The sequence below is a fragment of the Sylvia atricapilla genome, chromosome 2 (genome assembly GCF_009819655.1).
Source record: "Sylvia atricapilla isolate bSylAtr1 chromosome 2, bSylAtr1.pri, whole genome shotgun sequence".
In the NCBI taxonomy this organism is placed as follows: domain Eukaryota; kingdom Metazoa; phylum Chordata; class Aves; order Passeriformes; family Sylviidae; genus Sylvia; species Sylvia atricapilla.
The window spans coordinates 43,943,996-44,232,353 of NC_089141.1; the positions used below are offsets into that span (position 1 = coordinate 43,943,996).

At 37.3% G+C, this 288,358-nt stretch overlaps 2 protein-coding genes across 6 annotated transcripts; one reads left to right on the forward strand and one right to left on the reverse strand.

The window, feature by feature from the left end:
* Positions 1-94,247: 94,247 nt before the first annotated feature.
* On the forward strand, positions 94,248-200,869 carry SGCG (sarcoglycan gamma). 5 transcript variants are annotated; one of them, XM_066313066.1, is made up of 10 exons: positions 94,248-94,440; positions 126,663-126,754; positions 128,530-128,658; positions 148,014-148,211; positions 159,827-159,928; positions 163,464-163,551; positions 173,738-173,857; positions 179,227-179,299; positions 195,773-195,896; positions 197,278-200,869. In XM_066313066.1, exons 4-10 carry the CDS (start codon positions 148,017-148,019, stop codon positions 197,449-197,451), a joined length of 876 nt encoding a protein of 291 aa, XP_066169163.1. In that variant the 5' UTR covers positions 94,248-94,440; positions 126,663-126,754; positions 128,530-128,658; positions 148,014-148,016; the 3' UTR covers positions 197,452-200,869. The 5 variants fall into 5 exon arrangements, with proteins under 5 accessions (XP_066169163.1, XP_066169166.1, XP_066169164.1 ...); XM_066313069.1 differs by having other exon boundaries at positions 148,017-148,211; XM_066313067.1 differs by lacking the exon at positions 128,530-128,658.
* A 2,074-nt stretch (positions 200,870-202,943) lies between these two features.
* SACS (sacsin molecular chaperone) lies at positions 202,944-235,643 on the reverse strand. Its single transcript, XM_066313071.1, has 8 exons — positions 235,496-235,643; positions 232,712-232,799; positions 229,676-229,761; positions 227,194-227,305; positions 225,920-226,066; positions 223,174-224,656; positions 219,931-220,022; positions 202,944-216,082 (listed from the first exon to the last, which is right to left on the reverse strand). The coding sequence occupies exons 4-8, from the start codon at positions 227,207-227,209 to the stop codon at positions 204,522-204,524; spliced, it is 13,299 nt and encodes a 4,432-aa protein (XP_066169168.1). The 5' UTR covers positions 227,210-227,305; positions 229,676-229,761; positions 232,712-232,799; positions 235,496-235,643; the 3' UTR covers positions 202,944-204,521.
* Positions 235,644-288,358: the final 52,715 nt, after the last annotated feature.

Genomic DNA, 288,358 nt, shown 5'->3' on the forward strand with positions numbered 1-288,358 from the left:
ATAGGGCCTGAAAAACCTGTGTCCAAATGTATATGACCTTCAACAGGCTCTGAAAGTAACATCACAGGCCCCTATACAGAGTCTTCAAGCCTCTTTCTGTGGGTCCATAGTGTTTGGGCACTTAATGTCCCCTAAATCCAGTTAGTCTTGCTGGGTCTTGTGGGATATGCTTTGACAGGTGGGAGCAGGAGAGCAGGTTCATCTGGAACTGAAGGTTTCCTCTTGAGTGGATTCTCAAAAGGGGTCTATAGGACACCTTCCAATATATTTGCTGCCCCTGGCAGCCCAAGAGCAGAGTTTGGCCACACTTGGTGACCTCCTTCCCTCTCGTGGTCTCACTTAGGCCCGGTTCTCCCTCAGGTGGGTCGCTTCCATAGGTGCCTGACAAGACAAATACAGTTTGAGGAAGTGGCATTCAGTGCTCTCTTCTCTGTAAGTGCATGATAAGAGTCATCCCACCAGGGAGAACGCCCTCAGCCTTGGTGAGCTGAGTTCTCCTCTATGCCCACAGTGTCATCCACTGCATGTTTTGGAGTCAGAAGGCTCTTCCCCTCATTGGTAGGGAGGTGTCTGTCCACTTCACTCCAGCCCCTGGACCTGGAGCAGGTGTTTGACGGGACGAATCACAGCTAACTCTTGTATAATGTTTCTGGCCTCAGTTGTCCTCCAAGAAATTCCTTCAGGCTCTTGTCCCTGATGCAGAAAGCCCAGTCAGGCTCAACCAGGCCATGCCTAAAACTTTGTAGAGAATTAGACCCCTTCTTAGGTCCTTCTATTGCTATCAGGTTCCTTCAGGCTTCATACAAGCTTCTAACTACATCTTTCTTCTTCCTTGCTTCTCTCTGCTCTCCTTGTAGGGTTCAGAAATATTGATCCGTGTCTCTTTAGACCTCCTTTAGACTTCCCCCATTCCACTAGTCTTTTGCCTGTAAGGAGCTTCAGTTTGAAATAATCCTTTCATAATATTTCCTCATTTTTAATCTGTTCTTTCAATCTTTTTCTTTTTTTACTGGTTCATTTTAAGAAACATTTTGATTCATCATTCTATGCTATGTTCTAGTCTGCTCCTCTGCTCCCAAAATCAAGGACAGACTTTTGCTTCAAGCCATCATCTCTATGAGGAAATCAGAAATAACAATGTCTAGCTTAGAGGAAAGAAATCTCTAACAGATCTGTAAAGGACAAAGCTTTCCATTAGAAACTTTTGCAGTTTTTGTCAATCAGAGCTCTAGAGACTACTGCAGTTATTTCCTCTACCTAGCTGTGTTTCACACTCACTTACAAAAGCATTCTCCATAAATTTGTCCGCGCTCTTTGTGAATCTATTTAAATTTTGGACTGGCCACTATTCTTGGACAACAATCTCTGTAAGTTAGCAATAAGTTCTATGGAAACACTTTTGGTTTTGACCTCATAACACTGCAGTTCACTGAGTTGCTCTGCTGTGATGAATAAACATTACCTTTTCACATTTCCTATAACACAGAAGACTACAGACTTCCAAGTTGCAACAGACTCACTGCTTTCCTACAGGAACCATTCCATAAGTTTTTATTGTACAGTCCAAATCCAACACTTCCTCTCTTATCACTTATGGACCTTAGGATGCATGAAATCTGCTTAAATGTGGCACATATGATGCAAGACCAGAAAGAACCTACCTCCTATGGGGATCAGATATTTCATGAATCTTCACTTGCCCAGAAAGCGTGTCATTCTTCACTCCTTTTTACATTTCAGCAGAGCCTGTCTGCTGTCATTAATTTGGGTTCTATTTTCCCATCTCATTTTTCTCCAGTTAGAGATTTTCTTTAATTTTCTAATTCTCTTGTACATCTTCTGAGTAACACATGCAAGACAAAATTTAAAAAATGTTTTTTCAGGTCAGCGGCTTAGGGAAGGAGTTATACATAAATGGCCTGGCAACTCTGGTAATTATTATGAGACCATCTGCTGGTAAACACATATATAGAACCACCCTAGACAACTGGCCAGTAGTAATGAGACATTGATAATCTTTCCAAGTGGTAGACAGGCTGACACCAAATGGATAACCAAGGGGAGGAGGGAGTGGACCTTTAGCTACTAGTCTAGAGATGTGATTCCTCACCATCTTGTGTTTCATCAGAATAATTTACAATTCAATTACCTGTTGGAAGCTCAGAGTAAAGCTTATTACATATATTGCTGGACTTGACTTTTCCTGGTTAGGATTGCTTTAACCTACAACGATTATCTATGATAACAATAATGCTATTGCCCAGGTCTGAGGGAACTGTTTGGTTTCTTCAGACAAGAGGCCTAGAATTTTAAATTTCCACACAAAGGTTAGTATCATGTTCCAGAAAGCATACAAAGGAGAGCACTTCATAAATCAATACTTACATATGTGACAGAATAAGCTGTGTGACAATTTTTAAAGGTCATCCTTTAGTCTATGAACTCTTCCAAAACAGAAAGCTATTTTTTCAGAAATTAAAACTACAAATACGCTAGTGAAAGAGCAAAATGCTTGAATTTTCGTACCAAATTTCCATTAGCATTCAATGTCCTATAAAAGTGCTTAATGGCCTCTTGAACACTGTACTAATTTGAGTCCATTAGTGTAATAGGCAGGGATTAAAAGCAGAAACAAAGAGATCATTAACCATGAAAGTTAAACACATCTGTTCATACTCCATCATTAAAATGACAAATATTTAATCAAAAAGAAACATAGGTCTTAGTATAGGAAGATGCAGTATAAAAATCGACTCAACATGATGTTCTGCCAAACTTACACATTGCTCTGAGGAGGAATTTTATAGCATCTTCCATCTTAGATGCCAAGCAAAAGTCCTATAGTGGATACCACAAAGGAGCCACAGAGGTCTGCAGTGTTTTGGAAATGAAACCACAAATTCAGAAGAGTGTGTTCAGCCAATGCACCTCTAGCTGTGTTGACAAAGTAAGGAAAAGCTGATGTTTACAGTCCCTGAAGCCACAAGCTGCTTGTGGCATGGATGTGATAAGACATGGATATGCTTGTGATGTGCAGGAGCCTGTTGCACTGATCTAACCTCTGGGATCATCAGCTCCTAAACTGATTCTTTCAGCTTGGGAGAAACAGTCCATCCCAGCCTCTGGGAATCCCCAAAACTTTCACATCTATGAAGCACCAAAAAATACTCTTAATTTTGCTATTCCTTGAGGATGGTGTCGCCCATGCTCATCCTTTCTTGGAACTATATGTAAATGGATGCTGTTGTAGAAAACCATAAATTAAGACTTCTGTAGGAAAATTGAAGGTTTGTGTTTCATCTCAAAACTGCAACCAATGCTACAAAATGGAAAAAATAATACAATGCCTTATCAGGTCATCTCTAAAGCTAGTGTATAGTTCTTTCTTGTTTCAGTGTGTGTCACAACAGCTTCTACTGAAAGTCTGAGCAACATCACAGCATCACTACCCAGAACCAGCTCTTTTTGTTTTAGTTTCTCAGTCACTAGTTAGTCAGTCCTGTGTCTTAACTGCTGCTTCTTCCCTTTAATCTTCTCCCTACAGCTATTTATAAAACCTTTTTAACACTCTTCCTCCCCTCCATCCACAGTTTCTGTTATCAAGCAGGATAAATCACTAGTTAATTAATTACTGATCAACTAATATATAGGCAATTATTCAGTCCTAGAAATTGATATTTCTATTTATTTTCCATGTAAACTTTGCAGCTGAACTCCATTCATCTCCAACACCTTTGTAGCTTAAATGAATTTAATCTTTTATTGTAAATAGCGAAGACCAGCAGGTTGGAAGGGGTGCATTAATTAAGAATAATACATTGTTAAGGCTGTTAAAATTACAGGCTAAGCAAACACTTTTTGAAGTCCTTAACGTAATTTTAATCCATGACCACATGAACAGGACACCAGCCTTGCGACACAGACTGAAGAAAAGTTTCTGAAAATCTGGAACTCTCTCATTTTCATTTCTCTACCTTTACATGCCAGCAATTTTAGGGAACTCTACTACAGAATGAGAGAGTCATACTCATTAAAGTTAGTCTGAACACTAAATTTATTAATTCTAATTTAAATTCTGAAGGACTTTTCCCATTGCATCAAGTGCTTTGCAAGTGTTAAAGATTGCAATAGAATAAAACCTGTTTATTGTACTTAGCTTAAAACAATCACTCCTCAATTCCTAACAGGCGACCAGCTGTATCTTTCAAGCCTAAGTGCATGGAACACAGCTCCTAACACAGCTGAGCAACAAAGATCAAAGCCAGAAATCTTCTGCCATTGTCATCTTGGGTGAAAGTGCTGTCCATAGCATGGGAATCCATCTGTCCACAGTGGATCCTTACTTTTGAAGCGATGCTTCTCTTTTCTTGAAGTAGGTATCTGAATAAATGCCTTTCTGTCTTCACTAAATACATGAGGAGCTCACAAGTCTCTGTCCAAGGTGTGTGAATCTTTTCCTTAGATATCTGAAGCTTCATTTCCAGCTGAGTGGTGACAGTTGCCCTGACCTCGCTTCCTTGGGCAGCATCCCTTTGGAAAGAGGTAGTTGGCTGACATTGGTTTGTCTGTTGATTAAAGACGCTAAGAGAGAGGAACCATTCATATTAAACAGCCTCACCATTCTGTTAGCTGATGGAAGGAGTGATTAGCATTAAAAAATGTTATTGAAGAGGTTGATGTACCTCCATTTTAAAACACATTGTGACTAAGAAATGTGTTAGATAAACAATGGTATTTTCAACATTTACAAAGCTCACAAGGAATAGCAGTCCCTTGTTCACTTCTGTCACCACTCTTCTGGCTATCTCTGGTAACCCTTGCTCCCAGAAAAACTTTCTACATGGAATATCTTGTTTCTGGAAACAAAAAGCATCTGAAATCTTATTAGATTATGTTTACATGAATTTTCCAGTCCAGTAATGCATGTCTAAGTACCTTGGATAATTCAGATAAGTTTCTGTACTAAAATCTAAATTAAAACAAAGCTAAAATTGCTTTAAAGGGTTATCTATCATTAGACAGATATGTAACCAGAGGAAATAATGTAAAAAGCCATAATAAATACAGATATCCACTGTTCTTTTTATTATATTTCTGTTCTTTTTAGCCAGTTAACCCTGGAGTAGTTTGATGTGCAACATCTGTATTATTTTCAATCATCTCTCCTTAAAGAATATCAATAACACAAAAAAGCTAACAGCTGAAAATGCAGAACCCCTTTCAGGAACAGGTTTACGGGTTTATTCTCCCTTCTCTTTAAAATATAAATTTGCCAGGCCATTTCCCAACATTGAGGAAGGTTTGATTTATGATTTTAAAAGACCTGTCCTTTTAGAAACAAAGCTATACACTTATATGGAGGATAGGACCCAACAGGATCTTGTGGTACAATCTCAGTTATCATAAAATCATAGAACCATAGAAAGGGTAAAGTTGGAAAGGACTTTAAATATCAACTATGTTATAAATATTGAAAAATTAATTCATTCTTTTTAGATAGATATCCTGTATAAAAATATATACTGTATCTAATGCCTCCACCTCCTTGAAATAAAAGTGTGGTGCAACTACAAGTCGCTTCCAGGAATAGGAGACCCATTCATCTGCAAAACAAAGAAAGGAGTCCCCACCAGGAGATGGGCCCTCTCTGGAGGTGGGATTGCCAACAACTGGTGATCATCACCTGATTAGAATCTTATCTACATCAAACCAGTGGGCATGTGAATGCCAAATTCCTGTAAATCTAATCAGGAGACCCAGCACTGCCTGGAAAACCATTCACCAGATCACCAGAGGGAAAGAAGAGATATGAATTTGAAACACCAACAGAGTAGACAATGGGATGAGGTAACTTCTGCCTCGAGCAAGAAAAACTGCATAAAACTAGACTATACACAGGCAGAATTTGTAAACCAGGGAGGATACGGCATGCTGTCAAATCTGAAGTTCACCCAACATCAATCCCAGAATCCATGCTATCTGATTAATTTTGGATATTTTCCATAAAATTCTATTTCACAAAAATTTATCAATAAATTAGCATTCTTTTATGAAATCAAACTTGTTATTTATAACAATCTAGATCCACCTCTTTGCCATGGGCAGAGACACCTTCCACTAGACCAGTTGCTCAGACTCCCATGCAACCGGGTCTTGAGCACTTCCAGGGATGGGGCATCCACAGCTTCTCTGGGAATCCTGTCGCAGTGTCTCACCACCCTAAAAATGAAGGATTTCTTCCTAGTAGCTAAACCTGCCTTCCTTCAGTTTAAAGACATTCCTCCTTGTCCTATTAATCCATACCCTTACCAAACCCTTCAGCTCTTTTGTAAGCCCCCTTCAGGTACTGGACATCTGCCCTAAGGTCACCTTGAAGCCTTCTTTGAAGATGGAATAGCTCCAGCTCTCTCAGACTGTCTTCCTAAGAAAGGTGCTCCAGCTCTCTGATCCTCTGGACCCAATCTAACAGGTCCATGTCCTTTCTATGCTGGGGGCCCCAGAACCAAACTCTCTAAATAGCCTCTCCCAAACTCCTCAAATGATATCTTAAAAGTAAGTCCACTGCTGACTAGAGATCTCCAACCACTTCCACCCTGACCATATTTATGACCAGTTACCTTTTTTACACCAGTCCTGCTCTTTAACTTTTGGGGACATTTCTTCTTTTCTACATTTATTTCCCAATGTATTTAAAGACCACATTCCAGTTTGCCATGCTGCTTAATCCATGCTCTTTCTCTCTTCTGGATTCCTAAAGTTCTCTACTTCATGTTTTCGTCACAGTTTGTCTTGTCTGTACTAATTCAAATGTGAATTCAACTTTTGGGAAGGAGCTGAGAATTTACCTAAGAGTCCAGGTGTAGTCTCACCAAGAGTATTGAGTCTTCCACAGATTAACTTTACTCTCCAAATGGTAATTCACAAATAGTAAACATTTTAGTCTTTGGCTTCTTCAGTCACTTCTAAATAAGGACCCAATTATTAATTTTCTTGTTATTAATCCTCAGATACTTGTACATAAAACTACTGCTTCTTGAATCCCTCTATTGGCATTCCTGTAGTCACAGCTGTAGTCTATGCCTTTATTCATTTTTGATATCTCAGTCTTCCTTCTGTGTTGATGATAATCCAATTTAATGCACACACTACCTGGTTTTAAGTCAAGGTCAATAAAAATTTGTCAAAAAGATTAATCCTTGAGAAAGTCCAGAAACAGCTTGCCTTCAGTCTGGAGTCTAGTTTTCTGACACTATCATCTACTGTTTCCCCTTAGTCATGGTGACACATTTGTATTTTTATTAACAGTAGAAGCCTATAGGATATTTTACTATAATCTAGATATTGAAATACAAAAAATATGGAGTTTCCCAGTGTTTCTTCTCAAGAAAAGTGATTGCCTTTTCAAAGAAAGTTTCTTCGTCTGGTCTCATCTATACTTGGTGGGTAGTGTTCTCTTCTAGGGAGCTCAAATCAGGTGGTGTGATTAAGGGGGAAAACATCTCTGAGGGTTTTCAGAAAAACCTGTGCATGTGGGTAGATGATGAAGGGGAAGGGACTTCTGTAGGTGCCTTTCTCACTGAATTCCAGCTGAATGCATTCAGCGTTGGCAGTCTTTATCTGCAGGGTCCATTGAGCACTATCACATCTGAATATTTTTAGAAGTGTTTTCTTTCTTGCTTTAATTGACACAAGGAGACCAAGGTAAGTTATGGAAAATTAAAATTTTAGTGATATGTATGAAGACTTCAGCAATCAAATTGAAACATTGTGGCATCTGTAATAATTCTGCTGCAGAAAAAAACCCCATATTTGGGTTAGAATTTAAGTCCTTTTAGTCATGTTGTTCTTCATCCCTTCTCAGACAGTGATCTGTTACCCAAGCAGACATCCTTCAGAAAACAGTGTTTTCTTTTGCTGTAGAAATGGCATCTTCCCAGACCATTTGTTCCAACTTTGGCCTTCATTTGTCTAATTCAAGGATAGAGAGAGGGTCTCCCTGGAAATCATTATTCTTTATCCATTTATCATCATACAAATACTTTTCAGAATAAAACAAAATGGACAATTTAAATGCAGGCGGCTTAAGTAGGACATTGTGTTTCTCTCCAAATGAGCATTACAATAACATGAGCAATAAAACCATAATTTCTAACTAATTTCTAAATGTCAACTGTCCTTTTGAAAACTAATGAGAAATATAATTTTTCAAGGCCAATTTAGAAAAAATCTGAGGAAAAAATATGTCTCTATGGGCCGTAAGATGTGAATTTTATTAAAATCAATTATTTGAGATACTAAAATACATTAAAATTATTAGGTAGATGGCAAAACACCTGAGTTTTCCTCAGAGTTTTAAATAGATTATTTTGCCTACTTCTGAAACCACTTAAAGGATCCAAACCTCAAAAAACGAGCTTAACCTTTTACAATAATGATTTTAGATATCTTGCTTGCTTACCTTTCAACTTAGTTTTCTGTCTTCCTCCTATCCCTAGATTTCTCCCCAGCACTCCAATACTCAAGAACAGAGGCCTCCATGATTTTGCAATGCCAGCATGGATGAGATAATTCATGGTAATGTCTGCCTGGGGCTGGAATACATTAATGTCACTGGGACTCTTGTAATATAATTTTTCTTAAAATAAGTTAATTCTCTAAAATACTAGCAAATACTGTAAAGTAGGATATGCAAACCTGAATTAGAAGTCAGACATGCTTGGCATGTGAGTTTTGCCCTTTATATAAGTTTAACTATAACCAATTCTTATTATAGTAAGAACATGCAAGTTTTGTTCTAATATATCTCTGCTAAAGTCCTCCAGCTTCTAATGAGTATGCTCAGGTACTTGAAATTCTGTGGTGATAATAGAGAGTGCACCTTTTCCACTCAAGTACCCTTTTCCCTGTGACAAGATGTGAAAAAATCCTCTTGACCTATACAAAGAAAATTGGGCCACTAAATGTTAAATGGAAGTATATTGAAAGTTCATGAGGGAAAAAAGCATTCTTCAGTTGTTAGAAATTACTACTTTGAAATTTCTATGAAGTTTATAATGTATGAGATGGTTAAAAATAAGATAAATGATTGGCATATGCATTTATTACTTTTTCCTATTTCAGCCTTCTCCCTAAGCCCATGCAAATTTAGTATGCCATTGGTTTATTGTACAAGTCATAAAAGAACACAGACATTATGTAAATAGTTTCAGTGGAGAAATGAAGTGGAAAAACTCATTTTGCCGTAAAAAGAATAAGTGGTATTACTTATCATTCCATGGGACTTAAAACTACTGAGCTTTAGAAATGTCTGATAATTTCCCTAGGCTTTCAGGTAAAATAAGGAGCAATGAATTTTTGCCAATCCCTTCCTGGACACAGCATGCCACCCCTAAGGAAGAGAAAGCAGATGGGGAAAGTTAGCTCCAGCTCCTGATACCTGTTACACACATGAAGAAAGAGAAAACAATTCTCTTCAGCAAAACTTCTCTAGGTTTTCACTCCAGACTAATTGGACTGGAGATGAATAGAGATCGATAGGATAGGATAGGACAGAACAGGACAGGACAGAACAGAATAGAATAGACCTACAGCAATAATCCAGTTCAAATGTCTGACCACTCCAGGGCAGAAGAAAAATTAAAGCATGTTGCTAAGTGCATTGTCCAAATGCTTCTTAAACATTGTCAGGGGTGGGGCATCCACCACCTCTTTAGGAAGCCTGTTTCAGTGTTTGACTCCTCCTCTTGGTAAAGAAATGCTTCCTAATGGTCAATCTGATCCTCTCCTGGTGCAGCTTTGAGCTATTCCCACGTATCCTGTCACTGGATACTGGGGAGAAGAGCTCATATCTTTTCTTTCCCTCTGTTCAGAAAGCTGTAATTGAGAACTAAGACCTGATTCCAGTTCTATTTTATGGGTGCTAAATGCTGAATTTTTAAAGAAGTTGTTGTACAAATTTGTAGTGACTTGAAATAAGGTCTCTTTCAATTGAGGAATTTAAGGCCTCTTTTCCTTTTTGCCTTCAGAATGTCAACATTCATAGGAATTACCAATAAACAATGAAGAATTTATGAATATTTAGATTTTTTCAAGGTCTGGTAGAGCACTTGTAACTAGTCTGAAGTGATTTTCATTGACAATATTGGATTTTGGACTGAGTGGAAATACTGGTGGAATTGATTACTGACAGCACAATTATTGAAAAACACAGGTGTGTGAGCAGCTGGTACCACGTGATAGAAGGTTTTATTCCCATCAAAACTACAGGAAAGTTAAAGAAACTTAGCTAGGATGCAAAGCTGGCTTGAGGCAGAGGCACCAGCTCCAGTTACAACATCAGTGCCTCTTGGTCACTTCTGACTTTAGTTCAAAGAGGTTTCTGTCAGCTGGGGATTTCTATTCTGTGAATATGTGACCAATTGTTCCTTTGATAAAAATTTGCTCTGATAACACTGATACTTAATTGGATTTTTATTCAATACTAGAAGGAAAATGTCTATGTAAAAAAATATAATCTGAAAGACATCTTCATACAGAAGGTAGTTCCATCTGTTTTAACAAAATCTAGGATTTGAGTTACCATGATTCAATAATTTAGTCTCTACTAATTTTACTCATTGTACTGGTATTTTCTTAACATTTCTCAATTAGTATTAAAGACACTCAGTAGGAAAATTTATTCCACAAAGGTAAAAAATTTCATACAGCAGAGTGATTATTTTTTTTTATGTTTCCACTTCTAAGGTGCAATTATGTTTCGTATTATTTTCCACGCATAGCTAATTTTAAAACAAGTACTTAAAATTATTCCATAAACCAGTGTTATGATTATATCAATCAAAAAAATCAGACATAAACAAAGCTAAGGAAAACCAGATAGGGTATGGAAGGGGGTATGAGAGGCAAAAAAAGATGGAAGGAAATAAACTTAGAGAATGAGCCATTTTTGCTTATTTATGTTGCAGTGAAGAACTGCTAAGATAATGAAATGACCTGCCTGAAATCACTTTACCTTGAATTATACAAATAAAATCAATTCTTCAATTGAAATCTAAGGAAAATAAAGAATAACACAAGAAAAGTCACCTGGCCTTTCACTGATAACATCCCAAAAAGCACCTAAATTTTCTTTCTTTTCAATATCAGTTCTTTCTCACACAGACATAATTTTTTGTTGTCAAAAGACTGATTTTTTGATGACAGCACGAAGGATCAACATGGCCAGTTGCTGTTAAAAAGAAAAAGTGCCTATTTTTAATTTAAAATCAAAGGAACTTGCAAAGTAGTTAACATATAATAAAATTTAATGTCAGAAAGACCTCTCCACTAACCTTGCAGAGTTTCTTTAATTACACTGAAAATTTTCATATGCTCCATGCAAAGGACAGAGAATTTGGGTATAAGTTCCCCTGACCTATATTTGCGCTTGGTTTTCTTATCAGAAAGGAGTCAAGGAGTGGGACTCATAATAAGGAGCATTTTCAGGATATGAATTACTAAATTATACACAAAAGTTCAGCTTCTAAAAAAAGGATTGAGAATTTTCTGAGATATCCAAGAAATTAGGAAATAATAATAGAAATCATACACCACTTCTAAGATACCCTAGACAATTTAGTCAGGTGGTTGAAAATAGGATTTAGCAACACAAAAAATATGAAGGAAAAGGAACATGTTTGTAATGGTTTCTATTGTCATCTATCACCCAAAAATTCTTTGCCTCTTAGAAGGAATAAAATTAGAGCTGATAAAACACAACATAGCTTGAATCATTATGCATCACAGTCATGGCCTATCAGTAAAACTATGTTCTAGGGATTTTTAAGTCTCCTGGGAGTATTCATGGTGTCAAACCAACAAATCACACTTAGTAATCCAACACTATTTTATACCTGCATAAAAACAATACTTATGCAAATTAGATTTGAATGTGGAGGTTCCAGATTCCCTCATACCACCTTGGCAGTGCAAAAGGGTTTAAAGCTGGTTTAACTATGCTGTACCTCCATGTCAAAACCCCTAAGTAATGCCAGCTCCAGGTGAAATTTCTCCAGTGTGAATGTCAGAATTTTCACTGGGAAGCGGCGCTCTCTGTCCCGTTCCCTGAAGAGTTAAGCATTTCCTCGGAGCAGTAGGAATTGAACACACCCCATGTCTTACAGGATCAGACTTTACCTTGGGTGAATTCTAGAATATTTACATCAATTTTGCAGACAATTCAATAATGCAGGATTCAGTGATGCCCAAAGATAATCAGGTATGTGAAAATTAAAATACTCAAAGCTAACTTCCAATTCCATTCCTTGGGGATGGTGTCTAATATATGTTAAATCCAATCAGTGCCTTTTAACTTTCTTCCCTGTCACAGGGTTTCAGTTTACTAATTATAAATGTTCAGCTGCAATTCCTTTACATCATTTTCTCACAGGGTACAATTCAGCACCCTCTGAGAATCGAAAAAGGTTGCACCACCATTTGTCAAGGTCACAGCAAGAAAGGTTTTTCATTAATTTTAGATTGGCAAAGAATAAGAAATACTGTAATTGCTGCATTTAAACCATTCACTGCACCGACTCTCTTTCTACTTCACAGCCAGCCAATTAGGGACTTTATTTAAAATGTATGAATTGTACAACTGTCATTAAAACTCTGATTCTGAAGAGCTTATTTGCTTTCTTTGATGAAAGTATTGCAGAAATTAAATAATTTTTCAAAACAGTGACCCGATCATTCAACATTTGGTAAATAAAAATGGTTTCCAATAGATTTGACCACAGGTGGAGCCTCCATTAAAATGAGAGCTTTGAAGCTCCATTTCTGCAAGGCTGTGACTGGCTGCCATGCCAACACTGACCATCTGCCTCCTCAGTTTGACCTGGAAAACTCCCCAGAATGTTATACTTCTGTGGAAACAAACAAACAAACCCAAATTAAAAAACAAAACAAAACAACAACAACAACAACAGCAACAACAACAACAACAAAACCCAAAAACCCAAAACCAAGCAACCAAACAAAAAACCACAATCAAATTTTCTTCATTTGTGATAACTGCATCTCCAAGGAACATTTCTGGTTAGTGCAGCAAAACTGTGACTCACTTTCAACCAAGGCAGAGCCAGAGCAGTGAGTAGACCACTGGGCTTTCCCAAAGGAGGTTTCAGCTCTCTCTAGTACCCTGTATGTTTTCTAGAATTAATGTCCTTCTCAAAACAAACAGCTACACTTTATACATTCTATCTTTTTGGACATTTATTGAAAATTAGAAACATTGTTTTAGATGGATTTGTTTAATTTCTTTCCTTTTCGTGAACCTTGTCTCAAAAACTGTTAAGTGTTAGTCTGAGTGGCATGACACTGCATTCTTTAGCATCTTTTTGTGGTTGTTCTTCAGTAAATGCATCTCTTGGGTGGGAGTGCTGCTGTAGACTGTAAGAGTACAAGAAGTTTATCTTCCTGAGGGTTGTGGGACTTAGCACTGGAGACAAAATTTTCTCTCCTGATTTTGCCAAGAAACATTGGTTTTCTCATGTGATAATATGGCAGTCCTCAAGCTTTCCTTAGGATACAAAAAAAAATCATCCATCATTTCATTTCCTCATTGAAAATATTTTTTTATGGCTCTGTTTTCTTTTTGAGAACAAAAAGAAACCACCCTCTTGTCCTACTTGTACTGTTAGCCATGTATTAATCAAACCACATGGACATTTTCTGCTCTCATAACACAGTAAATTTGTTTTTCCTGATTCCCCAAACCAGGTGTGTAAATGAGAAGCTTTCTTGCCATCTCATCTCTCTTCTCTTCTCTGGTCATTAGGACTATAACACGAGATATTCAAAACACAAAAGACAGCATGGGAAAGATCAGCTATTTCTTTCTCCCTCCACCTGTTTCAGATGAATTTTATTTTCCAATGTAAACATATAAAAATACAGATACTCAAAAACCTTGTGTGAACAAAATAAGTTTTTGCAAGTGCATCAATTGACATTATTTTAATTGCAATTCACTATTGTGACTTTTCAGTTACTAGATATAGAACAAGGTTCTATATCTAAAACCATTTCCAGGACAGTATGGCCTTTTTGGATTAGCACCTGATTTTGCACACAAAGGAGCTATGTTAATCAGATTATTGATATTTCCAGGTCCATGTTCATTGGTCCATGTTCATTAGTCTATATCCAAACTCCACACTGAATAGAAGTTCAGATGCAACAGAAGATACCATGGGCTGCATTACCTTTGGTGTCACTTCTCAGGGATTTAAAGTGGATAGTAAGAGGAAAAAGGGACCTGTGCAAGCTTCACATTGGTCCCTGACCAGACTGAGCACATGCAGGGATTGCAGCAGTGTGCTACTACCTCCCTCCAGTCAGCCCCAGCACAGCCGAGACAATCCAATAACAGCCAGCAACAGACTGGCATGAACAGAGGGGAAGTGGTGCCCCAAAAACCTGATAACCTTCTGCCATTAATTGGCTGGCTTGGTAAATGGAGGGAGAGCATGGACATTGTCTATCAGGACTCCAGAGATTACCGAAAACAAATGAGTAAAGACTATGGACTAATGAACACTGCCTATATAAGATACTCATTGAGAGGCTGAATAAAGAGTTTGGTGATTGTGGCACAAAGTTTGGTTGGAGGTCAGTAACTAGCAGTGCATCCCAGGGCTCATTAATGGTCCTGTTTAACATCTTCAGGATGGCAGGATGAGATGACTTTCAAAGGTCCTTTAAAATTTTTACCATTCTGTGAACAGCCTAGGATCCCGGTGGGAGCCAGGATCCAGCAGGAAAGGGAATCCTACTGTGCTTTAAAGGACATGGGACAAAATTACCAATATAGAAATTTAATGTAAGTAAAAACTCTTCATTCACTACTGGATGGTCTGTCAGGAACTGCATTTGCTCCTCAGAAGGCATGATGAAGGAAAATTTAAACTCTCTTAGACTAAAAATCAAAATTCAGAATCATAAAATATAAAAAAAATAAACTATATGCCTGAATTATCTTTTTAATCTCATGGCTTTAGGCTGTGATGGAAGGACATACTCAAGGTTTTGAACATTTGAGCAAACAGGACTGATATAGGAAGTCTTTTTCTGACAAGCTTCATCGCACCTAACAAAATCACCCCTCATTGTCCCCCGTCTGCACTATTATACAATTAAACTGATGATCACTATTATAATTGTCAGATATTGTGAAACAAATGATCCCTAAGTCAGTTAATGGAATGCATGGTGTGAACATTAGGACAATTTTAATAACTTTTGCCTTTCATAGCCTTGCTGACTAAAACTTTGCTAAAAGAAGGTGAAAGTACAGAATAGTTGACCTAGATGCAACCTTGGGGAAGACTGTTGTACTGTCTCCCACCAAGATCCTGACAACCCCGCCAATAAGCAAGCGAAGACTGAATCATAGAGGCAGCAGTACTGAGGAAAGAAGCTGTGATGCCTCCCAGGAGAGAGGCTCTGAGGAGGCAAGAGAAACCAAAAGTGGTCATGGATGGAAAGCTCACACTGCTGTCCTGGGGCAGAGTGGTTTCATGTCTGCAGTTCTGAAGACAACACAAGGGAAAATGAGTGCTTGCACGGAAGAGAGGATATTTTTACCCATTGCCTAAGATTACGACAATTGTGATCTGCTGACCATAGCACTGGCTGCCAGGGGCATCTATTTCTAAGAGCAAAGAAACGTGTCTCAGAGACTATGTTCCTTCTCAGCACAGGAATTCCTATTTTTGATGTCTGCTTTTGACCATGAAATCTCACCCACACTACTCAAATTACAACCCATTTTGAGTAGCTTTTAGAAACAGCACTTGTCCTATTTTGGTTTTCCTAAACATAGTTACTCAGTTGATTAGGCTATTCTTGCAAGACCAGTAGTGGCAAAGTGAAACATACACACAGGCAACTTTTTTTCCAGGATGTGACTGACATCAGCAAAGTCAGGGTCAGATTGAAGGGGATTGCCAATAACATGCTGGGTGCAGTCACTCTGTAGAACATTGTGCAAATTAAACTAGCTAAAATAATTTTTGCCTTTCTCAAACAGGAATCAGCTGGATTTACAAATAGTATTTTAAGCATGAAAAATAAGGTGGAAAAATAGGCCAACCTTAATAGGTGATTTTAAAGACAGAGCAGAGCAGAGTAGAGTAGAGTAGAATAAAATAATTTCACTTGGAAGGGACCTACAGAGATTTTCTAAAACACTTCAAGGCTCACATAAAGTTAAAGCATGTTGCTAAGTGCATTGTCCAAATGCCTTTTAAATATTGACCGTCTTGGAGCATCCACCACCTTTCTAGGACTCTCTCAGCATTTGACCATATTCTCAAAGAACAAGTAAAGAAATACTTCCTAATGTCCAGGTTGTACCTACTCTGGTACAGGTTTAAACCACTCCCACATGTTCTGCCTTGGAGTCCCAGGATAATTGCTCAGCACTCCCTTCTCCATTTCCCCTCTTCAGGAAGCTGAACAACGAGGTCACCCCTCAAGCTCCTTTACTCCAAATAAGACAAGCTTAAAGTCACAGCACATTCCTTCCAGCCAATTCCACCAGCTTTGTTGCCCTTCTCTGGATGCTTTCAAAGGCCTTCTTCAACTGCAGTGCCCAGAAATGCACAGTTTCTTGAGGTGGCACCACACCAACACTGAATACAGTGGAACAATTTCTTTTGCCCAGCTGGTTACGCACTCCAGAATAGGGTTCAAGCTTCCTTCTGACTCACACTGAATCACTCCCCACCAGCATCCCCAGATTCCTCTGTGCAAGGCTGCTCCTCAGCCACTCCTCTTGAAGTATATGCTTGTGCCTGGTGTTACTCTGCCCTCGGAGCAGAATCCAACACTTGGGCTTGTTAAATTTCATTCCAGTAATCATTGCCTAAGGCAGAGCTGTAAATTGCATGGTAATGCTCTGCACCCACAGACAAATGTCATCACCAGCCTTTTTCTCAGGCTCATTTCTCCTTTGGTCCTATGAGCCTTCTTTTGGTACATAGCCTGCTCTCCTAGCTCCTGGGCTGACTGTTCCTATGATTTCAGTGCTTGGCAAGCATGCTTATGTCACTGAGGGTTTCTGCAGGGCTTGCATAAAGAAGATTCTGAAACAGCTTCATATTTTTTGAAGATGACAGATGACCCTTGGTTTTACTTTCAGGCTATAGTTTTTGGGTCTTTTGGTAGATTCACTTAGGCAAAGGTAGCTGATGTGAATTTCCTTGTGCTATTACAATAAGAAAGTTTTTACACTTTTATGTTTCCTTTAACAGAAATGTCTCTCAGGTGACAAAGCTGAACATGCTTTATGTCTAGCAGGGTTCCCTTTCATTTGTTCCCCATTCCCTTACAATTTTTTGTGGGCTGCCCAGCCATCCATGAACAGTGGAAATGTTTCACTCTTGCTTTAAGTCTAGGCAGCTACACTTAATATAAAGATCTGAAAAGCAGTAAAAAATTTAGCAGCTCTGTAAGGAATCAAGACTTAAGCCATTTCTGAGTAATATCATTTTCTTAAGACTCCTGAATGACACAGGTTGCTTCTGTTTTTCAGCTAACAGAGACATTGGGGGTCAATGCTGTGAGCTAAATAATAATGCTCTAGTTGGCCAAAGGTAAAAGAACGTTTTGCACCTGCAAAAGAAATGGGCAGAAAGAAGCAACTGTTTTGCTCTTCGGTCAAATTAAAGTACCCAGTAGAAGCTTTTGGTTTCTACCTTCTACTTCTTAAAAATAAAGTTAACAAAGAGACTAAAATGTGGGATCTCAGTGAGGTATGTTTGTTGTGAATGATGAGTAACCATTTACACTACTTGAGTAAATAGCATAGTTTACATGAGAATCAGGTCTCAGTTATTTCAATACACTCCCAGTAATATATCTTTCAAGTTCAAACAAATTCAGCAAACTGAATAATATTCTGTTCAACTTCTCTGAGAACACATGCACTGCTCCTGCTCGCTATCAAGACCTGAAGGATACAAGTATTTGACTTTAGAGGTTGTTGTTATGAAAAATTGCATAATGAATTTCTGAGTCTTCCAGGTGGAACACCTTATCTCTTCTATTGCTCATTTTAAAGGTTTGCTAAATATGGCAGGTGGCTCTGGGTACAGCCAACAAATTCTTATGCTACCAACAAGTATTAGGGATTATTGCCTTGCAGTACAAAATATGGAAGTTTTCTAACCATCTCTAAAAGGAAGAATTAAGAAATAAAATTAGTCAACAGGGTTCTAGTTTTGAGAGGTGCCTCCATTGACTTACTCTTTGAAATTGGTTACATTTTTTTTAGAATTAACAATATATATTTAAACATTATGTCTTTTACACATTATATATATGCACCAAAAAAAAAAAAAAACTTTAATTTTGCAAGATATATCCACTTCTCATGCTCAATACACCAAAAATATACCTTTCAGTTTGCTTTCATACACTGCTTGTTGCTCAGATAGAAAAGGGAGAGACAACAGCATGGATGACAGTATCCTTGAAATCCATATTCATTACTCTTATCTACAGGTAGGTTATTAGTATCACTACAGATTTTGAAATAACCTATTTTTCCTTATGAACCTATGGCATTTCATCCATTCTACTAGAGCACTGAGATACTCAGCTGAGTATTCTTAAATACTCCTAAGACAGCTTCTTTTACATGATGTTGCAAATTTTTAGGACATGAACATTTGGCTACCACTTCCCCACAGGCTCATTTTGAAAGATTTCTCGTGTGGGAAGCTTAAAAGATGTTTTACGTTTGCTGGGATTCTGTGCAACCTTAAAACCCAAGATTTATAAATGCATGTGATACAGAAAGGTGTTTATGATGTCAACACACTGAAACACTCATAAAAATGCCTTCTGCTTTTATTTTTTCTGTCAGGAAAAAAAAAATGTACTTAAAGTACCTCTTTGCTTTCTTTATAAGGGATTTTTTTTTAAAAAAAAGATTCAAATGCTTCAGTGTGAGCAGGAAGAGCATATACTCCTAAAAATGCGGATCATACTTATATCACTAATGACAGTACCATTTCTTCTAACCTGTATGTAATTTATGATCATTTCTGCTTGTGCCCAGAAGCAATATGCTATTTAAAACGATAGTGTGTGATGCCATGACAACTGGCAGGTGCCTTATAAAGCCTTTCTTTGTTCAAAATGTGTAAGTGAGTTATTATACTTTTAAATAGGAGAAACAGAGCTCTGTTGTATTTTACGCAGTGCACGAGCAACCTGCAAATAAAGTCAAATATTATTTTTATACCTATCTATAGATTTCACAAAGACCAATTGCAACAGCTGCAATGGAAAGTCAAATAAAATACACTGCCCCACATGCTGCTGCATAAATATAACAAGCTCAAATTTTTAGCCAAACTGCTTTCTGCTTTTAGATGTTGCTGACTACAGCAGAATCATGAGTCTGTGTACTGTCCTTTTCTTTTGCTAACAAGTCGAAGAAACTTTCTTTGAAAAGCAAAACAAAACTAACTTCCAGGCACTTTTCTTTCCTTTTCTATTTAGCTAGCTAATTTGTTTTAAACTGTCTCATTTGATAAACAGTGAAAAATCACTTGGTGTCATTACAGATTTGAATGCATATGGTATTTAATTTTCCAGTTAGCAAGAAGAACTCAGAGACTGTCTTGTGTTTGTCTGACTCCTGGGATCACTGGTACAAATTGATGTCCTTGTTGCCTTTACCCTTTCGGGGACACAAAAAACAGTGGTAATATCTTAAATTAGAATCTATTTCAGCTTCTGTTTCCACTCAAACAGCTGAAAATGTAGCCCACATCAAGACTGGATTCTACATATGCAGAAAGCCTAATTTCTATAGATCTCAAAAAGAAGTTGTGATCTTTTGTGACCTGAAGTATCAGATCTGAATATAGCACCATCATACCTGGCTGTAAGAATTTAAAGCTTGATTTAGTGTTCTCTGAAGCCAGTGGAAGACTCTTATTGTCTTTGGCTTACTTTGGATCACACCAGAAGCTCATGGTCTGATTCTGCACTCCACAAAAAGTGAAGCACTCCAGTAGTACCTCTTGCTCCCTGTGAAGGCTGGTCAAGCTTGGAAAGTAAGAAAGAAATGCCAAGTTGCCAGATGATAAAAAAAGGAAAGAAAGAAAAAAAAAAAAAAAAAAAAAAAAAAAAAAAAAAAAAAAAAGGAAACAGCTTCTTTTCTTCTTTTAATCTCTCAGTTTAAATTTTGCACCACAAAAGAAAGTTTATTTTTATCACAAAATGTTGATGCATTTTTACAAAGACTTCACCTGTCTGAATTTGAACAGACACCATGATTTTAAGTGAGCAGTTCAAAAGTTTCACAGCAAAAATCAAAAGGATGGAAGAGCTTGATCTCTTCAGTATATTGATAAGGGCTGTCATAAATGGGAGCAGTTTCTTAGCTCCTGCTTGTGCCTGATAAGGATAGTCTCATCACCTGCTAGCAACAACCTGAGTTTTCATAAGCTATTTTAGAAGTGATTCTGTGTTTGTTCACTGTGTGACTCCACAAGGATGCCACTACCTTTGAAAATACGTGTTAACATTGGGAACATTTCTGTAATTGTGTTTTCAGATCTTTCTATTAGTGTCTTACCTATGTCCTGCTGAGAAGGGTTCAGTCATCTGGTACAAAATAGCTTAAGTCGTTACTGGATACCAGTATCTCTGTGCAGGAAACCACACACAGGTTAATCATGGGCAGAGACCCCTCTGCTTCGAATGAGAAATCTGTAGCAGCTCCTCTAACATGAGTAGAGAAAGCCATCAGGGCTTCAGCTTGTCTATCATGAGACATGCAGGGACGTTTTGCCTCCTTGTTTGCCTCCTAAGGCTCAAGAAGGCTTAGATTTAACTCAGATTGAGATGGGAGGATCTCAGCCTCAGCCCCACTTTGCAAGCACTGTGGTTCTTTCCTTGTTTTTTAGGGAAAAATTGCATGATCCTATTCTAGCTCTGCTTGTTTGCCTTGCCTCACAAATAACTTATCTTCCCGTGGCACCCAAAAACAGTGGCACCCAAACTAGTGGAAGTTTTCTTGTTCCTAATACAATATGCTTCTTACTAGAGCCAAGCAAAAAAAAAAAAAAAAAAAAAAAAAAAAAAAAAAAAAAAGCACCTGAGGCAGCCTGTTAAGGACCTGCACTGATGAAATTGGAGGTTTAACCTTGATTAGACATCAGAGGATCTACGTGATGTGAGCCATTATTAACATTGTCAAGCAATGAAAAGCTTCATTCATAGATCTTGCCTGCTTAGACATCAAAGTCAACCAACCTCAAAAGAAATCTGTGGGGAACCTGGCATCCTTAGTTCTCATATTGATCATATTACTTGTTCTGAAAGTTTCATCCAAGCTCTAGCAGTGCTTGACCTTGCAGAGGGAACATGATGTACAAACAATGCTAAAGCCTGTGCTTGCTTTCTTCTTCTTAAAGTAAACACCAGGTGAATAATTGATATTAAATCATATATTCTGTAAATCATCTTGTTTTCTGCAAATAACATCCTTAAAAAATTACATTGGAGAAAATTATATTAAGTTTTCTAATATAAGTCAAAAAATCATGGATTAATAATTTCTGTGTCTTGCAAAACACTCAGTGTCTGACGTTCATATATCAGAATAAAGCTTTTTAGCTGGGCACAAGGTATACATTTGCTCATTATAGAAAACAAATACAATATGATCATGGATCCAAACAAAATAAATTTTAAAATTCAAATGGATCTTCCAGGTAGTTTCTAGGCAATATATTCCCAAACCTTATCACAGTCTAAAAAAGGAGAGTGCCTGGATGATACCACCTTTCTCCTCAAGGTATACTCTGTCTCAGAAGGTCTCTGTTACAGGAGGATTTTATTCTGTTTGTGAAATTCCTATGGCTATCATTGGGAATTCTTGCAAAGGGGGGCAAGAACAAATCATACAATGAAATTATTCATTGCAGTCCTCTAACTATATCAGACAAATTAAAAATTATATTGTATTTTCATAAAGATTGAGATAGGGTTTTCCATCAACTGTTTTTACGAAGAGGAAGTATGTCCAAAGAACAAGCTCTAGCTGGATGAAGGACAAAAAGCAGTTCAAGGAAATAACATGTGGAATGTGAACTTCTATTTTTTAAAATGCTACCCGAAGCTTTGATCCTAAATGCAAAGCTGAAAAATACTGATAGCATAGGAAAAATAAATAGAAAATATATTAAATATACTTTTTTGCATTCAGAAGTCTTTTATACATGTTAAAATTTATCAAGAGGGAATCTTTACATTGTTTTAAAATACTGAGTTAAATAAATAAATAAATAAATAAATAGATTAATTTATGCGATAGCAATTATTTTCTTTTAAACTAGTCAAAAGAAAGTAAGTAGGGGAAATTATAAAGGAGCCTGTGGATGAGGAGAAATGGTTATGTAAACAAGTAATCCAAGATTTGGGAAGAGACACAGATGGGCCTCCAGCTGGCCAAGGGGATATTCCTTACCATATACAGTCATTCTCAGCATATAAAGTTGGGGGAAGAAGGAGGAAAGGGGGACCTTTGGAATTGTGAATGTTTGTCCCCCCAGGTCACCACTATGCATGGTGGAGCCCTGCTCTCCTGCAGGGCCACAGGAGGGAGTGAATGAATTCCTTGTTTTGCTTTGCTTGTGTCTGTGCCTTTTGTTTTCCCTCTTACACTGTCTTTACCTCAGCCTGTGAGTTCTCTCCCTCTTACCCTTGCTAATCTCCCCCTCCTCCCACCAGGGCAGGACAAGTGAATGCTGTGTGGGCCATAACTGCCAGCTGGGGTTAAACCCCAACACCATTTCGTTCAGGCTCGTCTGGAATGCTTGAAGAAGAGATCGGGACTTGTATGATGAAAGACAAATTAGTCATGGGACTTCATTCTGCAAATGCAAGTAATTTTCTAAAACTTACAAAAGTGGGAAGTGAAGAACCAAGGTTAGCCTTGGCAGCTCCCTCAGGCAGGGTGAAAAGGGCCACTGCAGCTTTCCCCAGCCCCACGGGGCACCCGCACCCACAGGGAACCACTGGAGACCCAGCTCCAGGGGCTGGAACCACAGTAGAGAGTGGTGGGACACCCAACTGCAGAAGGCTTCTCCACCTGAGGAGACAAGACAGCTGCTCCAGCCAGGAGTGTTTTGACCAGCAGATCCATGTTTAGATGCTGGTCAGGCAGTTTAGATGCTGGTCATTACTTTCAGAAGACACTGACCTTTCTCACGCAGAGCACTGGGCAAGTATCTCCTGCTGCAGAACAGGAACAGCATATTGTGCATTTGGCTTTAAGTCACAAAAGATAGAGGTGGAAAATTTATAGAAGCACAGGGCTGGGACCTTATCCATTTGTGCTTTTATGAGGCACCTAACTTGGTATTTACAAGATGGTAATTATATTATTTTAATGTCAATGGCAAATGTTTACAAGAATGTAGCTATTTGATTAAAGTGGGAGATTAAATAACCCGTTTACTGTAACCTAAATGGCTAATTAAATAACAAGAGAATATTCATGGAAATTATGGTTTAACAAATATGTGAGCATTATATATTAATACTTTAAAATACACTATTGATTTTGTACCTCATTAGTTAAACAGTCCCTCTGTTAATATGGTTTAACAAATATGTGAGCATTATATATTAATACTTTAAAGTACACTACTGATGTTGTACCTCATTAGCTGAACCATCCCTCTGTTAATAACAGATTGGAAGTACTTACACTGTTAACAGTCTTGATTCCTAATTTATATTACCTCAGTGCTGGTTTATGTTGCCCTGTTTGCAGATCCCCAGACATTTACTCAAAACCCCAACAAAATATAACATTCAGCTCCCAGCTGTCGAACTTTGTGGAAAAAAAAATGCAAAATCATCTGTTTTATGGGCTTTTGAAGTTACAGTCTGAGATACAAAAGCTCATCTTGAAGTTATCTGAAAAATTCCAATGAGAATAAATATGGAATTCTAGAATCTAATCGAAGTCTAAGAAAAACGCTTATTTGGGATACAGATTTTTCTAAAACAAGTTCCACCTTACTAGTAGAGGTGCTGTAGCTAATGATATTTCTTCATTAAAAATCCTTTAAAAAGACTTTTTTATTATTTGTTTTAAAATATTACTGGAAAGAAAAAGGGGAAACTCCTGATGCTTTTATTTTTACATAGCATTCCTTGGCATGAGCTAGGCAATTACTGCATTTATATAGTCTATATGTCGTGCTTATAGCTTTAGAATAAATGAGAGCCACAGATACGGTATGTCCTTACCTCCCTACATCATCATGCTTTTAAGTAATACTTGAGGTCTCAAACAAAATTTCTTTCTTAATACCTTGACTAATATATCTTAATAAACCTTGAGGATTTTTTGTTAAAGATGTTGTGAAAAGAGAAGGTAGCAGTTGCAAAAGTGAAATATGAGGCATTTAAGTATTTCAATAGCATCTTTTTTCTTTCCCATTAATGATAAGGTGTTTTTATGAGTTACGATCTCCTTTTCTGGCCTGTGAAAGATTTCCAAAATGACGATCCTTGCGCAGATTATTTTCATATTTTCTATTAATTTTGCAGAATATCTTTTTTGGTAGAAGAAGGAAGGCAAAGAAACTTTGCTGGTGGTTTCGTACAAGTCTGCTTGTATGAAGCTTCTCGACCTTCTCTGATTGATGTCTTTTTGAAGAGCTGTGGCACTAAGCCTTTACATCTTCTCATGTCCACCATACTCTTACTCGTGACATTCAGTTTACAATCAGTTACTGATTCAGAGAATCAGTTACTGATAATATAACAATAAGAAGTATTTATATCTAGCGAAGTGTCCAGCCCATGTGCTGAAAATGGTACCATAGTTCTTTTGCTTTAATAAATATTCAGTATTAAAATCCCTAAAGGTGATGTTGAAAACATTTTCACTCTAAGGCATTTTGATCTTGTTTGCATATGAACAAATCCCACCTCTCCAGATCTTTTCAGGTTTAGTAAGTTCTCATACCACCAGGGAAAAATTCACTTCTGACTTCTTTTTCACATTCCCTTCTTTCTTAATTCTACACTGAAGCAGTTCCCTCTTGTCACTTGTGGTCTTAATGTCTTAGTATCAAGATTTCCTTCTGTTTTATCTTGTCTGCCTCAACAGCCAAGCTATTTAGATATTGCTGACATTCCTGCTTATTTCAGTGCTATTAAATTATCAGTTTAGTGTTGCCTACAAGCCAGAGGTTGCCGAACTTTCCACCTGCCACTTATGCTGTGCTTACCGAACACTGTATTTCATACAACATACTGTTGTTACCTCAACGCTAGGTAATAGGCCTGATATTCCTCTTTTATCTCCATTCTTTATGAGAACCAATCATCCAGTTAATTGCAATTTCAGTCTTGTCATGAATTTTCACTCTTCTTTCCCTGGAGGGTGTACCTGTTGTACAGAGACGTGCAAGTTCTGTCCTATCTTCCACCAGAAAAAAAAACCCAAAACAGCAAACCCACAAAAACCCAAACCTGAAAATTTAATGTATTCATAAACAAATATACCCTTTCTGGTGAGTGGTTGAGTTAATGATATAGTAATATTTGCATTGTTAAAATTTTCCCAGTGTCTTAGGTCACAACAATTTACAACATGAGCAAGTCATCAACTCACCCTCGGAAAGTTATGAGAAAAGAGTGGGGCTGATATAGCCTGAGATTTTTCGTACCAATAAACCATGCAATAAACCAGAAATCCTTGGGTGGGGTGGGAGATTCCCACACTAATTTCATGAGCTAATTTTCTTGACAGATGATGGCACCTGACAGATGACACACTTAGCAGAAATCAGAAGAAACTATGGAGTGGCCATGTGTCACCTCCACTTTGCAGAGGCAAGTTTTTTTCTTTATCTACCCTCTCCTATACTTTTGAGTTCATACTTGAGATTTGGCCTTAGTGTCCATGTTTACCCAATGCTATACTAAAAATAAAGCTTAATTGAGATAATTCATTTACTCAGTGCCTGCTCATTTTTCTTGTCTAAGAAATAAACCAACCACTTACCAAGTCCAAGTCTACCCAGCTGCTCAAAATTACTTCTTACCAGAGGCGTACCTTCCCATTAAGTAGTACAGCCATATGTTCAATGAGCATTAGACCTTATTTGCCTGGTCAATTCCAACAGGGTAAGGTCCAGAGGGGTCTGCTGCCCTAGGCAGACCGCCCAGCCCAACTAGTCTGTTGCTGAATGCCCAGTCAACCTTGCCAGCCCATGGAAACTGTACCTGTGCAATTGTGTTGCCCCTGGAAACTGGCTGCTCACTCCCCGACGAGAGTTTTTGCTCCCAGATCAAGTGTAATTTGGCAGCATTTTGAAAGTCTCTGGGTGAAAAAACCTTCTTCTTCTCAGGGCTCATTAACTATTTTGCAAATGGGAAATACAACAAGAAAAGACCAGCAAGAAATCACTGCATAACTTGTTTGTCCCAATAAATGTTTCCAGATAAAATTATATCCTAGCAGATTCTCAAAATGTCAGTGCAGATGCACACCAACACTAATTATATGACAGGCTGTGGAAAGGATTAGTCCTACAAAACATATCATGCTCGGAAACCAAAGAACCACAAAGAACAATAATTTTTATCTAACCACAGAAATTCATGTGGGCTAATGAGCCCTGTATCAAAAAAAACCCCAAAACAATCAACAGTCACAACTGTGAGAATTAACTTTTATGTGAAGTTATAGAGGGCTTTCTGCACAGTCCACAATATTTTTAATTAGTTTTTGTTTTCCTTCTGTTACATAAACTGCTTTCATCATTGTGATGTTACCATTTAAATTATATTTCTTATTCATTTAAAGTACTTTTGGTGCTACAATTGTCAGTAGTTAGTGCTGCTTACCAGACTTCTGTGTCCAACATAATTAGATGATGTTGTCCTACAAATTATTTCTAGATATGTTTCAAGCACTGCAATTATGCTCAGTGCGCTGCATTACAAGGAAAACCATTGTTGCTTACTGTCTAGGGTACTGTCCATGGATAAAATCACCTGCACTGTAGTTGTTTAACTGCAGATTCAAGAAAGTGACTGCAGAATAGTGACTCTTAAGCTTAAACAGAGAACATGATCTTTAAAAAAAATTGCTGTTATTTTTAGCAAGATAAATAATTCAAAGAGATGTGTGGTAACTATCTAACTGATTCGCTATATAACTTGGGCTATTTTCTTCTGTGTGTCTTATTCTCTGTAAATAATCTCTCTTAATCTTTCTTGGGGGCTCCCTCCAGGTACCCCAACATACAACCCCAAACTCATCCTATGTTTGTATCCCATTCAAGTCACATCACTTTTTCTCCATTTATTAAAATGTTGCCCATAAATCAGTCAGTATCTCTGCTCCCATCTCCCCATACATCTCCCAAATTTCTCTGACTATTCTACTAATGTACAGTTACATTTTTATCCCATCTCTCATGCTGGTTGCCATAAATGGACAATAACAAAATTTCAGATACTTCAGATGTCCTCATTTAGTGACAAAGTAGTTGATATCAGCTATTTTAATTCTTTTACTTTCGCTAGGAGGGATCCTCATTTCTGTGTCCAAAAAGTAGCTGTCTGAATTCAAACTAATCATCCTTTATACAGCCAGCCAAAAGAGAGAGGTACTTTCAGGGTAGCCCTTATCTGACCTATTTCAAAGGTCTTTTTAAAGGAAGAAGTGTTCCTTTCCTTAGAACTGTCTATTTCTTACTCAGATAAATCGTACCTTCTGCATCTAATCAAGTTCTTACTGCCACCAGTGACCTTGTTTTTCTAATGCTTCTAACATTTATCTCCAAAGTAACAAGACTAGAAGCCCTGGAACAGGTTGCTCAAATTTGTTCAAAGTAAATCTATGCAAAAGATCTTCAAAACTAGACCTGAGTCTATCAGGTTGAGCTTTCCATCCTGTGAGGTTTTGAAAATTTTATCTCTAACGAAGTAGAACAAAAAGTTGAAATGTTGACATTTTACCTGACTCAACTATATTAAAAGAACAATAAAGCTCAGCTACAAAATAGTAGGTCTTAATATATCTGAAAAATTTTTCTCATTTTCCCTCCACTTAAAAAACTCCTTCAAATCTTCAGAAAATAGCATACAAAATTTGGAAATGTATTGAAATTTTTATTTCAAAAGTTTGAAAGGGCATCTTTCAACCATGTCAGTGTGACATCAGAAGGCTTTGAAGCCCACTCCATTCTCCTACTGAATTTTGCTTTTGACAGATAATTATTTTCTGACTTCAGAGTCTCACCTGAAAATTCCTGATGGATTGCAGGTAAAGCAAATTTTAATTAAAAAAAAAGTCTTAACATAGATCAAGGTAGGTAAGGCCCACGTTTTGTATTAGTCCTAGCATGTCAGTATTTATTTCATACTCATTTTCATTTACTATAGTAAAACTGAGCAACTTAGCTTGGTTAGCAGTTATCACAGATGTTTCCAGATTGAGGTGTTATGAGCTTGGTTCAAAGCCAAAACTGACTTCAAAGGCATGCTGGGGTAAAGCCATCTGTCTTTCTAAGGCCAGCACCTGCTCCAGGCAGCTTTCTAAACTTCACAAGACTGCCTAAATAAACGTGTCCCTCAGAGGCCCCTAATGGCACAGGAACACTGTGCAGGACAAACTCTGCCTTTGTGGTGTCCTAGTGGCCGGATGCCCACAGACATCACACTTGGAAGTGTCATGGTGTGCCTAGGAATAACCTACACTGTAGATAACATGATCTTGTTGCTGTAGTATTCAGCAGTGTTAGGACCTGATATGATTTTATTCTGCACTGTCTAAAAATGAGTTTAGAAATAAAAAAGTAATTACTTTCCATTTAAGTTTGGCGAGAGTTGAATTTTTAATAATTTCAAAGGGACTCACCTGGCCATCTGTATCTTCCTCAGTTTTCAGCCTGGAGAAAAGGCTGGCCCTGAGCTCAGACCCTGCTAAATCTAATTCATACTAGACTACCAAAGACAGAACTGAGGGACTAGTGGGCCAACCTCTTCTGTTATTCAAGAAATTACAGCTCTTAAATTACTAGGGAAAGACTTCACTACCAAAAAATTAGGTCATCTGCTTCCCACCATATCAACTTTTTTTTCACTGCTTTTAAACTCAGTAGTATATCTTCAGCGGTTCAAAAAAAACCCATATGGCAAATTTGGGTAAATGTCTTTGTTCAATTTTTGCTATAACTTTTAATTTTTGAATTAATTTCCTGATCCCATCAACAAAATGCTGGCCTTGAGCTTCTGGAAATGTCTTTCTTGCAGTGCCACTATTTCAAGCTAAAAATTCCTTCCTGAATCAAAGTATCTTTAGGCTGAAGTTTCTCATGTTTTTACTTGGCTCAGATAATGGGTATGGAAATGTTAGACAATTGCATTTGACTGCTTGAAATAGAAAAGTAGAAAGAGAAAATCTCTTTCATGTTTTAAGAACTTTCAGATGCTATACTTATATGTGGATAATTGAAAGCTAGCATCTGCACAAGCACATATACAATTCTCCTTATCTGTGGACTTAATCTTGTTAAATTTGATTACAGTTCTGTATTGAAAGGAAGAATAAAAGCGTAAGTGCCAAAATTCTAAAGGCTTTGGTGTACAATGCAACTGCAGTCTGAAAAATAATATTTGCTTGTTGCATTCAGGTGTTCTGTGTTCTTCATGCTGCAGTAGAAGCAGCTATTGCCTTCTTGTACCAGTATTGTCATTCAAGAGTAAGCAACTCTATCATTCCTACAGTCAGATGATGCTCACCTGAGAGCTCCTTGCTGACATTTAGATCAAGGCAAAGCCATAACTGCAAGGAAAAGCTGGGATCTGCCTGCAGGATGCTCTGTCATGATAAACTGGAGGAGTTCCTCCCACAGCCCAGGGGTTTGGCAGCCCAGCACAGGGCTGAAAGCTGTGGGTGTGCTCAGGGTAATTGCTTTGTGCACCTCAAGCTGCTCCATGTCTTCTGGTCAGGGTCACTACAACGGGGCAGGACAAAGCCTTGTTTTTTCAGTTGCCTGCAGGTTCCACAGATGTTTCTGTATTTCAAAGGGCAGAGAAATGACAGAGGAAATTCACACTCTTTTAAGATAATACGTAACACAGCTGGGATGAATCACACTAAGGAGATATCTCCGGCAAACAGGTCTGAGACAACCAGCTTATATTAAACACTCCGTGTCTAGACAGAGAGAGATAGGCATGATGAATGTCTTGTCACACGTCAAACACTTGAAACCAAAACTGGAGTAAAGCTGTGGAGAGACTTGTAGAAATTTTGATTTAGTGATGGAATGGCAATGCTGCAATAACAGTGTTTGCTCTTCCCAAAACCTTACAGGTTTTGAGTGACTGTCAAACACTACCAGTTTCATACTAACTGTGACTTTGTACATCCTTACAGTTGTTTAAATAGGTCTCCGTGTATTAAAACAGAGAAAAGATAGGTTTAAAAGAACCAGCATGACCTCCAGTATGAGAGTAGAGAAAAAAAAGAGGACAAACTATCCAGCATAACTTGGAGGTACTTTTTCCCTGACACAGGTGACATGATAGGTAGGAAATTTACCTCTTCTAGTGCAAAAGAAATAGTTTACACATCCAGGCATAATGGCTAGAAAGTTATAGCTCATCAATCTTCATCCATTTGGAGTTCTTTTTGAATTTTTTTTCCTCCTATTGAAGAGGCTGCAAAAGAGGCAGGGATTGGAACAAAGTGAGAAATCAGTATTCTAATGTTATGGTGAAGCCATATTCATGTGTACTCCATATGTACGTACACAAAAAAAATCCCCAAACCCTTTGCCAATAAGGGCTATTCATATTAAACATCCAAAGGCTTTCCAGGCTTTTTGGTAAATTGAAAATTAGTATCTCCTCCTTTTCAAGGAATGGCTTCTAACTAGCAATATTAAAAGGAAGAAAACACCGGAAACACTAAAATACCCTTATCTAAGTTGTTTCACCATTTTTTCAGGGATGTAAAAGAGATTTTTCAGTGGACATTTATTGCTTTAGAAAAAAAAAGAAACATTTTTCAAGTGTATATTTTTAAAAGCAATATGTTTAAGAAAAAGATATAATTAGTCCTGTTAATAGGGACATTGGTCAGTTATTAGCAACAATAACTGTATAACAAGTACACTCTAAATTAAAAAGGAAGTCTTATATTAGGTTTTTCTTTGAACTGCTGCAATACCCTGGAAAAAATCATGTCTAGAGAAGGACCTCAGTTGAAAATCACTTTTTTATACAAAGATAGGAAATAAAAATGTATAGATAATGAAGCATTTAGCATTTTTATTTTCATAGTTTGATCAATCAATCCTACTAGAAGAATAAGAATGTTTAATTTATTCACACTATGCATTTAGTACATATTAACTTCTGAATTTGTTAATTCAGAGGTGGTAAAGATCATGCTATTTTAGCTTTCTTGGATCACATTGCAGTGGAAGTGAGATCACATGCTTAAGAAGCTCAATCTTCTCCCAGATTGAGATTCACTTGCAAAAAACTAGAGGACATTGCTTTCAAATAAATCATAAGAAGAAGAGAAAGAAGAGAAGATCTTCTAAAAGATGTCATAAAACAGTCTTTGACAGTCAGCTGATAAACAGAGCTGAAGAAAAGTGAAAACTAGGACAAAAGATAAAATGTGTAAGGGGTTCACAAGAATACTGATGCAAAACAGTATATTGAGAAGTCACTAATACTGGAAGGAAACAGTATATGATGACAGAAACCATTAGAAAACCCCTTAGGCATACAAAACATTTTCTGAAAAAGGAAATTAAATTTGCAAGTTATTGATGTTAAAGCGTAAAACAACTCAGGAGCTATCTCTGATTTTATATACAAAACCAACTGCTAAGGGTTATTTACAATCTCTAACAGAGTATATGATACTTTTGTAACTTTTTATGAAGAAAATTCTATATATCATTCCTCTAAGAAATGAGAAGAAAATTCTAGAAATAGCAAACTTGCTGAAGCAATGTGAATCTTGGATAGGAGTAACACAAAAGAAGCTCTACTGAGTAAGACTAAGTATTCCTCTAGCCCAGTTTCTTGTCCCTGGCAATGACTAATGCTGGATGCCTAGGAAAGAGCAAAAAAGAGGACAAGCCAATACTGATACCTCCTGTATATATTCTTCTCACATCCAAAAATAATGGATTAGAGGTTTCCTGAGCCAAAGGTTTGACATATTTTATTGCTGTTTTTATTTAATAGTCCTGTGTAACTTTTTCTTCTGTGCATTTGTCTCATCCTTTTTCTTTATTTGGTGTAAGCCTCTGCAAGTTGTGTTCTACTCTTGCACCAGAGGAGTTTCACAGTTTACCACTGCTGCATGAACAAACACTTCTCTCTTGCAATAATCACCTTCTGATTTCACTTCATTTTTCTTCAAAAATGCAGCATATATTTTTTTTCTCTGTTTTTTCATCTTTTAGATTCATGATTTGAAAGAACCTAACTGTATTTTTACTTGGCCAAAATTTTTCCAAGGGGTAGAGTCTTTGTCATTGTTGTTCCCTCTGTAGAAGCTTCTCTATAAATTTGATCATCCTTGTTTCCCCCTATGTGCTTTCACTAGCAGTAATTATTAACTTGAGTCAAAGATGTCCTTCCTGCTGCTGAGCAATGGGCTAACCAAGGAAACATCAAGGGAAGATTCAATACAAAGCCTGGCATAACTCCAGAAACCTGTTTGTTTTTCAAGTACATCTTAAGGTATTCTAAGTAAAACTTAGTCCATAAATGGGTTTATAATGGTATTATACTAGCAAAAAACAATTATTATGAGAACCTGCTGTTCTGGACCCCTCAAGCTACCAGGAAAAGCCTGAGACACTACTTGAACAGGTCCCTTAATTAATCTCTCTGTTCAAAGACAAGGGGACATAATTTGAGATGGAGGACTTTAGTATGATCAATCACAGCAAGTATACCAAGTATGCCAAGCTATCTCATCTGGTTCTTCTGTTGTTTGATTGCAAAAGAAAAGGTTCATGTAAACCAATTGGTTAGTCTGGAATTTCTCTAACCCAATTTAAATCATATTTTCAGAATGCAGAAACCATGACTGAATCAAAACCATGAGGACCAGAAAAGATGAGATCACATTGAATGATTATTAGAAACTTGCAGAATGACAGACCAAACAGAAATAATACTTAGCTTAATAAATGAAATAGAAATTTTTAAAAGGAGGGTTTTCTCAAGGACATTTTTTGCATTTTCAGTCTATTCACAATTATGCCAGGTAAAGTAAAAAATGCTATTGGACTGCTTAAAATCAGACTGACACTGACTGAAAAGAGAAGAGGATTTAAATACTATCTGACATGATCAAATCAACCACTTTAAAGCAATAGTGAACTGAAAGTACTTTAATCCATCTCTTAAATTTACAAGCAGAGAAAGGTTATGAAAAACTTGTATTAGGAATTCTATGTTTCAAAAATGCATACTTCAAGTGCATACTTCAAGTGTATCAACATATTATTAGACAAAAATCTTTTAAATCTCAGCAAGAAATAGAGAGAAAAGGTATTATTCCAAGTGGTTTACCTCAAGTTATAATCCCAGTATTTAAAAATGACAGTAGGCCATTGAATAGCATGGGTTTGTGAGCAGTTCCAGGAGGAATATTGGGAGCAAAGCAGTTAATTTTATTATGGTAGAGAGGAGTCATTTTGCTATTGTTAGACATTTTTTGCTATACCCTATCCTTGTCTGAGTTTCTGAGGTCCATCTTAGTAGTCAAATTTCTCTTGGCATGGCCAAAATAGGGAAAAGATAACCATCTTGTTGCCCTTGACTGATGCAGGACACCCAGGCATTCCCCTTCAGTCTCACCCCGAATGATCAGGTATTTTGCAATTAATGTAGCTGTACGTGGTAGAAGTGACCCTGTGTTTGGTCCCAACACATTGTCCTGGGTGACAGAGTCCCAGCAGCATTTGCCAGGGCCATGGGGAAACTCTGGCCTTTCAATTTACATCTGCTTCTTTTCAGTGTGTCACTGTCACCCAGCTTGGGGCCTGGGGTTGGACTGTGCCAAGTCTGTAGCTGGTTGCTCATGGTGGCCTGTCCCACACCAAGGTCATCATTTTCCCCTGCCTGCTTGGCCCTTTAGGAGACTCTTTTGTGTAACACCAAAGCAACTACTTCAGCAGGAAGAGAAACAAGTCATAGAAATAATGCAGGTGGTTCTCAGTTCACTATTTACCTGTTATGGGGCAAAATAACACAGCCTATTCATATAATTGAATCACTGCTGGTTTTGAGGTTGAGGTCAATAATTTGCTGGGGCAGATAAGCACAACATCAATGAAAGGAGATGTACCCATCTGTGTCAGCAATGAATTTTGCTCACAATCTAGAGAGACAAAAGCGGATCCAGCAAATAACTGATAAGAAATGAAGAGAAAAAGCTATCTATTACCAGAATCATCAAGAAATTAGTACAGAGGAGTTACATTATACCGCACCCTCTATTCAGCCTGATCCTTTATTATGCAGAGGTTCTCAATTACTATTCACTTCAATAAGAATCTTGTAGCAATTCACAGCTCACAAAATCTGGATTGTGCTACTGTGACTGGTATGCAAATTGGTAATATGTGAGTCTATTAAATATAAATTAAACTCTAAGGGGTTTAATCTTTGATTTGGACCTACAGTGAGTGGGAGCTCTTATTAACAGAGGTATAATTCTTATCAGATATATACATGTGTGCAAATACCTTTTTTTTTTCTTGCCTTGAGCCAATATAAGAATAAAAAATTATATTAACCATTTCGTTTTCCTAGAAGAGACCTGGAGGAGCACACTTGAAACACAATCTTCCCATCATCAAGTTTCCAAAGTGTTTCAGTAGGACTACGTGCAGGACCATGGGTGGTGCTTGTCCTGTTACAGTGTGGTGCTGCTGTTTCCCACATGCATTGTAAGGTTGTAATGCCCAGCCTTTTCAGTCAACGTTATTGCAACATTTCCAGGCAAGAAGAGAAACTATGAATAATACTTTGAAATTAAGATAGATTTCAGAAAGATTTTTTGGTTCATTTGATTCAGAGCATAAAATGTTCAGAAAAATTAAAGCCTATTGCTCTTGTGAGCTTCAGTGGACCTGACATTTCAAGCTCTGAGATGAACTTTCTTGGCAGTCTTCAGTTTATTGAGCATAATGTGCTTTATGCCCTGGTATAGCCATGTTGGTAGACACCCGAGTGGGCTCATTAGAACAAATTCTGATAGGGTGTAGGTAACATTCTTTCAGATTCCAGTGAGATCAAACAAAGTGTCACAGCTAGTTCAATCCTGATCCAGCTGAATATCTAAGGGTGTTCTTATCCTTAAGGCTGAGGAGCATGGGCATAGATGACATTTTCTGATCATGTGAGGGCCCTGAATTTGGAATTCTCTAGGAAAATCCTGGAGAAGGACTTGTCTCAAGGTCAGACCATCTTTCTATTCCTTCTCAGCCACCTGGTCTACTGATGTAAGTATCAGTGCTGTATTAAGACCACATCACCTAATGAGTCTTTCATATTTAGCTGCAGTCACCTCTAGTTTTACATCTTTCTGCAGCACAAAAACTGTAAACTTTGGCTGTTCACTTATCTTGGTGTAAATGTGGACTTTGTAGCATTATAATTGTGAATATGGAAATAAATACACATATCACCCAGAGCCTTAAACTTTCTAGACCTTCAGCCACTAGCTAGCAAGGCTGATCCTTGGGTTTACAGTGATATTATAGAGTAATACCAGTCTGTTCAACTGAGAAAGAGAAATACTGCAACAGCCATTCCTTTGAGGACTCTTAGCTGTGTTACTAGTTTATAAATATATAAATATATTTTATGAATATATAAATATATTCAGTATTTAATTTCTACTGCATATTGCATCAGAGTTTATACTATAAAGCAAATCTTTGAGGAATGATGTTTATGTTACCTCTGTATCCATATGCACAAGAAGAATAATCTTGACTCAAAATTTCTCCAGTCTTCTGACAGGCAAAAAAGCAGAGTTACAAGCACTACAAGATTATTTACAAGGTAATACCCATTTTTTTTCTGTTGTCTTTTGAAAGTCACCAACAACCAAATGCTCTCCGTTAGTATTGAGGGGAAAATAGCAAGGCCTTAGATCAAGGAAGTAGCAGCAGCAGCATGTGTACTTCTCTCTCTCCTTACTCCCTGTCCTTTGGCTTTTATAGCCAACCTGCCTCAACCACCTCCACTGCCTTTCCAGCTCTGTGGAGATGACTCCAAGCTGGCTCTGCCTACAGCCCCTGGCGTCAGAGCCTAGGGTGGCATTTGAGCTCGTTTTGTACCCAAGCCACCCCACCACATTGACAGCCTCTCACAGTGCCTCCCATCACTGAACACACACAGTGCGCAGAAATGTGGCACTAGAAAAAAATTCACCAAAGCACTCTTTCTATAAAGAAAAAAACATATAGCTACTATCCTGGTAATATGGCTGTGCTGAAATAAGAGATAAAAGGCAAATGCAAGACAAAATCTGTTTAATGTGATGCCCCAAAAATAGCACCTGTGACCTCTGAAGTGGCACAAAAAACCCTAGAGATGTTCTCAGAGACAGGAGTTCTACCCACCTGGGAATGATTTTTCAATATTAAGAAGAGATGGAGACAGAAATCAAGAAAGAAAATACAGAAATATGCAGGGAGACTTTGCTGTAAATCATTTAAAAAGAAAAAAAAAAAAAAGCTTTAAGAATTGGCATAGCTTTATCTCAAGGAAGTGTGGAGGCTGTAAATACATTGACTGGAAAAATACCCTGAATAAATCTACTTTTCCTGCTATTCTGGCTTGCTGAGAGTGACAAATCACTTGATATAACCCTTGTTCGGTTTAATACACCTTGAAGAACCTAATAAAGTCTTTTAAGCAGAGGAGATGCTTTGAAACCTTTTTTTCAATCATAGGGGAGGATGCCCCTATTATACAAAGAGATGAGCTGAACAAGTTTAATTTCCGTTTATGATTAAGGAAAATACATGGATATGTTGCTGCACTGAGAGACTTAAAGTCCACTGTATATCACCATGGCATATTTATGAGTGACACAATGTGATGCTCTCATTCACTCACAAAGAGAATGACATATACAAGCCAACAGCAATACCAAACCTCAGAGGAATACACACTACTTCAGCTTCCAGTTTAGTGAAAATAAATTATCTTAATCTGTAATAAGGGCTGCAAAAATTTAAATAAATGAACAATAAATACATCATAATAGGACTAATTGTTCTTTTTCTCTGCCAATATTCTCAGTTATGATAGAACTTAATGAGGCTTTAAAAATAAAACTATACTTAATACTTAATATCATAAATTTCCTTGAAAAAATCTAAAAAATAAAGAGGAGTAAAGTCCATAGTGAAAACACATGGGCCAGATACCATCTTCTATTCCAGTCCTTTATACAATCCTTTCAGTGTATAAGGCTTGCCACCTGTGGAGGTAAGAGTCCTTGTTCCCACATCATTCACTTAATCTGCTTCATAGGATTTCCTCAAATATCCCTTTCCTTAAACACCTCCACCCCCCGAGCTGTATGTCCCATGCTCTCCCTCTCATGAGAAGCAGCAGAGAATTTAATTCAATGTTTCTTTTCTCCTTAACTCCTGATGAGAACAGGATTGATGACCCAATCAAGATTTTCCCCACTTCCTATCAACAATTCAATAAGTTACACTCTGAATGGGTTCAGCAAAATTCCCATCCTACAGCTCACCCCAGGCAAGGCTGGATTGTCTGGCCTGGTGGGGCTGGCTGATCTGCAGGTGCTGCTGTGCAGCTCTTTAGGGCTCTGTCACCCCTGTGCTCCTGTCCTGGGACAAGCACAGTCCATCCTTTGGGTGCTTACATTGTGAGCTGGTTGCAGCTCACATACCACAATTTAAATTCCCTTGTATAACATAAATCCTCAAAGTGACCGATTTTACAATGGAAATGGCACTTGAAGACATCCTAACAAAATGCTCTATTTTTTGCTGTGATTGCTTTGGAGGGCACCAGTGGATATAGGAAATGGAATGAAATACAACTCTCAAAAAAGCGGTGAACTTCTGAAATCTTTTACTTTCTCTTTGGAAATAAATTTCTGCGGAAAACTTGTCAAGGCCACTGCTTTTTAAAACTCATTTTCCACTTCTGTATCCTTGAAATACTTTAAAAATGTTTACTTGATTAAAAACTGACCACTCAACCTTGTCAAATGCTTTTCCTGCAAGTAAAGACAAAGGAATGCATTGAGCTAGTAAATTATAATAATCCCATAATCCTAAAAGCATGTTTACAAAGTTTTCATATTGCTAATTGCCAAGGGAGTTGGCATTTAATTACTTTCCACAATCTTCACACAATATTTCTCTTTTGTCCTAGCTTTTCAGAATATGCAGTTACTTTTTCTCACAAACTACCTGAAAGACCCTAAATAACAAAAGAATTTTATTTGTCCAGGGTGATGAAAAGTTTTATTTATCTGTCATATCTGAAATTTAAATACAGTTTTAATTTATTTTACTTGTTGAGATTTCATGAGTTTGCTCTTTAATAAATCTTGTTATTTATTTTGTGTTTATTTTGTTTTCTTTCAAATTTATGCAAGATTAATAAATATCTCTCTCAGTATTGGCAGCTTTCCAGATAATTTTATTAATTTTCATTCTTACACTCCATAATAGCAGAAAGTTCACCTTTTCTTTCTTTCCTCCTCTTTGGACCCTTGCCCAAATTCATATTCAAACTGAACTCACATTAAAGTTAAGAAAGAATTGCTGGAATAAGATTTTAAAGATTAGGTCAAGATTCTTCAAGGCATAAATAAGCTGCCTGCACCAACATTGCTTCTCTGTTTACACATTTATTTCAAAATTAATGCTATGAAATATCTTTTCACATAAAATATGAGAAATATGAGAAACTGTTTAAATGGCTGACAGAGAAAATGAAGCCACAACACTACATGAAAACGTGTTAACTGCACCATTTTGGAACATTTTATTCTGAAAAGCTGAAATTTAAAAGTAAGCAAAGTAACTTTGCTGATGAAAAAGATAACATTTTATTTTCCAAAATAATGCTTGTGATAGTTAATGAAAAAGAAAAAAACAAAACACAACGACAACAAAACACAACGACAACAAAAAACAACAACAACAAAACCAAAAAACCCCTCAAAACCACCAAACCATCTTTTAGTGTAGGGTCATACCAAGGAAATAAATCTGCTATAGGAACCAATTCCTCACAATCCTGTGCTCTGTGTAAAGATTTTAATGATTTTACAAAGTGCTCAACAGATCTCAGCAAAACATTTTTTGAAGTACACAACTAATAATTGCATACAATTATACAAAGAGTAACCGAAACTCCTCATGCTACAAACAGTATTTGTTTAATATTTTCAAATAAAAAAAGAAACATAGACACTTTGAAAATCTTAGCTATTTTGTTTTGTATAATGTTTCTAATTTTGAAATGAACCTAAGAAATTCTTTAAAGACAAGAATTTCAGGCTAAAGGATTTTACTTCAACTCCTAACACAAATTTTTTCTTTTTTTTTCTTTTTTGGCCTGTTGACCATATGTTTGTTTCCTTGGAGGAGGTTGTTCTTTTTGATGTTTTTTTATTGTTTGGTTTGGTCACAGACCTGCAGATTCTGTTGTCTGCACAGCTCAACTGGCCAAATGTTCCCTAAATCAGAAGAGAAGCTTCAAGAAAAGCCAGCAGTGCCTTTGATTCAGAATACTTTTGACTTGATCTGTAATGGATAGGGTACATCTTTGATTAAAAACCTTCATGGCAAGAGTTAGTGAGCTTTAATCAGGGAATATACATTATTCTCCTCAGTGAGTCTTCAAAAACTTTAGAAGTTAAATTAAAATGAAATATTAATATTTTTATTCCATAACATAATCCTCAATTAATTTCAATAATCCTTAATGTATTCACGGTTTGGGGGTGAATGTTCACAATTAGCTATTAATCTAATTGTGGGGTGTACATGCATGAAGAGTACACCCAAAAATTTTAATAGCTCTTCTTTAAAGTATTTTTTCCAAATGACACTGGGCAAAATTGGTAATCAAAATAGTATCTTCTTGCTATGATGTCATTCAGAAAAAAAAAATTATACAAGTGCCTCATCACTGAACACTGAAATGAACAATTCTCATACAAATTTGAATTAAAATTCCTTTTAGACTTTAGTAACAACCTTCTTAGCATGTTGAGCTTCAGTTGCCCAGTTCCTCAGCCCCTTGCACTTCCTATCACCTTTACCTTGGAGCAAAGCAGAGTCATTGTGTCCGATGGCAATACCTGTGGCACTGATGTGACTCTTTGTCTCCAGATATCGGGGATGAGGGCCACATTTATGAGCTAATAATTTTTGAGTGAGACATACCATTTTCATAAAGAGGAGGTGAGGGCTTGAGGGCTTCCTCTCCTGTGCATCTCTGCAAGGATGAGATGCTGCTGGGGCAGCCACTGTGTTCACTTCACTGCAAGGATGGAAGAGAGATGAAGCCATCATCTTCCAATATTTCCTTGGAAGTCTGATTTATCGATCTGTAATGATTTTCTGCTTCACAGGAGCACAGAGCTGACAGCAATAACAGCTGTTGTTGTACCAGATCACCAGAGATTTACAGAGTTCCTTATTTCCAAGGAGTATTGCTGCAGTGTGGAGGTCACGGTCCTGACAGAGCCGGTGCACAATGTTATACGACTTTCATTGCTGTAAAACTTCGAATCTAAACAAATAAATGTCTCCAATGCAATGTAGTTCTCTTTTATGTCCTGGGCAAGTCTGCAGTTTCCATGGTTACCAAGAGGCAGCCTAGTAGAGAAACAACCCACTTTTTCTTTCAACAGATTTTTTGGGGACTATCCTTTGGAAAAGTTGTACAGAATAAATCAGTTGTAGGACATAACCACATCTCTTGAATTTTCTGTTTATTTAAAAATGGATGTAAAAATGAATTGCACAATTTAAAACAGACAGGGCAACTTTGATATTCCTCATTCAAAACCAGCATATCTTATAATGTGCATAGTCTTTATTTATATAGTTTAATGTGTTGTTTCTTCCATATTTTTTTTAAAATTACTGTTAGGTATTTAATATTGGTTTAAAATTATTTAAATAAATCAAAACAATATTTTTAGAAATATTCCTGTCCACCAGGATCTATCTTTCTCGGGAAAAATAAAACCATAATTACAAATGCCCTCCACTTCTTTTTTCCTTAGCTTTTATTGCTGGGCAAATGCCATAAGTCATGTAGCATACCTAAGTACTTTGAGTCTCAAGATTGGACTTTGGGCTCACTATCCCGTGTGGATTTAACAATCATGTAGAATCAGAATCTTACTAAAACAATACCAACAATAATGGTAATAATGATGATGCAGGATGTTCATTTTACAAACACCAGGTATTGACATTAAATGTTGGCATCAGAGATTATCAACAGCATTCAAAAATATAATTTCAAAATGGCAAAATTGTTCCACTGCTGCACCCGATCTCTCCTAGATTGTTTGGAAATCTCAAACTGAGTTTCAGTCACTTCCCAACATATATTTCCCTTTTCATATTTATTACTTTTTTTTTTCTCAAATGCCCATTTGAAAAATCCTTCTCCTTCTTTAGAGAGATCAAAGTGCTTCCCAGTGCTCCAAGAGATGTTGAGTGGTTACCAAGAAAGAAAACCTCAGATTCTACCTCAACCCCATCCTAGTTCTTGCAATTCAGAGCAGGAGTAGTGCCCCTTCAGATGAGAGCTGGTCTCACTAGGTTAAGCAGTTTGTACCAAGGCATCCCAGACCTCTGGGCCAGCCAGTTAAATCTCACACAGTCCCTTACACCTTCTTTAACTCTCTCTAGTGGGACACGTGCTGGGCCCTGCCCTCTGCAACACCGTGTGCCACATTCAGCTGTCCTGCGTGGGGAAACTACTACCTCTGTCAGGTGCATGGAACTAGAAAAGAAATTAATATAGTGCAAGATCCCAAAGGTATATTTTCCATGTGCAGCTTTCTGTAGCCCTTAAAATGCCACATGCACAGATTCAGATGGGTTACAGTGACCACATGTGGCTGTACTCTGCTGAGCCATGACCTAACACAGCACTGCAGACCCTGCCTCAATAACCAGCTGGCCAGAAAGAGCAGAGTGAGCATCTTTCAGCAGCTCCTGTTGTAATAATCTCTCCTCAAACTTGTTTCTGGTTTCATTTTAATTTTTAAAATTTATTCATTTAAAGAAAGACTCTAAAATAACAGCAGAATTTCAGGAAGTGCTCTGATGGAGCTGGGCAACATGAGACCATCACCAGCTTCCTGCAGGCTTGACGCAGCTGCACAGTCTTCATCTATTTTCTTGCTGTATCATGTTACAAATTAACATATCATTTGATGCCCTCTATTTCCTCTGCTTTTCATGTTTCTCTCATATTGATTATCACAGACAATTTTCAAGCAGATCTGTTAGCTCACTTTTCTCTAAAAAGAATTCTAAATTTTCATTTACTGAATATATTAATATTCCTGTATTCTCATGTCATTTTTGCTTTCTTCTCTAAAAGTAAGAAAAGCTCTGAGATTGGTATCACCTTCACATTTAATTAATGACATTTCTATTCCCTGAATAAACTTCCCTGGCATGTCTGCAGTTGATGCAAACTGTATTCACTGACAGACATTATCATTAATGTACTAAGTGACTGTATACTATTTTAATAATAGTACTAATAATCATTACACTGTTTGCTGCCTACACAAACACAGGTATACAGAAAAATGTATTCAGTGTTCCTGTTTTTAATACTGCCCAAAATATATCTACTTCTTTGCTTCTGAGAATTTTCAGCTTTGACTGGTTTATCTTCATTATAATTGTCACTTCTAGCTCAACCAAGAACACCTTTACCCAAGTGCTCTGACAGCTACTTTTGAACTGTGAATCCAATTAGGTGGAGAATATGGTTTTAAAGAAATCAAACTACTATTAAGTATTTAGTTGGAAAGATCCTATTGCCACTGTTTACTTCATGGAAGTAAAACATTAATTTTAAAATTATAGTGAACACCTAATAATGCAGTAAAAATAAAACCAAGCAATATGTTCATAGATTTAAATGCCAAAATTTCTATTATCTCATTTTGAGTGCTCAGGTCCGTGAAACTGCTCTGAATCTTTTTCATCCACTTTGAAATACCACCATTCCCTTCTTCCTGCCAGGAAAGCAGCTGAATAAACTGCCAGGTAAACTCTCCAACCAAAGGCTATTTCCAACCTCTCTGGCAACATAACACATACTGCCTCGTATTTTCATCAGGATGTTCGCTTCTTTTACTTTCTTGAGAAAACACAGAATATACACAGCACTGAGATCTGCAGAATATCAATTGCTTTCTGATCACAGAAGAAGGTTACTTGTACTTCCTTTTTTCCTGGAGTTTGTCAATTTTGAAATCAAGACAAATTTCAAAACATAATGAACTACTACTTATTAAAAGGACCCCAAAGGAGTGCCTTTCATTGGTATCCAAGGCACTTCCAAAATTATATAAGGGTTCAGGGGTTTTGTGGCACCTTTTTGGACATGATCCTCACACAACATTTTGAAGTAGAGAACACTTGACTCTACTTGTCTTTGAGTGGGGTCAACAGCAAGGGGCATCCTAGGGACACAGGACCCTCTGGAGAGTGGCTGTGTGCCTGTGGACAGCCTCACCTCCTTCAGTCCTCCCATGAACTTGGAGCTGTCTCAGCTCAGAGCTCCACTAGGGAAATGGTCACAGGGATCCAAGACATCTGCAAGACTTGAAAGTAGTTGCACGTGTCACTTTCCAAGCAGTTAATTTGAGGACATAAATGTTAGAGTTTAGATGTGTTACAACTCCCAGTCTGTGATCCACAGAAGGAAAATGGCACCTCCAAATTATAGAGAACAACACCTATTTTTTCTTCTAACAATTAATATTTAATATTATTGGTGGGAATATAAACAAGGCCAAGCTATGGCCCCTCTGGTATATTAGCTTATAAATTCATTTATGTATAACCTTAGTCTATGTTATGTATATGTACATAGTCTAGTTATGTATAGCCTATAGTCTAAAGATCTGTGTAAAGATTTCAGGATAAAATGTTTCTCTGCTGACAGACGCAGCACTGAAGAGAGACAATTTGAGATCCTTCTTTAAGGAAATGAAACCAACACTTTTGAAGTTAATTGTGCTCATAGCTTTTCATTAACAATTTATTACAATTAAAGAGCCAATAGCACAGAGTCTCTCAAAGATTGCTCAAAATGTTCTGTAAAATCTGAGATGGGACAAACTCCAGCAATTCTACTTGGATTAAATGTCTAGAGCAGTGGGAGCACAATTTCCAAGTATTTTAACTCTGGAGATCTTTGTGAGATTTACCCAATAGGCTCCTGAATTTAAAAAAAAAAAAAATATTCTGCTGATTTTTAGAGGAAACCTGGAGAAAAGAAGTCTAGGGGCAATCTTATCAATGTATACTGATACCTGTTGGGAAGGAATTAAGATAAGGGAGCTGGAATCTGCTCAGTAGTGCCCAGTGCCATCTTCCTCTGTAGAGATGTTCAAAACCCAATTTTGGCACAGTCCTGGGCAACCTAATTTAGCTGATTCTGCTCAAGCAGGTGGGGTTGGACTAGACAATCTCAGGAGGCCCCTTCCAACCTCTACCACTTTGTGATTTTTTTAAAACGAATCTTTGGAATGAGAACTTCTCCTAAGCAATTTCTCCTTATTCTATTCTAAACATTTTGTGGGTTTTGAAGTAAACCCTAAAACCATAAAAGGAAAAGTGTGAGAGATTTAAGTAATTTAGGGAATTTTTTATCAGTTTTTTAAAACTTCATTTCTGGGAGCATATGATAACATCTTTAAAACATTCTGTATTAAAGAGAACATTTTATTAGGCCAATACAAATTTCAATATCTGCATCTGATTATCAAATATATCTTTGCTTTAATGCTTCTTTGATTTATGTCTTTTAATGATGAGTTTGTTTGATCTGCAAGCTCACATTTCATTATAATTAAAATGAAACTACGAATTATAATTTTTAAAAATGATTCCACTGTTTTACAGGAAGATGCAGTCCACAACTCTTTCTCATTTTATGACTAAGAGCTACTTATTCAATGAGATTTTTTTTGCAGATCCTAGTCATTAATGTACAGTGTATTTACCTCTTGTCTGAACTAAGAGGGTTTCATTTTTAAACCTCTAACTCTACAAAAAAAAAGAAAATTTATTTAAACTTAAGCCTTAAAATGTTTGTATAACTGTCCATGTCCCAGTTTTCCTGTTCACTTGTCCAGCTGATGTTGATGGATGTGCTGTCCCAGGTCAGGCTGTTGTTTCTGTTGCAATGATCTCTCTCTGTCTTTTCTACTGACAGTTGTAAAGTGCTTCCATATTATAACTTACTATGCTCCTGATACAATTACTAATGTAACTTTAATGTTCCAAGATTTTGATTTATGGCTCCACATTGCATTATCCTTGCCTCTCCTCATAACTGATATTTTTTGCTCCTAAAATAACAGATGTTCATAAAGAAATCTATTTTTTTATTTGATTGCTTTAGTAAGTATCATTTTTGCCAGCATATTGGATGCTAATAGGATAAGCATATACCAGAACTGGCCTTAGCCTGGATGAAGTGTTATTAATCAGGTCCACATAAAATAACTGTTTTTAAAGACCAGTGATCTGAAGCTGCTTCTAGCCTTGAATCATTCCCTCAAGGCTAGGTTCTTGAATTGTTGCTCCTTGGGGTCATATATTAGTGATGCTGATTTGATCTTTTTTAACTCAGGTCCCAGGTGACATCTATCTGAACAAGAAACTGTTATTTATGGGTTCATGAATACCTTCAAATGACTTTGATCTTTTCCTCTCAGTATTGTTTTCAGAACTTTCGAGATTAGCTTAAAATTAATCTGGTAGCTATAATGTCACAAAAATACAGAGGGACTCAGTTTATCTCTGAAGAGCCATGTTTGGGTGCATTGGCAGATAGCACTTGTTTTGAAGGGCCCTGCCCTGGGGCTGCTCTGTATTCCAAGTGCTGAGAGGATGTGTCTAAATGAAATCAATCTATGACACTTGAACTTCAGTCTTGTGCCCTGTTATGGCAGGAGTATTCTGCAGCGCTCAGATCTCCTTCTGTTTCTCTCTGACTCTGCAGTACATTGCTCATTGCACAGCCTTGCAAAACAGTGAGAGAATTTCATTTATCCACAGGAGGAGCCTGGGCAGCACATCCCACAGTGGAGCAGGCAGGAGGCTGAGTGGCCCAGTAGTGATCACACTTTGCCTGCAAAGAGCACTCTGTCTTCATTAGTACAAAGGCTTTCAAGCGTTTCCAAATGCTTTTGTGATTTGAGATAGAGATATCCTGACACTTGATGATATTTTCCAGATTTGAATGATACTTGCTGATGCCACATTAGAAGAAGATTGGTCAGTGCTACTTTTAATAAATCGGGTAGATCAGTATCTCAGTGTACTCATCTAATGGGAGATGTCCAGAGTTTGTTTAAAGCTGGTTGCTGCTGTGGATAAAAATACACAAATTGCAGTGGATAAAAATAAACCAAGAAGGAAACCCTGCTGGTGAACTGGATACAATTTGTATTAAGTTTTGAACTGATTATTTTCCAAGAATGCCTACAAGCAAACTGGCAGTTTGTTGGCAGTTGATTGATGTATTAATTGATAACAACAGCGTGAATGATAATAGTCCAAGGCAGTTGCAGATTGTATTTTTTTATTATTTGTAAATATTTTGTACATATTCATATTTTGTATTTTTGAAAGAGAAGCAGGTGTAGCAGAAATTCATTGTAGTAAAGAGGAGCTGATCTCTCAACACTGAGTTAACAAGTGCATACAGAAACACACACCCTTCCCCTTCAAATAGGCTTTGTCTGTGATTAGAAGTAAAATTTAGATGCAGTTCTGTGATACTTGCTCCATGCACACACAGAGCCTGAAGTAACTACCTAGGATATGTCCAGGTAGACAGAGACTGAGGTTCAGCTGAACTAAACTCAATTTTCAAGGTAGTGTGAGCACTTGGAGGTAAATGAATTGTGTTGACTTCAAAGGACAGGCACACAGCTAAAGCACTGTGCTGTACTTCGTAACCATGAAGTTTCAAATTGCTTTATCTTTCATTGCACAATTGTATCATTTTTCATTATATTTCTGTGCATTCCATTCGTGAGAATTATTACATTATCAACCAGAGCAGAAAAATGAGACGTAGGACTTACAGTTTCCTGCAAAAGTGCCAGATATAATAGTTTTCTCTTTATCACATTCCCTTTCTTAGGGAGCCTTCCAGCTATTGTCTTTGAACAAACAAAGCTCTGGAAAGGTTTCAGAACCTGCATATGTTTTTTTCAAGGAATTTTTTTCATTTAAACTCTTTCTGAACATCATCTATTGCATATAAGAAAATCACGCTTTCAGATGTTCTTCTGAGCATCCCATTAGGCTTCACCTAATAAGTAGGTACTTGGTAAATGATCTAATTTTCCCCATATTCATAAGGTTACTGGTCCTTTAAGCATGATGCAAAACCTATATCATAGCTCCCCAGTGAAAAAGTAACTTGAAACAGACTTCTTCTTCTCATTGGCCATTTTAATCTGCTTGATTGAGGGGGAAATATTTTTAGGTGATGTTCTCATTGCCAGCTCTCTGCATGAACTTGTTCTTATTTATTAGATGTCATAATGAATAAATTATCTGTACTTCTTTAATAGGATCAGTTTTTCATTTATCTATTTAATGGAAGGAAACAAAGGCTCTAGTAACACAGTAAAACATCCTGTTAGAGATTTAGATACCTGGTTGCAGCAAAGCACACAATGCACTAGGCAGGATTTTTTTTGGATCAGTTAGAATGCAGATAACTAGCAAAATACTCCCAAACAGCGTCTAAAATCCTTGCCCCTCCTATTTTTTGCTTTTCTCTAAGGCATCTGAGTATGTTCTTTGTCCATACAAAGAAGTTCTGAATACAGCAACACATTTGCTATGAGTTGAAAGCACCCCAGACCTTCAGCAGCTGAGGCACTGATGTGAATGACAAGGGGAATGCATGGCTCTGCACACCAGGCGCAAAGATTCCCTGGGAAAGCAGCAATATTGATCTTTCCCTTAATTTTGGATCTAGAGAGATCTCTGCAGTTCCTGTGCTGATAGGCAGCCCAAGAGGGAGAAGATTTTAAAGGAAAAAAAAGGTCCTTTTTTATTTATTTTTTTTCCAGATGATTAGCTAGCTTTAGCTGAATCTGATAAAGCTGCATACATTCACAGCTGTTTATAGGAATAGTTCACTGTGGAGTCTGAAAGATCTCTGAGATGAGGCTGGTCTGAAACTTAAATAGTTTTTCCAGCCTGCATTATCACATTCTTCTAAATTTCAGTTGGTCTGTAGAGGACAATGTCACTTTCCAAGTGTGTCTTGAATTGTGAAAATTGTTCTATGCAGAAGAATTCTCCTTAACAATATGTAAGCAAAGTTCAGGAATGATTTAAAAGAAGTCTTTACATAATAGCTTACATTGAATCATCTATTTCAAAGATGTGGTGTATTTTAATTCACAGCAATTGCTAGAGGTTATTTGGAGTAGCATGAAAATACTTGGTTCTTGTTTTGGAACATGAGAGATGTTACATAAAGTGCTTGTTCTGAGAAAATATTCCTTGGTGAGTTGGGTTTAAAACAAGAACACTGAGAAAAAGAATGCTCAGTATTAGTAAGGAATTGCTTATCAGGCAGATGTTCAGAACCAGTCAGGCACAACCTGTTCCTTTGTGTATGTGAATGCTTTTCATGTGTCTGTTGGGTTTGCATGGCAAGGTTTTGGTACTGGGTGGTTACAGGGGAGGCTTTTGTGAGAAGCTGCCAGAAGCTTCTCCCATATACTACAGAGACAATGCCGGCCAGCTCCAAGACAGAACCATCACAGATGAAGGCCAGAGTCTTCAGTGACAGTGGTAGCACCTCTGGGAATAACAGATTTAAGAAACAGGGGAGAAATAGCAGCAGAAGCTGGACAGAGGAGTGAGAATATGTGAGAGAAACTCCCCTGCAGACATCAAGACCATAAGTAAAAAGGGGCAGCAGGTGCTCCAGGCACTGGAGCAGAGATCCACCTGCAGCTCATGGAGGATCCCATGCTGGAGCAAGTGAATGCCTGAAGAAGCTGTGTCCCCACGGAAAGCCCACAATGGAGCAGGCTCCTGGCAGGACTTGTTAGCTTATGGAAGGACACACACTGGAGCACCCTGTTCCTGAAGAATCCACACAGGAGCAGTTTGTGAAGACCTGCAGTCTGCAGGAAGGACTAAGTGAGAGAAGTTTGTGGAGCTCACAGTCTCCTATGGGAGAGACCTCAGGCTGAAGCAGGGGAGGAGTGTGAGTTCTTCCCAGAGGAGGAAGTAGCAGCAGAGACAACAGTGATGAACAGAGTGCAGCCCCCATTCCCTGCATCCCCATTCCCCCTGCACTACTGCTGAGAGGAGGCAGAGAAGTTGGGAGTGAAGTCAAATCTGTGAAGGTGAGTGATCTCTTCCTGCCCTTATCTCAGCCCATGAGATTTTTCTTTTATTTTCTCTCTCCTGTCCATCTGAGGAGGGCAGTGACAGAGTGGCTTTGGTCAGCACCAGTCATCCAGTCAGGGTGAATCCACCACAGTGTGACTTCACAGTGCAGTGATTTGAATATCAGGCAAACAGATGTTTTATAGCCAGCATTGTGAAAGCTCTTTAACTGAATTTGGGACCCTAACACCCTTTTTTGATAATTTCAGAGATACATGGGTAACTTGCGTATCTGCATTTGAAAGCATTGTTTTTAATTAGTCAGGGAAATGAAAATTAAATCATGTAGCTAAAAGGAATATTAATATTTAAGCCCTTTAAGTGGACACTTTGTTCTGTAGCTGAAAAAAAATTTTAAACAAGGAGAAAACTTTTGTAAACATTTATTTTAATCTAAGTTATTTCATTATTATAAATCATGTTAAATTCTTCTTATTTTTGTGTTCTCCTACTTTTGGCAGATCATTTTATTTTCTCTACATCACCCCTGATTTTGGAACCTTAGGCTGACACCTTCAAAGTATGCTTACCCTGCCACTGAGTGACATAATCAAGCATTCGTAGTTATTTTCTCTTAACATATTTACAGGCTTCATTACCCCTTATTTTTATCCATTTAGTTGATGATTCTTAGCACAAAGACTCAAGTGGCATGAAATATTTCCAGAAATTCAGACTAAAAAGAACAACACCTTAGTTACTCTGGTCTGAATAGCAAAAAGGGTAATTTTCTTCACATATCGACTTCATATGAAGCAAAACAACATACCTGGCCAGCGGGAGATGAGGCATCATTAGGAAATCATTTCCACGACAAGAAGCAAAGATAAAAGAGAGTTGCTCTGCTAAACATTATGATGTACACAGGGCAGCATTAACATTCATCTTCACTAAAGTAGGTCAGGACTAAGAAGAGCACAGAACTATATTTTGAAACCTAAATACCTACTAGTATTTTTAAAGAGTATTTTAGAATGCATCCTAAAAGTGCATTGGGCATGTTCAATTGGCCAGCAAAATAATGTGCCTGAGATCACCACAGAAGAAAACACTATCTAGTAATCTACCTGAAAGTATTGTTTTTGTCTTTGTGTAGTATTCACCTGAAAAATAGAGCCATTAATGTGGAGGTTATTCAATGTTGTTACATTTTTCTTCAGGTTTTGGTAGTTATATGGCCATTTCTAGTAATTTCTAGCAGGTTGAGGCTGCATCTATTAAGTGGGGCTGCTAGTCAGCAAGATGCTGGGCTGCAGTCTCAGGAAAAGCAATGTCTCAATGCGTGACCTTGGCAGGTTACTCAATTGCCACCCACTCAGCATCAATCAGTCTCCCTGGAAAACTGATTGAATGACACTCTCACAGCAAATCACATTTTGTAAGCAGTGAATTTTCATGGATAAAATAATAGTAATTTTAGGAAGTAGAAAAAGATTTAATTTCAATTTTGCTGATAGTCCCTGTGCTTACCATCAGGATTTTATTTTTGTATATATATATAAATACATATAAGGGATGTCTCCTCTAAGAAGACAGGAATGTAGCTCTTAGACCCAGAGTCTGTCTATGCAAGCACCTAATTTTCCACTAAAGGGGTGGATCAGTTGACCAAAAGAGGTACTGCTGAGCCCCCTAATCCCACATAGCCCATGGTTTATGGATATTACCTAGTTAGATATAGTCTGGTCTCCTGGATTGAACATGGTCATGAAACACGCAGCTTGAAGCTGTTCAAAGAGCTGTTTGAAGAGTTTGAAACTTGTTGGTTTTATATGCCTGTGATCATTTGTGATTGCAGTGCATGTGATGTGCCCTGGATGGGAGATTCTCAATGAGTTTCCACTGAAACACATCCAATTCGCACCCCCAGAACTTCTTTGTAAGTTCTGAGATGTGAGAAATGAAGATATTCACAACTTCCCTACAAGCTCACACTGTTGTTCCAACCTGAAGCCTTAATGGAGATGAAGCCACATCATCTGAGTGGTATGAAAGCCAGTGGAAGTATCTGCCTGAGGTTTGGAAGTTACAGAGAGACACTTTATTGGGTTATTACTCAGCGTGCCAATAGTATGCTTTGCATAATTGTAGATCTTAAAAGTGTGAAAAGTGCCATAGTCAAGAAGTATGCTAGCACACTCCCAGTGAGTGAAAGGAAAAAATTAATCTGACCACTGAGAAACATTTCACACACTGAAATATTTTTGCTTACATGCTTTCCATTTTCTTGCATACAGACAGCTACAAAGGAGGAATGCTGGGCTCCATGGGCAGGGAAAGGAGTCTGGTAAGAAAACTTCACATTTAACTCCTACAGCCGTGTTTCTTTCTTGTGATAGCAGACAAGCATATACATGAACCCTACCACCCCTCCTCTGCTCCTCCATCCTTCCTTCCACCACTTCTCAGAAAACACATGAAGAAGCCGAAGACTGACTTTCTGCTGGGACAGATATTGAGGCCTTCAATTACCATGGCTTAAAACATGAGATGATATAAGACTATTCTTTTTGAACTGAGACTGAAAGATTTGTTCAAAGGAATCAATTATTTTCTGCTTTTTAAGATCTATTTTAACAGTTACATTAATGTTTACCACTGTTACGGCTCTCATGTAAGACTGCCAGGACAGTCACTATAACAGACAATGTGTTATAATCTTAATAAAAATAGAGTTGTCAAAGGAAAGGGAGATTGGATTTGAAGCTTCAGGGGCAGTTTTCTTCACGTGTTTACAGAGTAGGACTCACTGCATACCTTATTCCCCCCCCCTCCCAAGTCTACTGTGCTTAAGCAAAATTACATGCATTTGCATTGTAAATTACTATTCAGTGAGGTGAGACTATAACATTTTCCAGTGCTTCATATTAGCTTTTCAGGACAAAATACCAGAAGGAATGAAATACTTATTCCATTGCTGGTTTTCTTTCTTTTCATGGTTATTTCATTTAAAAAAGAAGTGATAGATACATTCTTAAAGAGTAAAAAAATAATTAAAATTAGAAGGGTTTTTTATCCCTAAATTTTTTTGAATTAATAATATGAGAATATTGGAAGATACTTCCATGGTAGTATCCCAGGGTTCCAACACTGGACAATCAAGACAATAACATTTATTTCAATTGTATGTGAGTTTCTAGAATTTTAGATCACAAAATAAAGAAGACAAAATCATACTGGTACCAAACTTCTTGTTCCTGTGCACATATAGGAAAGAGAGGGATGCTACTTGAATTTAATGCTGTTCATGAGGCTACTTGTAGGTATCAGAGTTTAAAATTTTCAACCAGGATAAATCATCAGATCTTACTGATTTCACAGGCATTAGAGATAATCTCAGTTTTGTCACTCTGAGTGTTGAAGTATCACATTCTTTACAGAGCTTTCACTTGCTCTTAAAAATAGAGGTATTATTTACCATTAAGTACTGTTTTGTTGGCAAAAGAAAATCAGTTACCTCTGAGTAGATTTTGTCTTTGATCCTGAAGTTCCTCACTGGACTTGGACCATCTTTCTGTACTGTTAGTAGCCAAATGTGATTCAGTGACTGCATAGTAATACTTTCTCAGGTTTGTTGAGCATCCCAGCTACAAAGCCACTGAGACACAAAACATCAAACCCCACGTGCCCAAGGCAAAGGATCAGGCCACCAGAAATAACTTTGCTATCAAGTTTCCCTGTCAGAGTAAGTTGTGTCATTTGTAACTGCTGAGTTAAGAATTGTGCTTATTTGTGCAGATGACAAGTTACCAAACTTACCCTGTCTGTCAGCTACTGGTGGCTTGGCAGGACTGGGCATTTGAAGGTCAGAGGAGTGACCCAGAGCTGACCTCTCTAATACAGAAGAGACATAGGTCAGTGCTGTATTTTTCTTGCCATTGCCTCTTCCCTGTAAGAGTTACTACAGAGTACTGCACTCAGCATAACACGACAATTAGTTTTAAGAGAAAGTTTTGGGTTTATACTTTGATTATATTCATGCTAATGAGAGTTTTCTTCGTATTAATGTGAGTGAATCAATGAGAGTGGCTATGCAGTGCAGGGCCATAGTGACCTTCTTGACAAAGGAAGTGGGACCTCAAAAGTTGTTCTGGTGCTGCTGGGCATTTGCTGAATACTTGCATGGATCTGGGAATGTGGTCTCCTTACAGTGAAGAGGGTAGATTGTACTAAGAGGATATGGTGTGGTTGCCCTACACCTATGGAACAGCTCCTTGCAGCCCTCTGCCAAAGCCTCATCTATGTGTGGGTCAAATTGAGTAGGACCACAGCCACAGCCTTGACTGACATCTGGGACTTTGGGGGAAGTGAAGAAGAGCATACAGGTGGGAGCCCCACACCTTACCTCTGGGAGCAGGATGAGATTCTTGACTCCAGGCTCGGGGCAGAAGCACAGTGCCTACCTCTCCCACTTGCTGTGAGATGCAAAAGCTCCAAACAACCCTGGTCCAAGCAAAGCCAGGCCCCAGCCTTCAGGTGCAGCTGGAGAAGATGCCTTGAGAAGATTGACCTGGAACAGAAACTAGACAGAGTTAAGAAAAAAAAGTAGGTATTTAAAAGGCCTTAAAGGATACATCTTGGGCAGCACAAGAGCCTGGCCAAGGCTACACCCAAGATAGACCCAAAATGGTCACAAAAGAATGGATGACTGGCCATGAGGTTTCATGCTTTTATAAATTTTGGTGCATTTACATATTTGGGTTAATTGTCCAATGATAGCTTCAGGTTATGAAGTTCCATCCTCCTTGTTCTCTCCCCTCAGCCCTTCATTGTTTATGAGTTTTTGGCTCTGAGACTTGAAACAGCTGTCCTTGGTCTCAAGATGGGAAAGGATTTGTTTTGTCCTACCTACTCTGTGAAGAGAGCTGATTAACACTTAATATGAGGCTCAGAGCTACACATCTAGGCAGCACAGAATCTGAAAAACATGAAAGCTAAAACTTAAGGTGTCAGAGGCAGAAGGACATCAGAGACAGATAAGGGACTGGTTGTGTCAGGCTCTCTCAGCCATGCACAGAGCATGCCAGTGCCACCACAGAGTGCGATGCAGACCTCTCAGGGGAGGGTCTGTTAAAAGGAATCAGAGTTGTTGTGGCACAAGCACTACAGGAGAGACAAAGCAGAGACACCCATTGTACTTTGGTTATATTCAAGCCAATGAGATCTTTCCTTATCTTAATCTGAGTAAGTGAATCAGTGAGAGTGGCTGTGCAATGCAGGACATGGGCATGTATCCTAAGCAGGCTGTTACCTTCACCAAGCAGACTGAAGGTGTCAGGAGTGAAGACATACAGAGAACACGTCCAATGGCTTGTGAATGACAGGACATCTCCCAAAGGCAGCACAGGGCAGTTTTCCCATATGCCATATTCACATAATGTCAAAAAAAATCCCAGAACTGCACATGAAACTTATAGCTCTTCTCATGCATAAATTATTAGTTTTTAATAAAATAACCATTTCAGTCCTGAGCTTGAGTCCCAGACAAGATGTAAGTTGTTGAACAAATGTCTTCTCTTCTGCGTCCCTCTTATTCTACACAAATGGATGTAGGATCAGTAACCCACAATGTAGAGATTTGTTCCTGCCATAAAGGTGATACTTTAGCATCTCCTGCATGTGTGTTGGTGTTGGTAGAACAGTCGTCTGTGCTCAATATATGCAGAGACAGCAAGTCTTCCCTTTATGTATAGTCTTGGTAGTTAATCACTTTGCCTTTCTATAACCTTGAGAGTATTCAGATTCTCACTTTCTAATTTCTATACGGTTATTGCATTTTACGGAAAGTCTATTTAGTGTTTATCCAGCTGTCAGAACCATCAAGGTACATATACTCTGAGAGAAATACCGAGAAAATTCTTCTTAAAAAGCATTTTAAATATTCAGCTTACTGCCACTGTTTATATGGGAAACAGAAGTAAAAAATATTACCAATATTAAAAGAGACAGGATATTTGCAGCTGGTTCCCCAGGAATAATGCAGAATGTAGAATCATGAAGCAGTATCTCATTTTACAAGATGCCTCAAACTAGTTTGATGGAATAGTCTTATAATTGCTAGTGCAAACTCCCAAAAGATTTAGTAGACAGCTTTGATATTTTCATTTCTTGATCCTAAAATATGGTAATTTCTACTGATCTGTAATAAAAAAATAATGCATTTTAGATATACCAGCAAGTGAAAAGGTTACAAACTGATACGTTGTAATTTTTGCATTAACACAAAACAAAAGTGTGAAATAGTAAATAAGGAACATGTGCAGTGAACTCATACTGATTGTAAGTACATATGGAAAGCTGCTTCTGGAAAATTGACATTTTTACACTTGAAAATGCAGAAGGTGTAAATTAATAGTTCTTTATTGTATACAAAATGAGCCAACTACAAAAGATTTGTATTACGTGACTGACACTTTTTATACCCTTGAAAAGAATTTCAAAAATATCTAAATCACTTACATGAAGTCACTGGTAATTAACCTTCATCATTTCTTGCATGCTTTTGAAAATACTTAAGGATTCAGGCTAGAATTTTTATGAGCTTAGAACTCATTCCTGGAGCTAGATTTTCTGAAGAGGTTAGCAATCAGCTCCCCTGAAATGCTAGAATAAACAACCATATATCAAGAGTTCAAGAGGACAGCAAGTCAAGCTCTGCTAGATCTTTCAAAGGTTATTTGAAACAGTGGCAAATATTTCTCAAACATATTAATTAAAATAAAGCAAGCAAAAAGAAATTTGTTGAGAAGGTCAAGATTAAAGATAATCTTGAAAGGTCCTCAAAACTAAATGAACACTTGCTTCACTTGTCAATACAGTTAATGATGTTGAATTTGGGGGCAAAGAAGGACTCTAATGGAATGGAAATTATCTCAACTTAAGTGGAAACAAAACTCCAAGATACTATTGAATTTTGACCAAAGCTTTGTTAGAGCTGCTATATCAGCTTGCAGATTCTGCAGTCAGGTTTTTTTAACATTGTATTGCTCACCTTGTTTAACAATTGTTTACTGTGTTTAAAAAAGAGGAAAAACCAGAACCTTAATATTTTCCTCTGATTTGTTTTCTTGCACTTGAAAAACACTAACTTTTTTGCCTTTTCTGCAGATCTTAACTTTGTTATAGATAATCATTCTGAGGAAGGTGGTACAGATGGCATGGTCACATGGGGAGCAACTGCTCTTCAGATCCCTCTGAAATAAACATCTCCCACGCTAATTACCAAAATTAGAAGTACTGATAGTGTTAACCATGTAGCCCAGTGTTTCATATCTATTGTCTGGAGAGTGATGTCCCGAATGTCTGGAGGGTAGTAAAGGTACTGCCCATACTTAAGAGGACAGACATGTGACCTGGGTAACTGCAGGATAAACGGAGGATATTAAGCAGGCAGGTTAAGTAAAGGTGGCAGTAGGTAGCTGTTGAAAGTCAGTACACAAACAGAATGCAGAGATTTCTGTGGATTAGCTCTCAGCCTTATCATTTTTGTTCCGGTGAATCAAACTGGATTCAACAAGACCAAGTGTCAGGTCCTACACTTTGGCCACAACAACCCCATGCAGCACTACAGGCTGGGGGCAGTGGCTGGAAAGTGACCCAGCAGAAAAGGACCTAGGGATGCAACAGCAGCTCAACATGACCCACAATGTGCCCAGGTGGCCAAGAAGGCCAATGGCATCCTGGCCTGGATCAGCAATAATGTGGCCAGCAGCACTACAGAAGTGGTTCTTCCCTTGTTCTCAGCACTGCTGAGGCCACACTTGAAGCGCCTTGTTCAGTTCCAGGCCCCTCAAAGTAGGAAGGACATTGAGGGGCTGGAGCAGATCTAGAGAAGAGAAATGAAGTCTGGAGCACAAGCCTGATGAGGAGGGGATGAGAGAACTTCTCCAAATTGTTTATCCTGGAGAAAAGGAGGCGCAGTGGGAGACCTCAGTGCCCTCTCCAGCTGCCCAAAAGGAGGGGGTAGGCAGGTGGGGGTCAGCCTCTACTGACAGGTAACAACTGAGAGGACACAGTTTCATGCTGCACCTTGGAGGAGGTTTAAGTTGGACATCAGGAAGAATTTCTTCACAAAAAGGGTAATTTAGGCATTGCAATGGATTGCCCAAGGAGGTGGTAGAGTCACCATCCCTGGAGGTATTTAAGGAAAGACTGGCTGTGGCACTCAGTGCCATGGGCTGGTTGGCATGGCAGTGTTCAGACACAGGTTGGGCTCAATGACCTCAGAGGTCTTTTCCCACCTAAATGATGCTGTGATGCTGTGATAAGGATGACAGGGAATGAGCCAAGTGCCATGTACACAGATCTGCATTCATCATCTTTAGCTCAGGTGCCTCACTTCAGTTACTTAGGCAGTCTGTTGCCCAGAGGCCAATAAGAGGAGACAGAAAGAGGTATGTTCAGAGAGCAGTTCTGTTCTGAACCATTGCTGGAACCACTTGCATATGTTGATAGACTACACAAGGAGCATACTGCCCTAAGAAAACTCTTTGAAGAGAGGTAAGAGAACTTATGCTGCAAGTTAAAAGGCAAAGAATTAAAATGATCATGAAGGGAGGTGACAGTAGTTCTTTTTTGTGAAACAAGAAAATACAACACTAGGAAGCATTAGCTGTACAAATAGTGAAGCATCATTTCTGTTGTAGAGAGTGATCATGAGACTTCATCTTTAACATGACACAAAACTTGCCACCAACGCTCAAGAAGAGTGCCTTTGACTCAAAAAAGGAAAAAAATAGCATCGTTCAGAGCATGACAGGCTTTGCTTGCTTGCTTGCTTTGAAAAAATACAGGCTAATAAAATATATGGCTGCTAATAAATACGTGTTGGGTTAAATGCTAAGAGGAAATACAACGGTTTATGCTAAAGAATAATGCTTGAACAAGAATAACTGGGGATAATAAACTGAACACAAGTGTCTTTTAACTCTGACCATACTGAAATAAACCTACCCACTGACCTGTCTAGAACAACTTTCCAGAAAGGGTAACATGAACAAAATATTTTTTCATGTTTAGAATTGAATTAAAGAACTTTATGAAGGGAATTTGTGTATCCTGTTTGCCTGCAAGGGCAGAGAACTGTCTACAATGACTAAGGGGATCATACCTTTGGTGCTAAGCTCTTCTGAATGTCAGTGAATATGGGAATGAGGGTTGCTGGTTGCTGAAATATCTAGAAAATCCATTCCAGCTGAGTTGCTGAACTGATCTTAAAAAGCAGCCTGCAATTTTAAAATGAAAGCCTGCATGTACTTTGATACTGAACTAAGATCAGACAAAAATGACAGTAAAAAGCATAAAAAACTTCTGTGTATGAAGTTCAGGATTTCTGTCTGGATTTGCCATTCTAAGGATTGCCTCTCATTCAGACTTGGGAACAGAAACAGTTTATCATGCCACTGCTGTAATGTCACAATCAGATGGCTAGTCTGTGATCTTCTTTTGCAGAAGTGCATATCAGGAGAAAACTTCAGATTCTTAGGTCTCTGGGAAATTAATCATATAATCCAGGGATAACAAAAAATCTCCATCATTATGGGCAGCCCCTCTTTGCTTCCCATTCCTATTGTCCCCCCAAAAATCCTTGTGTTCTTCATGGCATAAGGCTACTATGTGAAGAAATTAGATTAATTTGAATTATTAGATAATAAAATATTTTCCATGTTCAGAATCAAAACTGGTGTTGTAGTCTCTCTCTGATGGTATTTTTTGGCTTTGCATTTTTTTACACGAAAGCCAGGACAGTGTTAGGAAGATGGGAGTTAGGGGAGTTGGAAAGATGGGAATACATCTTGGAGAATAAGTCTGTGCTAGAAGTATATGAGAGATGCACTCAAAATATCTAGGATACATAAAAACCCAGGAAAAACTAGAAATCTACAGGAGACATGTCTTCATTAAAGACATGAATTATAATGTTAATCACACAGAAACCTGCATGCTTTAATCCTCTTTATAATGTTCTGCCCTTTAGACTATAAACCCTTCAGGGCAGGACTTTGTCTTTCTAGTACTGTAGTCAGATTTTTTTCAATCAGAGCAACTGAATGTGTACAAAATGGGGGAAAATAGTAGGAAACTTCATACTTGCCAAATAAATAGCAGAGTCAACAGTTCTTTTATTATGACTTCATGATGTATGAGATCTCTCAATACTATTAAGGGATACACACTAATAACTTGTTTCTTCTAACATAACATTGTGTACTATGAGTTTCACAACAAATTTTATTCCAGCATTGATTTCATCTAGTAACCAGATAGCATCAGACAATGGAGAGCCTTTTTTGCGTGAGTGTGCAATTAAAAAAGAGTAAAGAGAATATTCTCCTGAGGTTTATTTGAAATAAAAGAAAATAAGTATCTGTAATTTGTAAATTTGATAACTTTATAGCTTAAGTTTTGGCATTGAAGACTGTATCTCTATTATATGGCTATTTCATATTAGCAGTCAAAACAAAAGTTCCTGTATTTATTTGGCCTTCTGAGAAAACTTTGTGCTCTGCATGTTGATGTTTTTCTCTATGAAATCCTGCCTAGGTCTGGTAGCTGAAGTGCTAAGCTAATCTCCCTTTTTCTGCAGAGATAATAACACGCTAATAGAAACTCCTGACAAGTGACTTGTATTATTTAGCAATTAGCAACTGCCACTGTAATAGAATTGAAACATCAGCAAGGACAAAATGTGAAAAACAGTGCTTTTTTTCTCCCTGGAACCATTGTTCTGTTGGAGTGTTGTCCTCCTGTGAAGTAAAACCTTTGCAGGGTTGATTTAATGAAGACATTTTGAAAAACACAAATGCATTATCTTTCCTCATCAGTAGCTTCACATAGTCCTGGAACATGACTGAATTTCTCCAAATTCTGTGTAGTTAAAGAAATACAGCAAAGACTATAAATATAACTTTGTGGCATGGAAAGTAGTATTTAGTTGCAAAATGTCTTTGTTTTGCTCAGCAGGAAAATTCAGCAGCTTTCTCCCCTTTGCAGGCATTTTATTTAAATTAACCAGTTCAAATGAAAGGAGGCACAAGCACAGCACGAGAACACAATCCAAATAATTCATTTCCCTCACAAGTTCATCTCATTTCCCAGAGCACTTTGTGCTGAAAGACACATGACACACCAGCAGAGACTTGACAGGAAGAACAGAGACATCATGGAGAAAGCTTCTACTTCAGCCAGTCACACCCAGAGGAGAAGCTGCTGCCTCCCAGGAGTTTAGTGCCGCTTTGGGACTGGGTGTGGAGCACCAGATGCAACTGGCACACAGCTGCACCACTGCACCAGGGTGCACTAAGCCCAGCAGGAATACTAGGTCAGCTCAACATAATGTGATAAAAGTCTTTCATCTCTTCTTTTTAAATTGTCCATTTAAATACATATGCTTTTTCTCAAAAAACAATACAGACTTTGGTCTCTATTGCTTATGTCAGCAGAACAAATGGGATCTTTCTCCCTATGTCTACTTGAATAATGACAGTTCAGTTCAACACCTCCCTTCAAAAAGATTTAGCCTTCTGATCAAGAAGAGAAAAAATCCTGTTAAACTCTCAAAGCACTTTTATCCTGATCCATCTGATTTACACATGTTTTTCAAACTCTGCCACTGTTTATGTATCTTAGATCTGACTTTAAATATTTCATAGCAAAGGCAGATTAGGCTATTGCTGATCAATGTGTTTTAAACTGGCTGCAGACTTTTGCAAACCAAACATCTTGCTTTCTCCTACTTGGAAGGAGCTCCATGTATAAAGACACAAAATCACCTCCTTGTCCTCCAACAAATCCTCCCTTTAGAGCAATGTTTACACATTGAAAGTGCCAGACATGAGTTAGACTGCAAATGCACTTTTACCCCAGCTAAGATCCATGATGAAGCAAAAGAGCCTCATTGTTTCTGTACTATCCTTTTAATTGCACTCATCTACTGCCTTTCCTTCTATTCTTATAGAAATCTGGGGGTGGATAACAGATTATTTTTTAAATTTGTGTTTGTGAGGGACCTAATATATGGAAGTATTTGCTTATGGGTACAGATACTGAGTGGTATAGAAATGAAAGTAATTTATGGGATTAAAAAGAACACTTGATATCAAACAATTTTTTATCATTAATAAACAATTTCTATCTGTAAATTCCAGTTTCACAAGCTAAAAAGGGAGTTCTACTGTGAGGAAGGTAGATCCTCTGTTCTCTCACTATATAATTTAAAAGTATTATCTTCAGAGGCACAGGTTTTCTGATGCTTTCTGCACTGCCCTGGTTGGGATAAAGCACAGAGGTAATTGCTAAAATGAAGCAGGGCTTCAGTCAGTCTCTTGAAGAATGGAGTTCATATATATATATAGACATATATAAATAACCCCAAGAAGAGGCATTCTATCAGTTTCACTAACAGCAGTTGGAAAAAGCCTCTCCAAATAAAGCTTGTAAAAAGGAAAGATGGTGACAAGACCTATGTGCACTGAGACATCACTGCTGCTTATGGGAGTACTTATAAAGAAAACTTCCAAACAAAAGGACACCAGGGAAAGCAAATTAAGACTCTTCAACTTTTCTTATCCAAGCAGGGACATTATAAAAGGAACCCCTGTGTTCTAGATTATGAGACACTGTTTTAGTTACCATTTAGTGCTGCCAGAGTAATGACAAAATGGAGATAAATGATGTGATATAAATTGACATGATATTAAAAAAGTGGATTACAACTAGGCCAAATAATATAGAACTAAAGAGATCTTAAAACAATTGAATGCAATCGTTTTTGAACATATAAAAGAGAAACAAATTTAACAAGTTTATTATGTTGGCTCTTTCATTTTAAAAACAGTAAAAATGTTGCAATAATTATAACACATTTTGCTGTCACTCCCTAATAATTTTAATATCAGTAATTGTTCCCAGTGATTGAAACTGTATGATGGTAAGGACACTAAAAATTTTATTTAATAAGATATAAAAAGATAATTGGAAAGGCATCAGGAAAGGAAAATACGCTATGTACAATGGTATATTTGGAATTTAAATTGCTCAGAATAAGCTATGTCATAGACTACTCACTCATAAATAGAAAATATATTTGCTGAGAAGTACGAAGCTTCTCCTGGCTTGTGGATAACCACGGGGGAAATCTCAATGTTTTCTTGAAATATTATGTATCTATATGATTTTTACATTAGAAAACCATCAAATTTACAGTGGAGCTGTATCTAGAGGATTTGTAGAAGTGACCAAGAAGGAGACAAAACTGTATTGCACATAGAAGTTCTTGGAGAAAAAGGTAGAGAATCTGTTAATAAGAAAATTCCTCATCTATCCCCATGAACATAGATAATTTTGATGACTAAGTTGTTTGAGTTAATTCCCATATAACAACTATAGAAAGGGGAGGATTTTGAGGCACTGGACTGTCACAGCAATAGCTACCAACTCAGAAAGTCTCAGATGCTCAAGTTTGTGGTGAGCAGACTGGAATTTAATATATGTGGGACAGAATGAGTGACATTCACACTGCCCAACTTTAAATCACTAAAACCTACACACTTATTTCTGAACTACTTGCTTTCAGATTATTTAAAGTCATGAGGAAGAACTAAAGGCATTTAAATCACTCCAGATCAGCCAGGTCCATGTTTCTTCTTTGACAGTGAAGAAGGACCTCTGTGGCCAGCTCAGCTAGAGACATCTGCATTTTATCACAAGAATCTGTCCTGCTCCGTGTCACTTTTACTTTGTTTTAAATCCATTTAAAACTCTGAGTCACATCTAAAAGTTCAAGTGATGTCCTTTGGCAAGTAAACTTTTTTCGGTTTTGAGGATTCAGCGTAAGGTTCCATGGTTCCTGGTAGGAAACCCATGCAGATGCTGATGTTAAGATTGATACGTCTGCAACCAAGAAGATGAGACCAAAATTTCTGTCAGGTCAGATGGATTTCTGGATTTCTGTACCAACTGACAGGGGTCCACACAAGGGCTAGAAAGGATCTGGAGAAGGCAACTTCCCATTAGGACAAAATCTCTGTTCATCTATGCAGTAGGGAAAGATGGCACAGATATCTCCTGGTGTATGAACTTCCTTACTAGCAAAATTTCTGCCTTCCTCCTAGATCTGCAGTGAGTAGAGCAGACCTCCTGGGATGAATTAGCAGCTTAGCTGCTGGTACAGTGATTGCAAAACTTTCAAGCAGAGATGTGAAAACAATCACCAAACTGTGACATGAAGTCAGAATTCCTTAGGACTCTGAGGCTATCCCCCATGCAATGAGGTTAAAACCAGCCATTTGTCTCTATATCTCATTTTAACATTCCATTATTGTATTTGCTTTTTTATTGTATACATTAGTGTCTTATGAGTATCATGACACATTGTTATCTTTTGAAAAATTGTTTATAGATTTCAGTTGCTTTTTTTTATTTTTTGGACAGAAATACTGAAGCAGCGCAAGACACTTAACAGTCCCAGTGAAATAAAGGAGTTGATTTGTCACTGATCCAGTTTCCAGGAGCAGGCAGCAGCCTGCTCACAGCTCTTGAGCAACTAAACTAATCATCAAAGCAAATGAATGCAGAGATAACTCCACAGACCTATACTGTCCATGAAAACTTAATAACATGAAAAAAAAAAAAAAACAAACCACAAAGAAGCATCCTTTAGAAAAAGCATCTTGTTTAGCAAATAGACCACAATACATCAAACTATCCTCTGCCACAGAGGAAACAGCAAGCTGGCAGAGTTCCTCTGCTCCTGACTGTAATGTAAGCTGCCATTCACAGCTGCAGAGGCATTTTCACAAAATAGATGGGGAAATTAACATATTGCCTAGGACTACTCCCGTTTAACACCTCACTATCTTATTTCTCTACTATAAATAAAGGATGGCAAACACACATTGCAGCAGGTTATCATGTGAACACACTCTCATTTGTTAATACAATTTTTAAACTGTAGAAAGATCCTAATTATCTGTTTCAAATTCCAGTCAGTGTCACAGGAAGAACAGAGTCACAGGGCAGAGGACTCTGACACTCAGGTCACTTTCCTCCACTCAAGAAAATTTACACTGGCACAGATTCTTCATCTCAGTAAGCCCAGAAAGAAATCAAGCAGTACAGAAGCAGCATGGAAAAAATCTCCCCTTGTAGAGGAAGAAATAATGCTGAGTTTCCTTGATATTTTCTTATTCTTTTCCACATCAATGTGACAACATTATTTAGCAGTGATGAGCAATCCATGTTGAATATAATCAGTCCAACTTTCCCAGGAGGTTCTTCTTTCTTGGTCAAGTTCTCTTTACTTATCTTTTTAGCCCTTCTTTACTTATCTTTGACAATTGCATTGATACTTTTTCTTTCATTTTCCATTAAAAAAAGAAATCTGCTTCACTTTTGGATCCCATTGTGAGAATACAGAAGATGTGAGACACTTTGTGACACGGTAATAAAATAAGATGTTGTTCATTCACTTCAACATCAGAGTCTTTGAAAATAGCAATCATGTCAAAGCAGTGTAGTGTGGAATTATAATTGGGAACAATTGGTAACAATTCCAAGCCTTCTTTCTTCTTCTAGAGGAAGGAGATTTATATAGAGGCATTGATACCTTAAAATAGTTCATTATAAGAAATTTCATTCATAGAAGAATGACTGTGACAATAAGATAGATAAAGTATCTATTTTTTGCCATTAAAACATATTCAATTTTTTTTACTTTATTTCTGATACCTGTTAAGATTTCTTTACTTGCCAATTTGTCTACTTGTAATGCAAAATAATTTTCAGGTTTTCCTAATCTCTATGTGAAAGAAGGGGTTTTATGATTGAGGTTTTGTGGTGTTGCTGTTGCCAGTTAAACTACCTGATAAACTAATTTAGAGACCCATCCTGCAATTAATAATGTGTGAACAGACTGATGCATCCTTACAGAGCTCCACAGATGCCTGCAGGACTTCTTGATGCTTTATCATTCTGCAGCATGCTGTTAGATCAAGACCTTGAAAGGTTAATATGGAGCCCAACCCATGTTACTTTGGTAATGTGGACTACTTAAAAATCTGTTGAAAATCTGAAAAATGCTGAGTTTGAGTCAGTTGCTGTATTTAATTGTCATTTGGAAGGGATAGCATATCAGTTTTGATTTCTTGAGGTTTTTGGTTTTATGTTTGGAGTGGTTGTTGTTCTGGTTAGTTTTTGGTTTTTTACTTTGAATATCAGAAGGAAAAAAAAAGGCATGATATGAATAGCACCTTGAATATCAAAAAGACTCAACTAGGAATATAGAATGTTAACGATTATATATTCACAGAAATCTTCCAAGAATGGAAAAGCTGCTACCAGAGCATTATAGTATTGCAAGAAGTAAGGCTAACAGATCCTTGAAGGTTACCAAAATTCCCTGCATTTTGAAGTGGTAGAAAAAGCTACAATGTATGAAAAAAGGAACAGATTTTGTTGTTTTACTGAAGTTATTAATCATTACTGCATTTGAAATCAGCAGCAAACTATTTTTTTGCTAGCAAAATCAATGTATCTTTGATTTGTGTCTATGCTACAGATCTGGAAACTTTCTTAATTCTTGTAAAGATCTGTTAAAATTTTTGGTTTTCTTCCATTTAATTAAGGCAGTAAGTTTGGACTCATGTCTAACAAAAGTTAGAACAGAAGATGACAGCTTTTCTTTAGCAAAGGAAGAAAATTTAAAATCTATGATGAAAGAAATGTGAAGAAAAGGGACATGAGGATAGCACTTCCTATTTGTATAGAAAATCTTTTATAATTAATTAGTCCTATTTTGTTTACAAATATTTGATATTTCCAGCAGTATTTTCCTTGTCCAACTGGCATTCTTCTCTTTACTATTGAGCAACCCACCAGCTCTTTAAGAAAAACACTTTCTCACTTCACGAAACTGTCATCTGCTAACTGTAAATATAAATTCACATTATATGTAGCTACGATATTACGAGCTGGCAATATTCTCTGGAGACTGTTTACCCATATCTTGAACTTTATAACACATTTCCAATATCTATAATCCTACAGAGAGTAGAAATTACCTGAAGTGGAGAAAAAAATATTGTTTTGACTTGCTTTGGGTTTTGTTCATCACACATGAACAAAGCCTCAGATACTGACCTCAGACTTTTTTCCTATGTTATCAAACCTGAAGATAATTAACAAGTCTGAAAAAGTCTTTTCAGGGGTGGTTCTTTGTTACTTCAGTTTTGGAGATCAAGGCTGGTGATCTCTCTGGAACGGATCTGTTTCTAGTGAGAAGTTAGCAGTTTGAAGCAGGACTTGAGGTACAGCTTCAGAACTTCATGATGTGGGTTGCCCAGTCAGATTAGTGGAAAAAATCTCATTTGCCATTGGAATCTGTGTGGGAAAACCCAAACTTTATTTAAAACTATTCAGAATTGCATACTATCTGCATAAATCAGACAATTTAAAATATTTTGAATTCTCTATAAGTTTGGGGTTTTTTTTTTTTTGTTTTGCTTTGTTTTTACTATTTATACATCTCTTAATAATATGTAAGTTGCTCTGCTTTCAGTATGTGGTATTATCAATATCAAAATGTTTCATCTGAATGGCAAGCTTAGCCACAGTGCTTTGATTTGCAATTGTACTGAATTAACATTATTTTCAAAACTGGCTCTATGGATGTCAGTTCTGACTCAGGTTATTTCATATGACATCAAGGAATTTAAGTCACAACTTCCTGCAAAAAGAATTTTCACTTTCTCCTTGAGAACAAGGACATGCAGTGTTTGATTTCTCCTGTCTTAATTTAGACTCTATTTCTTAAGAAGTAGCAAAAACTATTAATTCTTCTAACCCCTATGTAAACAGCATGACTCGAGTGTAATTTCAGCTCAAGAAAAGCAGGGTGAAAAAGAGGTGACAGGCCAGGTTCAGGGAAATGTGCTCTTCTCTTGTATTTGTATTCTACTGCTCCATTAGCAGACAACAATACCACATCTCTTTGTGTGGACTTGAGAGAGTACAGCTGGCATCGAGAAATGCTGTACTTCTACCAGCAAACAGGGCAGGAGATAAGTATAGGAGAGGAAACACATTTCATCTGCAGAAGCAGAGCCAGAGACCCTTGGGAGAGGCTAAGTGGAACATTATTTTAATTGTGAGGGATTCAAATAATTTCATATAATTTTCTCATGCTAAACCTGCAGTTTCTGCTCTGTTCTATTCTGAGCAAGATTCCTGGGTTTGCTCTTGGTCAATAGGAAGATACAGGCAGTACAAGGGCCAATCCTTATATTCTAGCTACGACAGCTGCCTGAAATATGTGAATGGGATTCCCACTGCAGCCTTTCTACTCTACAGAAAGAGTTAGGACAACAATTTCAGTATAGACTTGAAGGGTTAAAGAATTGGTCTCAGAACTCTCTGCTCTTAAGCATAGCTACATCTCGGAACATAACTCTCCAGCTATGATTAATATAAACCTCAGATGAAATGATAAAGAGTCAGTAAAAACTGCAGTGAGAATAATTTAGCTATTTGAAAGCTTTGAAACAGTTTCACTTCATCTTTGAAGTCTAAGGAAGCAAGACTCTGTGAAGTCCTACTTTTTAATTTAATTTCCCTTTTGTTCAATGAGTCATCTTTTCATAAGTCTTTACCATCATTCTATGGCAAAAATAATGTATCAGACATCAACGTATGAGGTCAAAGATGAGCTTTCATGACATTTGAAATTTGAATGCAGTCCTTTATAATTACAGTTTCCATTTGGATTAGCAGTTTATTATATAATGCTTCATATTTCAGAAAAATATACTTGCTAATTATTTAATTTATTATATTTAGTCACAGCATATTTCAGAGAACTTTTAGCAAATTTTTCAAGCACATTTATAACTTTCAAGTTTAAATCCCACAGAACATTAATAGCTCTAATGCTACTAAATTAGAGATACTTAGTTTGAATTCCTCATGTTTATTGCAATAGAAATTGAAAAATCCAACTGGTTTTAGGTTTAGGAATCTGACCACAGACTCATTCATGTGTAGGGTTTTTGGTAATTGATCATTGTGTAAGATATCCTATCTAAATGCGAAGGCCTTTTCTGTCAAAGGCCTGCTAAGACATATGCATCATATTTAAAAACTCAAATTAGGATTGCTTTGGTAAAAGTATGACTTTCACCCAGAAATATTTTAACATTTATTACTTAGGATTTAGAATTAATGCAAGCAGCACAAAAATGCAGTAGGTCTAATCAAAAAGGAAAAAAATCTCAATTATAATCTATTATTTCTCTACAGTCTACATGTACATTAGGTGGTCTACAGATATACAGCATAAAAGCAAAAGGCCAGTTCTGTCAAAAATGTGTTGGTGATTCGATAAATCAGACCACAACTTGGAATAAAAGCAACTTCACTGGGATTACATTGGAGGTAGCTTTGTTTTGGTTGAGCCTCTAGTTAGCTAAACCAAAAATTAACACTAAAGTTTCAAAATAAACTCCTCTAAGTAAGTTTTCGAAGTAGACCTGTCAAGGACCACTGTCTGGAAAAAGAGTGGACAGGTCTCAGTTCAGTGGGTCTCTCCTACCTCCCAACTCAGCGATGTGCTGACAATGACTCTTCCAGTTTCTTCAGCGAGGCTGTCAGAGGCCCTGCTGGCAACACAGTCTCCAGTAAAAAACTAGTTTTTTATAATGATACTGTGAAATACTACTCCTTTGCTGCTTGAGACTACAGCTCGGGCACTCAAGCCACCTTTTCTGACATGCTCAGAGGAAAATCCACAATTTTTACAACTCAGTTACACAATAATATCACAATTACCTTTTCTCCATTTTCAGTCCCCTAGACCATCGTACCTAAAGCCTCCAAGCAACAGACTTATTAGAATGAATCAGTTTCTTTTTGATGTGTAGCTAGCACGCATATGTAGACACAATGTAGAATTTGCTCTTGAAGTTGGACACAAAAATAGAACCAAATCTCCATCATTAAGTTAATTTTCTCTTCAGGAAGTATTTTCAGACAAAGGCCTTTTCTTTCATTTTAAATTATACAGACTACAGTGAAGTCATTATGTACAATTTCAGTACACTGCACTAAGAAAAATAGTAATTTTCAGGAAAAAAGAAAAGCCACAACATTGTTCTGATGACTTTGAATACTCCAGACTAAGTATAAATCTACAGACAGACAGTCAGAAAATTATTAAATAAAAATTAATAAAGCACAAAAAATAATTGGAGTATTTTAAGAAAATTACTGACTGACAGGTTTACAGGATTATCTTGTTATTTGGAAATATTCAGGGCCTGAAGAACCTGACCAGCACGTGTGGACAAGGTCAACAAGAAAGAAGCAGCATTCTTTGTGGTTCACTTCTTTGTACAGACTTGGGAACTGTTCCACTGAGGGAAAGAGAATTGCTTACCAATAATGCTGAAGAGACCTGGATGACAGCCCTGTCTGACCTGCTCGCAGTAGAACCATGACTCTGGTAGGTGTCATCAACAAAGTCAGACATCTTCCCCTGATTTCCCAATGCACCTCTGCTCCATGACACTCAGAAATTACAGCAGCCTCTATTTATATGTGTTTCTTTTCCATTGCAAAATTAGCACTTTGTGGTCAAATATTCACATAATAGTAAGATTATACAGAATCATTTCTGAAGGAAAAAAGCATTTATTTTTAGTCACAACTTTTCTGTTTTGGACTCTATCCACATAAAATCTTATTATAAACAAAAAAGCTGTGACTGCTTTCCTTGTGGAACGTTGGCCATTTAAAGGCAGTGAAATAATTTTTAAACAAGATCTACCTTACCCTTTTTATCTCTTAGATAAAAGGGTCATATTTTAAGTCAGAGTGTCAATACTTTCTTAGAACTGATGATAAACTACTCAGTTGTATGGGGTTTGCATAGCCAAGCTTTAAAAGTGGGAATGTGCTACAGGTGTGGCTTCTGTGAGAAGCCGCCAGAAGCTTCCTCATGTCTGACAGAGCCAATCCCTGTCAGCTCCAAGACGTGTGCTGCTGATTAAGGCTGGACCTATTGGAAATGGTGGTAAAGCCTCTGAGATAACATATTTAAGAAGAATTATTTAAAAAGCTCCTGCACAGATGTAATTGCAGCCAGAGAAGAGCAGGGTGAGAACACATGAGAGGGACAGCCCTGCAGACTCCAGGGTCGATGCAGGAGCGGCAGGAGATGCTCCAGGTGCCAGAGTTGAGATTCCCCTGCAGCCCCTGGTACAGAGTGTGGTGAAGCAGCTGTGCCCCTGCAGCCCTTGGGGATCCATGGAGGATGCAGAAATCCACCTGGAGTCCATGAAGGAGCCCACACTGGAGCAGGTGGATGTCTGAGAGGAGGCTGTGACCCCGTGGGAAGCCCCTGGAGAGAGGAGCCCGTGCTGCAGCAGCCTGTCCTTGAAGGGCTGCACCCCGGGGAAGAGTGACCCAGGCTGCAGCAGTTTGAGGAGGACTCAAGAGATGGACTCACACTGGAGTTCATGGAGAACTGTCTCCCATGGGAAGGACCCCACAGTGCAGCAGGGGAACAACTCCTCTCCTTGAGCAATGGCAGAAACAACATGTGATGAACTGACAATAACTCCATTCACTGAGCCACTGGGGGAGGAGGTAGAGCTCAGGAAAGAAGGAGAGTTGGGGGTAGGTGCTTTGAAGGTTTTATTTTACATCTCATTATACTGCTTTGATTTTGTTAACAATAAATTTAAATAATATCTCCAATTCAAGCCTGTTTTGCCCATGACAGAATTTGGTCATTGTCCAGCTGTGGACAGGAGCATTAGAAAGGCTTTGGGGGGTGCCTGGCATCTAGCCGGGGTCAAGCAGTTTATAATTTCATGTTACATATCCCTAGGACACACAATAAATTCCTTGTGTTTGGACTTCTTCCAAAGTTCATGTTGGGGGTTAGGTTTGTTCCTTTTTAGTGTAAAGAATTTTTTCCTCATAAGTTACCAAGGAGACTAAGTGTCATACTTAAGACTATTTAACAAAACAAAGGGGTGGTCGAAGCTCTGAGGGGGAGAGAGAACAGCTGGATTGCTTGCTGCTAGAAGACTTCACTCTCTCTGGTGGAGTCCAGTCCTGGAAAATCTACCATCATCTGCTCGCCCTGGAATTCTGAGCTCCTCTGCCACCCTGTGAGAGCTGGGCCAGCTCTGCCCTGCCTTTGTGGTTTCCTCAGCATTGCTCCTCTTGCTACAGTGTGACCCCACGTCACCCTGCCCTGCTGGATATCCTGCCACTCCAGCTACCAGCCCGGAACTTTTCCACTGTTTCCAGCTTGGTGCTCTGAGGATCCTACAAAGGCACCAAGACCAAACTGCCCTGGGTTTTTGTGAAGCAAAGTCCTCAAGGTTCTTGATACTGTTTTTGTTATCAATGCTGTACTTGTTTTTTTGTTTGCTTTGTTATACATACTAGTAAAGAACTGCTATTTCTATTTCCAAAATATTTTGCCTAAAGGTTTTAACTGCAAATTTATAATTGGAAAAAAAGGGTAGTGGTGGTGGTGGTTTACATTCTCCATTCCAAGGGAAGCTCCAGCTTTCCCTGGCAGATACCTGTGTTTCCAAACCAAGACAGTTCAGAAATCCCTTCCTCCAAAATGCACATTCTAGATGTCTTTAAAATAGTCATATAACTTTTCAGTCTATTTGCTCTTCACAGAACCACATACTTTGTTCTCTTTCAAAATAAAGATGAAGTACAACCTGGATTCCATAAAGTCTTGCAGGTTTTCCAAGGACACTAGTAAGAGAATTCTTAGCAATAAGATTAAATTTGAATTATCCAACAAACTTCTGTATTATAATAATTAAATAGCCTATATAATCCTACTTAGATGTACATTAATAAAATAAAAACTTATTTGCAAATAGTTTTCCTGAAAAATATAAAGTATTTTATGTATGTGTGTATATATATACATACATTATCTAAAAATGAATTTTTGAGGGGCTTTTTCCTGAACTCTTTGAGTTTTAAATGGAAAATGGTACACTCTATAAGCATGTAGTTTGAAGAGTGAGGGCTTTCTTTGCATCTTGCTAAAAAGCATTCAAATTTGAAGCTTTGGTTCAAAATAAAAGTCAAAATAATATTCTAAATAGTCAATGTATGAATGCAAAGTTTAGGAAGATATTATAAGCTAGTTTATGTTTTTCTACACTGTTTAGATCTGAACTCTTGCAAGAATAATATGAAACTTCATATTTTGCCCAGGGGTGATCTTCCATGTCTGAACTAATCAGAAGGTTGAAAACCTGGTCATCACACTGATTTCTAATTGTTTGATTTCGGATAAAAGGGCATTTTGTCTACTCGGCCATTAATATCATCCCATTTGGAGAGAGAAGTTTTCTATGACAGACACATACATTCCTAGGTTGTGTACCAACAAAGTGGGAGTCCACCGCTCAAAATCATTGCCCAAGGCCAAACAGCCACAAGCAGCTCAGAAACTACATGGAAAACATTGTTATAATAATAAAGGAAAGATTTTGCCTAATTCATACATTCTTACTGGTGATCGTCTTTAATTGTTTTTCTCCTTTAACTAGATAAGAAATAATGAGGAAAAAAGCATGTTTCTTATATTGGAGACTAAACAAAATTCATCAGAGATCCTTATTCTGAATTTCAGATTTGAACAAATTATCTTTCATCTTCTCTTATACTAAGAGATTATTATAGTTTATGGTTAAATAAGGAAAAAAAATGAAAATAATTTATTTTCTCTTCCTTAGCCTGCATCTCATCCAGAATTGTGTTTCTTAGCCCTCTTGTGGTACCTGCAGGGTGGGCAGGAGGACAATTGGAGATTGCACTCCAGCTCTGATGTGGGCAAAACTGACCATGTAGGCATTCAAGGAATACCACATATATTCAGAAAACTGTTCTTTGTTGTATTTGCTTTCTATTTATGACTCTTCAGAAGTAGTCAAGCTCCATCACCAGGATGTAAATTGCATTATTACAATACTGACAAAGGCACTAGCATGTGGCAAACCCAGAGGTTTGTTTTCATTGTATGTTGTAATCAAAAGAGAACTGCTTGCATGCAGTTGAACAAAGCAGACAAGAAAATTCTGAGACCTTGAACAACTGTGTTAGGTGAGCTTTATACTGCAGGTAGCAAATAATTTAAAACTCTTTGACTACAGTAAGGATTTAGGGATGGTTATTATTTCTTTGTCTCAAATTGTAAAGATTTAACATCTTATTCTAGATTAATACATTGAAAGTGAAAACATTCACATACATTGGGAGTGAAAACATTGAAAGGCAAAAAGCTATTTTTATCAATTACTTCTTCTCCTTTGAGTATGTAATCCTCATTTGAAAGAAACTCGTAAGTGGAAAATAAATCCTTCAAAACAATTTTCATAGCCACTCTCACTAGAATAATTTAGACTAAATACCTCATTATATTAATGCAAATTAGTTTTTATTATACAATGGATACCTTTAAATAAATCCTTGTCATTTAAATAAATTCAGGAACTACCAGAACGCTTCAGGAATGTATGAGTACCCTACACACAGGAAAGGAAAAATGAGCTTCAAAAATCATTGGAACTGAGAAAAATATATATGTAAGTGTAGTTTACATTTTGAATGTAGGTTTTGTGTCGGTATCAATGTAGATCACAGGGAAATGGTTATGGAGCTTCAGAGATTTTCCTCAGCTCATGCTTTAACATGGATGTTTAATATTAATTAACAGCATAATTTTTAGTTTCTATTTGACCATTTTAGTTTCTATTTGACGAAATATTCAAGGTCTGGTGTCACCCTAAATATATGTCCAGTCCTGTTCTGAAGAGCTTACTTCAGAAGAGGCCTTGTTTGTCACACATGCATTTTACCCCTAAATGAAATGCATTTGAAATGTTGATTTTTGTTCCAAGGGATTCTCATTTGTCTTCTGTTAAGGACTGATATCCATAAGAAACAAAATAACCTTTTATGTTTTCTTTGAAACCTTCAGGACTTTTCTTTCTGTATTGCACATGGGGATAATAGGAATAGCTTGAAGCCATTGCAACTATAATGTTTAATTCCAACACCATATCTATTCTCCTAGTTTATTACTTTTTTTCAGTATTCCTGCTATAGGATGTCATCTCAAGTCTTTCATGGATTAACCCAACTACAATGTAAGTATTACACTGTGTTTTCTGTCTTCAAGAAAAGACATCTTCTAACACAGTTAACATTCTTCCAATACTTTACAAAAAATTACAAGCATAATTGAACATGAGGAGCCATATAATACAGTTCTTTTAAAAGAGACAAACCAGCAAAGGAATTTTTTTATTATTGTTTTAAGAGAGAGGATTTCTCCTGAGAAGAGGCAAATAGACAATTAAAAAGACTACCATTTTGGACTTCAGAAGAGTAGATTTTAATCGGTTGGAAGGATCCCATGTGAGGCCATCCTGAAAAGATGAGGGGTCCTGAAAAGCTGATTGAGTTTCAAGGATCACCTCTTCCATGCTCAGAAATGGTCCATCCACACGCACAAAAACTCACACAGCTGTGACAGGAGCAACCTGATCTCTTTGGAGATGTCCCTGTTCACACAGGGGCATTGGGCTAAATGACCTTGAAAGGTTTGTTCCAAGCCAAGCTATTCTATGGTTTCTATGATTGTAAAGCCACTCATGATCTTTGAATGGTGCTTAGAGGAGGCTCATGAGGTCTGTAAGAAAGGAAAAGTCATTCCTTTCAGTCAGTCTTTGAGAAAGGTCTCAAATCCCTAGAAAAGTGATAGAATCAAACACTCCTGGAAGCCAGTTCCTGGCATATGAAAGGCAAGATCATGACTGGGAGTAGTCAGTATGGATTTATGAAGGAAAAACCTGGCTAACAAATGTGAGAGCGTTCTATCATAAAATATACTGAATGTTTTTTACCTTGGCTTTAACAAGCATTTTGTTGCTGTATCCTGTAACATCCTCATGGGTAATGAAGTACAGGATAGGTAAGTAGACAATGAGGTGGACTGAAAAATAGCCCAACTGCCACTCTAAAAGCCTGGTGATCAGTGACAGAAAATCCATCTGGATGCCAGCCACTCACAGAGTACCCCAGGGGTCAGTACTGAGCCAAAGCTGTTTAACAATTTCAGTAATGACCTGCACAACAGAGTGCATCCTCAGGTATAAAACTGGGAGAAAATGTCAATACAACAGATGGATGTGCAACTATTCAGAGGAACCACAACAGGCAGGAGAGATGGGCCATTGATGCTTCCTTTCAGCCAAGAAGATGAGAAGCATCCTGGCTGCCATTAGGGAGAGTGCTGCCAGCAAGCTGACCACTGGTGAGGCCACCTCTGCAGTGCTGTGTCCACCTCTGGGGTCTCCAGTACAAGGAAGACATGGTCATACCTGAGTGAGTCCATTGACTAACCATGAAGAGGGTTGAAGGGATTTTTAGAGATTGAAGCATCTAATATACAAGTGACTGAGAAAGGACACTTAGCTTCTAGAAGAGGGTGTTCATTGAGAATCTTATCCATGTTTATAAGGACTTGAGGGAGAGTACTACTCCATCAAGGCAGATGGAGTACTACTCCAAAAAAGGCAGAGCCAGATTCTTCTCAGTGACAGGGCAAGAAGCAATAGGCATAAACTAAATTCAACAAAGTCCACTTGCCCTCATGAAGAAGCTTTTTAATTATGAAAGTGGTCAAGTACTGGCACAGATTGTCCAGAAAGGTTTTGGAGTCTACATCCTTGAAGATACTAAAAACCTGACTGGAGATGGCCCTGCTCTTGCTGACCTCTTTTCTAGATGTTCTCCAGAAGGCCCTTGCAACCTCAGCTGCTTTGGGACTTGGTAATATTTACAAACACTGAGCCTCCCTTCAAAAGCAATCACAAGTGGGAAAGAAAGCCAAACTACATGGTCTATCTGAATATCTCACCGACTAAAAGGGGTGTGAGTATTCTGCTTTGTGAAAAGGAATGAAGTTCATCTGAAGTAAACTTGCAGAAAAAAGTTTACAGAGACAATTTGTTCTATTCTTCTCAGTCTTGTTCTACCATTAAAAGGTAACAAAGCTGACTGCTCAGATTTAAAACTTGAGGTTCCTTTTGAAAGCTATTCTACAGCAACAGCTGTTTAGGGCTCAATGAACATCAGGCAATATATACCACAGCTGTGAACCCTGGAAGACTATTGATCCAGTAGGCTTTTCTAATTGTTAATGCAGGTACAGATATCCTAACTGACATGACATTAAAATTAATAGCTCCAGACACCTGTAGAAACATCACAGGTTTCCACTTTAATTGTAGACTCAAAAATTTTATCACAAGCATGAGAGAAAATCAAATCTGTCATAAAAGTACTTAAAAACAGAAAGTGGCACTTGATTAACACACATATTATTATTTGTGGGACTTGCAGGTGCCTTTGAGAACCTAGAGAGTGCTCTTCTTCAATAACACTTTACATTTTTCCATAATACTTTACAATTATAGACAATGGGGATATTTATGGATTAAAGAAAAATCAATTAGAAACTCGTCCTTGTTTCTCCAGATTTTCCCCCAAGGTTTTCATGCTACATTGGTTACTATGAGGATTAAAGATCAAGATTTCAAACCAATTTGGTTTGGGTTTTTTTTGATAGATGGTTGATGAAAACCACTAAAATCTGGAGAGTTAATATATTGAGTCAACACTGTAAAGTACCTAAGTTAATTGGAATACTAAGCCACGATTTTCTCAAAAGCGATTTAAGGCCAGATTTGCAAAGACATTTAGATAAAGACAGAGGCAGCCATAAGCGATTCGTACATCAAATAATAAAATAGTATTAAATCCTCATTTACCACCCGTAAGTATTTTAGGTAATTATACAACTATTAAAATATGCTCCTCAGACATTTTGAAACAGAGATTTGGATATGATATACAGACACATGCAAGGGACTGAAGAGCCTTAACGCCAACAGCAGCCTCCATGACTATGATTTTAAATCACTAAGTCACCTTGTAAAAATGGGACAGGCTTCAAAGTTACTTACATGCTTTTGAAAAGGCCACCCTTTTAGAAAATGAGTTAACATTTACCCAGCCTGGTCACAGTGGCCTGAAGAACATTAGATTTCAGAACCACAAGGATAGTAGGATCTTATCTTATAAATCTATTTAGATATAAAAATTAATGATGATATGTAGGGCTCAATCTGAACTCAATTAGGCAGTTGAAAAGCAATGCTAAAAAAATTAAAACATTTAGTTGGCAAAATAACTATGCAGAGATTAGAAAATGCTAGATTTAAGATTTTCCTGTGCAACACAACTTTGTTTTCAGGTGCTTGGGTGCCATATTTAACTGTATGGTCATAAAATACTTTTCTCTGAGGATCTACTTCATTCAGACAATGACAGTTCCCACAAAACTAGTCAAATATCTGTACTTAATTAGTCTATAACCTGAGTGAATGCAAATTTATGTACAAATGGCCAGTTGTGCATCTGACTACTTGTATATGTCATTATCTGATTTGCATGCATAATCACTGCAATTAGGCACAGATTTAAAATGTGAGACCACAGTGTTTGCTGCTGAAAAATATTACTTAATTCATGTATTAGTCATGCCTATTAATCAATCATTTACTTACAATATGTTTACATTAATCAGCTGGTCTTTGCATAACTTACATTGCCTCCTTGCCTACAAGATTTATCCTGTTCCTTTTAGCTAATCACAAAATCTGTCATTCAGGAGGCTAGCACTACTCCAAACAGCAACCTGCCTCTCTTATGGCTGCAATCTCTGATCTATGGACTCTGTACTCAGTTACCCCATATAAACTGAAAACAAACTTAAACTAGGACAGATTTATGCATCAGAATTAGCTAATATCCCCCTTTCCAAGTAGTATGAGGTTCTATTCCTCCCACTGACATTGAAGGAAATTTTCAAAAACTCTGTATCAGTTCTGAATTTGTACTCCTTACTGGCCCTTCCCCAGTGCAATCCACGACTGAAACTACAAATTCTATTGTAGGCCAGAAGCAGAAGAGTGCAAGCATGAAGACATGTTACTCTTTATCAAGCAAACATGTTGCATTCAATTTGGATGACCCACTAGCCTCATCCTGTATTTTCCATTCCCTACATTCTAAATTCTCAATATAGACTAATCTATCTTCACTGTTACATGAAGTATTAATGGGAGGACTGGATGACCTCTGTATTCTGCAGGGAACAGGCCACTACTCTTTTGTGATCCATATGGCAGCCTTTTCTGTTCTATTATTCACCATTACCTATATAAACACCTAGGGAAAAAGGAGGAGATATCAGCAAAACATACCATGCATGTGATGTTCCTTAAGTCTAGAGAAGCAAATAAAGTCTGTTAAATTGAGATCTTTGCCATAAGATAATTATTACACATGCATTAATCAGAGAAAAACTGAAATGGAATAAAGATGTCAGCAGCAATCGGCATTATTTCAAGATCTCTGAAGGCACTGTGAAGTAGAAGTGTGTTCAGTGTTCCATTAGGAGTCTTAAAAAAGAAGAGCTGTGCATTAAAAGGGTTCCCTGAGGCTATGAAGCTCAGTAATCAGTCAGGTACTAGTTTATATAATAAATTAATTTTAAAATTAATCTAGTCTCATATCAACAGCCAGGTGGCAGCATGCGTCTTTGAGGACCTTTGGTGAGACACATCAGTGATACCACCGGACTGAAACTAACATTAAGAGAAAGACAAGGTGGTCTGGGAGAACAGGAGGCAACTGCACTGAGCACCACTGCTCCACTCATAATGAAGCTGAGCTAGCTCCAAAAAGAGAGTATAGAGATGAAAGAGTCACTATGTCACCATTTTACTGTGACTATGCTTTTAGTGCATGTGTTTAACTAGATTGTTACAATTAATGGCATGCAGCATCTGTCAGCATAATCCTCACGATAAACCTTCTTCAGGATAACAGGATGAAGCTGAAATAGAGTACTTCCCCTGTTCTTTTCATTACTCAGAATGCTCAAATTACTTTACAATGCATATGTGGAAAAAATTCATCTGACTGAGAGCTTTCCTGTTCAGTCACAGGAAAATAAAATCAGTGGCATTGCAATGTGTTAGTACCACTAACATGATAGTGCTAGCAATCCTAATCCCCACAGACTTTGTCTTGGTGGGAATGGCCATGACAGAACTGCACAAAATACTGTAATTTCGTTTACATTTTTATGACATCTGTGTAGGCCTCATAACATCAGTGTCTCTCGTTGGCAGCTGCTCTGCAGGTAAATATAATGAGGATATGTCATGGACGTGTTATTGAGGCGTATGAAAATGTACATGCAAACTTCATCCAGAATAAAAAGGTCTTGCTTTTTCAAATATTACTTATTATATACTTATATATATATATACTTACATACTTATAAACCTTTTCTAAAAAAACTTGACACATTGCTTAGAATTCATATTTCCTTGTTTTATCCCATTCACTAATTCTTCTTTATTAAAGACCCTTATATAATACAGGCTCTCTCTCTCTAATCAATGGAGAGAGATATTAATTTATGAAGAAGCAACTAATTCTGCCAGTTAAAGAAAAATGAACTATTTTGTATAATTTTGCTTGTGCTGAGTCATAGCAAAATTTCAAACTAAAATCACAGTAAAACCCTATTACTTCTGAATGATGGGATTTTGCTACTCACCCTGAAATGACTGACTACATTACACGCATCTACAGATTATCTTGTATGCTACTTTCACCCCTTTTATTGTTATTTCCTTTCATCTGAGTCATAAAGGAAGCACAAACACTCTTTCTTCTCCACTTAAATTAATTTCCATTCCCATTATTCTATCAGCAACCTGATAAAAACACTTCTTTAACTTCTGAAAAGATCTATGCAAAGCAGAAAGAAATAATAAATCTATTTGAAATTTAAAGATAAACTGAAATATGCACACAGAAACTTCTCGGGCTTATTCATAGGGAAGTGATGGAGGGAATGTCTAGCTCCTAACATCCATTACATTAAACCAATTTTTTTTTTTATTCTTTATAAAGATATTTGCAGATCCTGTAATGCAGAGAAACATCATGAACATATAGGTGAGCTGGGAGGCAGATAGATCAAGAATAGCTCTCTGTGTGTGTGTCTGTGTGTGTGTGTGTTCGTGTGTATCAGACACAGGGCTGCTGCCACTATTGAAAGGAGATGGAAAGCAAGGTGCAAGCACTGAAAGCAAGGTATCTTTGCTTGTCCCAACACTAAGAATTCCCCAACCACTTGATTTGTAATCATCTATACTTGAATAAAGGCTTTCAAAAATTTTTGCTAAACATTTCTTGAAAATGAGCATTTCTTTCCTCTCACAAAGATTAGAATTTTAGCAAGGAATTTTAAAAACAAAGTTCTAAAACACTACTGAATCCTGTTAATGAGTTGTCTAATGTATCTTTCAAAAACAGTCTCCCTAAAAATTATTAATAAATCTAGCTGTTTTATTTTGCATAGATGTTTAATTAAGTTTATTAAGTTTTTAATAGATGTTTTTTATCTTGTGAACACCTTGAGGTACCACTCCTATGTTTTACTTCTCCACCAAAGCAGGAACCCTGTACAGACCCTTCTTACAAAGTTTGCATTTTCTACTTAACTGTGCTCCTAAAATATTGATCAGAAAGCAAAATTAAAGGACCTTTTCCACTCTTTTCGAACATCCTTAAGTCTAGTTTGATTTTTGAATACCCTAGTATTACTGAAGACATCACCAGCTGAATGTTTTGCACTGAATGTTTTATAATTGTATGAACGTTTCCTCAGGACAGTAAGAACTGTATGCATAATTATGCAGACTGAGGTGTGGCAGATTCCATTCATTGCTGAAATAAAGAAATAAACCTGTGAATGTTATCCACAGGCAATCAAGTTACAGTCAATCAACTAATGAATACTTTTCCTGTAAGCCTATTAAGTGCATCCCTGCATGAATGAGTATGAATAATGTCATTTACTGTATCTGAAGCAGATGACAATTGAAGCAAGGGAAAAAAGTGAAGACAATTTCCCAGAAGTATTTTCAGCTTCACAGTGTGTGCTTTTAAAATAAACCAAGTGTGGTAGACAAACCTTGGCAAATTAAAACACAAGGTTCTCTACTGTTCCACAAATCATGCAACAATGATAAGATTTTTACTTGGAAACCTTAAGATGTGTTGTCAGCTGAAGGTTTTTTACTTTAAATGACGTATCACTGAAGTGCTTCATGGGCATACATGAAAGGAAAAGTTTTCCTTTCTGATTTAAGGTTCTATGTCTAGAGTCTATGGCTCACATTCTGAGCAGCACCACCCTCAACAAGAGGAAAGGATCCATGCCAGTTTACACCATGTGATAATCTACTTCCTGCCCCTCCTCCCAAAATGGTGTTGGGTATTTAGAAACACTCATTCCATTCGTTTCTCCAAATAAATGTATTGCACAACAATTTCTATGCAATTGTAATGGCTTTAAATATCTCAGGGTATACATAAAATATAAAAAATGTATCAGATCACATCCCTTTATCTCATTGAAATACTATAAATTTATCTGTTAGTGTAGTGTCTAAAGATTCAGGTTACCTTCCCGTAATAGTTAATATAAGTAACTATATCCTAGAACTCTATGCTCAGTTTGCTGGAATTAATTTGTTCTGTCACCAGGCTTTGATAAGACAGTCAGAATGCAATTTTTTGCTATACTTGGAGTTGTTCACTCTCGGAGGTTTGCACTCTCACCTCAAATACAGACCCCAATGAGAGGTGCATAAAACCTTAATGCTCAATTAATAAGTTGTTGCTAGTTGTAAGAAACATTCTTAGATCAGAGAAGTGTCAAGAAGAGAGGCCTGCTTGCAGGACAAGCAGGAGAGAAACTAAAATAGGCAGCAAAAACTACAAGTATGTAAGAGAATCCAAGCTCAGCCTTTCAGAAAGAATTGAGTGCCTCTAATTTGGCTGAAGGAAACTGGATGGGAAACAGCTTCAGAACAGCTCCTCTCTGATTTAAGTCACATATTTTATCCTCGTTCTACCACTAAAGAAAACACCTTATCCATAGTTAAATTACAGATTAGGATCAAGAGCCATCAGTTCCTTGACTAAAAATGTCAGAATTTTTATGCTTTCCTGCCATATGAGAGACAGAACTTTTTGATAACACTACGTTGATTACATTCACAGAAACTACAAAAATTATAACTACTCTTCGGAAATGGAAAACAGGAAGGTTCAATCAAAAATAAAATCCCAATAATGAGCTTAATACAAGATCCCAGCCTAGGGAGTGAACCCATGCAGACAATACTTGTTTTACTTGTATTCCTATTCTGCAATTATTCCCTTGCAAATTATTACATTTCGAGTGAAACTTTACACATTCGTTAGCTCAGAAGCTGATAGGGAATAGTGCCAAACTCCAGTCAGTTGTCTGCATGCTAGAAGCACACTGTATACAGACTTCAGCTTCAGCTTTCACTGCAAACTCAGACAGCAGTAGTGGAAAAAAAGATTCTGTTAACACCAGTTTTCCCCAAATGTTTAAAGGCAGCAGTAAGACCCCTCTTATATATGTAGCTTTTGCCTTTGTGGTTTTAACACTGGAAGTGCAGATTCAGTAATAGCTGCATTCTCTTGTTCAGGGTGGTGGCTGTTTTTCTCACATCACTGAAGGTTGGGTGTAGAGTTCTTGAAGTGAGCAAGCTTAATGTCCCTTCTGTCAATGTTTTCAAAAATCCACTATATCGTGGTTATTATACATTATATGCAAGTATGTATTGCTGCAAGCAAGTGGTTAGTTTTCATTGTCTTTTACTATGTTTTTATTGTTCATAATGGTCTTGCTAATTCATGATGCTGTCTAATTGCTATTGAATAACTGGAATGATTATGTAAAATGTTCCAACATTCATGAAATTTCAATGTTATAAAAATCTCACCAAAAAAGCAAAACCCAGATGTTAATTCATAACTGAATGTAGATTTCAAATATTTGGCATCTGCATTGTTTTTACTCCGTGTACATATGGCTGAAACTTATTTTAATATACTCTGTTTTTCATACAAATTTTAGAAATTGAAAAGCAGCTATGACTAATAAAAACAATTTTGAGTGAAATTATGATGCCCGCTGAATGTCTTCTTGGGTATGTAAGCAATGACAAATCAATTTCTAGTATGCTTTGTGACAGCTGAAAGTAGCTGTGCAACCCTTAAGCTGAAGCAGTTTAATTAAACCTTGGCATTTTAACAGAATAGAAGAAAATTAGCTATCCTATTTCATTTCCCTATAGTGTAAACAGAGTCTATGACAGGCATCTGTGTGATATATAATTAATCCCACCAGTCAAAAAATTCTTTCAAGGATAGTTATGAAGACTTCAGCTCATGTATACAATAAAGTTTTTATCCCAAAGTTGCTCATTATGTATTCCTAAAATTACTTAATGAGATGATTTATTGTTGTACACACAGTGAAAGAGAAAAGTATGGTTATATATAAAAGTAGATGCATTATACATTCATATTTGTAACTTCAAAGAAAGATAAGTAGAAGCAACAGCACCTAACAGAACTAGAGAAAAATGTCTGCAAACTACATTGCATGTGCTACAAAAACTGTGTGTAAGGTAGAAGTACTTTTCATTGCATTTTAATAAAATATTTAATAAAATGTTTTTCATTGGTTTGAAATAAGCATCAATGAAGTATGAAAAAAGCATAGCATCTTTACTAATAACATTGAATGACATCAAAGTATATTATTGAACAGCAATTTATGTTTAAATTGACTTTAATAAGCATGCAGTTCATAATCAAGCCAATTTTCAATTAAGTGTTAATTGAACAGTGACAGCAGGGTGACATACTACTGCACAGTGGAGCAGAAGCAGCAGAAAGGGTAAAAAAGTTTCCACAAATATCCTGAAGGGAAGAAAGAAATGAGCACATAACAAGTTCTCAGCTAGCCAGGAAAGGTTTACTGCAATTTCAGATTCTGTAGGGTGTTTTAACTGGCTTCCAGCTGCTGCCCCAGAAGGACAGTTGTCTCCTACAAATCCCATCTCACTCCATTTTGATCCATCCCATGGCTGCCTCAGATACGCTGGAGCACTCCATGCCCTCTTGGCTGTGTAAGCAGGTGAGTCAAGGCCCAGGTCCCTGCTGACAATAATGGAAGTGTAAACCTCTAGTTTAGAGTCAAACAGAGATGGGCAGTTGCATCAAGGTTTCTAAATCTCAAACTGAATCCTATCCTTAGAGCAGGAGCAAAAAACACACATTGGGGATAAGCATACATCCACATAAAGGAGTCTAACGTCATTTGCGTTGTCTTACATTGTCCAGGAAACCCTTATGGGACAAAGGACAAGGAGGGAAGGTGCACACTGCAGGGTGCCAAGTAGGACACCCCTAGGGCATATCAGAGCACTGGACTCTACAGATGGCCAACTGACATGAGTTTTATAACATTTATATATGGCTGTAAGACAAATCTGTGGCTCAGTGGTGCACCTAATCTTACAGGGTTCCTGATTTGATGTAAAGTCCTCTATTCACAAGCGGTTCTGAACTACACATATTTAGAACTTGGCCTCCACAGCTCAGTGCCACGATCCCATCTGATCTCAAGTGAGGCAGATCAAACAAAGGACCCAACCTGCAAGCCCTGCACAGGGAACTACAAGTGTTTCTGTTAGAGACACACAGAAAAAGTGGTGGCTCTGTTTCTCCCAGTAGCCTGTAGACATAAATGGATTTTTGACTCCCCAGTTATAGGCAATTGATGGAGAGATGGGAAGACTGATTCATGATCAGTATTTGATTTTACTCGGGTTTTCCAAGTCTTATAAGTCTTACCATTTCAGTAAGGTTAATAATTTCTACTACAATAATTAGGTTAAAAGATCATACAAGCAACTTATGCATTTTACAACATCTTTATCGTAGGGGGTTGATTGAATCTTTTCCCTTAAGCAGGTTTAATCTCATCTTCTCATAAACTCAAAGTTCTGTTTGTCCTTGCCACGGCATCCTAGTCACCAGACTAGTTATGCTAATTAAGTCTGTCTTACTCTTGGTCTTGTGTATTCCCACACCCAGTCGCTTGGGAATATATCCACTAATGTGTTTTTGCAAGTCAAGTTGAATTGACCAGTAGGTAACATAAAGAGGGAGATATGCTCTTCTTGAACTGGGATTGCAAGAGAAGAAACAGACACAGATTGGAACACAGAAAATTCTGAGCAGGTATTAAGAGGTAAATCTGAGCAGATATTATTCAGGGTAATCCAAGTTTTGAACAGAGATGTTGTCTACAGACTATGAGATGCTCAAGGCTCAGCTTGACATGGCCCAGAGCAACCTGACCTACTTTAGGCCAGGAATGAATGAAGATGATCTCCAGAGCTCCTGTTAGAACAGAATAACTGTATGAAGTAATCATTAATTAATTTAATTACTTCAGTAAAAAATAATGAATGAAGTAATTACTCCGTGAAGGTAATTTTAAGCATATGGCTTCAGATCTACACATACTTCATTGACACTAGAATGAATCAGATTTCAGTTAATCTTCACAGCTAATGGAGACCACATTGTGGTCTGAAATACAGGAACTTACTTTAGGTTTCATAAGGCACACACAATGTGCAATCAAAGACAGGATTCTTGTAATGAAATCCAAAATATCACAGAGGTTAAGCAGAGAGCTAAGAAAGACTGCCCACAGAAGGATATCTAGCTTTTCATCCCTTCAGTCTTCAGAACTTCTAAAGAGTTAAATCAACGTGCTCACAAACTCAGCAGTGGAAATACTTATTCTAGAAATAACAAGTTATTCAGGAACTACATTTATGCCTATAATAACATTAAGGGTTGAAAAGTTGAACCAGAATTGGAAGTAGTGGGAGTTTATAGATTTTAAAACACTTCTACATTATGTCTGTATGAGCAACACATATATCTATTACACTTATCCTAAACGAATTTATATTTTGCAAAGAAAATTTACATCCTGCACTAGTCACACAGAAGCAGGATCTATCTGATCATCCTTTTCAAAGCCATAACTGTATTTTGCTTAAGAAAAAAAAATACATTTATTATGGAAATAAAACCTGAGATACTTTTTTCTTTTTTTTTTTACTGAGAAAATATGCTAAAGAATTCTATTATTTAGTAGTGCCTTTCTTTATGGCTATATCATCTCAATTACTGTTCCTGAAAAGTCTTGTATTTTCACGGAACTGGGCCTCAATTTTGCAAAGTTCGTAACAACTCTAAAGTAGATATTTTATTCTGGCTGCCATTTGCTATAATTCCCTCCTTTTCAGTAGGAAATTACCTGTGTCTCTTCACTGTGTTTCAGAACAGCAGAAACTCAAGACTGAGAAGATCCTATATTCATTAAGAAGTCCTAAGTGACCTGCCACACTGGAATCTAACTTCAGAATTTCTCTGAACTTCTGTAAGAACATAGAGTAGAAATTCTTCCATAAGCAGATAAGGGATTGTCGCTAGAGGACATGAAAGAACTACACTCACCCGTCAGGTAGTGAAGTGAGAGAAAGTTTATTATGGTTTGGGGTTTTTATAGGGTTTGGAGTTAGTTCAGGGATTAGGGGATGAGAGTAACACTTCTCTGACTCCAGTGGTCAACTTAGAAGTCTATCAATTTGCTCTACCCCCTGGAAGGAATGCATATTTACAAAATATTTGTTTTTGTTTTTGTTGCAAGCATGAGAACTCTAATACAAGAATGTAAAAACATCAGAAGGCTGAAAAATCAGGGCGACAAGGGACAATTTGGGGCACACTCTATCACTAACCTCTCATAGAAGAACAGAGTTTCAAATATCATTGTAGCCTCAAGACTGAAGGGTTAAAAATTCTTTAATTGGGAACAAGCAATTCTGAAAGACTCTAAATTGTTTGGGGATTTCATAAAAGTCCAAGTTTTTCATTTTTGAGTCAAGATAGAAGCAATGGCTGAACAAACAGGGCACAATTACTATTCCACGTGTGAGACTGTGGGATAAGACCTGAGCACTGATTCTCATGAACTATTTTAATGGTTTTATCTATAGGTACTATTAAAGGACTTCTCTCTATATATAAATGAATATACCCAGTACAGTGGCTGAAGTGAGTCATATACATTCCTAACAGCCTACAAATAGGATAGAATTCATGGCCTGTTCATGATAGTACTACTCTGTATTAATTTGTCTCTTTACGGATGGTTGTAATTAGCAACATTTTATTTCTTATTTGTTACTTACTTTCCTTGTGCTCCTTATTGGATTGTGTTACCCATATTCTTAAAAGCAAAAAGTGAAACTAAGATACACATACTAATATAAACTAAACTTAAAATTTTATAACAGATATAAGATGTGATGGCTGAGGTAATTCCAGCACAACTACTGCACAGTAAAAGAATGATGTAAAATAACATTGCAGTGTAATAACATAGCTGAACCACCAGATTTATTATTACCATTACTTGATACATTTAAAAGATGTACAGTGAGCATGAATTCATCTAGATGACACAAGAACTAGTGGCTCAACAAAATGATTCCTCTTCAGGGCTGCATGACATTCTTCCTAAAGTGTGAATAACTGCACAAAAGAAATTTCAAAAGTACTGATTATTATAACAAAGCCTGCAAGGAATTCACATTTCCATAGATAGTGTCATGAAAGGACATTATTCACAGTAAAGACTTGAAAATAAAATTGTCATGCCACATGCATGTTGATAGCAATTTGGCAAGAGATACAGTATAATTTAGACAGAAGAAATAAAATCAGAACCAAAGCAAAGCAGAAAAGCCATGTTAACAATTTTCTAAACCCTTTTTTCAGAAGGATATTAAAGGGCTTGTTTATAACCACTGCTAGAACACCTATGACAGAGATCCATCTTTTTTGTATGACTACAGAAAGAGATTCTAATAATTTCAGGAAAATAATCCAATCTTTTTAAAGAAAGAAAAAGACAAGTCTTAGTTGTCATATTTGACCAGTTGAAATATAATACACTATTTTAACATACATCATTGTGAGACAATCACTTTTTAAGCAATTGCTCCCCTATTACAAATGCTTTACAATAATAGTTTTATACTTATGAACCACCTTTACCATAACACTACCAAAACACTTATCCAATTACATTGTATCACTGGCTGATTTGGTTTAAGCAGGTAGAATTAAAAAATAAAACTAAAAAAAATAGTTAAATTTTTACTTAGGGACAATGCATGACCTACAAGACATTTTGTTACAAAATGGGAGATAATAAAAGGTTATTTTTAATGAGTAATACCTTACTTTGAACTGCAATATGGCATTTAAAATCTAATTAGTTTATCCCTTTCTCCACAGATAGAGGGGAAAAAAGAGATAAACTAGCAACTGAGAAGAAAATAATACAATATAAATTGGTACAGAACTGGTAGAAATGAGAACTGTGTTCATTCTGCTAACAGTGCATTCATATTGGCCAGATCTAAAGGGTACAGAAAGACAAGCAAAATGTGTAGTCTGAATAAGTCATAGTAAAATGGCATTGAATCAAGCAATCTTTGAAAGCGTACATTCAAATGTAAGAGGAAAAAAGTCTTAACAGGAGTGAAGGGAAAAAAAGAGGCAAGGAAAGGAGGCAAAAAACTGCCTGCCAGGAACGATCAAGGAAACTATCCTGCCTGTGTTTCCTCTTGTCTGGATCTCGCAGGTTAGCATCAAAAGGAGCCTTGGACTGAACCAATACCTACACTCTGGTCCCCTCAATGGAGAAGGTGCTAGAAAAGGCTGCAGACCCCAGTTTACAAATGAATTCTGATATTATTGCCTAAGTGGCTGTAGAGTTAATACAAGTAGCCAGAAATCTCCAAAACCCGTGTTCAGAATGCTCAGGATGCGCTTAGCTTTTTTTTAGCTATATAAAGAACATAAAGAACTTCGAGACACAATGATGGATTCTATGCAGTATGAGGAACAAAATGGGCAAAAGAAAAGCTGAAGAGGAACATGTATGAATTTCCCAGGAACTCAGGGTTATAAGAAGCACATTGTACTTCACAACTGAAGGTTGCTCATGGCCCCAGTCCTCTGGAGCTTATACCTAGGCTGGGCTCTTTTCATGGACACTGAGTCTGAATGTGAAGAAACACCTTGTCATTCTATCCTTGAATTTCAAGAGGGAAGTTACTACCAATATCTGACCATGGAACTCAGATAAAGGCCTGTCTTTATCAGAGGAGGGGCTAATATGCTGTAAGGGGCTTGCTTTATGTTTTGTATAGGTGCTCACAGAAAAAACAGGTGATATGACACATAGCCACAGAAAAGCTGTTGGATCCTTTAGCCCTGAGATAGACCATCGTGTATTTTTCAGACTTGAACTTACACAGTTTGATGGTGTCCAGGGAAAATGCCCTCGTAAAACAAGCTAAGATTTTTTTTCTCAGAAGGAAGCTAATCACTCAGGCATAATCCCTGAAAATATTAAGAACTCTAGGGGTTTTTTTATGTTTTATTGTTAGGGTTTTTTTTGTTTGCTATGGGGTTTTTTTGGGGGGGGCGGGGAGGGACGTGCCATTCCTCTTTTTTTAAGTGTTGGAACAACAGTATCGGATTTGTAGCACGAGCCACAGAGATTCCCCAGAGACAAACAGGCTATTTCACAGTCCAGTATATAATGTTTGAAGGGTAGGGCTATGCTGGCAGATTAACATTTACATGGCACTTGACAGCACGGTGAGAAGCCATAGTGTAACCCAATGGCTGCGTCTTTGGAGAACGATGACGAAGCTGCCGTGAGCCAGCTGAGTACAGATGGATCCATGCCGTCAGTATGAGCTATTCCCAACTCCGACCTTGAGCTTCTTCATTGGGAAAGTTATTTAGCTTCTCTCACAGCTGAGCAGGAATCCAAAAAAAGACATAAGCAACATGGCCAGTGAGCAGTGGATGGGGGGTGGGGACAGGTGAGGGAGGAGAAAGGGAACTCAACTGTTTTCATGATGGTATAGATGCCACAAACCTGAACTGATCAACATGTTATCCAGTTCATTACAAACCCAAATGTCTTTGCATTTATATCTCACTCACTGCTTATTCCACTGTACAAGTGGTCTGTCTTTGAGGAGAAAATAGAGTCACTCAAAATAAATGTGTTTTCTTCGGGGAGTTTATAGCTGCTATCCATAATACAATATTTCATTTTATATGGAACAGATTCTTATGCACAAGTTATTAATACTATTGAATCTAGGTGATCAACATATCAAATTCTAATGCTGTCCCAGTGATTAAAGCATACTATTAGAATTTTATCCACACCAATAATTTTTAAACTACACTTTGGATTTGCAAATCCATGTACATTATGGATTATGTTAACAAGTACAAAATTTGTTAACAAGTACATACTTTTAAAAAAATGAATGAATTTTCCACTGATTTGGATGCACTTGCTAGTGTATCCAGGATAATAATTCGCAGTACATTATCTCAAATTCAGACAGAGAACAGTTCAAGAAACTAGAAGAGATTTGTTACACACAATACAGACTAGTAGCAAACAGCACCTCTGAGAGTGGCCTTTCACAAAAGATTTCCTGATTAGCTACAGATCTTCATAATTACCACCAAAAAAAAACCAGGGATGATAAAGCTCAGAAATAACTTGAAAATGCTGATCTCATCTTGTTTCATATATACAAGATTCTCACCAGTCCTGAGAAGCAGCTCCACAGATAACTGCCAGAGAACTTCCAACTCCTATAAGCAACCAGCTAAACATTTATTTTTAACCATCATTATTTTCTGCAATACTACAACAGCACCTGGAAGTCCAGACTAGCATACCATTTTTAGGCAAGAGATGGCTACTGAAGTTCCATCCACTAGATCTCTGGTAACAACTGCCATAAAAAAATTTATATACATAAAATATGTAAAATTAGTTTTAGACATAAGTACAGTGGTAGGATTGATAGACCACAAGAAGAAGGAAGATTCTGCACAATAAAGGGCAGGAAGAAAAATGAAGAGAGAAAAACAAAGGGAAAGATATAGATTACATAGTCCTACCCCCAAGCAGGCTAGGATATCTTTTTTTTTTTTTTTAATCCCTTCTATACCCTGGCTACCCTGTGCCTACAATATTCTGCTTATTGTAAATCACTCATACAACACAAGCCTTGTGCTGGACACAAATTTAGTATAGTTCACAACAGTTGTCTCACAACAGCTGAGATTCAAGGTGTTAGAATAGACCAGAATAAAACTCTGACTTAAATAAAAACCAAAAAAACACTTGAGTGTTGTAGGTCAAAATGCTGCAGGAAGTCAATGAAGACAGGGGTTATGCCACCAATAACTGATCCTCTGGATGAAGAGATTAATTTGATGTTCAACATTTTTCGCTCTCATTTCTGCAGCAAATACTTCAATGACATATTTTAATGTACACACAGTAATTTCAACTCCAGTTTTATGTATCCCAGTTTGTATCCCAAGTAATTTTCCACATGAGGGGCAGTATAACTTCCCCATTCCTGGGTAGTTCAGTTCAGCAGCATGAACTTCCAAACAATAAACACTAAAAGCAATGAATCTGCATGCCCCTACATTCTTCACACTGGGTTGGCTAAAAGCTAAAGCTCAATTCAGTTCTCCAAGGACTAGGATGGTATCAAGTCTGTGGGAAATACTGCTTTTACTGCTAGTCCTGGCTGGTCAGGGTCCAGTTTGCTACATTGGTTGTAAAGGTGAGTTTAGTTTGGAGAGCTTGAATCCAACTCTCCGCTCCCCATGTGGGATGGCACAATTTGCCAGAAAACACTAAGATACACTGCAGAATTATTACAGAAGGAGTTTCTGGACAGGGTGAATTGTATCCCATATAGAAGCAACACTCCCACTCCTGTCAACCAAGAACTTTGTGCGCTCTGCTCAGATGCACTAGCTGTTTCAGGCTGGGAATTGTTCTTTTGATCTCAGGGTTCCTTCTTGCCCAGCAATTACTGCAGTGCTTATTTCCTACTTTTCTAATGCCTTCACTTGGGAATATTTCCCCTAATTAAAATCCCTTCTAAGTTAACATCACTTCCTCAGTGACTCATTTTTCTAACCTCTAGGATAAGGTTGCTAAACCTCTTCTCTGTACCCATCATATAAGTTTCACATGCATTTCCTGCCAAGCCCAGTAAAATTTTGGCTTCTTCGGAATCGTTATCTCCTTACACTCTTCACCTTCCCAAAACCTGCCTCTGCCACCTTACAGGACACATTTTACCCTTTGCTGCCCGACAATCCTTTCATACATATTCTTTTCTCCTCTTCAGTTATCCCATTGGTATTCACTTTTCCCTGCTTTTCTGAACATGCTTCCTGCAAAACTTATCAGGAAAAAATGCATCTACCATTAATCTTCCCAATCCGCACGTCACCTCTCTTCTCTGTCTCGGTCAGTTTCCCTCTTTTCCTCCCCAATCCCTTTTTCTTCTGCTGAACTGCGCAAACCTCATTCTCACTATCTCCTCCGGCATCCGTCCCCCAGCTCCTTTTGCGCTCTCCACCACATCTGTCCTGCCCCGGCTCCTACCACTCACGCCGAAGCCTCCGCAGCCCGTCCGTCCCACCCTGTGCCCGGCCCCGAACTCCATCCGCGGCCGCGGGAGAGGGGCGGCGGCGCCAGCCCAGCCCGGCTCAGCTCAGCCCGGCCCAGCCCAGCCCAGCCCGGCTCAGCTCAGCCCGGCCCAGCCCAGCCCAGCCCGGCCCGGCCCGGCTCAGCCCAGCTCGGCTCAGCCCGGCTCAGCTCAGCCCGGCCCAGCCCGGCCCAGCCCGGCTCGGCCCAGCTCAGCCCGGCCCAGCCCAGCCCAGCTCGGCTCGGCTCAGCCCAGCCCGGCTCAGCCCAGCCCAGCCCAGCTCAGCCCGGCCCAGCCCAGCCCAGCTCGGCTCGGCTCAGCCCAGCCCAGCCCGGCCCAGCCCAGCCCAGCCCGGCCCAGCTCGGCTCGGCTCAGCCCAGCCCAGCCCAGCCCAGCCCAGCCCGGCCCTGCCGCCGGCCCTGGAGGCGAGTCGCCCCGATAAAGCGCAGAGCTTTGGGCTCGGGGCGCCCTCCAGAGGTACTACCGAACCCTGCCCTGCCCTGCCCGCCGGAGCCGAGGACACACGGCAGGGACGCGGCGCAGAGGAGGCCAGGGCAGCCCTGGCGCTTCCCACGGCCGGGAACCGCGGCCCGTCCGAGGCCGCTCTGCGTCCGCTCGGCGGCTGGGGCGGAGAGAGGGAGGGCACAGCTCGTCTCCCGCCCCCTCTCGCCTTCTCCTCCTCCTCCTGGCGGCCGCCCCTCTGTTCCTCCTTCCCTCCCTGCCGCGCCGGCTACACCGCGAGAGCGGCGCCCGCCCCGCCGGGGCGAGGGAAGGAGGCGCAGCCCGCGGGCAGAAGCTGGAGCGGACGTGTGTGCGGGCAAGGCAGCCTCTCGGGCATGAAGGGGACCGCGGGGACGCTGCCCTGCCCTGCAGCCGAGCGGGGACATCAGGTAAGCGCCCCACACGCCTGCCCGGCCCGAGCCGAGCCGACACGCTTCCAGTGCCGGGAGAGGGCAAGCGGTCCCTGGAAAGTTGTCCTGCCGCCGCCGCCGCCGGCCGAGGGGCGAAGGGCAGGGGAGGCAGCCCACGGTGCAGGGCGGCACATCGGTGTGTTCGGCAGGAGCCGCTTGGTGCCCCAGGCTGTGCCTCCCCTGTGCCCCGGCTGGAGTGCGGCCCCGGCATCCCGCGGCCGCAGGGCGCCCGTGGCCGTGCCCGCCCCGCCGAAAGTTTCCAGCGGAGTGAGGGGCGGAGAGAAGCGGGAGGGGATCACCGCGGGACGGGAGAGTGGCGAGGGAGAAGCAGCCTGTCTGTGTTGCCGTGGGCAGTGGGTGTCGCAGCTTCCCCCCGGGTGGTAGGAGCGGTGCTGCCAGCTGCTCGCTCAGCTTGTGCGGTGGTTTTTCCCTCTGGTTTGTTTCCGAGGAGTAGGATCAAGTATCCCTACAAGCGTAATGCCGGCGTCTTTAATGGCTACATCTTACTCTTCTGCGAAATTTACCCACATGCTTATGTCAGTTTAGGTAACTTTAGGAAAAACAAACTGCAAAGTGTTACCCGAAAGAGACGCGCAGCAGTACGCCTGAGACTTCAGTAGGTTTGTTATGTTGTGTGACGTAACAGTAAATGGAACTGCTGCTCTTTTTGATTTGCATTTCGTTGGGGCTTTTTAACTGAACATTTGTGGATTAAGCAGAAACTTTTAGTAAAATGTGTGAATCATCATAACGCTGTTGGAGATCAGAAAAACGGTTTAAATGTTTCGCAATTATTTTCTTCCCCCTTTGCTCATAATCTATATAAAGGATAGGCTCAAGGGGTTTGCTTAGTTCTTCTGAAGTAACTTAAGGAATCAAAAGTGAGCAGAGTTCCACACAGAGGTACCTTTGCTGCAAAGCTAAAAAAAAAAAAAAAAAAAAAAAAAAAAAATTGAACCACTTTAAAGAAAAATAACTAATCAAAAAATCTACTTTGGGAAGCTTTCTTTCCCTCCCAGCCTGAACAAAGCTGTATACGTTGTGCACTGCACTGAGAGACTGAGAGTAGAAACATTCAAACATTTCAAATGAGGCAATTTCCCCTTACGGAGAATGTTCTGCACTAACTCACCTGGTTAATTGTAGATAGTCTACCTTAACTATCAGCTGCAGTTCTGTTTTACTTAAAAGTTTTCAAATACCAAGGTAATTCCACAATATTTGTTGCAAAACCTGAAGGAAAAGCATAAATGCAATGAACCTAATTTTTTTTTGTTTGTTTTTGGGGGGTTGTGGGGTTTTTTTTTTTCTTTTTTTTTTTTTTAATTGGTTGGTTTTTAATAGAATAAATTTGAAACCAGATTTAGGGGAGCATTCTAAAAGCAGACTAGATCTAAAAGTAATGTATGCCTGCTGCTGCAGGTAACACCTGATTGTCAGCACTGATAAGGCACCATGCTTAAGGTAATTTTCAGGTTGGCACTTTTCTTAATAGGTACATGGATATATCCTTTAAGAAGGTCTGTCACAGTTAATGACCCAATGCTGCTCTAAGACTTCTTTACATGTGCTCAGACTTTTATTAATGTACTTTTATATTGGATTAAGCTGAGAGAGGGCTGAGCAAATAGAAGAAGAATGGGCATGTATAAAACTTGAAATGCTTCCCACTTTTCTGCGTTTTGTTCACTGGTTGGGTTTTTTTATTTTTTCTTTTTCATTGTCAGCTTCAAATACAACATCTCTCTGGGCTTTCACGCAAGCGGCAGGTTTTATTAAACATATGATACAATTTTCTATTGTAAAATGTTCTATAGTTCTTACTTCCTTGAAAAGTTAAGATATGATTAGGGAATTGTCATTTTTCTTGACAGCATGACAGTTAAAACTTGGTTTGCATAGAAGTGATCATGTGTATTGTATTAAAAGGAGATGTCATTCTGAATTGTCTGACAAACTTTTCAACTCTCTTTTTATGGAGGTGGATATATTGCTGGTAAAATCACTGTTAGGATGTAACTAAGATTTAAGGATGAATTGATGTTGTAGTGACCTTAGGATTTTTAGTATAGTTTTAATATTTAGAAGCCTACGGATTTAGTGCTCAGGTCTGTAACCAGATATTTGAATTAATTTTATTCACATCAGCATCTTAGTTAAATTCACAGAAGTACTGGTACTTAAGCTATGCTGAGGTAGAATGTGGATAGAATATACTGAAGCGAAATGCTTTGTTTGCTAGTAAGCTCTCTGTTCTGATAACATGTCCAAATTGTATATAGGGATTGCTGTCAAAAGCTGAGCTCATGTTAGGAATCAGAAGCTTAAATGTGGCTGGGTGTCCAACAAATGTTCTTTCATAGCATGTGAAATCTTAAGTGATGAAAATGGCCAGGTGAGGCAGGGGGTAGGGGGGCATATAAAATGCCATCAAGGTATGGAAGTATGAGAAGTTAGGTAAAAGGGGAAAAAAAGAGGAGGAATTTAGGAGTTGGAGGTTTGGGGTTTTATTTGCTGTGATTTGTTTTGTTTGTTTGGGAGGACTTGTTTGTTTGGCTTTTTAACACGAACATTTGCTCTAAAAACGGAGTTACCCCTTTTGAAGGTAATGCACACCTTGAGGATTTTGGGTAAAAGTCTACATGAAGGAACAGGTGAGGTATTTGCTTTTACATGAAAACTGTCGTTGCATATACAGCTTTTTTTCTTATAGTTCTGTTTGCAGACCTTGTACTGCTATATTTAAAAGTATCTATTGAACCATGATAGAAAACTTTTACTTTGTTATTAAACCTATCTGGTGTGGTTGGAGTTGATAAAATCATTGTGAAACTAGTTAACTGTTGTTAGTGTTTTTAGAGAAGCAAGAAACTGATAAAAAGTGGAATATACTGTCTAAAGAAAATTGTGTCTTAGTTACAAGTTCTATTCCCAGGCACTGAGAAGTACCTATGATAAATCTGTAAAAAAACAGGACTAGATTTAGGGAAAGGATTCCTTCTGGTCACCACAAACAAGTAATATTCCTGCCAAATGAGCTTTCACTTTGCATGCACTTTCTGGATGTTGGTTTCCTCTCAATTGAAAGACTCCTCATTATGTAATTTTTGCTTTCTTTGTCACCTTTTTTAGACCTCTGGTAGTTAATGTTTTCTGCCGAGTTCCTCTGATTTCTTTCTTTATTTCATAGGTAGAGAATGTTCCGTAAGGAAATTACAGCTGTAGCCTTACCAACAGGTAAAGATTAGCTTCAGTTCAAGGTAGCATGTTGTCTTTTATGCAAGAATGTGGTATTGCTGATCATTTATACTCATGGAACTCTAACCACCAAAATATCAGAATAGCTACACGCTGTGTGTCCTCATCCAGTCTTTTCTCAGTTCATTATTTTTTTAGTTAAACTATTTACATTATTTAATTGCATTTTAATTTTCTCCTAGATTATGTTTTCTATTTAACATCATTATTCTGAGTTTTAGTCCTGTATACTAAGATTTTTAGTTCTGGCTTCTAGATCTCCTTGGCCTGATGTCATGCTTAGATGTAAAAACTATACTCTATCATTTCACTTATTAATAAAGTGATTCATATCTGTCAGGAAAGGCTAGAAAAGCTTTTTCTTAGCACAGTAATGTAACCTGTTTTCTTAATTAACCAATCTAATGGGTTTCAGTACCAGGTATTATGAGTGTATAAATATGGGTATTATTGTTTTTAAGAAACTATTATAAAGTCTAAAGGAGGAGTAGTATATATTTATTTAAGAAAGTGCCTTTTAATTTAGAAATTCTTTTTAATACAATAGTTTTACTGAGCAACCAAATACGTTTTCCTGAATGTCAGGTCAAAATACTCCTGAGCAGTATCCCTTGCAACTGTATCATGTATACTACTTGCAATTAAAATGCTGTACACAAACCTCGTGAAAATTAACAAGGTAACATAAGTGCTAGTTTTACTTTTTAGTTTCTGACAATTATTTGTAGCAAGTAACTTTAGTCACCAAATAGTGGGGAATAATATGTCAAATTATTGAGCTGTTTGATTACCTATTATGCTTTAGATAATTTCTAAGGTCATTCAAATTTCACATTTTTGCACATTTATGAAAACATCAGAGAAAAACTAAAATAGTATTATGAAAACTCGTTTTCTGTTAGGGGTGTATGGCATTGAAAACCTTAACAGTCTTTTATGAAATGGGCATTAAATGAAATTTTATGTTATATTTACCTGTTTTCTACGAATATGTAGAGTCTTAGGTTTAACAGAGTGATCCTGAACAGCTAATTATTTTTTTTTTTGCATTTCACTGAGTTGACTCACTGTGATGTTCCAAACTAATATATTTGTCAATATTACTGTCAAGTCACATTACATGTATCAGCCTCTGAAAGTGAAGAATTATTTTTTGGGAACTTTGATATATCTGAGTCATACAAAAATACCTAAATAAATTCCTTGCTTGTGGTTGTGTATTAAGCATTCTATACTTCTGAGGATGTATTTATTATAAATAATTCTGGAGAATCCATAATATCATGTCTGTATAAACCTGGAGAAATAGCTTCTATTTGTTTTCTAAGAATTGCACTATGAAATTTGGATTTTCTATATTGAACACCATTACTATTATCAGATACTCTAAAAACATGGTTTTCTATATTGCAAAAAAGTAGATGGCATTTTGAATAGGAGCTCTGAAGAAAAAGTTCCAGGATTCAAGAAATTGCACAATATACACTGAAAATCCCATTCATGAATCTAAAAATGACATAATAACATATATAACTTGATTCTAAACCAGCAATTTATTTGATTTCAGAAACAAGTAATTTTTGTCTGTTACTATCTGTCAATTTTCCTAAATTCTTTATTTGCTGATGAGGAATTGTAAACTAATATGCAACATTATTTGAGAAGAATGTTGTATGTGAAAAATCATAGCATGATATTGGTTCCCTGACTTGATTTTCTTGGAACGCAGGACTTTCTCAGGCTGTGAAGATTTTTGCTCAGAGATTTGAAGACAGCGATTATTTTTTACATGGAGGTGCATATGCACATGATTAGAAAGGACTTAGTCTTTTCCTGGTGCTGTTTACAAAACTTTGAAGTACTTAAACAACCAAGGAAAGAGAAACAAAATGGAAAAATCTGGTTGATTAAATAAATTTCACTAGAATCTTTCAATCCATTCTCAGAAAATAACTCCCCCAGATAATTTGAGAAAAGTAGATTGTAAGCAGTCTTAAAAAGACTGCAATAGCAGCCAGTGTGGAAGTCCAGAGACCTCCTGATTACTCCTCCTCTTTGTTGTCAGAACCATCATTGGGTTCTGAAGCCTTCTCTTATTTAATAAGAAGGTTCAGTTTTTAGTAAACCATTTACTGTATCTTGGCAATGGTCAGAGTTACTCTTTGTCTGAAGTAGGTTATATTACTTCTCTGAGGGCATTTCATTGTTGGATGAGCTGTGTTCATGTATCTAGAAGAAAGTCAAGAGGCCTTCTCAGGATCTTTTAAAGAATCTGATGACCTTACCAAGCCTTTAGGCAATGGGATCTTTTTCTTTGCTTAGTTCACTCACTGGCTGGCTAATGCCAGATCCTCTCAGAGCTGTAGAATGGCTTGGATTGGAAGGGACTGTAAAGATCATCCAGTTCCAAATCCGCTGCCGTGGGGGGCTGTACAAAGTCCCATCCAAGTGGGCACTAGAATGTCCCAAAAGAGTTAGGGATCATACAGAAGTCTCTATATTATTGGAGATAATCATACTCCTAGTTAGGATTGTGATCTGCACAGAGGAATGTACAGGAATATACCCAGGCATTTGAGTTCCAGTAACTGATGTGGAAATGGCTGTGACTGTGCTGCCAATATGATTGTTAGATGCAGGAATCACAGGGCTGTGGGAAGATGTGTACACTGTCTTTGCTTATTGTTACTGACATAGTTTCAGTGAGTGACACCAGCCAGGACAGATAGCCTTCAGAGAGCCTTCTACTGTAGTCTAATTAAGTCATCTTGTCAGTTACGGTGTTTTAGTTCCAGAACATTTAATGCTTTCTTCTTGTTCAGTCTATGTAGAGAAAGTGACAGTATTAAATTTAGATGGTCTGAATCGCTTATTACACCTTTGAACTTAAGAGTCATGTTAAGTTGTGATACTACTTGGTTTAAATACCACTTTAAAAGGAAAAAAAAGAAAAAAAAAAAACCACAAAAACAAAACAAAAAAAAAAAACCAAACCAACAAAAGTTGTGCTATGGGGGTTAAGTACACTCGCTCATCATGCCTTTTTCAAGGGTAGAATTACCATGAAATTTCAGTCAAGTTTTGCAACAAGTTACCCAAGGTACCACTAAGGACCTTCTCTGTTAGGAACAATTGTTTCAGGTTAAGTATTGCAGATGTGCTGCAGTTATTGATGCAACTGAACATAGCTTTGAAAGCTACAGCAGTATTACAGTGTTGCACAGGTCTTTATTGATTCTGTTGCAAGGGAATACCTTAAGAAATTGAAAATGCAACTAAAATACTGCATTTTAGGGAGTACAGTCGGTTTCGTGCTATGTTTGAACATTGCATGTGTAGGATACAATAGACTTGAGGTGACTGAAATTTTAAATGCTAACTTCTCAATGGAAAAGTAAAGTCAGCTTATACTAGCAGTGAAAATTTGTGCCTGTCCTCCAACAAAATTAACAGGGCTTCAAGAAAACCATATGCATTTATGAGAAAAGATATATTTTTATCTTCTTTCATAACATATGCTGTCTTCTTAACAGCACATTTGACTGATGGCTTAGGGCAATACAGCAGTCTCATCAGGCCTGTCTTTTTAGGGGAAGTCATTATGCTACTTCTGAAGTGTCTGCAGTAACCCATCAACATGGGTTATTATTGGGTTCTTAATACTGTAATATTAGGATATATGTATGATTCTGCTCTTTGTCCAGCTTGTATCTTGCCTTCCTAATCCCTCTTTAGATATTTTCCAAGGATAGAGATTGCTTGTATTTTTTTTAACACTAGCATTTGAGCAATGTAGGAAATAAAGAAGATTGTAAGGAAATTTTCACTGTTGTTGCTTTCTTATTTTCATAAGTGAAGGTTTTTCTTAAATCTGGGACACATGAAATATTTGTACTAAAAGGAAGCATCCCTCCCTCTTAGGTATGGTGCTGTGTACCTCTTTTGTCTACTAGTTAAACCTAATGATTGCCAAACTGTTCTCAGTTTTGGGAGTGTTTTGTAGTAATCTCTCTAAGACACATCTTAATATTTTTTTCTTGGGATTTTTACTGTCATACAATGTCTCATACACTGCATGTACTGAATTCCTTGGAATATTTTTAAATTATTTGTTAATTATGGGAGTTTTTGTCAGGAGCTGTATTCGGATTTTTGTTTGTTTGTTTGATGTTTAAATTGTAGGTTAACTTGCTGCCAGTTGAATCAGTAACCCAAACTAAGCATCCATTGTTACTGTTAGCTCAGCTGAGTCCAAAAATATGCTAATAACAAATCCATTTAGTCCTCCATTCCAACAAAAAATGCAAGTGTGCCTAAGCATGCCAATGAATTCTTGTCTCAGGTTGCTTGTATAGTTGGCACCTATGTCTGCACATATGTCTTTGAGCATGCCAGACCTTTATCTGTGATGAATGCAACACTGATTGAAGACATTACATTGGCAGATAATAATTTTTGGACGTTCATGCTGATTCATGTATTTTCTTTAGTCCTATCATCAAGCTGATGAGCAAGTACAGAAAATTTTACCGTTTTTCCAGCCCACGTTTCCAGCAGATATTTACTCTTGGCTGATAGACTTACTTCAAGGTCCATACCTATTCAGAAATCAGCACCTCATGCAAATATCCAAGAGTTGAGGCCATCTGTGAAATCTGCTTCACATCTATCTATCATTAGGGTTTATTGATTGTACTGTCATTTTCAGGTGATAATCTCTGATCAAGGTCAGTCTCTTTCCCATGAGTACTGCAGCTTTCAGCCCACTGTGTAAATGATGAGCAAGGACTCAAGGAGTCTTTTTGCAGAGTGTGCAGAAAATCATAATTAACAGCAGAAGTGACTAGACTAAAATAATTTTTACATGGCTGCATGTAAAATCCTGTTCTTAGTTTAATTGCATCTCCATAAGGTTTTGGGAGATTTAGTTGAGTTGTGGGAATGCATTTTTGGTTGAGTTCACACTTACCTTACAGCTATGTCTACAATTCACTTATTTTTCCAGGCAATTTTTTCTGATTCATGTGGCAAAATATTCTGAAGAAGTTAATATAGATTTACTAGTTACAACAAGATTACTTCTTGGGACTTGAATTTGTCTTGGCAGGTTGAACTACTGTGTGGTTTTTTCCATCTCTTACTGATTATTTGTGGCAGTTCTGCAAATACAATGCCTTCATGGAAGTAGTAAGTTAACTAAAACCATCAGCAATCATACTTTTTCTACTTTATTGGCAATTGTGAAAAAAGAAGAAAATGCATAGCTGACAATAAGTAGGTTGACTGAAGTTGGTTGTAGTAACAAGCTGGAATTAGCTGCAACAGACATCACCTAGAAGTCACCCAATGCTAATACACATCTCCTGATAGTTGTCTTTGGAAAAGTCTGGAAAATGAGTTCATTCTTTCTGTTCATCCTTTTGAATAGCTTATTATTGCAGACATTATTCTAAAGGAGATGCTGGCATGTCTTTTCTTCCTGTTAGTTTTAGATGTAAACTCATTTGGTATCAAGTACATGAATTATGCTTTTTCACAATCTAGGTCTTTGATGGGGGAAAAAAAAATCATGAGATAAAATTGACATGCTCCAAGCCTTTGTCACAAGAAACCAATTGTACTGGATGAGGAACAAGGACAACTGGTAGTGTCTTCAACAGTCACAATAGACTGCAGAAACAGGGTGATTTGGATGGGAAGAAAATATTATCTCTTTTTTTCCCCTATGAAACACCCTGAGATTATTATTCTTTAGAATCAGTTGACAGGAACAAATGAGAATCTTTAACTGAAACTATGTGTAAGTGATAGTGTGAAAACAAATGTAAAGATGTCTGAAAGGTACTCAAAGCAATTTCATTTGTCTACTTAAAATGGGTATTAAAATCATAATAATTTTCTAGTAATGGTTCTAGGAAATTGTATACTCTTACAGTATGTGAAGTAAGTCACCTGCAACATGGAAGGAGGTCTTTATGTCATAGAAAAGAATCATAAAATTGTCTGGGTTGAAAGGAATCTTAAAGATGATGCATTTCCAATCACCTGCCACAGGTAGGGACACCTGCCACTACATGATATTTCTCAAAGCCCCAGCCAGCCTGGCTTTGGACACCAGGACATCCCAAAAGAGTTAGAGCATACAGTAGCCAATTGGAGATAATCATAGTGGCAGTTAGGGATTGCTGTCTGCATAGAGGAATGTGTGGATATATGCAATAATCTGAGTTTCAGCAGCTAATGTGGAAATGGCTGTGACTGTGCTGCCAATATAATTGTTAGATGCAGGAATCACAGGGCTGTGGGAAGATGTGTACACTGTCTTTGCTTATTGTTACTGACATAGTTTCAATGAGTGACAACAGCCAGGACAGATAGCCTTCAGAGAGCCTTCTACTGTAGTCTAATTAAGTCATCTTGTCAGTTACGGTGTTTTAGTTCCAGAACATTTAATGCTTTCTTCTTGTTCAGTCTATGTAAAGAAAGTGACAGTATTAAATTTAGATGGTCTGAATCACTTATTTTTGAACTTTGAACTTAAGAGTCATGTTAAGTTGTGCTACTGCTTGGTTTAAATGAAATACTGGACATCGGGCTATTTTTTGATGGGACACTCCTCTTGCTCTCTGTTCTGTCCTTTACCACTGCAGATTGTTTTTGTTGCCTCCATCCTTTCTGGGTCCCTTTTATTTTGTTTGCTTTTCTCATTGTATTTCTTGGTTTCTTTTTTGCATGTTGTTCCTATGTCTTCATGTTTCTCACCTCTGATAAAGCAATCTTGTCTTCTCTTTAGTATAGATGACTCTTCCTTTCTTCCTGAACATAACCCAACTGGATTTTGAGAGTCCAGTAGAAAGCTGTCTGGCCTCATTACATAGCAAAATTCCATAGCGAAGTCCGGGAACTGGAAGGAAGAAAAGAAAAGTTTTGATTAACCTAGTGAAAGATCTGTCTATAAGCAGTTCCAGGAGATCATGACAGATTAGTTTTAAGTAAAATGTAGGGGAAACATTATTGATACGAGTTTTCTTGAGCTTCAGCTTCCTGAGGAGTCATTAGTGTTGTTAGTGTACATTGTCTTTCTCATATTTGTCATAAGAAACCATGAGGTTTGTTTTAATGAGTTTGATAGTTCTAATTTTTATGTAAGTGTTTTCCATCATCATTATTGAATAATTGTCTATCCCACTGAGAGATCTTTGGACTTCTACCATTACAGAAGTGTCTGAACGGACGAAGAGAACGTTTTGCTCACTTGTGCTTCTTCCCAGAATTAAACAAGTATAATTAAAGCTGTGGTACTGGTGGCTTACTGGTTTTGAATAGCTGAGTTTTGTTTCTGGAAGTAACACCATTTTATGCCATTAAGAGGGCCTCAGGATATTTGCCTTACATTTTAATAGCAAATTTAGTACATATTTTATGTAGCTAGAGTATGTGTTAGTGAGAAGTGGTGCTCCACTTATTTGTCCAATTCTGTAAATAACAGACTAAATAGGGCCCAACTTTCCCAGTGAATAAATCTCAAAGCTTATTTAGTAACAGGTGACACATCCCATGCCACTGAACCTTTTGTTCAGTGGCAGAAGGTATAGCCTTACTTAGAGGTGTCAGACTTTACTGCGATAATGTAAGAATCCAATTATCTTTTTTTAACTATTCCTACTTTTTTTTTTTTTTTTTTTTTTTTTTTTTTTTTTTGTGACCAGCCATGCTGAAATTTTAATGAGACTTCTCAGGCTTACTTCAACAGATAGATGCAGAATGAGCATTTTTATAACTGGCATAAAAGCTGTTATGTTTTATCACAAGGCCTTCCTATTGTCTTGTTTGACTTTTGTAAGATAAGTAAACATTATCTCAGAAGAAACTTCAAGGAACACCCCTGATTTTGTTGTGTATACATAAAAATCCATACACATACACTTTTTTGGTATTACATCTGTATGTTTGCTTCTCAGCTAGACTTGCTGATACATTCTGATTATGTAATATATCCTAACTGCAGAAATCACTTTTTTCACATTTTCATTAAGCCTGAGTTCATAGTAACACTGAGGTCATCATGTTTATGTAACACAACCATGGGACCACCTTATCAAAACTCCTTGTTGCTAAAGCAGCTTGACCTTGCCTTTAATTTACTAATCAAAAGCAATCCTAGCAGGCAGTTCAAACACAAATACCATATCTTTGTTTTCCTTTGTAAGTAACAAATAAGGTCACAGTAACTGGACAAGGGGAAAGCATTACCAAACTGATTGGGCCTAAATTTCCCCCTTATATTGCTGAAAATAAAATATTAAAAGAAATTTTTAAAAACTCTTTCCTCCCCGAGCTAGAAATATTAGGCTTACTCTGTATTCACTGTAGACTGTGTGCTACTCCAAATAGCTTGGAGTGAGCTGCTGCTCTCAAAAACAAGTGATTAGCCCTTCTCCTGAACTTTTCCTAAAGATTTTGTGGACCAATAGGGAAAGGCTGTGGATCATTCTGTTGTGGCTGTCCAGTGCCAGTCACTATTTTTTTCTGAAGATTTATGGATTCTGCTTTGGCATGAGATTGCATTTGCCACTATAACAGGAAGTAGGCTGTTTGGTCCTTTGGAAATCAGCTCACTGAAATGTGCCACCAGCAGAAGGGCTTCTCCAGTATAGTCCTTCTGCCTTGTTTTTTGTCCCAAGGATCCTGAAAAATAAAGTACCGGAAGTGGATTGGTCTGCTATTGCTGTCAAAGTTAGTTAATCCAATAACCTGGTACTGAAAATTTCCTGTAAAATTTAACTGAGAGAAGGCTAAATCTGAAGTGGATTGTTGTCATGTGCTGTGAATGGACTCTACAAGAAATTGTAAAAGCAGATATGTAACACATGTTGCAGAGAAGACAAATTCTCTTTTGGAGTTCATTGAAAGTCAATCTTATTACAAATCCATAGGATTTGTAAGTACTGGGTGTTTGGAATATTGCTATTTTTAAAATTTATCCCACCTGTTTAAAGTACTGTGAATACAGGATACATACATAGCTAATAATGGAGATCATAAATATTAGCAGATGTCAAGGACAGGTTAAATGCTAAATCCTAAGAGGGGAATTTGTGATCTTTGCAAATACCTCACATGCTCAATCTGTCATCCTGAAAAATTATAGGCCACAACCAAGTGAATGCGTATTTCTTCATGCTGATGTATTTTGACAGATTGTGTTCAGGATTTTATGTTAAGAATTTACATTGTATACATGGGTTGTGTTTCTTAAAGTTCATGAAAGATTTTTTAAAAATTGCTATTTACCTGCTGCATGCTGAGTAAGAACAAGCTAAATAGAATCTAATTTTTTTTAGATTATAAAAAAATAAATACTGCTTGTAACATGGAACTTTTTGTATGCAAACTTATAAAAAGCATAAGACCAAATACAGTCTAGTAAAAAGAGTTTACCTTTTCCCAACAACTAGCAAGGTTTTCCTTTTCTGAAGAGTACCTACTGGGAATATTTTGGGCGGTATTTGCCTGTAATAAATATGACCTAATATGCAATAGGTCTTTAAAATAATTTATGACTTGATGTATAGTGCACATACAGTTAACGTAAAATAGTGCAATGGCTATAAATCTTATAAGTCCAAAATTCTGTCTCCAGAGCCAGAAGCAAAGGAGTTGTTTTACACAGGAGAGTGCTGAATTTTATTTTATGTAACTTGGAAAAAGCAATTGATGACCTAGCCACATTTTTTATTATAGACTAGAAAAAGGGACAGGGAAGTGGGAAGCCAAATTCAGAAAGTTACTAGCTATGGAACCATACTACTTCTCCTTACAAGAGAATGCCTTATCAGCCAGACTGTAGATTAATATTAGATAGGTTCAGTCTCAAGCCAGTCTGCTTCATGTTGGATCATTGTGAAGCAAAGAATAATAAATTTTGATATAAGAGAGAATAGTAACAGGGGACATTGTAGTATAATCAGAAAAAGACCTCAGAAGGAAATGTGTCCACTGACAACAGCTGTTCCTTGAGATGAGTAGTAGGTTCTGGCCCATGTCCATTCTTCCTTGAAGCCTGAGACTCTTCAGAAAGATAAGTTGCATCCCTGCTGCATATAAGCAGGAGCATTGATGATGTAAGCAGCTACTTCAGAAGATTTGGTATTTTCACAGCATAGTCTTCCTTGTTCTTGAGCTGCTTTATCTCTTGAGAGTGTTGTGCTATTTATACAAGCCATTGGTTTGTGGTAATTGCCTAGATTTGATATTGCTGTAACTTCACCATTGGTGAAGCTGTGATCCCAGAGTGCTTATGTAGGGTTATCCTGGTTTATGGAATACAACTTCATGAACTAACATGAAATGTTGTAATTTGGCATCTGTGATCCTATTATACTATGAAGTTTGAAAGAAACTGCTGTCTTGTGAAGGATGATTCTTTGTGTGTTTGCTTTCATCAGGTGTTAGTCCTCACTACACAGAATGTTGGTTGAGAAAATTGAACTCATTGAGTCTTGGCTATTGAGCTGAGATCAGGATTGGGACCCAAATTTTTCTGTCTAGAGCCCAGGATATCTGACATATGCTCTTCCATTTTCTGGGCACTTGTCCTTATTGAGTAGGGCAATGATACTTTAAAGTGTGCCAGTCCCCAGCTCATACCTGAGGAATGTCTTCAGCCTAAGTGAATAAAATCTGAGTCTTTTCATGGTTAGTTGTAGAAAATATAACTGCAAATCATCCATATTGAGAACAACCAGGTTTATAGGGGATATATTCAAGGGGACTTCCCATTTGTCTTGGGATGGTAGATGGGATCTATTTATGTGGCTTTCTCTACATGTTTATAACTGGCAAATGCAGTGCATAGGTGTCTACAGAGATTTGTGGACAGCCAGGGAAGATTTGTGGATTCCTTTTCTGGTTCTAACAGCTAATTGTACATTGTGTAGGTCAGACTTGTTCTAATGAGGTGTACGGCATTCTTAACCTCTCCTGAGATGTTGTCTGTATCAGTCTCAGAGTATTAGTCTACATTCTAATGGTGCCACTCAAGCTCTGCTCCCCACTTCAAGTGACAGCTATTCTTTGATAACAGAAGCCAGTACAGGGACAACAGCTCAGTCTTGAACTCTTGCAAGTAGAAATTAATTCTGCCTTTGCTCTCCTTAATGTAAAAAAAGACAGCTAGAGAGGTGCTTGAGATGCTGGTATCTCCAGTGCTGTAATTTTGATGAATTTTGGAAATACCTCAGCTCCATCTTGCCCAAATGTCTGTCTTTGACAGCAGATCACAACAAATGCCTAGGAAAGAATATAAAGACAGGAAACATCATCTTTTAGTGATATTTCCCAAAATATTTTCGTACTCTTTTTGAGTATTTCAAGACTTATCAGAGCCTGTTGTCGTGTCTTTGTATATGAGTTTTAGACAGATTTCCAGGAATGTGTCTACCTTACCTTTTCAATCTGGCTAAATTCTTAGCATTTGGGCTGTCTAAAGGCATACTTGCATTTGATCTAGAGGCATTGTTTACTCTTTGCCCTGAAATAATTCTGTACTGTGGCATGTTTTCTTTCATTTTGTATTCTAGGAAGTCCCTATGAAAACAGGGAAAGAAGTCAGGCCCAGTACTTTTCTCCCACCTTGCTCTGGACCTGGAGTTTAGTAAAGAATCCTTCTTAAATCTCCTACTATCCCCTGGAAGTCAAACTGTAATTCAGTCTGTCATTGGCCAAGTATCTTCCCATTGGATGGACTAGCATATGGATATTGGACACTGGCCAGCCCTGGTCTGAAATGTGATCAGAGTGGGGGCAATAATATCAAACATTTTGGTAGCTGGACTCTTGTTTCCCAGACTTGACATCTTGAAGCACACACAGTGAAAGAAAAATGCTGCAGTTTTCTGTGTGGATATTTAGGCTGGAGTCATTCTGTCTCAGCTCACACATATAAATAAGATAACCTGCATACCAGCTGGTAGTAAATGACAGTCTATATTCCTGATAGTGATGGCAGCAGCCATATTTCAGTGGTTAGGAAGAGAGGGCTTGGGATTGAGTTCTCGTTTTCTTTAGGTTTTTTTGTTGGCTTTTTTTTCTGAAACTCTGCTTGTGAAGGAGGAAAGGAGAAGGAAAGTCTCTGGCTTCTGTCTTCTGCGTAAGATGTACTGGTCTAACAGCTGTCTGTGTTTTTGTAGTTTGCCTTGAGTAAATCAAAAAGTTGTGTTGCCATAGATGGTGGATCTAGAAGGTACCTAAAAGGAAGAAATTGAGAGAACTCCTCTATATGCATGTGTTCACCAGTCTTTTCTTTACCTCTCCTAAAGCATTTTTTCTTATAAAAGATGTGGAATTAGAATTGTTTAGAAGGAATTGAGAATACAATGAAAATCACTGCTCTTTTTTCCCCCCACCTTTTTAATTGTGCCTAGATGCATAGGTTGCCCAAACAGATTTCAGAATTCCTGGCACTGGTTCATTAAATAGGTAAATTAACAGCACCTGATTTAAGTAGTATGTTCCTTTACATTAATAATTCTAATTACATGTTTTTTTCAATTCTGTGGATTTTTTTGTAGTATGACAGCCTCTTCTGCCTTTCTGTAAGCTGCTTTTTTTTGAAAATTTTTCTCATTGTATTTTAGTGTGCAGTAAACCTGAACATTTAAGCTGTTAATGTGCTCTTATTTGACTTAAAAACAACTGACTAGTTTTTAACACTTTAAAAATAATCTTTCTATCAAAAGTTGACACTTTTCAACCTTCATTTTAATACTTCTACCTCTTTGATAGTTGTGCTTTAATTTTCAGAAAATTGGATCCTAACTAAAAGCTTCTTTGCATTCTGTCAGTCTTTAGCATTGTCGCTTGTAATTTTGGTTCTTTGATGCATCTGAAAGTTTTAGATGCAGCTTTTTGACATTGATTTTGTTTTTCTTGTATCCTGAGAAGTTAAAAAATTGGATGAATTTTTAAGGTTCCCAAGTATGTGTCATGAAGGCAAAGCAGCTGTGACAAGAACCAGGTAAAGCAAATTATTTTGACTTGGGATGTGGCTAGATAATTTTGCTTTCAAATTTTAGATCAGTCTTTTGAGTAATTCCAGTTTTAAATTTCATTCTCACTATATGACATCATGTGTCCCTGCACATGGAGAATAAATAAGTAAAAATTCTCTTGTTGATTTCTCAGATTTCCTCAGGAAGCTTTAAAGATATTCCCTAACCAGAAATTTAAGCTAAGCATCTGTGGCACATGTAGTAGGGTTGTGAAAGGATAAACAGATGGCTAAAACTTGGAAAACAGAGAGTTTACATGCTAAATTTTTGCAGCAGAGAAACACTGTCTTTGTAGATATGGAACAGTTTGTGTTGAGACCTGTCCACATGACACAGATCTTGCACAATGCACATCACATGTCTTTTCTATGATGGCACATATCACAAAAGGGCTGTGTTGGGGTTGGGAGCTCTGATGTTTGAAAAGAATTTAGAAATAGGATCAATTGAAAAGCTTCAAAAGGACCTTCTGATTCTGAATGATAAATAGTAGAATCACAAATCCAGGTGGAAATATAAGGCATGCTAGAATTGACTAGAAGAGAATACTCCAGTCAGAAGGGACCTTCCATTGGTCATCTAGTCCAGCTGCCATGTTGTCCTTTTGAAAGGCAGAAAATCCCTCAGCATGTTTCCTTGATGCTTTCCTTACTGCATAAAAATACCATTAAAGTTAATCTAGGGAGAGTCACCCCTTGGTGTTCTTTGTCGGCCTTAAGCTTTCTTAAGGTAGCCCTGTATTGTTGCGTGCTCAGCATAAAAAAGGATGTTCTTTCTTTACTTTTGCATGTGTAATCCTTACATCCCAAAGTCTTTCTTCTCGAAGTGGGAAGTGGGTTCTGTTGTTTCAGTGTAGCAATTTGTCCTCACATATGTGGTGCTGTGTTTGGAGCCGGTTCTGATACCAGCATATGGTACCAGCCCATGGTGGGATCCAGGTGATATGTAAGGTTCCTTCCAACTCAAACCAACCCATTGCAGGATTTTATTGGTACTTAGTGACCCAGTACCTGTGTTCTTTAACAGCTCACCTCTGACATCTTGCTGTAAAAGCAAGATGCCTTTTCAAAGTCTACAGTTGTGTTTTCAATTCGCCATTGTTTAATTGGAGGTTGGATACTGCCATGCCATCATGTGTTGTTAGGATACTTATGTGAGCCCATCAAAGAATGTGAGGTAGAAAAGGCAAGTTTTTTTGTGTATTTTCTGCATCTGAGGAACTGATCAAAAGTATGAGTGGGACAAAAATGGGTCTGTTCTGTCTTGTGGGGCAGGGATTAGAGCATTCCTCCCATGGACGCTGCAAGGGAAAACTTCATTCTTTTGTGATTAGGATAAATTTGCTCTTTGTTACAAACCACTTGGGAGTTACCCAAGGAAAGAACATCATTTCTGGTCAGGATAATTTTCCTCCTTGGTTTTGAAAGCTGCATTCATGAGAAAGGGCTTCAAAATGCAGCTTAGCAAGACTATCAGGATAAAAGGAGGATTGGAGATACAAAAGCCCTTTCAGTTGAGAAGCTGTGGAATATGTTGGATGGCATTAACAGAACCATCAGATATAATAATAATAAGCTTTGTTTCTGTTCCCAGATACAGTGTGTGGTGTACAGGAATAGGAGATAGGAAAATTCCCATAGGTGGTGCTGAATTAGAGTTTCACAGACAGGAGTGTGATGAAAAGAGAGTTTATTTTTGTGTCTTGAATTCAGTCCTGTGGTAAAAAGCTGTACAGTTATCCACTTTAGTGACAGGTGCAGGGTAGATAGTGAATATTTTAGTTTTATGCTACACTTTTCCAATTTTTTGTAAATTAGTTTAAGCAACTGCAAAGTAAATATGATATGAGAAAATTTTATCTCAAATGGAGTTCAATAGCTACTCATCATGTCAAATTTAACATGGAAAATAAAGTATTTATAGACAGTGAAAGGCAATTTCTTATTTACAATATGGGAAATTTCAATGAACTCGCTTTAAAAAAAAAAAGCTTTTCTAGGAAGTTAAATACCTTTTCAAAGGGTCTGTTTGTTTTCTGCTATTCAAAAAAAATAAAAATCATGTTGTAACTATGTATGGTCCGAATGTTTCTTCAAATTGTTCTTATATTGGGACTTAGATTCTAGCCCCGTGCTGTGTGGCTATTAAGACAATCAGAGAACTCTAGAAGGGGGATTGATGTGGTACACCAGGATGTCATTTTTTCCCCCCCCCAAGCTTTCCTGGAATACCTCCTTCCACTGGATACCTCCTTCCACTTTATAGGCTGACTGCAGTTTCTTTGTCCAGGCACATTCACAGTTTTCTCTGTTTGGGCCCTCTTTAAGTCTGTTGGTGTGTGATTCTATGACTGTCTCACAGTCATAAAATCCTTTTCTGCTTTCACCTTGATTTCATACGGCTATAAAGAAGATGGGAAATGCAGCAAATGTTCTATAGCTGCCTAATTCTCTGCATTGCTATAGTTTGAATCACTTATGAAAAATTTTAGTGTCTGAAAACCTTTCGAAGCATCTAATTTGTAAAACTTTTTTTTGGAGATTATTTTAGTGTACATTTTCAGTGTCTCCATAAACATCTCTCTTTATAAAATCAATAGCCTCCTTTTAAATATAATGTAGTGTATTAAGTGAGACATTGAGATTTTCATGTAATTTATTCAAAAAACGCTATTGTTCCTGATCATTAGCCTGGAGTAACACAAATGCACCAGGCAGACCTTTGTTAATTTCATTCTCAAAATTATACGTTTTCATTGTTAGAGTTATTCTTTATAAGAATTCTCAACAGTTCTGTAGAAGTTGGAATTTTCTAATGACCGTAATCATTGTACCCTAAATTCTGCCTTTCTTCTTAAGATCGAATCTTTGTTTCACAGTGTATAAAAAGAAGCAATGTGACAAAAGCATCCATCTTTAAGAAAAGTTACAGATATCTCCAAAGGCACATCACTGGGTCTAGCTGAGATGGACTCAACTCCTCCAAAAAGTTACACTATTCATACTCAGAAAAGCATTAATTTGTGGAATTAAGTTCTCTCACAAGGATGCTATTTATGAATCCTTCTTGAAGCAGGTGAAACCCAGAACTGTAATGAATTGCATGGGATTGGCTTGGGAATGAGGAGTGAGAATTGTTAGTATTTGACATTGTTACAGATGCTGCATTGCAATCTGGAGAAAATTGGGAAGCATCCTTCAGACATAGCCTGATAGTTATCAGTAGTGCTGCTTCTGCACCAAGCACATTAAATATGTATCCCAAAGTCTGAAATTGTTGTTGATTCTGAGAAAGTGACACAGAACCTTCTCTGCACTGTTAATTATGATTACTCTTTCAATTGGAAAAAAAAATGAAACCCCAAAGCTGATTTTTGCTTAGTTACCTTTTGGGAATGCAAAGTAAGTATAAGGTCACTTCAGTTCATAAGAACTTGACACACGATTAGTTACCATGTGTCCATCTGTTTGTCTTTCTATTTTTTACCTCATCTTGCTAATAAGGGCCTTTGCCCTCTTCTGGATCTCTTCCCTGGGCTTATACAGAACAAGTAGTTGATTTTATGTGGCTTTTCCAATAAAAACTTTTGAAAAAAAATTTTTAAGGCGGTTATGTTTTCCATAGAGGAATATAAGTAAGCATATAAATTTTACTGTTTACTAAGCACGGAAGTGGGCCTATGAATCTGTCTTTTCTTGTCATATTTAATTTTGTAGTTTCTGAATATGTAATTTAAAAATTTATGTAGCCCAAAATATTTTCTGTTATTTATGTTGGAGTTTTTTTTAATTATAAATGAGTGTATAATATTCATATAAATTTTAATTAGGTTGATATATTTTCTCAAATTTTTTTAACCATACAATCATTAACAGATGCAAATTACCTGATTATCTGTACTGCTATAAGAAGGAGATTTAAAGTGGAGCTATTTGATAGTGTGTAGACATGTACAAATCGTTTCAAACATTGATTGCTTGAAAAGAAAGCAAGCTACCTACGATATAGACTTACTGTAGGAATATGCTGCATGCAAAAATCACAGAATCACAGAATGTGTAGGTTGGAAGAGTCCAATCCAGCCCTAATACCTCAACTAGATCATGGCATCGAGTGCCACATCTAGTATTTTTTTAAACACGTCCAGGGATGGTGACCCCACCACCTCCCCGGGCAGACTATCCCAGTATTTAATCACTCTTTCCATGAAAAACTTCTTTGTAATATCCAACATTTATTTCCCTTGACGCATCTTGAGACTGTGTCCTCTTGTTCTGTCAGTTGCTGCTTGGAGAAAGAGACAAACCCACAGCTGACTACAGCCACCCTTCAGGAAGTTGTAGAGAGTGAAAAGGTCACCACTGAGTCTCTTTTTCTCCAGGCTAAACAACCCCAGCTCCCTCAGTTGTTGCTCATATGGCTTGTTTTCCAAATCCTTCACCAGCTTTGTTGCCCTCCTCTGGACATGCTGAAGTTTCTCAACATCCTTCCTAAACTGAGGGGCCCAGAACTGGACACAGCACTCGAGGTGTAGCCTCAGCAGTGCCCAGTACAGGGGGAGAATGACCTCCCTGCTCCTGCTGGCCACACCGTTCCTGATCCACGCCTGGATGCCATTGGCCCTCTTGGCCTCCTGGCACACTGCTGGCTCCTGTTCAGCTGCTGTCACCACAACCCCCAGGTCCCTTTCTGCCTTGGCACTGTCCAGCCACACCATCCCCAGCCTATAATGCTGCAGGGGGTTATTGTGGCCCAAGTGCAGGACTCAACATTTGGACTCAGTAAACTTCATCTTGTTAGACTCTGGTCATCAATCCAAACATTCCAGATTTCTCTGCAGAGCCATCCTATCTTCCAACAGGTTAACACACACTCCCAGCTTAGTGTCATCTGCAAATTTACAAATGAAAGATTCAATAGCCTCATCCATGTGATCAATAATGGTATAAAACAAAGCCCAATCTATAATTTTGCAGTGAAAGACAATAGAAGACTTCTCTTGCAGTGAGGTCTTGAAGGTTCTTGCAATATATGGGGGGATAAAATGCTACTTGAGCAAAGAGATACAATTTAATATAGAAGAATCTCTTTGTCTTTTGCGCCCTTCTGTAGAGGTTACATTGTGTGATTGAAAGGGTACGCTGATTTCCCGTGTCATCTTGGGGAAGGTGCTGCTGGAAGATATTCAGTGTGTACATTTTTGTTGCTCACAGAGGTAGTCTTTTACATCTTAAAGGTCATTCTCCTTAACCTCTAACTTGCACATTAAGCATCAAGAGCAGGAGTAGTATCTTTCTGTTGCAGATTGGATACTAAGCCAGCAGCCTCAGAATGCTCCTTCTTTGTTTAGGATCTGTCTTCTGTGGGATTTCCTCCATTAGTTTCTCTCAGAGTAAGGCTGAACTTTCTTACAGTGCTATACTAGCATCTCATCCTAGTCTCTCATTGCATGGCCTTTACATGAAGCATTATTACAGTCTGCTCCAAGGATTAAACAACTTCCCTAGCAACAGTGCAAACACATTTTCATTCAACTCCTTCCAGTTCCTGAATGTGTAACCTGAAGGTGAGTCATTGTCTTCACTTTTTCACAGTCACTTGGGTATCCATATCACTGCAGGAGGAGTATTCCTGTGTGCTGTTGGATGCAAAATATCACAAATGCAACACTCAGTGTCTGTCTTCCCTGACTTTCCAGTCTTCAGCTAACAACATACCCAGGAAAGCTGTCATGAAAATCAGTATGGCTGGAGGCAACTTCTCTTCTAGCCTCAGGTGTCAAAGTGCCAATCCCTCCTTGATTCAGTCTTAGAAATGTAAGGAGAACACAAATATCCAAAAATACTGCTTCTCTTCCTGTGCTGTTCTCAGAAGAAAGTCTGAATATAGTCTTGACCAGACCTTTCTCCCCAAATTATTTCAGTAGCAGATGGAACTGCCGTCCTTTTCCTTTGCTCACTCTTGAGGCAGACAGTAGAGAATTGTGGGGGACTTTTGAGAGATACCTGTAAGTATTTTCACATGATTCTGTGGATGTATTAGGCTATATGTCTGGTTTTAAAATGCCTCTTCATTATTTTTTTTTCTTCTTTTGGGGGCTATTATATACAAGACAGACAAGGAGCACTAAATTGTATAAGAAATAAGAACTGCTAGCTACTGATAGTAAAGCAAGATGCCCTTGACTAAAGGAAAAGCTTAAAATCTAAGCACGTCAAGGAAAGTTAATGAGGAAAGAGAAGTACATCAAGTGTCTACTAGAACTTGCTTGAGAATATAAAAATCAAGTGTTCTGGTATTGATGGTTTTGCCAATCCCAGAATCAGATTCTTAGACTCCTATGAGGCAAGTAAAATCAGTTAATTATGGCAATTAAAGAGAAATAGCCCCAAAGATATGTGCACATTCTGAAAATCTGAAAGGCTTGGCACTGACTACTGGTATGTTGCTGGTTATCCTTTAAGGCCTTTTCCTATCAATATTCTAGGAAATATCAAGGATACTTCCTTAGGAAGTGCTTGAAGAGATGGCTCTGAGTCATGGTTGAACTGGATAAGCAGCTAGTTATACTGTGCATAGAAGGGTCCATTCAGTTTTGTACAAGAGCTGATTAGAACAGTGCAACTGGTTTTGGTGCTTATCTGCTGGATTAATACACCGTAACAGAGTAGATGTGACAACTCACCCTTAAGGGGAAATGTGGGTCATCACAGTAGGTTGGAGATAGTCAGACACCTTTATCTTCAGAAATGGACAGTGAATTTCTAGAAGTTGTTTTCTGCTGGAGGGGCTGATCTGTGGCTTGGCTTTGTGGAACTGCAAACATCTTCTAACAGTCAATGGACTGGGTATTTGATTGCACAGCTGAAAATTAAGCAGCCTGTTTGTGTAGTTATCCAGACAGTAAATGAGATGATCATACCAACTAGGATGCAGCTGTTGTCACTTCAGCTGATGCAAAGCCAATAAAGTGTGAGAAGTAAATATGTGACATTAAATGTTTTGAGTAAATAGCAGGGGAAAAGATTTTAACCATGCATTCTGATTATGGTTAAAATGAATGTGTTCCCTACTAGTCAATTACGGTGACTAGTAATTTTGAAAATGCTATGAATCACAAGTTCACTAGAGTAGAAACTTGGGCATTTGGTGATAATGTTTCTAACTAAAATCAAACGAATTGTCTCCTATTTTGCACAACTAGAGCAGCCAAGTAGAGCCTAGTTCATTTTGTTGTCCATTTCCATGCTATTTTTTCCTTTATTATTTTTCAAAATAGACTGTTGGAGTAGGAGACCTAATTATAATAAACATTTCTCCAGACAGCACTACTATTTTTTCTTGTTTAAACTGATACAACTCTTTATTTTGCAAGTATATTCAAACTCTGCTCAATGATTTGGGATGTCATATTCTTAAAGACTGCCAAAATTTATTAATTTACATCTGTCAATTTTAAGTCAGCACTTCCACTATGGGTAGTCTGCTTGCTGTGGTTGCCTACAGCTCAGCCTCGAGGATAACCCTTCAAAGTACTAGATAATTAAACTATTCCCATAGTTAATTTAAGCATTTCAATCAAACAGGAAATATCTTATAGTCTGTTCCCTGGTTGATTATAGTTTCTTCTATATTAAAAGGGCGCCACTTAGCATTTGCTTGCTTATGCCAGATGGCAAGTTCCTAATTAAATTCACTTCTCATGTGCCTAATCTTTCTGCTTGCATTTTGGCAAAGCTAAAATCTCAGTAGGGCAAACAGATAGTTGAGGTGTACTAACAACATTATTATTGTTATTTTTATGGTGTTTCTTAAGAATGGTAGTTCAGAAAACATCTTATGGGTCAAGAGCTGTGACTTATCCTTTGGTACTAAGGCTCTGCCTCAGTACAAGTTCAGAATGTCAAATCAGATTCTTAAAAGTTATTTTCTCTGTGCTTCTACTGTTGCTCCTAAAGGGCCGTTCAGTTTTTTTCCACAAAAAGCAGGGGCAGAAATTGCTATTTTATTGTGGTGGTGGGTAAGAAAAATTGCTTGTCCATTCTCTTCTTTCTTTGCACTGGCCTTCTTTTTGTCTTCTTAGAAATACTAGAAGAAGTAAAAACTCCTGAGATAAGTACTGAACTTCCTTTGTCCACCTGATCAGGACAATCATCTGGATCCAGAAAAGTGACTGAATTAAGTACTTCAGTCTTGCATCCTTAAATATGGTTCAGTAGATTCTTCATGGAGTGATCTCCATGAAGATCTTGGGAAATCATCAATTATATTTTTTAATGTGTAGTGGGTTCCCCGTGGCTGGATGCCCAGTGCTCACTAGAGCTGCTCTATCTCTCCTCTTCCAAGCTGGATGGGGGAGGGAAAATATAATGAAGGTTTCATGGGTTGAGATAAGGACTGGGAAAGATCACTCACCAAATACTGTCATGGGGAAAACAGACTTGATTTGGGGATATTACTGAATATATTACCAACAAAATCAGAGCAGGATGATGAGAAGTAAAAACAAATTTTAAAAACACCTTCCTCTACCTTTCCCTCCTTCTCATCTCTACCTCCCCCACCCTAGCAGTGCAGAGAGACAGGGAATGGGAGTTATAGTCAGTTCATCACATGTTCTTATCACTGCGCAGGGAGAGGAGTCTCCCTTGCTCCAGTGTGAGGTCCCTCCCACAGGAGACAGTTCCTTGAACTTCTCCAACATGAGCCAGTCCCATGGGCAGCAGTTCTTCATAAACTGTTGCAGTGTGGATCACTCTTCCACAGGGTGCAGTCGATCAGGCAGAGCCTGCTCCCACATGGGTCCGCCACAGGGTCACAAGTCCTACCAGGAAACCTGCTCCAGTGTGGACACCTCTCTCTACGTGTGTACAGGTTCCTGCCAGGAGTTTCCTAAGGGGTCACAGCCTCCTCTCAGGCATCCACCTCCTTGCTCCAGTATGGCCTCCTCCATGGGCTCCAGGTGGATTTCTCCATCCCTGTGGATCCCCATGGGCTGCAGGGGCACATCTGCCTCACCACGGTCTGCACCAGGGGCTGCAGGGGAATCTCAACTCTGGCACCTGGAGCATCTCCTGCCCCTCCTTCTGCACTGACCCTGGGGTCTGCAGGGCTGTTCCTCTCATGTGTTCTCACTCCACTACTCTTTGACCACAGTTACATCTGCCCAATAACTTGTTCTTCCTTCTTAAATACGTTATGCTGGAGACATTACTGTCATTCCTGATGGGCCCAGCCTTGGCTAGCAGCACGTCCATTTTGGAGCCAGCTGGCATTGGCTCTGTCAGACATAGGGGAAGCTTCTGGCAGCTTCTCACAGAAGCCACCCCTGTAGCACCTGTGCTATCCAAACCTGGTCATGCAAACCCAATATGTAACTGTGTTTTGTTAACCAAAGATTGCCCAAGCCTTCAAGGTGTGAGCTGTTTTGCTGGTTGACTCTGTACCTGAATGGTACATGTGTTAACTATTTCTTGGGAATTTAAAAATGAGGGACTCAGTTTCACAGTCAAAGATGGAAGTGCTATAAAATACTGTATACTTCTAGTTTCCAAAATAATAGCTAATATATCTGTGGTTTAGGCTGTTTTACTCTGTAGCAAAAAAAAAAAAAATGCTTTTTATGGTGCCTTTTCTTACCCTCCACCCCATTTTTGGCATTTTAAAATGCTGGGGCTTTTTTTCCCCGGCTTTCTTTTAGTGAGTCATAGGGTGTAGTATGATTTTGATTGCAAAATTAATACTAATCTACTTCAGAACAGCTTTACAATGGGAACTTGTAAAAGGAAAAATCATTTATCATTCAGTGTTTTATAGCGTAGTTATAAAGGAAAAGTAAAATGCTTTGGGAACATTGCTTTTTCTTGGTTACCAAAAAAAACAGGAGAAAATCAGTATTGGATAAAAGCTTTTCCTACACTGACATTAATTCATTCAGTGGCAGTGAAAATATGTCTGATGTCAGAGAACACATAATTTGATTATATTATGGTGTATACTGTGCAGATTATAGAAGAACAGTGTGTCCTTTTGTCCATTAGCAAATTCATTCCACAACATAGGTGGGCATGGCCTAACCTGGGGGCCCTTTTTTCTTCTAGCTTGATGTGTTTTATTTATAAGACTGACTGTATCAGGAAAGAGCTTAGAAGGAGTTAGAGAAGGTTGTCATTCCTTAGGGGCATATAAAAAAGACAGTCTCAGAAATCACAAATTTATCAAGGAGTAAAAAAGCAGGAATAAGCACGAGAGTCTAAAAACTTGCAGCACCAGAGGAACAGTTAAGAGGAGAAAGTGCTGCAAAAGATGCAGAGCTGCAAGTCAAATTTCACAGGTGATAAAATGGAAACCTCCTTGAACTTCAGAGTTTTTTTGCTGTAAAATTACTGAGGGGACAGACATCAGGTCTGAAAGGAAGGGTCCTCTGAGCAAAGAAAAATGGCCTTGTTCATTCATTGAAATTACTTGTTTATAAGCTTTCTTCTGTTTACATTCGGTCTTATCTGGTTGCTTCCAGGTTCTCTATTTAAAAAAATTAAAACAAAAATAGTATAATCTTGATGCTCTTTTTGAGGAGCTCACAGTAAAGGAGACTTTGAAGCAGATCCACTTTAAATTTCTGTTTTATATGCATAACTATAAACACAAATTGTCTAGGAATAGATGATGTAAAGTCGTGTAACTTTCTTATACAGCTGAAGCATTCATTGTTCCCAATTCCCTTTTGCATTGGATATTTATCAGAATGTGTGAACAGAAGCAGTCATGTAAAATGAAAAAAAAAATTACAACTTCTTGTGTCTAGATTAGTGGTAAATAAAAATTTGGATATAAATTCTTTATATTCTTGTTTTGCTCTTTCACTGATTTATACTAACACCCTCATTTTACTTGTATCAAGATTTAATTAGGATAATGACTGCATTTTACATATTAGCTAAAACATGTATTTGAATTAACTCCCTTTTCACTTCTATGCGTTTTCTTCTGTTAGCTTTTGAATGTTAGTTTTATGGGGGATATTCTTGCAAATACTTTTGATACTTTTGTAAGCTGAACCCGTGCAACAAAATAATTTAAAGAAATTCTCTTTAGGTCCCATAACAAATAGCTAACCATGTGTTCATTTATTTATATTGAACTGTCAGTCTTACGTATTCTCTTTCTTTAAGCATACATGCTGTTCTCTAGTATGACCATCCTAAGATAACTTCTCCCTTTTTTAACAAGAAAGAAGCACAGTTTTAATACTGTATCTTTACAATATTAAACAGTTTTCCATATTTTTATCATTTTATTGAAGACTGAAATTTTTTTAAAATTAAACTAATACAGATTCCTTCCATAATTTAATAGTCAGTTTCTCCAAATATAAGATTAGAATCCACTAAATTCTGAGCATTGGGTCTGTTAGGGCATGAATTCTGGGACAATGGTTCCTCTTATAGGATTCTGGCCAGAGCACTGCAACTTCCGTATTTTTATTTCTCTTCTTCTAAATCTTTTGAAACTGGAGACATTTTTCTTGTGTGCCTTAACTTTCTTTTTTTCTCTCTGGGAAGATGCATGATGATATTGAAAACTATGAGAAAACTATTCTAACTAATAAAGTAGACACTGAATAACTGGATTTAAACAGAATTTTATGTGCTTTATATGCTTTTGTTTCAAATGCAAATTAGATAAATGCTTTCTTTCTCAGAATTAAGTATATACTATGTTACTGGAATATAACATTTAATAATAAGATGTCAGGCTTTTATATTTCTCAATCACCAGTACTTCTGCTCTGTTGGTGAGTAGTGAGGGAAGCAAGAAAAAATAAAGAAGATAAATGAAATAGGAAGAAAGCAAAAAAGAGTGTTAAATGCATCATATTCTTTAGGGTTAGTATCTGTACAAGCCATTAAGCAATATGTAAATGTAGGTACAGAAGACAGTGCTTCCAAGACCCAATAAACCTATTCTACCATGGAGGGAGAGTGATTCTGGTTTTTGTTTCATACAGCCACCTGTGCTGAGTGACAGCCATGTGTTTCACTTGAATGCCTCAGAATTCACATATCCCAAGGCAGACTTCTGGCTCTGGACATTCAGTACATTTCATGTTTTGCTTTTGTTTTTAGTAAAGGCCAGATGACGTAAGAGGAAATGTTGTGACCAGAGAACATGAATCATGGTTCTTTGTTGCTTGTCACTGCTGTTGACATCTGTTGTAGAAGTGATTTGACATACTGTATGAAATGAAATTGTAAATACACTGTTCTGCCTGTCACAGAGTGCTTGCTGATGGAGCAGTGAGTAGGTGCACAATGAATCATATCCTAAAATAAAAGTCCCAATGCGCAAAATAGCACACCTATTTAAAAATGCTCTGCTCCACCCTCCTGTCCAGAATATTAGGGTTTCATATGAACCAAAGTATACGTTTCTATATGCTTTGGTAAGTATACCAAATAAAAAAACATTTCTGGTTTCTTGCCTGAGAAAAAGCTAACAATTAACATCCTCAAGCTAACAGTATTTGCACTCCATGCTTAGGAGAATGCTTGAATTATACCAACAATGCAGTAGGAAAAAATCATTACAAATCTGCTTGGACATTTATTGTTTGGTGCGTTTTTTCCTCCTTAATACTTAGGCAACATTTTCTGCTTTTAAGGTAGTGCTACAGGAAAGTCCCTCCATTGTGTCTTCCAGTCTGCATAAGCTGCAGACTCCAAATCAACCTTTTCAGCTGGTCTCTTTAGAAGAGCCTACCAAACATGAGCTTTCTTGTTTGCTCTTAGAAGATAAATTTATCCCAGCTTATGTATATTCCAGGGCAGCTGTCAGGCTCATCTTCACACAGAGTGCAGTGGTGAGAACAGAGTACACATGCAACTTTTCACTTGTTACTTCACTACTTAATCTCTTTAAAGGTTCATGCAGAATTATACTCACAGAAATATTTTTTAATCAGATTGTGTGAAGATGCAATCCAAGCAGAAGATACCATTTAACACATCCTTCCCCCAAAAAACCTTAACTAGCCCTCTCTGAGAGTTTGAAACAGTTCTATATAAATTAATTCAGTGTCTCTGTGAATTTGAAAAGGGATTGAGTAGAGCTGATTAGCAAGAAGTGAAAAATATTCTTCTCCTGGACCCACTGAGTGTACTGGGGAGGAAAGCTAACAGAATTAATAAAAAAGTGGGATAGAGAAAAGGGGTGAGGCAGCAAGAAATGAAACCGAACAGCTGAAGCAGCAATTGAAACACTGTTAGGGTGATATAGTGATTTGAAAGTAAAACAAGTGAGAGGCTCCAAGTCAGAAATACAATTTAATGAGAAGAAAAGGAAAAAAAGATAAAATAAAATAAATGCAATAATACAAAAAGACCACTGACAGAGTCAGAATACAACCTGAGCAGGGTGATGGAAGCAGTCCATGTGAGGTGGTCTTCCTGAAGCAGTGATCCCATAGAATGGTGTGGTAGCTCTGGTCCTCTGGGAATCCAGGGTGTGAGGGCTGCTTCTACTGTCCCAAATCCCAGCTTCTATCCAGGTGAGAATGCTTGGCTCCTCCGCCTGCGTGGAGCATCTCACAATGGGATCATGAGTCATACAGGAGGTCCTTGATGGCCCATTAAAGAAAGATAACTCCCGGAGGGAGTTATCTGTGAGTCATGGGCAAGGCATTGAAGGGCCATTAACAGAAGGCACCCCAGAGGGAGGGGGGCCTGGGAAGAGCACTGCTGAAACAATTGGATTCACCAGTTCATGAAGATGGTGATAGAATAGAGCCTATACTACAACCCAGGACAGGTGATCAGGCAGTAGACACACAGCCAGCTGTTTGTGCTCACAGATGAAAAAGTTCCTAGAAACCAGTCCTGCCATGCACTGACACACAGGGCGGTGGGATACTTACAAGTTCTTTAAGTTTCATATTGTCTTACATAGTACTTTTCAGATTTTTCTCTTTTAGTTTATTGTTGTAGTATTCATTCTCTTACAAAACATAGTTATCATGAGTTTCAGAGCTGTTTTGAATCTCCTTATAGATATCATGGAATGGTCTAAGCAGATCTCCCTTATACTTATGGGTTGGACATTTATATTTTAAAAGGTTCCTATTGGAGTATTTTCCACTTCGTAACACTTTAAAACAATTGCATTTTTATAGATTTACTTGATGCAAGAGTAACTTTCAAGTATTTCTCTCTGTTTATATGGGAAAGATACAAGTCTCTTTTTAGCTCAGGTTTAAAAGATTACATACCATTTTAAATATTCAGCATAGCCCTGTCCTTAGGAGGGGGCAAGGTCTCAATCTATCCATAAATGAGCAGCTGTCCTATCCCTTAAAATTTTTAAAGGCACATTAAATATAGCCAATTCAAAATGCTCTGGAGGGAAACACTAGAAAAATTCTTTCCAGTACTTCTTGCTTGATATTACAGTGGAGCCTCTAATGTAGTGGGAAGTCAAAAGAATTGGAAAAGCTTGGGTTTGAAAAGGTGATTTTTCTGTGGCATCATTATTCGAGCTCGTGAGTAACTAAAATGCCCAAAAACAAGAATAGATGATACTTGGACATTTTCCCTCTGTTATTGGTATTTCGGATATGTCTGGTAAATAATTACTTATTTTATTTTTGTCCATTATTAAAATTACCCTCCACTTTAGTTGTTTTAGAATTTGGTTCGTTATTGGTTTTACATTCATACTTTTTTCCCCAAGCTTTCTACCATTTTGTCTTTGAATTTGTTTTTGCTACACTACTTGATCTTTCCAAACCTTTACCAAAATATCTTTTAATATTTCATATGTCAAAACTCTTGTTTCATAGTATCTTATAGATTGAAAAATATCTCTGCTATCATCTGGAGTTACACATCTGTACAACCTAATTTTAGTTATTTTTAGTGTTTTCCACATAATTATGGTATTTCAGATAAATTCCATTTCCTATACAGGCTAGAATATTCCTGTTTCCTAAATACCCTTTGCTTACCAAGTCCTTATCACCACCTAAATACCCTTTGCTTACCACTGCTTAAACATCTTTCACATGTCTTTAAACATCTCACAGACTTGAAAAATACCTGACAGGACCAAATGTCTTCTACGTCCTTTCTAGTTAGATGAATTACTTAAACTGATGCCTGATAATGTCTTCTCCACTACTGTGTTGTATTTTGAGGAATAAGCAGATGTTCTTGAAGTCTTACACTGAATTTTTGTTTAAAAAAGAAGAGAGAGAAGAAGTGTAGAATCAATTGAAATAGCAGAATATTGAAAACGTCATTTCTGTTGGGTTTTTTTCCTGAGATAAGTTTACTAGTGCTTCGAGTTAGTCAGGTGCTGGTATGGGTGGACTCTGACAATGTGGAAGATAAATATGTCTGCTTCGTTACCTTTCCAGGACTTAGTTACCAGCCATTGCCTTTCAAAATCCAGCTGAAAAGGAGGTTGGCAGTTTTGGGGTGAGGGATGAGATATCAGCATTCCTGAACTGTGCAGAAAATTACTTGAGGGACAGAAAGATTTAGATTTTCTACAAATGCAATGTAACCCCATAACTGAAGTTATTGTTCATTATACTAATGTATTCCAATCTTACAGTTGCAACAGAAATATTTTTTTATTATTTTGCGTGTAGATTTTTGACTAATGTTTATTTCTCATTTACTATAAACTGCTGTCATGAGCGTTGGCAGTCCAAACAGCTGTTAGGTGTCCAGTGTTTCATTTGTTTGTGTCACAGTTGTAAGCTGAGTGAATTTTGGCCTATCACTTGTAAAATGTTGTCAGTTAAAGTGGTGAGAGGGGCAGTTCATGAATGTATCTTACTTTTTCTCCATACGCAAGCAAAATTTTACTTTCTCTTTTCCTTCTTTTAAATAGGAAGACAGCTGTCTTCAGATGGTACAGAACTCACTGACAGTTGCTCTTTCTTCAGTCCTACTTCATGAGAACTTCAGAATATACTAACTGAGGTATTTATTAGTTCTTTTCATTTTTTCAAGTTTTAACTTTGCAGAAATTAGTTATGTGGAAGAGCAAGACAAGGGAGACATCTAGACAAGTGAAGAGAAATCGCATATGGAAAATAGCACAAAGTTCTGTCATAAAGAGAGCTACTGGGTGATAGGATCAAATCTTTCAATAGCTAGGTACTAGTTAGTCAATCCTTTTTTATATGTTGAGAAATCAAATAATTACGAATATGTCAAAAGAACATGTTAAAATGCAGTTAAAAACACTGGGGCTTTGAGGGTCATGTACCTAGTTTCATCTGATCCTCTGAATTTCTCCAAGAATGGAAAAAAAGGTTTTGCAAAAAATCCCTAGACATGAATACCCAATTACCTAAATAATGACTAAATAATGAACCTTCAAAACTGTCCATAATTTATAGGTTTATTCCTCTAATACTTAAAAGGAATTTCAATTAAAGAAAAGCTTTGGTACTAGCACAACATACAAATGCTTTCCTCACACTTTATCTGTCGTACAACCTTGAGATTGAATACAGAATCTGTTTTAAAAATACTGATAAATATTTTTATTGGAAATATTTGTCATTTTTGGCAGATGCTGGTGAATTAATTTCTTTGCAGAGAGAAGAGCAGCATTTGTATATATAAACAGAGTCTGATAAAGGATTTGTAGCCACAGAACTCATGAAGGGAAAAAAGTGTCTTGTAAGCCTGCGATCAGTTGGATTTGTGTCAGTCCTAAATTTATGATCTGCAGCTGTTAAATGTGTGATAGGAGCTTCGTCTTCTAAAGCGTGATGACCGTATGAGCACATGGCTGAGAAAAAGGAAACTGCTTTGAGAGATGAGACGTGGGTGACTGCAATGCCTCACATAGCACAAACCCTTTATTCTGTTAAGCCCACAAATGTGTGTTTTAATGCTTTTTAAACTGTGGAAAGCAACTGGCACAGATTCTGAAATATCTGAGGTTGAACAAGAAGTCTGCTGGTCAATGTTTGTGTAGGCAGCCTAATGTAAGCAGTGCCAGGCTGGAATTCTTCTGCATTTGAGACCTCACAGCTTTGATGGTACTGAGAGAAAAAAAAAAAGTCTTGTAACTTCTGAAATATCTGAAATCTGAAAGTATGTAATATATGCAACTTTATTTTATATATATATAGCTTCTAGTATTTATGTATGTCTATGCATATGTATGCATCTGTGTTTTAGATACCCAGATAGGCTTAACTTCTTGGAAAGATTGGTAATTGTTAGCATGGTTCTTGTATAAAATTTATAAGTGCTATTATACATGTATTACAATATCTATATTTCCTTTTTAAAGGAGACTTTTTATATGCCAGCCAGTATACATTATAGCTAGAATAATGTTAGCATTAAAATGAAAAGTTTTCAGAAAATAAAATTCAATTTTGATGTTACATACAGATTCAGAAAAGAAAGCAGAAGTCTTTTTTGTTTCTAGTGTTGCATTGTGTGCTGATAGCAGCCAGCTCTGATAATGGCTACTACGTGCAGGTTCTATGGAGTGCTCGCATTCTCAGATTTTAGTAGAGGTTGGTGTTATGGGACAGGTTGAACAATTTCAGTGTACGTTATGGATTGGTTTTGTCTTACAGTGGGTTGGTCATTTCTGGAGTCAGTACACAGCCGTTTTAGCAGTAGAACTAACCGCTTATGTCACAGATTATAATTAGCTGTGTCTGTGTGCCAGAGCAACAGGATGGAATGCAAAACATAGCCAAACATGTGAACAAATTTTCTTCCAGTGATATTTGGCCAGACCTAAAATATCTTCCACTCCAGATCTGAAAGTAGTGGAAAAGTTAGACAATTCTCTCTTGGAAAGAGACCGGTTGTAGTTTATTCACAAGTCCACATTGTTTCAAATCTCCAAGGTAAGTAACAATTTTAAAATTTATTTTTATATCTGTATTAAAATGTTAGCATGTTAACAAATGAGTTCTTTTTGTTCTTTATTTGTTACATGGTTGTATTGAGCTTCTCCCCCATCTAAGTTTCTGTGCAACATTTCAGACTGATTTTCTCATTATCTAAGGATCATTTTGATACTTATGTGATTTGTTTTAGGGCCTAAATTATGTGTTCATTTTTAACTACAGTTATTATTTAGATTCAGATAGTTAATTTATACTTGGTTTTACAATTAAATGTAGCATTAAGTCAAATAGTTTAAACCTGCACTTCTGTAATATTAAGGAGCTAAATTAGACATTTTAAGTTTAGTAACTTTTAGATCTTTTACAGTATCATGCTACTGAACTTACATAAATATCTGTTTTGCAGTAGTAAACCTCTGGTGCTTGTAGCTATAGATTTCTCTCAGTTTATTTATCACATACCAAAAGTTAAATATAGTCAAGAATAGATTCATGGTTCTGCTGAACACTTCTTCTTGGCTTGATTGTATGATAAAAACCTCCCACCTGAGGAATTGTTACCAAGACTGTTTCTAACTTCTGTGAAGCATCTTGTATTAATATAGGGCATATAATTATGTGTGTACAGAACTCCTTTTGCAAGTTTGTAATCTTTGTGAATTTAAATTCATTTTCTCTTGGATAATCTCACTGCCTGAAAAAAATTTATGAACTAGGTACCAATGGATTACTGACTCATTATCAAATGATTTAGTGGATGATACTTGGTGTCTTGCCACCAACAGGTGCTTGCACTGCATGCTTAATCATGAATCTGAATGAGCACATAAGTTCCTAACACAGGATATTGCCAAAGTGTAGGAATGTGATTTTGGTGCATTCACCAGTTAGGCTCATTTTACCGAGATATGGGTGTTTTTACTATGTCTGTCTTAAATCTCCTCCTACTTGAGGAGCAGGTGAATCAGTCCTACAAGTGTCTGTCTCCATTTTCTGTGGAGGGGACCTAGGTAAGTGTGGCTGATGTATGTGTTTGGAGAGATGAATTTTGGCCTGCACAACCACTTGCAAAGGACTAATCCATTTGAGTGACCTATAGAAACTTTGTACTATAAAGTTCTAGAGATCAATTAAGATTTTGGAAGTTTCGTTTGTGATACAGTCACAAATGGTGCCACTTTGGCGAGATGGATTTTTATTTATCTTCTAAACAAGTGTTCTGTTACATACACCCCTTCTTTCTATTATGTAATGAAGAAAAAATGGTCCTAGAATACCATCAAAAGATAAGGACAACTGCATGGGGTTAAGTTAAAAAAAAGGATCTATATTAGGCCCAGAATTAGAGGGAGTCACTTAAAATCTCTTTTCCAAACCTTTATGCTTTTGTTAACAACATGCAGCTCTTTCCTGAAAGCTCAGTGGTTTAAAGCATGTTATATTTTGAGTTTTATTCATAAACATTAGGCACATGAAGTTATGTGTACAAGGATCTTCTTGCTTGAATAGCCTCATGAGGTTTTTTTCCTTCCTGTGGAAAGTAATGCCTTGTACATGAAATACAAATCCCAGGTCCTAACCTCTTACTGTTTTTAATTATTTTCATGACTTGGAATTAAGTAAGCTGCATTTCCTGTGGTCTTATTTCTCAGAGTTGATTGTCTTAGATTGTCCTACATGTTTAACGAGCAGTGACTGAATTTTGTTGGTAATAGGACGTTTACAAGGTCTTTTTCTCACATGAGTTTTCTGATATTTTATAAGGTACTCATGCCCATTGAAGTCTCTCAGTAAAGACATAAATGGGGTTTGATTTTCTGTGTTATCTCATTTTAGAAAATTTCCAGGAATGTAGTATTTGAGGCATCTGCTTCTCTGCTAAATTTTGTTGAAATTGGCCAAGAAACTCAAAACCTATTGAAGGAGGTAGGGAAAATGAATTGGAGACAGATGATTTAGACATTGACATAGGGTTTGGTCACTTTTTTATTTATTAAACTGGGCTAAAAGCATCATGGCAGTTTGGATAACAGGTTAATTCAATATCCTGGTCAAATTTTCAGCTCGGGTAATAGTATTCTCACTATTTAATTCATCTTAGCTTTGGCTACCTGGGCCAGTCTTCTCATTAAATCTTTCTGTGTATCTGCCAAAAGCTGTTAAACAGCTGCTGCATTTCATGCCATGGTTATGTTTCTGTGGTGAATGAAGATTGTATAGGACTGTGAAGAAAAATAAAAACTAAAATACATAAATTTTTCTTAATGGAGTGTGGTATGTGCTGAAGTCTTGAATAATGCTGGTGGCAGCCCTAAAACACATGCTTTTCAATAAGATATATGTTTGGGTTTGTGTATCCTGATTTTTGCTTGTAAGAATCACGTATATATGTATTTTCAGTACAGGGATGTAGAGATGGAATCATCTTGTAGTAATGACTGTTAAAACTCTTCAGTTCCTCCTTTTTTATTTGTCATGCTGTCAGTGCTCTGAGTAACAGAAGTTTTAGTACCTTTGCTTCATCTTACCTTTTCCTGGTGTTCCAAGTGCCAGATACTAAATTTTATACTAACTTTTTTGCATCCTTGCCTTTTAGTTGTGGATTTCAGGAAAAGTTGACCATGTAGAGTACGACAGCTTGTTTCATGTTAAAATTTCACGTGTCCTACCTTCAATTTTCAAGCTGTTAGAGCTTTCTGTGAGAAGCATGCAGACTCCTGATGGAAGTAGACACGATTGCAAAGTTCCACTGCACCAAATTTCCTCAGTTTTGAGGAAAAGGATTTTAAGTGAGAGGCAGTAATAATTAAATAAGAAACATGTTCTGGTGACTCCAGACTGCTGGAAGCAGAATAAAATGAAAACGTTTCTTAAAAAATAAATGCTCTGGAATGAAGCTGTCAGTAAAGCACACCTATAGTAATGAACCCTAACCACAGACCAAGCTACATTAGCAATGCTGGAGATACCAAGCTCCTTCCAAAGGTCTCTTCCAGTCCAGCTTTGAACAGGAATAGATGATGTCCAGAGGTCCATTGCAGTAGTTTTTTCTAGGATTCTCAGAATTTGTTCAGATTTTCCTGACTATTCACTTTATGGTTATTATTAATTACCTGCTTGTTTTGTTTAGTCACATGGCTGTCTTACTAGCTGGTCCAATCTGCAATGTATCAGAGTTCATGGAAGTGGAAATCACAATTTAATAAATATGTGAGATTGGTAGCTACCAGTATTCTCAAGCCACATAAAGTTGCTCTAAATTAATGAGAATTAACTGTAATATTTGATTTGGAAATACAAGGAAAGATATAGATGGATTCAGAACTTGAAGCTAAAAAACTAACAGTGAATATTAATTTAATATCAGCTTATGAGCTGAAAAGCCATGGGAGGATATTTGTACACTGGCAGAAAAGGTTGCTGTTATTGATTGCCTGAGTGAAAGTTTTCACAGTAGGGATATAATAAAATGGTAAGACAGATTTCAGTATGCACAGGAAGAAGAGGTTGATTTGAGTTTGGCTTGAGTGCAAAACAAGAAAGTAAGCATGGTGAACAATCCTAAAAACCAGCATGGTTGAGGCAGAGAAGGCAGTGTCAGATTTGTTCCCTCCACATTCATGTGACAGTGTCCTGATACACGTTGTGCCTTTGCAGTACACCCCAAGACTTCTGGCATATATTCTGGTGTTGTAAACAGTTGTATTTGAGGGCTGAAGTGGTCCAGGTTTACCCAGAGGGTACCCCGAGCCAAGTTTTATGTAGTATGGATGGGTGTGGCATAGAATTTTATGGAGGTGAAGCCAAACCTTTTGTGGGGTGAGCCGCAAGACCTAGATAAGACCTGGTAGTGCTGTGCTGCCCATGCTACTTTCCAGGCCATTTTTCTAGTCTCAAATGCTCAAACAGACCTGATGTAGCCTGTACATCAAAAAACTTGCCTAATTTTCAGCCTTACTGTTTAGTATAAGAAAAGATACTTTTTTTTAGGCCTAACACATGTTTTCCCTGTAAAATTCTACTTCTAGTTTTGTTCTGTTATGGTAGATATTTCTACTTAATGAGAATACTGATGATGTCTGCTGAAAATTGTTATCTTGCTTAAACACAGAACTGCATTACAAAATAGTTTATTCCATTCTGAATGATTTCATGAGTCATTTAATATTTATGTTTGATGCATGTGTGAAGATAATACTTCCAAAAACAGAAATGCAGTTCTTATATTGACAAAGTTGTATAAGACTATTAATGTATTGTCATAACAGAGAAAAAAATGCCTTTTAAGCTATATTTGATAAAACCACTGTATTTATTTGAGTACCCTCCATTCTTTCTGAATTGAATATGTTGTTGAAATTCTGCTAGTAACAACTTTCACAACCTGTGAGAGTACTTCTTTTTAAAACATATATTCTTATTTTATTGATTTTGATTTAGTTAAACATCTGTTGAACTGATAGTATTGTGATTCACACTTGGTGATTTGTTTTAACTGATTTTAGTCACATTTATGGAAGAAAAAGCTGTATCCCTTTAGTCATATTGAAAACATCTAAAATGCTATTTAAATTGACAACATTAATATGACTGTCTTCCTGTATCAGAAATCCTAAGGCACCTAGTAACAAATCGTTTTAACTCAAGAAAAACTTCAAAGCTAACATGCAAAAAATTATGTAGAAGTAAGTTTTGGTTTAGGATTGTTTAATAAGCGAAGCGTAAAAATGGCTAGAATGCAAAATAAGGAAAACAAAGTACCTTTTTCTTCTTTGCTTTTTTTTTTTTCAGCATCCCTAGATACTTCCTCTTTCTCCCTATATTTAACAGCCTCCACTTCTATATTTCATGTTCATTTCTTGAGTGTACTCACTACTTAACCTTTTACTCATATCCTCAAGTGTCTAACTTTTTACAGTAAAATACAGTGTTATTTTACTGTAATTAAAATGTGGAGACTTTTTTACATATCTGATCTCATATTTTCTTAATTCACAGCTAAAAAGAAATAAAAACATTTTTAAGACAATTTTCGCCTGCCAAAAGAGATCTCCACCTTGTGGTGGATGATTTTAAATTTCAGCTGAATTTATCCAGCAGTTTCTTGAAATAATAGATTCTAAAGCTTTGAGGTCACTCTGCTTTTGTAGAGACTGACAAAAATTTCTCAGTTGTCCTTATGTTGAACTAAAGCTTTTTAGAAAAGTGATTACCTTCCAGAAATGGGTGTGACATTGTTCTTCACTGGCAAGTAGGGAATCAAAATCTATCCTAGGCAGAGTTTAGTTACTCAGTTGGTAGATAACAGTACGAATCACTGCAAATCTGGAATAGACGAACTTGCAGGCACTAAAATATAGCATAATTTATCTTCATTTCACCATTAGAAATTTGCATATTTTTCCAGAATTTGAGTTAGGAAAGCCTGTTTTTCACCTCTTGGTTCTCTGATAAGATCTCAGGCTACAAAAACTGATTGATGGATCAAGCACCACTGTCCAAATCTGAGGAGCAAACAACGTCTAACTGAAGTTTGAAAACACAAGTTATATTTGTGCTCTTTGAATATCTTTTCTTATGTATGCCTTAAGAATAACTTTAGAAACTTCAGACATACTTTCTGGGGAAGGTAATGTGCTTGTTATTTGATCCAAATAGGAATTGTTTTCCAGTTACTCAAGTTGGAATCTTTAAAATGAAGAAAAATAAATCCTGCATTTCAGATTATACTATTTGATTTACATCAGTAAGTCAGCTTTCAACTAAAGTTAAGGATTTTAGTAATACCTGCTGATTTCCATTTTGGATTAAATACTTTGTATGGAAAATTCTACTTTGAAATACAAGGAGTATATGTGTTATGTCAAATAAGCGATTTTTCTTTTAGTTTATCTTGGAATGCCTACCTACTTAGCAAAATTTGGATTTTGTTGATGGTTTTTACAGCTAACTGAAAGATCAGCTATGTCTTTGTTATAGATTTTAATCCAAGAACTGGTATGCTGATCAAAACCAGTATTTATACACTTTTCCATGTTCCTCATTTTCTGTGTTTCTTACATTGCATTATTGCTTTGTCACAGTTGCTTAGAAAGAGACTTAGAGATGGTTGCTGCCTAAACAGTTGGAGTCAACATCACCAAAAAAGGCTTCTGCAGTACAAGTCTTTTGATGATGTCCTTATGTGTCTAATACACGTTTAAAATAATCGGGTTTTCCCCTGTGTAAGTAAAAGTGAGTAATAAAGTTGTTATGACCAGGACTGCAAAGCAAAGAGAACACATCATTTTGTAGTCATTGACATTTAAAATTCATCAGAAAAGGGCAGAGATTTAAAGGATGTAATGAGACATGGTATACATAGGAAAGCATTTTGCTTCCCCTGCTACTGAAAAGTGTATTTTGAATCTTTAGTTTAGCTACATGTGACTTGTCAAAACAGTTGTTACTTTCCAGATGCAAGGTCAAATTATTTTGTCGTATCTTTAAAAGTATGTATGTGGTGAATCACTTGAATTAGGGAGGGAAAACTTGAGGATTAATTTTCATCTCTAGCCTCTACATATAGTTCTAGTCCTTCTTTCATGTATTTTTATGTCAATTAAAAAAAAAAAAAAGCAGCTGCACAGCATAGCAGTACTCTGTGAGGTAGATCACCATTTACTACGTGAAATCAGTTTTCAAGGCTAAATAAGCTGCTTTTCAAGGTCCACAACCAACACAGGAAAACACCACAAAAGGGAGTTATTTTGTAATTGTGCTGAAGTCTACTAAATGAACTGGAAGTATACTTCTCAAAAGGTAAAGGTAACAACATTCTACCTGGAAGTAGCACTTTCATAAAAGCAGCAGCAAGACAAAGAAAAAGAGGGAAAAGTTATGCCAATGCATATGTCTTTATGGACTTAAATGGGGCTATTTGTTTTTGCTCTCATCTCTTCCCAGCTTGGACGACGTGAAATACTTTTCCTGCAAACAACATTGAGGATAGGGTTAAAGGGCTTTTGCTAAAAGCTCTCTCAAAAAACAACTTGCTTTAGGAACACCATTTCTCTAAGATACATTTTAGCCTTGTTGCTGGTAGTCATTATGTATGACAGGAAAGCTCTTCTATCACACACATAGAAAATAAAAATATTTTTAGAAGTATTTTTAAACAGAAAAATATGCACTTAGTTTTTAAAAAGGTATCTAAATTTATTCTTTGTCTGGTAAATATACATTCAAGATTATGACAGCAGAGATTCTTTCATGATTTGCCTCCATCAGAGGGAATGTTTTAATTTTCTTCACATTTATTTGGAATTTCAAGTCTTTTGATGTGTTTTCAAAGAGAAAGATTGTTTGCCAACAAAGATTACTTTCCCATTTCTTTCCAAGTTATCTTTGGAGTTCTGGTCACTGTGTCACACTTCTAAGTGCAACAAATAACCGGAAAAATCATGACAAATGACATCAAAAATCTTTTAAAATTTATGCCTACAAGTGTTTTGAGATTTCTGGTGTTGTCTCCAATGAAAGAAAATTTGAGACCACAAAACAATTCTTATTTGCATTTAATGGCACTTAAGAAATGAATTTTTGTACACAGATTTTCCTAATTTTTTGCTGCAACTCAAATTTACTAGCTACCAGATCTGGTCTGCAAAGTTTAACTTCAGTGTTAAAGCAAAGTGTGAAAGTAAAACTTAGTAGTTCTTTCCTTTCTTATGAAACTGTACACTGATGATAAAGGAGGAATCAAAAGTAATTGAGAGCATCCAAGTCGTACAGTAACAATAACAGAGCCAAGAAACCCAATTTAGAACAATTTAAATGGCAATTCAAAGAGCACGGGATGTATCCATTTTGTCAGATACTCAAATATACTTCTCTTAACATCCATGACACCCAGAGACATGAAAACCACTCTAAAGTATTATATAAAGAATATATATATAAAGTATATATAAAGTATTATATAAAGAATTCTGTTTAATCACCTAGGCTAAGAGTATTACTGCTGACCTAATAAAAGTTTACATGTGATGACTTAAGGGGAGTTCTTAGATGTTATTTCCAAATAAGTAGTATGCTAAATAAGTACTCATATTTATCAAATGTTTCACACTTGCAAGAAAAAGAAATTATTTTAAAATGTAATCTGTTTGTAAAAGCTATGTAAAATATTAATCTGCAAATGGTTGCTGTCAATTGATATTGATATTCTGGTTGAATTTTCTTCTTCTTTTTTTTTTTTTTTTTTTAACTAAACTGACAGAATTCAACTTATTGTTGTTCATTGCAAAGTTGCTGCCCATCCCACTCCCTCTGCTATCTTTTTTGAGTTTGCAGTCAAATTTGAGTATGATAAAATAAGGGCATTGAGGTTTTCAAGGTAATTAAGTTTTTTCAAGTTTAGTGAAAGTGTCTTCTGAGATACTGCCTTCATTAAAGGAAAACGCTCTTGTGGTACATTCTGTTGGCAGGTGAATAATATCTACTGGGTCAGAATACGCAACTGAAGCTAGCTGGTACTGAGGTGTCTTATATTTGGCTCAGGAAATTTTTATAGAGCACATAGAGCAGAAGTAACAAGGTGACTGCATTGATGTGGGTGCTTGACCAGACATACAAACCTGTACACAACTAGGCCTCATCACTACTTCTGGTTATAGTACAAATTGTTAATTCAGCTTTCGCTGTTTCTTTGCTGCCTTTAAAGGATTTTTAGACACAATTAAAAGCAAAAGCAAACATATACAAGTCCTCTACCTTCGTCTCTTTTTATTCCCTCTGTCCTTTGTTGCTAACTTTAGTTGCATTTTTGCTGCTGATTTAAGCGATGGGCGTAAATTGGGCTTTGAGTTTGCCCTTTCTCAGTCCTCCTCTCAGATGAAAAGTTACCTCCCAACACAAATCCTGAATGTGTTTCAGAATATTATTTCTGTATTCATATAAGTTGTTCAAGTACCATGTGTGACCTGCTTCATGATCAAAGGTAGCGAGGACCAGTCCCTCATGTCTTGTGGTTTTTTGTAATACCTAAGAATTCCTGTGTTGTGCCACTCTGAGGTATCACAAGTCAACTTTGATAGGTGTTAAATTAGTATTTAGACCATAGAGACAGAAACTGTGCTTTGTGGTACTTCCTGAATGACTTTGTATGTACCTAGACATACATGCATCACTGTCTTGGTAATGATTTTATTTTTTCTCCATAGATTTTAGCAAAATGGCCAGAGAAGGTAGACTTGAATGTCTTCCTCAACAGAAGATGTGCAGAGTTGGATAAATTCTAATTTAATTGATGTTAAAAATTATTAAATACTGTGAATTATATTTTTGGTGATCGATGCTGCACGTATCTAACTTGATACTTTACAAGAGTATTTGGAGGTATGTTCATGCAGTCAGAAGTATTCATTCCTTTGTGGGTTAGGGTTTTTTTTAATTGACTTGTATTCATTTTTGAATATTAATACTATACATTTAGGTACTGGATATATACTGAAGATTTATATTTTTAGTGCCTGAACAGAGATATCAAAGAGAAAATCGTAAAGGAGTTCACGTCAGTGTTCCCCAGTGAGGAGATCTGGGAAATTTCTCTATATACCTTTTCATTCTGGAGGATGGCTCAGAAGAAATGTCCCAAATGAGAAAAAAAAAAAATCATCAGAAGATATTTTGGGACAAATCAATAAAATTGATAATAATGATTTTTCTGTCATCAGGACCAGATGTTACTCATTCATGTTCAGAAGGCATAAGGTTCTTCATGTGCCTTTCTGGTAAAAGAAGCAAGATAGCACCAGACATGGCTTCATCTTCATTTTCAGCCCCAAGAACTTCCAATATATTTCGGTATTGCTAAACTGCTTGATTTTAGCTTTACTACCCCAATATGTCCCCACTGTCCATTCTTCCAAGAGCTTGAGTACAGAGTAGAATAGTGATGAGAAACACACATAAATCTTCAAATATTATGCAATTCCTATTAATTTTATATGCAAACAGGAAGAATTTTGTCATTGTCAGAGAATACCCCCAGGCAGATTATTCCTATCTTCATATTTTGAATAAACAAAAGAGCAATAATGTCAGTTTAAGCCAAAATGTAACCTTTGTTGTGTTTAGAAATGGTTATAAAGGGATTGTAAAGGAAGAGTCACTTATGAATAAGTAAAACGTAGAGTAAGCAAACAGAGACTATCAGATTTTTGCAAGTAATTGGGGAACAATGTTTTAAGTGACAGCCATTGAACAGAATAATTTCTGATAAGCTTAGAACTTTTAAAGGTATTGTGGACATCTCCATTGGCCATTGTAATGCAATGTGGAAAATAGCTTTTCTTAAAGAACAAAGGCAATGTCCTAAAACCATGTATTTTCTGTAGGTGTCTCTCAAGTGCTGTAATTTTCTGGACTTGCCAATGATATTGTAAATCTAAGTGAAAGAGGTTTTTCTCTGGTGGACAGTAGAGAGTTTAATATACAACTGAGAATACAAGAAAACTTCTGTAGAGCAGTCCTGGAAATGAGCAGCAGACTCATGTGTCATTTTCTGTCCAGCACTTTCTAGCAGGTCTGGATGTATGCTTTTGCAGGCACAACAGCTTGTGGTGTAAAAATATGGTATCAAGAGTAAAAATTTGAAAATCATTAAGTGTCTTCATTTGCCAGTCTTCAAATTTCTAATACAAACCAGGAATATATCTCTAAAGAGCACAATGGGCTTTATCTTTGCTAGAAATTTCAAATAATTTACCATTTGGAGTTTTTAATAAAACATTTTATATTTCAGATGAGGAATTATTCCATTTTATAAAAGCAATAAATTTTTTGTAAGAAGAAGATTTGAAATTGCATAACACGTGGCATTCTTGTTCTTCACAGAGGGATTTTATGATCTTAGTGATTTCCTCAAGTATTATTGACTTCCTTGGGTAGGTAGATACACAGCAGGATGTTACTAAGTCTTGGTCTGAGTATATATGTGGTTTTAATTGTAATGTTTAACTTCTGGTTTCAACTGACTTGCCTGACTTAAATAAATTTATTATTAATTAGTAATAATAAAAGATTGGATGTCTGGGCTAGATCACATAAGAAAACACAATTTATATACTGTAATCTGTAGCTATCACATCCTTGTTTGGTATTAGATTTTGTGTATATGAAATTTTACAAAATTCTATAATTCGATGTTTTATTCAGAATTTTGGTCACCAAGTTACTCTCTAATGACCTTCAGAATTCAATGCCAGACTTTTGCAGTAATTAACTGTAACAAGGACTGAATGGAAAGGCTTTATCTGCATACAATGTAATGTGCACATCTCTTCTGAATAAGGAAATAATTTAGCTGTCACTGAATGAAAGAACTAAAATGCCAGTGAACAAAAACTACCTGTGGTAGATAATAACAAAAGTTCTGTAAATTTGACAGCCACCTTCTCTTCATTTCTCTCCTTGAAGTGTCAGATTATACATGGATTGCTTTGTAAACCTCTATTACTTGCAAGGAATGACAACCGCAAGGAAAACCTTCCACTCTCACCTGAAGAAAAGCCCTCTGACACTTGGAAGGTTCAAATTATCAGAATAAGAGAGGATGCAGTGTTAGGTAATTTTATAATTATTTCAAACTATATGTTATAAATTAGAGTTGGAAAATTTATTAAATCCTCAAGACATCCCTGTGTGTTTAATTTTATTTTGTCCTTCTTAGTGAGAATGCCCTTTATACAGAAGACTGAATGCACACAGTTCTTATTTTTCGTAAACTCAGGATTTTTATTAAACTATGAGGAGACAAAGAAGGTTGATTTTCCTAGCCTTTGCATAAGAACAAGACGGCTCTCAGCATTCCTTGCACATTAATATTTTCCTTTCTCCAGACAGGTGCTACAGATCTCAGGCTAGTTGTTTAAAGACTTGCCCATGCAAACACAGGGAGTTAAAGTTCATGCCTAGCTTAGTTGTAAACACTTCCTTAAATGCACAATTAAAGAATAAGAGGGATCTAGGGGAATGAATGTACTCTGGCTTGTGCTTCAGAGAGACATCACAGCTGGAAGACTACAACAATTTCTGTTCTGATATTCATGACACTACATTATGTATCTGGTGTACTTGCAGTCCTTCAAGGAAAAAATAAATCATGTTGAAGACCGGCTATGATGGGGTGAAAGTGTATTGGACTTTAGAGGGCAAAATTTATTTCACAATTAGATTCATTAAAGCAAATTGTTCACTATCACATTTTTATCCTCCACTCAAGGCCCATGAGATGTCTTCTTCTCTAAGGGGTTGGAGAATAAAAACTGTTCTTCTAAGATGAGATTGGTTACCTGTTCCAGGTTTGACGTTTTAAAATGTCTTTGTGGTAATAAAGCCTGTTGGAAAACACTGAATGACATTCAATAGGACAAGACTTTTACACACTGAAACTACGGAAATTCATCATACAAAGCACAGTAAGTAAGGAAACGCTTAAATGATCTTGACACCATTAATGGGTCTCAGTCGTTAATTGTTCAGTGAAGATAATGGCAGTACAGAACACTCTTTTCTCTCTTCTTAAAGGATTATTTCTAAAATCTGGAGTAGTAATGAGAGCTCCACAGGGTTTAAGCAGTAGCCTCACCTGCATTATGATTCAATCATTTCTACATCAATTATTCTAAGTTCTTTGTGGTTTTGTTTGTCTACTAAGACAAAGTGACTTATAATTTGAAAAACCCAGAAAAGAATAATAGTGAGATAGTGAGATTTTAATTTTCCTTTCATATTATGGTCCTCAAGGTCACCTAGCTGCAATAGTGACTGAATTTCAGGAAGAAAAGGTTCACTTTTTTTTTTTAAATAAAACTATTTCAGGCATTTTACATAAAATACAGGAGATGTCTCCTACCACAAATTAGCTACTTCTTCAAATGCTCATAATGTAAAAGTTTAAAATAATTTGCAAAAAAGTCTTTGTAATATTTTATGTGGTCTTTTAATTCTAGTGGGAATAACATGATTTTTTTTTCTTAACTGATTCATGTTTTTGGAATTTTTAAAGGAGGAAAACAAATTGAAAGATAGAAAACAAGGTTTAAAAAAATACTGTAAATGAGATTCAAGAGTAAACATATTAGACAAAGAATATTTTATATATCATGTTATTATGTTCTAATAGCAATGTGTCATATATTTATATAATATTAATAATTGTGTCATTAATATTTGTATAATGTGCTGTTAGTTACTGTGTTTCAGGTCTACTTAAAATGTGCAAAATTGTTGATTGTGACCATGTCATAGTTATTACGCAAATGTGCAGTGCAGGGCATGTGAACAGTTAACTCGTCCATATAAATTTCTTTGCTGGTTTCCACAAATTATGCTGCATGTTTCCACAAATTATGTTCTTTTCAGCTGATGACACTAGTTTACAATTCAAACTGTAATATGCTATTTAGCACAAAAATTTTAACAAAGCAAGGCTGGGCAAGATCAAATACAGCATGATTGGAAGGGCTGAAAGTAATTACAACATTTTCACCTAATCCTGAGAGTTTGATTTTTCCCTGCCTCTCTGTTTTGTCCTGAAAGCTTTTCCATATGGATTCTGAAGGTTACTCATTTTTTTCTCTGAATAATTGGATTGCCTCAACTGTCTTTCATCTTTGAGAAAAATACTCCAACAGCACCTCTTTCCTGTTGGTTAATCACTGGACTGCTTCTAAGTTCACAAAGACAAAAGTGTGCATGCCTGAATGCACTGAAGTGTGAATTCTTGGTGTCCTTCTGATGTTCATACTATAGTAATACCCATCTAACCCAGTACAACATACACAAAAAATGAACATAATATTCCATGAAGATATTGTATGCAGGTCCTAAAAGTAGTTCTCACTTGCTTCAGCTAAGGCAGGTTGTTTAATTTCAGCTTACAGTTTGTATACAATGGCACAAGAATTTCGTTTGAGAGGTTGAAACAGTCTTTTCATGGTACTGTTTTTGTTTAGCACTACCACCTCTTTCATGCCCACACATACTGTGAATTTTCTTATATGTGAATGAATATACTTCATGTAAGGAGGTGTTATGGTTTAGGAATGGTGTTCTCCAGTTCAGTATTCCTATTAAAACCATGCCGCCACTTGCTCCCTCTCCAATTGGCAGCACAAAAGGCAAGGGTCATGGGTTGAGATAAGAACAGTTTGCTGGAACAGCAATAAGAAAACGAACAGTAACAGCAACAATATTAACAAGAGAAGATACAGCACAAAGAAATTATTTTCACAGAAAGCCTGCAACAATAAAAAAATACCAATCTATTCTGCCCAAACATTTTTTCTTCCATTGAAAGGAATGTCCTTTTCCTCAGAAGCCAGAGTCCCTTCTCTCCCACCCTGGCAATGACCTGCTGGGGTATAGAAAAACATCAGGGTCCTGTACACACCCCTTCCACAATGTCTCCTTCCAGCTGCCACAGAAAATTGACTTTGTCCTGGCCAAAACCAGAACAAGAGGGAAGAATAGATGTGCTGATGACTATTCATGAAGAAGAACATGTATGGTATGAACACCAGTGATACAAATTTCATTGTGAAACCTCACGGTTTCTTCTGAACTCTGATTTGAAGGGGTTTTATTGAATGCTAAGCTTTTTGTCTCTTTGCTGAAAACATAAAATGCTAGTAATTACATAATTATTAATGGAATTACAGCTGCTTATTAATATTAACCAACTAAGTAGTTCTGTATTTAAATTATGTTTTCTAATTATATGTTATTATCAGTTGCTTTATGACAACATGACAAAGCACTTAAGTAACAGTTCTGAACTTTGTATAAAGGAGAATTTTATTTACATGAAAATAATATCCATTTATGAACAAAAACAATGAAGACATATTTTTACAGTTGAAATATACTGAGATTACTTATTTTAATTGAATTAGTATTCCATCTTCAGTATTTCCTACAGGTAAGTCATTCATGAAAATAGTACAAATGACATGGTTTTGCTCAGGCTTGGTTTCCTAAGCAGGCTAAAGGATAAGTTTTCAAATTGCTTTTTAAAAACATAGCTATCTTAAGTGAATATTTCAGAGCTGTCAGAATAGCTTTTTGAACTTTTAACTTAACTGAGGTTAGCTCAAACTAACCTCGGTCCAACAGTAACATTAGTGTTAGACAGTTTTGCAATGTCTTTCATTAATCAATACTAATAGAAAAATCTCCTGGACCTCAGAATCATTCAAATAACAGAGACCAGTTTCTAAATCTTCCATGGAAAAAGATGCACTAGAGCTAGAGAAATGTTCTGTCATGGTTATATATTTTTAGAGGACAATTATAAGTGTGAAGAACATACAGGTCTTTTATGGGCAGCTCATATGTATTACTACAGGCATGAATTTCATGCTTTACATGCAACACATACAATGTCTGAACATATCGTTGTGAGAAATCTCACAACGTCAAAAATCTGTGGTGTTACTGGTTTTCACAAGTTTGATATATCATTTAAAATCTGTAAAAAGTCTTTTGGCAGCTAATTGGCATTCAGTATCTGGTTTAAATCAATAAAGAGGTAAGAAGTAATTTGATTTAAATGGATCCCGGTGAAATAGATGATGACTATTAGAAAATACTTCTAAATAACAAACCATCATGATAGAGCTCAATCCAGTGAATTATGGCCAAATCTACAAAAATCCATAAGGAATGTGCTGATTGTGTTGGCCCTTGAAGAGGAACACCAAGAAATTCCACTTCAAATTAGTTTATTTGTACTAGCTTGTTTATTGTGGTAGTGCTGACCTGATGCAAATGAGACATTTTCATGGCCCATTTGAAAGATATAAGAATTTTCATTCTGAAACTCAATTGCCATTTTATCTGCCCTGTAGGTTGCCAGTATTTCTTACTCTTAGTCACTGTGTGCTGCTTCCTTGTAAAATAATACAAAGATAACATTTACCAAAGTCATTGGGCATTCTGCAGGTTTCTTACTTCTCCAACTAACTTGTGTCTAAGATCCTGTGTCTAAGTGTCTGAGTCACCACTTCCTTCTTGCTGCCTATTTAGAATGCTCCTACACAACCAGCTTCATGGTTACAAGTTCACTTACAAGTTCATTTCTCCTCATAGTACTAAATACCTGTTTTTCCTCTACAAGTCTATCTTGAATCTTGACAGACTTCACAACACAACTATGAGGCCTGCCTATCTAAGGCTTTCCTTTCAGCCCACCTTTCTAAAACATCCCAGACTTATAAAAAGATTTCTGTCTGACTTCTCCAGACAGGTCTGAAATTATTTTTCTATGTAATTTCAGCTCATGAACATACAAGTCAGTAATACAGAAAGTTCATTCTCCCAAAAGAAACAGTCCAAAAGTATCAGTTCTGAAAGGATTTGCTCTGTAATTTCATAATAGTAAGACACTAATTCTTTTAAAAATCATGAAATATTATGTTAGGGAGAAAAACTTAATCCTTCTCAAAGCATTCAGTTGTCTAGGCCAGCACTGCCTATTTACTATGACCAAAGCAATTTTTGGCAGTATTAATAATGCTCAGAAACAACACAACTATTTTCTGTCAGAAAAAATAATTCATGCAGGGAACAATGCTGTGCTGGGAGATGTCCCCTGTGGAATTTCTGAAGGGCTGAAAACAATCACAAAACTCACAGGCTTTTTTGCTGAAATGCATAATGGATTTTGACCTCACCTCATTAAACAGCAGTACATGATAAATTATGTACAAAACCCTCAGCTCACAAAATAAACATTTTACAACATGGTGAAAATGGTACAGAGAAGAACAGGAATCAGAAATATCCTGTCTTGTTGTTAAATGTCATGCTTTTGGAAATCATTCTGGTTGAAATCTCTACAACATATCAGCAGACATGTATGAGAAAGTCATCCTAGGCTCTCTTTCTCTTTTGATGGATGTCTAAAATTCATATCTAACATAAGTCAGATGAATAATTCCCAGCAGGGAGACCTATCTCCATTAACCATAAAAGGAGTCCAGGTTGACTGGCTCAGATATTCAGGGCTAAATTGTTCATATCTAACATTGTGAGATCAATCCAGCCTCAGAGACCACTGTAATGAGGCTGCATAAGAACATGAAGACGTGACAATTAATTAATTCTTTGGTAAATCGTCTCTATGCAAAATTTACCTTGCCGGTGTAGGGAACAGCAACACAAGGAACAGACAGAGCAGTCTGCCTTGTGAAGGAGGTGTAGAAGGGATGAAAACAAATTCACGTGTGAGTACTTGCCACACAGAAATCGACAACACCCTGACTGCTCACACCTGTGCATCAGGACCAGAAGGAGTCCCTTCACCCCCACCACCCCTGCACGTGGCACAAGGTTTTATAGGATAACCTCAGAGACCCAGCCATGCCCCTGCTGGCTACTGCAAGTACTAACTGTATCCTGGCCAGAACCAGGACATACTTGTACTACTCGTGGGCAAGAGCTGCACAGTTTATTTCTCAGAGTTTGTCTCTGGTTGTTACAGATAAGAGTTACTGTATCCTGTTCTTTAAGTGATGTGTTGAGAAGAAATGTGTGTGGAAGTAAGGGTAAATGTTTGTCTAAGCATCTTATGGAACCTGTTGTATGTATAAATGTCCAAATATCTCATGGCAGCGCATGGTAACAGTCCAGATAAGGGGCAACATCTGTGTGACTAATATGGTTTACTATACAATAACTAGAAAACAGAAAAAAAAAAGTATCAGCTTAAATTTAAACAGCATTCTGTAGTCAATACTATGGGCTTGAATAATACACATAACTAAAATATATAATCTGATATTTTTAAACAAATGTAGTTCATGTGGGGAATATTAAGTAACATCTTGTAAATCTTGCAAATGCTTTGCACTGATATTAAGCCAAGTTATTTCAGAATCTATAATTTCTCAGTAATAAATTTTTATACTATTTTCAGCAATGAAAATATTTATATACATAGTATATTAGCAACTGAGACTGATAGCAGGAAGATATTATATCATAATGTCTGTAAGCAAAGTTACAATATGGACTGCCAATTATTTGGTCTAATTTTTAAATACAAATAAACAAGAAATTAATTTTTTTTGGTGGAAGTGCAGACATGAGATGACTACTGAATATATACAAGGGCTAATGCATGGGTTTCTGTTCAATTGTAAACTGATATGGCATTCTCTGTCTTGCTAGGAAGCTACAGGAACAAAAGATGACATCTTTCTAAAGATGAAGGTTAGAGCTGAGAGCCATAAGCGTGTTACAGACACAGGATGGCTCTGCAAGGAAACTTGAACAGAGGCAGGGATGTCATTTGATCATGTTTTGAAAGCTGTGTGACCAGAGCATGGTGATCTCATTGACAGGAGGCAATTCAGAATTGAGAGTAGACCTTGTGTGAAACTTTTCTGAAGGCACTCTCATTCAGGAGCATTATATTATATGAAAGTGGACCAGGTTTGGATGTAAGATGCCTGTGGACATACCTGGCTCATTGGAAGGGCTTGAATTTACAGTACCTATTTTGTTTCTGACATCCATGGTTTGGTTTGGTTTTTTTTGCTTTATCTCATTACAAATGAGAAAGATATTGCCTGCTGTTGTTCTTTATAAGCAGTTTCAGCTGCTGAGTTTTTATTCTTTTGGCCAAGATTCTAAGCTTTAATGAATGGTTTGAATTGCTGGTGATCTCTGTTCTGTAAAAGTGGAAGTTAGGGAATATTCTCATATTTTAAGGAAGTGCAACCTTGTAAGATTCCTTTACATCCAAACAATGCTTCTGTAAGAACTGTAATATAAGGTGAAGTTGTTTAAACCCAGTAGGTAATGTTTTAATGTTGATATATCTTTAAATATGAATAGCTGATTAATTAAGAAATCATTATTTCCTGTACATCATAAAGAATCATTTAATTTCTTTACATACATATTCTGAAGCCTAATATATATTGGGATTTCAACTGATACATACTTGTGAGCTGTAGATTATGATATGATCCCATGAAATATTTTATATGGGAGAATTAGAATATTATGACAAATGGGACAAAAGGTTTTGCTGTTCTTTATAGGAGAAAATAAATTTAAGCCTCCTAAAAAGCAGCAGTAAATGCAGTTCATGTATTAAAACATCCGTTTGTGTGTATCAAAAACTAAGATGTAAGTTGAACAGGGCATGATGAAAATGCTTTCCGGGTAAAACTTTGTAAGAGTTTCTGATTCCTAGCTATTACAATTGCATCTTTACATTTTCCATGGAGTTTTATATAGATATTGTCACGTAAATTAAGCAACTAAGCAGTTCCTTTTCTTTTTTTTCCTTTACATAGCAGATGGTACGTGAACAATACGTGACAACAACCCCAGGCACGAGCCTAGAGAGGCCAAAGAATGAATATATCTACAAAATTGGAATTTATGGCTGGAGAAAGCGTTGTCTCTACCTGTTTGTTCTCCTTCTGCTTATCATCCTAGTTGTGAATTTTTCTTTGACAATTTGGATTCTGAAAGTGATGTGGTTTTCCCCAGTAAGTGTCCTCTTTAATTTTTCATTCTTGTCTTCTTTTCCCTGTCTCTTTACTTATTTTGTATGTACACAAGTTTCTCTGTAGCTAATGGATGGTTCTTTTTTCTTTCTTCTCAACTGTGATTTGCACTTTGGCTGAAAGTATGTTAGAAAGATATATCTTTGAATGTACTTCCTCATATGTAATTTCTGCATTAGTAATAATTTTTGAAATACTGAGGTTGTTGATGCATTAAATTGCAATGAATTCTAACCATTCTATGAGAATATATTTTAACATTGTCTCATAGTCTCTGGTTGATATTTTATAAATGTGTTTACTGTAATTTTATCTCATACAGAATTCATTAGTTAAAGTATTGCAGACAGTTGCTGGTTTTTTAGCTTCTTTCTCCTATTTATCAGCATCTAAAATTTAACAATTTATTTGCCCAATTAATTACAGCTTGGAGGTAATTATCACTGCTTCATGCTTGAGGCTAAGCAGCTATATATTTCAGAAGTAAATTCAGTAACTTTCCACTGTCATATATATATTATTATTTATAATGTAATTTTGCATGTAGTAGATTAAAGGGTAAGTTTCAAAAGTCTGCAAGGTACAGCTTTAGTCAGAATGCAATAAAATGCACCAGTGAATATTGAAGCTAAGCTAATTTGCTCCTAACATGCATTTGTGATGCATAGATGATTTGAATAGACTTGTTAGAAGAAAAACTATAATAAATTTCTACAGCTCTGCCCTGGCTACTGAAGAAAGTTTGTGTTATCTATTGTTATTACACCTCAGTCACTTTATCTTAATATAAGTATTTCTATACTCACTAAAAAGAAAGTATATTGATTTTAAGTCCTACTTACTAATACAGTTTTTAGTGCTTGAATTCCTGTGAAGGGTCTTCCCCTACATGAATTCTTCACAGCACTGTTACTGTCATACAGATTACAGTGCCAAACATCTTAGATCACATATAATTTTTCTCTTAGGCAGCTCACATGGAAGATATGCTTTTATAAATGCATGTCATAAATCACAGAGAACATGAAAAATGAATAATTGTTTTCTGTGTGGCTCAGGGTTCTATTTTTAAGGAGTTTTAAAAAATACTTTATATTGATTCCTGCATATGAGCCTGAGTATTTCTTCTCTGACACCAGTGAGGACTAAAAAAAAATATCATTAGAAAGTCTACTTATAGGAATGCCTGTCTCCTTGTGGTTCCTGTTTAGAAGGTGCCAAATGCCTTGATCTGCTGAGGAACAGTGTCCAGCTTTTGCAACAAGAGCAGTGGAGTAACAGTTCTAGCAGTGCAGGTTTACATCCTTTGATAGAGTGGGCTGTGAATTCTGCAATTAAAAGGAATTTTCTAATTCTATGTTAAAGAATCTGTATCCCTGACATGCCCAATTGGATGGTGACTTAACTGTAATACCTTTATTAATTTGAGATAGTTTTAGGGAAATACTGAAATTCAGATAAATATCAACTGTAAATACATTTGTGCAAAGTGCACATGTATATCCCAATCCTCAGGAAAAGTACATGTGACACCATTAAGAACAGAGAACTTTTTTTACTGGGTGTTGTTTTAATAGACTGCAACTCTCAAGACAAGAAGTAACTCTGAGGATACCAGAAATATCACCCAGAGAATCACAGAGAAGCGTCGCTAGCCACTGAGTCTAAAAAAAAGATATTTAGTGCGTGTTCAAAGTCTGGAAGTATAATTGAAGAATCACAGTCTTTTCCTGTGTCTAAGGAAACACCAGTTGTGGAGAATTAGTGTAACAGTCATAAGAATTTACCAATACTACCATAAAACCCTTTTCATGATGGAATTAAGCATTTATACCTCCAAGTATTTTGTTACTGTTTGAAAAGAGAGGTGTCAATATAGCGTCAGAATTAGATTTTTATGATTCGTGAGTTCCAAGCTTGACAAGTATTTGCTATTTTGGAAATGAGTTGATTCATGTATATCACACCACATTAAGCATTCCCATGATTGGGTAGAATTTAAAAGTAATTGTGAAATATTATCCTATGCAATCATCACTTATTTGGCAAATATTAATCTGTCAACTGTGATAGCACTTATATTTGTTAGTTATACTCTAGGTATATTGTGTAGAGATTATAGGACTTACTAGGTTTAATATTTGTGATAGACATTGTATTTTTAGCTAATACTTTAAAAACATTTGATCTTAGTTTTAAAAAAAATCATTAAGATCACTCTTAGAAATACCGCTCTTAACAATATTTAAATATTAATAGCTAATAAGATATTAACAGCTTTTTTGTCTGTAAAATAATACATTAAACAATTTGTATTCTCAATAAGGTTGATAAACACATTTAGAAATAAACATTGCAAACATTTTAAAATATATTTTTATAGTAGAGAGTTTATGCTGAAAGAACTTTAAACATAACATGACTGCAGTATGTAACTTCATTAGGAAAACAGTTTTTCAGTAATAGGGACGTTGGTGCTTTAGTGATTGATCAGCATGGTTCTATAGCACAAGCCTTTCAGAAACCCACTCAGAGCTGACAAGCTGGTTCCTTAGATATCAAAATTTTTGTTGTATAAAAAAAATTTTTGTTGTATATCAAAATTTTTTGTTGTATAAAAAGTGCTCTCTTTTTCTATAAATCATCCTTGACTCTTTCATTAAGTAATAAATTTCAGTATACAAAAATCACATGCTATGTCTATTAAGAGATCCAGATTAAAATAATAATGAAATTATGAACAGAGCTTGAAGAAGCTCTGGCATTGAATTAATCCATGCGCACATGTCCTGCCTTAACCCCCATAAAACCAGACAGTGTGATAAATACTAGCAAAGAAGCTAAGCTGATAAAGGAGAACATGAGCCAGACATAGATATGCTGCAAGATGAATAGATTTTGATCTTGTAAGAATTTGGAATGATGAAAGACAGAAACTTTTCTAAGCTCTATTGTTTGAGAGGCATTTGGCATCAAATGTAGATGACTAAATTGAACAGAATTTCACTGTTTCATTTAATTTCATTTCATTTCATAAAAGCTAGACTAAAAGAGAACAACCTGAACAGAGAATATATTCGTTTTCTCATGGTGCCCCAATTAAAAAACATATGGGCACCTGCAAATTGTGCACATTAATTTGAAGGTATCAGCTGTGTCTCATCCTATTTTTCCTTTTCTCTCTTGGAGTTCAGGGGGACAGAGTCTCAAGGTTTTTTGTGGGGATGGCAAAGAAACCTGTGAATTCATTATATTCACCTGTTTCAGAGAAGACATTCAAATAATTATACCTTGAGCTTGGTGAATGGGGTGAAATAGAGTAATTTGAAAACCAGCATTATTTTTGCACTAAAATCAGTTTGAAAAAAAGGTTGTTTTTTTTCCCCTGGACTATATATCACATTTTGCATGTAATGGAAATTTCAGACTGTGTTTTTAACATAATGAAGCTTTTTGAGCTCTAAAAGGGACTGCTAGTTTTAAGAGTTTAGAGAACTAAGAATCTTAAGGGATTTAGGACTGCAAGGATGTCAAAAGTGCTGTGAACAATTCTGAAGGATCCAGTAGGTCAGAAAGAGGAAAACTTCGATGTCTCTGATATCTGCTGAAAGACAAGTGTGGCAGGATGGAAGCAGTATCTGTACCCTAGTTAGGATATTACAGCCATGAGGAGTAGACAAACCGGTAAGTATAAAAACTAAACTGCCTGGGTAATCAGGTCAGAAGACAGTAATGTGTTGTGGTGTACATGGAGGGCAGTAATACACACTGCAGTTGTCTTGTCCTGGGTCTTGTCCTTTTCAAAAACTTAATTGACTTGGAGGAGGTGACAGAATGCTTGCTCACTAAATTAGCAGGTTATACCAGTTTGGGAGTATCATTAAATACTTCCAAGGTTTAGGCTGGAGGTCACGCTGGCTCTTCTCCAGGATTGTCATGCTAGGTCTCTAAAACTCACATGTGAAAAATGCACCTGATCAGATGATTACCATTCCTGATTCTCTAGCAAATCTTTTTCAGGTCTCCTCATTCAGGTCTCCTCCTTAATTGAGGTATTGTATTATTTAGGTTCTGCCACATTATCATAACACCAGGAACAGTTGTGTGCCAATTATTTCTGAATTTTTTTAGCCTCTGATGGAAATCCCCATGTTTTCAATGGATTTTAGTGGATGCCCCAGCTATCATGGTCTCCTGGAACAAGAAAGGAAATTGAACTATATTTCATTTTGAGAAGGGCAAATAGTAATTCAACTACAGTGTTCACTAGTTACCCTTCTTCTTTGTCAGTTTCCTCTGAAAAAATTTTCAAGCACAGTGTAAGGGAAGAAGACAGGTCTTAATAGTTTTAGATGCACTGTTAGTTCAAACATAATTCAAATCTGTGCTCAATCTTGAGTTCTCCTGCCATCCGTAGCAAACCTTACTTGGGTTTGAGTCTAACCAAAAGAAAGTCAAGTCCTAATACTAAGCCTTAGAATAACCCTCATGTCACCTTATCATGGCAGGGAGTAACTTGGTCTGTGGAGGCCAAGTCAAACATTGTCCAGTGTCCAGTCCAGCAATGCATCTCCTAAGTGTGGTTCTTTCTAAGAACAGGACAAATGTTCTCGTGCCTGCTCTTGTGCCTGCACCTCAGCTGGACATAGAGACAAAGGCAATGAGAACTGGGAGAGTTTCTGCACATATAAGGTAGATTGCGTGCTTTTACTTTCTCTGTTATGCACATAAATTTCTGGCACTGGAATAAATAGGGCAATTGCCACAGTTGTACAAAAACATGCAGGGTTTTCTAGATATTATTGACAGGTGTTTTCTTCTTCTGGCCTACTTTTAATTAAGGACTGCTCTACCCATGTAGTCAGTCCCAGAAACTTTTATCACAGACACAGCACCCTTCTAAACTTCTGGGGTTGCCATTAAAAATGAATATAGGCAAAGTATTAAAAATTATTTTTAAATTATTTTTCAAAGTTTTCTGTGATCTAATAATAGTTTGTTGATAGTTCATTTGTTGAAAATAAATGTTGAAAAGCAAACTATATATACTCTGACTATATATACATTAGTTGGCTGATGATGGTACTGCTCTAAATCTATGAATACAGTATGTATTTTGAAATAAAAGAACCTGATTTTGTAATAAAATACTTGTATAAACAACTGTTTAAGCACTTGATAAACCTAGGCACTGAAGATGGAGGGAATTACTTGAAGAAATATAGAAAGATGAAACTAGGAATGTAATGAATTAAGAAAGCAATATTTTAACTGAAAGTCAGTTAACACTTTCTGACAATGAGACTTAATAGACTGTGTAATAGCATGCCTTATTAAATTGGAGATGCTCAATCATTTGGAACACCAAAAATCAGAGCAGACAGCGATGAAAATGTACAGTAAAGAACACTTACAGCAGGAGTTTTCCTTCACTAAAGACATACATTAGTGAACTTGTACAGTCTTTAAATGCATTTTCTGATTAACAGTAGGTGCTCCGTGGAATTAGTTGCCATTTTGAGACTGTCGCATTATATTAAGACTCAAATGAAATAAATTATTAAATTTTTCACAAATTCTCACCCAAATTTTCTTGTCACAACATGAACATTCCATAGTTTCTATTCTGAATAATACTAAACAGCTGTATTTTGCAAGTTTTTTATTAAGTTAAATACAATTTGCCTCCATTCAGGCTACAGTCATTCCCATTTTCTCTATCAGACAAATATTTAAATATTTTATGCAAAGAGTAATAATTTAATAGAAAGATATTGAGATACTTACTGCAGAAAGCTGTTGCCAAAGACTTTTCAGTAGTGATGCATATTTTCATTTAAATGTATTTTCTCAAAGCATTTGATTATTCTGAATTATAATTTGAATCAAATCATGGGTGTGTAAAAGGGTGTGGAGGAACACTTGTTTTAAGTGTACTGTTGTAAGAATTTATAATATTAATAAACAGTTCTAAAAAAATCTGAGTACAGTGAGATTAGAATGTGCATGCAAGTTTAAGAACTGGATTTAAGAAAACCCTTTTGACAACCTCTACAAATAAAAGAAAAATATTGAATTCCATTTCTTTAGCTAAGTTGCATAATTAAAAGTGTTAACCTAATAAATTAATTACCCAACTTATAAGAACCTAATTCCTGAATAGATACATATAGCAGTGGGAGTTGCAGTCTATTTCTTCATAGTCTGTTTTTCTAACACAGGAGATATAATGCCAGATGTAATGGCATTTTTAAGTACCTTTGCAGTACAGAACCAAAGATTCTGTAAAAACCAACAATTTTGTCTTTACTGAACAATGAAATGAAGTTAAAACTGAATCTATTTTGAGAATATATTCTTTCCTCTTGAGTAACACCTGTTTTAATTAATACTTAAAGTAAAGAAGTTTGTTATTCTGTATATCAGGACAAAGATAAAAGAGGACCTGAAAATATCTTGAAAGTATGCATTTTAGTATGAGTCCTATTTTATGGAAAAAATTATATAAAAAAGCAAACATCAGTTGATCATTTGCGTAATTCGTAGCTGTTTTCTTACAAATCTCTTAAATTCCAAGTGACCATCTACTTTTCTCAATCTCAAAATATTACCTACCCACTTTTCAGTCTTGTCTGCAAATGGTGGTTTGGTTTGTATCCACCCCTAAGCCAGGTGAGACCAACTTCCATACCAGGAGTGCTTGCTGTTGCCAAGGGCTCATATTTAACCAATGTTTTTGACTGAAATGACTCCACTGTCATCTAAGCAGATGAGTCAGATAACCTCTGTCTGAGCCCAGCAAATAGAGGCCTTGCAACTGAAAATGAGATGAGGCATCAGTAATGTTATTATACCAGGCACGTACTTTGCTCCAAAATTGATATTGTAAGTCAAACAGAGAGTTTCATCAGATTCATTACCAATCCTGTTTTGCTGATTGCTCTTTAACAGTCTCTACCCACAGTCCTATTATCTCAATGAAACAGTACACTCTTGTTTGCAAAGCAAGTTCTCTAAATAGTAATTGCTGCAAGAAGTACTGCAGTGCAAGTTGGATCTATAAAGCCATTAATTGAAATAGCTTTGGGGCACAACAAGTGATGTCTTGGTCTGAACTTGCCAAGGTCTTTCCCTGATCTGGCCTAGAAGGAGGATCTAAGGAACCTACAAGAAAGAAAAGGATTTAACTGAGTGGAAATGCTGCATCCTTTCTGCTCTGACTTTAATATCATTACTGGTTTCGTTCAGCCACTACAGTGTGTGTGGACTTTTAATATATGGAAAGGTTGAATATTCAGGGAGCAGATACTGCAAATCAAACATACTTTTAACTCCTGAGACAGAAGCTGCTTGATTTGAATTGAATGTGTTAAAACTAAAGCTGGAATCAACTTGGAGAATTTTTTTGGTGTAACCATGCTAACATATGGGCCAGCCTGTCTTTCTGGTTTTTGATCTATTCCCAAAAGGAGAAAATACACATCTTCCCTTGCGGCTATTAGCTGATACACAGAGCAGAAGTACTATTTCTCTCATTCAGAGGAGTCTGAGGAACTGCATTTGAGTCTAATGCTGAGTAGGTGCAGAAACAATGATGATGTGATATGATATGTCATATGGAGAGTGATTGACTAAGTATATATACTGAGCCAATGTGTATCAGTTTCGGTGTTGGTAGGAAAAGAAAATCTATAGTTATTGATTGAATTTAGATGACTAGGAATACTAATTTTTAAACTGAATGAATGTTCCCCATGCCTCGTGCTCATTTCCAAGGGCCACATCCCTACAGCAGCAGACCTACATTGTCATGTTCATGGGACATAAATCACCTGATGCTCTTTTGCTTCCATATGCTGTAGACAGCATGAGGCTCAGCTACCTGAGAGCAACTCACTCTGAGTGTAAGAGCCCTAGAGCTGCATCTGCTTGTTTTCCACTCCTAGTAGTCTGGAGTCTGTGTTTAGAGTCTAAGAGAGTGTTAGCACATCCGAGATGGTCCTCCCATCCAGAAGTTCCACAGCACAATGCATATTACCTAGGATTCTGCAGTGGTGGCTACTCACTTCAGCTGGTTTGGAGTATCCCTAGATAGATAATTCACTGAAAAGCTAGATGTCAAATGTCTTTTAGACTAGGACTTCTCAATCAAGAAGTCATTTGATGAGCTTTCGTGAGGATTCATAGATAGAATTTTTTGGGGGTAGAAGGCTTTGTCTCTGTTTCTCCAAGCTCTTACCTGCTTGGGAGCATTTTCAAATTATGAAAAAATGCTTTTATTGCAGTTGAAGACATCCTGTTGCTGCAGTTAGAATAAGTCAAGCAGCTCTGAAATGAAAACTGGTCACACCTTTGTGAGCACTAATGCTAAGTTACATCTTTGGTGCATAAGTTTGGCAGCTGCCAGCAGTTTCCACGCTAGTCAACTCCTTGCAGCAATAAAACCTGATTGCTGTCTACAGAGATGCCATTTCATCCTTCTCTGCTGTACAGCTGAGATCCTGCCTCGCTGGGGGCTTTGAGTAATTACAAAATGTGAGTCTTGGCTGTATCTGTAGGTACAACAGTGTGTTACAGCTCAGGGCCAGCAAACTCAAGCAGTGACAGTCACCAGCATCAGGATAACCAGAATCCAGACTTGCCATACATCTCCTGTGTTTGATGAAGCACTTTTTTTTCCCCACCCTAAGCAATAAGCTTTTATACAAGTGCATCAAAGTCCACATCTAACTGATATTGGGTTCCTTTCCTCAAATCAGTACAAATATTTTTATTCTATTATTTGGATAGAAACAGAATCAAATCCTTGAAACAGAAAGCATTGATTAGGTTCATCACTAAAAAAGTTGCAATACTCAGTAAATAGCAACTGGTAATGTAAGAAGCAGAGTGGTTGTTGAGAGATTATGTGTAACTATTATGCTCTACCTTTTCATGGAACTTAACACTGGATCTCAGTGCATTGGGGTGGTTGTTTATTCTAAATCCCTCTCTTTTATATTCCATGTAACTTAAATTTACCAGTTATAAAAGGGGCATAATAGAATTCCCCTATCTCACTGTACTGCATAACTCAGTATTTTTACAATCTTAAGATGTTCAAATATCATGGTACTAAGAACATAATAATTGTTTGCAGTCACAAAGGGAATAGAAGTGAGGATCATTATATAAAATCCACATTTTTTTTGTTGGCATGCATGTTACAAAGTTTATTTTAGTCCTCACAGATTGTCATTTATGCACATAACACGAATCTAAATTTCCCTGGGTTTGCACTTCCCAAGTGGTCAATGAGAATGGATAATGAGGCTGTTAGGCATGTGAGAATGTGAGCTTTGTGTCAATGCTTAAATTAAATATCTGATGAAAAAAATATGGCATACTGGAGGACATACTTGTACAAACTAATCCTGAGGAAAAATAGAACTTTCAGATAAGTTGAAAGTGCGGAGTTTTATCATGTGACACACTATTCTTTATGTCACTTCATTTCTTTGTCTATATAGCATTTTCACAATAATCATTGCTGGGAAACCTGAATCCATTAGAAAGAGGTTGCTGAGTAAGTTGCAAAATTTTTTTCCACATCAATTTTTTTTTCTCTGCTAAAAATTTCTTCCTGCCAAAGCCAGGACAGAGATTGGCACCCAGGAGTTTTTTGATTTTCCCCATTCTGCTTCAGAGCAAGAATTAATTGCTACTTCTTCCTCTGCCTTCTTAAATTTGAGATTTGTTAATGTCATTTTTTGTACTTATTCCATAATACACTACTTATTTAGTTCTTTATATTCCATAAAAATATGCAAACTCTGTTTAAACCTGATAGCTAATAATAACCTGAGAGCAAATAATCAGACCCTAAATTTGGTTAATAAGAGAGGAGATACTTGTTGGTGGCATTTCATTAGAATATCCTGATATTTCATGTCAGACTTTTCAAAAATGTTTGTCTTAAAACCTGTGTATCTTTGTAATGTTGGAGTGTTGCAGATTAGAAAGAACTGTCCATAGTCTTTCCTAGAAAAACGTATGTCTGAATCAGTCAGTACTAGCTAGGAATTGTCATTATAAAAGCTCGTTACAGGTATTATTTTAGTTTTGCCTTATGGGATGTATCAGTATATAGTGGGTACTTTTTAAAAGCTTTGCAATGGTACAGAATTTGGTAACTGTATCTGTTTTCACTGAGAAAAGTCAGTACGTTATGTATTTCAGAGCAGTAAAATATTTGACCCTGAAAAACAGATTCCATAAATAGCTGTTCTAAAATCCTCTTTCCTGAAGCAAATCTTGCTGAGGTAGAATCGTTGTTGTACTCTCCAGTGGAGTGAATGAACATTTCTTACCTTATGAAATTTAAGCAAAACTTGTTTCTCTCTTTGTCTGCTTTCAGGCCTGCTAAAAAAATAGCTATGATTTTTCATTGAAGGCTGGTTTGATATGTTACTTAGCAATACACATATACATATATAAACTGATTAGTTAGAACATATATTTGAAAGAAATTACCATCTCTTCAGTTATTACTTTCACCAGTGGCAAGCATAATTCATTAAATGAATGATTTATTGATGTACAATTGGTGGCCTGTTATGTTCTGCTTACATGGAGAACTACCTGAAAGCTGTTTGGAATCGAAATACCTTTTTTGGGTTTATTGTTTTTTATTTAGGCCTTCAAATTTGCTCCTTGTAGTTTGCAGCAATTGTGGAGTTTTGTTGTTTTTGTGGGGGGGTTGCCTTTTTTTTTTTTTTTTTTTTTTTTTAAGTTTTCTGTCAGGGAAAGGGGTGAATCCTTTACGAATTAGCTAAATACCTGTGAAATACTTGGCAGATGAAGCCTGCAAACCCTCAGATGTACTTACTGAGGTAATTCCTCACTCATTTTTCACATTATCAATTCTATGATAATGATGAAAGGAAGTAAAAAGAAAGAAAGGAGATATCAGCTGGAAAGAATAATTGGGCTGAAAGCAGGAGGGAATGACGAAGAAAGGATGAGGAAACTGAGAAGAAGGTGATAGAGAAAAAGGTACATGATAATGAGATATAGAGCCTTGACCTACAATTAAAGGAAAAAAAAAACTAAACCAATGAATTAAAACTAAATTAAAAATAAGTAATTGCTGAAAATGAAAGCAAATAAAAATCCCTCTTTGCCTGTTTGACAGAATGAACCCTGACATGTTAATGTAAGGTTTTTTATGTGAATACTCATATGTACAAGTTTATTGTTCATTAGATTTTAAGAAGGCGGGTACAAGAGCTGTTTCAGCACAGCCTATACATTTCTTTTTAATTTAATGACTATAAAACTGTATTTCCACTATACATCCTCACCTTCCCTCCTCCCCAAAAAAACCCAAAGAACCAAACACCATATTTAATAACTTCATGAAATCTGCAATTTCTCACAGGAAATTGCTCCTGGAAAAAAACCCAAGGAATTATGAAAATTTTATATGCATTACTATTTGTATATTTAACAGTAGACTTGAGGCAGGTAGCTGTGAAAATGTTTAATTAATGAAAATAACACAAAACAAATACAGCAACAGTAGTAAATTGTGCATAATTCTCATATCATCTCCTCAGACTGGAATGGGACACCTGCGTGTTACAAAAGAAGGCCTTCGACTGGAAGGGGAATCAGAATTCTTATTCCCTCTTTATGCCAAAGAAATCCATTCGAGAGTGGTAAGTAGGTAATCTTGCAATAATGCTAAATAAAGTGAATGTGCTTCTGAATAATTGAACTTTCCATGATTTCTGTCATATTAAAAAAACCCAAAATATATATGTATGTATTTACATATGTGTCTGTATACACACATATGTCTGCGCACTTTACAAGGTCAGTGCTTTGTCAGAATTAACATTTATCTCTTAGGCATGTGATAGGCAGCTCAGACAGGAATTATAATTGTTATAATATGTAAGTAATGTTAAAACTTGAGGAGTGTATAGACAGGTTTTCATTATTTTTACTGAGATTATTTTTTAATATGGGCTTCCCTAAGAAATTGCTTTATTCATCCACTCCAGAATAGTTTCTATATCTCTAAAATTAGTGGATCCCAATGGAAAAGTTACAATTTTTCTAAAATATGTAGGTTTTTTTCTCTTCAAGGACAATGCCGTGAAATGTCTGCCATGTTTATATATTTATGTATATAAAATTTATAAGTCTAAATTGAAAGACTTAGTATTTGATCTAGTTTACCTAGACAGAAATGTTTGTTGTTGTTATTACTAGTGAGGTAAAAAAAACAATACTTGGTCAAATATTTATCAAAATTATTTACTTTAAAATATCAGACTGGGAAAGGTATGGAAGTTGTGCTTTTTAAAAAAGGAAGAGAGAATCTGTTTTGGATTTAATTATCCAGTGGGACTCTGAAACTAATTCCAGTGATTTTTTTGTAGAGAGATGTCTACTTCTGGGCAATATAATAAATATTTTTCAGAACTACTGTCTGTAATCCAGCATCTCAAAAAAGAAAGTTTTATGCTTTGTAAATATGATCATCAACCAATGAGACATTCCATTGAACAAAGTACTATTTAGTGACAGTAAAAGCCAAAGATGGCTCTTTCATATCTTCAAACATGTAATTGAGAAGAAATAGCCAGCCATGAGACTTCTGAACCTAGGAAAAAAGTTAGTGTTTATATTGGTGTAACAAGAGAAAATGTAAATAAATTTATCATAATGAAGTTGTTAATATGCTTGATTACTTAAATTTAAGCAATGCCAACATATTTTACGTATATTGAGCTTTTCTTTTCCTCTCTTTCTGCAACAAGGATTTCCCGTTTCAGGAACAGCTCTTAATTAAGACAGTGAAATACCATTACTATATCTGTATTTCCATTTAGCTTCTTATGCTATATTCTTTTCTGCCTTACAGGCAGTGAGAAAACCATTTATGTGCTTTGGTGAATTTCCCTTGAGGTTGTTTATCCAGTAAGATGTAACATTTTAAGACCAGCACAGCTAATGTTTAAGAACTCCCTCTGGTCCCAAAGATCATTATGCAGTGTTAAGCTACCATTTGTGCTCTCTTAATATTCCTTTCGTCTCTTAATACATTTAGTACAATATAGGAGGAAGAGGTGTGGCAGCATCTAATGTAAACTTAGCTATCCAATGACCCGTCATGATCATTAGTAGCATGCATTAATTGGAGCCTTCAGGCTAGTGCTTCTCTCTGCCTACTGACAATTCATCAGAGTTTTTTTGTTTGTATCTTTGCTTTTCTAAATATTTATACTCTCTAAAGGCTTAATTGCCTGCAGCTTGGTCTCCTGAGTTGCCATTTATGTGTTTATTCTCATAATATTACTTATTTGTTAAGCTTTCTTTTTCTAAGTTTGTCTTGGAGCACTGGGCCCCTTTCAGCAGCTTTCCTCCTTGCCTTAATAGTCCTATCCATGCAGTTTCCTAAGAGATTTTCTCACCTAATGAGACCTCCAAAGTGCTAAGAAAATATGTAGCAGAAAATCTACTTGCTGTGCATTGTCTCTGGAGCTTTTTACAAGCTTATGCCTTCATTATGAGTCTAGCGCAGAACTGTGGGCAAGACCATTGCACCTTTGCTAAAGGTCATCTTATCTTCATGGAAAGATAAAAGACAATAATTTTTAAATATGTTACTAGATTTTAATTAGTCAAAACCACATGCATGGCAGCAGCAGGTCTAGACTACAGTTTATCCACACTTTCATTTGATATCACAAATTACTAACTTATTTTTGAAACATCCAGTGGCAATCAAATAAATGTAATAAATATGCCCAGATTTGTGGGTCATTTAGCAGATTTACTTAAATGTACTATATTTACCCAATCCTCAATACTTTGTTGACCTTTCTTTTCCCTTTCATACTAACTTATTACCATTAATGTTAATTCTAACACATGGCTTTTTTTCTTAAGAATTTTCATTATTTTTGTAACTTCTGTGAGATTTCATGTTTTCCTGATATAATTTACAGAGTGAGATCCATTTATTTTACTTGCTTAATGACTTGTTTTGAGAGAGCCTTTCTACCTACTTGTAAGATACCATTTGTTTTCTTAAAAAAAAAAGTGTGTTTACATCAAAATTGTGTGTTTCTTCTATTTTATTACTTTTTAATCAGGTTTGTGGTTCTGTTACTAATTAAGTGTTTGCAGTAAAATTCATCACGTAAAAAGTGTTTAAAACTCTCAGGTTGTCTCATACTCTACGCATTAAATTGAGATCAGAACATGCCTTGGGGTTATTTTCAGAGCCCTTCAAGGCACTGCATAGTCTCTGATGAGTCCAGAAAAGTAACTAGAAGCCATAGCTATTAAAGAGCCTGTTCTTTTAACAGTATTCCAGCAGTTAGAAACTCATTTATTTAGGAATGGGTGTCTCCACTGAGATCACAAGCAGGCAGCTTGCTGATACCCACTTCATATCATGTATTCCCTGATACTTTGGCAACTGAGATCTGTGTAGGCACTTCTTCTTGTCCTTTAGACACAAAGTAGGCTTTAGTGTGAATGCACCTGTACTGCAGAAAACTTCCTCCCCTTTTTTTGAAGTCTGCCAGTGTATTTACAGTTTGCTGATCCAAATGAGGATGATAAGATTTTGTGTCCCCAGGTAATTTTCTGATACTTAATGTCAAGTAAAGACAGTGGCCACTACGATTACCCTGAAAATCACCTGTACTGTCGTCTGTTAAAGTCAGCATTGATCTAGTCAGCCTGCCACTCTCTCCATCACCCACTGTTGCAGCTTCCTTGCCTGGAGAGTCAGTGCCAGGTGCCAAAATTAGGCCACAACTTACAGACTGCATGGGCCATTGAGGAAACAGAATGCACATGCATGTTTCTCACCAAGTTAATATAATGGTATGAATTTTCAGTTATGTACTGGAAGAACATAAAGTACTAAATCTAGTACTAAAGCATTTTTTACAAAAGATAAAATGTTAGCAGCCATGTTCATTGGTCCAGTACACAGATGTTGTTTACCTGTAGTTTTCACTTTAATTGTTTTTTTAACTTTAAATCGGATATGGTTGTATTAATCAGAAATATCTGCCCACATTATTTCATGACATCTGTGGATAATTTTGTAGCTGCAAAGACTTTTCAGTGACTCAGGTGATACCAACACTGGAGTAAATTTTGAAAATTGCTCTCAGTTCTCATTGTTCTGTCCAACATACTTTTTTTCTTTTCCCCATACTTCAGGACTCATCACTGCTTCTGCAGTCTACTCACAATGTGACTGTGAATGCTCGCAATTCAAATGGAGAAGTCACAGGCCGATTAAATGTGGGTAAGTCAGAGTGATTATTCCTTGTCCACTGCTTTGAAAACATCGTAATGAATATTTGTATAGAGATTTGAGGATATAAAGCACTAAACACTTGATTGTTTATTACTATTATGGTCATATTTGAATAGTCCACTTGCCACTCAGTCAAAAGCAGCAATATATTTTCAATTTCTCAGTTAAGCATTAATTCTTTAAATATTTGAAGTACTTCTTTATTGCAGAGTTATGCAATAAAGGTCTCTGCTAAAGTTGCCCCTTTTTCCTTGTGTAAATATCTATTGGTCGTTGCAAATCAATTTTTGGGAAAATGCAACAGGAAAACATTGCTAGAGTCTCTCTTTATTTCCTAGTATTCCAGAAAATAATACATTTAAGCAGACATCCTAAAAAATTCAAGTTCAAAACTCGGATATTTATATCTTTTACTATCTATGGTAGCAGTAAAATACATCAGTATACACAGTGAAATCAATAGATCTAGACAGATGTAAATGAGAGATCTTGGCAGCAAAAAGAAGCAGACCTTACTCTTTGAATCATATTTTTAATGCATGAATAGCAACAATATGTATGAGCTATGACAATTTTTTTTCTTAGCTTTTTTACTATTTTTCAACCTTTATTTTACATTGGAGAAAAATGTAACACTTTATTAACTCATTTCTTTACAAGGTCCTCAGGCAGCAAAGCATAAATTCCTGCTTATTTAACTGTAGCCCGACCTGATATGTTTAAGTAGTTTGGTAAATTGGGACCCAGCAGAGCACTGATGAACACCTTTTCCATGCTGTTGAGACTATGTAACTTCTGTGACAACTCCTGTTTGAAGAATTACGGTTTCAATTCATAGAAGGTTTTACAAGCTTCACTGCTTTCAAACAATCTGTTTTCAAACAAAAGTAAAAACAGTTAAAATATATAAAGGAGCCTATTATTCCCCTTAAAAATTTATAATTATATAATTAATCACAATTCAGCCTTTAAATATTTTCAAATTTTGTTTTTTTAATTCAGTCAATCATAAAGATCTGAGTTACTTTTCTTAAGAAAATACCCCTAAATATTTATCAAAAGGAGTGTGATAAATAGTTGTGTGGGATATTTACTTTATATGCACAAGCTTTTGCTAAAGGGTTCCACAATTGCCAACATGCTGGAATTATGTCTTAAAACTCTAGTCATCTTATAAATAGGACTGGTTGCAATTGTGAAGGAGTCATATTGATAAGCTTGGAATTATTCCAGAGATGACAATATAATATAGCATCTCTCATAATGTTATAACAAAAATACCTTTTAACTTGTGGAAACTGTGATTCAAAGGATCTTTTATAAGAATTTAATAAGTTACTAAGAATGATTTAAATACTGAGTCTTCAACAGAAGTAATTAATGAGAGAGTTGTGAAACAAATCTATACTTGATTTTCTGTGAAATTCCCCCTGTGATGACAACAGGCACATATTATGCATTCCCTCATGAATCACAGATGTACTAAAAGACATAAAATGTGAGCAACTTCCAACATGATAGCTCTCACTTCAAAGCTTCTACATGTCCCTCAGTTCATCTGCATGAAATACTTATTGGAGGAGTTGTCTAGACATTGTTTTTTAAAATGAAATGCTGTAGATGTTAAATTTTGTATTGTGACCCATAATTTCACTGGTTTCAGAAGCCTTAGTAAATGCAAATACTTTAAAAACTGCTTGTCAGGAAAATAATACTTTCAAAATAATAAAGATCATAATTTTTAAAAAATTGCGTTCTTTACTCTTTTGTGACTTCAGTGGCCCCCTCGATGACAAACATACCATTTTGTTTTAATTACTTTTTACAAATAAATAAGAACAAAACAACAAGGCATAAAAGGAAGTAAGAGCTTTAAGGGGAGTGGTTGCTTTGTTAATATTTCTAGGAGAAATGAGACTTGAAGGATGTTGGCCAACAGACAGCAAGAAAGGAATCTAAGGAAGGCATAGTTCTGGGAATGTACAGGTTTGGTAATAATGTGGAATTAAAAAAGTTATGGAGAGAATTGCTTATAGGCAAGACAACATTGTGTACGGAACAGATGGTAAATATTTTCAATAGAATAACTCCTGTCCTTAAAATCATGCATAAGATTCAGGTATCATTGTCATGACTTGCTTATCAACTTTCAAAACTGAAATATCTGAAACTTTCTTTGGGAATCCAAGAAAGCTGCTAATTATGGTCTCCAAGATTCCTTAATCATAATTCTTAACCACTTCAAAGCTTTGTTCAATACTTGAATAAAAGGGCAATGCAGCACTTTTGATTTATATCCTGAGCAATAATAAATCAATTTAGTGCAAAAAACGTGGCAAACTTTTTCAATAATGACTGGTGATAAATATGTTGTGTATAAAAGAAATATATAGACTATATAGTCAATTATCAAATCATTAAGAGCAACACTGGTATCAAACAGTAAATGTTGTTTTACCTAAGTAAGTGTGGGCTTCTATGTACAGCTTATCAGCAGATGAAAATGATACAGTCAGCTTCTACAGTTGTGTTCCAGTTGTGGATAATGAGTCAATGAAGAGCAGCATGTTTCCAGCTGTCACTGCTGAAAAGTAGGACCAGATTTTTAAGATATCTGTCTTTAAAGGATCATGTAAAGAGGTTTCAATATACAGAAGACCCTAAATTCCCATTGTAATATGCCTTTTTCAGGAGATAATTTAAAAAAAAAAAAAAAAAAAAAAAAAAAAGAAGGCTTCCAAAGTCACAAAAGGTCTGTGAGAACTGATTCCAGTAGAATGGGTTGCTAATCCTTGTCCTAGTTCAATTTTTTACACCAAGGAGTAGTAACATCAGTAGCTTCAGGTCAGGGGTTCAGTTTAAAGTGTTTACAGCTTTTAGGAATTTATTTAGATAGTTGGATTATGAAGCTGTTCTGCATTGTTAAGCATGAAATCAGCTTCACTCAGAAAGCATGGGAATGTGGTGAAATTCAAAATGGCTTATGCAGTATGAAAACAGAATTACAGTCAAAATTCTGCTTAGAGACTGTTTTGGTGTCTATAACATTAATCTGAACAGCTGTTACAATGACAGTATTTGTGCTATCTCTTTTTTTAGACTGGAACAGCATTCCAAGGAAACAGATCAGTGTCAGTACCTCATATATTGCTTCAGTAATAATAATTGCCATTTAGAAAACTGCTGCTTTCCAAAGTCAAATCATGTATGGTTTTCTTATCAGCATTTTAATATTTTAATTTTCAAGCGATGGTATTTTTTCGTAAGAGAGACAGGAGGTAGAAAGCAGTGTTTTCGCAGGGAAAACCCTGAAGCTAGTTTCATAAACTTAATGATGTTGTAAAGTCATTTACCTTTTCCTTCTTTATTTATCCCAGAACTCTTTCATTAAAAACCCCCTTTTTGTCCAAATAAATTCTTTCTTATCTGTAAGATAAAAGATAGAATATATTTTTTGTGATCTTTGTCTGCGAGAAGGTGATTATGTGCACAACTTTAATTGATGTCCAGCTGGGCTATAAGAAAGGAAGATACAACATAGGAGCAATTAATAAAAAGATGAATCTGAAAATTCACTGTAGTATTTTTTAGGTGATTAAGTCTTCCTATGATCAAGAGTTTACAATAATTATTCCAAGGGGATTAAAGTAGGAATGTTTACTTCCTAAAGTATAAATTAAAGCTATTTTATAAAATTTTACCTATCAGTGAATCTGATCATATCAAGACATATACGCTAGTTTTTTTTAAAGTAAAATTTGGTTAGATAGATAAGGGAGAATGACAACTTAAATTCAATTTAAATGAGAGCTAGCTAAGCAAATCAAACTGCAGTTTAATATTTAGACTCAAATGAAAAGTATCCTCTTCTTAAAAAAAATACCACTGATGATCCATGCACCATGTAAAGTAAGGTTCTTACCATAGCAAGATATGCACACCCTGTCCCCAAATGTGATAATATTTATGAAGAAAAACACAATAATACTTAGAGTCAGACAGCCTGACAAGTCAGAATTAAAACATCTTCCAGGAGTTACTCAGATAGATGTTGTCAGGGTGGAGGGGCACTGGAACAGTGTGCCCAGAGGAGCTGTAGCTGCCCCATCCCTGGAAGTGTTCCAAGACCAGGCTTGGATGGAGCTTTGAGAAACGTGATCTAGTGGAAAGTGCCCCTTCCCATTTCAGGGGGTTGAAACTACACATTCTTTAAAGCCCCTTCCAACTCAGACCCTTTTAAGATTCTATGATAACATGCATTGCTGGCTTGTTAAATATGACAGTATCACTTAAGAAGAAATTTAACCTGGCCCAGGGGACTTAAATCCTATGCTGCCACTTTTCTTCTCACTGAGTCTAGAAGAGGACATAAGCCTACAGAGCTTGGCTCTGAAAAAAAATCCACTAATATTTGTGAAACCATTTTTTATTTGGAAAATAACCATTTGGGGAGTATGTGTCTCTCATCAGAGAGCAATTACTCATCTGAGTAGTTTCATTGTCTCTTTATTCCAACGGGAGGAAATAATTCAAAATAAAGGGAAAAGGGGAATTATTAAAGACTTTATAACCTTCTCAACTTTAACAGTTTCATTAAATTTGCAATCCCAAATACAGTTTGGTTTCAGTGGTACAGTAATCATTAACATATGTAATTGGGTAGTAATTAGAAGGTAATAGTTACTGCTAAAGGTGAGGATAGTTCCTGCACCAAAAATAATTGAATTTTTGGCATTGGTTAATGCTAGGTGAATTTGTAAAGGTTATCTTAAAGTAGCTGAAATTTACTGAGACTATAATCTAAGGTAGAATTTGTATGATTAAGTACATCTAAAATCCTAGTAATTTCAAATGCCACAGTAGTTTTAAACCCTGATGGCAGCTACTGCCCAAAAAAGGAGCCACACCCCTGTCTTTGTGCAGTGGTCTGCAGAAGACACCCCAAATCCTGATGGACAGCTTGAACATGTACCTGCAGTGTAGCTTTGTGGGGACGAGCACTAGGAGCACACTGGGCTGCATCATCCCTCGCTTGGGAGGCTGCAACTGGAATACTCCACAAGCCAGCAGAGGAGGTGCCCACAGGGAGCTGTTCAGATGGCCAGGGGGTGGAAGCACAGGAAGTATAAGAGTCTGAAGAGCTTGTGTTTGTATAACCTGCAAGAAAAGAAAGCTTAAGGAGAGCTTCTACCTTATGCCTGATACTAGGAGGGCTAGAGACAAAATAAATCGTAGAATCATTAAGGTTGAAAAAGACCTCCAAGGTCACGTCCAACCTTTGACCAAATACCACCATGCCAACTATATCGTATCACAAAGTGCCACATTTAATCATTTTTTTAACACTTTTGAATACACTTCCCTGGGTAGCCTGTTCCAAGGTTTAACCACTCTTTTAGAGGAGAAACTTTTCCTAATATCAAACCTGAACCTCCCTTGGTTGAGGCTGTTTCCCACTGTCCAATCACTAACATGAATCCAGATTCAGGGTGGACAGTGAGAGGGCAAAAGGCAATGGTCATGGGTTGCAGAGATGCAAAATGCAACTGAATAGAAGGGGCAAGGAGAATTACCACTGTTAGAATGGTTAACCATGGGAACAGATTGCTCAGGGAGGATGCTAAATCTCCTTCCTCAGAGGTATTAAAATTTCACCTGGTCGAGACCCTAAGCACCTTTATCTAACTTTCAACCAATCTGACCCTGATGTGGTTAGGAGGTAGGACTTACAGCCAGGTGACCTCTGGCTTGCATTCTTCTGTGATTCCATCTTGCCCAGTCTTCAACTGACTCGCTGGAAGAGCTCATGTTGCTTCAGACCCCGTGTCAGACTTTCTGGTCTGATACAGAAGTCCTAGATACGCCAGGACATCTGAAAAAAGCTGAAGGCCAGACAGAGAACACAAAAGAATATATAATCCCTAGACAGGATGTTGTGAACTGAATCATGGCCCATCTGTTCAGCTGATCCTCTCACACTGTCCTCTGCCCAGATCTAGTAGGAATGCTTAGAACACTGCTGAAACCGAGTGCAGGAGTTGACCTTACGAAAGTGCACTCATGGCTTTCTTTTTTTTTAAAAAAGAGGAAAAGTGGAAGAAGAATATCCATTATACAGATGATAAAGTAGTTAAAGTACTCACTCAGGAATGAGAGACTCAGATCAGCTATCCTCTCAGCATACAGGGTTTCAAATTATCATGCCTCATCTCCTTTAGTATTTTCCTTTTCACCTTATCTGTCCGAGGACTGTGTTTCACCTTTTCCTGTTGAAATTCTACATCATGCAACAAAATTTGCATTCATTAAGCCTGTGAGAAAAGGTGACCAATTTTTTAAGATCTCTGGATTTGTGTGCAATCACAGATAACAACAAAGTATTAACAGTGGTGACAGTAAGGCACTCTTACTTTGATCTGAGAGAACATAATTGTTTTGTCCATTATGTAAAAGACGTGTCTATTAATGTATTGGAGTTGTTGTTCAAAGCTATGAGAGATGTATGATAAAATGTGTATGTGCAATGTGCTGCATATTCTTTGTAATAATGCCTTTGTTCTAATGAAATACCATACCATGCCATATGAAAATAATACTAATTTTATGTTTCTGAAAGTAAGGACTCTACATTTATTGGTATTGTATTCTATCACTCATGGAATGAGAACTGAATCTGTAGGAGTGTTACATTTTTAATACACTTTTAATGAGATCTTATTTTAAGGAAGGTGCTTTAGTCCAATAAAAATAAACTAAAAAAGGAAATTGTATAGGAATACCAAAGAGCATTCAGGATTTTGGTTTATAACCGATACATCAATGATTCTAGGTAGTAGAAGAAGAGTAAAGCATACCGAGTAGCTGACAGCCATAGGTTAATTGGAAATGGCAGATAAGAAAAGAGAGTAAGAAAATGAAAGGTATGAAATTACTTAATGATAGAAGTAAATCCAGTGTTGGAAAGCCTTTTCTTCTGAAAGACCTAAAGACACACTAAAAATGCTTAGTATTTGGCAGAACTAACTACTTGAAGAATTTGCCTGTTGGTAACATGTAGGCAGACTCTTCAAATTTCAGACTCCTCAAATTTCATTAGCATTAAGCATTTGTGGATTTTTTTTTTTTTTTTTTTTTTTTTTTAATGGCAGGCCCTGTTCTTGACAGAAGATCCTTTGCTGTCTGGTACATCTATATTTGTGTTGGCTTGGAATTCAAAGGTTGTGTAGCAGTAGAGAGCAGTTTATTAAAATGCTTTTCAAGTGAAATGGAGTCACTAAACAAAAGAGCTTCCTTCCCTGGAAAATCTCTAGGGAAGTAAAGAGTGAGGAAGACAAATGAAAAGAAGACTGTTTAGCAGTATGTCAGTTTCTTTTCGGAAAAAATAAAGTTCATAATTTAAAGCAACATCCTCAGTGTCAAGAGGTATGTGATGTGAAGATCACTTACAAGGTCTGCTTCAGGGATGGATGCACATTAAAGGAAGAAACACATAGAAAAAATGAGCAATAATCAGCCTGATTAGGAAAAATAACCCATTGACCTGGAAATTCATGGGACACATCTGGCAGCAAGCAGAAAACAAATACTTTCTATAACCTGCATTCAGTCAGGTTGCATTTTTAATCATACAATTTTATCAGCAAATGTGATTATATAGCATTAGTTGACTTACATGTAGTTAATTTACCAGGGTGTGGTAAACAAAACACAATTAGGAGATTACACTTTCAGATACTGAGTTTGGCTGCTGTTTGTGAGTTGAAAATTAATCTCACTGGGATTACAATACAATTCATGTTATTTCAATATAGCTAGTTTATGTGTATTGTGGAATATTATTAAGAGAAATTAATGGCTACTTTTCATTACATAAACTTATTCCCACTTATGTAAAAGCCTACTATTTATTTTTGAAGCTCTGAGGTGTCTCATCTCTAGCATGAATAAAACATAGGCTTGGATTTTATTTACTCTAGGATTCCCTCTTAAGATTTAAAATACATCAATTATTATCCATACCATTGTCTGATAATGAAGATTATCTATAATACAGTCCTTGTCTCACGTTAGTGGGGCACATGTGTTAAGAAAACTGTGGACCTAAAGATTCTTGTTAAAGATTTATTTAAGTGTGCAAGGTCCAGGACCAAACAGTCTGAATGCAAATCCAGCATGGGCAAGGCCATAAGTTGGAGTTTCAAAGTATCTTTGGAACATATAAAAATCTTCAGTGAGTGCTCTCACAGTGCCCATGGAGTTTTTCCTTTAAGCTAGCTTTTAAAATCATGGGGTTAGATGAATGGGAAGGATGAGGGACCAGCCCTTGCAGCACAGGTAAAATTGGTAACACCCTTTTTACTCAGGCCTTTGATCTGTTTGAATACACAAAGATCTAGCTACGCTACATAAATGGCCACTTTTATTCTTGGTGCTGGGCACAAACAGGAACAATCAATCACTGAACTATAAAATGGCTTGGGTTGGAAGGGACGTCAAATAAAACCTTAACCAAGATTCCCTTGGAAACTACTGAAAGGGATCCACCCCTGCCTCACCCAGAACTGTTTATTTTGCCGTAAATTAAAAAAAAAAAAAATACTGTTTAAGGCCTTTTCACTTACAAAGGTATTTTCTGATCTCACTTTTTTCAATGTACTTCTCAGAAATAAAGTCCTGGGCTTCAGCATAGCTTTAGAGAAAAGCCAAATTAGGGCCCATAAGGCTGTGCTTGGGTGCACATGTGCAGCAGTGCATAGCAATGCAGAGCTCAGCCCTCTACCCTGACCATTTTCAGGTAGAATCAGTATTGGGTTTTATGCCTTAAAATTGTTGCCCTAGTTTAGGATATTATGGGTCCTCTAGCTCTTTCTGTGCTTAGTGGGAAGTTAAAATCAATACTTTGCATCTGAGGCTCCACAATTTGTACAGAGCCTCATAGTGTGCTTCTCTTGTATCAGCTACCAACCAGATTTTGTGAAATGCCTGCATGTATTTCATAGCACTATCAGTCATCTGTCACCTAATGCCCCTTTAACATAAGATCTAAAAAGAAAAAAAAAAATCCTATTTCTTCTGAGAATTACTTCCTGGAATATATTTAACATTTATGGGAGTAGACATGGGAAAACAGTTCTTAATGGGAAGGAGCCAGTTCAGTGGCTCTCGGTCCTGTGGATAGTCTGTGAAATACATTTATTAAAAATCTCTGAAAAGGACTGTTAACTGCTTTGACCATTCTCTGTAATTTTAATTCTGAATATAGATTTATGATGACAACTCTATGTAATAGATATTCAGGCTCGATGTGGTGTGAATTTTAATTGATCACGTTGTTAGAAGAGGGAATATTAAAGGTTTGATTTTTATCTACTTACCAAGCCAATACTGTAGAACAAGATTCTAGTGAATTTAGGATGTGGAAACACAGACTCTCTTGCTCATATTATTTATATTTTTGGAGTACCAGAATGAATTGCAAATATTGTCATAGCTTCTTGAAACCCTTAAGAACATGATCAGTAACATTTGTTAGATATGTGGACCCAAACTGGCATCTGTTATGAAGAGCTGAGGTCCTGCTCTTACATGGGATGTTTGTAATTTTAAAGCATTTGAGCCTCCCTAATGAAAAGGGACGAAGCTGCAAAAACTTTGATAACTGTTTAAAAAAAAAACACCAACCAAAAAAACCAAAACCAAACAAACCAACCAACCACAAAAAAAACCCAAACCAAACCAAACAAAAAAAAAAAAAAAAAAAAAAAAAAAAAAAAGAAAAAAGAAAAAAGAAAAAAAGGCAAGCACCAACCCGAATAATAAAAGATAGATTTATTTATTTATTCTGATCAAAGCAGTTTCAACACCAAGAACATGAATGTTTGCATGAATGTTTGTCTGGATCAATTTGTGTGGGGTTTTCTAGATTCCCTGGAAACTCAGCTATAAAGGAAGACTCCAGGCATGGTTTTGAAGAACAAATTAGATCATGTAAATAGACTTACCCAATTTCAGAACTTATAAGGCCACTATACTTAGAATATCTGATTGCTTCATGACCTTCAGTGTACTTAAATGAGTCACTACCTTATTAGCACACCAATTAAAGTTATTAATAATTTATATAGGAAATTGAAGAAAGATGATGAAATTATTCCCCTATTCTACTGTTTTGCAGGTCCTAAAATGGTAGAATTCCACAGTCAGCAATTTCAGATTAACTCAAAGGATGGAAAGCCACTTTTTACAGTGGATGAAAATGAAGTTGTAATTGGCACAGATAAGCTTCGAGTCACAGGTTTGTAATGGTTTAAGAAATTTTCAGATAATACTCATATAAAAAGCACATTTTTAAATTTGTTATTTTGTGCAAATGCAAGTTCTGGTTTTACCTCATTAGGAAGCAGAAATATGAAGATAATCTGAACTTTTCCAGTAAATAATCAGTAAGAATTTTTAATACAAAATAATAAATAAATAAAATATGTAAATATTTTTGTGTCTATGTATTTTATTTTAAAGCCATTAGTAACTGCAGCTGTAGTGGTGCATCTTTTTATGAATTATTTAATGTTTCCAGTGCATGCTGTCTGAGGCTGAAAAAATTCTAGATATTCTATTCTGAGTAGTAACGAGTTTGATCTGTGAAAACTTTAGGGAGAAAAATATATATATGATATTTTTATATGGTTTTATCTTTCAAAGTGAAAGCTACTGTATTTCTGTTCTATGAGTAGCACATATGCCACAGGAAGATATTTGTAGTATATCTTAAATGTCACCTGTCAAGAGAAAAGTTTGTCTTAGGCTGTTTCTTCAAATCACTGAAGTACTCATTTACAAAGTAATACGTCAAAGTCATCACATTAAAAGCTATTTCCTTTCATACAACTTGATAAAGTCAACCTTCATTTTCTAGGTGTAAGGTTGCATTAAAATAGATATATCACAGTGCGATTTCTCTTTGAGCAGAAGAATCCATCAAAGAAAATATTGAAAGTATTCTTTTATTTCTTTTCAATTAATTTTTTAGTATTTTTTACCTGATTGCAACTATCATGTTTGGCATTCACTAATTGCTGGTCCTCTGAAATCTTGAGGTCTTAATTTTAATGAATAAATTCATATTATTTCACTGTCAAAACTATAAATATGGCACTAACTATACAATTAGTGTTTCAAAGCCAAAGTTAAGTTATAATAATTGTGTTAATAAATTTTGTTTACGCCTGAAGGTCTTATCTTAACGTTTTTACTTTTTAACCTAATTGAAATTACAACTTTGTTTAACCAGGAAACTGTATCAAATAATTATTGTTTGCCCAAGGGATGCTAAACTTTAATAGAAAAGTGTGTTTAACAAAGATATGAAAAATTGCATAATTGTTAACTGATTTGGAAAAGGTCTATCTCTGCTCAAAGTAAGTAATAATCATTCATACACGAGTTGAAATCGTTATGCTAATAATAATGACTCACTCATCCAATATTAATCTTTACAGTGCATTGATAATTATTTACTTCAGTAGATATTGTACTAAGACACATTGCCTGTTTCTTTTTTTACACTGTAGTAAAATTCAAAAGCAAATACATTAAAGTCAGTGAGGTTATTTCAGTGTAAAATTAATGTAAGTGAGAAGAGATTCATGCCTACTTTGCTTCAAATTAATTTATTAAAATTGTGATTTAAATGATACTATTAGCATGAAGGATAAATTATTGTGATTTAAATGATACTATTAGCATGAAGGATAAATTAGTAATACTTTGCATACCAAGATTATTTTTAAACGTTTTGGATAGAGAACAAGATCAATGTGAAATAAATTTTGGAAAGATCGTACCATAAAAACAGATAATCCTGTGTTTAAAATACACAAAGAACGTTTTGTAGTTTTTTATGTACAGTGTAATGAACTATTTTATTTTACTTCTCCTTATTTATGTGAATTATTAAAAGCTCAGTAATGATTTTCAAGAAAACCTGACAGTTTTCAACTAAAATATAATATAGCAGAAAGCAAATGTGTATGATTTATGATACTTCAAGACAAAAGAAAAGGTCTAAGAGTAATATAATCCAATCCAACATATGAAGAATTGTCATTTTGTTACAATTAATATGTTTCAACTCATACTATTTCAGTCAGATGTTCTCTGGCCCCTGTGTAGAATAGAATAGTGCAAATCAAAGAAGAGCAACCACCTGGGGAAAGCCTGAGCCAGGAACGTGCCTCCCATACCCTGCAGGGCCATGGCAGGTCTGGGTGGCCACATTCCTCTGGAGTGCAGAGAGACTCCGGCAGCTGCCCCGGGCAGTGCTCCCGTGCTCACCAAATACTGTTCTCTGCTTTGGGGAGGGCTCCAGGGCTTCTCATCTCCCTTGGAGATAGCGGATAGAGGCTGAGCTCTCGTGCTCCAACGTTAACATCCAGCTGCGTGTGGAACACCCTGGGGTGGGCGAGACACCACATGGTATCACTTTATCTCCAAGAGATGCTTCCTGTGATCCTGGCAGCTGGAGGCCAGGCAGGATGCACAAGGGTGTTCCAGATGACAGTAAGTACACACGATTAAGCAAAGAAACACTGCCTCCGGCTCAGCAGTGACATCTACATCACAGATGCATTTCAGTGAACATGAAACTGAAGCTTGGCTTAACCCTTCATGACAATTACTGCTCTTGAAGGAGCATGGACTCCAACTGCATCCCCTTTAGTATTATTTCAGTAAGGACCTGCATTTTGCAGGCATTTATTATGTTGCTGTGGCAGTACTGAACATCCGTATTTTGTTCTGGGGGGCTTTTGTACATCGGGCTGGCATTGGTAACAGTGAAACCACCTTGTAACTGTTTTGGCTGTCAAAGAGCTGGTTGCTTCATAACCTCATCATGGCAGGTTTATAGAAACATAGAATTGTAAAGATTAGAGAAGATCTCTAAGATCACACCCAACCATTAACCTAACACTGCTGTATTCAGCACTAAACCACATCCCCAAGTGCCACATGTACACTTTTTTTTTTGTTCATAAAGGTGGCAGGGCAGAAAGGATCAGTAGTTTTAGAGAGAAACACATTTGTATCACCCTTTCTCCAGTTTACTACTTGCCCTTCTGCTTGTTTGTGTTTTATAAAAATCCCCTGAAGTATTTGCTGAGTATTGTCTGTGATTTTCTGGTGCTCTGTTCTGTGCAAAGGTTTTTGGTTTGCGTAGCTAATGCTGAAGTGCAGTGTGACATTGTGTGTCTAATTTAAACACTTCTGCTCAGAAGGTAAGTTAAGTAGGAGGCAATTTGAGGGTATGAGTAAACATTCTGTTAGACTTTGAGGAGGCAAATGATCCTTGCCTGATAGAGTGCGTGGGGTGTCAATGTATCTTGCTGACTTCAATCCTCTCATTGGGAAAATTATTTTGTTCTTGTGTATTTTAGGAATAAATTACAATATCCTAATAAACAGTAGCCTATAAAATAGTAAAAATAGTAATAGTCATATCACTGTTAAAAAGATAAAGTAGAAAATGAAGACAGGAAATCAATTTAGGGCTGTTTTCCAAAAAAAGTTACCCTGAGATTTTTTTTTTTTCCCTGTAAGTGGCATAATGTTAAAACTTAATGCTGTTTGATGAAGTTTTACTCACGTTAAAGGCAAGGTATTACTCTTGCTTAGAGATGACAGCTCTAGGATATGGAAATAAGCCTTTTTGTTCCATTTTACACCACCTGCCCACTGCCCAGAACATTACCACTGGTGTTTCCTGTTCTCTTTCTTCCATTAGCTGCTATTTCCATAAAACTGGTACTATCTCTGTAACCACTTCCTTGTCTTTATAGAATCATGGGATCATGGAATCACTTGGGTTGGAAAGTAACTCTTAAGATCACCAAGCAGAACCATTAACTCAGCACTGCTAAGTCTACCACTAAGTCATGTCTCCAAGAGCCACAGCTGCACTTTAAACATACCACGATATCCCTGCAAAATATCTTAGTTGTACTAAATCAGCATTTTCTGATAAACATTTTTAGTTTGTGAAGATGCAGAATAATCTTAATAAAAATGGAATGATATGTTAATGAGGCTGGGTTAAAGCTCTGTCTGAATTAATAAATTTTAAGTTTTCCAGTAATACATTCATGCCAGTTTGTAGTTTACAGAAAGATTATTCTATTTAAATTGATGAGAAGGGTATCAACAGCTAAATAAAATTTAAGTTCAAGGTCAGTAAATCAATGAATCCTCAAAGTACTGAAGTGATTTAATATGGTGATTCTTGTATCTTGTGTACTTCCATCCAAGCCAAGAAGGTTTCATTCTAAGGAATCACAATTTCAGCTAAAACTCTTCTCAAAAAGCAGTACGTTTCATGCCTTGTCAGGACATCCTGAGAACTGTCCTGCAGTCCTCATGAAGTGACAGTCTTACTATCAATTGTCTCAGCAATCTATTAATTTTTAACTTTTTTTTAATGTTTTTTCATTTCACTTCTTTTCCTTTTACCATGTTCTCTGAGGTTGCCCCAATCAATTTTTAATTCTGTTTTTCCCTTTATATCACATTTAGTACAGTCTAATAGCACATTTATACAATCTACACCATGCTTTTTAATCATCCATTGCCATTCTCTGTCTAGACAGAGCCCAAATCCCAAAACTAGGGATTTTTACAGCCCAGAATTCTTTCCAGAGAGGAACGGCATAAAGAGCAGCCAGACAAGCCACCTTGAATAATATCCCAACTATTAAAATATATTGCCTTGCTACATATTCACCAGAAAAGTGCTCAGATATGTGAGTCCCCAAAGCCAGAGGAGGTCTCTCAACCTAAGAGCTCTCCAGTCTTTGATGAGTATGTTCACAAAGCCAAGGAGCAGAAGTTGAGAGCCTGCACCCTTGCTGTAGCAGGGGGTGTTCAGCTGCTGTTTTGAGTGTCTCTGTTACTGAGGGATGTTTGTCCTACATCAGCCAATTTCTTGCTGCTAGTGGAGCCTAGGTGGTCACTGGGCTGTTGATACTGAAATAATGCTAATACTTGGGAGAGCAGAAGTGGAGGTCCTTGGAAGATTTTCAGGTCCAACAGGGAGGCTCCTGGTGAAGCTGAGTTCTCACTGTTTCTTTCTCTTTGGAATGAAATCACTCCTATATCAGGATGTAAACTATCTGATCCCATAGTCATTAATAATTGCATGCAGAAACACCATTTCATATTCAGCAAGTTTGACTATAAATAGGGGAAAATCTTTGATAAAGCTTTAGGACAGAAGTTGTAATATGCGTGGAGCAGTCTAAAATAAATATGATTATTTAGGATTATAGTATTTGCAAAGGTTTTGTGGGGTTTTAATTATCTCTATGAACTCTAATGGAAGTTACATTGTATAAATCTTGTTTATTTATTGTCAAAAGTAGTTTGAAATTTCTCTGTCTTCAGACTTTTTTGATGTAATTTTAAGAATTTACAGCTGTACATTTACATTACTTCTGTATTGTATTGTTCCAACCAATACTGCAATGGCAATAAGCTATATTTCAATTCTCAACATGTATTCTCTTATCTTGATTTCCAACATCAAAGTGGCCATATTAAATAAAAAAACTCTTGCTATTTTTGTATTATATTTGAACCGTTACAGTATTTTTCTTCTTTTGTTTTTTTTTTCAGGGCCTGAAGGAGCACTTTTTGAACATTCTGTAGAAACACCACTTGTGAAAGCAGAAGCTTTTAAACAGCTTAGGTAAGAATTTATACATAAATCTAATAAGTAAATGTTATTTTCTATAAATATTCACATTGTTTTGAACATGTGATTTTCAACACAGAGTTGCTAATAGTTTTTTTTCCTGGTTTATGTGACAAGTTATTTTTATTATATATGAAGGAAAATAATATATATTGTTCTGCAATTTTGAAATATATTATGAATTATTTCTTGCTGGTGTTGAATATATTTTATACCCCTGTGGAAAGATTTTAGGCAAACTTCCATTTTTCAGGTTTTAAACACTTTGAAATATGACTTTTTCTACTGTGTTAAAATATAAGTTGCTTGTCTCCAGTAGGACATCAAACTGTAATTAGTCAAGATTTTTGAAAACTGGTATCTGAGGAAGCAGACTAAGAGGAAAAGTTTGGAAATGTAAGAAGCTCTAATATATGTAGAGAATTAAAAATTGGCTGGAGCAACCTCAGAGAATGCAGTAAAAAGAAAAGAAGTGAAATGAAGAAAAAACTAAAAATTACTAAAAAGCAGTTTGAGCTGAGAAAATCATTAAGTACTTTGTGTGTTTCAGAGCTCCTTAATTCTGGAAGAGCATTTCTTTGTGCATTGTTCTATTTAATTTTTAGTATCCCGAATTAGTGTATAATATGCTGGTTATGATGAGGGAATAAACTCAAATTATATTATCTTCATGAACATGTTATCTTTCATTTCTTAAGCCAGTTAAAAGAAAGATTTGAAATAAAATGGGATCTCTTTTAACGATTGTATTTCTGTCCTTTCATACTTCGGCAGTTTGCTACTTTCTGTCCTAAATATCTTCTTAGTTTTCCTCTCCAATAGGGATAACTACTAGAGAGTAGTGGAAGCTGATGAACGCTTTCAAAAATACTGTCTGTCTTGCTGATAGAATTTTCATATTGAGAATGATAAATGAGAGACTCTTAAGATAAATATTTTGATTATCTCATTTATATTTAAAATGTACTTTACATTGTGCTTGCATTTGAAGACGGTATGAACTCAAGGCGTTATTTTAATATACTGATGTCCACATTAAAAATTAGTTTCTTCTGTTATAGTAGATTTGGATATGAGAGACTTTGACCAATATATACATTGTCTAGTTTTGTAGGGAGTGGATTCATTATGTTGTAAATTCAGCATTTTTTGTGATTATCTCAACTTCAGTGAAGTAGGAAATGGAATTTCTTAATTGCCAAGTCAAGAAAACTTGAAAATTTTGATTGGATGCATATCTGTTCTTTTCTGTGGTTGTTATGTTGCTTCAAATGCATAATTAATTAATATTTTAATAGGCTTAAAATATAACAGTGTATAATGGATGTAGAATAAAACTATACTAAGTTCTTATTTGCACTTTTGGTGAACAACAGTTACAATGTTCCTGACTGCATACAACTATTGTTAGTATAATTTTTCTACCACTTTTTGAACTAGGATAACAGTAGGAAGGAAAACACCGAGCTTAATTCAAAGTGCTCCTAAAGTTCTCCTCCATGGATGAGTTTACTTCACAGCTTACCTCTTTAGTGACTTTCACCATGCCAGCTATAAACACAAGTTTTCATCTAGAGTGTTGCTATTTTTTAGCAGACTTCAAATATAATACAAAAAATCCCTCTCAGTTCTGTCTTCAGTTAACTTAAAATAGTGGGAAGTACAGAATTAACAGAAGTTTGCTAGTAATTATTGTGGTGTCAGGGAACTTGTGACATGGCCACTGACACACTTGTGACTATATTTGACGTGAATCCAGAGCTGCTAAACACCTGTGCTAGAAACTAAGTTAGCTCAACCCTAAGAAAACTGATTTTCTGGACATGAGGCTGTGAATTGTATACACCTCTCACTTGTGCCAACACAGAATATCTGGGCTGGAAGGGGTCTTAAAGATCATCAAGTTCCAACTCATCCTGCCATGGGCACCTCCCACCAGACCAGGCTGCTCAGAGTCCCACCCAGCCTGGCCTTGGACACCTCCACCATCCACAGCTTCTCTGGGGATCCTGTTCCAGTGCCCTACTATCCTCATAGAAAATAATTTTTTCCAAATATCTAATTTAGGTCTTCCCTCCTTGTTCTATCACTACATGCCCTTGTGAAATATCCCTCTTCTCTCTCCTACAGGCCTTTACCGAGAGCAGTTCAGGATGCCTCAGTCCTTTAATTTATTTTCTTTTTCTGTCATAACCAGTGTCAAGTTTGAAAGCAGAGATGGCAATGATTTCATTTTTCATGAGGGACTTCTAGAGAGGTTTAAGAAGGAAATGCACTGGTCTGCAGTGCAGAGGGTAAATGAAGATATAAGCAGAGAATACCATTTTGTCAAGATGGAAAAAGGTTACTTTCAAATGTCAGCATAAACAAAATTCATGCATTCAGTTGTGAAGGAGCTCAGACAAGTTTTCCAAAAAATGGATATTTTGTAATGCTTCATAAAGAATCGATTTCATTCCACACTGTTAAATACTGGTACCTACCCACTGAAAAGCACTTCAATATGAAAATTTAAAATGCAATTTTAAGTATGACTTTCCTGCTTTAGATTTGAACATGCTTCCTTTCCAGATTAGGGTAGTGAGTACTTAGTTATAGTTAATATAATATATTTGCTTACTTTGAGCCTTTTGTCCGTACTCATCATCTATTAATCTTCTGCTATTTTTCCTTTATTTTTCCTTCAGTGGTTGTGCTGTGCCATGTGGATGTGATATGCTGGATGAATGTGTTATAAAGTGCCATGGTCTGCAGCATTAAATGTGGGGAATAGTGTTATGAGAAACCCCATCCACTACAAATGGAATTGCAGGTTTCCAGGAGCTGACTGGAGAGCTCTTAATGCTTTTTGTGTCTTAGGAACGGGGGGTCACATTCTTTCTCTGTCATTCAGATTTAGAGCAGGATTTCAAACAAGGCTGACATAAATGGTCTCTGAATTACATATTCTCCTGGCTTTCTTGTCCACATGCCGAATTTCAAGATAGACTGCATTTTCTGGAAGCAAAGAGACATGTGTTAGAACATGTCTTTTTATAGCTAAGACATTGAGAGAGAGCAATGCAATTATATTGTGGTCAGTAACTGTCTTTTAATTTATAATTTGAAGGAAAATTATAGAGTCCTTTTCAGTCTAAAAGATCAAATTTATGACTCACTCATAAAGAAAAGGAGATATGATTTCACTGCTTCCAACTGGTAGAAAGAATTAAGAGAATAAAATCTACATTTCAAGATTGTAGCTTTCCTAAGTTTAAAATAACATTGTCTACTTTTTAATTTCTTTAATGGACTTCTCATATCTAAGTAAGATACACCATTTTCATTTACAATTTTTTTTTAAGACTTTAGGACCTGGTAGACATCTAAAAACAGGGCCTTGCATGTCCTAAGTGTCCTACAGACATCTCAAAAATATGTTTACAGTCACAGGGAGGTTTGGATATATCAAGGAAATATCCTTCCCAGACAAATACCACTGAGGAGGCACCTGGTTGAAAACAGCCGATTGTTATAGTGAGAACAGAAATATGTCAGTGATTGCCACGATCCAGCTCTTTATTCCTGCCAAGCTATTTTGTAGCTTTTTCCATGGCTCTTCATGAGGCCTTGGACTTTAGTGTGTGTTTGGCACCTTGAGAACTTGCCTCAGTCGGGTCTCCTGGGACTTCCCAAGAATTTATTTGGCTGACACCTATAATTGGATCACAGCAAAGTTTTAATGGAAAACAGGTGTCTTGGTTCCCAGAAAAAACTGGATTTAAACAGAACTAGGAAAGGTCATGTTTAGACATGTACCTTGTGACCAAAATATAGGTCATAAACCTGTAACAACAGCTACTGGAACTAAATAATGTAGACAGAGACATTTATAACAGTTCGCTAGAATCATTTTTTCATCTTTTCCCCAGGTTTCATGTTAAGTACTCAAAGTAGCCTCTTCTGTTGTTATCCAGAGTTTCATGCCAGCACACATACCTTTCTATATCCCCCATTCTCAAATAACAGTCTCTTTGAAAACTGGTGTCTAAGTTTAGACATTCTTCCACTCTGATGCTAACATATTTTTCTGATAACTTAAAACAGCTTTTATTACGTGTTATTTAGCCTATTCCTGTATTCCTTCTAAGTTCTGTATCTTTGAATAACATGGAGTTCATACATAGTTTTGTCATTTTGATACCATTTGCTTCTTGTGATCTACATGGCTTGTGGTTTTCTAAGGGAAAACAGTGGATCAGCAAAACTCTTTAAATCTCAGAACAATGTTTCTGAGCTGAGCATTTGCATTTCCCAAACTTAAAAAAAATCTGCTTACAAATGTGGCATTTTTCCATTTATCAATGAACTGTATATTATGAATAATGACTACAATGCTTATGACTTATCTGACATTATTATGACAACTATCATTGTTCTCATATTTGCCATGTATGGCTGTCTGACAGCCAGCAGCTCTGCCTCCTGAGCACAAATCCTGTGGGAAATTACTTTTAGTACACTTAGCTTGTGGTATTCTGACAGTCCTTTAACTGAGGGTTTACATCTGAGTTCAGAATGATCCACATCATTCCACTACCTTGATTTTGGAAAACACTATAGCAGGAATGATATCACTGTTCCAGAGAGTTAACTTTTGTCAGAGTATGATTATAAATTTAGAGAGAGATATATGTTACCAGAATATGGGTATATTTAATGGTTTATGGGTATATGCTGAAAATATTTCAGTATTCCCCAGGGAAGCTGATGTATTCTAAGCAAATATATAATATTGGTATTAAACAAAACTTTAAATGTTTAATTTAAAAAGCATTGTTTTATATTTAAGTGAAATATCTATCCAACACTTAGAAACATAAAGAAATATATTTACTGGTATGTGACTGACATGTTACAGAATATTGATAATTTGAAGGCCAACTATATGGTTTCTAGGTATCTGGTTAGGGTAAGTTACTGTACTGATGGTAGACTTTTCCCATAATTGACATATACCCTTTAATTTCATATTTGTTCTGTGGCATCCAAAAACTCTACTGATGGAGTTATGGCTTCTACTTCTCTCAGATTCTTTCTGAAGAAAGAATCCATTTCCCATTGATATTATTTTCTCCTTTTGCACTTGAAGTATTTGCTATGGTTAAATTGTGTAATAAGATGGAGAGAAAGCTGGAAATTGAATTTGTGGATTTTTATGGAGAAAGAATTATGAAGGAAATCTAGAGAAATGTATAGAAGGCAACCAGGGGAAAAACACTTGCCAAATAATTGCTTATTCATAGTTGTAATACTAATGCTTACATGCTAGTTGCCTAAAAATATCATCTAACTAATTGAAGTACAGTCATTTTGATTTGCATTCATTATATAAACCAAAAGACCAGTCAGTCAGAAGCAAATGAATTACATAATGGAAAGTAAGACTAAGGTTTTAATTCAGTGTTTGCAAGGCACCTCTGCTTCCTGACTAGTGAGGTATTTCTACTGCAGTGTAATTTTATGAGCCCTGGCCTTAATTTGCTAGATATAAATTTGCATTCATATACTTTTCATAATCAGGTTAATTAAGAACACCATCAAATATGTCTTTTGGACGTTTTAAAGAATATCTTTCCATTCATCTGATGGACTCAAATATATAAAAAGGTGTAGTTTAGAAGGGTTGCATAGTACAGGGGATCATGCTGATCATCTTTTCAGAAGCATTTCTGAACTGGATATTTTAAAAAAGCATTTTTAGCAAAGTCTTGTGTACTACATAACATCTAATTGTCTCGTAAATAGTGATTTTACCTGTAAATGTTAGTCCTAAAGTGAAAAGAATTTTTCAAGCACTGTCATTAATGACTTTCACTTGCTCCAGTAATGTGGCTGATGTTCTTCCTAAAGCCTCAATTTTTCAGAGATGTCTTTTAACACATTAAAACCAATAGAAATTGTTTCTGCTGCTTGTATGGAGCAGTCATTTAAGTATTTTCCATGGCTGCTTATGTCAGTAGCACAAAGAGCAAAGCTGTAGTGATTAATCCACCTGTTTAACTGGGTCCCTGACAATGTCATACTGCTCAGTGAGTTTGCTAAAGTAAACTTGTCATCAGTGATTACAGCATATTCCACCAGAGCACAAGCCACTGTGAAAACTTTGTTAGTGATTGTCACAGTTCTAGACACCACCTTGCAGATGACCACCTGGAGCCCTGTTTGTAAGCCTGGTTGTGCTGTCACTGATCCAAGTTGTAATACTGAGTTGAGCATTCCTTACATTATTTTTATCTGCATACCTATCTGCTCAAGAGAGCTGGGGAGGAGGCATGAAACAAGAGACACCCACCATAAGGATGTGGGTGTGGCAAACGCTGGAAAAAGAAAAGGAAGCGTTTCCTGATAAGAGTAACTTTTCCAAGATGCATTTCGTATGTATGCCATCACTATTCACTCTTTCCCCCTCTCCCTCGGACTGTGTGCATAATTGTGATACTTCAGTTGTGAGGAATCTGATGACAGTGTGGCACATTCAGCCACAACTAACGTACTAACAATCACAAGAATGAAAGAATATGACCTCCTCTTCAGTGAAGCCTCTTCACTTGAGTGTTTGTTTTCATGGAGAACATGTGGGCACTGTGAACAGCAGGTACTGAAGAACTCCAGTTACTTGAAATCTTGCTACATTTCAGCATGTCAATTAAAAAGTTTCTTGAGATACGTATAAAAGAAAGGCATGGCAAATTTCAAGCTGGAAGATAATTTTATGAAACTAATCATAAGGAAAATGCTAACCCCATTTTTTACAACAATGATGCAAGTGCTGTTATTATATGAGATTAAAATTTTATAATACAAGACATTATTTTATAATATTATTAAAGTAATTTGAAAAAAATAGCTATGCTGGAAACATCTGTGATGTGCCAGATTTAATCACATTCACTGAAGCCTTGGTCATTTTTAATTACCTGGAGAGTCAGCATATCATAAAATTGAGGTCATCACAGAGACCTCTTTTGAATTAGCTCTTACCACTCTTCATCACAGCTGTCAGTCTTGAGAGAATCTTCTATTTTAATATGTCTTGGTCTTATCTTTCATCTTCATTCCTTCAGCAACTCTGCATTAAATGACAGTGGGCAAACAGGAAAAAACACCTCAATATTTAAAATAGATGAGGAACTAGTAAACAAATATATAGACTGCAATAATCATATCTCCAATGTTTTGGAATAGGTTATAAATGTTTTTTTAAATTGCTTTTAGAGCCTTTTCAAAGTGTCATTAAAACTTGGAACTGTTTTAGTCTTTTTTTAAGAGAGCATATAAATGCATTTGTTCTAGAACTTTGAACACTTCTTTTATGTGGCTTACATTAAAAAAAAAAAAAAATCTGTTAACCAAAACGTTGGGAGCTGGAAACATCTGTTATTCAAATTTGGCTTTGTAATTGTGCTTGTGCACAGAGATCCCCCCTAAGCCATAAGCAGTGTTAGTGCCTGCTGTGCTTATGCTGAACAATTCCCTTGAATCCAGAATCTCATAACTGAACTTTACTGGAATCATCTGCTGCCACGCATTTCATATTTACAACATAAATACAGAACTAACTTGGAACACAGTCTCTTTCAAGAAATAAAAGTATGATAAGAATTTTTATTTAAATTAAAGAAAAATATGCTAAAGAAAACACCAGCTGACACCTTCAAGAGCAGCATATACTCCCAATATTTAAGAATGGCACCCAAAAGGAATGCATTGCCTTGGGGTTCTGCCCTTGATCATTATCCTTGATTATTTTTAGCATAAGGCAAAATGAGCTTAAAAAACCTCAGTAGATTTATTTATTTAAAAATCAACTGTGCATATGGAGTAGGACTAAAAACTGAAAAGGTACAAAAACCCCTTCATCCACATGTACCTAACATTTTTGCTGATTCTAAATGATTTCTTCATTGTTCATGTGGTTTAGCTGATGGTTCAGCAGACATTCCTGGTTACCATTCATCTCTTACATATTTAGGCTGCATTCATACAACTGAGTCCAAAGCTAGAGAACCTCTGTGTGCCCATAATAAGCAAATACATCTCAGATGTCCATCTAGGTTTAGAATGCTCCTCTTTCTGCAAGCAAAATCAATCATTCATTCATTCATTCATTCATTCATTTACTGAAGTAGAAAGGAATCCTCCCACATGCCACCCACACAGAAACTAATATTCCTGGAGCATGGCCCCAGGGAGTTAGAACTGTTTGGGCAGATGTTCAGGTGGAATTGATTCAATTCATTTGGACATCTAGATGTAGATGCCTGTACCACATCTCATCGCTCTTAGTGGAAGACAACAGGTAGTGGGAGGGCATTTTACAGAGCTGTCTAAAACAGAGCAGATTAATTATGCTCCAGCACTAGTTCTTTCTTTCTATTAATTTTGAAGGATGCATGGGAGATGAGTAGCATTTCTTTAGGAATTAACAACTACACCGTGTTAAGGTCTGAAGAAATGAAAATTCATCATAAGAAACAAGGCACTGTGCTGGGAAATGTTCAAATTACAGAATAACAGCTTTCCACTTGGAACCCAGTATTTCATAAATTCATCTGAATTGCTAATCATAGTTTATATAACCACGTGACTAGTATTAGAAAATGCTGCCAATTCCTGGTTCTTGTTTGATATCACGAGTGAGATAATGAGTCCTTGCAAGCTAATAATTAGCTTGGAGGCCTCAGTCATGCTATGACTTTTTCTTTTCAGAAAAGTCATGACACCATCGTATTTGCCTAAAAGAAGTATCCTTTCTTAGTTGGTAAAAACCATGGCTGTCTTATACTCACTAAAGATTTAGAGAATTTCAAATAAATCTAAGTGTTTTCATTGTCATCAAGTTTCTGAATCTCTTCTTCCTTCAAAACCTTCTCTGTATCTTCTGCATCAAATTCAGATTTCTTTTTTATACTAATCTTGATAATTGTGCATCCCCAGTATTTACATTTATATTTATTATCTTCTACAGCTGTTCCCTTGGCTCCTGCAGTTCTTGTTTTGAACATTTTTCTGGTTTTCTGTCCTACACTGCATCTCCAATGTTCTCCTGTAACATTTTTCTTAAAGCTTATGAATATTCCAGTATGTATCAGGAAAATAGCAGAATCTCTCTTTTCTGCTAATCCGGGGGTCATCAGATTGCACAACAGAGGATAAAAGCCTTATATTGTTAGTGCCTTTTTTTCATAGAGTCCTTAGCACAGACCTTAGCACAGAGGAACACACTCGAGGTTGGTTTCCTGGGTCTTTCATGTCTAATATTGGAATATGCAAAAGTTAGACACCCTGATGCAGCAGTAGGGCATGTAACACACTTGACTCCATATCCAAGATCTTTAAACTATAAGCTTGTATTAAGTCTGTGGATAAAAATATTTAAATATAGGAAAAAATAAGGATAAATGGATTAATTGATTTATGGAAAATTAAACTTCCTATAGAATCTGATTAATTATTATTTTATTTTCATATAATGATTGTCTTAACGTAAAAAGCATAAAGGGCCTAAGATCCATTATGCAGTGGCTCAATATTCCAAAAGGTCATTACAAGATTGTTTTAGCTTTAGAAAATGTGCTCCCTATAAGTTGCTTATTTGAGCCTAGTGAGTATTTGTGATCTGATTTCTTGGTTTCTCCATTCCATGGAAGTATTGGGGATGTTTCAGTGCATTACAAGGTACATTTCTGTCTATTTTCAGAGGTCAGAGATGTTACAAACTCAGCACATTTTGAGACTTCCCCAAGTGATTGGAGGCAAAATATGGACTTTCCAAAATGAAATTTTCATTAATGCATTTAAGCAATAAGCAGAAGAATTAATTTTCAGGTTACTTTACAAATCAAATTAGAATAGATTACTCTATTATTTTATAGTCTTTAAGTTACAACTTAGGGTCACTGAAGATTTTTTAATAAAAGCTTCAGAATTCCGGGAAAAATTAGGTGCTTTATGAAGAGCTGCTTATATTCCAGCCAAAGAATTTTTCTCTAATAGAGTTCCTGTACATACACTTGCCTCTAAACAGATATTTTCATAGTATGTTTCTCTGAATTCATTGTACCCTATGTGTTTTCTTACAGTGTTATCAGACAATTTTCTTGTATTTTTGCAAGAGTCTGGTGATCTTTGTATTTCTGGCACAAAAACTTTATTTGAGTTAATATTTTTGGCATAGTTAAATTGAAAGCACAGTTTCAATATAAACCTGTATCTTATGCAACTCCAAGTTTTCCTGTAAGTTTTTTTGCAGTGGAAGAGCCAGATTCATTTGGCAGAAAATTATTAAGTGTTCTCTTCGGAAAATTTAAGATAATTGCTGATAAATTTTGGTTCATTAAAAACATACTGGTTTGCATATTACATTTTATTGTGGCATAAATAATAAATTAACTTAATATTCAGCGTATAGGAGCTGTAGATACTGACATTAATCTTACTGAAACAGAATATGTGTCCTAGTTCAGGCAACTCCCAGAGGCAATAATCCTTGGAAAATGATTTTTTTGCACTAAGTTAGAAAAAATGGATGCAGTTTTTCAGTCAATTTTTTCTCGTTGTATTTCATTTAGTTTAACTCAAGGAAGTTCAGACTTAAAATATCAAAGTGAATGAAGACAATATGGAAGACAATATCATGCAGGTGGGAAGTGATTATTCCATCTCTAAAGGAGGGAAATCAGTAAGTGTGATGTAAAGTGGGACATTTTAGAAAGAAATATCAGTCAGCATTTGAAAGATTTATAGAAGTTATGTCAAATCAGAATTTTGTGCTAAGGCTTGACTAAGTAACTGTTGTATTTTCGTTACACAGAAACTGATCAGGGAAGATTTAATGAGTCATTAGTATTTTTTGTCCTTTGACATTCAATAAGAGCTATCACAGTTTACTGTTGAATAATGATACTTCCATGTCCTTAGGATCGGCACAGTTGCTGGAATATGCTGTGAGACTCATTTTTCCTCTTTGCAAGGAGATGTAATTTTAGGAGCCGTTCCAAAGAAAATGCTTTTACAAAATACAGAAATGAGGCATATATCGAGACTCAGGTATCAGTCCTGTTGTTTTGTCCTTTTTTGCCTTTATGGCAAGCAACCAAAAGCCACAAGACAGAGCACCAAGATCCTCAAGTTTGGATAATCACAGTCTTGCTACATCCTGATCACCCTCCCCACTCACCAGACCTCAAAATGGCAAGATGATGGGAGTTAAGTGAATATGGGTGGCGATTGGCAGTAGACATTACTCTATGCCTGCTGCTCACTCTCCACCTCTAGAATTCCAGCGGAGTTTGGCTCAGCTCATATGGACAGGAATCCAGCTTCCTCATAAAGAAAGGATATGCTTTGAAATTGTGTATACTGCACCATAAATAAACACTGCCAATCTCTTTTTCCTGTGTGACTACTGCATGCTCTGCCTATGGTTTCCTCTCGTACAATGTCTAGCCTCATGGCTGGGGAATTAGACTGTTTTCAGACTAATCAAAAAGTCAATATACTACTATTGCCTTTTAAAGGTTAACATGCATTCAAAAAGCAGGGCTCAAAGTAGACATCTACAGAGAGCCAAGGCCAATTAAGCCCACACAATCCTCTAGGTTGCTTTTTTGCCTTTCAAAACATTAGTCCCTTGACAGGTTAAATATTTTCCTTTTCCCCCTTTTTCCCTCATGTGTTTTTTTTCTCCTCTTCTTTTCTTGCCTTTTCTATTCATCCTTTGCTCCATGACCTCTAGTCATTGCATAATTTAATTTTTGTTCCCCTTTAACCTTTACAAAGTCAGATGAGCTCTGGGGCAGGTGTTCATGGCAGGATTCCTTTTTGCACTCTAAAAGTATATGAGGGTCTCTTTCTTACCTGATGATAAGAAAAAGATGTTTTGATTATAGAATCACAAAATGGTTTGGGTTGCAAGGGTCCTCAAAGATCATCTAGTTCCAACCCCCTGTCATGGGCAGGTACACCTTCCACTAGACCATGTTGCTTAAGGCCCTTTCCAACCTGACCTTAGACGCTTCCAGGGATGCACAGTTGTTGGTTGCAGTACAATATTCGAAGTACTGTAGATCCTGTTTACTCTAGTTACAGTAACCCTGATTTTCCTTAGATAGGTGCTGGGAAGAATGTGCGCAGTGGGCAACTTTTGTCTAAGGTCATACCACAGAATTTTCTTCCCATCGAATTCAGGAGAGATGATGACTCATGAGCTGAAAGGTCAAAAAGGAGTCAGAAGGAAAGGATAAACAATTACTCCAGGGTACAATTGCACTAAGGGTCAAGCAACCCCAAACTGCAGTAGGAAACTTGCGGTATTCTTTCTTCAGTGCTAGAACTAGCTTTCTAGTGCCTTGTGGTACTTACAAGATCTGTAAAGTATCCCTCTGACTCCTGCCAGACCAGGATGAAAAAAAGAGATCAATATTCCTGCAGCATGCACAGGCATCTGCTTCTTTTCCAGAGCTGCTGCAAGCTGTCACTGCCGTCACATCCTCCCTAAGAACCAACTGAGCAATTTCTGGTGATCTGGCATCTTCACGAGTTAGTAACATGCTTATAAGAAAAGGGAAATCTCCAAGCCTTTAGGTTGTTTGGATGGTTTCAGATCCAGAGCTTGGATGCTGTTGAAGATCCTTCAGAATATTTTTCATGCAGTCCTTCATGAATTATTTAGCATGACTCAATACCAAATTTCTTTGGCAGCCTGACAAGACAGTATAGTTGACTCCTGGAACTCTTACCAAGAAGTAAGAAGACAGCAATGAAAATATTGTCTTTGTTGTCATCAATTGCTTTAGTTGCAATGGACTATGGAGAACCAATATCCAGCAAATGACAGCTGTAAAATACTACCGGGAACCACCTATTCCCTCATCCCTCCCTGCTTTTCATCTGCTGACATAGTGCAGTTTCTCAGGCTGAAGTCATCACAGTGAAGGGGAGCAAGGCAAAGTAACTATTCTGCCAAGTGGGCCCAGGTGTAAGGCTTGCATTGCCTTGCAATCTGAGGGTATGTCTATTTGAGTGTCCTAATTCAAGTTAGAAATGTGCTTTTGAGGGAAAACTCCCAATGGCCTGAGCTCCCCACATCTTGATTTTCATTGTGGAACTGTTTGGGGTACATGGACAGGGTGATGTGTAACTTTTGTGTTAAATTAATCTGAGACTTGTGATCTCTTGGTGAACACCTAATGTGCTCCAGTCTTTCTGGGCATCCAGTTGGCAACAACTAACTGGATAGAGTACACCTCAGGACACATATAATGGGCTGTCAGGTCCTTGGCATCAAATATTGTGCTGCCCAGATCAATTTCTCTTGCACCACACCCCTTGCTAATTGACCCTGACAGCTACCACAGTACCTAGAAGCTACTCATAAGTACAGAATCCATCTTCCCAAGTGAAATAGAGGCTGTGACAGATGTCACATTTAGGACAGCACATTACATAGATTAATTACATAGATGGTAAAGATCATTCACTTCATCTTAAATGTAATTTATGTGTTTGTAAGTTTAAAAAATATATATGAAGTGACTGATAACAGTATATTCCCTATTCCCTTATCATTGTAATGCACAAATTCAAACACTATAAAGTGACCAAAAACTCTAAGACAATTAATTTCTTCCCTCTTACTCTCCAAGCACCCTCCATCATTTGCAAACAAACGGAAATCTTGTTTTGCCAGCACACCTGAGGGATGCACATCAATGTGGAGACTGAGAAGGGACATTCAAAGTCAAGGATCAATTCAGGCTGTTTCTACACTAGGTGCCCATTTCCTTTTGAGTACATCTAAGCTTCAGACACGGAACCTTTGAATACTGTACAAAGAAATGCATCATTAGTGTTATTGACTCTTGCCTTTGCTACAATCTCACATATTACAGTTCTCATCACTGATTCACGACAGTTTGCATTGCCAGGAAGCTTCAATGACGTGCTTAATTAGGCAAATCCAGGCTGAGTTAATCTAGAAATAGGGCCTGCATAAACAGCAGAAATTTATGTTTGTGATTAATATAGCAAATGTAATTCTGCAATGTAATTTAAATTATGTATATGTCATATTATAAATCTAAGTGCTTCCGAAGTCTGTAGGCTTCATGCCAGCATTAATTTTTGTAGAAAGTAAGAAATATTTCTCTCACATTTGATTGCTTTTTAAACTCCAGGTCTGATAAACTCTCAGAAATTTGTCCCAGTCTGCTATCTTGTGATATTCAATCGAGTTTATAAGGAAAAATTTATGCCTACATATATAGTTTGCTTATGTCCATGAAATACTTTACAAAAGAACATGAGCTGTTTCAGAGTTTAAAGCTTTTTGTTAAGACAAACTATGGCAGAATTATATTTAACTACCTTGACACTAACTTATGAAAATATACTAAAAGATTTAAAATAGAAACTTTGTTTAATTTTTCAGTATATAATGCATACAAATGTGCACTGAAAAATATTCCCGTGAAGTAGATCTCCCACATTAATCACTCAGGGAAAAACTGATTTTCTATTTCATAGAGGTGTTAATGTATTAATCTAAAGAAAGAATTCATACAAAAGCTGTTTAATTCCAAACACTGCTTAATAAAGATTACTAATACTATATTGGTTGTCTGATGCAGAACAAACTTGTACTCATGGTCTGATACACTGCATGACCATGACAGAAGTTTGTGCTGTCTCAGATTCATGGAAGAGGCATTAAATTATTTTACAGATATGGTCTCAATATGAGGCCATGATGCATTTACTCATTGTTAGTATTTTATTTATTTATCAGTTTGGAGTTTAAACTAATTGAAGGTGATGAACCCAGGAGATGTCACAGAGAGGCAGATCATAGAAACCTAAAGTTGTAGAATGGTTTTCTTTGGAAGAGACCTTTGAAGATCAGAGAAGATAGAATCTTCTGCTAACTCTGGCCAGCAGTGATAAGCCAATATTGCCTGAGCTATTTTCAGATTTGAGGATATAAAATGATGTTTCAGTGACTGTGCTTAGATATCATGGATTTAGGTTTTAAGTTACCAGCTGGATTGAGCGTCTTCAGAATTTGAAGGTACAGCTGAACTTTCTCACAAGCACAAACTGCCTTCTTTTACATTCTTGTTTTAATGAAGTAACAGGAAAACAAAAAGAAAAGGAAGAATTGAAAGATGCTCAGTAAATTAGACAGCTCATTTCTGCCAATGATTGGCAGTCAAGAATCTGGAATCACTACACAATGCATTCCCAGTAAAAGACCTGCTTGGGCACAGCTTCCACTCGCCCAGACTGGCAGCTGTGGAGCACCTGTGGAGCCAACACAGCATCTGTTGGGAGTGCATGCATATACACACACACAGAACCCTCTACATTTCTGGAAAACACAGTGGGTAAGAACATGGAGGCTTGTGAATAAGTGTGTCTGTGTTGGGCAGTGTGGATACAACCCACATTGTTTGGTATGTGTCCAGGGAATAGGAAAGCTAGCACAGCTATTAACAGGGACCACCAATTGTCTTACTTTCTCTAGCCTTCATATTCATCTGTTTAGTATTGGCTGGTGTCATCAGGAAGGGTGAGAGCATATTCAAGAGAAAAACCTTATAGGTATCAATTCTGATCCTGCAGTGCCTCCAGGTGAAGCAGTTCTAGTTAATGGTCAAAAGAAACAACATAGTCACTAGCTTGTTGCTAAAATTGGGCTTTTTCTTTCCTTCTTGTGATTTTTAATTAGTACTTCTATCCCTGCTACTTAGCATGGAAATGATACCAAAATTCTGAAGAAACAAAGCCTTATCACTTTGAAAAATAAAAATCATTATTCCTGCACAGCTGATCCAACGAGGTGATTACTTAGATAATACAGTGCCTTCCTGCCATCTTGTGGCACTGCAGGGTTTGCAACTCCCTGTTTGTTATACTGTATAATTTTTATTTCAAATTAACAGTTTTTAAATTTCAGGTGACATCTAGTTAAACAACACACACACACATAATGAGTGAAATCTTGGTCCTACTAATTGCAGGGTCAAAAATCTCATTGATTAAAAAAAGTTCCAGACCGTATTTATTGCATTTATTTCAATGTCTTATTATCTAAAAAATGAAAACAAATTGAAACTCACTAATGTAAAACTCAGTATCAGGTTAATATATTAAGTTACTGTTATACTGAAATAATCTGCAGTTATGTCTGAAATAATACCTTGCATCTGTATTATGAATTAATCTATATTTTTCATTTGGGATGCTTTGTTGGTTTTTGAAATAGCTGCCTCCTTTTTCAAGTCTGCCTGAAGAAAAGGGAAGCTGCATCTTTTATATGACTTCAGGCAAGAGGCTGCAAGGGCTTGTTCAATGTTTACTTTTATTTCTAAAATAAAGGAATGTATGAAATTGTACTACTGTCCAATTTCCTGCTCCTGCTTTTAGGCTGGAATCCCCAACTCGATCTTTGAGCATGGATGCACCACGAGGAATTAATATCAAAGCACAAGCTGGGAATATTGAAGCTCTTTCCCAGATGGATATCAAACTACACAGCAGTGATGGTGTGGTGAGTACAAGCCCTTCTTTTTCACAACTGTGGCTGATCTTCTGTGTGACTATAGCTTCAAGTCCTTTTTTCAAGTTCTGTTAATTTAATTCCTCAGGTTTTAGGTGGCAGGGTATTAAAATTAATAGTGCCAATAATAAAAGTTTTATCTGTGTAAATAATACTACCAACAGACATAATACATTAGCTTAGAGAGATGTTTTCTAATAAAACTTAGATACTGCTTAGCTCCCCATTAGTACAGTGATTCTCAGGCACCCCAGTGGGGAATCTTGGCTCAGAAGCAGATGCAGCCACAGAGTGGCAAAATTAAGGATTGAAGTTCTGCAGACATCCTTAACAGCAGGCAACATGCAGCAGCCTATTTATCCCCTCTGCAAGGCTGCACTGTGCCAGTTCTTCCAGGGAGGAAACTAGTGACCAGCCCATGTCCAGCCCATGCTGGCTGCACAGTGAGGCCTCAGCACTCAGGCCAGGACAGACCTGACTCCAGAGCAGTGCGTGTGTCCTGCTCCTCTGTGCATGGGCACTGCCACTTACCATAGAAATATAGAGTGACTTGTGCTGAAAGGCTCCTTAAAGATCATCCAGGTCCAACTTCCTCTGCCATGGACAGGGACACCTGCAACTAGACTAGGCTGCTCAGAGATCAATCCAGTTTGGCTTTGAACACTTCCAGGGATGGGTCATCCACAGTTTCTCTGGGCAGCCGGTTACTGTGCCTCACCACTGAAAGAAATTATTTTTTATATCTAATCCAAATCTATCTTCTTTCAATTTAAAACCAGTATCCCTGATGCAGGGTCCCTCCCCAGCTTTCTTGTAGGCCCCATTTAATTACTCAAAGGCTGCAGTGAGGTTCTCCCAGAGCCTTCTCTTCTCCATGCTGAACAATCCCAGTTCTCTCAGCCTTTCCTCGCAGGAGAGGTGCTCCATCCCTCTGAGCATCTTCGTGTCCCTCCTCTGAACTCACTTCAACACAGGCCCATGTCTTTCTTGTGTTGAGGGCCTCAGAGCTGGATGCAGCATAGGTTTTCATTCGTCAATACCCCCACATTTTTCTCCTCAGGGCTTCTCTCAATCCATTCATCAACCTGCTTGTTATCCCCATTTTGGGCATTGCCCCAGCACAAGTGCAGGACATTGCACTTGGCCCTGCTGAACTTCACCAGTTCTCTGCTAACAAGAGGGTGGGCACCAGCTTATTCCTGTCCTGTGTTTATGTCTGCCAAGATCCTAGGGCTCAGAGAAACTTTGTATATAACAAGTCCTGTGTAAAGGCCATTCTTAAGCCTCTGCGTAGCCAAATCCAACTCATCTCATGGAACGTTACTGCTTTATTATCTCTATCGACCCCTTTTTGTCCCTTTTTCCCACACAGCTTTTGCTCGATGCTGAAACTGTGCGACTGCCCAAGCTGCCTGAGGGTGCAAGGGGTGGATCCGGGATTTCTCAGGGGCTCTATGAAATCTGCGTGTGTCCAGATGGAAAGCTCTACTTGTCAGTGGCCGGCGTGGGCTCCACTTGCCAAGAATACAGCCGAGTCTGCCAGTGAGGCGCCCCAAAAAGCCGCACAACCCCTTGCGCATCTGAGTTTTGTATTACAGAGCATTACTGAAAGTGTATTTTTCAGCATTTTAAAAACAAAGTACTTCCAGTTTAGGAAACAAATCTGCATCTACAATTCTGGAATACAGGGTGTAAGGGGAAGAAGAGCACAAATGACATTTCCACTTGAGAAGAATGACTTGAATCAAATTACATGTCTTGTCAGTAACACTTGGAAAACAGCCTTACAGAGAGCATACAAAAAATAAAACAATTATATTTCCTTTCTGAACAATTATTCAGTCAGATGATTATGTCATTGTTCATATTTTTGAGATCCATGGGTTTTTCCTCTCACTACATGTAAACACTTACTGTATTAGTGGGTGAAATTAAATTGAGGGAACTACTTGAATTATTTGTAAGAAAAGCATTATTTGGAGAATTCAGAAAGTGCCAGCAAATGGTCTATGCAATTTTGTTCCTGCAATAACACAAGATAGAAAAATGTGGTATTTGTATAAGTTCTGTGTAAAAATGTTAATTTGCTAATAGCTTTCTATTTTAATTTGGCAACACTATGCTGATTTGCTTCTAACTGAGATTGATATAAAAATAACGAATAGAAAAAGCTCCAGAAATCATGAAGGCCTCTCTGTGTCTCAAATCCATTCACTATACAACAGAGAAATATGTTAGTATATTTTATAATAGCAATTGTTCGTTCTACTGCCTATACCATCATAGCCATTTAAATCCTTTTTTATTTTAGGACATGCTAATTCAACAAGGCAATCTGTTGTGCCAGCTGGACTAGTAAAAAGAAAAAAAGAGTGTCTTCAGATTGTCTGCCACAAGGAACTATTTGGGCAGTGGGAAAAAGTCCTTTTATGTAGCCTACAGATTTCAAATAAGAGGAATACTTCATTTCCATCTGCACCTGTTGACTGGCATTTCTGATCCTGTCAGAGTGGGACTCCATCACAAACAGAGAGTAAAACTGTTATTATTTTTTACATTAGGACTTTGGATACAAAATAAATGCTCACCAGAGCTGACAAACTTTTTATTTGCTTTGTAAAGAAACACAGCTGCAGATCCATTCCCCTGTACAGTGTTGCACTGAACACAAATGAATTGTTTGCACACCTCTGGGTAGCAAGATTTGTATTTAGTAGTCTGTTGTTTAAACCTCACGGGTTTTTAATTCCTTTGATGCTGTATTGTATATACTTTTTGATCTTATTATCTGGGAAGGAGCTATCACATAGTGCCTTGGTGTCTTACAGAAGGATTTTACATCCTTTAAAATCCTTTACAGAAGGATTTTAACACACAGTGTTAGTAAACCATAAATATCCACTTTTTGAAAAAAATAATCATCATCCTTAAAACAGAAGAACCAGGACAAAATAACCACTAAAATTAAAAACTTGCTACTTTGGCTCTGGGGAACAAAGGAAGAAAACCTACACTCAGATGAGATCCCCAGGTACTCACAAAAGCCTGAGCTGAGAAAGAGTCCCCCCATTAACATTTTCCACAATTATTGTGGTGAAGCCCAGAACAGTCTGTGCTTCAAGGGCTGCCTTTGCAATTCTCTGAGTCTGATGTACAGAACTGAAACTGTCCTTCAGCACCAGGGTGGAGCCCTCAGCAATAAATGCAAACTCAGAGCTTCAGTAACGCAATTAGGAAACACTTCAGGTGAGCTTCAGTGAGTGAAGCAAGGTTTCACATGTTATCTGAAGAGTGCTCCAACTGCTGTTAACACTGCCTAAAGGAGAAGTAGGAAGCCACACATCTTCCATATCTGAAATTCTCTTTTCTTGGGCTTAGACTCACTCACTCCTGTCTTCAGCAGTGAGTCGAAGGCTGTTGGCTATAAGGAGAGAAATGTTTATCTCCACAACTCTATTTCTTGACTGTGTGTCTCTACAGCCAAGCCCTCAACTGAGGCACACCTTAACAGAAGCCTGTCTTCCAGTATTCCTTAAGTCAGTTTAGGTGGTTCCAGCTCCATGCACAAGATTTTACAAACCAAAATACAAGCAGACTTAGCTTAATCATTGAATAGAAAGTATGAGTACTAAGATAAAGGTCAGCAAATACTGCTGCATGTGCCATACACCTAAAAACTGCTGCTACAACTTGGAGAACTGTAATGTCACCAATCTCCTACAAGTGTAGTATTAACAGCAAAACTGGGACATGAGTCCTTAGAAATTTCAGCCATTGTTCTGACATCAAGGAACATCTGCCCACTTCCATGCAGTATCAAATAATTCACCTAATCCAACCCCTAAATGTTATCCAGATACTGCAAAATAGTTAAAATCTGCTTGTTCTGCTGGCAGTAGAAATACAGCACTTTTAAGTTATACATTTTAAGCTTTTGTTTTGGAGGTACATTTTCAAATGTTATTTGCCAATTAATTCACAGCAAAGGATTGAACTGAGGCTTTCCAGGCAACAATAACCTGACCCCTAAAGAGCTAGGAAAATCAGGGTGCAGTCCCCATGCTATTAAGCATGATGGCACTTCATTTAGACATTGAAATAACTACCACCTTTCTTGTGGAGATAAATCTTCTGGACTTGCTTCAGTTCACAGGTGGATTCTGAGTAGTACCAAAACCTAAAGAGGTCTGCTGTACCCTCAGCACTGCCATCACTCAAATCACCAACATGATCCTTTTCATTGCTTAAATTTCATTCTTCTTTTCATTATGTACAACACTGACATCAGAAGTACTGTTCCATTTTTGTATTGTGCACATTTTTTAAAGCATGACTGGTGACATCTTGTCACTATTCTTTTTCTTTCAGGTCTGGTAGTAGAGAAACAAAATTTATTCTAAAATTACCAGAATGTAATCAGCGGATGCTACAATCTGAATTACTGTTAATCTCAACATAGTTCATACATCACTAAATTATCATTTCTGATAATGAAATTAATCATGAAACATGAATCATCTCTACGTGGATATCTATCCCTCTCTCTTTAATACTTCAAAATTACTGTTCTTACTTGAATCAAACTTCTGTAAATAGTTAGAGTAACAGAAAATTACGGCACACAGGGATGTAGGAGTATGCAGTTCTCTAGTTTATTTCCAAAAGTATTATCCAAATGGAGAGGAGAAGAAAATTACTACCAGCATAGTGAACTGATTTGTTTGCATATTTACTCCCTCAAAAAGAATTATTTACAGCAGTTCTTGCAATTGGTTGCAATTGTTACACAGTGGAAAAATGATAGAAAGACTTCACCGGTGATTGCCCGAACACAAGCCTTTTTTTCCCTATTTCACAGTAATTTAATATTTGCATTTGTCTATCTTTATATAGCTTTATGAAAAAGGAAATTGCAAGAATTGGAAACTGAGTTCTTGAATAAACTTTATACATTTTGAACAGTATGCTTCTGCTTTTGTATTTAATGAAACACAAATGTTTTAATTTTTAAAACAAAATTTTTTCCAAGACTAAGAATGTGAAATGTACTTTATGTAAAAATATGAACAAAAGTCTTGGTCCCAACTAAAAATGTACTTTGCAGAATTTAGAAAATGCTTTACAATTGTAGCTTTCATTGGACATCTAGAATTCCTTTGTCTTAATCAGTAGTAGGTGAAAATAAACAAAGAAATTATGGCAGTGCTACTGAATTAATCATCCAGAAAACAAACCAAAGAAAGGATAAACAGTTTTGATTAAAAATTCATTGACAAATCCCTACATGTGACAAAAAAGTATGTCTTCTTCAAATGAAAACATTTACTTTGGCTGCCAAGCTTAGTTATTTTTGAACTATTATTTCTGCCTTTGTTCCCTGACCAATCCAGCCTTTCTCAAAGAGTTTAGATCCAGTAGCAGAAAATTTTTAATGCAGTAATACCCTCCTCTACTTTAATTGGAGAAAGAAATTACAATGGATTTAATTAGAGCCTTGTTTAAAGCAATTGAAGTGTACCAGTACTAAGTGAATACAATCCTTATAGTAAATTTTAAATCCTATTTCACAAATCATTACAGTAACTTTAGTGATAATTCGAATTGAGTACAAATATTGCAAAACGACATTTTTTTCACAATAAACAATTTATTTTTTTCTTCTGGTAGTCAGCTAAACAAGAAACTATTTCCTTAAAAAAAAAAAGTATTTTTCTTGTCACTAATTGCTGAGGCAAGTGTCTTGTGCTTTTCAGAATAGGTGTATGCCATTGTTTGAGAGGAAAGCTTTTCCTAGAAGAGGAAGCTGCTTTTCCTAGATAAACTGCTGGTACCTGTGGAAGGTAGGACTTGATTGGAATGACATTTTCTCCAATGAGAACTCGTTTAATGTGCAGAATTACTTGTAAAATATATTTTTGTGGAACCTACATGCCATCATTTACTTCTACAGACCCTTACCACAGAATCATCTCACATCCTATCTGTTCTAAGCTTCCATATCTGACTTAGACATATTGCCAAGTCTCCCAGCTGAGCCAAAAGGAAGAATCAATTAAATGTTTTCTTTGTTTTTATTTTTAATAGGGAATTAAATGGCACTTACAAAATCACATTCTGTCGAATATGGTTTCCTGGTCTCACAAAGCCTCTTTATTGAGGCTAGCTGTTACAGTGAGTTAAGCAAATAAGAAACTGAGAGACTTCCAAGTGAGAGACCACTCTTGCCTGTCTCTCTGCTGCCATATATAAATTTTGTTAGTTTCAGTTCAGGAATAACAGAATTAATTAGTTTTTCTGTGTCGGTCAAGTTTTCCTTCTCAGCTTGATTAAGTGTTTAAAATTGCTTCAGACCATTAGCTTCCTAAGAACTGGGACCGTTTTCTTAGTATCAGTGCTCAACAGTATATACAAAAAAAGCAAAATTAAAATTAGAATAATTTAGTGGTTCTGCACAGCCATTTTAACAGTTCATAATAATAATACTGGTAAGGCAACCTAAGTTGCTTATAAAACATGGTTACACACTTAGAAGATTTTCCTCCTCAACTGTTCATGTAAAAACAGGAAAGCATTCATGGTGCTCCTCTTACACTTTTGCATGTTGCCAAGAGACCTTACGTTTCACTCCATTTAAAATGAAAAGCATGAGAACGCCTTCCTTTTCAAGTATTTTGCTTACCCTGAATACTACTCATCTGACTTCATGCAAGAACCATCTGACGAAGCAAGAACCACAAAGGAATTTTTTTTTAAAACATAGGGAATTAACTAAACTGATTTATTTCATGGCACAGCAGGATTTGTGTTTTACTTACATGCTATTTATTGCAAAAAAAATCAGAAAAATTTACAATTTCTTTGAGAAAACTGCAAACATTTGTCATTGCAAAAGAAAAAAAAATTCCTTTTCAATAGTATTTTAATATTTGTACAATTATTTAGAATTAATCAAAAAATTGTTTATTTACCTATATAAAAGCTTCAAATAATAGATAGTTAGCTTACATTATAAAACCAAACCACATCGGACTGAAATACATGTTTGCACTTTTCTTTATTAAATTTATGGCGCTTAATTTAATAGCAGAAATAATAATAATAGGACTCCACAATCAGAAGCAGTATCATTTTCCAAATGTCACATTTCTTCAAGAACAAGGCCTTTATATAAATAATTTACGTAAAACTGAGGCAGACTTCATTGTGATTTTGTTATTTTTGTATTACAACACTATTGCAGATGTATAAGTCCTGCAAGCTTGCTGTTTATTTTCACTTGTATTCTGTAAGTTAAACTGCAGTTTCACTGTGCTGTCAAGTAGACAAGTGTAACAGCATGCCACTGGAAAATGTTTGACATTTATGTTTCATGTGGCTGATCCAGCAAAGAAAAATCCTTCCTTTTAGCATTATCCTTCCATTTTTTATTTTTTAAATTTTTTTACAAAAAGCTAATGTTGAACATACTGCATGACATTACCAAAAGTATTACAAACTATAAAAGAAAGAGTGTGAACTAATAATCAGATTTCTTGAGGGCTGTAGTGAATAACAAAATAAAACCAGCATTACATTGCAGCACCTTTAAACATGTAACAGAAAACAGTGCTCTGTGTACACCAAAAATGAGTTACTAAATTGTACTATTATCAATGTTTGTGGAAAATATATATATATATGTACACACACAAAGGCACACACACAGGGGGAAAAAGGGGGAACTCAAGCATTTAGGCATCTGAAAACTGAGTTTTGGTGTCCCCAAAAAAAAAATCATAAAACACCATATAATAATGTTCACAGATTTTATATCATCCACATGCTTTTTTCATTAAACAAAAGATGACAGGCTCTAAAAAAAAGTAAATTAAATACTTCACTATTTTATAATAAAGTAAATGCAATCAATGCATGACATGATGTGGCATGTTAAATCAAGTATCATTATTCAGCATTAAAATAACTGTACCAGTTTAGAGGTACTAAACTATTCTTTACATGTTTACAGTGTGAGGCTGCAGCAAATTTACAATCAGATCCAGCTGATAAGAGTATTACTACGAGTGACATGAATGTCCACGGAACACAAAAGAATACAGATATGCTTTGGAGCAACACCTCCAAAGTTATTTCAACTTCCATCCCAGCTCCCATTTCATTGTATGTCCAGTCTTAAGATTAGTACATTGAAAACTGACATTACCCTTTCAGAAACATTACATTAAATGAAATAAATCTAATAACAATTCGTAATTACAGGCTTCATCTAACAGAAAGCTAAGCTTTGGTTATATAAAGTGCAGTTCAATAATATGCCAATCAATCACAATGTTGTGCATACATCTAATTTTTGCAGCTCAATTTCCTTGCAAATTCTAAAAAATATTCAGGTTTACAGTTTCCTTAACAGCACGCTCAGTTAAGAAAAAAATCCAATTTAAGTAAATTTCAGTTCTAAGTACCTTGGTACCATCCACCTTTGTGTACCACACTTCTAAACCGCTTGGCACCATTTAACCTCTTGGACATTCCATAGTCTGCACAATTACATTTGTATCTCACTGTGTGAAACACCCAAACTCTTGACAAAACAGTCCCCTAACCTCTTCAAATCATTTATACTTTTTGTTGTATGAAGTTTTCAAGTTTTATTATGATACAAGCAGTACATTCCATCACTCTCATAGCAACTTCTGAAGTAAACCTATCATTGGGAATCTGTGGAAAAGGAAGTAAGTCAGGATACCTAGTTTTTAAGCTATCTACTCCATAAGCCTCCAATGTCTGAACATCATTTGAAAGTCCTTCAAGTTGCTGACTGTACTCCTCTATTTTTTGTGCAAGGGCTGCTGGTTTTACGTCTTTGTCTGACTTGCCCTTCACAGCGTAGTCAGCTGCAATCAAGGCCAGTTTAGTAGAAAGGTAGCATTTAAAGCACACCCATTCATTGGCATTTTTATGAAGGTCATTCCGTGCAGCTGAAAAGTTGGCTCGGGCCTGCCTAAGCCATCGACGTGCCTCCACAGGATTGCCAACAGACCTGAATGTAGGTGGGACGAAAAAGCGTTGGGAATAAGATGGCCCTGTGGAGGAGGGACACTTTTCTTTATACTGTTGCCTTTCAGATTTGTGGCTTGTTGCTTCCTGATTCCATGAAGTGTAAAATCTCTGAAATGAAAATTTATCTGACTGAAATCGAGAAGCGGAAGATGAAAAGGGTCTCCTTGAGGCTCTGTCCATATTTTGATCCATGAAGGCCTGTTTTTCCATCCTGTTAATCTCATTCTGTAAATGTTTGAAAACCTCATTAGCTATATCAAGATTCTCTGCATTTTTATCTGGATGCCATTTAAGATACAGCCTTCTAATAATCTTTTTTCTTTCGGATTCTGGAAGCTTCCAAGCCTGTTCAATCACAGATGTCACTTCTCTTAGTATTTCTGGCAACAAGTTTGACTTTATCTTTTTTGGAGAGTGGTGTTTTGAGGACGTTGTTTTGTGGCTCTCTCTACCAGTGAAGATAGGTGGAATTGCCCTTGGTCCATGTGCTGGAAATTCTGTAGGACTAGTTGGGGTAGAAGGTGTGCTATCCCTGCCTTGAGAGCTTTCCTCTGGTCTGGAAAATTTGTACAAGTCAAGGGAGCTCACTATTTTATATTCACTATATCCAATATCAATCTGGTAAATCTTCCCTAGAAAACTGGGGCTTTCATCATCTTCTCTTTCTACTTCTTGCACAATGATTGCATAGGTGTAAGTAGGCTGATATGATCCATATATATCACCACCTTCAGAATCAACAAGGTAACCAACATATTCACCAGGATAAAATACATTCATTGGATCCATTAGAAGTGTATAGTGAATTTCAGCTGGTATAGGAGTGCCAGGTGTTGGTAGTTCAAGTTTTGATGGCTCAGAAGAGTCATACTTCACTCCTAAGCTGTCAAGCTTCTCACTGATCCGATAAATATCGTTACAACCCAGCATGGCAATTAAATATGAGGTATCAGAAATCAGGTTATCAGTTGCAGACTTTAGGGTCATGGCTAATGCTAAGAGGAAATTTATGTCCTTGCTGTCAGAGTGCTGTATGTAAAGCAATATTACTGCATTTCCATATCTCTTCAAGAAAGCAAATGTTTCACTTTTGCTGTGGGGAATAGGAGCAAACCCTTTAACTCTTAATGTTGTTTGCAATTTCTCAAAACAAGAAACTTTCAAACCTTCTCGCAAAGCTTTGCAAAGTCTTATTGCTTTTTCTTCGTTAGCCAGAAAAGCATTGTCATTTTCATGCTTCATAATCCTGATAAGTCCTGTGATGAATTGCTCTGAAGACAACAGTAACTGTAACCTTCCCTGCAAAGAACATAATGCTCCAAACTGACAGATTTTGGGAGACTCCTCATCTAACTGTTCTTCAAGTATACTGCTAAGTAAGCGAGGCCTCAGTTTCTGAGGAAATAACATTATCAATTTAGTGTGAAAGCCATGGTCTTTGCCTAAGTAACACTGGCTAAGATCAACTAGCATCTGCACACCAATGTTACCTTGGATTCTGCTTTTGTAGTGGGGTGCATCATCAAAAACTAAGATACTAGACTTTACCAACCTACCATCTTGACTGGGAAGGTAAAGGGCAAAATCTCTCATATTCTCAAGGTCATTCCTAACCTTTACAGAATCATTCTGAAGACTTTTGAACAGGCCCGAAACTACTCTTTTAACTGTGCGCATTTCGTTAGGATCCAACTGCTTTCCTTCCGAGCTCTTATATATGCGACCTAGAACTTCAACATACTGCTTTGTTGAAATGACATCTTCAGTACCCAAATGTTTAAATAACTGATGGAAAGTACCAAGTTCCAAAGGAAGTTTGTAAAGATAAGGTTTAAAATCAGATTCATACTCAAGATTTATGACCACCTCCTCAGGCTTAAGGAGCTTCCAACCTTCTTCCACCATTACAAAAGAAACTCCTCGAAGCTGAAAGCGGAATTCCCTCTTCTCTGTACTAAGAAATTCATAAATGCTTCTTAGGACCTTGGCCCTAGTTTTCACCATGTCCTCATCCAAAGTTGTTATATTGCATATGTTCCTGCAGTTATTGATAACTTTGTCCAGAGGAGGGTCCAAATTAACATTCAGCATGGTTAAAACTTGCTCAAGCTGTTCTTGTGCACCAAGACTACTCCCCCCTTGCTCTTTGATGCTTAAAGGTGTTGCTTTCTCAGGAAGAATAGGACATGACGTCCACAGCAACTGCAACACATCAGTCTGCTTGAATTTAGGGTTCACCTGTGCCCCATTGAATCGTATAAGAGGTAGAGTTCCATTAACTTCTTGATACTGAGGATGAAATCTCACAAATTCTGCTGGAGCTCGTTCAGGGCACAGAAAAGGAATTAAAGACAATTCTTTCAGAAAATTTCCTGAAAAAAGGTCAGTTCTTTCTTGAAATATATGATGGAGGAGAACATCGACAGTATTCTGTAGTGTTTCTTTAGACCAGTTTTCAGTATTTGCTCGCATGCTGATTTCCTTTGCAAACTGCAGTAACTGCTGCTGTGAAATGATGAATTTCAATCCGATATGCCGCAGAAAAGTTACCCATGATGAAAGGAATGCAGCTTGAGTTTTTGGTTTTGTAAGTTGCTCTACCTTCTTAAAAAAATCTTGAGGTATAAAGAATTTTTCAGGCAGCATAACTTCAAAGACTTTTACAGTTCTGTCATAAAAGTACTTTGCAGGTTTTAACCTATTGCTTGCATCATGAATGATCAAAATGCTTTCAAGCTTTTCAAACAGCTGTTCTTTCATTTCTAAGGTTTCTTCAATGCTAGTTAGCCTATTCTTTAAGTAGATCAAATGTTCTAATTTTGCATCATAAGACAGACTTTCAATTTTTGGCAAAAGATGTTTCAAGTACACTTCAAGATCATCCACAGAGACACAGCCAAGCATAGTATACAAATCTTTCAAATGAACCTTCTCCTCAAGAAAAGCCGATGAAGTCGACTGTGTCCATCTGTCTACTTCCACTGATGGGATGCTTTTTGTGAGGACATAACACGTCCCATATTTTGCAATGCTGATGTATCGGCCACTGATTGATTTGTAACATGGAAGAGACTTTAAAATTTTAATGTCATCCTGAGATGTCAAATGACATAAGTTGCAATTGAAGTACATTAGGAGAGCCTCAAAGTCACTTTCTGCTAACTTTTCAGTCTTAAAAGTTGATGTCTGTACCATATATTGTATGGCTTTCAGAATGCTGGAAGGGTTATCTATGTTTGCTGTACGTCCCGACAACAAAGGCACTAAAGCACTGTCTTTGGAGCAGATTTTGTTCAATGCCAGCTGAATACAGCCTGTTTTCATTAAAGCATGGAAGACTTTATCACTCTGAGCATTTGGAAAAACAGCTATATGCATGATGCTGAGTGGCAGCAAAACATCACACTCTGGCACAACCAGATGGTTGGCTGAGACAGTAAACTTTACACCTGGGAGCAAAGTCCAGTCCTTCAAAGTTTCAATAACACCATCAAATTTTGCCTGTGTATCTTCTTGCTCTTCCTTAATATTTAGAGACTCACTGATAAAATGCCAAGCACTTTTAAGCCAAGATTCACTTGCAAAGTTTTCCTTCCATTTCATACAATTTCTAGTTTTATATTCTCTAGGCAGCACAGAGGATAACAATTCAGAAAAACTTTTGATATCAAAGACTTTAGCTACTTCACTGCTGAGCAGAATATTGCTGTATCTCAAATACAATGTGTTCATAAAAAGATCCTTGCGAGAAGGAATCAGTTCATGGTATGTTGTCAAGAACTTTGGTCGCTTTGAATCAAAAACTTGCAAAACATTGTCAAGAGTAATGAGAAGTGGCAAACCCTCAATTTGGATTTCATTTTCTTCTGCATCTTTGAAACAGTAGTCAACCAGGAGTTTGAGGCTATGAAACAGTTTCAAATTTGTCTGCTGGAGACGACAGGGTAACTTTCCAATGTGGCAATTAGAGTCTGGAAAAGAAAATGTCATCAAAAACAACCGGACATCAGCAGGTGTCACATAGGTAACAGGAATATCTGCATCAACCAAACAGTGGTAGAGATTTGCTGTCTCATCACAGTTATATACCAAATTAAATCCAATTTCTAAGAGTAAATGCTTTAGTCTGTAAACATTTTCAGCCACTGTCTTCCGTGTCGTAATGTTGTATTCTGTATTTTTGAGATGCTGCAATTCATCTTGTAGCAAATTGTCAAAGAATGGTCTGCCTTTGTTCACAGTAGACATGTTAACCCATGTGATGATAACAGCAGAATGCAAATCAGAACCATCAACATTTGGAGCTCTCATAACAGGTAACAGACGCTTCAGATCTTCATAAATGCAACTGTAAACTGCTTTCACTAAGCAATACCAGTCTGGTTGAATATCAAGTCTGTTAACTGGGAAAAAGGATAAAAACTTCTTTAAAGTGTCTTTCACAGCATGAATAGGTGTGTTTTGCAGCACTGATACTGCAGGGTCAGTGCCTGGAAAATACCTCTTCTTCAGCTGAAGCAGCAGTTCAACATAGGCTGGTGCTATCAGTGCTGTCATTAGACTATTATTCCAGTCACTTCTTACTCCAACACCATTATCATCACGCCACAGATTTCTTCTTGCAGAGTCCAGAGCAAAGTGTCCATTCACATGGAAAGGTAATCCAGTTTCTAATGACAAGGGTAAGAAACAGAATGCTCTGTGGGGTTTTTTGTAATTATGAGTAATGCAAGCTGCTACTCCACCACGAGGGAAAAGAGTAATGTCCTCATTCTTGTGGGCCGAAACCACACTTTTGGATACCTTCTCCATAGCAGAAAAGCCTGACCTGTTACAAATCAACCAAGTGGTGAGATTTCCTTCAGAGTCTTCAGTATCCATTGTGTAAGTAATCTGCTGTACAGGTATTTCACTTAGCTGCTTCTTTTTAGTTACGCTGTCGATCACAGATGCATGGAATTGCTTTCTTTTCAGTCTGTCTCCATCAGTGATTTTGCCTTGTACAGAATACAGGACATTCAGTGCTCCTGTTGTTTTTTCTATCTCACAAATAGAAATTTTTTCCATATGGTTCAAAAACATTAGAAGTTCTGCTCCATCTGTACGCAGCTTATCCAAAAGATTTTGGACCATTCTATCTGAGCACGGAACTGACGAAATTTCTGATACTTTTGCCATTTCTCCATTTCGAAGAGGAAACCTAAACATTGTACAATTGTCCAGCTTAAAGTTATTTCCTAAGTAGAGATCCAGTACATCTGAGAACTGTGTTCTGAAATCTGCATCTAAATCTCTAAACATGCGGCCAGGACTTGTTGATGTTGAACCGGGTGCATATCTTGCATGAGGATCAAAAATGCAAAGTATATCATTGCCAGACAGGAAAGAAGGGCAATCAGTAATGTGATAAACAGAATTGAAGCCTATACCATATTGTCCAGTTTTACAGGGATTTCCTACTTTTGTACCTTTTCCAAGGTTCTGGATTCCCCGAATATCATCTTCTGTAAAAGGCTGATTGTTGTAAACACACAGCGCTGGTCCTTGAAGTGGTGCCCATTTCTCATCAAATATTCTATCAGCTGGATGCTGTCTAGGATCAAAAACAAAACAGATCTCTGTAGCTTTTGCATCATCTGCATTCTGAAGGAGCTCTTTCAGCATTTCTTTTTCTGAAGGGTAAGCATTCAGAATGCTTTTAATTCTACTAGTCAATTTTTCTTTCTGGCCAAATTCTGTTCCAAGGGTAGTAAAACAGATATTTGATGCATATCTTTCTAAAGCTTTATGGCGTTTTGGTATTGCTCCAAGCTTCACTGCAACTTCTCTTGGAATATCACCATGACAATATTTAACAGTTGTGTCTTTAACTTTAATCCATGGACAGTCATTGTAACACAAAGATTTTGCAGGCAGAAGTGCAAGACGAGTGTCTGGCAACAAAATCTCACCATACTTTTTCTCACAAAATTCCTGCTGCTTCTCTCTAATGAGGCCCCATATTCCTTCACTAATTATTCTTCTGCATAGCTGAAAATTGTCTTCTGTTAGTTGTTTGGTCCCTCTCTCCTGATTTATTAATTCCAGAACTACAGCAAAGTCTTCAACTGTGAAAGCCTGTCTTACACCCACACTTTCAAACAGCTCACGGAAACTATTTTTGTATTTGTTAGGCAACTGATAGAGATAGGGTGCTGCTTCAAAATTCAAATGAAAAGACACTTTTGATGGATCAGCATACACATTCTCAACCAAAATAAAACTACAGTTTGTTAGCTGTTCAATTATCATGGCTTTTGTTGTTTCACTCTCCAACATCGCTTCATGCAGATATTTGTAACAAGCATTAGTGATATTTTCTTGATACAATGTGATTCCATCAAATGACTTTGCAACTTCTTCTAACTGATTTATGACTAAATTAACACCTGGTTTCTTAAGTAAACCCAAGAATTCTTTGACAGCTAATGACAAAGTACCACAACCTTTAAAAGAGTGGGAATTTTCATTAAGAATTGGTTGTGTGAGGCAAACTATATCTTGGTGATCAGCAGTGAAAAGATCATTTGCTGAAAACATTGCTTCAGGCTGAAAATCACTGCCTTTCCAGTGCAGTGAGAAGCCTGCTGGTTTGCTAAGGAAAGGAAGGAAAGGAATGTTTTGACATTTTGCAGCAAATTCTTTAGCTCTAGGATCTCTAGATTTTAATTTTTCATCAATAAGACTCAATATAATGCTGCTCCTGAGACAAGCTGCAGCATGATCAGTCTTGTTAATTTCAGCTACTGACTCTGCACGTTCTATCAGATCTTCCCATAAAATATCATCTTTAGCCATTCCCAGCTGCACAAGTTTAACCAAAGTAACAGGGTTAAGATAATCCTGAGTGGTACCATAGGGAAATCTTCCATCTTCAGCATCATACAACTTTGCGACTCTTCCTTCAGGATGGATCAGTCTTGATGGTGTAACTAATGAATGTCCATCCAATGAACACGGAATACATGGAGTAGCACGAAGAATTCCTGAGAACTCCTCAACTTTTTCATTGAGAACATATCGCATCAAAGGATCACGTAGCTCTGCATCAATCTCCTGAATATTAGGGAAAAATACCTCAGAAAAGAACTGCTTCTCAGAGAAAGTGTTCTCCAACAGTATGTATTTGCATCCCGCTTCTTCAAATCCTGTCTTTACCCAGGATGGAAGATCTACAGCACACAGATTTTTGGAACCTGTTTTTTTAAGGTACTTCATAAAGATCTTGAAGGCTGACGGCCCGACATCTGGCCGTTTCAGTATGGAGTCATCCAAAAACCTTACATTCTTCATGGAAACCCAAGACGAACCATCAGAAAACACTTTGATCCCTTCTTTGCTTTTCATATGAGCTATGTCCTCATAAAACCCTTGACAAATAACAGAAAAATCATCGTGAACTGAATCAGGATCTGGCCACACTGCACAGTAACTGTAGTCAACTAGCTCACCATTGATTGCCATATCACGTAAAACACAAAGGGCTTCTATGTAGGCTTTTACAATAACGTGCCTCATGAATACTGTATTCCATCTTCCTTTTGTGTCTGTTTTCCAGATCTCTTTCCGATTTGAAGTAACTGCGAAGCAGCCATTTATGTGGAGAGGTAAGCCTGTTTTGATTCGCAGAGGTAAATAGCAGAATACTTCACCTATGTTGTTGCAATTAGGTTTCACAATCCATTTTTGATCCTGGGTTTCAGACAGCAACACTCCTACACCACCACAGGGAACTAGGCCTAGTCTTCGTCCACTTTCATGCAAAGAAAATTTCAAAGCATCTCCAATGTCCATGCAAGAACATATAAGCCACGTTGTTGAATCTACTGTTTTCTGTGGCAATTCATCACCTGATCTTTTCGCCTGTCCTGATTTAGCCATTTCAAAGAAAGCAGCTGGATCATCTTCAGTACCTCTGAAAAGTGGAGACTGTAAATCAGCAATCCGCCTAAACACATGGTGAAATTCTTCTACTACTATCTGCAGGATGCACGATGACTTTGGTGTTTCAGTGGGAAGCTTTTTAGTATTGCTGCTGCACACCTTCATGAGTTTAGCTGCTTCCTTTAAAACACTTACATTTGGTGCAGTCAAGGCTTTGGAAGAACACAGATTTTTTCTGATAGTGACAACATCTTGTGCCACGCCAGGATCATCTGCTTCAATTTTCAAGTATTTCAAAACCATTGAATTTACACTCTGAGCAAATATTATCAGTCTATGACCGCAAATGCTAAATTCATCCACAAGAGTGTAAATGTCTGCTGTATTGTAAGATGTACTGCTCACTTCACTCACTTTAGCTTCCTGCTGAGTCCTAAAGGACAGCCTGAAAAGTGTTCCTTTGTAGCTGTAGGGAGATTCTACTGTCAGTGGTAGCTGGCAACCAAAAACTCCTATAAACGGCTTAAACTGATTTGGAAATTTTCGCAATCTCTTCTGTTGCTTACTCCAGTTGATTTTGATGCCAGGGTTAGATTTATCTCTGATATGCTTACTTATATGGTTGACATTTGGATCAAACATAATCATGAACTCCCGGCTCAAAATAATAGGAACATCAGTGATATGATAAACAGAATTGAATCCCAGTCCAAATTTTCCTACTTTGTCAACTTCACTCCTTTTTAGAGACTCTCCTAATCGAGTTATATTTAGGAAATCAGCGTCGGAAAACTCAGAATTGTTGAATGACCACAAAGCTGGACCATGACATGCTGCCATTCCTGGATCCAGAAGGTTCTCTCTTATATCCATATTTCTTCTCATGTCAATCAGGAAATTACATTCTGTTGCATTAGCATCATCAGCATTTTGAAGAAGCTCCTTAAAGATATCTGAAATGGAAGGGTATTCTTCCAATATGTTTTTAATTCTCACAGTCAGAGGCTCTCTTTGCCCAGATTGCTCAAACCCCATATTTTCTGGATTAATCAGTCTTGTGCTAAGGCATGGGACGTTTAACCACTCAGCAGTTTTCATTGGTATGTCTTCATGAACCAAAATTATGGGTTCAACAGAATCCTCAAGCAAATCGTTTAAGTCATCAACTTTGATGTCACAGTAACAGCACTCATGAATTGGCTTCATTGCAAGTTTATAAGGAAGTTTGCCACTGTACAGCGGCATGGGTGTGTGGAGACTCGCCGGGATCTGATTGCTGTACAGCCACCTTATGATGCTCAACATAATGTGGAGGCTTTGCTTACTCTCTTGTTCCGAGAGAGAGTGCTCACTCTTCAGATATATTTTCTGGATGACCATAGAAACATGGTCTGGTGTCAACTCCTCAATTGAACCACAACATTTAAACAACTGGTGAAACTTTGCCATAGTTTTTGGAACATAATGTAGATAAGGTTGGAGATCAAGATCAGGAACTGATTTTATAACTGCTTGTGTGAGGGAACAAAATGTTTTACCTGTCCAAACCCAGGGAAATTTCAGGGCTTTAAAAGCTTCTTTGCCTTCTTCTAGATGATCATGCATAAATCCATAAATCTCAAGCAAGATATGCTGAAATTGATAGTAGTCCTCATCACTGAAGGTTTTAGAACTATGCCAATCAACTACCACCTTGAAATGTTTCAAGACTGCTTTTATGCTGGGCTTGGTGGGGATGCCAAGTGCTTTTTCTATATCCAACAGTACATTTTCCACAAGAGGAACTGAGGAACCAACTAAAATTGCATGTGATATATCACACATTTCTGGTGGTGAACACAGGTTACAATGATCTCCCTTCCACACTAAGGACCCTGGATAATTTGGAGGCCTTTCCTTGCTTGCAGGAATCCATTTTATCTTTTTCATTGCAGCTTTTGTTTCAGGTGATTGAAGCAGCATATGGTTTTTGTTCAAAATCGTCAAGAGAGTTCTAGCTTTTCTTAACAGCAAATCATGATTGCTGTTAGAGTCAGCATGCAAACTTTCAATTTTTTTTGCCACTCTTAAGATATCATTTTCCTCAAGATTGGCTTCATTTTTTAAGCCTATTTGTCTCAGAGAATGAAGAATATCTGAGGATGTAAAAATAACAGGGGGGAAGCAATTTTCCTCCTCAGCATAAAACAAATGTTGCAGAAGTTCTACCTCAGGATCAAACAGTTCGTTTGCTGACATTATCTGTTCTGGTGAGATCTGAATAAACTTTAGTGGTGTCAGCCAATCTATCACATCTGTATTCTCATTTTTCAGAAAAGTCAGATTTTCAAGAACCCATTGCATTATCTGTGCTGTTTCATCATATGAATAGAAATCACTTCTTATGTCATCTATAACAAACTTCAAGCAGTCTGTGCTCTTTAGCTGTTCTATTTTCAGCAAATTAGCTAAGCGAATAGTTGCTTCATCACTGCTGTCAATTATTGGAACAGAAAACCTTAGACCAGGAGGAATTTTGGCAGTATGGTGTAATACCTTACTACCTTTTAGCCCAGTAAAAACAGGGATACTTTCATCAGATGATTTTTCAATTTTTTTAAATATTAGCAATTCCTGAATAATTCTCTTCTCCTTTTCATTTGCATCTGTTAAACTAGCTAAGAATGCCCTAAGAGCATCTTTATGTGTCGGCGGGAATGACGCAACCTGATTGCATAGTTTCTGTAAGGACATTTTTTCCATTATTTGTAAAACAGCACTTGGCAATGGTGGATGCACGTATTTTTTTATAAGCGGATGTTGGATAGAAATATCCAGTTTCTTAAGTACAACTCCACCAATTTTCTGAATAATATCAGCTAAATATTCTGGGAGCTGAGTCTCAGATTCATCTTCCAGAATGATGGGTGATGGATTCCGAAATCTAACCAGTTCCACTGATGTCTGATTTTCCTCCAGCAGCGTCTTGGGGATAAGAGGCATTTCATCAAACACACTCAAGTCATCAGAAAAATGTATGTATAGATTCTTCCAGACCATCTTCAGCCAGGAAACTGATGGGTGGTTTTTTTCTTCCAAGCCTGGATACCACTGTACAACCACGTCTCTCCCAGGCCACACGCTGTTCATAACTTCTTTAATGAGCCGGGCAAACCTTTCTGAGTTCAAGAGCTGCAGCTGAGTGCATGGCCTCCCTGAAATCACAACAAAAGGGAAAAGCTGTGAAAATCACAGAGCAGAGTTACTTAGCAAATGGCTTCAGGGAGCAAAGAAAAAGGAAAACAAGGAAAAAAGTCTAATCCGTGCCCTGTCTTTTTGTGGGGAAAAAAAAAGTTTGTTTAACAGGACTGCAGACACCAGCTTTCTTTGCTTTCAGGAGTTAATTAAAAGCAAATACATTCCATATTAGTATGAAAATATGAACAAATTGAAAATTATCAATATGTTATTACATTTGTTAGTTTAACACAAACATTCTCGGGCACACACAGCAACTAGAGATTTAGAATTAAACTACAAACATTTTTTTTGTTTAGTTGATTCTTTACTCTACTTATTTGCCTAGTGATAACTAAAAATTTAATCTTTTATTTGTCTGTAATTGCAAATGTTCAAATAGATTTGAAAGATTATTAGATATAGCAAAGTGGTTCAGGTGCAGCTGATCTTACAAGTAAAACTGACAAACTAGACTCAGGCAGGGAGTGCTGAAATTAAGTCTATATGTTTTTAATCTTATTATTGAACTTCTCACTAAAAGCAATAAATATGTCTTTACACTCATATCTTAATTATCATTAGGAAAGTTTATACATAAAAACTACAGAACTTCTGGGGGTAAAATAGCACAGAAGAAATAAAACCCACTACCTCCCAAAACATCAGAAATAATTACAGAAGTGAAAGCAAGACATCTATTTGAATTTCAAATCTTTCATCACACATCTAGACATTTCTTGAAGGCAACAGTCCAAACAAAGATTAAGAGCAGTTATAGACATCCTTCAGAAAAAATCTTTTTTCTTTCACTTCATGCCTACAAAGCTACAGATTGTGATAGCTCTATTGAACAGAAAACAGGTGAACACATCAGCCTTGTAAAAGTGAGGAAAACTTGCAGAAGGGGCCCAAGGAGGGTAAGATTCTACTTAAAAGCTAAATTTAAATCCCTTTTTCTTTATTTGAGAATAGAACTTTAAAATACTGTTTTTAAAACTATACAGCTAATCTTAAAATATTGAATCTCTTCCTGCATGTAAAATTACTAAATATATATAAATCAATGAAAATATTGATAATTTCCATGTAACATAATTACAAGGTTTTCCTCATCAACATGCATCTTCCCCTCAGCTGTATTTAGAAATCTTTTCATAATTATGTTAGGTTGCTGTGTCTTGGCAGCACTGTTTGGCAAGGTTTTTTTGCAAGAAAGCTGGGGCAATGAGAAAATCACCAAATTCACACAAATATCAAGCTTCAATCCAAACCAGTACATCTTAATAACCATACCTGAAAATCCCCAGAGAAGCTGTTGGGCTAGAATATAATTAAATCCATTTTTAGAAAACATCCTGTGAGCTACATATTAATACACTAAGCATAGAAACAGTCACTAAGTAGACAAATACAGTTCACATTTTAAGAGAGTAAAAGAAAAAAAATAAATCTGTTTATCTTTGCACAACACAGTAAAAACGATTGCACTCTATTTCTGCAACTGTATCAGAAATCTCTCTGATGTAATTTCTACAGCTATATAAATAAAATTCTTGATGGATTAAGAGTTCTAAACCTGTCAAAAATCCCTCTAATACTTATTATTTATAGTAACATACAACTTTTATGGCAGTGCAGTTGTACAATTATGCATAATCGTTGAATGAAGAACAATTTAGGAGGAGGTAGAATAAAAAGTAGAACACCTGAATCTTGTAAAAGATTATCTAATAGTATTTAATAATTTCAAGAACTTGTAGAAGAATAGTTGCCATATTTATTTACAAAAATATGTTCTAATGACTGAGAGGTATACTATCAATAACAAGTCCCTAGAAAAATATCATCCAAAGAATCTGCCAGAAGAAAAGAGAGACAAAAGCAAGACTTAAATGTGACCTAAAATCTCCCCAGTAACTAAAAAGACTAGAAATACTTCATTGCAGTTCTGAGACCTAGCCTTCAAGGGAAGGAATGTCCTATAACTGAGCAAGGGACTGGTTTAATAACATACAGTGTTTTTCCGTTTCTGTCACCTCTGCGCTTTCTATTTAAGATGTATTCAAGCATCTATTTTGTTTTGGTTGTTTTGCTCTGTTTTTTTTAATTTAAGCCTGCTTTTAGATTGCTTTGTGACATTTACTTGGAGGAAATTGTCTAGGAAAGTACATCTTGAAAATCAGTTCAAAGTTTCATCACACAGAACAGGCATTTTTCAATACCAACACTGCTGTCTTACATAAAATCTTCATCCATCTAATCTCACTGTGGATGTCTTGATACCTATATATATATATATATATATATATATCCATCCCTTAAAAAGTGCGATTAAACAGTAGCTCCTTATGGTTCTATCCTAGATTACAAGTATTTCCTGTTTGGATACACAATTTGAAGTAGTCATTACTTTACATTCTGTTTAAAAACAGCACTGAGGGAAATTAACACTAGAGAAAAAAAAAGAAATCAAGCATATTCTACTGAATTAGCAGACTCAACTTCCATCATTTAATATGCTGATGGGAGTTTGAAAATTCTGCTTTATTAAAATAAAGGTTTTCTTGACAATCATTTCAAACTTGATGTCCTTCATATTCAATGAAAGTCCTAGATTTCATATATTCAATACATTTTATATTAAATATTTATATGTTTTACTCTATGCAAAAAATTACTCAATTATTTTAATTTTTTCATAGATGCTTTGCCATAGTTTAAAAATTTATCATCTTGCCTCAGGGTTACCTTATTTTTCTTTTGTTTTTGATAATGAAGGAATGATCAAAACATGGAAAGGAGGAGCTTTATAACTCAAGAAAAAGAATAATAAAGAGGAAAGATTTAAAGGACTGAAGTGGAAAAAAGATTAAAACACAGAAGAAATAGAGACTAAATGACTGAAGATCATGATAAAAGAGATAAAGACAAGCAAATCAAGACTGTGAGTAATAGTATTCTACACCTAGTTCTAGCACCTTCAATCTAAGAAAGAATTCTGAATCAAATAATAATAAAAAAAGAATCTTTTCCTGAAAAGCACATTTTCTAGACATTGAAGAACAGCTTAATTTTAAATAGTATTAGTATATGGTGAGCTAAAAAGAGACTTGGTTTGTGAATTGTGTTTAAATGAAAATATTTCTGAGATTTACGCTTCAAAATCATCAGTCAAATGGTAAACAAAAGGGTGGAAAGGTAAGTGCAGACAAACTCTGAGAAGAAAATATAGCAGAAAAAATTAAGTGTGAAGACAGTCAAATATAGAAATAACTTATCTACAGATAAAACTCATTCACCATGTCTTTTGATCATGATTGGGAGTATTTCAGTAGGGCCACACTGACACAACCATAAACCATGAAATTAAGAATCAGGAAACACATGATGAAATTATTTGATCTACATGCTTGAGGCTAGATACTTCAATTTATTTAATCTGGTTTAAAACAAATGTACTGAAGTGATCACCTGCAATTGTGAGTTAAAAGATGATCCACAATACCAAAGTCATGACACAGCTACTGCATATGCAAATACTATAAATATAAAACAGAATTAAGACTGTCTTAGGTAGATGAATACTATTTGAATAAAATTCTTCATCCTCGAATACATTTTACTAAATGAGTATCTATTATTTTATCACAAATTTTCATCCTTCTTCATTTGCCTTTTTGTTCATTTATAATTTTCATTTGTGTCATTTCCAAATGATTGTCTTATTTATAGGAACTCAGCTTCAGGAGACATTAATTTAAACTTGACGTTAGAGCTAATCTGTTTGAACCATTAGAAGTTCTGTAAGAGAATACAAAATTACCTCGGCTTTGGGCAGCTTCTTTCAAAGCAGCAAGAACCTCAGGCTTCAGGTCATCAGAGAGTAACCTTCCCTCCAGGCCAGGAAAGAGTGATCTAGCAAAAAAAAGGCCCCCACACTTTAGCAAAGCCTCATTTATTTAAGTTACTGTATAGACATTACCAGCATGGTAATCATCATGGTAGAACAGTAGCATGCAAAGCAATCATTTGCATATGCAAAGTAGGGCTTTGAGTAGGCATTTTCTGACAAATAAGTTATACATTTAGAAGCAGAATAAGGAAGTAATTTTTCCAATTACTCTTCTTTTCAAAGCAGGTCTAAGAAAGTTTTATTTGATAGAAAAACTGGGATTAAAAAACTATTTTCACCTATTTGTACTCTAACAAAAAATAAAGTTAAAATAGCACCTACCATTCTATGTCTCTTAGAATTCCATTTGAAAAGTTTACATAAAATACAACACATAATTCTAGAATGTCACACAGATCTGTGGATTTTAAAAGATCTACAGATTTCAGAAGATCTGCAGTCAATACTTGAAATCACTGTGCCAAGACTCAGTCTCATCCTCCCTTCTCTTACTTAGGCACTTTAAACTGGTTTTAACCAAGGGCTTTGGTCTTTGTGAAATCAAAAATAAATATCCAGTTTAATTCTGATCATGAGTATGTTCATTAGACATAAACCAACACAGAATCTTGTTCTTCCACAGTTAGGAGAAAGAAAATTTCTAAGAGCTTATTTTATCTTGCTAGCAGGGTCCAAATTTGAATGTGAGCTGATCTCCTAAATTGAAAGGGTTTTAAAAGATCTAACATACATAATTTCTCATACTTAAAACATTCGATGCAGGCAAGAATAGAGGCAAAGAAAGCATCGCTATTTCAAATTTCTGTTTCACTGCAGCTGGCAAGGAGATTTATGCTTGTTATAATAAGCTTTTGTATCAGTTTTACAAGCCTAATCAAACCAGGTCCATTACCAATGGAACATGAACGGAATTAGAAATACTGTTATCCTTAAGTTTTAAAAAAAGTTTCTTATGACTAGTCTGAAGTGAGGCTTTAACTCATTAGTCTCATCATGGGTATGTTTTCTGCATTAATAGAATGCAGAAAGGCTTCACATCTGGAAGGATTAACAAAGTGAAAGAACTACAAAAGATAAACCATCTCACAATAGATGCAAAAAACCTATTTTTTTTTTTTAGAAAAAGACACTAGAATCGTGGGCTTTTAGTAGCTTTAATCCCCTGATAAATAACCTGAATTGTTCAGAGCAAGAAAAGATTATAGGTTTATGATTATGGGTTTAAATTTATGGAGCTTCTGGAGCGGGTCCAGCAGAGGGCTATGAAGATGATTAAGGCATTAGAGCATCTCTCTTATTATAAAGGCGGAGGGAGCTGGGCCACATCAGCCTCAAGAGGAGACAGCTGAAAGGGAACCTCATCCATGACTGCATGCATCTGAAGGAAGGGTGTCAAGAGAGTGGAGCCAGGCTCTTTTTTTGTGGTGCCAAGGATTCAGACAATAGGACAAGAGGCAATGGGCAGAAACTGATGTGCAGGAAGTTCCAGCAGAACATAAGGAAGACCTTCTTTACTGTGCAATGGCCTCGTACTGAAATGAGTACTGATTGCTCAGAGAGGCCGTGGAGCCTCCCTGTGGGCTTGATATTTTTTGGTCTGAGAGATTTTAGCCTGCTAGCAGCTGCTAACTTTTTCCCAAGGAAAAACTTCTCAAGAAAGCTTCTTCTCAAAACAATCTTAGCAAATAACTATCCTTTCTTAAAACAATCTTTCTCCAGGTGACGTTTTGCTGTTTCTCTAGTTTAACCAATGAGATTAGAGAAGTGTCATTCCTATTCACCAACCATGGTAAGTCTGTATCAGAACACCTTATAAAAGGTAGTAAGATTTAGACAATAAAGTTTTTTCTATGCTCTTTGCCTTCTGAAATATTTGGAGTCTCTCATCTTTCTTTTGTGTCCTACAACGACACCTCCCCAGCTAGAACCATCTCCCTCAAGAACCACCCATCTGGACACAACCCTGTCCATGTGCTCTGGGATCGCCCTGCTTGTGCAGGGAGGTTGGACCAGACGCTCCACTGTGGTCCCTTCCAACCTGACCCATTCTGTGATTCTGTTCAGAATATAGCAGAAAAAGAACAGCAGCAGGCTTGAAGATATGCACATTGTTTTCAAGAAACATGGGAAGAAAAGTTACTTGCATTCAACTGCTTTTCTTTAAGATTGCCTGTCTATATGTGTATTCAAAACAATTTACATGAGGACCTCACTTGAAGCACTTTTTACCTTAATAATATCCATATGGGCATGCTCCAACACACCTCTACTTCCCTTTTAAACAGTCCACAGAGCAGTAAAAGTAATAAAACACATGCCAAGTGTCACATTCTCTCAAGCTGAGGGTCTGGAAATTAGTGGAACTCTGAGGCAAAGGAGGAGGGCTCATTGTAATCATGCATAGAGGTAGCACTTTGTAAGGGGCAACCAGTAAAACATCTGGTGTGTCTGAGTTACTTCAAGCCTTATGCCTTTAGACATTTGTGCAGGATGGTCCAGATTTAACAAGTATTTAATACATACGTAATCCAGTACAGACATAAAAAGCAGTAGTCATGCTTTCTCCTCAGGGACCCCAAGCTCATTTATTCCAGCTAGCCTGCTCTTTGCTATATCCTCCCCAGTGTCAGTGCAAGCTCTTTTGGCTGATGAAATGAGAACCAAATTAGAGCACTGATACAGTTGGGAAATAAGCAAGGAAAAAAACTAATTGGAGAGGGACTGGAAAAAACAAAGGGAGAGCAGATGTAAAAGACAGCTCATCGTAGTATCTGCTGATTTCCTGAAATCAGTTTTTAGTACTACCTCACTGAAATTAAGTGTTCCAATTCCAAGAAGAAAATGAACTGGAAATGTATCCTGAGGTATTCTCCTAAAGTGTAGATCACACAATTCTTTTAGAAAGGGTTAATGGCAAATGGGTGTCAAACTTTTCAAGTAAGACATATGCACACAGACATTTACAAATATACAGAAAATTAAGTTCTATCTATGCCTTATTTCATCACAATCCAGGCTGTTGCATACCTTGTTTGTTGACAAGCAGAGAACAGTCTAAAGCTCTGTTTCAAAATATAAATTCAGGGAAAAAAAAAAAAAAACTAACAAAAAAAAAAAAAAAACTCCCCACAGTACTACAAATATTAAGCATACCTGGGATATTCTTCTGAGGTTATGTAAACTACATCCTGTTCTGACACAGATGAGGAAAAAGGAATAAAATTCCCATTCTGTAAAGGCAAAAGCTCCAATCCAATCAGTTCACTGTAGACTCCATCAGAAAGCACAAATTCTAAAAGATGAAGTTTCTCTTCAGCAGGCCCACTGTGTCCAGATTTCCTTAGCACTTGTCGCACTAGAGCAGGAGTCACTTTTTTCACAGCTTTAGCAGCAGAAATAGTAAGATGCACTGCACTAGCAATATTTGCTGGTACCTTGGCAATCTGCTTCCCTGAATTCTGGAGGTAGTTGAGAACAGACTGTGTGTACTCCAAACTCTCATCCATTTCAGAAAAGTGCACCTGTTCCACCTTTATCCACTGATTACTCACTGAGTAAATAACTGTATGCTGGAGCAGGTCTTTAAAGAGAGGTACTACAATTGGTTTCCAGGGTACCCTGATTTTGTTCTCATCAGGCCATAACCTATAAATTCTTTCAGGTGACAATGGAAAATCTGAATTCTTCTCAGTCTCCATTCGTTTGATAGCTTCCAAAATAAGCGTGGTATATGCCTTAGGCACAATATTTACCACAAGAAGGTCATTCCACAAAGCTGCTGGATCTCTCCACTGATCCAACTCTCGCCATTTGATACTCCTCCTATTGTCTGTGAGACCAAAGAAACCACTAACATGAACTGGAAGTCCAGTTTTGCTTTCTTCACCTGGAGGCAAAGGCAGAAAACAAAATGCTCTCCCTGAAAAGTCCGCTACAGCTCCATTTTCCTCCTCGTTAGTTGCTAAAGACATGGCTATTCCAATAGTAGGAACGAATTTCAAGTCATCAGCTAAGCAATCCAGTTCTGTACACATCCCTCGCCCACCCACACAATTACACACTAACCAAGATGTTTTCTGTGCGTCCTTAACACTCTCATCTTCCACAACTATATTTACATGGTATGTCACACATGTTATGCTATTGCTTGGAACTCCCTTACAATACTGATTTATTGCAGTTCCCAGGATTTTGATAGAATTGGGTCTTTCATGTTTCAAGGCCTTGTTTTCACTGGCAGTTACCCTAAAAACCAGCCTCTCTGTTCCATCAGCTTCTCGAACGTGCAATGAAACATCCTGAACACTCTTCAGGAAAAGCAGTACTGTGTCCGCATCTGCTCTGAAGGATTCAAACAGCTCCAACACCTTCTGTTTGTCATAAACATTGCTGCTTAGCTGGGAAGGCTGCAGACGAAGTGGGAAACGAAAAAAGGTACCAGGAAAGTTTCCATTCTTAAAGGTTTCCTTCGTGCTGCCAAATACACCAATGAAAGGTGCAAATTGGTCCGTAAGTTCATTTATTTCCTTGCTATCTTCTTTTAGATTCCAACACTGGCCCGATTCATGAGGTCCAAAGAGGGTTTGATGGGGATCAAGCATTCCAATCTGGTCACCACTGAAGATGCTAGGGACATCTGTATACATAAAAACCAAAAATTATTAATAACCCTAAAGCAACATATTTTTTAAAATACAGTCTCAAGGAAAAAATTTTTAAAAGGCAAGAATAAAATATTCCAAAATTGTGATGAACTGAGTACAATCTCCAGAGAAATGGCTGAGTTACCATTCTTGAGGGTATTTAAAAGACATGCAGATGTGACCCTTAGGGGCATGGCTTCATAGTGTATTTGGTACCACTTATGGTTGGTCTCAATGTTCTTAAAAGGTCTTTTCCAACCTACATGATTCTATGATTCTGATAACATAATTCAGTGCTTACTAACAGGGAAGAAACAAGCACACACCTATTCTGCAACTGAATATTTAAATACTCATTCAACCACTTGAATTCTAGCAGACAGTGAGCAACAGGAAGTACAATTTCTTTCAACTACATACTTTTATGTTTCCAGTACTTTCAAGAAAAAATCCAACTAATTAATGTACTACATGTGTGTTCTACTAGATTCATACTTTGCAGATCCTCAAGGCAGACAAACAGTAATTCTGTACATTTAAAAGAACAAATTCACAGAATTATCAAACCACTGAATGCATTCATTTTATTCATGTTCAGCTAGGTAAAATACTGTTAAAAATATCATGTGTCTTACAAATTCACAAGCTAATTTTTTTTTTTATTTCAGCAAAAATTTGCCTCTTAACCTGCACTATTATAACTGTGGACACTATAAGCATCATTTATGCTTTTTCTGTAGCACAACAAAACATTCTGGGAGAATAATAGATTTCAAGAGCTTGCAAAACAGTATGTACTACATCTTTCAAGTGTAAATGTGCATATATCTCTATTACATAACACCTTTTCTAGCAATAAATAAAATCACTACTTATTATAAAAAGAACCTGCAGAAGACTTTCAGTCTAGTGAGTAGAACTTTCCCACTTCTACTTGGATAGCTACCCTATATTTTGAGCCTCTATAAAATGAGCAGCAGTGTATAATTGAAATACCAGTGTAAAGGAATGTTCATTTCAATATACGGGACTAAGTACATAATGATGCTAATAGAACAATCTTCTTCAAAATCTTTCAAAACCAAATAGACACTTTATAGGATTAGAGAAAAACAAGAATGCTTCATAAGAAAATCTAGCCATGAACTAACTTTAAAACACACTGTAGAGAAAATATTAAATGTTTGTGACTAGCTAAAGCAATTTAACTATTTTAAACTTCAACATTTTCTTTTTAAAATAACTACTAAGATTACCTGTTATATGATAAACTGAATTAAAGCCAATTCCAAATCTTCCAACCTTCAGAGGATCATCTTTCTTTCTGCTTCTTGCTATTTCCTGTATACCATGCCAGTCCTCAGGGGTGAAAATTGCATCATTGTAAGCATAAAATGCTGGCCCTATAATATACAGGCAAGAATTAAAAAGATGACAGAAGAAGAACACTACTCAATGTTTAAAATTTCTAGGAAATGAACTCACAGACCTGAGAAAGCATTTCTTTGAAGTATATGCATGTGCAAATTTAATGGGGAAACTATGACTCTAAGCTGACATCAAATTATGCCTGGTAATGAAAACAAAAAGCAAAATGCAAAAGCAAAAGCAAGAAGATTAATTTATCTCTGTAAATGGTACTTAGGTTTATATTGTGATGTGTTATTTAATTCTTGCATCCACATTTTAAAAGAATGAATCTGAAAAAATGAACAAAACAAACCAGAAACCAACAAAACTTCAGAAAGAAGTGTCATGTGGCACAAGGCTCAAACTCTATCTGTTCAGACTATCAAAAAGATGTTTGAAAAATGTACTAGTCACAGTCTAAAGATACCTCCACTGGAAGGGAATATAAGGCAAGATAAAACAATAACCTGTGTCTAGAAAGTAAGACAGACAAATTCACATTAGAAGATATATTAAGGCTGGTTAACAACTGAAAAAAGATGGAAGAAAGAAGTAGTGGATCATCCATCATTGAAACTTCAAATCACAACCGAATTCCTTTTGGGATGACTGTGCAAACTAACTTTAAAAACAATAATAATAATAATAATAATAATAATAATAATAATTACATAATTGACCTTTATCTCACAAAGCCATAGCAAATTATGTAAAAACCTTGAAGTTTCAAGAAACTGGATTTGCAGTATACAGACAAGATGGAGCAAAGTTGGGTGTAAGGTCAAGAGAAAAAGGGATGGGGAAGAAAACTGAACTGCCTGGAGAATCCTGAAATAATGCAAAGGTCATCCTTACATTAAAAACTGGTGTGCTGGCTTGGGCTTCATGGTAGCTGGGGCTGTGTTTTGGGTTTGTGCTGGAAACAGTGACAATAACACAGGGTTGTTTTAGTTATCATTGAGCAGGGCTTATACAGAGCCAAGGCCTTTTCTGCTTCCCATGTGGCCCAAACAGCAAGTGGGCTGCTAAGGAGCTGAGAGGGGACATAGCTGGGACAGCTAACCCCAAACAACATGCATGTTGAAGAATACCAGCCAAATTTAATCAGACTTATACTTACCCTGATATTGTGCCATGTCCTTTGACCATAATGTTTCTGTTCCATACTGAGTTTCATCATACAGAAACCTAACCTCCGTGGCACCAGCATCTTCTGCATTCTGTATCAGTTCCTGAGGCAGGCAAAATAAATCAAAACAAAGTATAATGCAGTAATACATATTCTAGCAATGGCTTTTGAACTTAAACAGTAGAAAATAACAAGCAATTGTCTCAAGGGTAATTGTTTTCATACATTTCAACCAAAATGGTTTTATCCACTTTACCTGCATGAGAATAGGTATCCTTATAAAACAAATATTCAGACAAATACTATAAATATAATTTGAATTTGATATTCAAATACCATACAAAAGTAGTCATAAACTTGAAAAATAAGCTACTAAACTGTTACTGCTATATTATCCTGAATCAGAGCTGTAAAAGTCTCAAAACAAGGCAAATGTGAGAAGAGAAAAAAAAGAATTTTAAATTTATCGAAAAGTGTATTAGGCAAGTTGTTACAAACAGTTGTACAACAGTGAGGCAACCACTCACAAAAGAGTAATGCACAGCACTCTTCTTTACATCAACGTAATTAGGTTCAAGTTAACATTTCACAGTATGAAGCAACCATTCCCAGGGCCTGGTGCTCATGCTTCTAGCACCCCTCCAGCAAAGGGCTGCAAAACAGTTCTGAGCAGTAGTTCCCTAAGTCATGAACCAACAGAGCACTAACCCTGTTGAATGAAACCCATAGAGTGGAAAAAGGCTTATACTGAGTATTTGTTAAATAGTAGTAGAAGTGGTGAGAGCTACAGAAAATTGAAATGTCAGTAAACTAGTTCTGTAAACACGACCATTAATAAAATATGCCTATCCAGTCCTGTTCTCATCAACAGCAGGCACTTAATCATGATTATAATTACCTACAGGATTACAGCCTCATACAATGGTCTATTTCCACTGAATCATCACAGTGCATCAGGGCTTCAGACACATAAACACGTGTGTATGTTTATCTGGGTGTGTGCAAGCTTGGCATAAGCAAGTATTTCAGCTGAATTGAAAAGTAACACAGACATATCACATTCAGTGTATTCATACACTTCAATTTCATTCAGTCATACATAAAAGACTTGACAGCAACATGAACTTGTACTTAAAAAGTGCATTAGCTAGCAGCAAGTATTTCAGATTAGGTTGCATTCAAGTATACTGTTGAGACTAAAATAAGCACACTTATCGAATATCTGGTTCCAAAATTATAACCCTTTTATTTTGCAGTTTTTGACATTATGTTCAGTCTAGAATGCATATTATATTGTCACTTCTACAAAGTTTTGAAGTATTATGAGATAGCAAGAAATATACCTACAGTTAAGCATAAATAATAATGTTTAAAGAACTTTTACATGATATTTATATGCAGTTCTTCTTCTAAAAGAACAATCATGACAGTTCTTCATGAAGACACAGTAAGATAGCCCAAAGTTCCAGAAATATTAAATACTAAGTGTGGCAATCACCATGAAGTCAGACTTGCATTCATGCTGTGGCACACAGGGTGACTGCTACATTCAGCTGTAACAGCACTGTATCTGAAGAATCAAAACACTGAAATATATTTTAAGATATCAGCAAAATTTCTGGTAGTAAGCTCTCTTACAATCTGGTAACTAAACTGCAAACTATGAAAATAGCATCATTTCCACTTTTAAATTTACCTATCTAATTTCTAAGGATATTACCTGATATCTTCATGTTGGAATGAAAGTTTGGGTTTAAAATGTTGAGGAGGCCTGAGCCCTTCTTAATTTAAATGCATTTTACAGATGCAACTAGTACTGAGAAATAATAAAAATGTAAGCACCCCTCCTACAAACAGACACTGCTCAGAACATACCCAGCAGGCAATTTGCCAAAACAGTTGAAGATATGCTTATCTTGGGCATTCCCACTAAGCATAATCAGCTTCTGGTTCCATGGTTGCAAACAAGACAACAGACACAAGAAACTGTCATCATCTGTCAACATTTGTATTTGTGTGTTTTGTATGTATGCATATATAGATAGATAAGATATATCTGTATCAAATCCCACTAGTTGGAACCTAGTATTGCCACACAATAAGAAAATTAGGTTCCTACCACCCATTTGATGAAGCATGCTGGATGAGAAGTTTAACATCCAGCTAATCACTCCAGGTACCCTTTTAAAAATAAAATCAAACTGACAATTTCAGACAATAGCAAAGGAAGCTATGATAAATCACACAATTCATCTTCTATTGAGCAAACCCAGAAATGTTTAAAGAAAAAGAAACAAACAAAAAACTACACCAAGCACACAAGTCGCTTTGCCTTGTCCACAGAAATGGAAACATGTATCTTCTGTAGTACAATGAATATAAGATAAAACAACCACATTTGCTGGGAAGTGTTAAATTTTGGCATTATGTCATGCATGTTAAATGACTGTTAAAAATGCTAATTATTGTCTACCTTAAGAATCTGTCCTCCCTCTGGGTATCTTCTTAATATATCCTTTAGAAAATCAACAAGTGGTGGAGTTGTTTGTCCAAAACGACCTAAAAACGAACAAATGAATTTAAAAAAACCTGTGCATTATGCTACTACGCACTTAATTTTAGAATTTAAAAAATACTAAACAATTACTGGAAACAATAATTTCTTTAAATTAATTCAAGACCTATTATTGTAAAATCTTGTCTTTCCAGAATCAACTGTGAAAATTCTACATTATGAATCTTTTAATTTAAAAAGATGAAATAGCAGTCTTGATATTGAAGTCAACGAGCTATTTCATATCCAGATGAAATAAATTTGGAGGCTAAATCTTTGCAATAGTTATACCACAATTCCAACTACTTGATGTTCAAAAGTAGCAACTTCTAAAGGACAACTACTTTTTAAGAGGCAGGACAGTATTCCAGGGCAGCAGTGGCTCTAACTCTTTTCCAGCCAGTGATGATCCCTACTGACAGCCAGACACACAGGCACAGAAGGTCTACACTTCCTGTTCTGACATACCCTGGTCATGGATGTGGTGCCTGCCTGGTATTGTCAGGGCCTAATGCCACAGGGAAAAGAGTCCCAGCATTATGAGCATCTGCTCCAAGAGAAAAAATATCACAAATGAAAGGTTCAATACTCTTCATTTCAAACTCCAGTCTGAGACTAACGGACAGATCCCTAAACCAAACCTCTAAAACATGTGCTTCAAACAAATAGCCATGATGCAATCCTCACAAGGAAAACAGACCCTAATGATGTCCCATTTAAAGTTTCCTTTTAAAATTATTAACACGTAACTATTCTCTCCCCCTCCTCTGCGTATACATGTGTTTATGAAGCACACAGACTCAAACATGCATATCTATGTATATTCTGGAATAAAACACCAGGATAAAAAAGCAAAGTGGAAAAAAGTGGACAAATAAGAGTTCTACTTGCTGAGAAAGCATCAAGTAAAAATAGCAAATATTTTTTCTTTAAAAGTTTCTTGTGTCACTTTATTTGAGGTAATTTAATAGCATCAATGAAAAAAATAAGCAAGCAATTGCAACTGACAGCTGCATGTGTGAGGTATTTCATAACTTGTTATTTTTGCAGTATACAGAAGTATATGAAAGTCAACATACACTATGCATACCTCCAAAATAAGGTGAAGCGATCAAGAGAAATTATCTAAAATCAAGAAACTGACCCTCTCTAAGTTGGAAAGGCAGATGGAAGTGTTTAAACAACACATTTAATTCACCATGGGGACCACCACAAAAACAGACAACTTTTAAGTGATAGAAATGAAGATGGACTTTGCTCTCTTTAAGAGCAGAGCTCTATGTCATTATTTATTGCATCCTATAAAAGGATAAACTGATTTTTCTTGAGTATTAGAGCTGGTCATATTTAACACAAAACTAGCACTACAAATTTCAAGAAGAAACTTCCTCTACCATAAGGGCAGGCAAGCACTTAGGAGCCCAGAAAGTCTGTGCAGTCTGAATCCTCTTTCCAAGCTCAACCAGATCAACCCTCAAGTGACCCAGTCTGAACTCAGACCTGTCCACACTCTGAGCAGCAGGCTGGAGTAAAAACCTCCAGATGTCCTTTCCAACGTGAATTATTCTGTGATCATACAAAAAGATCATGCATTATTTGATAGAGACCAGCAATGAATGAATACAAAGGAGACATGGATAATCTTCAGAGTACTTCAACAACCCATGTGCTTGGTGCTACTGACCATGCACTTTCAAATTACAAATTCAGGGCATTTCTTGATTCACCTGCTGTAAAAAAAAAAAAAAAAATCTTTGAACTGGAAGACTCCAGAATGAACACAAAAGGCTCATACTGAAGCCTTCAGATATTTTAGATTGACTTACATCAGAACCGTGGGCCAGGAAAGGTTAAGTACTTTATCTAGACATAGATATCACATACAATGACATCCCTAAGAAAATCTCCAAACCTAGGATCGAAAATACAGCAGCAGTTTTTCTTTCCCATGAAAGATTTCTTAGGGTGACTACACTTTATTCTCTATATACTTGCATGGCAGAAAATAAGACTCTTTTTATTTAGTTTACCACAGCCTACACACAGCAAAACATCAGAGCAAGCAATCAAGAATGACAGAAAGGAAAATGTTTCATGTCATAGAACCATGAGGTCCATTTTTATAGGTGTTTTCTAATCACTTCAGGTTCTAGACAATGCAAACATGAACATCTGGTTAATATACAAACTTCCCTCTGTCACTAAAAACCCATAATCCAGTAATTTATGCCTTGAATAGGCTAAGAAATAGAATATTTTGTGAGACCAAATAAAATATCTACATGAAAAGAAGAGTTTCCTTCTTCATCATGTCATCAGATTAGCATTTATTTCATTACCTTACAATAAAGTTATTGTGAAAAGAATATTAATGCTAGCAGCCAAATAAAATAATCATGACAGATTTTAATTAGAGCATTTCTGAAGATATTCAGTTATCAAGATGCCATATGAAAAGATACACCTTCAGGGTTTTTTTAATTAAAATGTAAATAACAGACAGAATCAAAAGAAAACCAAACTATCAAAGAAAATACCCTAAAAACAGCAGAAGAAATCCATAAATTTTCACCAGTGTTATAATTTTTTACATGGTGATTACTGAAAATATATCCTTTCAGTATCTGAATTTTTTTTAATTTTTAAAATTTTTATTTTACATGAGACAAGGCAGCTACAACTCTACTGAAAGGCAAGTCTTATTGATTCCAAAAGACAGCAATAACCTAAATTCTACACATCATATTACAGGAAAAAAATAAACACCAAGGCATTTAAAAAGAGAAGTTTAATTTTTCTAGAGCTGAATGAAAAGAACAAGTTACAAACCTAGGACTTACATGAAAATATAATTGCTTCCCATTTAAAGAAGATAAAAATTTCAATTAACTCCATATTGCATCAGAAAATGCTTTGACCTTCCAGTTTATAAACAGAGACAAATATTTTCCATACCTCCTCCTTTCAACCCTTTTGACTGAAGCTCTAGGAAAACTTGATTTTGAGACTTCTGAAGATCCACTATCTTGACAGCATCAGACAACTGAAGGAAAAATAAGGCAGAAGTATCGGTTTGATAAAAACAGGACCAAAACAAATCAGGTGGAAAAAATGTCTATAGAATCATACTAAGAGCAAGCCATTGCCTCTTGTTTCTACAACTGAAAAAGTTTTGTATTCAGGGAAGTTCTGGAAGCATAAAACTAAAGCAGTTATTGTTCTAAGGTGCATGCTCACAAAAAAAAATTAATGTATACAGGAAGTACATAGTTTGTACACTCCAAAAGCACATCTGGGTATGCAATTTCATAGTGCTTAAACTAAGCAGTATCATACTAAGCAATTTCATACTGCTTAAACCAAGCAGTATCAGCTCAAAGCAGCTGGCAAGACACTGTACAGACAAAAGTGTGTCAGAGAAACACCCCTGGAGAATTTAACAGCCTCATCCGCCATTACCTCTACATGCAGACCCATCACAGCATGATCAAGGTTGATGGGACCACTGAAAATCACCTAATCCAACCTCCAGTGCCTCGCCAGGAACATCATAGACAAACTGAGGCAAACTGAGCAACACATTCCTCAGTATCCATTGAGAAAACTAGTAAGTAATCATAGCACATAAAGGCTTTGTTGCAGTTCTAGTTTCACATGATGTGTGTCTCATTCACACACAAAGTGCTGCTAGAAGACTCATATACAACATATGTTATCATGCACACAACAACAAATGCAGAATTAGAAAGTCACTGTACCAATTAAAAACTATATTAAAATATTATTATGTGAAATTATATTATCATATTAGTCACAGTTTATAGTAGGTTTTGGGACTACTTCCTCAATTTGACAGGTAAAAAAAAATCACTAGAAAGCAGTAGGTGTTGACATAGGCATAGATGCCTAGAATTTAACTACATTTAATAAAAGACAGTCCTAATCCAGAGTATGTAATCATTATTTAACAACATTAATAAGAAAAAAATGTACATTCTTTTTTACTTAGACCAGTTTTAAATAGCGACTAAAACAACTGCGAGTTTATTGTAAAACTGCAGAAATACTGCACTTAAGTTGAACTTTCTCAAGACATCAAATTTGGTATAACTATTCTGAAATCACTAAAATATAAAGCAATCCACAGAATGCTGGAACTCATCACCAAGCATTAAAGGGATAGGGAAACTGAATATTCTAAGATACGATTTTCATACCAAGACACCACTAGAAACATGGACATTGAACAGATCCAAATCAATAGGATAAGGAACTAGGAGAGAAAAAGATACTGGATTTTACTTAACAGCTGTAGATTGCATGTAACAAATTATTTACTGATGAATATTCTACTGCTCAGAAAACTAAAATATCGTTAAATACACAGGAGTTCAAAAGTTTATAAAGGATTTTCAAATTTGCTATAGTATAGAATAAATATTCCCATATATTCTAGTGTCTTATTAAAAAAAAAAAACAAACAAAAAAAAAAAAAAAAACCGTAATAGCAATTACAGTCTGCTTACTGACTGTTCCCTGCAAAAGATAAGTTTCCTGTGCCAGTAAGATCTTTGCTTCCAGGCAAATTTTAGAATTTTAGAAAGCGATACAGAGTTTGTCCTCCAAAACAGGAAGGCCTGGCGAGAGCAAAATCAAGGACACACAAAACCAGGCAAGAAAACAAAAGATGAACTACACAGGCAGTTTGTTTCAAACCTGAGCCCTCAAAGACTACTTGTGTTGCCCATGTTCCTAAAAGCTGCCTGAGCAATACAACCAACACGTGTATCTTTCCTTGTATCACGGAATGGTTTGGGTTGGAATGAGACATTTGAAGACCATGTAGTTCAACTCCTGTCCTCTACCATTGCCATGAACAGGAACTAGATCAGGTCTCTAAAAGCTCCATCCAAACGGACAATCAACATTGCCAGTCATGGAGAATCCGCAACTTCTCGGAGTAACTTGTTTCAGTGTCTTACCACTCTCATCCTATGTAATTTCTTCCTTGTCCTCAATCTAAACTTATCCTCTTTTGGTCTTAAGCCATTGCCCCTTGTCCTATCACTTCAGGCCTTGGCAGAAAGTATCTTTCCATCTTTCTTATCAGCCCCCATTATACACAGAAAGGCCACAATAAGGTTTCCCTAGAGCCTTCTCTTCTCTACACTTTTGCAAATCCCCTTGCCCTATTTAACACTAACTTCCAACCTCCTCTCTCTCCCCTTCTTGCCTCTACTCATCCCATCCCACCGAGTCTCCAGGTTCCCATTTCCCAAGAGAGCAGTTAGAAGCACAGGAAGCAGCACTGAAATATTGTACTGAACAAGGTCATTCATTCATTCATTCGACTCTCTCCTGTGCCCAGACCTCAATTTTTAACTTGTCAGTTTCATCTCCCTGTGATGTCAACTCTGCTCTTGAAACTGGCCAGAGTGGCAGGGAGGGCAGAACAAACACATCAGCACTCTCAGGTGAATTTCTGCTCTCCGCAGGAATTCCCCGAAGAAATTAGTATAAAAGCACACGGAGAACATCAGGGAAAGAAAGAAAGAAAAACAAACAAACAAAACCAAACAAACAAAGCGCCCTCGGATGATAAAAGCTGTCCCCATCAAAAGCGGTACAAGGGTGGTCCGAGCGAGCTCCGTGCTCCCCACGGGAGAGCAGCCAAGGACACGCACACCCCGCGCCGCCCCGCCGGGCACAAGCCCCGGCGGGCGCCTCCCGCGGCCTCACCTCCCTGCCGCGGTGCCACAGGCGCTGCTGGGCGGGGGGCAGCCCGGCCTCCGCCTCGATCCGCCTCTTCACGTCCCGCACGGCCGCCGACGGCGGCAGCTCGAAGGTCCTGCAGCCCAGGCAGTCATGGAGGACGGTCACCCGGGCCAGCCTGCGGCAACACGACAGACACCAGATGAGAAGAGGCTCGAGGCGCCGCCGCCCGCCCGCTTCCCGCTCGGCACGGCGGAGGCCCGAGACGGGCGCAGCGATGGGCGCCGGGCCCGCTCTCCGAGGGGAAGCGGCGGAGCGGAACCCACAGCCTCCCGGCCCGGCCCATCCCATCCCATCCCATCCCATCCCGGCCCGGGCCGCACTCACATCCCGCCGCACACAAAGGACCGCTCCTCGGCCCGCCGGCGGCGAGCCCCGCGCGGGGAAGGGGTGGGGCCGCCCGGAGCTCCGCGCCGCGGAGGAGGCGGAGGAGGAGGCGGGAGCGCTGGAAGTGCCGCCCTGAGAGCGGCCGCCGTGCCTGCGGAGGTGCGGCGGGGCCCCGGGAGGCTCCTCAGCCTCGGCTCCCCGTGGCCCGGTGCCCCAGGGCCCTCGGGCGAGACAGCTCGGGTGCCTGGGGCGGGGCAGAGGCTGCAGCTTCGCACGTAGGGCGTGAGCCCAGACTGAGGGCGAGATCTAGAGATGGTACCGCAGACACATCCCTCCTTCGGAACGTAACCCGCAGCATTCAGGCACCACAGTTGATAAACTTCATTCTTTCTCAAGAATGCAAAACACAGACGGGACCATACCTTTCACGCTATCTGTCCGAGAGCCTGTCAAAGGTTCCTGCCCTATCTCAAAGGGTGTATGTGAAGTCCTTACACCATTCAAGACTTAAGGAAAGTGCTCTCGCTCCTGAAAGGTGAGCCTTAGCCTAGCTGTGATCCCAATGAGTTTTGAGAAACTTTTGGGGGGAGGGACAGCAGAAAGGCTACTGCATCGTGTACAAAGTTCTGTGCCTGGGACCATGGGCTGTGTATCATGATGGGCTGAACAGCAGCCAAAGGAGCTGTGGGACACCAGGCCTTACAGATCAAGGAAAGTGAGATTCTGCTCAGTGCTGATGGGGCTGGGTCTAGAGTACTGTGAGCAGAACACAGTGGTGTTTTGGGCTTGCTTTTTCCCCAGGCAGAGGGTCATTGACATGGTCAGGTGAAAAAGCATGTACCCTAAGGAGAATATGAGAGGGTTGTTCAGTCTGAGGATAAGGAGACCATATAGGGTGCAGTATGGTAACATCCTGCATAAACCTGAGAGTTTCCAAGGCCATGGACTTGAGCTCTTCTTAGTAGTGCAAGACTAACAAGGGGCAATGGCAACAAACTGTAGCTTGGGAGGTTCTCATGAAACAGCAGAGAAAATCCTGCCACTAGGAGACCATCTGTCTAGAGGTACATGACTGATCTGACCAATACTGATCCTCCTGCTTTGAGCAAAAATATGGACTACGGACCTCCGGTCATAAGTTCCTCTACATTCCAACAGGTCCTCAATTCCAATCCATGACTATACTAAAAACATTGAAGACTTTACTCAGTGACAGTGAGCTAAAACTGTTGTTTACCAGCAAAGGCAACAGTTTCTGTAGAAGAAGGAAAAGACACAATGAATCTTTGCAGAAAGTGTATCAAGCTAAGAAAAAGAATAGGCCCCTAAAACTGGTAGAAGGCTAAAACCGCAGGAAGATCAGGTGGATCAGGATCCAACATGGCATCTAAGTAGATAGATACCAGTGCTACAGCCAGATTACCAGTGCTGCAACAACCAATTTCATTCATCAGGAATATTTATATATGAAATTCTACAGGATTATAAGAAAATGTTGAAAATATTGTGGGTCTGATCATGCTTTCACCAGAAGTAATACAAAAACTATTTTAACGTAAACAAGATGTCTCTCTTTGCTTTGGTTTAGGACTTTGTTCATTTTTTTATTGTTTTGTCCTTTCAGCTGTCATTCTGTTATATCCCATTCCAGGTTTGTCACCAAAGAATTTTTCCTACTATGTCCAAAAGAATTAGAAGGCTGCTTTCTAATCTCTTAATGTTTCTCTTTTCATGCCTTAATACCTGCAAAAGGGACACAAATGAGGGTGACTGAGCAAGATGGGAGGAGTTGAAACCCAATGCAGTTCCATCCATGTTAGCTACTAAAATACTCTCCAGACCAGTAGTGAACCACCAAGCCTCACTGGAAAAATCTAATTCTTCTCTGCTTGGGATCACAGGAGTGATTTAGTATCTTAGGAAGCATGCACAATTGTTTGAATGGGAGCCTGGAGAGGAACAAAGCTGTCTCAAAGAACAGCCATCTCAAATGGTGGGACACCTTCAGGGCCATGGGCCATCCTGCTATCAGTGCCAGGCTGAAGTTCCTCAACCTATGCCACATCACGTGACAAGACAATACTTACAAATTATGTCCTGTGATGATTTAACATTAATATTAAAAGAAAAAACACTTTGTGTGCCACAGATTCTGCCCAGTATGTGACCTCTTAGTAGAAGGGAAGAGTTGGGAAGAAGTGGTAATACAGAGATGGAATCCTTCAAGGCTCTGGACAATGGAGTTGCACTTTTGAGCTATTGGAAATTAGCCATGCCTGTTCTCACAAATCTGATCTCCTTACTTTTTCTTCATATCTAAATAAAAATATCCTAGAAATTGATGATACAGAAATTACACTGGGGTGGGGGGGAGAAAAAAGGACGTGTTCTAGCTTGCAGATTTTTTGGAACAAACAACAACAACAACAAATAAATTTTAAAATCTCACTTATCCACTGGAAAACAGAATTTGGAAGCTGAGTAATCCTAGCAAAGTCCAAGGTATCATGTACAAATTTGTTATGCTGAACGACTAAAAAATAATTTTACATAACAACGTTTTAAAAAATCATTTGACCCTATCAGCTAGGAATTTTTTGACTACCCGTGGTAATTTAAATAAAATCCTCAACTTTTGCATATAAAAGGGTTGGGTCTGATTTGGGAGTTTTTTCATATTATATAGAGAATTTCCTATGCTAAAAATTTTATAACCACTTCTCCAAACAAAACAGCATTTAGATTTAAAAATACATATGGAAAATTCTCCTGTGGCTATAAATAAATTCTTTTTTAGTTCAGGATGAAGTAATCTAACCCATACAAGAAGGGACATGCTACAAAAATTTTTTTAAAAATTTAACAGTCTCTGTAACATTAAATTATTTTTATAAAATTAAAGCCATTTTCACAATAGCATTTCCTTGAAGATAGAAAATTCTGCATTGCAGAATCCCCTCCTATTTACAATTATTTAAAATAAGACTGCAGTAGCAGAAAAAAGATGTATGCAAGTCCCTTCCATCCTGTCAGTGTGATTAGAAAGATTGGAATGGAGTCTACAAAAGGCGTGTATGGTGTGATAAGAAACAGACATGACTAGGTCACTCCTGCCAGAGGAAAACCGCTGCAGCACAGAGCCTTCCAGCAGGGAAAGTAACATTCTGCAGTGCTGGCAGGCAGGCAGCAGTGACTCAACAACTTCATCTGGGTTTGAGACAGTGCACACCAAACTTACAGCAAAGCTTTCTATGACACACCAGGCACTGACCTCCTTAACTCAACTTAAATCAACTCCTTAAGTGTTGCCAACAGATGTTTTAAATATTGTATTGTATGTATTTCCCAGCAGTCAGAGACTACAGATTGTATTGCTCTATAGTCACTGCCAGGAGCTTGCTTTACACTTGCTTAGTAATGTCTTCTCAAGAAGTTCGAAAATAAACCTACCATTTGTTGATGGCACATGTGCTAGTCATTGGCAAGCTACCCCTTTACTGTACAATTTCTGTTTCAGTTGAATACCTCCACCAACAGAGAATATCTAATTTTTTTAGATATTTGTATATTTATTTATATAAGCCTCTGTGCTGCTAATTTTTTTCTAGCTAGAGTTCTATCTAAGGGCCAAAAAAGCCCCCAACCTATGGCACGTGAAGTATTTGATTCAAACAAATACCTCATTTTTCCTCAGATCTATTACACATTGCATATTTTGATGAAACTATTTACTTCAGATTGGTGCAGCGAGTTTAAAGAAATACTTCTACTCTGCATCCCTCATCTGAAAACAATTATTAGCAATTCTAAGCAAAATATCTACATGATCATAGCTTAGTGAAACACTGAAGAACTGAAGTATTATCTTATTCCTTTCTCAAGCTGACACATTTCTAAACAAATATCAACAGAACAGGATACTTTTGAATACTACTAAAAGTGAGCAAAACCTTTAAGGGCACAGAGACCAGTAGCAAACATTTGTTATCATATAATGATTTTGATCTCTCTGTGATTTGCTTTAGTGTTCAAGTGAGTTCCTTGATGGCACTAAGCAAATTCTAATGGGAAATACTTAAAAGACCCATAAAAGTTGTTTCAGTTTATTCTTTGGATATAAAGAGCAAAGCAAGAAGGCAAAAATAAATTACAAGATTTCAAAATCTCAAATGGTGAAATAAAATTTTCTCTTTGATCCACCTCTAAGGAAATACTACTTTTAGATGTCCTTGAAGGGACAACTCAGCTATAGAGCAGTAACCATTACTCCACAAATTTGAACTGCTGAGAATCACAGAATTTTTGATTCCAGATGGTACAAATAACAAAATACCAGTAAAAAAATGTTTGACATTTCAAATTATGCAAAAGATTAAACGAAATGATAAAAATAAACTCCTCAACTGCTCTTTAGGGATTGCAATAGGAGGAACTACAGTGTTGCAAGAACTGCTGTTGGCATACATTTTTTAATAAGCAATATGTTAAATTACTGGTGGTATTTTCTTTTGGCCTTTGGTGCCAATAAAAGTGCCAGATTTAGAACATGCACTTTAACCTTGAAATATCAAAAGAGCAGAGCCTAAATTTGCAAATTGATTTTGGGGCCTAATGTAGCCTCCTAAACACATCCATTAATCCAGGCCTAGGTTTTTTCCTCCATTCAGGATACAGATTCATCAGGTTATCAAAGCTAGAGTTTTTCCATCCTACCTTAAGATGTTTTTTCTATTTTAATTTCAGAGTTAATGAAGGTACTGTCTCTCCACTGGGGAAAATCAGCTCTGTGACTAAAATGGCCCAGACTACACATGCATTAAAAAGTTCAAGTAGTGTTTACTGATCCCTATTTTTTCTGAATAATGCAACTAATCATGTTCCGAAGTTTCATAACATTTTGTAGGCATCAGTGAACATAGTCCTTTGTATTCAGAGAAAACTAGAATATGAAATAGAAGGAAATACTAGACAAATAGTTTTGATAATTGTGAAAAAACACAACTTCAAGAATTTCTGCAAGTGTCTCTCCATCAGATAGTGGTTGATAAACAGCAATAACCTTCCAGATAATCCTAGCTCTTTTCCACCTCCAAATCAGTTTTATCTCACTCATAACACAGTTCCATACAGAAATACAAGCTATGAGTTATCCTTCAGAAAAGAGAAGGACAGGTGACACAGAAGAAGAAACATGAGTCACATTTAAGGCCTAGTCAGAGGAAGGGAGGAAAAGGGGAAGAAAGCACACAGGTCATCCTCTTCTGGGTAAACCCAGAGAAATGAAAAAAACCTCAGAGATGCCCAGATGTATAAGATTTGCATTAGAAGGGCCTAGTTAACTAACCTACAAAAAAAGAGAGAGATTCAAACCCTCAGATTTTCTGTCCCACAGTCACCTGGCAAAGCAAATATATCACTTCCATGAATTTTCACAGAATTACCCAGGGAGCCAGTGGAACAGGCCCTGAAAGCATAGTCAGCTGTTGCTAACAACCACTGTCTGACACAATGCAAAGCCCACCTTCTTTACACACAGGAAAAGCAGAGGCTGTACATTAAAGAACTGCACATCAAGGGGAATTCTGCAGATTGCAAGGCTGAGGGCGGAAACTGTCTTCTTCCTGCAGGCCCACTGACAGCAAATAAGAACACGTCTAATTACAATTTAATGTTTTATAACTTACAACAAGTAAACACTTATCCCATAAAATTTGTTTAGACACAGTTCACACAAAGAACTTGCTTTGCATTTTAGCTGTTGGCAAGAATATACATTCATCCCAGTGAAACAATATGTTGAATTAAGAGTTAGGCAAGCACAGGAAGAAACTTTCACTTGTTTACAAAAAGTGCTATAGTGAATGGAAACTGTAAATTGAAAGTTAGACTATGAACTCTTTAATCACAGGACTTCTTTCAAGCAGTTCTCATTAATTTCATGGAGACAATTCATAAGTAAATGCAGCAGAACCTGGCACCTATATAATATTTTGTAATTTAAGAAATTATTTTCACCTTTAAAAATAGCAATTTTGTACAAACACTAGGCGAGTTTCTCACTTCTTTAAATTACTGACCATGGATGTTTGACTAAGAACATGCCAGCCTAACAGTAAATTTTTTCAGGAGATTCTTTTTTGTTTGGTTGGTGGTTTTTTTACCTGTTCTCATCCTTGATCTCCATTGTTGCTTTGATATCTTCTTGATAGGAGCATGAAGCAGATATCGGATTTATAAATTAGAAAGTTATTTTTTAATCCTTTTTGTTTATCATCTCTTCAGTGGACACCAGAAAGCCCAAGCATATGAAAGTCAACTCAGTATTCACTCCATCCCTTTTCTATCCAAGATGTCTCTGCACATCACCATCTGCTGCTTCTCCAGTTTTCTTTTAAAGCCACTTGCTTAATTGTTCACAGAAGTTCATTCTCTTATAATCAAGAACTGATGTAACAGGAGAGATCTCAGAAAGCAAGGACGTCTCGTTCAGTTTCCTTAATAGAGTCCAAATTCCATTGTGCCATTGATTTATATTTATCTCCCAGAAAAGGAGTGGAATTCTGAAAGCTGCTGTTTCTGCTTTGTCTTCCTTTTTTTTCTGGAAGCAGGCACAGCTGGAAGAGCATTAGTGAGGCCCAAAGTCTAAAAATATGTCTTCTCCATCACACCTGCCAGAAGATACTTCTTAATATCAGCCCAGGAGTTCTGGAAGAAGAGACACAAGGGAAAAGGGGAGGTCCATTAACACAAAACAGCACTGAACCAACGGGTATGAAAAAGCCATTTCCTTTGAGGGCATTTTAGTTGCAGTTACCAGTATTGAGTGAGTCATGATACTAATTATAAACTGCCTTGTGCATTGCTTGTAGGCATGCAGAGGGAGAGCTGACACAGAGCAGTGAGGTTTCCTGCTTCTCCTCCAGTTTAATACCACACAATCAGCACGGTGACAAGCACACAGGGCTGTAAGTATGCTGACTGAATGGGTATCATGGTTTAATGCCAGATGGCAACTGAGCACCCAGCAGCTGCTCACTCACTCCATCCTGGTGGGATGGGGAGCATAACCAGGGAAAAAGGGAAAATCTGTGGGTTGAGATAAGAACAGCTTTATAATTGAAATTATTATTAGCACTAATAGTAATAAGAATGAAATAATGGTAATACAAAGAAATACAGCAAAAAGAGAGACAGAAATTAAACCCAAAAAAGAAAAGTCATGCATAAAGCAATTGCTTACCACCCACTGACCAATGCCCAGCCCATCCCTGAGCAGAGATTCACCTCTCATGGCTAATACATCCCAGTTTGTATGATCAGCCTGATGTTCTATGGTCTGGAACATCCCTTCAGCCCCTTGGGCTCAGCTGTCCTGGCTCTGTTCCCTCCCAGTTTCTTGTGCACCTCCTTGGTGTCAAAGTACAGAAAACTGAAAATCCTTGATTTAGAGTAAGCACTACTGAGCAACAATTTCAACATCAATAAGTTATCAACATTATCGTCTTTCTAAACTCAGAGTCATTGCGCTCTACCAGGAAGCACCTACCAGGTGCTTCTGCTAGGAAGAGAATTAACTCTATCTCAGCCAAAACCAGTACAATTGACAACTGTTCTAGCTGTTCCTCTATGCTAGATATTACAGTCTGGATATAAAATTATGCTATCAAGGAAAATAACAGGCTGGGCAGAACATTCATGGAGAAGGATTTTGCCCTTCCATTCAAATAGCTTGCAGCTAGGGGAAGAGAGTAACAAGCTTGCAATGACTTTTCACTAGGAGGATTCAAACTCTTCCCAGCTAATCCCCAGTCCCAAGCTATATAGGCCAACATCTACCCTATGTACCTTTGGAACGGTTTCCACTGGATTTCTGTTGTACCAGAACTGTGTACAAGTGAGGCAAGGCATATGTTGTCAAGCTGCAGAAAACAACATATTTCAATATTAAGTTATTACCGAAGGAAAATATGTTTAAGAGAGCTGGGAGTACTGACAGTGGTGTTCCGTTATTGTTCTGTATCTGTGCAAATGTAAATTCTTCTCTGAGCCTCTGACAGTGTTGGTAAGTCTTTTCATAATGTGCAGTTGCGTATGGCCCTCTTCAAACAGCCATGCACAGACATTCCTTCCTGACCCAGAAAGGAAAACAACTGTGGCTAAATTGCAGAAGATGAATTAGATGTAAGCATGATACTGAGATACAAATGGTATGAAAGAAAGGGAAGTAGAATTTGTGGTTTGAATACTGGGGGCTTTTTGATACTTAAGGATTTCACCTACTCATTAAATAAAATGTTGAAATGTAGGAATTCTGAATGCATGTTTACTGTGACAAGTATCATGAAAAATTTAAGTTAACATAATGTGTTAAGTGGCTTCAATATAATTTTTCTTTCTGTGGATGCTGATGTAGATGTATATCTACGTTATAATCAAACAAAAATCCACCCTTGAGTGATACTTAGGTAATGAAGACTGAAGCAAAGGGCCTGGCAAATCCAGTTTCATTTTCCCAGATGTGAATGATTTCACAAAGAGTAAAACTATTGCAGCCCAGCTTCATAATGGGTTGCAGTTGGGAAGGGAGCACTGAGGAAAGGCATTTTGGCTGCAGCAGAAAGCCAGGCTGGAGAAGTCCAGGCATGGTGTGTGCACCCATGGGTGGAAGACAAAGGGGGTGGAAGACAAAGGTAGTTTATACCAGTTCACCTAAAATGTCATTAGAAAAATCACACATGAACAGTATTTCAAGTTGTTTGATCAGCTTCAATTGCCTTGAGGAATGATAAAGGAAAAAATATATTATAAGAGAAAGTAATAGAAAGCTAATTATGACTTTAGGAGACAGACTCTCCATAATTAGTGAGTGACATACTTTCTCAGACTACATTCTATTTCTAGATTTGGTCTCTCAAAGATTATCCTTTATTATGTTGCCCCCTTGATATGTTACTTTTCTTGGTACTGACACATGCTAGGAAAACAAAAATATCTTCTAGGATTTTTGATAATGACAAATTGTTCAGAAAATTGAGAGGTCGAAATTTCCTAAAAGCAGCCTAAAATTATTAATAAAAGAAATAGATTTCTTAGCAGGAAAGCACGTTATAGCACAGTGTGAAGTGACATTTCTACACCAGCAAATAATTCCAATAGTCCTCGAAGGTGCTTAGTCTTGCCAGCATAGAAATGACCAAAAGGTGTTGTCACTTTGGTACCAGATCACATTACAGTCCTAGAAAGATTTCAACACAGTCATGTCTATGTTGTCTCCCATGGTGAGAAACAGAGCCAACTTGGCTGTCAGATACCAGAAGCAGATTTATCCTGGCACACTTAACTTGCTGACCTTACACTTCCCTAGTGCTTAAGCTGCTCATACAGGTTACCTTATACTTTTATATGACACTGAGGTGCAGCATCTGAGAATCTTCTCCAATTGAATTTATTGCTATAGCAAATCATAAATCTCTCCAATCATAAATGGGAATAAAAAAATATGGGAATATGTTATAAAAAAAACATAATGGGAATTAAAAAAGCAACAAAAAACAGTTACAACCAATGCCTATGCCAATTTCCTGCTGTGAAATTTATTACTTTTTGGGATAAAACACCTTTGCTGGGGGATTTTATGTGTATCTTTAATTGAATTTTGGTGGAGGAGATTTAGCAGTCAAAGTGCAAGGACAATCATCAACTTTGTGGACGCCTGTGATTAGTTATAGGTAGGAACCAGAGGTATAGCTACACAAATATCTAATTTTGCCTTCAAACCAGGTAGGTGGATATATATAGATATAGATACTGCTACAGAAATTTTTGTTTTCAAAACAATTAGAAGTTGTCTGATTATCTATCTGTTCACTCCTCCTCCACCCTAACTAATAATAAGATCAGTCTAGATTGTATTCACTGAGTTTCTTTCTGCAACAATAACACCTAAATCAAAATTGTTAAGTCTATCCAGCACCATGGGAAAATGCAAGAACCATCAGAACTACTGAACACAATCCAAAGTCTTGAGTAGAAAATCTGTGGACAAAGTACTTTAGTACTTAGCAGTAGTACAAAAATATCTTCTTAGCAGTAGCTAATGCTTAATTTATGTTTTAGACAGTCTGAAAGCAAAAAATTGTTCATGTCAACACATAACTTATACTAGCTGAGTTCAAAATGCATTTCTATCAAATTATATTTGAGATCATCACACAACTGCAGGTACCGCACAAATGTAAAGAGTTGCTTCTCAGAGATACCTGTTCTGCAGAAATTTGAGGGAGACCTGATACAGTGAAATACAATAATGTGACAGTAAGCTATAAATTCTGGAAATAAAGTAGGTATGTCCTTACTATGTTAATTGTCTAGACAGTTTTGGTGTAGCCACTTCAACTGAAATGAGTAGTCCACACCATCAGCAGGTAGAAATCAGTACCATTAGCAAAATATATGACTCTGGATTTATACTGTTATGGATTACAGGAACTTTCATGCTTTATCACATAGAATTTTAAGATCAAAAATATACTCAAAGCATTAAAAAATGCCAATACTTTATTAAGAATTATATATTTGATAATATTAATGCCACAAATTCTATCATGAATGTTTATTTGTATTATAATCAATAAAAATGTTGTACCTTTGTTGATATACAGAGAAGGGAGTCATTGTAGCTGTACAAAGTGATTCTTTTTCTAGAGTGTGATGATTTTGATGCATTTGCACAGTAGTCATTGTTGCTTTTTGATGAAACACCACAAACATACATACAAGGATAAGCATATTTAACAGATGAAAATCAGGACAAATGCTGCAGTCAGTTTTTGAAGCAAGTATTACTTGTGTCTACCCTTTCCAAGTCCACACCAGCACCAGGAAGAGCAGCAGTTGTTTCTCTTAGGATGGCTATGAGCTGTCAGTGTGCACTACATCCCAGAAAGCCAAACGTTTCCTGGGCTCCATCCAAAGCAGTGTGGGCAGCAGGGCCAGGGAGGGGATTCTGCCCCTCTGCTCTGCCCTGCTGGGACCCCACCTGCAGTGCTGCATCAGCTCTGGGCTCCCAGCACAGGGAGGGCAGGGACCTGCTGGAGTGAGTCCAGACGAGGAACACCAGGATGATTAGAGGCATGAAGAACCTCTCCTACTGAGAGCTGTAATTAATTTCTTTAATTACAAAAGCTGAGAGAATTGAGATTGTTCAGCCTGCAAGAGGGAAGGTTTCACAGTGACCTAATCATGGCCTGAAGGAAGCCTAAAAGAAAGGTGGACAGGGACTTTTACAAGAGTCTGTAGAGACAGGGAAAGAGGGAATGGATTCAAACTGAAGAAGAGTAGCTTTAGATAGGACCTTCTGATGAAATTTCTTTACTGTGAGGATAGTGAGGCACTGGAACAGGCTACCCAGGGAAAATGTCTGTGCTCCATCTCTAGATGTCTTCAAGGCTGCATTGGATGGGGTTCTGAGCAACTTGGTCTAGTGAAAAGTGTCCCTAGCCATGGCAGGGGGTTGGAACTAGATCTCTTGGAACTCAGACCATTCTGTGATTCTATGACCTACAGCAAAGTTCTGTAGTTCCCTCAAGATGAGTGAAGACTTGCTCTTTGCCTCACAGCATGGCAGCCATCTGATCATCACTGAAATTGATTCATTGTGAAAACTTCTTTATTATTAGAGGAAAGAATTCAACCTCCAGCAGCAGTCAGTGAAGGCATAATGGCAAGTAGTAGTTCTGGTGCAGATGCATATATAACACATACTGGAAAAGATTTCAGAGTTGCCTGAGTAAACAGAGCAGCGACTAGCTCCAAAACCAGAAGCAGCCTAGCACTAGCAACCCAACGCTGGAGGAAGCAGAGCTGACAGCCCTATTGTTCTCAAGATTAATCCATTATCTCTTCACAGCTCAGTGCTGCATGGATACATCATCTGACCATTATCTTAAGCCATAGAGTTGAGGAAATTTGTCTCAGACATAAAAGAATAAATTAACTGAAACCAAAAATAGGTCCCATACCAACTTCATCAGTTTCTTTCTTACAGGAACAAAAGCAACACAATTCTTAAAATGTAAATGTGCTTAACACAAGACCTGCCATACTTCACTTATGGAAAAGGTGACTCAAGAAGTATGATTACATACAATAGGAAAACTCTAAAAATAACTTGCAATTGTTATGAATAAGTTTAATTCTATGGTATTCAAATGACCTCACAGTAACCATCTGGGACTATGTGGTTGGATTATTCATAAAGAATCCTTTCATCAAATTCTGATTAAGCAAACTCAGACACCAAATGACGATGTCTCAAAGTGATTTCTCAACAATGCATAGCAGCTGGAGGAAAAGGCTTAAAAAACCCCACAAAACTGAGAAAAAGAGTTAAAACTGCATGGCTGTTCTCCAGAAGTGTGAAGATTTTAAGACCTTTTTTCTGAAATTTAAAGCAATGATGGCCATAAAAAAGAACAAGCAGAAGGAAAACCATTTGTGCGTAGTGTTGGTACTGAATAATTTAAGGGGCTTTCCAAGGTAATGGGAAACTGACACTGTCTATGAACCAAAACACATAAGCCTAAAGAGTCACAAAGATGTAAACAATGGGCTACTAAGCTGAGGAAAAAATAGGGTATAAGTTATGACTTGACTGCATAATATGATGCCTTTAGAGATAAACAACTTAATTGATAAGATCTTCTTGCTCTAAAGCAGGGTACACTAAGTCTGAGCTGGACACTAATTTCTAGTGTCTGAACCAGTCTGGACTATCCACCATAGCAACACACTGTTCTGTGCAGACTTGCCAATGCAAGAGTTTATGAATTATCTAACAGCAGGGTGTCAGTCTCACAAATCCCTTTTGAGAAACCAGATGAAGGAAAAGATAGGAACTGAGCCCTTAAACAGATAAAACTAAAATTTTAGAGTAATTGCATAGTTTTTGTTGAACTTAGTCTCTATAAGTGACACAGGGCTGGAAGGAAAAATCACTGGTCAAGTGCTCTGAAAATACAATTTCACAGGAAGGAAGGGAACTGAGTACTTTTACAGAATAAAAGAAAAGAAGTTTCTTCTCTCTCTCTCTCTCTCTGTCTGTCTTTTCTTTTTAATTAGATTTTGTCTGGATTTAACTAAAAAAATCTCCTTCAGACACTTCTCCAAGATTAACCTGGAAAACTTACCTTTAATTATTGTTTTGCAACAGTACTAGTGGCTGAAATACCAGGAAAACTAAACTCCCTTCTTTGTTACCTAAGGGCACTGTACTGTGCTGTACACAGAAAACCATTATAGCAGATACATGAAGTCTTAGAGTGCACCTGAAGTACACTTTGCAGATAAGCACTTAAATTGAAACAGTAACTGAATTTATTCCAAAGATGAAATTAGAATAGTTATGTATCATAAGGTGAGTTATGCCCTAAATTCTGAATATCTAATCTTGGTATCCAAATTCCTTATGCACTACCTCCTGCACTGGAAGCTAGCAGGCAGTTCAGGCTTAAGTATACTGAACTATACTGAAGAAGAATACTTCATTTACTTGGTTCAGATGTACACAAATAACTCTTTGTTTACATTCAAATGTTTAAAGCAGAAAAAAAATACTTAGGATATTTTCTTACTTACTAAGTAAATAAAACTCCAAATAATTATGAGAACTAATACACATATATGGAAAGTTACCCTTTCACATATTGTAACTAAATTTTTTTTTGTTTTTACCCTTAAGTGAATAATTTAGCTATGTCCAAACATTGTTAGCAATCTGACTTCAATGTGTCAATGAAAAGTAGAGAGATTCAGATCTTTAAAAACTTATCTTTAATGAGTAAAATGAATTGATGTTTGATTTAGGCACTACTGTTCCCTGAATGCTATCAGTATGATAGGTGGCCTCACTACTTTCTCTGGCTTAGCATACTCCCCTTTGGTCACTTTGCAGCACAGATGGCCAGGAGGGAAAGATGCCTGATGATTAGATGAGTTGTGTTTGTAATTAGACTTTCTGCTTCTAAGGACAGTTCAGTGTCTATTATTATTGCAATGAAGATTGGAAAGAATTGCTTATCACACTAATTTAAAAGTCCTGAAAAGCAAAGCTTTTTCAAGTGTAGAAATAGATTTTTTGCTTTCACTAAATGAGTGTCTATTATTATATGGAAGTTTCCCCTTTTGTTTACAGTTGTTCAGGAAAGATTGATTGCCAAAAAGCACTAACCTGTATCAGATATACAGAAATGTGACTGATTGATTGAATGATTGATTGATTGTATGAATGTGTTTTGCAGTATCTCATTCGTTAAATTTGGAGTTAGATTGAAATCCTTGAACTACAATTCAGAAATCTGCATTTGACTGACAAAAGCCTGATGAGAGAATTTTAAATCTACAGTTACAGTATATTCCAAATACTTTTGTGAAGGGGAAAATTTAACAGTGTCCTCAAATGATCATTTATGAAGGCAAACCTACTCCTAATACTTCTCCCGGCCTCAAATATTCTTCTGAAGAACCTTTCTTCACATTGTGTTATTGGGAAGTTTATGATGAGGTAATCTTGGTGATATCATGAGCCTGCCAAGCCATTCTGTCCTTCAGGAGGGATGAGATATGCAGATAGCTCCAGTTTGAGGGATCTCCAGGTGAGGCAAAACTGTATTGCTGACATAAACACATCTGATGAAACTGAGCTCTGATTCATCTTGCCAGGACAGCAGTTTTGGACTGCAGGCTGTGTGCAGTGCACTTGTTCACTGAACAATGCATCTCCTACCCTGAAATATCTTCCAAATTATTTCTGGGTACAATTTGAGACAGGGCCATTTTACATAGAAAACCTCATTCACAAACTATTACAGAACAAAGTAGCAGAGGCAAGTAGCATTCCCTGTTATTTTTAGCATTCAACATGGGAACCAAGCTGATATGGCTAGTAGAAAAAATGTGAAGACACTAACTGAAATAGGAATTAAAGTTATTTCACTCTATTTGGACATAATTAGATTATCTCTGAAATTGAGATTTTTCTAGGAAATATTTTTAATGAATCAGAGATTAGTACTGTATACTGGGGAAAAGTGTTCTGAGCAGCTACAGATCCTTTGTGCATTATGAGTAGTGCACTCATGCATCTCAGATTTGCTAAATGTAGGCTATAAATCCAAAATTAATGGATACATAAAGGAAAAAAATGTCTTAGTGTCCTCTCCTGAAATAGAAACTCACTGTTTCACTGTTCAGTCAGCTGGCAGAGAATTTCAATGTTGATGTTGGTGATCTTGTTCTGTTTGCTTGGACCCAAGCATACCACAAGACTGCTCAATTAGAGGAAGAAGAGAAAAACACATAAATTTTGCCTTGCACTCAGACATACCACAGGACTGCCTGACTTAGGCCAGGGAACAAAATATTTTGTAATAACTATTTGTTTGATATAGCAGCTCTGCAGTATCAAATCTAGGAAAAAAGCACCCGATCTGCAACTATTAGAAGGAATCACATAACTGGGAACCTAGAGATGCATCCCAGCCAGCTGAACAAACAGATCAGACCTGAGCAGAGAGGAGAGAAGACAAAATATGACTTTGTACCAGGCTGGTGCTGATCTAGAAAAGTGTATCAATACTCCCTCTTTTGCCCAGCTGGTGATGCTTTCTGATGCACCCTGGTTTGCCCTCCTGGCTTCCAGGGCTCACTGCTGACTCCCACTGAGCTGCTGCCCACCATGAACCCCAGATCCCTCTCTGCTGGGCTGCTCTCCAGCCACTCCTCTCAGGGTTTGTGCATGTGCCTGGCATTGCTTGGTCCTGGGTGCAGGAAATGGCATATGGGATACACCCCGACTCACCGTGCTCAAGGTCAGAACCAGGTTAGATCTGGGCCGTGCATCCAGTGGGCAGCCCTGCTCCCAGGTCTCTGTGCCCCCGTGGCATCCCAGTGATCTTGAGATAGTTACGGGAACTTTGAAGAAACATGGTTCATTTTAGGTCAAAAGACCTGAAATAATGACAGTTACATTGTGTAAAAATAGTACTCCTTTAGCACTAATTACTAGCACAGACTTAACCCTGCATATCTCCATGACTGCTATTAAGGAGAGAGGCAGGCCCATGAGTGAGGAATATTTTTCAGGCTATCTTCTTTCTCCAGAACAATTCCACGTGGTAACCAGCCAAATTTCCCTGCAAAGGACAGGGAACTGTGTCAGAAACCGACACAAGTGTGAGATCAGCTCTAACGAGTTCAGCTTTGTTCACGTACCTGGCAAAGGATTTTCAGACCAACAGATAAATACTTCTGATGTGTTTGTTGTATGGCTGATTTTTTTTTTTTTTTCTGTTGCTGATGTTAATAATAAAATTATTTTTCTCTTCATTTCCTCCGATTTTTTTAATGTATAAAAAAACAGGAATATATTTTTATAATCACTATGTACTTGTACAAGGATATGGATAGGACATGACCAGAAGTTTTTTTTTTCTCTGTGTCATTTGTCAGCCACAATTGATGGCAAATGGTATGGCATTTTCTGTCTATGACTAGTATGCTTTTAAGCAGGGAATCCATCTGTATCAATTTCTACTTCATAATTGGGAGGAGCTTTTCTCTAAACTGGGACACATTATGCTGAAAACTTTCAACTAGGAATGCCAAAAGTTGCAGAAGCAAGGAGACTAACACAGGTCTGCCTTGATACAGTATACCAAGACAGCGCAGAGGAAATTCTTTAAAAGCTGGTATTACCCAAGTCATTTGCACATGCTGGCAAGTGTGAAAAGCACTGGAATGTCACCTGTTTATGTAGCAGGTGTCATTCATGACAGCAGCTGTTGTTGAAAAACATCCTTGAAACTCTGACAAGGTTTGCTGTGCCCATGACTTGACCCCACGTCCTTTTTTTCCATTGCTTCACAACGAACCCAGTTCTACATAGTAATTTCTAGAGGGACATTTTAACACCCTTTTTTCTTCCCCTCAATCAAAAATGCTAAAAAGGTGGCCTAACACTGAAATAAAACGACCAAGGGTCTGAACAAGGACTTTTCAACACATGAAACAAGCATAACATTATTCATAGAGAGCTATATTAAGCATCAGGTGCTGAATAAATAAATAAAGCTGCATTTATGAGTGTATGTAGAGTGTTTGAACTACTTGATTAAACTGCACCTTATTAGTGAAAATTATGATTAATGATTAGCTTATAACAACAACAAGCGCTACAATAAAAAAAAAAAGAAATTAGAAGCACACTTTAGATTGCAGGTGCTATAAGAATAGTTAATAAATGAAGCCACGCTGGAAAGGGTATGTGGAAGATTTTTATATTATAGAGTTTAGGTCGACCAAAAAAACAGTGCAATTTGTTTCGTTTTTCTTGGGATTTTTTAGAAAAGAGTAAGCCTTAATTGTTACTTGAATTTTACAACATGATAAGAGAGATGCCAAAGATCAAGATAAAGGGTCAAGCAGGAAGCCCTGGGATAAATACACTTAAGGGACTCTAAGCAATTTTGTTGCTCCATTATGTTCCATAAATTAAGCTAGTGGCTTTTCCATCCAGCTATAACATTAATCCATTAGCGGAATAGGAGAAAGGGTCCTCCTCATTTATTATTTATAAGACAGGGTATGCACAACTTGTCTGACATCATCCTTGTCACAGCTAATAAGAAACTGCGATAAATCCATATTTGTGGATCTCTCACAGAAGATATGAAACATCTCAAATCTAATAATCCATTTTTCTGCAGTCGGGAAAGGCTTGCTAATCTACACAACTAAACAGATTATTGTATGATTGTATGTGTCCAAAAGGGATGAGCTTTCCACACCACTACGGCTCTTTGATGGATGTCCCTGTGTCCATATACGTACACTGTATAAACATCAAACAACCAGCTTGAGTCAAAGAGATGTTTTTACCATTGACAGGAGTAACCAAAACAAACCAGAAAACTATTTAAACAATTCGAATTCTTCAGCTCTTAAATCTACTTTACTATGGTGGATCAACAGTGTTAGGCTGAGATCCTGACTGGCACAAGGTGGGGTAACACAAGCCAATGCCAAGATCCAGGGAAGCATTTCCAGCACCAGTCCAATATGAGAATGAAGATAGTGAGCTGAAAAATGCTGGCACCTGGAATGAAGCTCTACATCACTCTATAGTGCAAAAATCATTCTCCAGTGCACATCTTGCTCTCTCTCTTACCCATGGACTACCCTAGGCAGAGAGCCTGGCTCAGAACATGCAGGCAAGAGCTTGCTGCACCTCTGAGCACACAGAGCTGAGGAGCTGAGCAGTATTTAGCTCCCTACCTCTTATTTAGCAGTACATCTGTGGCCTGGAGACTAGAAGAAATGCAAGATTCTGCTGGAGGATTGAGGCAGGCTGGGGACACTGCTGTTACAAAAAACTCATGGGAGTTGGTCAGTAGTGGTGATTCATGTAGGAATTGTCCTGGTATGGAGACACAGAACAATATGGAGGGAGAAATTTGAGAAGGAAGGGGAAGGTTTACAAGAGGCATTTTATGGGGGAAGTCCAGGTAGCACAAATAAGGATCGAGGGCACAATCCTGTAATTCTCCTTCTCTCCCAGTAGGTCTCCAGGCGTCTGGCATTAGCAATTTCTTTCATAGTGTGAATGATTTTATGGGACAGGATTTGGCAACAGCCGGTGTTTTCTTGTAAAGCACATCAGACCACTCTGAAGCTACCATCACATTCCCCAGGATCTCACCTTACATCATTTAAAATCTGACAATAATTTTGCTGTTACCTCTGCAGAGCTCCACATTGCACCATATATAACTAATAAAGAGTAATGATATAATATAATGTATAGTAATTATAATATAGAATAGAATAGAATAGAATAGAATAGAATAGAATAGAATAGAATAGAATAGAATCAAAGAGTAAATTAGCCTGTCCTAAAATGAAAAAAAGGCTGCTTCTTTTGCTTCACTGAAGCTTTAACTAAAACTCTGTTGTGGTTTAATCCCAGCCAGCAGCTAAGTACCACACAGATGGTTTGCTCACTTCATCCCAGTGAGATGAGGAGGAGAATCAGAAAGAAGGTGAAACCCTTTGCTTGAGATAAGAATAGGTTAAGAAATGTAATTAAAAAACAATAACAATAACAATAAGAATAATTTTCATGCAAAGGGACACAACAAAAAGAGAGACAGAAACAAAACCCAAGTGAAACAAATGATGCACAACACAATTGTTGACCATCCCTGGGCAGCAGCCAGCTCCTCCCACTTGCCTTTATACTGAACATGATATTCTATGGTATGGAATATCCTTTTGGCTAGTTTGGCTCAGCTCTCTTTGCTGTGCTGCCTCCCAGCTTTGTGTTCCTCCTTGTTGGCAGAGCATGGCAAACTGAAATGTCCTTGATTTAGAGTAAGCACTACTTAGCAACAGCTACAACATCAGTGTGTTATCAACATCATTCTCATACTAAATCCAAAACACAGCACTGTGCCAGCTACCAGGAAGAAAATTAACCCTATTCCAAACAAAAACAGGAATTTAAATACTAACATGGTTATTTCCGTCCTCAGGGGAGACCAGAGTGCTTAAGCTCTGACCTTTGCTATTTTCCGCCAGCTGTCATATCTGAAATAGGTGGTGATTGGTATATGCAGCCAGCTGTAACATTCACCTGTAAGAAAAAAGAAACCAAGCCTTACTGAGAGGAGCCTGAGGCACATTCATACACTCCTGTGAGGTCACCAGAGGAGATCAGAACACATGGCCTATCCTGTCATGAGTGTAATCATCTATTAGAAATAAAACCTCTTTTTGTTTTCACCTGTGTAGAGAAAGTTTGTACAGGTAACTTTAGGGAAGACAACTAAGCCTCATTTATTTCTAGTCTGACCTTCATGACTGCACATTTTTTGGCACATAAACACATATAGGTCTTCACAGACAATGCGAAACCTTCCTTTCTCACAGCTCTGGTGTACCTCCATCACAACTTGTTAAAAGTTCTAAACAATGACCCTTCTGCTAAGCTGATCAAAAAGAAGACAAAAAATGCTAATGAACTAGATCATCCTATTTAAAGATTTAGCTCAAGACTGCTAAAGTGCAAATATACCCATTAAATACACACTTAGAAGAAAAATGTCCACCTACTGTCCCAAATAATTGTGTGAGTTGTTATATTTCTTAGCTGAGGCAGAAATAATTGCTGAATAATTGTGTGTATAACAAAAAATATTGCTGAGAGAATTAACACTTTTTTTCAAAAATACTTAATCTTCCAAAAGATCAAATATTTTAGAATCTGACATGCATTTTTTTAATGCTATGTGTTATTCCATGGGTTCATACAAACTGAGCAATTAGACACTGTTTAAACTCTTCAATAAAATGCTTTTTTGCCTTATAAAGCCTACACTTTTGTAGTTTAACATAAAAACTGATGTAGTATATTAGAACCTCTGCTTTTAAGAATAGGGTCCAAAGGCCCCCAAAAATTGTTAGGTTCAATGACCATGGGCTAGTTTTAGATAGGTCATATATAATTTTTTTCTGGAAGTGCTGCTGTGATTCCATTAACAGAAAGAAAATATGGTCCAAACCTGAGCATCTTAGGGCCTCTGTAACATAATCTATAAATCTATGCCTGTTGCCTTGGAGGTCATTTAAAAAAAAATCACATCTAAGAAAAAAGAAAGCAGTCAAGAAAGGACAGATGAACAAAAAGGTTTTGAGTTACCCCCAAAAATGCCAAATTCAGCCTGGTGTAATTCTGCTGAAAAGAATGGAAGTACACAGGAGCTGAACTTCTCCCACTGTCTTTACACAGCAGTAAGCAGCCTGTAAAATTGTACTATCCAATAGCTCTGCACAGTTTCAGTAGGTGAACAGAACTTTGCTATGTGGGACTCAGGGTTTTATTATTGTTTTGTATTCTTGCAAATTATTACTTTCTTAATCTTTGGATATCCTGCTTGCAACCAGATATTCTGCTTGGAGTAGAGAGAGAAGGACAAGACACAGGAGAGGAAGGGACAAGAATGAACACCAACAGTACCAAGCCTCAGCATTCACAATCACTGCCAGAGCACTCCCCTAGGTAACAGTAATTTGCTATAAGCTCATTAAGAGCTAAATTTGGCTTCTTCTAATTCAGTTTCTGATAGCAAGCAATAAGAAGTTGTTTTGCAAATAGACAGCTGATGGAGCTCTTATACCACTGGGAATACAAGGTGAGGGCAACTTCCAGAGCAATGATGGTAAAATTTTCCTGTGGGTTCCTTGGTGTGAGGGAGGCTCTGCCTTACATCCCCACTGAGGTGATCAATGTGATGGGGTACAAGTGCATTGCCTGGCTGCCCTCAGCATCAGGAGCTGCAGTTCTGCCAGGCCTCCAAAGAGATGCACAAAAAAGGCTCCTCCTTGCAACAGCTACCCACCCTCCTCAGCAGGCCCACACAGGCTGCTCGTCACCACTACCCTGCTGTCACCTCCCCGACACTGGAGTGAGACCTCCCGGCGGTTTCTGCAGCAGCCGCGTTAAGTACCAAGGTGCAGCCCCAGAGGACATCAAATAAATTATAGTCTCTGGCTCAGAGCAAATCATCACAGCTTTATGCAGCACTTAGATGAAAGAAAAATTAATATTCTCATGAAATGACAAGGAAGCACTCACTACTTGCATTTTTTTTTTTCACTCTCCTGACGTGGGGAGTTTTAGCTACAATAACAAATTTTGTCTGATTACAAAAAAAATTGCTGAGAAATGCAGTGCAGTAAACTTGCCCTAGCTCTGCTTTTTCTCTTTTTTTTAGAGCTAGATCATTTCTAGATCATTAGGGCATATGCAGAATAAAAAGCAGCGAATCATTTGCCAAAGAGAAAGACATTGTATTTCTGTAAGGAAAAGGCTTACATTTAAAGATATATACATCTACTTCAGCTAGCAACAGACCAAAGATAGGAAAGTGTACATTCCTTTGAGTAATAAATCATACTTGGCAGTCTCTTTGGCAGAGCTATGTTAAGAACTAGTCTCCTGATAGTTACACACGAAGCTATTGACGTTTCATAAGCTTTCTACAACTACATACATGAGAAAAATTAAAATAAAGCAGTTGGCATGAAGTAAGTTTGTTTAACAAATAATTCTAGGGAGTGTGAAAAAATATATTTTGCATCCCTGTGCTTGAAGGCAGAGATGAACTTCAGTGAGAGGCCTTTGCACAGGGAGGGCAGTGCTGCAGCAATCTGCTAGCACATCTATAGAGCAGAGCCCAGATAAGCCATCAGGAAAGGAGAATAAGCTCATGTGCACAGTCCTACTCTTCACCCACCCTACCAAAGCACTGCAGCCTGTGAGTCACCCAAAAATCCTGTAGAGACACATACAATACAGTTATTTGCTTAAATACACGATGAAACGTGTCACAGTTAATGCTTTCTCCACCCGTAAGTGCTAAAGCATCAGGATACCCATAAAACATCTCCCACAAACAACTGCAGAGACCACGGGATCTGTTATTGAGCTCGTACTTACATTACAGCGTCGGCCGGGACAAAGCTCGGCATTTAACTATTTCTTTGTAAGCTGCTTCCACACTCTTGTCTGCTCATTGTGCCGTGCCTTCCATTGATTGCTTGTGTTTGACAGCATCTGGACTGCAAAATGATCCTTTGCCCCGACTTTTGCAAAATCAGCAGGCTGCGGAGGGATGCGTGACCACTGCTGCAGCCGATATATCCAAACAGCCCAATGCAGCAGAGGCTTTAGCTCCCCCTTCCCAGCCTGGGCTTTTTCTTTCTTTGTCTGTGTGGGGTTTTTTTTAAAGAGATATGGTCCTGAATAACCTCAGGTTTCAGGAGCACAATGCAAGCTCCAGGCAAGAGGCAGTCAAATAGATGTGGAAGGATAGCAAGACAGAAGGCAAAAATAACACAATTTTAAGGGATGTTTCTCAAGGTGTAATGTGTTTGAACTGTTTCCGGTAAGAGATCAAACTTGGTGATTGATTCTGTTTAATTCATTTTTTTCTTGACATTTTCTGCTTTATTTCTTCACTTTTTGCTTTTTTTTTCAGCTTTAAATAGGTTTTCTGCTTATTTATTTTGCTCTTCAACTCTCCTTCTGTGTCAAAGAATATTTACATTTTAGATGTTCACAATTTGAAGAAGTCTTCTGTTAAAACTTCTGTTTATATAGCAGTTTTAGCAAATATCTTTACTGCTCTGCCTCTGTTTTGCCTCTGTTCTGCTTCTAGTATGCTCACACTCCTTAGGACATGCTTAAATTAACTTTTTCAGAGCTGATAACATCAAGAGTCAGAAGCCTGTGGGTTACCAGTAGCATTCCAAGTTTGGTTTCTCTTTTCCAAGCTGGTACATGGAGCTGTTAGCACTTGCACACTTTCAAAGTCATCTCCTTATTAACTTCACATTCTTATTCCTATTCATGTGATCAACTGCATAAATCAGATCTCAGCATTTAAGGCATTTCTAAGATTTTTCATTCCCTCCCCTTGGTCACCAATGTTAATCTGTCAGGTTGTCCTCCAGGAAAATCAAGAAACCTTTTCTTTGAGAACTCTTTTCATCTTGCCAGTTGTGTTTCTTTGAGTTCCACATGCAAGTGTAGAAAGCTGCCCCACTCCTTGATCCAGAACTGCCAGAAACAAATCATTCCATCCTGTCAGTCTTCATTTAAAAAGCTGAACTAACACAGCACTTCACAAGAGCTTCAGGACTAGCTGGAAGGATGAGATTAAGGATTTCTACAGAGTCTGGAGCTCTCTTTTCCCTCTGCAGTCCTGAGCTGTACAGGTGATGGACTAGAAATAGCTGCTCTACAGGGTAATGTCAACAGAGGAAGAAAAAACAAACACAGAATGTTAATTCAGCTTTGTACAGAAAGAGAACTCCTCCTTAGACAACTCCTGGACCTTACTACAGCACTGCTGCTTTTGGTTAGAAAAACCTGTTTTCCTGCCAAGGAGCTGAGGCTGACTTCTGTCATGCTGAAGGTTAAAGCAACTTTGCAAATACTAAGAGGCTACTGCTGCATTGTATGAAAGAAAATATTACTTTTCCAAGGAAAAGAAGTCTGTTCTTTATCAAAGTACATCTCATAGTAAGTGAAATTATTTGTGCTTTACCAGAGGAGGACAACATCCTTATATTTGGAGTCCTGATCATGAAAGGTCAAGAGGAACTGAGCACAATTAAGCAAAAACATTGTCCCTACAGTATTGCTTTTTGTTGCATAGAGATCAAGAAAAACACTTTTTTCTGGTCATCAGATCTCAACTTTAACACAGAAATAGTAAGAAATCCTCTCTGAGTTCAGGTAGACAAAAGGACACTGTAACCAGGCAGAGCAGACTGTTTAGCCAGGAAAACATGCAGTGCCAGTCTCCAAAACATTGCTCCACTGGATAAGCTCCTGCAGCACAATGATCTCGCACAGCTGTTGTGTTGCTTCTCCATTTCACTGCCAAAAGGATTGGCCCCAATGCAGTGGCACTCCGAGAACGACCTGCCGGAGCATGGCACACGTGTCGGCTGTGACTGCCCATGGCCACACTGGCCACACGGGCCAGTAGCATGGCATCAGCCCTGTTTGTCAATGTCACATTCTCAGTGCAGAAAAAATCCATATAGGGGGGTGGGAATGAAGCCACAGATGACACAGGAAGCATTGCAAGGATAGGAGGCAACAGGACATCAAAATAAAAAGGCTTTAAAAGGACTCTCTCACAAAGTGCCTTTTTAAGCAGCAGGCATAAAGAGCCCTCCTTTAAAATTCCATTCCTAGAGTGAAAATAGATTGTGAACAACTAGCATTATTAGCAATCTTCTTATAGAAGAATGTCAGCTGAGAACAACCCTGTGTCTGAAAACCGAGCCTGAAAAAACAGCTGGGCTTCCCACGTGGGAAGCAGGTGAAGGGCAAATTTCCCCTCCTGGGACATTTTAAAACAAAGGCAAAAATAAATGTTTGGTTGATGCATTCAGCATCCCAGCTGTGAAAATCAAGTAAAATTAGAAGGCTCATTGCTGCTGCTGCTGAGTTTGGTATGACTTTTATTGGTGCTGACACGGATGAAGTGCAGCCAGCTACTCAAATTGGTGGCCTGCAAAGCTGAGACCTTGTAAAGTTCACCTGCCTCTTCTTTCAGTCAGAAATATTTTTCTTATCTCTCTTCTTCTTTAATTTCACTTCTCTCCTCAAATGGGACACCTCCTCTCACCCAGCACCCTCAGCATTAGCAGCCTCTCCATGCAGGGAGAGGCACAAAGTCACATCCCCTGATGCCTCTTGGGCATTTGCTGTGGCAGTGGCAGAACAGTTTCCCACTGGGTGGCACTGGGCTGGAGACACCCAAAACCACCTCACTCACCCTGCCACTGTCACATTCCAGAACAAGCAAACAGTTTCAACATCCATATGCAGCCCACAGCCACCTCCATAGTGAGGAGAGCTGAGATCTTCCTCAAGTGGCAGTGTATTGCATCTAGGTGACAGACCCAGTTCAGAAGGTACAAGAGCACTTTGACTGCTTTAACTGTGGAAAATCTCATAGAAGCTGACCTAACCACTCTGAGAAATATGAAACAAAGTGTAAAATCTTAATCAAAATTAATTTTTATAATGAGCTATTTCCTCCACAATTTTATTGGATTTTCCCAGGTATTGCAAGATCACACTCCTCAGCTGTGGAAAGAGGACTTTCACTTTTCTGTTTAATTCTTCTCCCAGCTCCCAGCATAGCCAGCCTCCAATTAGAGGGAATAAAAATGAAATTTAGTCATAAAACCTTCCTACAAAATCCATGTGAAAGAGACCTGCACTATGTAACAGCAAAGATTAAATGGGATCTTTGAAGTTGGTGAATGTATAACAGATAACTAATTGGAGCTGCAGGACACCAGGTTGACTAGAGGGGAGAAGGGGTGGTGGAAGTTTGATTTAGGGAACTCCTTTTAAAAGTTCTTCCCTAATTTATTCCAAACCAAGACACTAATTAATGACATTTGAAGATAAGCTGATTTGCTGACAACACGATAAAATATTTTTTATTTGATTGATTTTATTTTATTTGATTGAAATTTAAATTTGATTAAAATAATTTAATGTAATAATTTAAAATATTTTTATATATCAACGATAGTGACAGATTGAATATATGGAACTGCATTAGCTGGATTTTATAGTAAGATCACTGTAATATTTTTAGCAGCAAACTCTTCAGCACAACCTGCTTCAGCTGTCTCAAGTGATTCGTGGTTTTAAGCTTCTGGAAGGAAAAAGTTTTTTAAAGAGACAAAATATGAGGAAGAGGTGGCCTAACTGAAAATTGTCCAGTACTGTGAGTGCCAAGACATCTGATTTTCTTTTGCTTTAGGTTGAAATTTTGATTTCTGCATTTTGTAATTGATCATATCTGCGGTAGACCTCTTGTTAACCTACATAAAAAGACAAAACTGTTACAAATTAACATTTCTAGGCTGTGATCCAGGATGATTAAAATACCATCTTGCCCAGGCTATTAGTGCCATAACAATTTTAATGTCAGCAAGGCCAGGCAATTAGGGTTTGTGTGATTAAAATACCAGCCTGGTCTTCTAGAGCAAGAATGATTAGTATGTTGCCAATCCTAGCTATTAGCATTAGCACCACCAATGGTGTGGAATTTTATAATCTTTTGAGAATATATTTAGGCTCATATTAGCTTGACATGATGTTTTTTCTTTATCCATACTTTACCTCATTGAAACATACATATGCATATTTCAAATATTTACATAATCATAAGAAAAAAAAATTTGTTTGTTTGTACTGCAGTGATAATGGAATATTTAACATATTGTCTGTGTAGGAGAAGTTGTGAAAAGACTGGATTATCAAGTAGGAATTCCAAGCAGGGAAATTAAAACAATGGTGAAATTTGTTCACCCTCTGACTAAAACTTAAATGCCAGCACAGTCAGTCCATGGCATGCAGCCAGAGCCGTGCAGCCTGACTGACCCCATTTGCCGGGGCAGTGAACGCATTAACCACTGCAGTGCAGTGCAGCCCTCTCTGCATCCCGAGGTGGGTGCAGAACATGTGGGTGGGTCCGTGGGGAGAGTTGGCTTTGACACCAAGTGTTCAAATTCAGCAGATGGGCTTTTTCTGTGATAAGTACTGGCAATACCAATGAGGGGCAAAAATCAACATTAAGGGCAAAAATGTCATGGCAGAGACCTTGGCTTAGCCTGTCCAGGAAAAGTGGGGCCGTGAAGAACCACCTCTGTAAAAGCAGATACCTTCAGAAGGCTGAAGTCATGTCACAGCAGATTGTTGGGCTCCAGCACTCAGACCATCAGTGTTCAACACAGAATTGCTCCTACACTGTATCTTAGGTCCTGTGTAGCATTTGTTTATGTGTGTATCTATATACACACTCTGTACTCTCTATATAATCATATATGCATATTGACCATTTATAACAACTTCGAATTTTCTAGTATTGAATCAGCTCTCCAGATATCCATGCAGTCTTATTCATGACCACTTTGAATTCCTAAGAAGCCTTCAGCAGTGGACACAAATGCCTTTGGAATTCTAGGTAGACAGGATTTCCTGTATCCCTTTATGCTGTTCCTCTCAGTTCAAGCAGGCATGTGAGGTTTACTTTGTACTTGCAAAATTCATGTTGACTTTCTCACAGTGTCAAAGTTATTCATGTGTTCTGTACTTTTTTTCTTTATTATAAATCTTGTGGAAGTGTCCTGAAGAGATAATGAACATACCAATCTGTAGTTCCTCAGATCCCTGTTGGAACCCTTTTTGAAAAATGGTCCCATCAGTAGCTTTCCAGCACTGTGAGAAGCAAAGGGTTTTGAAGGAAAAGTTGCAAGCATGGGCAGTCATTCAGGTATTTCCTTTAAGAGTTAAATGAACTGATTTTTGAAAATGTCTAGGTCCTGGCAATTTGTTGTTCTTCATTTTCTCTACTGTTCTACGTATATTTCACTCCAAGGCAGCAACTCTGTGTAGTTACTGTCTGGAAGGATGCCAGCATGGAGATTTTCCTGTGCTTTATTGTGTTGAACGAAGATACAAATAACTGAATCAGCTTTTCCTGTGATGGGCTTATTTGTTTTGTTTACCATGGAAGAGTTTGAAAAACCAGGTAGAATTAGTTTTGCACTTTTGCAGGTTGTTCATCAGCAATCAGCTCAGAGCTCTGTCACTTCCTGTCTCTGTTTATTTATTAATTCACCTCTCCTACATGAGAAGATGTTTCACCTAAGCACTGGTAGCTAATACCTTCTTCAATGTGGTATCACAGGGAGTGTAAGGTAGGCATGAGTTAGCATGAACCACTGTGTTCAACAGTCAGGCGTGCTTAACATGCTATTTTCCACAATTTATATACCAAAGAAGTTTACTCCAGTCAGAAAGATGAAGATGCATACATAAACATTTGCAGATCCCCAACAGATGTAAGAAAAGCTTTGGAAAACATTTTGAGGATCTCTCATCTTTCTCTCTTGTACCTGCCCAGTGTACATCATGACAGGACAGAAGAGTAGGCTGTGTGAAATGGGGGGTAGCATGATTGAGATTGCAATGTCAACACTCTGCACTCTGCCTCCATCCAGCAGTCAGAGAAAATATTATTTATTGCAGTAAATAATAGTAAAAATACTCTACAAAATACAGATCTGTTATATTTTATGTGTATATTCAATAGATAAATAAATACAATGGGGTGGTTTTTTGTATTTATTAAAAAATATGTTTCTTTCCAAAAACTACAAACCAATTTGATAATCCTAAAAATTATTGTAGAAGTAGTCGATAACCATTATCTGCTGGTATAGTGCGGCCATGAAGAAGGAAAGTGTAATCTACCAGAAAATGGTAAGTGACTAAGGAGTGAGAGCTACTCAGGAGATTCTATCTTATTCTGATTTAGTCCCAGTAAAGCAGGATGCCAAGAAGACATGGAGAACAGATTCAGAGAAGCCCTAGCAACACACTTAGAGAAACAATATTCACCTTCAAAGAAAGAGATTAAACCAGCTTAATTTGTTTATGAACAGAAGGTGAAAAAAATACTGCTGATCACCAGCAATGTGTTTCTATGCTACTGGACAGTACTAATTTCTTATTCACAAATGATCTTCTCATTTTTTTCATGCCTTTTTTTTTTCCTTTCTTTGTGTGTCTGTTCCACATTTCTTTTTTTTTTTTTTTTTTTTTTTTTTTTTTTTGTAAAATGTATCCTTGTGCGTAAAGTTAAGATGTATTTCCCTCTCAAACAGCCTTCCTAAATCAGCTTCCACAATCTTCCTGATAACCAGCTCTGCCTTTTACCTGCCAAGGGCATGTAGTGGCAGGACAAGGGGCTGTGGCTTTAAACTGGAAGAGGATAGGTTTAGATTAGATATTGGGAAGAAGTTCTTTGCCGTGGCAGTGGTGAGACACTGGAACAGGTTGCCCAGAGAAGTTGTGGATGCTTTGTCATCAGAAGTGTTCTTCAAGACTGGGTTGGAGGTGAGCAAGCTGGTCTAGTGGAAAGGTGTCCCTGCCCACAGCAGAGGTGTTGGAACTGAATGATCTTTAAGGTCGTTTCCAACCCAAACCATTCTATGATTCTGTGAGAATCGTTCTAGTGAGTTATATCAAGCTCATGAGGCACAAGATCAGCACTGTCAGTGCAGGGACATTTGGCCAGAGCTCCGGGTTACATTCCTGGCTCTCTCAGGTGCAGTCCCTGGAGGGCTCGGAAAGTCTGTGATGAGCCCAGAGAAAATAGATCCTCTGCACCCTCCAGTGGTAGTGGCACCAAGTGTCTGCTGGCAAGAGAAACTGAGCAGCTTTAACAGTGCTGGTACTTCACAAGGCTTTTAGTCCCTGGCAAGAAGAATGGGGCAGCTTGCCCCTCTCTGAGCCATTTTGAGTTTGTGAACTTAGGAAACCTGCTTACAACAGTGGCACAATAGGTATTTTTCCCTGGTCTCTTTGTCAAAACAAATTTTGTTTGCTTTTTTGTGCTTTCTGTGGGAATTGTTTGCAATGACAGCTGGCAGCAAGTCTTTAAATGGTGTCCCCCTAGGATCTTAGGGGAGCAGAACTGGAGACTAGCAAAGGAACCCACAACAATGCATCAATCAATTCAGAGCCTCCACAGTAGAGTTATGGCTTCTGAGAATCCAGGACAGTAAAATAGAGCAAATACTGACTATTTAGCTATTATTAGCATAAAACTGATCCTAAGATTCTAAATTCTGCTGAGGGGCCATGTATATTAGCTTAGGCTGGATACCACATAAACACGTGGAGCAGGAAAGGAGTGAGCAGATGTTGGTCTACAAAAAATCATGTAGCCATATCATTTGTCCATATTCATGGATCTACTTCTAATCAAATTTTGCAGATGACACCAATTTGGGGGGAAATTATTGAATACATTTCAGTACAGACCATTCAGAAGGATGTAGATAGGATGGAAGAATGGTCTAACCTTGTGAAATTCAAGGACAAATGCAAAGTCTTGCTCCTGGAAAGGAACAACCTCTGGCACCTGTGCAGACTGATCCTGCCTGCAGTGGCAGCTCTGTGGAGAAACAAGTGAGCAACAAATGAGCTTGAGCCAGCAGTGCCCTGGCGCCAAAGAAGGCCGACAGATATTGTGTTGGGCCAGAGCCAGAGACCAAAGGATGATTATTCCCCTCTACCCTGCACTTATTATATCACTGCCAGGCCCTGAATACAGGAGAAGCATTGACTATAACTGGATCAAGTTCAGCAGGGGCACCACTTTGGTGGAGGCTGGAGCACTGGTCCTATTAGGAAATGCTGGAGGAGTGGGATTGCTCAGCCTGAGCCAAGACGACTTCAGGAGATCTAACAGCTCCTGGTGCCAACAGGGAGGTCACTGAGGGGGAGTTGGGTTCTTCACAGCAATGGAGGACAGGAAGATGGGAAACAGCAGATTTATTTTGAAAGAATACAGGTTAAGAATGGTGTGCTGGTTTGGGCTGGAATAGAGTTGATTTTCTCCACAATAGCTGGTAGGGGCCGTGTTTTGGACTTGTGCTGGAAACAGTGTTGATACCACAGAGATGATTTCCTTACTGCTGAGCAGGGCTTGCAGAGGGTCAAGGCCTTTTCTGCCTCTCACCCCACTCCACCATCAAGGAGGCTAAAGGTGCACAAGGAGCTGGGAAGTGACACAGCCAGGATAGCTGACTTCAACAAGCCGAAGGAGTATTCCAGACCATACAGCATCATGTTCAGCAATAAAACTGTGAATGGAGGTTGGCAGGGAGTCAGCCGCTCAGGAACTTGACTGTGCATTGGTCAGTGGGTGATGAGCAACTCTTTTCATTTTCATATATAATTTTTCTCTGAGTGTTTTATTTTGCTCTCTCTTTCATGATTTGTTGTTTGGGTTTTTTTCCTTACAATTAAAAAAAAACCCCAACTTTTTAAATATTAAACTGATTTTACCTGAACACATTAGTTTCTTTCTCACTTTTTTTCTTTCTCACTTCAGATTCTTTCCCCCATCCCACAGTGGGGGAGTGAGCAAGCAACTGTGTGATGCTTTATTGCTGGGTGGGTTATACCACAGCAACTGGATGGAAGTTTATCCCTATGATGACACCCAGGTAGAGGCGTGGGTTGTCCAGAGAGATGATGCATTCTCTATCTTTGAGGATTTTCAAGCCCTGACTGAATGAAGCCCTTATCAGCCTGGTCTGACCTCAGAACTGACTCTGCTGGGAGAGCAGTTGGACCAGAGGCTTCCTGTGGTCCCCTCTGCTTATATGGCAGTCCTGTGATTCTGTGAATCCATCCTCTTGAAAATGTGTTCCTCCAATCCATTAAAATTTTGGGCAGACATCACAGCAACAGCTCCACTTCTATCCTGGAAGCATGTTCTGAGCCATGTTCTTGCTGTACCTTATTTTGTACTTGCCTGAGGTCCAATCTCAGCACTGCAGCTGCACTCCAGCAAGTTGGCTGAAACAGATTTTTTTGAACACTGAGTAGGAGAAGCTTATTCATCCCTCCTTATAGTAGTTCTTGGTAAAAAAAAAAATCCTGAAAAATGAAGAAAAAAGCAAAACACTGCACCTTTATCTTACTTTTATATATGCAAACAGGTCAAAAATTATTGATGAAAGTTCCTTTATCTCTGAATTAAGAAGCCTATATGGGAATCTGGGCTTTCTTGGAGATAGTCTTGTGTCTTGTGCCTTGGAGACACACGTCTCAAGGTACACTTCCATTAGATACTCCAGAAGGTAATAGAAAACTCACTTGTGAGCAGTATGAGAGTTTATATTTGTGTCTGATTCTGTTCTTAGTTTGTCTCATGCATAGTTCAGGTCATGGCTAAGGACTTTTCTTCCCAGACTAAATGCATTGTTCATAACCTCTTATGAAACTAGAATCTTAAAATTTCTTCAAACTCATAGTTTAGGTACTTTTGATTTTAAAAAAAATTCAGAATGCTTGAAAAAACAAGAAATATTGAATTATGTAAGTGTTCACTGACATTTATTTAATTCCACGAAACTAATGCTACAGAAACAGATAAAAATTTGCAACGTTACTGCCGGAGGAAGATTAAAGCATGTCCCTCAAACTGGGATGAAAAAATTCTTTTACTGGGACTATGTATCACTGAAAGGACTGAAAATTACATCTGCACAATGAATACAGGCACTAGTCATTCAGAAAATGGAGTTTTCATGCTATATGTTTTTTAAATATCGGCAGGTGCTCATGTTTGCACCAAAATTGGCATTGAGTAATAGTCATAGAATTATGGACATAGAATCATAGTCATAGACAGCCAATCATATCCTGGGCTGCACCAGAAGTGTGACCAGCAGTTCAAGAGAGATGATTCTGTCCCTCTACTCTTCTCTCATAAGATCCCACCTTAAGTGCCGTGTCCAGGTCTGTGGCTCTCAATATGAGAAGGATGTGGACCTGTTGGAGCAAGTCCAGAGGAGGACCATGAAGATGATTAAAGGGCTGGAGCACCTCTCCTGTGGAGACAGGCTGGGAGAGTTGGGATTGTTCAGTCTAGAGAAGCCTCTGGGTAGACCTTAGAACAGCTTTCAAGTAGCTAAAGGGAGCCTACAGGAAAGACAGGGAAGGATTGTTTGTCAAGGAGTGTAGTGATAGAACAAGACAGAATGGTTTAAAACTGAAAGAGAGTTGCTCTCAGTTAGAGTCAGGGAGAAATTCTTCCACTGGTGAGACAGTGGAAAAGGTTTCACAGAGAAGTTGTTGCCCATCCCTGAGAATGTTCCAGGCCAGGTTGGATGAGGCTTTGACCAGCCTGTCTCTGCTCTTGACAAAGGGTTTGGAATGAGACGAATGTTAAGGTACCTTCCAACCCAAACCATTCCGTGCCTCTATGATAATCACAGAATCATGAAATTATTAGACTGGTAAAGATCATGATGTCCAAACTTTAGCCAAACACTGCCAAGTCCACCAAAAAACAGGTGTCCCTAAATGCCACATCCACCAACTTTTTGAACACTTCTGGGGAAGGTGATTTCACCACATCTCTGGCCAGTCTCTTCCCATGCGCAACCACCCTTTCAGTGAAGAAATTTTTCTTAATATCCGAACTAAACCTTCCCTGACACAACTTGAGCCCATTTCCTCTCATCTTGTCATCTTGTCACTTTGGAGAAGAGATCAACCCCCACCTGGTTACAGCCTCCTTTCAGGCAATTGTAGAGAGGGACGAGGTTCCTTCCAATGAGCCTCCTTTCCTCCAGGCCAAGGGACCCAGCTCCCCGACCTGCTCCTCATGGGAACTGTGTTCCAGACACCGCACCACTTTGGTTGCTTTGCTTTGGACACACTCTAGCACCTCAGCGCCTTGTAGTCAAAGCATTGTTTCATTTCTTCTCTTTAATTTGCACTTGTATCCCCTTTGTCACTTCCACTCGGCTTCCCTGGTGAGCGCAGCTTTGCTGTGGGTGTCCGGGAACAGAGGAGCCGGGGGCTGCTCCCTCCGTGGCCACCACGAGAGGTCCCCCCAGCCCCGCCGGCCGGGACTGTCCCCAGGCTGCGCCCGGAGCCCGGCGCGGCGTCATCCACCGCCACGGCTCGCATCCTGGGAAAGCCTCCTCAAACTTGGGAGCCTAAAACGAAGCATTTGGCTACGAAATTTACTAATGGGGTTCTCCACCTCCCATCCCCCGGCGCCGCAGTGGATGTATCTGTATTGGGAATAAGAGCAAGGATAGTGAGATCCAGCAGAGAGCAGTCTGCTCATAGCTTATCCACCCGAGTGTGTAGCGCTGTTTGCGGTTCCTTTACCTAAGAAGGCATTTAAAATAATGGTATTTGGAAATCCCTGCCTCGTGGTCTCATCTTTGCACTTACATGTGCCTGTGTTTGAAAGACTGGAGTTACGTGTTGGTCTTTTAGAAGAGAAAGTTAGAAAAAAGAACAAAACAAAATAATAAAACTAGAACTCGAAAGGGAAAAAAGGCATTGACTAAATATTCAGAATAATTTAGAGAAATATTCTGTCTCTGGTTAGCCCTCAAGTAAGCCCTATTATTGTCGCTTCTCTCCAAAGCTACTTTTAAAATTATAATGGATGTCCAAACATTTTGCTGCCAAGCGTGGGCCCCTAGCAAATGGAAGTGCATTAAACTTTTTCACACAGCACTTGTCACTGAATCATATTTGGAGCTGGATTTTGGTTGGCGTTGAGATGACTTCAGGCAAGGGTGTGCTCCATCTGAATTATAAATATGAATAAAGGTCCATGGTAGTGAAAGTGACACATACTTCTGCAATATTCATCAACCTGAAAGGCAGGTGCAGACAGCAGCAAATTAGCCATCCTGTTAGGTTCGGTTAATGCTGCATTCTCAATGGTTGTCACTAATTTTTTAAAAAATTAATTAAAAATCATGTGAGGGACCAACTTGTTGCAAATTAATTGCTAATGCAAAATGTAATGGGCGAGGAACAGATTGGCCTAGTTGAAAGAACCAGGGATTAAATTTGGTGAGATTGTCCCTTAGCCTTAATCCAACAAAGCATGCATTTAATTTTAAGTTTGTAAGCAATTCATTGACATCAGTGTTATTATTCTCGTGTTTGAAACTATGCACCTGTAAAAATGCCATGCAGGATTGGACCTCTCCCTTCAATAGCTCCAGAGTGTTCACACAACAGTGCTCTTTGTAGTGTCTGGAAATCTGGTTCCTCAACTTCCTTTGCCTGCAATGATGCTGCCTCATATGAGAAACAGGTCATTTTGAGCCCAGTCCTGTCATGAGCTCCCCTCAGGCAGATGTCAAAGCCATGGAGAGTTTCTATAGCCCAAACCTCTTAAAGCCTGTTTGCAGTAACTGCAGTGATGAATCCAGGTGCCTGTAGCATTCTTTCCCCATCAAACTGAGTCTGGAAATATGGCAAAACGACCTCAGGTAATTCAAGATCATTGCTGCACCAGAGGAACAGCTTTAGCTTGCATAAAAATTAGGCAGTGCCTTGTCTTGACAAAATGCCCTGTTCACTTAGAGCCTCAAAATTCTGTAAGTGACTTATGATTCGGTCACTGTAAGAATACAGTACAGTAGACTTAAATGTTTGTTTACCTAAGCTCCCTAAAACTCTTGCTTAATTCCCAGATAAAGAATGTTTAGTGAGTATATAGCAGTGTTACCAAGCGAAACTGGGGAATGAGGTTGTGCTGGAATGTGCCGTGCCTCAGTAACAAACCTCAGAGAGGTACTGCAACACACAAAGCACGGTGCCTGTGTTTGCATGCACTGGCCCTAAATGCTTCAGCTTCACCACTGGATGACCCAGGGAAAAATGAACTAACCTTGTAAGTGGCTGATTAGAAGGGGAAAATGTTATTCTGTCATTAAAGAGCAACCAAAGAGAGGAATACATTTCCAGTCCAAAGACAGGAGCTGAAAGAATTTGAATTACTTTCTGATGCTAAGTATATCAGGCATTTGGACAGTGGCCATCACTGTAAAGCTCCTGTGTGGTGAGCCAGGAGTCAAGTTCACCACAGAGGAGTGGGTGAGGAGTGTCCTTCCCAAAAGGCACCAGCACACTGGTCACATGCACTTGTGTTGGAGCTCAGCCACGCAGTGAGTTAGAAGCTTTACAAAGTGCCAGGTTGATGCCTTACAGTAGTGCCTTCAGCTTTTTGTTTGGATATCAAGGAGACAGGAAAAGTATTTGTGTGCATGTGTATTCCTACAGACATTATATTCCACTCTGAGAAAATGGAATCTGATCCTTAAAAGAAGCTGCTGCAGAGATTAGAGCATAAATTTCAGAAGCAGTTACCTTGATTCTGCCAGCTTTGTACTTGAACAATTTAAAGTTCTGAAATTTGTGTTAAGTGGATATTTCTAACGTGAATGGAAAGTGCAAGAAAGGACTTATATACAAACACAGACTGGGGTTTCGAAGCCTAGTCTCTTCTAAAAATCTTAGCAATTGTGTAGAAAGAATTTTAACAAATTGCATCAGCTTTGAAGAAAGAAAACATATTAAAACCTTCTTTTTAGGGCACAAATTTCTACATGTTAATAAACTATTTATGATCACATGTGTTTGTATGGAAGGGATTTTTCTTTTTTTTTTCTTTTTTTTTTTTAATTTCAGTGTCTTACTTTAAAATGGTTGGTACAAGAATTACCGTAGCAATCAGGAAACTATATTCTATGAAGTTTATATATCAGCAAAAATGCATGCGTGGAAGAACATGAAATATGTAAAGAGATATAGAGGCCACAAATAAAGTCTCAGTAGCAGAGTTTGTGCTACACAATAATCATCACCACAATTGCTCTTGGGTGTCATGTTTCCCCCCATCACTTCATTTCCTCTTTTTTATTTTCCTTCTCTTCCATAACATGGAAACTGTGGTTCCAAGATGTGGTTGTTACCATGGGGCGCAGAAGGTGTCTTCTGTCCTTTCTCTTCCCCTTCTGCACAGCTTCGACTTTACATCAGGGAGTGATTCTCCTGCTGTTTTATGAGCTGAAGTGTAAGACTGACTTCTCCAAAACAGACACTTCTAGAAATGCCCCATTGTCTGCAAAAACCCCCAACTCCCTGAATATGTTTTTTCATGTCATTGATATTAATTCAAATCTCATCACTGCAGTACAAATTACAGCTGAATTTGGCCTTTGCTGGCTTTGAAGCAATAAGGAAAAACATGTGTGTAATCATTAACATCTGTGAATTTGCACATTTTGAGGCGCGTTTTTAAATTAAACGAATGTGCTCTCTGAAGATCTTATTAGTTGAGTAGGCATAAATCCTACAGCTGTATTGAAGTCTGGGGTGCAAATAACAGTAAAGCTTTGTCTTCAAATGCTCACAAGAACTTTCATAAAATATTCTACATTGGGCAGTAGCTTTATCATAAAAATGTTCATAAAAACCTAGAGACCATTGTGCTGAGCATAATGCATGCACAAAGACAGTGTTTTTAGAAAGAGGTAATAAAGACCATATTTGGATAATATAGAACATATTACCCCTATTCATATACTTCATCTTGCTTATGTCCTTAGATGGTCACTGCTACTATAGCACTAGACATTGCCTAGAGGCAGGAGTCTGAGTTTGAAGTACCTCTTCATTTTTTTTCTTTAATACATTCAAAAAGTTTTAACACATCTAGGAGTTCACCAGTAACCCACCTGTGATGTAGCAGACATTTTATTTTAAAAATAATCATCACACATTTGAAAATGCCTGATCAGTCTGCTCTGTGCCTCTGCTCATTGAAGAGGCTGCACAGAAGTGGTTTTCCCAGAATCCAGCAAATGGCTCCAGGCAATAATGGAAATATTCCAACCATTTCCCCATCACCTTATTTAAAAGTGTGCCCACACACTGAGAACCATTTAAACATTTTAATCCTGTTAAATGTTTGGACCCATAGAGGACAAATTTGTGCCTATGAACTGGAGTTAACGTTGTAAAGTTTAGAGGGTTTTATTTTTATTTTTTGTGGCTCTGCCTGAAGCACAATTAGTAGCCAAGGTACTTCATCATCTGCATCCAGCTCCCTGACTGGCCAGGCCATGCATCCCTTGGAGTTCACTGTAGCTTTAGCCTGGCTCACATCCCCAGATGTCCTTCCTATGAAATCCAGGTATCTGAGGTGAGATGGCTGGCATGCACATGGGTTCACCCCAAAATGTGATCCAGACATGGCCTTTGTGCACATTCTGAGTCAGAAACTCAGATGTTTCCTGGGTTATGGTGTCTAGACATAGGCTTAATGTTTCTGGGACAATAATTTACATTTTCCTGCACATAGGTTTCTCATCTGCATAGCGGAGGTAAAATGGTACTGTCCGTGTTGCTTGCTGTCAGGGGTAAGAATGTTGTCCTGAGCTCCTTGCTGAGAGTTAAGACATGCACACTCTAATTTCTGTTTAGATCTCTAGCCAGTGTTATAATGCACAATCTTTTGTAGCAAATTGTTAGGGTATCTATATAGAGCATATCATACTTCATACTATAAGAAATCAAAAGGGCAGATTAAATTGAAATTTGATCTCACAAGGACATGTAATGTGTGCTTCTCTGCTACAACATGGCTGTGGGGGTGCTACATACCACATAAATGCAGAATGCTTATAAAAAAAAGTATGTCACACCACCTGTTCTCATCCAGCTTTTCTTTTTTTAACTAAAGCAACTGCAAGTGAAACACAGACTTTCAAGCCAAAGAAACATTTCAGCCAGCATCCAATTTCAAAGGGTTCATATTAAAATTGTATGAAGAGAAATCCAACAGGAATAACTCTGGGAATTCAAAAGCACAAAAACTGGCAGTTTCAAATTCCGTTCTGGAAGATGACCTATTTTTAGAGACAAATGAAAAGTTCTGCTTCACTTTAAAACGGTTCTATTTCTGGAGCTCCAGCCAGCTCCTTCTCAATAAAAATGAGTAATAATTATAATAGCTACAACATATGAACATTGGCCTTCTCACAAGAGCTTGCAACTTTAAAAAAACTTTGCTGACAGTTGCTGCAGCAATTGCATCCATGACCACATTCACCATAAGTAAAGGTAACTTAAACTTTTGGCAGCAAATTTTGTCAGGAATTATTCTAGGTAAGTATATGCAATGCAAGCTGTCAGGAAAAGTGTCTATCTAGACACCTGTTTTTCATTTATAACATTGGATTAAGTTCACCTAATCCTGAAGGCAGGAAAAGCATAATCTGAATCCATCTGTGAAAAACTGAATAAATGGTAACTTACGAAAGAATGCAGAAATTCCTTTTCAACTAGAAGTAAACAAAATGGGTCACTGGTAATTTAATTATTGATTAACTTGGCCTGCCACCCATTCCACAATGCTAACTGATGTTCATGCATTTAGACAACACATCTCAGCACACTTTTGAATACAGGGTCCCTGACCATTCGAATGGGTAGATACCTCACATTTAATATATGTATATTGCTTTTAAAGCTCAGTACTTTCTGGGCCAGAAGAAAAAAGAGCAAAAAAATGGTGAGTTTTAATTCTGTAAACAGGAGGACTCTGTGACTATCTAAAGTCTTTTCTGCCTGCAAATTTTCTAACCAAACCCCTTTGGCTTCACATTCAGAAGGGCTTTATTACAGCTGAAGCAATGATACACATATAAAACAAGGTGCAAGTTCAGGGACCAGGCTGCCACACATACATGTGCATCACACACATGTATACACAGGTGTGTGACAATTTTGCATCCTTCTCTATGTGAACATGCCATAGCTGTGGCCTTCATCTAACATGCAGCATCCATATTATGATGATGTCCCTAATTCATGGCTGATGATTGTGCCTTCAAACAGTAAGTTTGGCAAAGTAAGTACATACACACATAAATACTTCCAAACTAATATCAGTTTTGCCCAAAAGTGTAATAAATTACATTTTTACAATAGTGAAGAAGTAGAATATCACAATTGCTACATCACTCAAATGATTTTTTCAAGGAGGGTTACAACTCTCAAGTAAAAAGTCATTGTTGTGAAAGATGACACAATTGTCTCAACAAAAAGAATTAAGGCAAATCCATCTTTATGCAATTAAATACATATTTCTTTAAACAGTTGCATCTGTGAAGAAGACATTAATTCTGTTTGTGCACAGAAATAGTCTCAAATAAACAAAAAATGTTGAATCTGAAATAACCTCTATCTCAGTTGAAATCAGAACACGCTCTGTTTCAGTGTGTTTTCACCCAAACTAGTCCTTTTCTTCCTCACTAGTTCCTGTTTTGATAGTTGCCAGTACAGCAACTAACTCATTTTCATTACAGAAATCTAAACTGTGAAACAAGAGCAATATAATAGCTAATCAAATGCTATACAAATAGAAGCATTTGTATCATAGCCTTAAGGGCATTGGCTGATTTAAGATTGGAGTTTTATCTTGCACATCATATCATCTAGTGTAAAATTTGAATATAAATATGAGGGAAGACATTTAGGTAGGAAATACCAAAGCAACTTCAGCAGCATCTGCAGTGTCTTAGTTTTGCAAAACAACTGCATGTAGGGCCACTCTTTTCTTTCTTTCATTATACCCTAGGCTTACCCATTTTGAGGTGTTTGTTCCAATTACTTTTTTGGGAAGGTATCAAGGTGAGAAGCCAAATACAGTTTTGACAAGAATAATTCAGTAAGACTGTTCTCAGAGACCCTCAGATGGGTTCATTATTTCATCCTAAGCATAATTCGCAGCTGTTAGGTGCTGACTGAAGACCTTCCAAAATTTTCCTTTTTGTTGTGGATCTTTAGATATAGTTTTGTAGGTCTGCCCAACATGTCTTGACAGCTACTTGATCTCATATTATCTGATAAGAAAATGTAGAATAATTTACTGTTATTAATTATAAACTCCCTAACGTGCTACTTTGCAAATGCAGAAGAAGCAAAGTGTACTCGCATAAAATGAGCAACAAATGAGTATGCCCTGACAAGTTTTGCCTTTATTCCCAGCAAAACCTCTTTTCCTTATGACTTCACTCCAGCTGGTTCTGAGGAAGGAAAGATAAAAGGGTGCTAGGCTTTGCTGCACATGGTCTGCTCAGCCATAGGCATCTCTCTGAGGTCTCTCAAACCATGCAGGTAACCCAGCTGTTGAGATGCTGAGGGCACTCTCTGCCTCCTGGTTTCACTCTTCCCAGCACCCAAAGGGCTGGGAGCATCCTTGTCTAGAAATACAGCTGTAATAATAAAAGGGGTGGAATAAAATTTAAAATTAAAATAGCTATGTAAAAAATCAGAAGAAAGCCATGTTTGCCACTCTTTCTACAGCTGCACAGAGGCCTGTGGGCATGTCTCTGTGTTTTGCTACCAATGGTTGCACATCTGCCAAACCCATCTCCCAAGCCTGGCAGACCTTCAAGGCATCTGTATTAACAGTCCTGAGTTTAAGACAGTAAATTTCTGAGAAGAATTAAGTATCTCATACTGCACTAGTATGTTTGCATGGATTTCAGTCCTTAACTGGCCCTTGTCTGGCAGGTTCAAAATGCAAGTGCCCATGCCTGCCCGTACAGACACAGCACAAAGCTCTGTATTTTTCTGCTCTCCATATATATATTTTTCTGCTCTCCATATGTATATATCCATGCAGATACATTCCTTCCCAGTCCCTCAGAACTATTTTTCCAATGAATTTAACATCACTAGCTCTAAGATAAAGCCTTTGCTTTTTTCATTTTCATTTAATCAAATTCTCTCATGATGAATATGGATATAAACCTGCAAACCATTATTTCTTTCTCTAGTCTTCATGGATGACATTCAGCTCTGGCACAGATGGCTGTATATATCATCTTGTCCTAGATGAAAAGATTGCAGAAAGGTACTGCAGGATTTTCTATCCAAAGTAGCTCAAACTCTTAGGAGAAAGGTCTCAGCCCTACTGCTTAGTTGCTGCATAGTGCTGCAGCCTCCAGCAGTGACTTTGGGGGTGTGCTGCTGCAAAGTCAGGGATCCCCACAGCTATGCCTGGTAGAAAGACAAGAATGTCTAAGTCTGCAAATGCTAAACCACAGGCTGCTCTCCTCTAAACTCTCTGTGCTGTACCTTTAATACTTCTGCAAATATATTTGTGATCTCGGTGCTCCTGGCACATTGTTCCTTGGAGTTCAGTAAGAGTGCTCACAGGAGCCTGTGAGCCCAAAAAAAAAAAAAAAAAAAAAAAAAAAAAAAAAAAAAAAAAAAAAAAAAAAAAAAAAAACCACCCCACTTATCAGGAGTTTTTATGATCTTACATTTCAATCTCTTCACGGATTAAGCTAACTAAGTGGAAGTAAAAAGTGGTTTTGCTGCAATGCCAGTTCAGCTATAAGGTTCCTGCAATTCAGCAGGAAGGAGGTTTATCAAATCCCCTGTTAATACACTACAGTACTGAGTCCCAAGTTAAGACTGATGGAATGAAACAGCTTTTGATTAAGGAGCAGACTGTTAAATGTAAAGTGCTTAATTCTTTGCCTTGAGATTATATCTGAACATTTTTTACAGATCTCAATCCCTCTGAACTTTAAAACTTTACAATAGCATAATTGATTTTAATCTTTCCTAAGCACTTATCTGATACATAAAACTAGAAACTTTATATTGTGATTCGGCCCCCAGGCTTTAAAATTTGTAGATACATTTACCATGAAAACTAAAATGTAAATTCAAAAATTATATCTCTAATGACAGTGTTAGATTTCTCAGTTTATGGTTTTAATACTGTGATTAACGTACAGCCCCTGTGCTTGGTGTGAAAGGAGCCCACAATTGTGAGATCTTTCATCCAGTGGAGCACAAACCAATATTAATAATTGACTTCCCTGAAACATATTGTCAAGGACAATAACTCAGCTATGCAGGAGTGTTTATAACACAGGATTTACAAGACAATATTTAGGATCTTCAGCCATGACTATGTCATTTTAATGCTCAGCAATGTCAAACTCCACAGACAAGTCAAATGCTTGGAGCACTGCTGTGGAGTGAGGCCACATGAACCTCTAGGTGATGGGGCAAAAATCAAATTCATAACTAAAATTAAATACTGAAATGTCCACACTGCCTGATGGAGTCTGAAGCTTCTATAAATGGGATATTTACAACAGAGCACACTGTGTAGCCAAATACATGCACCAGTAGAAAATGGGGAGAGAAGTGTAGTTCCCAGTGTCTTCCTGTGGGCCTGAGGGTGCAGCACCCTGCTGCCAGATCTGCTTGCAGCCAGCTCCAACCAAAAACACGTATGGATGCTTTTTGATTAAAAAATAGTTGTTCAAATTGAGTAAGAATTTTGGATTAGGTTTTCCCATCTTTCAAGCAAATGGATTAAAAGATGGATTGGTTGTATTCAGCCAGACTCATTGTTTCATCTACCATCAGTGAAGCAGAGCAGGACACTTTGGGAAATGGCTTGCAGATTTCAGACTTTCTACTTAAATTTAGCCTGCTGAGACTTGCTCTTACCAGAGAACAACTATTGCTCATGAGATCCTCTACAATGTCAGGGCTGGCTACAGCGGGGGCAGAAGTGGGGCTGGAAAGCAAAAAGCTTAGCCCTTGCATCAAAAGCCCTTAGTCTTTATGCAGCGGAGGAATATTAAGGAGCTTTCACCAAATACAGCTGCTCCACTCACGCAGAAATTGTGAAGGCAGTTGGGGCACTCAGGTGAATCCCTCCAGGGCTCACTTGGCCAATGCTGGCACAAGCAGTTGTAATTTCGATCTCACAGGTCAGCAGAGGTGAAGTGGTGAATGGATGTCTCTCCTGCTTTTAGGGCAGGAAAACCATAAATTATGAACTGAATGTAATGTCTACAAAAAGCTAGCTCAGGTATCTTCACATGATTTACATGTTGTAGACCTTAAACTTGTGACTTAATACGATTGAAAATAGAGGTGATGCTTAGTAAGAGAGCAAAGGGAGCCAAATCTAGAAAATAAACCAAAACATTTGTTTGCTTGTTTTCTCCATGTTTTTCTTCTTTTCCTAAGTTACTCACTTTATGTCTACACCACAAGGTGCCAGTCAAGAGTGAGATGAAAGGATACTAAAATAAAACTGCAGTTTGTGCATTTGAGGACCCAGGTGAGGACCCAGGACCCCTAACATGAGATGTATTCTGATTGCAATGCATCTCACAGGGTTTAGGACACAGAAAATAAACATGAACAAGCGTGAAGCCTAAGAAGACTAGTTTTAGCCCTTAGCCTCTTATTTCACTGTTTTGAACTGGAACAAAAACTTCAGGAAAAAAAATCATAAGAGCTAAATCTCCATCCTGGATACATGGTTATTTCTTTATGTTATACGACACTCTCCAACTTGTCATGCTCTGCTATCACTCAAAATCATTTATAACTTGCTAACAAGGTGGTGTAAGGGAGCTGAATATTTTCCCAGAATGGTATTTTATTGAAGATATATTTCATTGGACATCATAATTTTAAGGTCGCATAAAATAGTACAGAAAAATAGCCTTCTTTGACATCTGGAAAAAAACTTCATTTGGTAGAAGGTGCTAAAATGTCATAAATTACTTTGACCAAAATCAGGCTGACCATTGACAGGAGCAAAATATATTCCACAGATTTCTTGATAATTTCATAGCTATTAATAATATATTAGAAATAATTTTAAGACAAACTCCGTGAAAGCTAGAGAAAACTCAGATTGGGGAAGAATAAACTGCTGTGGCCTTGATGCAGATTTCTCTGGGAAACATGCATTGCTTTGTAGGGGAACACCCACGGATGGCAGGGACAAGGCACTCTGCTGACCTGAGATATTCTGGAACACGTGGTTTTATTGCAAAGGCTATGGGTAAAAAGGGGCTTGCCTTCAGCCACCAGCCTCGGCTGAAGGGAAGTCCCAAAGAGAGAGGGAGAAAGAACAGGAGGGTGAGAGCCAAGAGAAGGGAGCGAGAGAGCAAAGGGGCAGGGAGAAGAGCACAGGGGGAAGAGAGCGAGGTCCTTGTTACAATACATTATATTTCCATTTGTGATGAATATCCTAATTTACAGTGACCAACCAATACAAGACACAAAATCCTATAGAATCTACATACAGCCTATAAGAACTACCACATTACCATACTGTGTTATATTTTAAATTCTAAAAACTACTATTTAGACTTTTCTGTTTTGCTACACTGACCTTTGGATCCCTTAGCTAGCAGAAAGGTACTGTTCAATCAAAAGGGATTCTCCTTCAGCTATAGACTATTGTTTTCAGGTTATATAGTAACTAAGACTTGTTATCCTACAACTCAAAGTAAGCTCACATTTCTATTTCAATTATAGGTTTCATATTTTCAGAATCTTTTGCTAAGCAATCATATTTATAAGGTTTTCCTGATTCATCTTCCCCCAACATTGCTTACAGTCTGAAGGGAAATCAATTTATGATTTTTACAATGGTCACATATTTTCATCGTGTTTTTGGGAAACTGCCCCAAACTATGTATTCAGTGATTAGATTTATATAACGTGAGTGACTGAAGAAGGTAAATTTGGTTTGTGTTGGTGAGTTAATGTAGATGTAAGTCCTCTCACCATGTACAAAAACTTAAGAAAGATGTAGCTAATAAATAATCTATGCAATATAGTGAGAAATTTACAAGGTGTAATGAAAAATTTAATTAATATTAACTTCATGTCTGCAGTACCAGTAAGAGAATATAATCATCCTTAAGAGTTTAGCAATGCTTCTATAAAAGGCTCAGTCCTGAAGCCCTGAATTAGAAGAAACCTGGTATCTGTGCCAGCATCTGGTGAATCAAAGTTCACACTGAAATGAGGTTTCCCTCTTTCAAATTTTCCGTTTTCTTTGGTTTTTTCAGCCCTCCCTTCCCCTGCACCCACCACCACTCAGCCTCTTTTTTCTTTATTTGTTGCCAGAATTCAGGAAAGTTCTTTAAGCATTTTTCCCAGCCCCATCTGAGGGAAAACATCAAACCAAGTGAGATGCAAATAAAAATGCCATCTGTTTTCACATGTTTTAAAGAGCCTGACTTTTTTTTGCTTATAATTTTTTAAGTCACCTAATTTTAAAACCTCAGACTTTAAATGATATCTTCATTATGCCATGAAAACTAGCAAAAGAGCAAAGGATGAATGAAAGAGGTTTTTAAATTTTCTTTTTCCCTGACAAGCTTTAACAGAAGCAGTTGCAAGAGTGCTGCAGTTAATTAGCTGTATGATATTTAACCACTTGAATGCCAACTTTAATCTACATTTTTAATAGGAATCAACATAATTTTTGCACTTGCCTCCGAAGTAAAGCTTTTGAGATAAGTGCATTCTCTTCTTCTCAGCTGATCACCAAAATGAAAGCTCTGTGCTCTACTTTTGCCTGTGCTTTGCTACTAGTTACACTGCTGTCCCAGAAGAACAGCTGAGAGAAGTTACGACCACTGAGTCACAGGCACTCCTATGGCCAGAAATGCAATCTTTGTGAGAAAATAAATTGCTGAGATACTACCTGCAGGCACAACTGGACACTATGATAAATAAATTTAAAATCACAACAAACAAACAAGGTTTTGTGGGTTGTGTCTGTAACCTTTCCTGAAGTCCCATCTTGAGATGATGTGTATTTGTAAGCGTATAAAAGTAGGCTGTGCAATGATCACATTTGGTAGAGGAGATACAGGTGTAGAAAACAAGTATCAGCCACTTTTCCAATCCCTTTATCCCAGGATTCTTGATGGCCAAATTAATCCCCAGTATCACACATGAGTAAGCATGAGTAAGTCTAATTCTACAGAGTTAGAGCAAAACCACAATGGGAGGTGCTACTCAGGCTGTCCCATGTCCTTGGGATCTCTGTCCCAATGGGCACACATTTTTTCATGCTGTGGAGGTCCTCAGAGAGTTTTGTTTTGTTTTTTTGCACCATGTGCAGCCTGCTAGCACACAAAAGCTGAAGACTGAAGGAGTTGACCTGATTTAGGTGTACATCACTCAGGCTCCCATCTGATTTCTTTAGGAGAAGGAAACTGCAGGTGCCTCAGGGCAGAGCAGGGCTGGGGCACAAAGAAGAAAGTGGCGGTGACAAGCAGCCACAAGCCTCCCCAGGGGCCACCTCCTTGCCGAGATGCTGCAGCTGCAGGAGCCACAGGCTGCTCTCAGAGCTCCAGCCACTGCTGCTGCATGGGACTCTCACGGCAAAAATAGAAAAGCCACCCACCCTTAGCCAACAGGCGTCCTGGTCATCTCCTGGGGCTATGCTTCCTGCTGCTGCGGGGTGCAACCTGCAGGGCTGCCTGTCGTGCAGAGACATAACTTGCTCTTCTTTCAAAGCAGAAGTGCCTTTGATGCACAGCCTGGATTAAAATTCAACTTTGAAGGTTTTCTAAGTGGTGCTACATTTAAAACTTTCCTATATATTAATTTCAAGACCCAGCAATTATCTTAGAGAAAGGATTTCCGAGCTCCACAGGGGTGGAGCTTCGGTTGCTGTGACCTTCTTTCACGGAAGCTTGGGTTGGAGTTGTCCTTTAATTCCAAATATAGCAGCCCCCAAGCCACATTTTACCTTGGGACGTCTCAAGTAGGTCCCAAGATACAAGCTGAAAGTAATTTCCCCAGATAAATCCAGCCCCCTCAAAAGAAGTGGGGTTAGATGGAAACATGGATGGCAGCCATGAGTTCCAGCACTCAATCCTGGTGCCAGTGAGATGGGCAGTTCTCTGTGAGCATCAAATATAGCCCAGGGTCCTACACGGATCTTTCACAGAACAAGTAATTAGCCAATAGTATAAAAAATTTGATCCTTTGCTCTACTTGGGGGTACTGCTTTCTTGAGGTGTTTTTGGCAGCCTGTTTGGTTAAAACCACTCTAAAACCAGATTATGGTGCCTGATTTCATTAGTGTGCTTGCACTGTATATCTTTTTTGGCTGAAAAGTGTTACATTAATGGCAATCACTGGGAAGCAGCCTGCCAAATTAGAATACACCCAATTTACACCCAATAAAGAAGAAAATGTATTGAAATACATTCCCAAGAAAGCATGCCAATAAATGGATGGCACAAAAGATAATTCAAGGGTTGCATAACCTTACAATCTAGCCAAGTACATACACACTAAAAAAGTATTTGCTGATCATCTGAATCATCTAAGGAACTTAAAATTCCTGTTCATGAATTCTAGCAGCTTTTTAAAGCTTATTACTGTTCTCTGTTAGTCCTCTGTAAACACCATTTGCAACACTTTATACATATCAGTGTCTTGTGCTGAGCAAAAGATCACTGCTGCTCCAAAATATATCATTTAGTGCTTTATGTGTTTCAACACTAGTGCAACTAATTTTCACTTTGCTCAGGCAGGAACTGTGACTCAGATTAATATGCTGATTTCTTCCCCATTGCCACATGTCAAAAATAACCTCTGACCATGCTATCTTTCTGTGTCTTCTAAGTCCATTTATCCTCTTCCTTCCTCTTCATTTCATACAAGCATATAGGAAAATATGTTAATATATTGAGTGGTTCGGGTTTTGGTTTTTTTGGGGTTGTTTCTTGGGTTTATGGTGGGGGGGGAGGTGTTTGTTTATTTGGTTTGGTTTTTGGTAGATTTTTTTTCCCAGAAATAAATGCATTTTACCGTTTTCCATTCTTGTGCTCCTTGTTTGCCTTTTTTTACTACCCTTGTTCCTTTTTTACATCTTTAACTCTTTGTCTTCCAAAATCCCTATCCATCTTCCCATCATACTCCCTCTCTAAGGCTATCTTTTTTCTGAAATAGTTTGTGATGCTCTCTTTGTTTCAGATTACAGCTAATTCTCCTCATTCTAACCTAGACAAAGTGGGATTTGTTAGATTAATATTTAACCAAGCCAGAAATGACTGAGATCATCTAACCTAACTCAGAATAGTACTGGCCACAGGACTGCCTTGAATTAGCTTCTCTCTCAGCTGGAGGAGACCCCTAGAAACACATATGAACTTGATTTAAATGATTCCAGTGATGGTAAATCCACCACAATCCGTGATAAACTATTCCAGAGTTTAATTAACATCTCTATTAAAAATGTGTGCTTTATTAGTAGTTTACATTTATCTGCTTCATTTTGCACCAACTGGAGGCTATTAAAGCCTAGTTTGTTTTAGAGTTCAAAAAGCCTTTTCATAGTGAATTTCTGGTTTTGATATAGGTACTTAAGTGTTCACTGAGTTTCACCCCAAGGCAAGTTTTTGAGGATTCTGTTCATTACTACAGCCCTTCACCTTCCTGAATGTAGACATGAGACCCTGGGACTATATTTTTTCTTTAAGTTCTCTGATCATCTAAAGCCACGAACAATATTTCAGGTTGAATTTTCAGTCTATATTCCACTACTTGCACATCCAAAGAAAGAAAGTTTATTTTTCAACAAAGCATCATGTTCTGATGACAACTGTCCTGAAAATTTCCTGCACAGGAGACTGAGACAGGGGGACAAACATCACAGCCAACATCTATCAGGACACCATCTACAAACTGAAGTGTTACTACTAGTAGCATCAAGCTGTTCTTACTAATGGCAGGTAATGGTACTCTCATCTACTGAGACACAGATGATCCTGCATTTACAATCTGTCTTTATCATCATTTACTTCTTCCCCAAGAATCTCAGCATCAGAACAAAATTTCATATGGGAGGACTAATAATCATTTTACATTATCTTGACAGGCATATTAAAGTATGTATGAATGTTTCAGTATTTAAAAGAATATTTTGGGTTTAAATGTTCTTCCTTCCCCTCCAAAAAACTTGAAGTGAGCTTTACATATTCTGAGTCTATTACAGATATTTAATCACCATATATCTTCACCTACTAAGATAATCATGGATGGAAAATAAATCATATTTTTCTACAACACCTTGGAGCTCCTAGAAAATTTGACATTTGAAATATATCAAAAACTGTCTTTAAACAGTATATCCTGAGTTTCTGAACTGAAAAATATCAGTTGCTTATAATGTGCTCTGTAGAATATTTTAGATTTTATTCTTTCATAGCCACACATCAAAGCAATATTAAATTTAGAAACAAGAACATAAATATCCTCAGCCGTAACTTTCTGCTACTTCCCTGAATTGTTAACATTTTAGACAGGAACAAGTTAAGACAAACTAATCACAGATCTTCAAAGTCTGCTAAAATCAGCAATAGAACTACTCCCAACTTCGATGTCTATTAGTTGGTCTCTTAACACTAGGACTGAAATGCTTCATTCACAGGTATTGAAAAAAAATTAAAATTATTGAAAAAAATCACCGTTGTACAAAATAGCTAGTTTTCCTGATGATCAAAAGTTGTAAATTTCAATAATAAATAAATAAAACAGAAAAAAAGCCCAAAAGAGGACAGCTGAGCTCGGGAAACAGAGAAAATGGATACTCTTCTTAGACAGTGAAGACTCCCCAGCCCACAGATAACAACTGACTCTACTAGTAAATCTTTACTGCTCATCTTAATAGACTAAACTTTATTTATGTAAGTTCTCCCATATGTGCACAGGTTTAAAATCCAACTATTTACTTCACTGAGGTGGAAGAGAATTTATTAATGTTTCTGGAGCTGTGTGATGCTGATATAATATAAACTCTGCATCCTGAGGCACTCTGTTGAATTGAGCAATGTTACTTCTGAAACAAGTCCCTGTAGGACTGAGTCGCTTTCACCAAGAGATGTTCACATGTGAGTGTTTGTAGGACATAAGGTTGTTATACAGAGCTGTAGCAGTTTGGGTTTGAAAGTGTGTGCAGTTTTACCCAGTAAGACAATCTTCCTAGAAGGTCTCAAGCATGATGTGCACCTTCTTTTGGAGCTTTATTGTGCTCTGCAGAAAGCTGGGTATTTTTTTTTTTTCAGGAAAAATCCTAAATTTTGCAGTACACGAGGGAAAATTGCCAGACATCTATGACTTCAAGGAACCTTCAGATTTTTTAAATTTTCAAGCACTTTTAAGTTTTAGTCTCATGATGAAGCTGTGCTACCTAATAGTGAGTTGGATTTACTTCATCTTTTGGTCTATATTTCATCTTTACTATGCTGTGGACTAGCCTTTTTAAGTTTAAACAAGCCTGGTATAGGGCAGATCCCATCTCTCAACTGTATTATTTCTGACTTTTGCTGTGACCTCAGGAAGGCAATTCCATTTCCATACAACCATACAAATAAACTCACATACTTTCTCAAACTCCAGCGCCAGAAACATTTTAAAAGTAGGGCTAGGAGTTTCTCTGGAAATTTACCAACTTATTCTGGAATAATTACTTCAATAAATTCCAGTAGCTTCACAAGTGTGGGCACACCCTCGAAATGGAGACAACAATTCTGCAGTAAGGGGTAAATTCCACTACAAATCTTCTCCATAAATTACTGTCTCAGCAAGGATATAACAATTCCCTTACATCAACACATCTGGTCTTGTTTTTAATATATGCCAGAAGATTTTGAATGGATATTTTTGATGCAAAGTGATTTTTTTCCTCCGTTGTTGTTGTTATGGCAATAATTCTGACCTGTTCCTTTCTAAAACTATTTGAGAATCTCCACCTAGAAGGGTTCACCAATTCAAGACATTACTATCATATTTACTCTTGTATTAATTGGAAATTGTTTTTGCTGTCTTCATGGCAGTTAGAACAAACTGGCTGTCTTTGCTATTTTTACATCAATAGTGTGCCCTTGTTCTACAGTAATTATTTTATTTTTCAACACTTCTATATACTTTGGAAATGGTTTAGCTCTCTTTTGTGTAACTGGTTGCATTCCACACCAAGTATGGTCACCTATCATAGCATTAATTACTCCTCCTTGATGTTTTTCTAAGCCTTTTCAGCAAATAAATAATTATTAAAAATACGCAACTTTTTTCTTCCTGGAATTGTCATAAACATATTTAAATATAACAATGTGACAAGTATGCAATGAAATAAATGATAGCAAATTTTTTCCACATGTATCTGTCTGCAAGCATGCACATGTCTGTATGTGCATGTGTATTTTCCAGCATTAACACTGGTAATTATGACATTTTACCATCCCAAAGTCACAAATGTTAGTTTTAAGGAAATTGCATACAGAATGTTTCAAGAACATTTTTCTTTGATCAAAATTGATATTTTATTCAATCATTGAGCCAAATGAAAATCCTTTGCACAGGAGATGACTTAGAGCAATTAATAAAAAATAGATGGTGTTATTCAAATATGATCAAAAGGAAGAAGTGTTGGTATTGCATTTAAAGAAGACAAGGTGATATAGCTCTTAATTTCTTTACCTGAAAGTATTTTAGAGACTTGCTATTAGGGTGCCCATTCTTCTCCTGTAAGCATTTAAAACCTTCACAGGAGCAGAGGTCAATGACACACTTATATACCCTGAGATCTGAAGGACACAGGAAACTCCAGGCATATTTCAGAG

Bases quoted from the DNA above. Each gene is read 5' to 3' on its own strand.
- SGCG (XM_066313065.1), top strand. From the start codon at position 94,387: ATGAAGGGGACCGCGGGGACGCTGCCCTGCCCTGCAGCCGAGCGGGGA. The intron at 148,212-159,826 runs GTAAGTGTCCTC...TCATCTCCTCAG, and splicing joins AAGTGATGTGGTTTTCCCCA to ACTGGAATGGGACACCTGCG. The intron at 173,858-179,226 runs GTTTGTAATGGT...TTTTTTTTTCAG, and splicing joins AGATAAGCTTCGAGTCACAG to GGCCTGAAGGAGCACTTTTT.
- SACS (XM_066313071.1), bottom strand. The intron at 224,657-225,919 runs GTAATCTTAGTA...TTATGTATACAG, and splicing joins TTCAGTTTATCATATAACAG to ATGTCCCTAGCATCTTCAGT. The intron at 216,083-219,930 runs GTAATTTTGTAT...TTGTGATTTCAG, and splicing joins AGAAGCTGCCCAAAGCCGAG to GGAGGCCATGCACTCAGCTG.